Source organism: Panthera leo, chromosome B3 (genome assembly GCF_018350215.1).
Source record: "Panthera leo isolate Ple1 chromosome B3, P.leo_Ple1_pat1.1, whole genome shotgun sequence".
In the NCBI taxonomy this organism is placed as follows: domain Eukaryota; kingdom Metazoa; phylum Chordata; class Mammalia; order Carnivora; family Felidae; genus Panthera; species Panthera leo.
The window spans coordinates 62,670,065-62,958,422 of record NC_056684.1 but is presented as its reverse complement, the minus strand read 5'-3'; the positions used below and the strand labels follow the sequence as shown (position 1 = coordinate 62,958,422).

Below are 288,358 nucleotides of genomic sequence, written 5' to 3'. Positions count from 1 at the left end.
AATGGCAGGGAAGCTGAGGATAGTCACGGAGCAGAAGACTTTGTGCAAAAATTTGACGACCTTGCAGAAGAGCATGGTGTAGATCCACCAGCAACAGTGAGGACTAGTGCTAAGGATGATGTCAAAAGGCACACACACCAGGCTGGCACAAATCCCAGAGCAGGCCAGGTTTTTAATGAACCTGTTGGTGACAGATTTGAACACGGTTGTGCGGCAAGTTGACCATAACACCATGAAGTTTCCTGGCCAGATATGCAAAAAAAAAAAAAAAAAAAAAGTTTTTTAAATTAAAAATAATAAATTAAATAAAAAGAAAGAAAGAAAGAAGACAAAAAAGGAAAAAAAGAAACCGGTTAAAAAAAAGATTGAAAAGCCATTTGAGAGTTTATTTCAAAGAATCATTTAAATACTTATATATTACATTGTCAATGTGCGTAAAATTATTAAATCACTTATGTACGCACCAAAAAGTCTAGGAGAAATTTTAGTGGTAAGTTTTGTTATTTAACTTTAGACTTAACAGTATAAGGTAATGATTCAGTCTCATCTGAGTATAAAGAATTTGCTACACATTACTTAATCTCAGGCAGCCTACTTTTACCAAGTTTGCAAACAACCTCCATGTTGCAAACTCTGCAAGACAAATAGGACGCAAGCCATACGTGCCATTAAAAACTTCTAGTGGCCATATTTTTCAAAAAAAAAAAAGAAGGTGACATTTTAAGATTATACTTTATTTAACCCAGTATATCCCAAACATTAGCATTTCAACATGTAATCGTTACTTTCAAAAGTACTGGTGAAATATTTTTCATTCTTGTTTTTGTACCTGTTTCTGAAATTTGGTATGCACTTTTCCAGTGTTTATTTATTTATTTATTTTTTGAGAGAGAGAGAGAGAGAGAGAGCGCGCAAACTGGGGAGAGACAGAGGGAGAGAAAGAATCCCAAGTAAGCTTTGCACTGTCAAAGCAGAATCCAATATGGGGCACCGACCGTAAGATCATGACCTGAGCTGAAAACAAGGGCTGGATACTTAATCGACTGAGTAAGCCAGGCATGCCGGGTGTGCATTTTTAAAATTGAAACATAATTGCCATGTAATATCATATTCATTTTAGGTGCCCATGGTGTACATTTTATTTTACACTTACAACACATTTCAATTTGCACTAGTCACATCTCAAGTCCTCAATAGCAACTTGAGGCTACCATACAGGTTTGTACTGTTCTAGACCTCCAGCAGCAATGACACATCTTTGAGCACTTCCCTATTGCGGCTTCCACAGGCCTATACTCTCCTGGTTTTCTCCTACCCTCCCACCTCTCTCATTTTCTCAGCTACCTCTCTCCTCACTTAAAAACTGAATTATTTGGTTCTAAGAACTTGAATCAGGCCACAATACTGGGAAAGGAGCACCCACACTCAATGCCTAATTGACCACACATAAGAAAATGTGTGTACATATACACTCTCTCTCACATTCTCACTCACACTTACAAGCACATGAGCATACACATACACATGCAGACACACAAATAAACACACAACCAAGTAAGATAATTATATATTTGGTCATTTCATCCTATTAGCACTTTAGATTCTTTTTAGCTTCATAAGGCATACTAAGGACAAGTATACGTTTTACGTAACACACTATTCAACCTTGAGATACTTGAGATTTTAGAGATCATGTTCTAAATCACCTAATCCGGGGCGCCTGGGTGGCTCAGTCAGTTGAACGACCGACTCTGGCTCAGGTCGTGATCTCACGGTTCATGGGCTCGAGCCCCATGTCGGGCTCTGTGCTGACAGCTCAGTCTGAAGCCTGCTTCGCATTCTGTGTCTTCTTCTCTCTCTGCCCATCCCCAGCTCATACTCTCTCTCTCCCAAAAATAAATAAACATTAAACAAAAATTTTTTAATAAATAAAATAAATCACCTAATCCCCCTTGGAAATAATTCAAGTTCTGTACCCATTACTCCTCCTGATATATTCTCATTATATATCCTAATACTAGATTCCGTGACAATATTCAAAGCCCAGGCTATGGGCACAGCAACAAGGTACACACTCACAACCCTCAAAACCATTTGGACAAACCTACTTTCCCTGGGAGTACTGTTGCTCTATCATTCCTCCCAATCTAAAATATAAATAAAGATTCCTCTTTACCTGGTGGACTTCCTACTTAAAAATAATTGATGTTGAAGACGCAGACATGTCAATTAACTACTACTCACAGACAGTACTTGACAGACCTTGAGGAACTAACCAGGAAGTATTTTGCAAACTAAATTTTGCCTCTAAAATTTTTTGACAATGGCTGTCCTTTTTAACTGGTTCACAGGCTTGGCATCTTTGAAACTAATAATCCTTGTGTGTTAAAGAGACTAATTACCAAAATAAAGTATTGCAAAAGTGACTTGGAAAATAATGTGCCTTTGGGAATCTTCCTGAGAAAACAAATTGCTCTTTAAAAACACTCAGCTTCCCCAGACTCACAGTGCAAGAAAATTCATGGTCATGCTTTTACAAAAAAATAACATACCACACAGAATATTCTAAAAACTGAAACTTGAAAAAAGCAAACGAAAAGTGGAGGCAAATGTTAAATTATAGGAAAAATTCTAAGAAGACAAACAGCCAAGAGAGAGGCCAAAGTGAATCAGCAAGGATTAGAAAGACTACAGAGGGATGTTTATACTCAGCAAACACCATGTAATATAAGAGCAAATCTAAGCAAGGGAAGTAATACTATTCCATAATAGAAGAAACAAAACAGACAACTACTTTGTGTAGAATGGAATTTTAAATTTCTTCTTAGCTTCAGTTTGCAGCCAAAAAATAACCAAGAACAGAGTCTCTTAGGTTAAAAGAATTATGTAAAATGAATTATTAGTAAATGCTTTTAATTAACATGCCAGATAATAATAGGAATGACTTTTAGCCTGTATTTTAATTTAAAGTGGCTTTCCTATAGGTAGCAAATAGTTGACTCTTACTTCTTTAACTGATCTTGCTCTTTTAATTGATGTGCTTAGATCATTTGTATTTAATGTAAATATTAATATGGTTGGAGTAAAATCTGCCCTCTTGTTACTTGTTTACTATTTGTTCTATCCATTCTTTGTTCCTTTCTTTCCTCTTTATCTTCCTGATGTTGGATTGAATACTTTTCAGATTCCATTCTATTACCACTATTGCCTTTTTACACACTTTAAAAAATTTTTTGTAATGGTTTCCCTATGTTTACTATTTACATGTTTAATTACAGTTAACTTTTAAATTCTATTATACTGCTTCACATGTAGTGTAACAATCTTCTAACAGCATATTCCTAACTCCTTCCTACTAACCTTTGCACTTCCAGTGTCATACAATATTTTTATATAAATTACAAACCCAAAATATATCGCTGAAATTTTTATTTTCAACAATTTTTAGAGTAATTTAAAATGAGACATAAAAGTTTTTTATATGTATCTTCACTTAAACCACTTTGTGAGATCTTCATTTCCTTGTGTATTTCCAAGTTTCTGCCTGCTATCATATTCCTCATGCCTGAAAAACTTCCCTTAACATTTTTTGTAGAGCAGGTCTGATAATAATTAATTCTCTCAGAGTCTGTCTGAATGTCTCCCTTTTTCCTTCATTTATTTTTTTTTTATTTTAATGTTTATTTATTTTTGAGTGACAGAGAGACAGAATGAGAGTGGGTTAGGGGTAGAGAGAGAGAGAGGCACAGAATCCAAAGCAGGCTCCAGGCTCTGAGCTGTCAGCACAGAGCCCAACGTGGGGCTCGAACTCACAAGCTGTGAGATCAGGACCTGAGCTGAAGTCGGATGCTCAACCAACTGCGCCACCCAGGCACCCCAATTTCCTTCATTTATTTTTGTGAAAGAGAGAGAGAGTGTGCATGTGCATGTGAATGGGGAGGGGCAGAGAGAGAGAGAGAGAGAGAGAGAGAGAGAGAGAGAGAATCTTAAGGAGGGTCCATGCCCAGCACAGAGCCCAACTTGACATTCAATCTCACCATCATGAGATCATGACCTGACCTGTGCTGAAATTAAGGGTTGGTCACTTAACCAACTGAGCCACCCAGGTGCCCCTTTCCTTCATTTTTAAAAATGTTTTCATGTTTACTTATTTATTTTTGAGAGAGAGAGAGAGCATGCATGCAAGAGCATGCATGCATGAGTGGGGAAGGGGCAGAGACAAGAGGGAGAGAGAATCCCAAGCATGCTCCACACTATCAGCGCAGAGCCAGATGTGGGACTCAGTCTCATGAACCATGAGATCATGACTTGAGCTCAGATCAAGAATTAGTCACTTGACCAACTGAGCTACCCAGGCACCCTTCCTTCACTTTTGAAAGACATTTTTGCTGGGTATAATTTTCTGAGTTGAATGAAGTTTTCCTCTAGTACTTGACAGATGTCACTTTATTATCTTCTGGATTTCATATTTTCTGATAATATGTCTGCCATAAATCTTACCTCTGTTCTTCTGTGTGTATTCTGTCCATTTTCTCCAACTGCCTTCAAGGTTTTCTCTTTCTCTGGGGCGCCTGGGTGGCTCAGTCAGTTGAACTTCTGACCAGAGGTCATGATCTCATGGTCTGTGAGTTCGAGCCCCGCATCGGGCTCTGTGCTGACAGCTCAGAGCCTGGAGCCTGCTTCAGATTCTGTGTCTCCCTCTCTCTCTGACCCTCCCCTGTTCATGCTCTGTCTCTCTCTGTCTCAAAGACAAATAAACATTAAAAAAAAATTTTTTTTAAGATTTTGTCTTTCTTTTTGGTTTTTACCAGTTTGAATATGATGTGCCTAGAAGTATGAGTGAGAGTGTGTGTGTGTGTGTGTGTGTGTGTGCATGCGTCTCTGTGTTTGTATACACCTGGTTCAGGCACTCCAATCTTCTTGGATCTATGATTTGATACCTTTTATTATTTTTGGAAAATTCCTGGCCAGTCAATATTTCGTCAATATTTCTCCTGCCCCATTCTCTCTCACTTCTCTTTCTGGGATTCTAATTACATGTGGTATGTGTGGTAAGCACAATAATGCCCCATCACCAAAGATGTCTATATCCTAATCCCTGCAATTTATGAATATGTTAGGTTACATGACCAAGAGGAATTAAAGCTCCTGCTCAGTTGGCCTTAAGATAGGGAGCTTATCCTGGATTATCATAGTTTTTAATTATTCTCTATGTGATCATTTCAATATCTGGATCATACCTGAGTTAAGATTGTGATTCTGTGTCTCTTGACAGTGAGTTTTTGTTTTGTTTTGCTTTTTATGTCTCCTAATTTTAGGGTGAAAGCCAGATATCATCTTTAGGATAATAGATACTGGTAAACAGTATCTACAGGACATTTGGACAGATATGCACACACAAACACACACAATTATGCCAAAGAAGTATTTAGGTTAGATTCCAGACCCCAAGCTATGGGTCAACAAGGGTCAACAGCCTCTTTTAGTAGTCCCATAAATATAGACAGGATTTACATAGGTGAAAACCAAGAAATAACATGTTTCATAATTTTTTAAAGTGAGAGAATAGGAAAAGAAGGGGGAAAAAAGAAGAGCCAGGCACCAAGAAATATAAGTATTCTATGTGAAGTAGACACCTCCTACTATGCCATAGACCTATGGTTCCTAAATCTTCATAATCATTGGGATCACCTGGGAAGCTTCTAAAATGCAGATTCCTGTGTCTCAGCCCAACTGAATAAGAACCCTGAAGGGCCTGGGAATCCTTTATTGTATGTGTAGGAAATTCTGATGACAGCTAAGGAGCACTACCACCGTCACTCACTGTCAGCCTTCACCATACTGAGCACCCCAAAGTACCCATTGTTTTTTGGTTTTTTTTTCAAAGAGAGCTTTTCCCCAGTACTGGAAGCAAAAACATGCCAAATCACATTGAGCTCTAGTTATAACCTCTATAGAGCCCCAAGGAAATCCTTCTCTGGTCAATGATCAGTACTAGACTGCTGCTCAGCTTCTCAACATGGCCTGTGGACACAGGCTGAGCTACAGCTGTAGAAATAGCTTTTCCTACCAGAGGAGAAATACAAGACAGGATGACATCTTTCACCAATTTTTTTATTATCCATGCTCGTTGACTCGTGGCATCTTTCCCAGCTGCTCACCATCGTTGACAAAACAGAAAGGATAGACAGATTTTAATTCACTTTAATCCATTCATTTCCAGTTTTTAAAATGAGCTCATTCATGTAGTCACCATAGAGTTTATATTTAGCCATTGAAAGCATATATTTTGTTTTATAAAGAAGAGGAAAAAGTGAAAAATATGGTTCCTTATTGGAAGCTGCACAGGGAAGGAGAAGGCAGGATGAAACAAAAGAGAATGAAACTCAAGAGCCTTGCTTTCTGGGCTACAGTTCTGATATTGTGTAATATAGATTATACCTTGGCCATTAGGACTGCTCTAATTACTTGGGAGATCTAAAACTTCAGGGCACCATTTTTGTTTGGGGTTGGTTTTTTGTGTTTCCCAAGTGAAACACCTTACTGTGTCTTATAATTATTAAGGGAAGACATAGTTAATTTTTTTAATTCAGACAATAAATAAGGAATAAATGAATAAGATAGTAAAATTAAATAATAAAAGTAAAAATTACCCACCCATTGACAACCATCTGTAAGCTTAAAGTATTTATCCTTCCAAACTTCTTCTTATATATACACAATTTCACTGATGCCAGTGGGACCAACCTATTCACACTGGTTTTTAACTAGGTCTTGTCACCATATCAACCGTCTTTCTACAACAATAAATAAAAATAGATTTATATCGTTTTAACAGCTGCGCAAAAGCAACAGTGCTTTTAAAGTTATGCCCAAATTTACTTCATGTATGTGTATGTATATCCAGATAGATAGATAGATAGATAGATAGATAGATAGATAGATAGATAGATTTGGAAACTAAACTGATTATTTACTGAGGACACATTCCTAGAGGCAGAATTTCTGAGTCAAAGACTTCCACATTTTTATATATATTGCTAAATGACCCTCCACAAAAGGCATATGAGAGAGCTGGCTTCCCCATATGCTTGCTAAAAGTTCTGCAGTTTCACTAAAATCTTTGGAATTTGGCATGTTTCCTCAATCCTAGGATTTATGTTTTCCTTACTTCTAGAAAATGTTCATCCACTGCCTGTCTGAATTTGGCCCTACCCTCTTTCTCTTTCTTCTGGTCTTCTGAAAACTTGCATTGAACTTATATTAGGCCTCATTCTAATGGTTGTACCTCTTGACGTTTCCTTCATATTTTCCATCAATGCATCCTCTTCAGACAACTGGATGATATTTCTCAGCTCTACCTTCCATTTTACCAATTCTTAATTAATCTGAAAATAACAAAATCATATTTTTATAGCTTTTTGAGTATTAAGCTTTTTGAAATTTGAATTTGAGTCTACTTTGGACTGCCTACTCTGTATTCCCAGTGTCCAGTTATTGTACCATGGCACCAGAGTGAACTCAAAACCACAAAGGGTCAAGAAAGTCAAAAAAGGAATTAATGATCTTGGCATGGTTTCATCAAGAAAAATAAAAAAAATCTCAAAAATAATGGTGACTGCCATTTAATGCTTTAAATCCAATTATCAATAAGCTTGAAATCAGCAAGAGATTAATCAGGGCACAGGCTTTGGAGTCAGAAGATCTTTACCAACATGTCATCATTGCCACGTGATCCAACTTTGCTAAACCTCAGTTTCCTCATTTAGGTAAACGGGTAGAAACAGTAATAATGGTTGTTGTGAAGGCAAAATCCATACGTGATTTTAAGACGATGCTGGTAATCACTCAACTATTAGGCGACATTTTATTATGAACTGGGAGCTATATGAAACTGCAAGGTACTGAAGAACAAAAATGGAATCTAAGAATTGAGAATGAATTTCATTTATAGATAATCCACAAAAGAAACAAATGTGAATTTGTGCAGTCATTTATAGCATGAATAAAAATAAAGAAAATCCTAAAGGCCCCACCCAAAAACTACCAGAAATAATAAACGAATTCAGAAAAGCAGCCAGATACAAAATTAATACTCAAAATCTGTAGCATTTCTATACACTATAACAAAAGAGCAGAGAAATTTTAAAAACACCTATTTACAATTACACCAAAAAGAATAAGATCCCCAGGAATAAACTGTTTTTAGTTTATTTATGTATTTTGAGAGAGAGAGAGAAAGAGAGCGGGTGGGGCAGGGGCAGAGAGAGGGAGAGACAGAATCCCAAGCAGGCTCTGTGCTATCAGTGTTCGAGCCCCATGTCAGGCTCTCTGCTGACAGCTCAGAGCCTGGAGCCTGCTTTGGATTCTGTGTCTCCCTCTCTCTCTGCCCCTTCCCCACTCATGCTCTGTCTGTCTGTCTGTCTGTCTCTCTCTCAAGAATAAACATTAAATTAAAAAATAAAGTTAAAAAAGTGGGCAAGGACCTGAATAGACATTTTTTTTTTTCAAAGAAGACATACAAATAGCCAAGAGGCACATGAAAAAATGCTCACTATCACTAATCATTAGGGAAATGCAAATCAAAACTACAATGAGATAACACCTTGCACCAATTAGAATGGCTAAAATAAAAAAACACAAGAAATAACAAGTGTTGGCAAGGATGTGGAGAAAAAGAACTCTTGCACACTGTTGATGGGAATGTAACTTGGTATAGCCACCATGGAAAACAGTATGGAGGCTCCTCAAAAACTTAAAAATAAAAATATCATATGATCCAATAATTTCACTATTGCATATTTACCCAAAGAAAATGAAAACACTAATTTGAAAAGAAAAGATATATGCACCCCTATGTATACTGCAGCATTATTTACAATAACCAAGATATGGAAGCAACCTAAGTGTCCCTCAATGGATGAATGGATAAGGATAATGTGGTATACGCGCACACACACACACACACACACACACACACACACAGGAATACTATACAGCCATAAAAAGATGAAACTATGTCATTTGGGAAAACATGGATGGACCAAGAGGGTACGATGCTAAGTGAAATAATTCAGACTGAGAAAGATTCCACATATGATTCCACTCGTAAGTAGAATCTAAAAAATAATAATAATAAACAAAAAGCAGAATCAGACCTATAAATACAGAGAACAAACTAATGGTTGCCAGAGGGGAGGAGGGTGAAGGGTTGAGCAAAATGGGTAAAAGGGAGAGGGAGATACAGGCTTCCAGTTACAGAATGAACAAGTCATGGGAATACAAGACACAGCATAAGGAACACAGTCAACGATATTGTACTAGCGATGTATGAAGACATATGGTAGCTACACTTGTTTGAGCATAGCATAATGCAGAAACTTGTCAAAAATCACTAAGTTGTACCTAAAGCTAATTAACATTGTCAACTATACTCAAATAAAAAATAAAATAAAATAAAATAAAATAAAATAAAATAAAATAAAATAAAATAAAATAAAATATACACAGTCTTTGACACAGTTATTTCACTTGTGTAAATTCATCCTAAGAAATTCAGTGAAGAGAGGGAAAGTTATATTCAAAAAGATGCTAACTATAATGTTTTTATAATGGCAAAGAGCTGGAAACCTAAAGGGTTCACTATGAAAACAGCTATGTAAATTCATGTAAACTTAATAAAATATTATAGACATTGCAATAATGATTACTATGGGGCACCTGGGTGGCTCAGTCAATTAAGCATCTGACTTCGGCTCAGGTCACGATCTCACGGTTTGTGAGTTCGAGCCCCATGTCGGACTCTGTGCTGACAGCTCAGAGCCTGGAGCCTGCTTCGGATTCTGTGTCTCCCTCTCTCTCTGCCCCTCTCCTGCTCGCTCTCTCTCTCTCTCTCTCTCTCTCAAAAATAAAGATTAAAAAAAAATTTTTTAAGAATGATTACTAAAAAGGCATGTATATGCATAGAAATTCCTCATATTAAGTACATCAGATGACAATGAATGATACATATTTGTATGTATAATATTAGAACAAGTAAAAATACACACGTAGGGAACTAGAACCAACTGAAAATTGTGTTAGGTTTCAACAGATTCTTTCTTTGATGTAATTACTTTCTTCTTTGTCTTCCTCGTGCACAAAGTCAGTGTCTTAGTCTGACTAAAAGATTATTTATATCATTATGAAAAAAAAATTTAATGCTCTCTGGCCAAGGATATGTTATAAATAATAAAACGATGATTATAATTATGCTTCATTATTTACTTCTTAAAAAAATATTTTAAAAGCATTACTTATACTCTTAAATACAGAAAACAAACTGAGGGTTGATGGGGGGTGGGAGACACAGGAAAGTGGGCGATGGGCATGGAGGAGGGCACTTGTTGGGATGAGTACTGGGTGTTGTAGGTAAACCAATTTGACTATAAATTATATTTTTAAAATAATAATAATAAAATAAAAATAAATAAAAACATTACTCATTACCCATTATCCACCACCTTCCCAGTAGATGGCCACTAAGCAGCCTTTTGTGCATAGAGGCTCATAGATGAGCAATTACGAATTTTAGTTAAAGTGGAAAAAAACTATTTGATTTCTTACCACTATCACTAGAAAGTAAAAGTGACCCTGGGGGCGCCTGGGTGGCTCAGTTGCTTAAGTGTACGACTTTGGCTCAGGTCATGACCTTACCGTCCGTGAGTTCAAGCCCCATGTGGGGCTCTGTGCTGACAGCTCACAGCCTGGAGCCTGCTTCAAATTCCGTGTCTCCCTCTCTCTCTGCCCCTCTCGTACTTGTTCTCTCTCTCTACCTCTCAAAAATAAATAAATGTTAAAAAAAAATTTTTTTTTAAAGAAAGAAAGAGAGTAAAAGTTACTCTGAATAATCTGAGGGCATTGCTCCATTTTATTTAGGTATGATTTGTATGTAGTTTGATTATCCTGATTTTGCAAAGAGTTGTTTAAAAAAAAAAAAATGCCAGGGGCACCTGAGTGGCTCAGTCAGTTAAACATCCAACTCTTGATTTCAGCTCAGGTCACAATCTGACGGTTCATGAGTCCAAGCCACCTGATGAGCTCTGTGCTGACAGTGCAGAGCCTGCTTGGGATTCTCTCTCCTCTCCCTCCCTCTCTCTATGCCTCCCCTGCTCGTGTTCTCTCTCTCTCTTCCTTGCCTTCTCGAAATAAATAAACTTAAAAAAAAATTCCAGAGAACAAGTTAGTGTGATATTGACACGTTAAGTCCATTTAAAAAATTTTTTTAAACGTTTATTTATTATTGAGAGACAGAGAGAGACAGGGCATGAGCATGGGAGGGGCAGAGAGAGGAGCACACACAGAATCGGAAGCAGGCTCCAGGCTCTGAGCTGTCAGCACAGAGCCCGACGCAGGGCTCAAACTCACAAACCGCAAGACCATGACCTGAGCCGAAGTTGGACGTTGAACCAACTGAGCCACCCAGGTGCCCCATCATTAAGTCCATTTTAAAGAACAGCCAAGGTACAAAAGCAACTTGATTCATTTTACCAAAAGCATTCAACAGTGCCCTACTGACATTAAGAAAAAAACAAATCGAAACTTCCCCACATCATATACTACCCTTTAAGATACGACCTCTGGCTGCCTGACACTTAATACCCAAAGCTACGGCATCATGATGGAATGGAATGAGCCTGGAAATTTAAGGGTCAAATCCATGTTTTTCTCTGAATCCTTAAATACGCTGCCCCAACAAAACCCTTAAAGGGATTTCCCTTTCCTAAGAAAGATTGAGAGAGAGGGCAAGGGAGAGGGAGAGGGAAGGAAAGCCCAGAGGGAAATAAAAAAACTCCTCAGTGTACAGAAGGCAAATGGTACCTGGAAGGTTCAAAAAAAGACACTGTTAAGCACTGTGGACCTGGGGGTCAGGGACACCAATGTTAAAAGCTGAGTGTCAAAGTTCACACTTCCAAAGAAAAGTTTAAATAGTTCTAAAAAGGATTCTATTTTATTCTGATTTAAAAGAAAAAAAAACTTCCTCTCTCTAATCTACATAAGTAAACTTCCCCGCTACCCAGAGAGTCAGCACTGGCTGGTGATAAATGGCTTTTTTGCCACTGGTATCAGAATTATGGCCAAAAAGAATGTCATGGAAAAACCAGCTTGCACTAGAGAGCTGTGTCTGGTGATTTTCAATACAATTTGCTCTTCCTCCCAGTCTAAAAATGTGAGTCTCTTCCTCACTGATGAAGAGTCAATTTGCTATAACTTGTGATTAAACCATTTAATATGTGCCCAACTCTGTTTAAGCTGATCTCTATTAGCATGAAAAATTTATGTTACTTTAGTTACAATTAATTTGATTCCAGGGGTTTTTCTGAAATGATATGGGAGGTTCAAATTAAGCAGGAATTGAATTAGCAGGAAGAAGCTATGCGGTAAGTTTATTAAAATTCATGGTGAATTTTAAATAGTTAGTTTGAATGAAAAGCATCTTATGAAATATATATCCCCAATCTAACCTTGGATGATTTCTACCTAGAAGTTGTCCACAATGAATAATTCAGATAAAGTATTAACAAGATTCACTTCTGTAATACATAGGAACAGAGAAAAAGACTCCAACAATAGCCTCATCCAGTCAGCGCCTAAGAAGCCACACAAAGGATTTTAGGTGAGTCTACAACAAACGCATGTAGGTTTTAGCAACAATGGCATCCCAAGAGGTAAGTCCAAACTGTGGTACACAACCAAGACAAAATGATCCTAGGGGCTCTCTTGTGACTGTGGAAGTCACAAAGCCCCTGAAATTAGCTCAGTCCCTCACGTCTCTTAACACAAAGCAAGACACACACAGATGCACAGTATAAGAAAAAGACACACAGTCAGAGTCTAAAGTTGGAAACTCCTTTATTTGACAACTCAAGTTTTTTCCATGTAAATCAGGTAGAAAATGTTAACCTCCCTGAAAGGTATATTATTCCCTAAAAAGCCATGCCAAGAGTCTCTCCATCATTGGTCTCACAGAACTGTGAGAGTGTCAAAACCCTTTAATAAGCACAGGATCCTCCTCCATAAGTATATGGAGAAAGTTTCCAGAGAAAAGGAGGAAATAAATTATCTAGTATCATTAAGCATGCTCCCCCTGGATCTTCATCCAAACAAGCCATTCTTGATTGGGTGCAGATGAAGTAGTTCACTGCCCTAAATATCTACTACACAGGCTATCTCACTAAGAAGTCATTGCCTGTATTAAGTTGTTCGTGCAGGGGCACCTGGGTGGCTGAGTTGGTTAAGCATCCGACTTCGGCTCAGGTCATGATCTCAAGGTTCGTGGGTTTGAGCCCCACATCGGGCTCTGTGCTGACAGCTCAGAGCCTGGAGCCTGCTTCAGATTCTGTGTCTCCCTCTCTCTCTCTGCCCCTCCCCTGCTCACGCTCTCTGTCTCTCAAAAATAAATAATAAATGTAAGTTGCTCATGTAATCTATAAAGGCAGGGTCCACATCTTCTGAACCACTCATATTGCATTTAGCCTTGAGGGGTCATTTCTCCCCTAAAATACTGTAAGATTATGAAGCCTGAAAAGAACCTTATCTGAAAATTCCGTTGACCCTCATGAGCACCAATCACATTTTCATACCTAGGAGTTGCTTCATAAATACCTAAATAAATGAACAAATGGAAGCTTGAAGTTTGTTAATGCTTTATCAGAGTCACCAGAATCTTTTTTTCTGTGTACTGAATTTTGAAGGTACACCTATTGATGGCAACTTGCCTCTGGTCAACAAGCTGAATGTTTACTATCTTCCCACTGCCAACACACAGTATCAGAGCAGCTTGGGAGAGATGCATTTGACAATGATACATCATGCTATACTATAATTAGTCTAGTGAACGTACACAGAATACTCATGTACTCTATTCTCCTACTTCCTCTGTTCCAGTAACTATAATTATGCAGTCTGAAAGAGAAAATGATGCTGGAAATATTTCCAGGGAACACAAGGGCAAGATAATTAGAGGACTAAGAAAGGAAAGTGAGCTCTGATTCTGCTTCAGTTTATGAGGATCCAGCATGGCTGATGTGAGAGGGAGGAATAAGGTGTCAGAAACGGAAGTCTCTTACTCCTTATGATCTGGTGCAGTCTGACAAAGACATCGATTAAAAATTGAAAATTCCGTTCCTTTTTCTGTAGCTGAGCTTTTAGGAGAGACAAGAGAAATGGGAGGGACTGCAGGATGAAGAGCAAGGAATGGATTTGAATTCTAACAGATTTGGGGCCACTTTACCATTACCGGGGAGGTTAAATTTGCTCTACAGTAGACTTGTCATGTTCCCTTCACCACTCTCTCCCATCTCTGAAAAGGAGAAGGTGAGCAACACAGGGGTGTTTGTAGAGTGAGGATCTGGGACTAGGAGAGCCAGGGCAGCAGACGGGACAAAAGCTGGAGGCTGCCAGATCCAGGACAAGGTCAAAAACAGACAGCCAAGGCAAGGAAGGCTCTATGAGGAAGTGATGGATCTTAAAGTCACAGCAACATTGAGAACAGAAGACAAGAGTCATTGAAAAGATGAGTTACTACACACAGCCTATCAAGCCAAGTGACAACATAAAACAATGGAATAAATGTTCAGACAAAATACTAGGAGCCAAGAGCTTCATAGTAAGGAGGGAAGGGGTAAAGTAAGAAAAAATTAGACTACCACATGGGTAACAAGAAAGGAGCTTGATAACTGAGACAACCTCAGATTAGACCCTGGACTTTGATATGGTTCCTTGTGAGGCAATGCACAAGCCAACAGGCTGTATTTAAGAGCCTTGCAGGTATAACATGATTTTGGAAGTACTTGTAATGAAGTGCATATGGGTGGGCAAAACAATGCCTTTCAAAAAGCAAATCCTAACACCTCCTTTTCTCCTTTCCTCTTCCATCTCCCTCTGGTAAGCAAGAATGGAGAAAGAGGAGAAGAGAGCAATATCGAGAATAAAAGAACAGGGAGAATGATTTCAATTCCATTTATCTCTCACGCCAAGCCCTATTTTGTATGTGTATTTCCCAGGGACTATTTAAGGCAACCCAAGTCTTCTGTGCCTGGGTCTTCATTAGTCACATTGTTGAAAACTGGACAAAAGATTTCTTTGCTTTGTATCATGTTCCAAGAATCCAAGAGTCATAATTATGGTGACCACACTGACACAAATAAACAGGGAAGGAGAATTCTCCTAACATTTGAACATTTTATAAATAATCAGCTTTGAATTCATGCATTTTCCTTCTAATACTAGTTGATATGAATAACACTGAGTTATTTATTATGTAATTTTCTGGCTGGTTCAAAGTAAAATAGCATGAAACACTATTAGCTTGTTTAAAGCACTAAGATCAATGAGGAGATGTGACCTCTTATTTTTCCATTATAAAACAAAAGGCAGGGGAAAGATTTTTCTATCCTGTGATATAATGATTTTCCACTTTGTGGGTTTGTACATCACTGGCTTTCACAGTGCAATCAGTGTCACTGATTCAATGTGGATGAATAAATAAGATAAAATATAAAATCTGTTCACTTTCATTAAGTCCCAGTTTCCATTAGTCTTGCCCCTGACATTACTCTGATAAAGGTGTAAGCATTGAAATACCACGGATAAAGGCAAACATTGGCTAGTAAATATTGGCCAACAAATTTTAATAATGCCCCAAGTAAGGAAACAAAGGTGAGCATACATGCAATGATCAAGGAAACAGTGACATACTACAACATTTAGAATTGTCATTTTCTTCCTCCTAATACATAGAGGCAAACACAGAGAGTTAGACAAAATGAGGAGACAGAAAAATATGTACCAAATGAACAAATAATAAAAAAATTGGAGCAAAAAGGCTAAATAAAATGGAGATAAGCAATACACTTGATAAAGAATTCAAAATAATGGTCATAAAGATACTCATTGGACTTGAGAAAAGAGTGGAGGATCTCAGTGAGACTTTCAACAAAGATACAGAAAATATAAAAAAAGAACAAGTCAGAGATGAAGAACTCAATAACTAAAATCAAAAATAAACTAGAGGGATTTGATACCAATTTAGAGTATGCAGAAAAATGGATCAGTGACCTAGAAGATGGGATAATGGAAGGCAACCAAGCTGAGCATCAAAAAGAAAATAGAATAGGGCAGGCTGTGTGGCTCAGTCATTGAGCATCCAACTTCAGCTCAGGTTATGATCTCACGGCTCATGTGTTCGAGCCCCACATCGGGCTGGCTGCTGTCAGCATAGAGCGTGCCTCAGATTTTCTGTTCCCCTCTCTCTGCCCTTCTCCCACTTGTGCTCTCTCTCTCTAAAAAATAAATAAATCTTAAAAAAAATGAATAATAGAAAATGAGGATAGGTTAAGGAAACTCAGTGACATCATCAAATGTAATAACATTCACATTATAGGGATCCCAGAAAGAGAAGAGAGAAAGAAGGGGACAGAAAATTTAGTGAAGAAATAACTGAAAAATTACCTAATCTGAGGAAAGAAACAGATATCCGGATCCAGAAGGCACAGAGAGCCTCCAACAAAATTAACCCAAAGAGGTCCAAGACATGTAATTAAAAGGGCAAGAAGGGGTGATAAAGAGAGAATTTAAAAAATATCAGGGGTGCCTGAATGGCTCAGTTGATTAAGCGTCCAACTTCAGCTCAGAGCATGATCTCATGGTTTTTGAGTTCAAACCCCACGTCGTGCTCTGTGCTGACAGCTCAGAGCCTGCAGCCTGCTTTGGATTCTGTGTCTCCCTCTCTCTCTGCCCCTCCCCTGCTTGGTCTCTCTCTCTCTCTCTCTCTCTCTCTCTCTCTCTCTCTCTAATATAAATAAAAACATTTAAAAAACATCAGAAGAAAAGAAAACAGTTACATAAAAGAGAAATCCCATAAAACTATCAGCTGAGTTTTCAGCAGAAACTTTATAGGCCAGAAGTATGTGACATGATATATTCAAAGTACTGAAAAGAAAAAACCTGCAACCAAGAATACTCTACCCAGAAAGGCTATTATTTAGAATAAAAAGAGAGATAAAGAGTTTCCCAGACAAAAGTTAAAAGAGTTCATCACCACTAAAACAGCCTTACAAGAAACGTTAAATGGAATTCTTTGAGTGGAAAGAAAAGGCCATAACTAGAAGTAAGAAAATTATAAAAGGAAAAAAATTCACAGGTAAATGTAAATGTATAATAAAGGTAGTAGTTTAAGCACTTACAAAACTAGTATGGAAGTTAAAGTGCAAAAGCAGTGAAATAATTATACCTATAACAATCAGTCAAGGGATTCACAAAATAAAAAGTTGTAAAATATGATACCCACAAACGTTATGGGCACCTCATCTTTGACAAAGCAGGAAAGAATATCCAATGGAATAAAGACAGTCCCTTCAGCAAGTGGTGCTGGGAAAACTGGACAACAATACGCAGAAGAATGAACCTGGACCACTTTCTTACACCATACACAAAAATAAACTCAAAATGGATGAAAGACCTAAATGTAAGACAGGAAGCCATCAAAATCCTTGAGGAGAAAGCAGGCAAAAACCTCTTTGATCTTGGTCGCAGCAACTTCTTACTCAACATGTCTCCAGAGGCAAGGGAAACAAAAGCAAAAATGAACTATTGGGACCTCATTATGATAAAAAGCTTCTGCACAGTGAAGGAAATAATCAGCAAAACTAAAAGGCAACCAACGGAATGAGAGAAGATATTTGCAAATGACATATCGGATAAAGGGTTAGTATCCAAAATATATAAAGAACTTATCAACTCAACACTCAAAAAACAAATAATCCAGTGAAGAAATGGGCAAAAGACATGAATAGACACTTTTCCAAAGAAGACATCCAGATACCAACCGATACATGAAAAAATGCTCAATATCACTCATCTTCAGGGAAATACAAATCAAAACCACAAGGAGATACCACCACCTTTTGCACTGCTGGTGGGAATGCAAACTGGTGCAGCCACTCTGGAAAACAGTATGGAGGTTCCTCAAAAAATTAAAAATAGAACTACCCTGGGGCGCCTGGGTGGCTCAGTCAGTTGAGCGCCAACTTCGGCTCAGGTCACGATCTCGCGGTCTGTGAGTTCGAGCCCCGCATCAGGTCCCTGTGCTAACAGTTCAGAGCCCGGAGCCTGTTTCAGATTCTGTGTCTCCCTCTCTCTGACCCTCCCCCATTCATGCTCTGTCTCTCTCTGTCTCAAAAATAAATAAACGTTAAAAAAAAAAAATTTTAAAAAGAATAAAAAATAAAATAAAATAAAAAAAATAGAACTACCCTATGACCCAGCAATTGCACTACTAGGTATTTATCCAAGGGATACAGGTATGCTGTTTCAAAGGGGCACATGCACCTCAATGTTTATAGCAGCACTATCAACAATAACCAAAATATGGAAAGAGCCCAAATGTCTATCGGTGGATGAATGGATAAGGAAGATGTGGTATATATATATATATACAATGGAGTATTATTCGGCAATCAAAAAGAATGAAATCTTGCTATTTGCAACTACATGGATGGAACTATAGGGTATTATGCTAAGTGAAATAAGTCAGTCAGAGAAAGACAAATATCATATGACTTCATTCATATGAGGACTTTAAGATAGAACAGATGAACACAAGGGAAGAGAAGAAAAAATAATATAAAAACAGGGAGGGGGACAAAACATAAGAGACTCTTAAATATGGAGAACAAACAGAGGGTTACTGGAGGGATTCTGGGAGGGGGGAATGGGCTAAATGGGTAAGGGGCATTAAGGAATCTACTCCTGAAATCATTGCTGCACCATATTTTAACTAACTTGGATGTAAATTTTAAAAAATAAATTAATTAAATAAAATAAATTTTAAAAAAGATGTAAAATATGATATCATATACATAAAACATGGCAGGAAGACTAAAAATTTAGTGCTTTTAGAATGTGTCCAAACTTAAGTGACCATATATAATATACACTGCTATATACTTAAAATGTTATCTATGAACCTAAAGGCAATCACAAATCAAAAACTATAACACATACATTCTCAAAGAAAGGAATCTAAGGGGATTCTTGGGTGGCTCAGTCAGTTATGCAACTGTCTAGGGTTTAGGGTCAGGTCATGATATCACAGTTTTGTGGGTTCGAGCCCCATATTGGGCTTTACACTGCCAGAACAGAGCCTGCTTGGGATTCTCTCTCTCCTGCTCTCTCTGCCCCTCCCCCACTCATCTGTCTCTGTCTCTCTCAAAATAAATAAATAAACTTAAAAAAAAAGAAAAAGAAAGGAATCAGAATCTAGGGCACCTGGGTGGCCCAGTTGGTTAAGCATCCAAATATTGATCTCAGCTCAGGTCTTGATCTCGGCGTCATGAGTTCAAGCCCCACATTAGACTCCATGCTGGGTGTGGAGCTTACTTACAAGAAGAAGGGGAAGGGGAAGGGGAAGGGGAAGGGGAAGGGGAAGGAGAAAAGAAAAAGAAAGAAAGAAAGAAAGAAAGAAAGAAAGAAAGAAAGAAAGAAAGAAATCAAGTATAATGAAAAGACAATCATTCAACCATAAGGGAAGAGAGCAAGAGGGGAAAAAAGGTACAGAAAAGAACTGTAGAAACAATGATGAAGTAAGTAACAAAACACCAATAAGTATATACCTATTAATAATTACTTTAAATGTAAATGAACTTAATATTCCAATCAGAAGACACAGGGTGACTAAATGGAAAAAAAGAAAGACCCATATATATGCTCCTTACATGAAACTCACTTGAGACCTAAAGACACACGCAGATTTAAAGTGAATAGATGGAAAAACATCTATCATACAAATGAAAGCAAAGAGAAAGTTGGGGTAGCAATACTTATGTCACACAAAATATACTTTAAAACAAAGACCCTATCAAGAGACAAAAAAGATACTACATAATGATGAAGGAAACAATTCAACAAGAGAATATAACAACTGTAAATGTCTATGCACCCAACATGGAAGCCCATAAAGCAAATATTAATAGACATTAAGAAATCGACAGTAATAGAAAAATAGTAAGGGACTTTAACATCTTACTTACATCAATGTATAGATCATCTAGAGAGAAAATCAACAAGGAATAGTGGTTTTAAACACCACACCAGATCAGATGGATTTAACAGATATATACAGAACATTCCATCCCAAAACAATCGAATATACATTCTTTTCAACTTCAGATGGAATATTCTTCAGGATAAATCACATGTTAGGCCACAAAAAAGTCTCCATAAATTCAATAAAACTAAAATCATATCATGCTTTTTTTTTTACCACAATGATATGAAAATAGAAATCAATCAAAGGAAAAAATTTGAAATGAACACAAATACATGGAGGCTAAATAACATGCTATTAAACAATGAAGGGGCCAACCAAGAAATCAAAAAGGAAATTTAAAAATACATGGAGACAAATGCAAATGAAAGCACAATGGTCCAAAATCTTTTGGATGCAACGAAAGCAGTTCTAAGAGGCAAATTTATAGCAATTCAGGTCTACCTCAAGAAAAAAGAAAAATCTCAAATAAACAATGGAACCTTACACCTAAAGGAGCTCGAAAAAGAAGAACAAAGCCAGCAGAAGGAAGTGAATAATAAAATTTTGAGCAGAAATAAATGAAATAGAGACTTTAAAAAAGAAGAAGAAAAGTGCAATAAAACCAGGAGCTAGTTCTTTGAAAAGATTAACAAAATTGATGAACGTTTAGTCAGACTCAAGAAACTAAGAGAAAGGACTCAAATAAATAAAATCGGAAATGAAGGGGTATAAATAACAACTGACAACACAGAAATACAAAGATTAAAAGAATACTATGAAAAAATATATGCCAACAAATTGAATAACCTAGAAGAAATGGATACATTCCTAGAAACATATACCCTTCCAAAACTGAATATAGAAGAAATATAAAATTTGAACTGATTACAGCAACAAAATTGAATCAGTAATAAAAACAAAATCCAAAAAAACATTAAGTCCAGGACCAGACGGCTTCATAGGTAAATTCTACCAAACATTTAAAGAAGAGTTAAACCTATGCCTCTCAAACTATTCCAAAAATAGACGAGGAAGGAAAGCTTCCAAATTCATTCTACAAGGTGAGCATTGCCCTGACACCAAAACCAGATAAAAACACTATGAAAAAAAAATTGTATCTCTACCAATGTCTCTGCCAAAACTATATGCTCAAATCATTATCTCTGATGAACATGGATGCAAAAATGCTCCACAAAATATTAGCAAGCCAAATTCAACAATGTATTATATTTTCCCCCAAAACTCTTAATATTTATTTATTTTATTTATTTATTTATTTATTTATTTATTTATTATAATTTATTGTCAAATTGGTTGGCATAAACACCCAGTGCTCATCCCAACAGGTGCCCTCCTCAATACCCATTACCCACTTTCCCCTCTCCCCCACCCCCCATCAACCCTCAGTTTGTTCTTAGTATTTAAGAGTCTCTTATAGTTTGCCTCCACCTCTCTGTAATTTCCCCCCCTTCCCCCCCCCCCCGGTCTTCTGTTAAGTTTCTCAGGACACACATATGAGTGAAAACATATGGTATCTGTCTTTCTCTGCCTGACTTATTTCACTTAGCATAACACTCTCCACTTCCATCCACGTTGCTACAAATGGCCAGATTTCATTCTTTCTCATTGCCAAGTAGTATTCCATTGTATATATAAACCACATCTTCTTTATCCATTCATCAGTTGATGGACATTTAGGCTCTTTCCATAATTTGGCTATTGTTAAAAGTGCTGCTATAAACATTGGGGTACAAGTGTCCCTATGCATCAGCACTCCTGTATCCCTTGGGTAAATTCCTAGAAGTGCTATTGTTGGGCCATAGGATAGATCTATTTTTAATTTTTTGAGGAACCTCCACACTGTTTTCCAGAGTGGCTGCACCAGTTTGCATTCCCACTAACAGTGCAAGAGGGTTCCCGTTTCTCCACATCCTCTCTAGCATCTATAGTCTCCTGATTTGTTCACTTTAGCCACTCTGACCATTGTGAGGTGGTATCTCGGTGTGGTTTTGATTTATATTTCCTTGATGAGGAGCAACGTTGAGCATCTTTTCATGTGCCTGTTGGCCATCTGGATGTCTTCTTTAGAGAAGTGTCTATTCATGTTTTCTGCCCATTTCCTCACTGGATTATTTGTTTTTTGGGTGTGGAGTTTGGTGCGCTCTTTATAGATTTTGGATACTAACCCTTTATCTGATATGTTTTGATGGTTGTTTCCTTTGCAGTGCACAAGCTTTTTATCTTGATGAGGTCCCAATAGTTCATTTTTGCTTTTAATTCCCTTGCCTTTGGAGATGTGTCAATTAAGAAATTGCTGCAGCTGAGGTCAGAGAGGTTCAACAATGCGTTATAAAAATCACTCACCATAATCAAGTGAGACTTATTCCAGGGATGCAAGCTTATTTTAGTATTCACAAATCAATCAATATGATATATCACATTAACAAGAGAAAGGATAAAAACCTTATGATCACTTCAACAGATGCAAAAAAAGCATTTAACAAAGTATAACATTCTTTCATGACAAAAACTCTCATCAAAGTGGGTTTAGAATAACCGTACCTCAACATAATAAAGGCCACATATGAAAAACTCACAGCTAACATCATACTCAATGGTGCAAAACTGAGAGCTTTTTCCTCTAAGATCAGGAAAAAGACAAGGATGTTCAGTCTCACCATTTTCATTCAACATGGTACTGGAAGTCCAAGCCACAGCAATCTAATAAGAAATATAAATAAAAGGCATCCAAACGGGTGAAGAAGAAATAAAATTGTCACTATTTGCACATGATATGATACTATGTATTGAAAACCCTAAAGACGCCACCAAAAAACTACTAGACCTGATAAATGGATTCAGTAACATCACAGGATAAAAAATTAATACACAGAAATCTGTTGCATTTCTATGCACTAATAATGAAGTAGCAGAAAGAGAAACTAAGAAAACAATCCCACATACAATTGCACCAAAAAGATTAAGATACCTAGGAATAAAACTACCCAAGGAAATAAAGGACCTGTACTCCAAAAACTACAAAACCTTGATGAAAGAAATTGAAGACGACAGAAAACAATAGAAAGATATTCCATGTTCATGGATTGGGAGAACCAATATTGTTAAAATGCCCACACAACCCAAAGCAATCTACATATTCAATGCAATCCCTATCAAAGTACCAACAACGTTTTTCACAAAACTAGGACAAATAATACAAAAATGTGTATGGAACCAAAAATGACCCCAAATAACCAAAGCAATCCTGAGAAAGAACAAAGCTGAAAGTATCACAAGCCCAGATTTCAAGATATACTACAAAGCTGTGATAATCAAAACAGTATAACACTGGCACAAACACAGACACATAGATCAATAGAACAAAATAGCCCAGAAATAAACCCATGCTTATATGGTCGATTAACCTATGACAAAGGAGGCAAGAATGTACAATGGGGAAAACACATTCTCTTCAATAAATGGTGCTGGGATAGCTGGACAGCTACATGCAAAAGAATGCAAGTAGACCACTAACTAACACCATACACAAAAATAAATGCAAAATGGATTAAAGATCTAAATGTGAGATCTGAAACCATAAAGTCCTAGAAGATAACATAGGCACTAATTTCTCTGATATTGGCCATAGAACATTTTTCTAGATATGTCTTCCCTGGCAAGAAAAACAAAAGCACAAGTGAACTATTGGGACTACATCAAAATAAAAAGCTTTTGCACACCAAAGGAAACCATCAACAAAACAAGGCAACATGCTGTATGGGAGAAGATATTTAAAGATAATATATCCAATAAGGGGTTAACATGCAAAATACATAAAGAACTTATACAACTCAACACCAAAAAACCCACAAATAACCCAACTAAAAAATACAACACACAAATGGCCAACAGACATATGAAAAGACGTTCGACATCACTAATCAGAGAAATGCAAATCAAAACCACAATGAGATATCACCTCACATTTGTCAGAATGGCTAAAGTCAAAAGAAAAAAAAAAAACAAGAAATGACAAACATTGGCAAGGGTGTGGAGGAAAAGGAATCCTTGCACAGTATTGGTGGGAATGCAAATTGGTGCAGCCACTGTAGAAAACAGAATAGAAGTTCTTCAAATAACTAAAAATAGAAATACCATATAACCCAGTAATTCCACTACTGGACATTTACCCAAAGAAAATGAAAACACTACTAATTCAAGAAGATATATGCACTTCTATGTTTATTGCAGCATTCACAATAGCCAAGATAGGGAAGCAACCCAAGTATCCATCATATGAATAGATAAAGAAGATATGGCTTGTGTGTGTGCATATATTATGTATAATAGATATAATATATATATTATATATATTATATATAATAGATATACATATAGTATACATACAGTTTATTTCTGGGCTATATGTATAATATATATGTATAATATATATGATATATATAATATATATACTATTATATATAATATATATTATATAATATATAATTTTATATATAATATAATATATAATATTACTCAGCCATAAAAAAAGAGTGAGATCTTTCCATCTACAACAACATGGACGACCTAGAGGATATAATGCTAAGTGAAATAAGTCAGACAGAGAAAGACAAATATATGATTTCAATCCTATGGAGAATTTAAGAAACTAAAGAAAGGAACAAAGAAAAGAAGAGACAAACAAAAAAAGACCTTACATACAGAGAACAAAGTGGTGGTTGCCAGGGGGGATATGGGTAGAGGGATGGGTGAAATAGATAAAGATGATTAGGAGGTACAAACTTCTTGTTACAAAATAAATGAGTCACAGAGATGAAAAGTACAGCATATGGAATATGGTCTATAAAATGGTAATAATGTTGTTTGGTGACAGATGGTGACTACAGTGAATGGTGATGAGCACTGAGTAATGTCAGAATTGTTGAATCATTATATTGTATACCTGAAACTAATACAGCAGAGTATGTTAATTATACTTCAATTAAATAAATAAGATAAATAACATAAAATTGTCGTTTTTCTAATGAAGAACTCTGAAATTCTTTAATAGGAGTAAGAAGGTAATCTATAGCACCAAATAAACCTTATATACTCATATGGATGGAAGGAACCTGGAAGAGTCATCAACACTTTCCTTGTTTCCAGGTAAGACGATGTAAGTTTTGTACGAAGAAAAGGTATTTTTGCTAATTGTTAGGTCTTCTGGGAAAAGCAGTATCCTAAGGCCCCCTATGGTAAGCAGCTTGCTTCCAAGATGACCAATGATCCTTGCCTCCTAATACTTACATCTGTGTAGACTTCTCCCACAATGAATAGGGCCAACTAGTGTAAACAAAAAGACAATAGCAGAAAGGACATTGAGACTCCCAAGGCTAGTTCTTAAAGGACATGGCCACTTCTGTCTTATTCTCTTTGGAATCACTCATTCTGGGAAAAGCCAGCTAACACATCTTAAGGAATCTCAAGCAGTCTTATGGAAAGATCCACATGGTGAAGAACTGAGAACTCCTGCCAATAGCCCCGTGAGTAAGCAACCCTGGAATCCTGGACATCCTCTACTACCACTCAAGCCTTCAGGTCACTACAGTATATGCAGGTCACCTTATGAGAGACCCACAGCCAGAGACACCCAGCTAAGCTATTCCCAAATTCCTGATCTACAGAAACTGTGAGATTACACATTTTTGTTTTAAGCTATGTGTTCAGGTCCACCATTTAGACACATTGCATAGACTCTGTCCTGTTTCTTTCATCTACAGAATGGGAATGATAAAATGAAATAATGTCTGAAAAAGTGCCAACACTGACTCATCCGTAGTGTTAAATAACTTTCATGCTTTGTGAATATCAGTATTTTTAAACTTTCTTTTACTGATCATCATGGAACTATAAATTTGTGAGACATTTCTAGAAGTCACAAAAGGCATCACAGTTACTCACTGAGCAACCACAAAATGATGTTTCTTCAGAGTGTTGTGTTCTACTTACTTTTCCTTTAAGAAATTAAAAGAAAAAAAAATCAAAATCCTTTAGATTTTCCCCCTAGATGCAGTTCTGTTAACTTCTGAGAACTCTTCCTTTGACTTTCCTGGAAAAAAAACATAACAAACACCAAAACCCAACAATTAGTAGTCCTTAAAATAAGTGTATCGCCTTGCCTTCTTTCCAGTGGTAAAGTAAGGAAATCAGGAAATGTAGCTAGCTACTCAGCCAGCAAAATGTGATTTGCCCTGATAAGTGGTTCTCTAAAAGAACATAAAAGATGTAGTCAAGGCACACTGGTCACTAACCCTGGAAACTAGAGGTGTGGGATGGCAGTGTGCAGCATCCAACTTTACCTTAGGGGACAACCAGCCTGATCATTCAAAGGCCTTGGACATTAGGAACTGTCAGTAACATGTGTCCAGAATACACTCCCCTGGATTTCCTTCTACAACTCGGGCCACTTCCCAGTATCTGTTGCTGGCTTCTCCTCCTACATCAGGGTTCAGTGTCAACCCTCTGTGTGTCATCTTCCCCCTAGACTTTCAGACCCCAGACCTTTCCTAAATTGTAATGGTTCTCCTATTTATTGCACCACCTCACCTCTTATCTGAGCCCCAGACCCAGATATCCATATGTCCACCCAACATCCCTACTTAGGACTCTCACAAGTATCTCAAACGAAACTTCTGGCTTGCTTTCCTAAATTTCCCACTCCTCCAGTTTTACCCATCTCACAAAAATAGTCATTTTTTTTTTCATTTTTAATTTTTAAAATTTTTTAAAAATAACTTACTGTCAAATTGGCTCACATACAACACCCAGTGCTCATCCCAGCAAGTGCCCTCCTCAGTGCCCATCACCCACTTTCCCCTCTCCCCCACCCCCAACCCCCATCCGCCTGTTCTCTGTATTTAAGGCTCTTGTGGTTTCCTTCCCTCCCTCTAAGCAATGAGGGGCTGCCCGAGTGGCTCAGCCAATGAGGCGTCCAACTCTTGATTCCAGCTCAGGTCATGATCTCGCAGTTCCTAAGTTCCAGCCCCACTTCGGGCTGTGCACTGACAGCACAGAGCCTGCTTGGGATTCCCTTTCTCTCCTTCTCTCTCTGCCCCTCCCCTACTCATGCTCACACTCTCTTTCTCTCTCTCTCTCAAAAATAAACACTAAATAATAAAAATAACAATAAAGAAAAACCTCACGAAAGGAGACACGCAGGAAGATGGGCTTGGTTTTAGCAGAAAAGTGTGAGAAAGGCTTGGAAGCTGCTGGCTCTGGGGAGTCCTTAACACTCCAAAAGCTCCTCTCTCTAAATCCAAAATGCTAGCCACAGGGAGGTCCTCCCCTCCTACAAAGGCTCCTGTATGTTCAGAGCAGGGCAGCACGCCCACAGGGTGACCAATGCAGAGCTGGGGTGAAGCCAAACACCCACAGCATCTGTTCACACACATTATCTATTCTTCCCCCCTCATTCCTGTAACCTTTCCAATGGCATTTACATGAATGCAGCATCTTTTTGATAGTTTTAGCTTCACACGGCACACGTCAGCTTCCGTGATTAAAATCCATTGTGATCACTGAAGCTGCTTCTTCAGCTCCTGCCTGGAGAAAACTGAAGCCAGTAGGGCTTCAAAGGCCTGAAGCAGGCCTAAAGGTGCCATCGGGGTGAGCTTCCAAGAAAGAATCCTGACCACTGACCCAGTGTATCCTAAGGGCATGGCAAAAATGCAAATTAAAATAAAAAGGAGAAAACCTTTTCCACCATTGTTTGGCAAAAATAAAATAAAACTTACAATGCCCAGTATTAAAGGGTATAGAGATGTAAACACCTTGACATGGTTTGGGTGGGCAGGCAAATTGCTATAGGTACCTAGAAAATAACCTGCGCTATCATTAAATGAATGTACCCTGAACAGTCCTACTTTTGTGAAACTGTCCTGCAAATAAGAGTCAATACACAAGCCTGTATGCTCAAGTGCGTTTGTTGAAGGATTATGGACAGTGACCCCAAAATTGAAAACATCAACTGAATGTCCATCATTAGGATAAATTGTGACACATCTCTATAGGAACACAGAGGAATATGTGGAAAGTTCCATCCCAGGCTGTCAACATTCACTTTCCCCAAGTAAAGTGGAGTTGGGGGAATCACGTAATAAATGTGTGCAACTTAATTTGTTTTTAAACTAAAGAAGTAAGGGGCGTCTGGGTGGCTGAATCAGTTGAGCGTCCGACTCATGATTTCGGCTCAGGTCATGATCTCAGAGTTGTGGGATCGAGCCCTACATTGGTTTCCACACTGAGCATGGAGCCTGCCTAAGATTCTCTCTCTCTTTCCCTCAGCCCCTCCCTCACTGGCTCACTCTCTCATGCTCTCTCTCTCTCAAAACAAAACAAAACAAAACAAAAACACTAAAGAAGTGAAAGGGAAATATTTGTGCGCTCTCTCTCTCTCTCTCACACACACACACACACACACACACACACACACACACACACCCCTCTACTTCTAGCCAGGCCAGTATGATGCTGAAAATGTCACCTTTAGGGGTTAGCTTTTCTATTTCCAAAATTCTGTTGTTAAAAACAAATATTTCCGAAGTTGTTTTTTGGCCTTTAACACCTAGGGTGGGGGCAGGAGAATGTTGTGATTGCTTTCCAGCAGTGACAGCAGGCGGAGAGGAACATCCTTAACTAGCACAGGTAGGTGTCTATGCGGAGAAGATAGGACAAAAGCCCTTGGCTCCTGTCCTGCCTGACATGCATCTTGCTGACACAGACACCTTGTCTTGGAAGGAGAACCAAACAAGAGGAAAAACCACTGAACAGAAGGGTTGATGGGGCACAGGCACTTCCTGGCTTTGCCTGAGGCCAGTGCCACTTAGGGTGACTTGCTGCTTCTCTGGGGGGTGAGCACAAGCCTGGAGATGGCCCCCTGACAGCAAGAAGGGCAGCCAACAGGGATCCTGAAGGGTCACAGACTTAGCATCAGCTGAGAGAGCTGGAGAAATCGAAGGTGCCAGACATGGTTTCTTCCAATTAATTCAGGGAACAGGACAAGTAATCACACAAGTGTGATTTTCCTCTGCTCCAATAAAATGAAAAGGCCTCCCTTTGTTATAAAGAACCAGGAGAATCAATAACGAGCTTAAAAAAATATTGGCATGCCCCACAGGCAAAAAATCTGCTGCCACCATGATGCAAACCTAAGGGCAGAGGCTCTTCGGCCCAGATGAGTCTACGGCAAAACTGCCCCCCCCCCCAATTGTATGTGGGAGTGTTTGTCCAGGCTGGAATAACCAGAATGTATGCAGATAGCAGATATCTTGTGCTAACACTGGAAAGAATGATACGCCTCACCAGCATGTAGTGATACTTACTAGCTGTCTGGGCTTTACATGTATCACGTGAGCCTTACAAGACCTCCAAGAGATAGGTTCTCTCTCTCTTTTTTTTTAACGTTTATTCATTTTTTGAGAGACAGAGACAGAACAAGAGTGGGGGAGGGACAGAGAGCGGGGGAGACACAGAATCCGAAGCAAGCTGCAGGCTCTGAACTGACAGCACAGAGCCTGATGTGGGGCTCAAACTCACAAACCATGAGATCACGACCTGAGCCGAAGTCGGACGTTTAACCAACTGAGCCACCGAGGCACCCCAAAAGATAGGTTCTCTTTAATCCCATTTTACAGATGAGGAAACTGAGGCACTGAGGGGTTAAGTGATTTGCCCAAGTTTATAGAACTATGAAGTGGCAGAACCGGAAGTTAGCCCCAGGCTAAATAGGAGATTGCAAAGCCTAGGATGCCATCACTGCAACTCACCATCTGCTCAGGAAGAGACAACACATGGCAAAAAACAAAGAACAAAGACGTGGGGCACCTGGGTGGCTCAGTCAGTTAAGCTTCCGACTTCAGCTCAGGTCATGATCTCGCGGTTCTGAGTTTGAGCCCCCACGTCGGGCTCAGTGCTGACAGCTTGGAGCCTGACGCCTGCTTTGGATTCTGTGTCTCCCTCTCTCTCCACCCCTCCCCCGCTCACACTCTGCGTGTGTCTCTCTCTCAAAAATAAATAAACGTTAAAAAAAAATTTTTTTAAAGACCAAAAATATGTCCTTGGAAACTATCTCATCTCCAGTGGGATGGATCCATGAAAAAAACTTGGCATGAGTGAAGAAGTTATGAGATCAGAAAGAAGGCCAAAGTTCTAGATGAGCTGTGCATGCAGGAAGTAAGGAGTTTACAAACATACCCAATGCTCTGGGGTAGAATCTGGGAAAGTTTTGTGGAGTGAGGTTACAGGCTACAGGGAAAAGTGACTCACCCTTGGGTGGATGGGTAGGTTAGGACTCACCCAGAAAGGACTTAATAGTGTATGTTGCTTGGGCACCTGGGTGGTTCAGTCGGTTGAGCAACCGACTTCGGCTCAGTTCATGGTCTCATGGTTCGTGGGTTTGAGGCCTGTGTCGGGCTCTGTGCTGACAGCTCAGAGCCAGGATCCTGCTTCAGATTCTGTGTCTCCCTCGCTCTCTCTGCCCCTCCCCCACTCGTGCTCGCTCTCTCTTCCTCTCTCTCAAAAATAAACACTTAAAAAAAAAGAGCATATGTTGCTTGATAGACTCTGATCAAAAATGAAAATGAGAATAGCTCCTTAAGCCAAATCTCTATGATGGCATTCATTTTAACTACTTTTCCTATTATAAAACACTTCGTTAGCACTGTCCCCAACCACTGCTGAAAACTTGGCAACCTGCCTCTACAGCTCCGGTGTAAAGACTCGAAATACCCTCCAGACGGAAAGGAACTGACCCATTCCTCTGCCCCATCTCTTCTTTCTAAGCAGGGGAACATTCTGCCGTCTACCATATCCAGCAATTCCGCTGCAGGGATGTACCCAAGAGGAAGGAAAACATAGGTCCACACAAGAACTTGTACACAAATGTCCACAGCAGGGCTACTCATCACAGCCAAAAAGCAGAAACAACCCAAGTTCATCCACTGATGAACAAAGAAAATGTGCTATCCATACAACGCAATATTATTCAACCACAAAGGAAATGATGTTGTGGTCCGTGCCACCACAGGCACAAACCTCAAAAACATATGCTGAGAGAAGCAGCCGGTCTCCAAAGAGCACATACTGGATGATTCCATTTGTATGATATTTATGTGACGTTCCATTGATAGGTCCAGAAGAGGCAAGTTCTTAGAGACAGAAAGTAGCTTAGGGGTTTTCTAGGGTTGAAGGGAAAGGGAGCTGCAGGGAAATAGGGATCACTGAGTACAGGGGTTCTTTCTGGAGTGATAAAAATGTTCTAGGGCGCCTGGGTGGCTCAGTCGGTTAAGAGTTCGACTTTGGCTCAGGTCAAGATCTCAGGGTTCCTGAGTACAAGCCCCGCATCGGGCTCTGCATTGACAGCATGGAGCCTGCTTCAGATCCTCTGTCCCCCTTTCTCTCTGCCCCTTCCCCGCTCATGCATGCTCTGTCCCAGAAATAAATATATTTCTTAAATGTTCTAAAATTGATTGTGGTGATGGGTGTACAACTCTGTGAATATGCTTAAAACCATCGAACCATATACTCTAAACAGGCAAGTTGTACAGTAAGTGCAACTTACTTAGATCTCAATAAAGCTGTTATTTAGGGGGAGAAAGGTGAGTCAGTTAGTGTGCATCTGAAGGTGTGGGGCACAGAGATGAAGGAAGTCTCAATATGAACATAATTACATTTCCTTTAAAGGGTGCTTTTAGTGACTTTTGCAGGGGATGCACTCTCTTGAATGAGTCAGAGTATAAGGACAGCTGGCACAGAAATGTGTCTGGCATCTCAGACACGGGCCCCAATTTCATGCACCAGAGGAATCTGCCGCTCCCTGGGAAGCCGTACACAGGGCAGCAATTAAACACAGGAAGTGTTCTGCTTTGAAGATATTCCTTCTCTTCTTTCTCTCACTCACTTGCACACACAGGGAAAGTACTTGCCTACTGACTCTCCCCCAGAGAAGTACATTCTCTCTGTGCCCTCTCCCTTCACAGTTCGGGAAATAGCTTATTCATTTCACTAACAGCAAGCTTGCTGTAATCCACTAATAACAAATCCCAGGCATAATTAGAACCCCAAGCCTAGTACAGCTGATTCTCTTACAAATAAAAGAATTTATTATGAACATTTTTCATAAAGCAAAATGATAATTACTTCGAGTTCCAAATTCACTGATTGACAAAAAGCTATAAAATCAAGGAAAAACAAAAATCTTATGATACAGAGAGGTATTGTAAAGACTCGACCAACTGTTCTCCATTTTGGGGGACCTGAACGGGAGAAAACAGGAATAGACTGCATCACAGACACTCTTTTAAAAGCAAAAAGGAATGTTTTGTCCTTCAGGATGATTAAGCCCTATAGTAAGTTTCCAGGAACTAGGTTATGAAATTTCCCTTCCTAAAGGGTAGCATCACTGTATCACGTAAGATCAGATTTGGCCAGATATGAAATAATAGCTTAACCACAACAAAGATGTCTTTCTGTCTCATATGAAAATCCAAGACAGGTTACAGGGGCTCTGCCTCACAAAATTCTCAACGTCTTCCTAGTTCACTATCTCAACATCCCAAATACAGGGCCCCCATCCTCGTAGCCCAAGGGGGCAACTAAAGCTCCACCAAAGACATCTGTATTTCAGGCAGCAGGGCAAAAGGAACAATGAAGAAGCTGAGAAAAGGCGGCAACCATTATCTTCTTTCCTATGTGATTTGGACACATTTCCCTCATTTAATTCTCCCATCAGCATGCGTCAACTAACTTTAAGTAAAATTCCAGGAAGCTATCATGTGACACTTGACATTGGTCAAATGACCACAAGGTTGCCATGGAGCCTATCTGGACTCTGGCCAGCCAAGTGCCCATCTGAAAGTCAGGGTTTCTATTGTTGTGGAAAGAGCAGGAAAGGCTGCTGGAGAACATCCCACTATCTCTGCCACTGTTACCAACATTCATCTCTTTTAGTCTGGGTGGACCCCTCACAAGCCACTTGTTTTGTTTTTTAAGTTTATTTATTTGTTTTGAGAGAGAGAGAGTGAGAGAGCTGGGAGAGGCAGAGAGAGGGAGGGGGAGAGAGAGAGAGAGAGAGAGAGAGAGAGAGAGAGAGAGAACGAACCCCAAGCCCCCAACGCGGGACTCAAACTCACAAGCACAATATCATGACCAGAGCCAAAATCAAGAATCAAACACTTAACAAGCTAAGCTACCCTGGTGCCCCTGTCATTTTTTTTTTTAATGTTTATTTATTTTTTGAGAGAAAGACAGACAGAGACAGAGCATGAGCAGGGGAGGGGCAGAGAGAGAGGGAGACACAGAATCCGAAGCAGGCTCCAGGCTCTCAGCTGTCAGCACAGAGCCCGACGCCGGGATCAAACTCACGAACTGCAAGATCATGACCTGAGCTGAAGTCGGACCCTTAACTGACTGAGGAACTAGGCGCCCCATGTCGTTTTTGTTTTTTTTTTAAGTAACCTTCAGGGCACCTGGGTAGCTCAGTCGGTTAAGTGTCCGACTTTGGCTCAGGTCATGATCTTGTGGCTTGTGGGCTCCAGCCCCACGTCGGGCTCTGTGCTGACAGCTTGGGGCCTGGACCCTGCTTCAGATTCTGTCTCCCTCTCTCTGCCCCTCCCCCACTTGTGCTCTGTCTCTTTCTCTCTCTCTCTCTCTCTCAAAAAAAGGGGAGGAGAGTCAAGATGGCAGAGAAGTAGGGGAAACAGAATTTCCCTTGTCCCTTAAACACAGCAGTATTGAGGTCAGAACACTTGGAATTCTGGGAATCCAAGCTACAGAGTGAAAGAAACATCTCCACTGGTGTATGGAGACAGCTTGGCGGGAGGGACAGTGGTGGGTGTTTACGAATTGGGAGAGATAAAACTGGCAGGATAGGCACTGAGAGGGGGAACGCCTTCGAGGGAAAGAGAAAGGAGGCTGTGGAAGTGTGGGATTGTATTTGGGCAAGAGAAAAACTCTGGACCACGGACTGGGGAATGAAAAACACAGAGAGAACCAGTTCCTACCTGCAAACAGCCTTAGGAGTCAAGACCGGAGTTTTCAGCATTGCGTGACTTTCTCTAGACTGGAGCCATGTGCGCAGGCCTGGTGGGGAAGGGAGTCAGCCCTGAGGTGGGGGGCGCACTGGGAGAGCAGTCCTCTTCCTCGAGTGCTGTAGAAAGAGGTTATATTGCCTCCCCAAGGGCAAAAGACCCTGCAGGCACCAGCCAGAGGCCCTTTGCCGACTGGGCGGAGTGGTGCTACCCCAGAACCAGGTCTGCAGGGAGCGGGATCCTTTAAGACGCTGGGTTTTTAATCCCAGCCAAGCTCCTGGGAGGCATGGGAGACTGTGGAGCAGGACAAGCCAGCCTGCTCGAGCTACTCTGTGAGGGCTGCCTGAACAATGTGGTTTGGGACACCCGGTCCAGGGAGGAGAGACTAGGGTGTCACCATTTTTCTCCCCATCACCAACACGGTGGGGCTTCTGGAACAGGACAGCGGCCCCCAGTGGAGGCGGGATCTGCCTACACCAAACCACGACCCTCCGTGCCTGGCAATTGCTTATCTGAGTGAAATGGACACTGATCAGACCAGATGGCTTCCCCTCCAGACCAGCACAGCCACTGGTTCCAACTCACAACTGCCCTGCGGTTTTGCATTTTCTGATTTGACTTTTGGTCAATTCTTATTATATATATTTTCTTCCTCCTCCTCCTCCTCCTCCTCCTCCTCCTCCTCCTCCTCCTCCTCCTCCTCTTCTTCTTCTTCTTCTGCTTCTGCTTCTGCTTCTGCTTCTCCTCCTCCTCCTCCTCCTCCTCCTCCTCATTCTTTCTTTCTCTGTTATGGTTGTTCATTTCATCAGGCATTTTTACTCTATTCTTTTTATACCTTTTCTGTATCTCCCTCTTCTTTATTTTCCTCTCTCTCTCTCTCTCTCTCTCTCTCTCTTTGGATTAAGCCTTATAGTCTATTTGATTCTCTGCCCAGTCTTTTTTTCCTGCCCCTATCATTTCTCTCTTTGTACAGGATAAGGCTTCTTCCACCCTCCCCCTTTTCCATTTTTTCCAGGGTTACTTCAATGAACAAATCAAAGCACACCTGGTGGAAAGCCCAAACCACCACTACGAGTAAGGAGATAAAACAACCAGAGATGCAACAAGACAGTGCATGCAACATACTCCAAAAACACTTTATGAAGTGTCAGACCCTGGACAGTGTATGACCCCTTTTTAACATAGTAGTACTCACAGATGCAGGATGCATAATAAGCTATTAAAACATGTAAAAGACAGAAAACTAGCCAGAATGATGAAACAGAAGAATTCTCCTGAAAACACATTCCGGGAAGAAATGAGAGCCAGAGAATTGTTCAAAACAGATATAAACAATATATCTGAACATGAATCTAGAATAATAGTCGTAAGAATAATAGCTGGGTTTGAAAAAAGCATAGAAGACAGCAGAGAATCTATTGCTGCAGATATCAAGGACCTAAGAAATAGTCATGACGAATTAAGAAATGCTGTAAATGAGATGCAAAATAAACTAGATACAGTGACAGCAAAGACAGAAGAAGCAGAGGAGAGAATAGGTGAAATAGAAGATGAAATTATGGGGGAGCCTGGGTGGCTCTGTCGGCTGAGTGTCCGACTTCGGCTCAGGTCATGATCTCGTGGTCTGTGAGTTCGAGCCCTGCGTTGGGCTCTGTGCTGACAGCTGAGAGCCTGGAGCCTGCTTCGGATTGTGTCTCCCTCTCTCTCTGCCCCTCCCCTGCTCATGCTCTGTCTCTCTCTCTGGCAAAAATAAATAAACATTAAAAAATTTTTTAAAAAAAGAAGATAAAATTATGGGGAAAGATGAAGCTGAGAAAAAGAGGGACAGGAAATTATTGGACCACAGGGGAGAATTAGAGATCTAAGTGACTCAATGAAACATAATAATATCCATATCCTAGAAGTTCCAGAAGAAGAAGAGAGAGAGAAAGGGGCAGGTTTATTTGAACATATTATAGATGAGAATTTCCCTAATCTGGGGAAGGAAGCAGACACCCAAGTCTAGGAGGCACAGAAAACTCCCTTCAAAATCAACAAAAACAGGTCAACAGTATGACACATCATAGTGAAACTGGCAAAATACAAAGATAAAGAGAGAATTCTGAAAGCAGTTAGGGACAAACGGGCCTTCACCTACAAGGGTAGACACATAAGGGTAGGAGCAGACCTGTCCACTGAAACTTGGCAGGCCAGAAGGGAGTGGCAGGAAATATTCAATATGCTAAATAGGAAAAATATGCAGCCAAGAATCCTTTATCCAGCAAGGTTGTCATTCAGAATAGAAGGAGAGATAAAGGCTTTCCCAGACAAACAAAAACTAAAGGAGTTCATGACTAGAGGGAGGCCCATACAATGAATGTAGCAACCTCACTGATCATAGTGATCATAGAGGAAAATATTTTGCAATCTCAACAAGCAAGAAAGATCCCAAATACAGAATCTAACCTCATGCCTAAAGGGAACTATAAACAGAGCAGCAAAGAAAGCCCAAAGCCAGCAGAAAAAGAGAAATAATAAAGATTAGAGCAGAAATAAACAATATAGAAAAAAAAACACAGTAGAACAGATCAATGAATCTAAGAACTGGTTTTTTGAAAGAATAAACAAATTGGATAAACCCCTAGCCAGACTTCTCAAAAAGAAAAGAGAGGACCCAAGTAGATAAAATCATGAATGAAAGAGGAGATCACAACCAACACCACAGAAATACAAACAATTATTAGAGAACACTATGAAAAATTATATGCCAACAAACTGGACAATCTGAAGAAATGGACAAATTCCTAGACACCCACACACTACCAGAACTCAAAAGGGAAGAAATAGGAAATTTGAACAGACCCATAAACAAAGAAGAAATTGAATCGGTTATCAAAAATCTCCCAACTATTTGTTGGGCCAGACAGCTTCCCAGGGGACTTCTACCAGACATTTAAAGCATACTTAATACCTATTCTTCATAAGCTGTTCCAAAAAACAGAAACAGAAGGAAAGCTTCTGGACTCATTTGATGAAGCCAGCATTACCTTGATTCCCAAACCAGACAAAGACCCCACTAAAAAGGAAAATTATAGGCCAATATCTCTGAGGAACAAGGATGCAAAAATTCTCAACAAGATACTAGTAAATAGAAATCAATAGCATATTAAAAGAATTATTCACCATGATCAAGTGGGCTTCAGCCCGAGGTTGTAGGGCTGGTTCAAAATTCTCAAATCAATCAGTGTGATACATCACATTAATAGAAGAAAGGATAAGAACCATATGATTCTATCAATAGATGCAGAAAAAGCATTTGACAAAATACAGCATCCTATCTTAATAAAAACCCTCAAGAAAGTTGGGATAAAAGGAACATACCTTAACATCATAAAAACCATATATAAAAGGCCCACAGCTAATATCATCCTCAATAAAGAAAAACTGAGAGCTTTCTCCCTGAGATCAGGAACACAACAGGGATGTCCACTCTCACCACTGTTGTTTAACATGGTGTTAGAAGTCCTAGCCTCAGCAATCAGACAACAAAATGAAATAAAAGACATCCAAATTGGCAAAGAAGAAGTCAAACTTTCACTTTTCACAGATGACATGATACTCTACGTGAAAAACCCAAAAGACTCCACTAAACAACGGCTAGAACTGATACATGAATTTAGCAAACTCACAGGATATAAAATTAATGTACAGAAATGGGTTGCATTTCTATACACCAATAATGAAGCAACAGAAAGAGATATCAGGGAATTGATCCAATGGAATAGAGAACCTAGAAATGGACCCACAAATGTATGGCCAACTACTCTTCGACAAAGCAGAAAAGAGTATCCAATGGAAAAAAGACAGTCTCTTTAACAAATGGTGCTCGGAGAACTGGACAGCAACATGCAGAAGAATGAAACTGGACCACTTTCTTACACCATATACAAAAATAATTTCAAAATGAATGAAAGACCTAAGTGTGAGACAGGAAACCATCAAAATCCTAGAGGAGAAAACAGGCAACAACCTCTCTGACCTCGGCCACAGCAACTTCTTACTTGACATGTCTCCAAAGGCAAGGGAAATAAAAGCAAAAATGAATTATTGGGACCTCATTAAGATAAAAAGTTTCTGCACAGCAAAGGAAACAATCAACAAAACTAAATGGCAACCAATGGAATGGGAGAAGATCTTTGCAAAAGACATATCAGATAAAGGGTTAGTATCCAAAATCTATAAACTTACCAAATTCAAAACCCAAAAAACAAATAATCCAGTGAAGAAATGGGCAGAAGACATGAACACTCTTCCAAAGAAGACATCCAGATAGCTAACAGACACATGAAAAGATGCTCAACATCACTCATCATCAGGGAAATACAAATCAAAACCACAATGAGATACCACCTCATACTGGTCAGAGTGGCTAAATTAACAACTCAGGAAACAACAGATGTTAGCATGGATGTAGAGAAAGGGGAACCCTCTTGTACTGTTGGTGGGAATGCAAACTGGTGCAGCCACTCTGGAAAACAGTATGGAGGTTCCTTAAAAAATTTAAAATAGAATTACCCTATGACCAAGAAATAGCACTACTAGGAATGTATCCAAAGGATAAAGAAAGTGCTGATTCATAGAGGCACATGTACCCCAATGTTTATAGCAGCACCATCAACAATAGCCAAATTATGGAAAGAGCTCAAATGTCCACCAACTGATGAATAGATTAAAAAGCTGTGGTATACACACACACACACACACACACACACACACACACACGCGCACACACACACACACACACAATGGAATACTACTTGACAACGAAAAAGAATGAAATCTTGCCATTTGTAACAATGTGTATGGAACAGGAGGGTATAATACTAAGTGAAATAACCCAGACAGAAAAAGACATTAATATGTTTTCACTCATATGTGGAATTTGAGAAACATAACAGAAGACCATAGAAGAAGGGAAGGAAAAATGTTACAGAGTGGGAGACCAACCATAAGAGACTCTTAAATACAGAGAATAAACTGAGAGTTGATGGGGGGTGGGAGGTTCGGGGGGGGGGGGTGGGGAAAATGGGTGATGGGCACTGAGGAGGGCATTTGTTGAGATTAGCATTGGGTGTTATATGTAAGTGATGAATCACGGGAATCTACTCCCAAAACCAAGACTACACTGTATACACTGTATGTTAGCTAATATGACAATAAATTATTTTAAAAAATAATAATAATAAATAATAATGTACAATAGCCAAATTATGAAAAGAGCCTAAATGTCCATCAACTGATGAATGGATAAAGAAATTGTGGTTTATATACACAATGGAATACTACGTGGCAATGAGAAAGAATGAAACATGGCCTTTTGTAGCAATGTGGATGGAACTGGAGAGTGTTATGCTAAGTGAAATAAGCCATACAGAGAAAGACAGATACCATACATATGTTTTCACTCCTATGTGGATCCTGAGAAACTTGACAGAAGACCATGGGGGAGGGGAAGGGGAAAAAAAAAAAAAAAGTTAGAGAGGGAGGGAGCCAAACCATAAAAGACTCTTAAAAACTGAGAACAATCTGAGGGTTGATGAGGGGTGGGAAGGAGGGGGGGCGGTGATGGACATTGAGGAGGGTACCTGTTGGGATGAGCACTGGGTGCTGTATGGAAACCAATTTGACTACAAATTTCATATTAAATAATAATAATTAATACTAATGTATCAAGTGTCTTCTTTATATAATAAACTATTATAAATCAATAATAAAGATACATAATTTTATTTTTATTTTATTTGATAATTATATATTAAATATTAAAACATATGACATCTATATTAAATAACAAAACATATTAATTAAAATATATAACAAATACTTGATACCAGAGATAAATATGGATTTTCTTTTTAGAAAGTACACATTGTTTTATTTTTTTAATTTTAATTCCAACGTAGTTAACATACAATATTATATTGTATATTATACAATATAATGATTCAACAATTCTATATATTACTCAGTGTTCATCATGATAAGTGTACTTTTAATCCCCTTCACCTCTTTCAGCCATCCCCCCACCCACCTCCCATCTGATAACCATCCGTTTGTTCTCTATAGTTAAGGGTCTGGTTTTCTTATTTGTCTCTTTTCCCCCCTTTGTTTTGTTTCTTAAATTCCACATGAGTGACATATGGTATTTGTCTTTCTCCGACTGAGAAAGACCTCTCCATCCATGTTGTTGCAAATGGGACACTACTTTAAACAACAATATATCATGATACCTAGACAGCCATCGTGGAGTTGTTTTATAGGAGAAGATTATCATTTAGTTTCTTACCAAAGTTAATTGAAGCAAGGATCTGTGAAATCATCCTAACTGCACAGGCTAATTATGACAATGCATGTGTATCTACCATGCCCTGCCGAAAGGGTGACCATGAGAACCATCAGCTCCCCACCAGATCATGATACCCCCAGAACACTTACCTATGTTGTCATTTCCATTGCTATGTGTAAGGATACACTCGTATCACTTGACTGAGAATGCTGTTCCTGACTCACCATATAATGTAGGACCTTGGACCACCCTATATTAGGAGCACTCCAGTCTCATAGCTGCTGCCCAAGCCACTTTGTCCAAAGAATAAAAATTCAGACACTTTATGAGAAATTTTAGCCAGTGCCTTGAACACAGGGAGACAAAGAGGCAAATTACTGAGAATCTGGGAAAAGAAGGAGGTCATCTCAGCCTAGAAGAAAGAATAGAGGAAATCCAATTTAAATGAAGAAGGTACCAGCAGATGTGGAATCAGAGCCTAAGGGCTGAAACGGAAGAGGAAATAAATGTGACTGTCACAGAGGCATCTAGACTTTGAGGACGTGTGTGAAATGCCCCATTTGAATCTTAGAAAAACATGGGTGGGAGAAGAATTTGAAAAGGGCTGGTGCCCTGCAAGCAGGGGACAAAAGCCAGCACAAAATGGCCTCATGCATATGTATTTATAAGGTGATTTATAATTGGGGCACCTGGCTGGCTCAGTCGGTTAAGCTTCCACTCTTGGTTTCGGCTCAGGTCATGATCTCATGGCTTGCAAGTTCCAGCCTTGTGTCAAGCTCTGTGCTGACGGTGCAGAGCCTCCTTGGGACTCTCTCGCCCTCCCTCTCTTTGCCTCCCCCGATGTGTGCTCTCTATCTCTTTCTCAAAATAAATAAACTTAAAAAAATAAGGTAACTTATAATCAAGAAAAAAATTTATACTTCTAAATCATTTACTTATCCTTGGTTTAGACCATTGTTAGACCAATCTACAGATTCAATTTAATCCTGAATATTAAGAAGCCTGTATCCAGCCACTCCCACCCCATACACCACTGCCACCATGAAAGTTCTCAACAAAAACAGAGCCTTCAAAAGAGCCCCGGGTCAGCCCCAGTTACAGTGAATCAAAAAGCCACCCCCAGAATCACATTTTCCAAGTGAGTTCACATCTGGAGTTTGAACATACCGGCTGGTTGATTGACACACTGACAGCACTCTCTGCTACTGCAAAAGACTGTTACATAAATGTGGCTCTGCCTGAGGTAAGAAAGTCAAATTCCCAGCTAAGATGTCATCTGGATTTATACTGGCAATAAATCTCTAGCGTAGATATTCTTTCTAAAATACTAGACATCTGATGGTAGCAGGTGCAGTTAACAGGGGAAAACAAAATGCTGACTTCAACCAAAAAATAGCTTAAAGATCTCCTGGGAATCGAGCCCAGCTTCAGAACACAGGGCAGCAATTGCTGCCTTCTTTTCTATGTGATTTGGACTCATTTCCCTTATTTAATATTCCCATCAATCCTGAGGGGGGCCCAAAGAGCTGAGAGCAAAAGCGGTTAAACTGCTATAAAGAGATTATTCTATCATTTTCCGCCGAAGTTCTCTCTCTTTCCACTGTGAAAGGTCGAAAGAATAGCATCGGTAAAGTGTCGGGAGGATTGTTACTATTGCTCTTCAAAGTTTTACCCAAGCCTTAAGGCCACACAACTAGCAGAATAAAAATATATAATGAAGCCCCTCAAAGCCCCACATTTTTTTTTTTCATGCTCCTTCCAACAAGAAGTAAAATCAGGAGCAGATTCCCCCTGATATCCTCTGGACACCGCCTAAACAGCATATAGCAACAAACAGAAGAGTGGTCCTCGAATGTCAGGATCCACGAATATTATATGAGGTGCTTCTAAAAATGTAGTTTCCTGGTTCCCTCCCTCAGCCTGCTGATTCATAATCTGTGGAGCTGAGCCTTACAATCTGTATGTAATTAGCCCCCAGGTAATCTTGGAAAAGGTAGTTTCAGAAGACACTGTGGGAAACACTGCTAAAAAACAAGTGTTTAACTTCAACCTACTTTATATATCTGGCAGTTTAGCTATTCATCTACCCCAGCATCCAAACCACAATAGACACTGCTCCATGGTTCTCACCATAGACAGGATCAACCAGGGGGCCAACAAATAGAGCTCATAGAATCTTCTTTCAAACTGCTCCTGGTAAACCAATGGGAGCCCCTCTACCCTACCTACCCCCCTCTGAAAAGAAAAAAAAATACATAGAATGAGAATTTGGAGGAAGAGCCAATAGGATACATAGACCCTGGTCTAGGAAGTGCCAGATTTTTTTCCTTGGTTTGTTGCCTTAGGGAGAATATACCCCAGCAAGCCCTCAGCAGCACAAAGCTTTGAAAAATTGAAATCAAACATCCCAGTGATGGTCTCAAACCACATCAATGCCCTCTCAACCTCTTCCCTCCCAAGATGTAGCCAGGAAAGGTGCTGAGATGGCTCTCAGATTCTTCTAAGGTAACCAACCATTCCAGTTGTCCCAAAACGAGGAAGTTTACAGGCCACAGGACTTTCATGGTTCAGAGTAGGAAAATCCTAGCCCAACTGAGATGAGTTGGTTCCCCCACTCTCCCTTAATTCTAACTGCACCCCGAGAACGAGCTCCTCAGAGCATACACATTCCCAGCACCAGGAAGGAACCTCCTAGGGGACATCAGACAGAGAAAGTCAGGTTTGGCCAAGCAAAATGCTTTCAGAGGAGAAGAAATTCTGGTCAGGACACTACTTGCTGAGAGGCCACTTCTAGACCAGGACTAGGCTCACAAGTTCCTAACTCTGAAGTCTAATTCATAAATTAGAAAATTCATAACTCTGAAGTCTAACCAGAGAGCTCAGAGAGATCACATCACAAGTCCTTGCTCTCATGTAAGTTTCAGTCTCCAGAATCCAAAGCAGAAACCCCAATTACTGTAGGTAAGAAACTGAGTTTCCCACTCAGGGACTTGAAACTTACTAGATAAGATCTAGAAGTTTGAGAAAAATTCACAATATATAAAGAAGATTGTTTTCCTACAGTGATAAGCTGTGATAGAGTGAAGGAGGGAGGTCCTACTAAATAATCTTACGTGGGAGGCGCCTGGGAGGCTCAGTAGGTTGAGCTTCTGACTCTTGATTTCCATTCAGGTCATGATCTCGTTGGGGTCCAGGCTGAGCTCCACATTGGTGTGAAGCCTGCTTAAGATTCTCTCTCTCTCTCTCTCTCTCTCTCTCTCTCTCTCTCTCTCTCATCCTCCCCTTGTCTCTAAAATTATCATCCTCCTCCTCATCATCATCTTAAGTGGCTTCGACCTTGGCTACACACAAGAGTCACCTTGAAAACTGTACGAACACTGATGCCTGGGCCACACTCAGAGGCATGGGTTTGATTAGTCTGGGATGAAACCTGGGCTTTGAGATTTTTTTAACACTCCCTTTGTGATTCCAACACGCAGCCAAGGCAGAAGACCCCTGCTTCAGATAGAAAGTGAAGGTCTCTCTGAGAAGGAAACATTTGAGCTGAGACCTTGGTGAACAGGAGGGAGCAGAAGAAAGAGATTCCAGAAAGGTGCAAGTCTCTGAAGCAGGAACGAGCTTGGGGTTCCTGGGGCTCCAAGAAGCAGGGACTCTGTGCCTGGAACACTATGCCTAGACAAATGCCTGGAATATAATACAGGCTCGACATAGATTTGTTGAGAAAATTAATTTTAAAAGGCCAATATGCCTGAAACAGTGTGAGCAAAAGGGGAAAAGGTCTATGGCAAAGGATGGAGAAGTAGGCATGGCAGGATCATATCCTGTAGACCATGGATAAGCCTCTGTTTTGGGTACGATGGAAGCCCCTGGAGAGTTGTAAACAGGAAAGTGACATGATTTAATTCATTTTTCAAAAAGATCACTCTGGACTTCTATTTCTGAGAAAATGGAGTAGATGCACTTTTCCCCATTCCTCCTTCTAAGTATAATTAAAAACCCTGGACATTATATATAAAACAAACATGATGGGGCACCTGGGTGGCTCAGTCGGTTAAGTGTCTGACTTCAGCTCAGGTCATGATCTCACGGTCTGTGAGTTTGAGCCCCGCATCGGGCTCTGCGCTGACAGCTCAGAGCCTGGAGCCTGCTTCAGATTCTGTGTTTCCCTTTCTCTCTGCTCCTCCCCTGCTCATGCTCTGTCTCTCTCTGTCTCAAAAATAAATAAAAACATTAAAAAAAAATTTTTTTAATATAAAAAAAGAAACCAATGGTGAGAAGACTGCAAGTAGAGAGAAGGCAGACTGGCTAGAGACCTTAGGCCCCAGGGAGCAATACGGTGGTGAATTCTCTGGGTTTTCATTTTGCCTCATGTATCCAGACTTGGAGTGCAAAAAGCTAACAACCTGGGAATGTCAAGGGTACAGATTTAAAAATACAAACCAGTTAAAAAAAATTTACTAGTCGGAGCACAAGACTAGTAAAGGGGCACCCTAAGAAAACAGAAAACTTTTAGACAATTACTCCAGCCAAATAGCACAGCAATCACTGTGACTCCGCCCACACCCATGCTGAGAGAGGCCAAATGGAGAACCCAGACTTCTCGCCTCACCAGGCTGTAGGGGGCACCCCAGCTCACCACCAGAATGGTGTCAGAGAAGGCACAGTAGAGTCAGGACTTTCACCACTGCTCAGTGGCAACAAGGCCCACACCTCCCATGGGGTCCACAGACCCCCTCTACTCCTCATCTACTCCTCATCCACACCAGAGAGGTATCGGCCTATCAGTCGAAGCCTGGTAGAGAACCAGAGCTACCGCCCTGCCCAGCTCCCTGAGTGGGGAACATGGACGTCTAGCATCACTTGACAGTAATGAAGCAGTGCCCCCAGTTTCCCTGCCACAGTAATATGAGACAGCACCAACAAAACTAGAAGAAATGAAAAGATCCAGAGTCTCGTAACGTATTTCCCAAAATGTCCAAAAGTCCAGGCTTCAACTGAAAATTATTCATCATCCCAAGAACGATGAAACTCTCAAACTGAATGAGAAAAGGCAATCAATAGGTGCCAACACCACGATGCCAGATGTTAGAATTATTTGGCAAGTAAAAAAAAAAATAAATAAATAAAATAAATAAATAAAGAAAGAAAGAAAGAAAGAAAGAAAGAAAGAAAGAAAGAAAGAATTATTTGGCAAGCACTTTAAAGCAGCCATCATAAAAATGCTCCAATAAGCAATTACGGACATTCTTGAAACAAATAATATAGACGGTCTCAGCAAAGAAACAGAAGATGTAAAGAAGAACCAGGTGGAAATTTTAATTTTTTTTTAATGTTTATTCATTTTTGAGTAAGCAGACTCCAGGCTCCGAGCTGTCAGCACAGAGCTCAATGCGGGGCTCAAACTCACAGACTGCGAGATCATGACCCAAGCGGTAATCAGACACCCAAACAACTGAGCCACCCAGGCGCCCCCCAAGAGGAAATTTTAGAACCAAAAAATACAATAACCAAAATTTAAAATTCAATGAATGGGCTCAATACCATAATGGAGAGGGACAGAAGGAAAAAAATAGTGACTGGAATATGGAACAACAGAAATTACCCAATCCGAACATAAGACTGCAAACAGTGAACCAAAGCTCAGAGATCTATAAACCTACAACAAAAGATATAACATTCATGCCACTGAAATTCTGGAAGCAAAGAAAAAGATGGCAAGGCCAAAAAGTACTTGAATAAAGAGTAATTGAAAATTTCCCAGGTTTTGCAAAAGATAGAAACATACTGATTCAAGAAGCTAGGTAAACCCAAAAGAGGATAATCTCAAAGAAGTCCACACAAAGACACATCATAGTCAACCTTCTGAAAAGTAAAGCCAAGGACAAAAATCTTGAAAACAGCAAGCAAAAGAGAAATGACATCAACTTATAACAGGAAAACAATTATGATAATGGATTTTTCACCAGAAATCATGCTAAGAAGAAAGTAGGAGTACATTTTTCACATGCTGAAAGTAAAGTACTGTCAAACCAGAATTGTATATCTAGTGAAAATATCCTTCAGAAATGAAGGGCAAGCAGACATACCCTAAAAGAATGTCTAAAAAAAAAAAAAAAAAAAGGAAAAAAGAAAACCTAAAGAAATTTCTCTTATACAAACAAAAAAAATGATAAAGGGAGGGAATTTTAGAATATCAGGAAGAAAGAAAAAAAAAACAAAGGAAAAAGTTAAGGTATAGGAAAATACGTTTTTCTTCACTTAAGATTTCTAAGTCATGTTTGACAGTTGAAATAAAAATTATGATACTGTCTGATATGGTTCTAAATGTATACAGATGAAACATTTATAAGGATTATAATATAAATGGGGAAGGGTAAAGGGAGATAAAGTTTCTATATCATGAACTGGTAAAATGATGGTACCAGTAGACTGATAAATTATATGTATATTGTATAATGCCTAGAGCAACCATTAAATGGAATATTACCAGCCATCAACAAGAATGAAATCTTGCCATTTGCGATGACATGCATGGAGCTACAGTGTATTATGCTAAGCGAAATAAGTCAGTCAGAGAAAGACAAATACTATGTGATTTTACGCATAGGTGGAATTTAAGAAACAAAGCAGATGAACATATGGGAAGGGGAAAAAAGAGAGAGTGAAATAAGTCAGTCAGAGAAAGACAAATACTATGTGATTTTACGCATAGGTGGAATTTAAGAAACAAAGCAGATGAACATATGGGAAGGGGAAAAAAGAGAGAGGGAAACAAACTCTCTAAGAGTTTGACTCTTAGAGAACAAACTGAGAGTTGATGGAGAGAGGTGGGTGGGGGATGGGCTAGATGGGTGAGGGGTATGAGGAGGGTACTTGTGATGAGCACCGGGCATTGTATGTCAGTGATGAATCACTGAATTCTACTCCTGAAACCAATATTGCACTGTATGTTAACTAACTAGAATTCAAATACAATTTCAGAAATAAAATAATCTAAGCTCCCAACTCAGGAATCTAAAAAAGAAGGGCAAAATAAACCCAAAGCAAAAGGAAAAGAAATAATAAAGGTAAGAGTAGAAACTGACAAAGTTAAAACAGAAAAACAATATAAAAATCAATAAAATTAAGAGCTGTTCTCTGGAGTTTTGGGTTTTTTTTTTTTTCCTTTCCCCTATGTTCCTCTGTTGAAAAGAGAGAGAGAGAGAGACAGAGGCAGAGACAGAGAGACAGAGACAGAGAAGGAGGCAAACCATAAAAGAATCTTAACTATATAGAACAAACTGAAGGTTGCTGGAGGGGAGGTGGGCAGAGTGATGAGTACCAGGTATGATATGTGAATGATGAATCACTAAATTCTACTCCTGAAACTAATACTACACTATATGTTAACTAACTAGAATTTAAATAAAAACTCAAAACATTAAAAAAAAAAAAAAAAAAGAGCTGGTTCTTTGAAAGGATCAATAAAATTGACAAACCTCTAGCCAAGACTGACAACATAAAAAGAGAGAAGGCAGAAGTTACTAATATCAAGAATGAAGTAGGAGATATAAACACAGACCCTATAGACATCAAAAGCATAATAAGGAAATAACTTTGTACACATTAATTTGACAACTTAGATGAAATGGACCAACTCCTCAAAAAACACAGACTACAGCAGCTTATATAATATGAAACAGATCATTTGAACAGTCCTATAACTATTAAGGAAATTTAGCTTGTACTTTAGAACTTCCCCACAAAGAAATCTCCAGGCCCAGGCAGTGTCACTGGAGAATTCTACCAAATATTTAAAGAAGTAACACGAGTGCTACACAATCTCTTCCAGAAAATAGAAGAGAAAGGAAGACTTTTTAATTAACTTTATGAAGCTATATTATCCTGTTATCAAAACCAAAGAAAGTACAAGAAACAAAAAGAGAAAGAAAACAATAGAGCAATATCCCTAAAGAATATATACATATATATACAAAAGTCTTTGACAAATATTAGCAAATAGAATTCACCAATATATAAAAATAATTATACACTATTCCCAAAGCTGGTTTGACTTGTGAAAATCAATGTAATCTATATATTAACATGCTACAGAAGAAAGGTCATAATTCTATCAATCAATGCAGAAAAGGCATGTGACAAATTTCAACACCCATTCATTATAAAAACTCTCAGAATAATAAAAATAGAAACTTCCTGAGCTTGATGAAGAACATTTACCACAAATCTACTGCTAACATTGTATCTAATGGCAAAGGGCTGAATGTTCTTCCTCTAAGATAGGGAATGATTCAAGGATGTTCCCACTGTCATCGCTCAAAATAATGCTAGAGGTACTAGACTTATATACTGTATGATTCTACCTACATGACATCCTTGAAAAGACCAAATTATGGAAATGGATAACAGATTAGTGATTGTTTAGAGGTTAAATGAGGATAGTGGTGGGAGGGAAGGAGGTGTGATTATAAGAGATCTTTATAGTGATGAAAATGTTCCATTTCTTGATGTATTGATGTCAGTATCCTAGTTGTGATACTGTACTATAATCATGCAAGATATTACCATTGAGGGAAACTGGCTACATAGTTTCTCTGTATTCTTTCTTACAACTGCACGCCAACCTATAGTTATCTCAAAATAAATAAATACATACATATATACGTGTGTGTGTGTGTGTGTGTGTGTGTGTGTGTGTGTGTGTATGTGTGTGTGTGTATCTTGTTGGCTATGGAGAGGATGAATAGTAAAAAGTAGGAGAGTGAGAGACAGACCAGTTAGGAAAACATAAAGTCATCAGAGATGACAGGCTAAAACTAACAAGGTGAGAGGTGAACCAGGGAGAAGTGGCTACATTTGGGATACACTGTGGAGTCACAATCAACATTATTTGCTCATGGATTCTCAATAAAGAGTGAAAGAAACAAAAAAGTCAAAAATTCCTAGATTTCTTACTCCAACAACTGCATAGATAATGGTGTCATTTCCTGAGATGAGGAAGACTCTGTTTTAAGAAACATTTGATATTTGAGACTATTGTCCAGTTAGTTTATCCTCTTCTTGAAAAAAGTCAGAATCTGGACATAAAGAGTTGCCCCTACAGATGCAGAGCTTTCCAGGTTCAACACAGACAATGTTGCTTTGAATAATCAACGCAAAAGCAACAAAGAAAACTAAGTCTGAAAAGACCAGGAACAAGAAAGCACCGCTGAGTCAGAAACTGTTTTTTCCATTATTTCCTCAAGAATATGAATACCAGGATAAGACAGGGTCCCTTCCCCTGAAGCTGTAAGCAAACTATTTCAGGCTGTCACCTTAAAACGTTATTTTCCACTCTGTTCTTGTGTAGGTGTTTTCTTCCTGACGTCAGACATGGATGCTTCACCTGGGTAAAGATAAATGAAAGACCTAAACCAAAAGGTAGATATTATGGTATGAGAAAACTTATTTCCTCTGAGGCATGAGATGAGGGGCTGGCACGTAAATGAACACATCCCTGGCTGTCTTCTTCTCCAAGGCGCCACTGGGTTCTCATCCATACACATCAACTCTTATTCTCCTTAGGAGCGGGAGTCAGTGGGCTGCAGCCCCTGGTTGCCATAGCAACTGCAATCTCACACACCAACATGGTTTTCTCAACACAGAGACTTAGAGTAGCACTCTTTTTTCTTTTTTGAGCATACGTTTTAGCCCATGAAGTATTTGGTGCCATTTCCAGGGCTCTCTTTTGTCTCAGATATGTTTTGTTTCTAAAATGTAACAATGACTGAAGACCAAGACCAAAAAAAGGATTTCTAGCTTTGACCCTTCATTACACCTTGTATTGTAATTGCACCCTTGGCTGCTATCCGCCCTTGACCAGGCTCCTTTTGGGATTGTGGTATCACAAGCGGTATCACAGGGCCACGTAATCAGATTCAGCTCACCAGGCAACGATAATCTACAGATAGATCCTGAAGGGAAGGACCTACATATTCCTTTATTTCATGCTGTTATTCTTCTGGTCTAGCATCTCCTGATGGCCCAGAAAAGGAAAAGAATGATGCTGCTGCTTGACTGTAATATTATAAGGAGAAGGGAAAAGAAGCAGGAAGGCAATGATTTCTTGCTTGTCAACAGTTTCCAAATAGCCCTACAGTGAATATATAGAACATATACTATCACCTCCCCCTGTCTCACTCATGGCAAATACTGCTTCCCCTCGGAGCTCAGTACAGGACCTCAGAATCCTTCTCAACACTGCACTCCAGGCAGCTGCTACCAATAAACTAGAGCTGGTGAGAGCACTGACATATGTTCGCCATCTCACACTAGAATCTTAGCCAATGTCTGACAAGGTCAAGTCCGGCACTCTGGCTGTAGCAGCCAAAAAGTAATTTTAAGATTTTGCAAAACACGCTGGAAAACACTCCATTATTTCCGGGGTAACTCACTTGCAAAGTCAACTCAACCAGTTATCAATTCAGGCCGTTAAAAAAAAAAAACCACACCTCTTCTTTGATTTACCTTGAGACACATCTTTGACCCGATTATTCAGAAATGCATTTGCTAATGCAAACAAAATCATGAGGGAATCCTAAGATGGGCCTGTAAGTTTTTCCTCTTGTCCAAACAAATTGTATTCTTAACCCTAAACAGCTAACCCTAACAAGTATAAACTGTATCAGATTTCTTTTTAAATATCAGATAAAAAAGTATGCATGCAGGGACGCCTGGATGACTCAGTCAGTTGAGCATCCGACTTCCACCTAGGTCATGAGCTCACGGTTTGTGTGTTCAAGCCCTGCATAGTGTCTGTGCTGACAGCTCGGAGCCCGAAGGCTGTTTCAGATTCTGTGTCTCCCTCTCCCTCTCTCTCTCTCTCTCTCTGCACCTCCCCAGCTCACACTCTCTCTCGTTCTTTCAAAAATAAGTATGAACTTTTTTTTTAAAAAAAGTATGCATGTGCATTTAGCTCAAAACTACTATTACTGATGCAAAAGCAACATGGATACATATTTAAATAAGTTCATTAGGGCTTATCATCAAAAGACCGAGATAACAAGTGTTGACTAGAGTGTGAAGAAAAGGGAACACTTGTGCACTGTTGGTGGGAATGCAAATTGGCTTAGCCACTACAGAAAACAGTATGCAGGCTCCTCAAAAAATTAAAAATAGAACTACCATATGATCCAGCAATCTCATTTCTGGGTATATATCCAAAGGAATTGAAATCAAGATCTTATAGAGATATCTGCACTCCCATGTTCATCACAACATTACTCACAGTAACCAAAATATGGAAACAACTTAAGTGTCTGTCAACAGATGAACGGATAAAGAAAGTGTGGTACATGTATATATAATGAATTATTATTCAGCCATGAGAAAGAAAGAAATCCTGCCATTTGTGGCAACGTGAATGAAACTTAAGGGCATTAAGCTAAGTGAAATAAGTCAAAAAGAGAAAGACAAATACTGTATAGTCTCACTTATATGTGGAATCTCAAAAAGTCAAACTAAGAAACAGGAAGGAGAATGGTGAGGACTGGGGTGGAGTGCATGACTGGGGTGGGAAAATTATGAGATGCTGGTCAGAGCGTACAAACTTCCAGTTAAAAGATTAACTTCCAGTTATAAGATCTAATGTACAGCATGGTGATTATAGCTAAAATGTTATATCATATACTTGAATGTTGCTAAGTGAGTAGACCTTACATTTTCTTACCAAAAAGGAAACGGTACCTGTGTAATGTGATAGAGGGGTTAGCTGATACTATGGTGGTAATCATTTTACAACATATAAATGTATCAAATCAACACACTGTACACCTTAAACTTAAACAATGTTATGTGTTGGTTATATCTCAATAAAGCTGGGGAAAATAGACAGACAGATAGATCACTAAGCAAGACAGCCAGCCAGCCAGCCAGCCCGTCAGGGACAGGGCTTCTCTGTCTTACTTAACATTATATCTACAATGCCTACAGCGACACTTGACATATCATAGGCCCTCAAAAAATATGTCACCATCACACCTATTAGTATAATTATGATCAAAACAAGCAAACAAAAACAAGTGTTGGCAAGGATATGAGAAAATTGGAACACTTATGCACTACTGGTGGAAATGTAAACTGCTACAGCCACCATGGAAATTAGTATAGAGTTTCCTCTAAAAAATCAAAACTAGAGGGGTGCATGGGTGGCTCGGTCGGTTGGGCGTCCGACTTCAGCTCAGGTCATGGTCTCACGGTCTGTGAGTTCGAGCTCCACGTCAGGCTCTGTGCTGACAGCTCAGAGCCTGGAGCCTGCTTTAGATTCTGTGTCTCCCTCTCTCTCTGACCCTCCCCCATTCATGCTCTGTCTCTCTCTGTCTCAAAAATAAATAAACGTTAAAAAAAACAAAACAAAACAAAACTAGAATCACCATATGATCCACCAATTCCACTTGTGGGTATATGTCCCAGTGATTCAAAGCAGGGGCTCAAACAGATATCTGCCCCATCACGTTCAGGGCATGATTCACAACAGGCAGTAGAAGCAACCCAGGGAGCCAGTAATGGATAAACAAAATACAATATATACATGTAACTGAATATTATTCTGCCTTAAAAGGGGGGGGGGAGGGGTGCCTGGATGACTCAGTCAGTTAAGCGTCAGACTCTTAATTTCGGCTTAGGTCTTGATCTCATGGTTCCTAAGATCGAGCCCCATGTCAGGCTCTGCGCTGATGGTGAGGAGCCTGCTTGGGATTCTCTCTCTCCCTTTCTCTCTGCACCTTCCCCTGCTCACACTCAATCTCTCTCTCTCTCTCTCTCTCTCAATAAATAAACTTTAAAAAAAGGTAGGAGGAAGGAAACCTGTCATATGCTCAGCATAGATGAACCTGGAGAGCATTAAGCTAAGTGAAATAAGTTAGACACACAAAGGCAAATGCCACATGATTCCGCTAATAGGAAATATCTAAAGTAGTCAAATTCTTAGAAATTAGTACAGTGCTGGTTATCACGATTGGAGGGAATGTGAAAAGGCCTGTTGTTCAATGGGTATAGAGTTTCAATTTTGCAAGACGAAAAAGTTCTAGAGATCTGTTGCCCAACTATGTACACATAGCTAACATACCATACTGTATGCTTAAAATTGATGGTGGTAAATTTTACATTATGTGGTTTTTAATCACAAAAAAATTGAAAAAAAAAAAAAAAAACCTTTACATGGATGGACCCAAAAGACAAAATGCTAAGTTAGATAAGTCAGTGGGTGGGGGGATGGGTGAAACAGATAAAGGGGATTAAGAGTACATTTATCCTGAGGAGTTCTGATTCATCTGTAGAATTGTTGAATAACACTGGATGTTAATTATACTTGAATTTAAAATAATAAATATATAAAATTTTAAAATTTAAATTAAATTAAAAAGTAGCTCTTCTACCTCCACTCCTTCCCCCCCAAAAAAGCCTTAAATTCAAACAGAAGGCTATTGCTATTTCTGATAGTTACATAAATAATTAAAACTGGCCACACAGGCCACTTTTTTCAGTTCCTTAGACTTCAAGGTGAGTGATACCCCACTAAAATCAACACTGAAGTTTAACAAAATACACTACATTTGCAACTATGTGGATGGAACTGGAGGGTATTATGCTAAGTGAAATTAGTCAGAGAAAGACAAAAATCTTATGACTTCATTCATATGAGGACTTTAAGAGACAAAACAGATGAACCTAAGGGAAGGGAAACAAAAATCATATAAAAACAGGAGGGAGAGGCACCTGGGTGGCTCAGTCGGTTAAGCATCTGACTTCGGCTCAGGGCATGATCTCACAGTCCATGAGTTCGAGCCCCGTGTAGGGCTCTGTGCTGATAGCTCAGAGCCTGGAGCCTGCTTCAGATTCTGTGTCTCCCTCTCTCTCTCTGCCTCTCCCCTGCTCATGCTCTGTCTCTCTCTGTCTCAAAAATAAATAAAAACATTAAAAACAAAACAAAACAGGGAGGGGGACAAAACAGAAGAGACTCATAAATATGGAGAACAAACTGAGGGTTACTGGAGGGGTTACGGGAGGGGGATGGGCTAAATGGGTAAGGGGCACTAAGGAATCTAGTCCTGAAATCAGTGTTGCACTATATGCTAACTAATTTGGATGTAAATTTTAAAAAATAAAAAATAAAATTTTAAAAAATACACTAAATGATAAGTACGGATGAACAAACAATGGTGTGGACACATGCTTTTCACAATGGCTGAGAGGACAGGCATTGCAAAGGATGTGGACAGAAGACTTTAAAAGCTTCCAGTCCTGGGAAAGCTGAGAGTCAGGCTTCTGAGCCAAGAAACAGGTTCTCCAACATTGCCAAGACTGGGGAAAACAAGGCAATTTCCTCCCCTTCCCAGGGCACTTTACGCATTCTCCACGTTTCCTGCAAAGGACAACAGAAGCAAGAGGGGCTGCTCCAGTCTCTAAGGGAGAAATTGAGACCCAGGGGAGTTAGATGGGATTTAACTATTACCAACCTGGTGTTTTTGCCTCCAGATTCCACCCTTCTGTAATCTATAATTTTGGAATGTCTGCTAGGAAGGGATTTAATTTGTCATCATTTTCCAGTCACTGACTGCAGCATAGCTGGCTAAATCTGGGCAATAAAGAAGAAAGAGACCTGAGGGCTCAGAACACAAGCTGGCCCCAACAGGGACAGGAGTGGCTGACCCAGACCTGCTTGTGAAGGAGATTCTAGGATGATGCCCCTCTATGTCCCGAGGAGCCTTGTTGACTCTGCTCTTCTGTGAAGTATTTGCATTCTGTTTTCGTATAATTTTCCCAATGCTAAAGCTGCACCTGCAAATAAAATGTAAATTCCATTTTTAATTATTACGGTGCTGGGCACTTTCAAATATCCAGAAACAGGCTCCATTTACAAAGCAGGAACCAGGTGGATCCACTAAAGGGCTTGGCACAATTACCCTGAAGAAGAGGAATTTTCCTAAGGGAGGTGCTCAGAGTGTCCTCGTTGGGAGCAATCTGTTCATCATGGCCCCGGTAAATTTCTGAAATGTCCTAGGAATTCCAATGTTGCAGCAGACTATGATAACTAAATGAATCAATAAACTCTAGATGGAAATCCTCCAGACACTCTCCTTATCTAAGAAAAAGAAAATCCCACACAATCATGACAACTAGCAAAGTCTGTCAACAGTGATTTAATGTAGCCGGAGTAGTAAATATTTTTAAGAACTACATAGTATAGTAACTTTATGTACACTATGCAGAGTGTTTGAATAATTTAATTATAAAACTAAATTTTGGTGTCAACGTGACGAAGAAACTGTACCTTTAACAAAGATTTGCAAAAGAAATCTCATTTTTAAAGACTGTGACAATCCCCATTTAACGTTCGTTCGGCACCCTTTATGAGTGAGATAAAAAGTGTGCTCAGCAGGAAATCTAACATCGATTCACATCAAAGAGATATCAGTTAGCTGTCAGCTGGAGAGCTTCTAGGATTTCAACTCAGAAATTGCTCATAAAAATGTTAAAGACAGGGGTGCCTGGGTGGCTCAGTCGCTTAAGCATCCGACTTTGGCTCAGGTCATGATCTCACAGTTCATGGGTTTGAGCCCCACATTGGCTCTGTGCTGACAGCTCAGAGCCTGGAGCCTGCTTCAGATTGTGTGACTCTCTCTCTCTGACCCTCCCCTGCTCTCGCTTGGTCTCTCTCTCTTTCGAAAATAAAACATTTAAAAAAATGTTAAAGACACGTCTCACAAAGGGAGTGGTAACCACCTATCTAACCTTAGGATGATGGCTCCAGATTTTTATATTCATTGTTACACTATCACCCCAAACCCCGTACCTTTTAACAAGATGACTACTCAAGCGCCCATACATAGATGGGGCGCTAGGGCATTCTCCGTCAGTTCTAAGTAATTGTTTAGGACCCTTTTCTCCCTTGGAGAGCCTTTAGGAACTTGCCAATTCCAGTGGCCGTGCTATAGACTGAATGTTTGTGTCTCCCAAAATGCATAGGTTGAAACCTAAACTGTAATGTGATGGTACTGGAGGCGAGGGTTGGGGGGGGTGCTTTAGGATGTGAGTAGGTCATGAGGGTGGAGCCCTCATGAATGGGATTCGTACCCTGATAAAAGAGACTTATGTAAGGTCACAGTGAAAAGACAGCTGTTTATAAACCAGGAAACAAGCCTTTATCAGACACCAAATCTGCTGCTGTCTTGATGTCGGACTTCCCCACCTCTAGAACCATGACAAATAAATTTCTGTGCTTTATAAGCCACCCAGTGTATGGTATTCTGATGTAGTGGCCTGAGTGGACTAAGACGGGCAGACTGACAGCTGACCTTCTTGGCTTACTCCCCATTTCTGGCCCTGCCTCTGCCTCGGCAGGGAGAATTCCCTTCTCCTGAATTGACTCTTGGTGTTTGAATTCTTTGTCCTCTATGTTCAATGCTTACTGTTCCTAGCTCTTTGGATAACCCCATCCCTGCTCTCAGAAACAGAGCTGCTAACCTCCTTCAAGCACACACACACACACACACACACACACACACAATCTGAAACTAAGCTATTTCCATATTTCCATAGTTTTTGTTTGGCTGGAAGTTTGTTTGTTTGTTTTTTCCACACTGTTGGAAAATAATTTTTCACTACCACAAATCAAAACCAAAGCTAAAAAAAAAAGAAAACCCAAAATTTGTCAAAATTTCATGTTTTATCAGTCATTTTGCTAGAATATAAGAAGCTTTTCATGGAGATAAAAGGTAAGAACTTTTAAATACTTATCTTACCTGATGAAATAAGTGATGATGTTCTCCCTGTTAGGAAAACCAGGCTCATGGATGAGTTTGCAGGCATGTCGGCTGATTCATATAAATAAAAACCACAGAGGTAAAAATCATACAGTCTAAGAATCCTTCCAAAAGTCAACGGATCACACAATTAGCTGCCAAGTCACACCTCTGCGACAGGTTTATAAAACCCATTCATAAAAAAAACCCATCTGCTCCTCAAGTAGTTGAAGCAGCTGTTGTGGTCAAATCATTCAAATGTGTTTGTGCTTATTCAGTACAAACGAAGGCACTGAAACCATTTTGTGATCATCAAATGAGAATTGGTAAGTTTTGCCAATTTGAATAATATTCCTGATAGCTATGTCTGCTCTTGATAGGATATGAATAGTCCTATCATAGGATAGTTCATAGGATATGAACTGCCAAAATTTGTTTTTAATAATTAAAAATGCTTCCAGTTAGGGGTGCCTGGGTGGCTTAGTCGGTTGAGCGTCCGACTTCAGCTCAGGTCATGATCTCACAGTTCATGGGTTCGAGCTCTGGGTAGGGCTCTGTGCTGCTGACAGCTCGGAGCCTGGAGCCTGCTTCGGATTCTGTGTCTCCCTCTCTCTCTGCCCCTCCCCCATTCGTGCTCTCGCTCTCCCTCTCTTTCTCAAAAATAAATAAACATAAAAAAAATTTTAAAAGCTGCCATTGATGTTTCAATTTTCAAAGATCCAACTATAAAAACAACCCAGGAAGCTTCTTTGATTAAAGCAGTGGTACTAAGCATGAACAAATGAAAAAAAAAAAAAAAAAAAAAAAAACACGGAACAGTAGAGAAAGTAAAAAATAGAGACCAAGTACATTTGGAAATTTTATATAATGATAGCACCCCAACTCATTGGCAAAAAAGAGAGTTTTTAATAACGGCTGGGTCAACTACATAACATGTGGAAAAATAAATAATAAATAAATCAATAAATAAATCAGACTACTTAAAAAAAAATTTTTTTAACATTTATTTATTTTTTGAGAGACAGGATATGAGCAGTAGAGGGGCAGGGAGAGAGGGAATCACAGATTTGGAAGCAAGGTCCAGGCTCTGAGCTGTCAGCACAGAGCCTGACACGGGGCTCAAACTCTCGGGCTGAGTGATCATGACCTGAGCCAAAAGTCGGACGCTTAACCGACTGAGCCACCCAGGCGCCCCTTGAAAATTTTTTTTAAAAAAACAAAAACTATAAATGAAGAGACAAATCACAAATTGGGGGAAAATATGTTGCAATTTATAGAAAAGACTAATGTCCCTGATGTATAAAGAGTTCTTAAAAACTGAGAAGGAAAAAGATCAAAACCCAGTAGAAACACATGTGCCCTCCTCTCCCCCCCAAAATAAAGGCAGACGGTTCAAAGGAAACGAGAGGCAAACAGGTCTCAAAAATACGGAGAGAACGCTTAATCTCACAGTAAGAAATTAAAACTGCATTCAGATACCGCTCATCTATCACACTGACAAGACATTTTGTTAGCAAGGCTGGAGAAATAGGCAATTTTGTACATTGCTGGTGGGAACGCAAAATTCTTAACAACCTATGGAAAGAACACCTAACAAATTTACATACGCACTGGCAGCATCTAACCAATTTATATAAGCTTTACCCTCTGACTCAGCAGTGTTATTTGTAACAGTAAAAGATTGGAAACAAATGTCCATCAGTAAGGGACCGATTGAATAAACCATGTCCACACGGTGATGTACTGTGAATCATAAAAAGGATGCGAAAAATCTCTTTGATATGGAAGGATTTTTTCCAAGACATTTTGTTAAGTGAAGAAGCAGAATGTAGAAAAGTATATAGCATGTGCTACCTTCTATATAAGAAAGGATGGGAAATATGAATGTATACACATATTTGCTTATTTTTGCAAAAGAAATGCCAGAAGAATAACCCTCAAGCTTATGAAAATGAATACCTACAACGGATGGAGGGTGATGATGCAGAAAGGACAGAGCTGGCTTTTCAGGTTAGCCCTCTTTATATGGTTCCCAGTTTTGAACAAAGCAAATGTTTTACATATTTACCAAACAATCTTAAACAGGGAAAACTATAATTGCACAAAACAGAAACAACTAAACGTAACTGCATTTCAAATTAATAGCATAACCATACAGACAAAATAATTTCAGGTAACTGTGGAATACACTATCCTGTACATCCTTGGCAGTATATAGTCTGAGGCAAAAAAAAAAAAAAAAAAAAAAAAAAAAATCCGAAACTTCATTGTCGTGTTTATTGTCTGTGCCAATTTGAAACTAATTTAAGTATAGTAGAATGGAGAAAGTAAGTAAATATATACTTTTTAATGTTTATTTATTTTGAGAGAGAGAGCACGGGGGGGGGGGGGGGGGGTGGAGATGGGCAGAGGGAGGGAGGGAGGGAGGGAGAGGGGCGGAGAGAGAGAGAGAGAGAGAGAGAGAGAGAGAGAGAGAGAGAAAGAATCCCAAGCAGGTGCCAAGCTGTCAGCACAGAGCCCTGATTCAGGGCTCAAACTCACAAACTGTGAGATCATGACCTCAGCCGAAATCAAGAGTCTGACGTTCACCTGACTGAGCCACCCAGGCACCCCAAAATAAGTAAATATATTAATGTCATTAGGAACCAAGGTATCTCAGTAAGAGAAAGAGATAAAAATATAAAGTCAAATAAAAACACAAAATCAGAACTTTAATTCTCAAGGTTATTTTGAAAAACATGTTTCCTTTTCCTAAAATATACTATTTTCAATGTGCCATAAATGTGGCAGGAAGCAAAACACTGAAATGTTTGAGGAAGGCAGTAAGTCTGGCAATGGGAGCTGTGGGGAGAACAGCAGGAGCTGGGGTGCCCGTGTTCTAAAGCTGGGGAGACAAGGAGGAGCAGGATCAGGTGAAGGAGACAAGACATGCTTTAGAACTAAAAGAATGAAAATCTAAGCAAGCAGGAGAGAACGGCGAAAGGACAAATACGAGCATAAATAATACATGAAACTGGGTCATGAAGACTCCAGAATCCCGGTAAAAGATTAGCTGTAGAAAGATGGTTCTCACTTTGGAGAATGGAGAGGAAGGGGGCAGGTGAAGACAGGAAGTACAGAACATATTTGAAGGTGCTCATCCAGCGGACCCCAGTCAGTCCTATAAGCTATGGGGCTAGATATCCAGAGGGAGCCAAAGACAGGGGGACCCACCACCACCAGTACACTGTATGTGGTTTCAGGGCTCTGCTAGAAAGGACAATGGGACCACAGAAGAGGGGCATCAGACTCAAGCCAGAGGTTCAGGTTCCGAATTCTGAGGATGAGAAGGAGGCAGAGGACGAGGAGATGTGACAACATGTGTCCAGACACGGAGGTATAGGAAGGCAGGACTTATCAGGAGACAGCAGGTCAGAGGGGAGACAAGCAGGTGGTCAGATGTGAAAGGCCTAAGGGATTCCAACTCTACCCTGGGGGCTGTGAAAGGCTGCTGAAGATTTTAAGCAGCTGAGTGAAATAATCATTTGTGGATTTTAGAACAGTTGGAGAACAGCAAGATGGGAGGCACAGAACCACAGCTAGCATCCCTTCAGCGGGATGACTAAGGCAGCCAAGAGAGAAGGGAATCTAGAGGAGTGTTCATGGAGTTGAACTGATGGAGAGGGGAGAGAGATTCAGAGTGAGGGTGGAAAGCAGGGCTCAGGCAGGGGGAAGAGCCTGGACGGTCCAGATCACCACTGACAATCAGTGATGAGAACTGGGCATCTGTGCCCAAGTAATTCTCGAATAGGAGACAATTTGGGTGCCTGGGGGCAAGACTTTGTATGAGCTTTGAAGTCTCTTCCTACCTAAATATTAACTGGACTCCCAGCTATTAGCTCAGGCTGACCCAATAAAACTTAGGTCATGATGCCACTCTGTGAGTGGATAGATGACATGTCTCTAGAGAAGTGGGTCAGGCTATGAGGGCTAGAGGCTGCTAAGCAGAAAGGGGACTGGAAACCAATGAGTTGAGGTTTAGACTAGCCCAGGAGAAAGCTGGACAGGGAAGATACCAGGAACTAGGTCTACCATAATGAGTCTACCCATCAATTGGTTTTTTCAGGCTCTCAGAGTCTAACTTTTCTGACAAATCTGGCTGTTAGTTAGGACTAAGTGATCAGCAAGCAATAGGAACACAGGCTGTAGAGGGTTTTGTCTCAGGAAAAAAAAAAAAAAAAATCTGTAAACCAGCACCAGCCTAGGAACAAACAGACCCCAAAGCTGACTGTGGGTGTAGAGGAGCTTCTAAATGGAGGAAAAATAGTGAAGGGGACAGAGGATTGCAATAGAACATACAAATACCTAATAGGGATTAACTACTGAGCACTTCACCAGAACTGGCAAATTGTTGAGTGCTATGGACTGAATGTTTCCCCCCAAATCCACATATTGAAGCCCTCACCCCCAACATGATAGTATTAGGAGGTGGGGCCTTTGAAACATAATTAGGTCTACATCAGATCATAAGGGTAAGACCTTCATGATGGCATCAGTGCCCTTATAGGAAGAGGAAGAGACAGAGAACTCTCTCTCAGCGTGTGTGCACTGAGGAATAGCCAAGGGAGCACACAGCAAGAAGGTGGGTCTCTACAAGCTACAAGAGGACCCTCACCAGGATTCGAGCCTGCCAGCACTTTGATCCTGAATTCCTCAGCCTCCAGAACCATGAGAAATAAATATTTGTTACATAAGCCACCCAGTCTGTGGTTATTTTTGCAACAGAAAAATCAGAGCTAAGTAAGCATCTTATTATGCCGGGCAGCCAAGGAGGTCACTCCAAGCAGAGTTAACACTTCATGTACAGCATTTTAAAAACTACTTTCCCAAAAGGCTTGCTGTGATTTTTTTCTTTTTGGATTTTTGTGGGTTCTCAAGACAGAGGCTTTATTTAGGGCACATATCCTTCATTAGTGCTAATATAAGCCCATTAATCCAGTGGTTACGATTAAATATGAGACTAGACCAAAATTTCAGTAACCCATCAGCTTGACAGCCAGTCCTCTCTGCAGCCCATTAAATGCTGGGGCTGCCTGGGGAGTGTGCATATCGGAGGAGTAAGAGGGCCCAGGCCAGAGTCACGCCCTCTTCAGACACTTGACCTTCACGTGACTGACCTATCTTCAGCCAGAGAGCAGGTTCGGCTTCATAAGAGGGTCTGACTACACAGGAAACGGGGAATGAGATTGCAGCTGAAGTTGTGTTCCTCAAACAGCACCTTAGCCCTGCAAAACATCTTATGAGACATACAAGGTTCCAAAAATACTGTATACACACTCCCCTCTTTATTTCATAAAGTGGCAGACTGTTTATTTTGCAAGTTAAAAAAAAAAAGGTAAAGGACCTTTGGTGAACTTTTTTTTTTTTTTTTTTGCAGCTTTAGGGCCCATAATTTTACTTTATTTTTTTTTATTTTAATTTTTTTTTTTCTGAGAGAGAGAGAGAGAGAGTGAGAGCACAAGCAGGGAAAAGGGGCAGAGGTAGAGAGAGAGAGAGAGAGAGAGAGAGAGAGAGAGAGAGAGAGAGACAGAACCTCAAGCAGACTCCATGCTGACTGAGCGCGGAGCCTGATGCAGGGCTCAATCCCATGACCCTGGGATCACGACCTGAGCTGAAATCAAGAGTCAGATGCCTAATTGACTGATGCCCCTATATAGATGCCCCTATAGTTTTACTTTAAATAGCTCTGTCATGGGTATTTTGAAAAATACATAGTTTGTGAAACTAAAAATACTCGATACCTTTCCTCCATAAAACGGTTTACAGGGGAAAATGTTGATCCTTTGATCTGGAGTCTCAGACACTCCGCAGCTGAAGCCATGAGAGGTGAGGCATGAGAGCGGCAAGCCGCTCATGTGATATCTGTGCTGTGGAACAAGGAACAGCTCTGTCATGATGTCAACTTCTGGCAGTCTCTTGGCTCTCAGAGGTCCGGCCTTGAGCCATCAATCCTCCCAAACAGAAGCCACGTGTCACATGCTATTTTGCAGAGCAAGCCTGCACGGCCAAACTGTACTCCTCGGTCCTTTCTCCTCTCTCTTCCCTCATCTCCACTGCCCCCATCTCTTTTTCCTTTTTTTTTTTTTTAATGTTTTTCTTCAAGCTTTTAATTTTTTTTTTTTTAACATTTTACTTATTTTTGAGACAGGGAGAGACACAGCATGAACAGGGGAGGGTCAGAGAGAGGGAGACACAGAATCTGAAACAGGCTCCAGGCTCTGAGCTGTCAGCACAGAGCCTGACGTGGGGCTCGAACTCACGGACCGTGAGATCATGACCTGAGCCGAAGTCGGTCGCTTAACCGACTGAGCCACCCAGGTGCCCCTTTTTCCTTTTTGATCCCTTCCTTCTTTTATTATTTCTTTGGATTATCAAAATCAATTCTTGTCCAAAGTCCCACTGCCTCCCGGTAATGGCACGTTAATAATTCTTCACCCCAATTACATTCGATTCTCAGAGACATTCCCCATCACATCTTCCAACGTCGGCTCCAAACAGTCTGAATGCATTGAAAAAACAAAAACAACAAAAAAAGTAGACATTGTAGTGATTAACAAATGAGTAGGGTAATGATGTTCCCCTAGTGTATCTAGAATTTTGTGAGGCATATCAGTCACTCTGGACTACTGTTAACAAAGTAACAAATTACCACACACTTTGTGGCTTAAAATGACACAAATTTATTCTCTCACAGTTCTAGAAACCAGAAGTCCAAAATCAGTTTTATTGGGCTACAGTTAAAGTGTCAGCAGGGCTCATTCCTTAAGAAGCCCCAGGGAAGAATGTTTCCCTACCTTTCTAGCATCTGGAGGTTGCCTGTGTTCTTTTTTTTTTTTTTTTTTTAATGGTTACATTTATTTTGAGAGAGAAAGCGGGCATATAAGGAGGGAGGGGCTTTTTTTTTTTTTTATGGTTACATTTATTTTGAGAGAGAAAGCGGGCATATAAGGAGGAAGGGACAGAGAGAGAGACGGAGAGAGAATCCCAAGCAGGCTATGCACTGTCAGTGCGGAGCCCAAAGCAGGGCTCAAACTCAAGATCCATGAGATCATGATCTGAGCTGAAATCAAGAGTCGGACACTTAACCCAACTGAACCACCCAGGTGTCCCGACTGACATCTTGATTTTAGCTTGATGAGACCCTGAGCAGAGGACCCAGATGACCCGTGCCCAGGCAGGATCCTGACTCACAAAAACTGGGAGGTAGAAAAATGTGCTGTTTTAAGCCACTATGTTCTTGGCAATTTGTTAAGCAGTACTAGATAACTAAGACAGTTGGCAAATATGGAATTTGAACAGGCAGTTACACGGATAGACGTTGGGACGGTCAACAAACTATCTGAAATCCTATGAAAATTTTAGACTGCTCATGCACATGTGTATTTAGCTAAGGAATGGGCCCATAACTTGCATCAGATCCTCAATGAGCCAGTGACCCATGCAAATGGAGAACACTAAATCAGAGGTCCAATGAAGCAGTTAACAAATAATTTTTTGAGATGTTTCTTTTGAGATCCACACCTGGCATGATATCAAAGAGTAAGGAGATTCTACAAAGAAAAAGAAGGGGCTAATAAACGGTTCTTTGTTAATATTCTTCCATCTCTTACCACGGAGAGTAAGGTGGAGAGTGGAGATGTAGCCGCATATTTCATTACAAAGTATTTCTGTAGGGAAAAATAAGGTACAATGTCTTTCCCCCAATGTAGGTCTCACTGCCTCTAACAGTACCAGTACATAATGGGCAGTGCCCACCACATGCTAACGTTATCTTCTTCAGTGCATTTGGGGGGCTCAGTTGGTTAAGTGTCCAACTTGATTTCAGCTCAGGTCATGATCTCACGGTTGGTGAGTTCAAGCCCCATATCCAGCTCTGCACTGACAGTGTAGAGCCTGCTTGGGAGTCTCTTCTCCCCGCCCCCCCCCCCCCCCCCGTTATCTCTCTCTCTTTCTGTCTCAAAAATAAATAAAAACATTAAAAATTTTTTTAAACAAAATAAAGTTACCTTCCTCAACTGTCATCTCGACCTCATGCCCCCTTCCCTAACACTCTACTGTGGTTCTTTGTTGCTCTACAGATAAATGCCTCAAAACCCTTATGCTAGCTTCCCCGAATGAATTCAAAGTCCTCTCCCTTCACCTCAAGAGTATCTGCACAACTCCTTTCCACCCATTCATGTGCCTGCTGAAGTGACACATTTACATTACATGATTTACTAGCAATAAAAAAGTCAGGCTGCCCGGGAACCTAACCTACAGTGCTTTGAATTCAAAGCACCTACATTCATCTTATGTCAACACCATGCTATGTACTAATCCCTACTGAGTGATCCAAAATCTAAAACGGAAAGACACTCCGAAACCCTGGAATAGCACCGCAAATGACACTGCTATTAAATGGACAAGGGCTAATGAAGCTGCAATTATTTTACTCAATTCAATACTTACTTCCTGAGCTCTTGCAAATATGCAATCCACTGAGTTAGGCTCTATGGAGAATACAAAGAAAGATTCTTAAAGCAAGTTTGTTACGTTCCCAAGGTTAGAATATGATAGTGGGGGCACCTGGGTGGCTCAGGCAGTTGAGCATCCGACTCTTGATTCCGGCTCAGGTCATGATCTTACAGTTCATGAGATCAAGCCCTGCATTAGGCTCCATGCTGACAGGGCAGAACCTGCTTGGGATTTTCTCTTCCCTCTCCCTCTCTCTTTGCCCCTCCCCCACTCGTGCACACCTCTCTCTCTCTCTCTAAGTAAATAAACTTAAAAAAAAAATAAAAGAATGTGATAGTGGCAGAGGCATGAAAACAACTCCATGAACTGTTTTAAGGCAGGGAGCAATTCATTGTATAATAGAGATACAGACAACGTTATGGGAGAAAGGAAAGGGTATGAAGTGTGACTCGGTGGGCCTTGACGAATGAGTAGATGAGGACAGGTGGAATTTTCCCTCCAAATTGAAGGTGGATGCAAAGGCAGAGGGAAAGCTGAAAGTGCATGGTATATGCAGAGAGGGTGAGGCCTACGAGAAGGGGGAGCATCAGCTGACAACTGGGCAAAATAGGCCATGAAGTTGGCAAGGCAGGAGAAAACCCAACTGTAAGAGGTCGTAACAAACTTCACGTAGGTAATGAAATGCCAGGAAAGGGCTTTTATTGTGTTATTGCTGTTGCTGTTGCTATTGTATGTGTGTGTTTAATCCGTGTGAGTTACAGAAGCCAAAAAGTGCTTTCAGAAGGTAACTCTGACAACAGTAGGGAAAATGGTTTGTGGAAGCAAACGATCAGAGAACTGAAACCAGTTAGGAATCCAGGCCAGGGGTGCAGGTTCTGAGAGCTAAGAATGATTTCATACTAAGCGCTATACTTGTAATATCTCATTTAATCTCAAGACAGTCTCACAAGGTAGACACTAGTACTAACCTCTCACTTTCTGATTGAGAAAGATGAGGCTTTGAAAAGTTAAGTAATTTGCCCAAGGTCATAAAGCCAATGGATGGCAATACCAGGCTCCTAAATCAAGCCAGACTCCTGAGCCCAAGTTCTTCCTCCATTTCTATCTCAGATGACAAGGTCTGGACTATGGCAGTGGCAGGTGATACAGGAAATATTTGGGGAGTATAATCAACTGGACTTGGCACCAGATTGGGTTTTAGAACAGGTAAGAGAGAGAAATCAAATACTGAAAGATTTCTAGTCTAGGTGTCTACAGGTGACAGTGTCACTACCAAGAAGATGACAGAACAGGACAGACAACTCCAACATTGGCTGTAGCAAAAGTAGAGCCACTAAATCTGTGAATCCAACACGTGGCCTTGGCCTTGGCAGATCCATTAGCACTTCACTCTATAAGAAATTGACCAGCCATGCACTAAAGTTCTTCTCATTCATGGACATTCAGTAGAAAGTCTACCTCTAAGTGGACCTACTGAGTGGGTTGCAATGATACTTCTACTGACGCTCTGTGCCTGTACTGCCAGCACCTGCCGGCCAACCCCCACCACTGCTATTCAGTTCACTTACTTTTCGCCTTATTAACTTCTTGGTCCTCCTTTTGGCTAATCTGATCATTAACTCTATCTTTATCATCAGGCATAAATTGCAAGACCAGATGGTAAAATTCAAACTGATATAACTGTCCCCTGGTAATGGTTCTGATTAAAGATTTTCCAGGCCAGATGGTAAAAATTGCTGGGTAAAATGAAATCAGTTAGCCATGCTTTTCCCCAAACCTAACAACATGAAGAACTCAAAACTTACTCTACACAAGTTAGATACCATGAGGCTTTCTTAAGTCCCAAGAGACCTCTACATGTGTGTCCACCAAGTAGGTGGTTAGTTAATACTTCAATGCTTTAACACTAGTCATCTTTCTATTCTTTTCATTATCTTCCTTAGAACTGTTATCTTTTTCTAAAACACTTAGCGAGAGTAGAAATTATCAACCTCCCCCCTTAATGACTCCCCAAGAGTTTACAACCCCTCTGGAGTTAGTTACATCAGGCACTCACCAATGACTCCTCACATAAATGATTTGTTGATGAGACCAGTCCTAAAGTTTGTGAAACCATCCATTCTCACCAGACCAAGCCTTCTCTTCACCTTCCCCTAAACTAATATAAGGCTAATTGGCATCTTTTTTTAATATAGACTGACTCCTCCTCAAGTAACAAACTCTTAAGATTTTTCCATTTCTTCAATCACTTTCTTTCATTCTTGCTGCATACTGTTAACTGCATATGGACAGTGGCTGGCATGTGTTACATGATTTGCAGTTTGTCCTGCAGAAAAATCCAGGTGTCAAATAAGTCATCTCTTGCATATGTACAGAATTCATGAGGGTCTCTTCACCTTTTGTCATCTTTACTTTCTTAAGAACTAACAAGAATTAAAATAATAGAATGCTCCTTCTTATCACTTTCATAGACACTACATGAAGTTAATAACATTCATAAAACCTCTCAAAATTAGGTACAAGCCCAGCAAACATAAATCTACCATAGACTAAAAGTCTACCAGACTTTAATTGAAAATGGAAGCCAGTACACAACCAATACCGCCATCTGTTGGTAGCAGGCAGAACTGGCTCTCTTTTGTTAGAAATCCTTGCCTTGTTTCTACCTGTCCCAAGGTTTTTAAATTATTTTTTTTAATGTTTATTTATTTATTTTTGAGAGAGAAAGAGCACAAGTGGGGGAGGAGCAGAGAGAGGAGGGGAAACACAGAATCAGAAGTGGGCTCTGGGCTCTGAGCTATCAGCGCAGAGACTGATGTGGGGCTTGAGCTCCAGAACTGTGAGATCATGACCTGAAGTCCAACACTTAACCGACTGAACCACCCAGGTGCCCCAGGGGGTTTTAAATTCTTAAGTTTAGGAGGTGATATCTCACTTTTTGAACCTTGCAAAAGTAAAAGCACCCATTTCCGAAAACACCTTAGATTACCATGACAGTAAGAATTTCAATGTCTATTGTTTCTTTAACTACAAAGGTATCAAAATTGGGTAAGATTTGTTTTCAAAGAAATACATGTTTTTGCAGAATTCACACTACACAAATACTCTCATATCATTCTTAGAACTGACATTCTGAAGACATTTCTGGAGAAATGCACATGTTCTTCCACACAAGCAAATTTGGCTCACTCATAAATACTGAGTTTTTCAAGACTATATATTTGCAGATAGTATAGAGTATTAAGAAGACTACTAGAAGACTACTAGATCAAGCAAGAGTCAGCAACCAGATTCTTACCCAGTCATGCCACTCTAAGAGTTTGGCCAGATCTAGGAGTTTGGTTCAATGAGCTTGGTCAATCCTGACTTTCAACTTTCTCACATATAAAATGGGATTATAATGCCAATCCTCTACCCAATTGGTCTGTTGAAAAAAATGAAATAAAGTAACATATGTGAAACTTTTTAAAACTATTAAGTATGATAAACACTTAAAGTGTTCTCTTGGGACGCCTGGGGGGACTCAATCTGTTAAGCGTCCAACTCTCGGTTTCAGCTAAGGTCAGAATCTCACAGTTCATGAGTTCAAGCCCCAAGTTGGGCTCTTGCTGACCGCGTGGATCCTGCTTGGGATTCTCTCTCTCTGTTCTTCCCCTACACGCTTTCTCTCTCTCTCTCTCTCTCTCTCTCTCTCTCCCAAAATAAATAAACAAACTAAAAAAAAGAACCTTAAAGTAGTCTCATTATCTTGCTAAACTCAAAGAAGTTTCTCACACATGCACATATGCTAATCATCAACTCTCATCAACTAGTTTATCCAGTATATATTTTTTTGGCAGATATTTGAATCCATTCTGTATTCCTCCCAAAGTTTAATTTTTTAAAAAAGAGCATGCATTTCTTTTTAAAAAGAAGAGTATTAAGCAATAGGAAAAAAAAACATGCTGCACCTGTTATACGCCTATCACCCCTCTCATGGTCCCACTAGGATGCATTTAAAATTGATATAAAACACATAAAATAAGTAACAGATGCCACACTGCACTAAGGGGAAATTACAGGAATCTCTTTTTCCCTTTGAGCTTAGAAAATCTCATTGCTAGTATCCTCTTGTACACAGGGAATTCAGGACCAATGAAATTGGATTTCACACACCTTCTTTCTTACCTTCTTGAGTACTAGATCGGTGTGGGCTGCAGTTCTCAAAAATAGTGTGCTAATAATGGTTTCAGGGCTAGAGGTATAATGTTAACAATGTTAGGTTTATGTTAGTGATGTTTATACTTTAATTTCTATAGCTATTACTATGGAAGGGGCTGGCCGGTATCTCGAGAAAAATGGCATTTTTCTAGCTTGTATTCTAGTGGAAAATCTTTGCAGTGGCCAACTAGATGCTCTAAGAATAAGTGGTCTACAATATCTTTTATCCCCTTAAGGGGGTCTCAGAATCGGGGGTGGGGGGAGGGGAGGGGAGAGGTGAACGGTCACTTCTTCAAATCACAAACAGAGTTATCTTTTCCAGTTCCAGAGCTTGGCTGCCATACCTGCTTGATTTCATTTTATCCTATTTTTCCTAATAAAGCAATCAGAAGTCTCACAAGAAAACCCAATTGCTGAGTCTAGCAGCTCTGAGAACCCCTAACAGAAATCCATGTCAGTCCCCAGTGCTATTTATATTCTCTCTTCTTTTATTCCTCAGCTTCTTGTCTCATTAGGCTTAGAAACGTCTCTTTTATCAAAGTTACTGTTGCCAGGAAACAGAAGAACAAGATGGAGAACAAAAGCTAAGAACAGAATAGGTTGATCTTCTCCCTTCTCTTCATCCACACAGATACGCTCAAATAAACATCCCTGAACACATACTCATTTACAATCATGTTCACCCAGGCCCAGCCCCAAATCCAAACGTAGGCTGTAAACACAACAGGTGCCCCATCAAATGTGAGCAAATACTTTTCTAAATATCATTGTTGGTTATCCACCTATGCTATGCTATCCACCATAGCACCCACCTATGAACTAGGTCACAGATGCGCTAAACTCAGGCCTACTGGTTCCTAAGTCTTCACTCCTTCCACTACACATGGCACATATCTGGAAAGGAGTGTTAAAAAAGAGAGAGAGAGAGAGAGAGAGAGAGAGATAGGTGCATTTTCCTTCATCACATACACTACTTGCTTTTAGTTATGAAACCACTTCAAGGCTCTTTGGATTACAGAACTCATCATTATACCAACGGATAGAATGAGATAAAAAGTAAATGACCAGAATGACAGTCAGGAAAGGTGGGCTGGCTGAAGGGCCACTTTTTGAAGTCAGGTGAGCGGTACATTCGAGAAACCTCTGTGTTTAGGCTCTGAGGACATGGTCCTTCCCAAATACTACAGGTGGAATAAAATGAGAGTAGGCAGTGTTTACCGTACATGTATGTGGCTCTCTCTGAAAAGTGGTCCATCTTGTTGGAGGCTACAGGGAGGGGTTAGTGAGTCCTATGGTGGTACCACAGAGGTACCAAAAGCACCCCCTCTAGTGGAAGAAAACCAAAGAACAAATGGGATCAACCTACCATTTCAAAGACTGTTTGGCTTAACTCTTCACTTAAAAATGGAAGAAAAGGAGGTCTTAAAAGGTTAAGGGACTTGCCCAAGATGACAAAGTAGGTGAGAACCAGAGCTAGGACTGAAACCCAGTCTTTAACTCTGTTGAGTACTGAAGCTCCAAACAATTATGGGTTCTTTTAATTATTTTTTTTAATGTTTATTTATTTTTGAGAGACAGAGAGAGACAGAGCACGAGCAGGGGAGGGGCAGAGAGAGAGGGAGACACAGAATCCGAAGCAGCCTCCAGGCTCTGAGCTGTCAGCACAGAGCCCGATGCAGGGCTCGAACTCACAAACCATGAGATCCTGAACTGAGCCGAAGTCGGCACTTAACCAACAGAGCCACCCAGGCGCCCCGAACAATTATGGTTTTGCTTCAGGGAAAAGCCCACCTAACCTCATTCTGTGATGGTGGGAGAACATGGTCACAGGAGTCACACATCCCTGGCTAGAACAGGTCATCAGTTGATTTTTAGATGCCTGTGAAACACGTAAAACAACTTTATCCCAAAGATCTATTGAAATCTTGAGGCCAGTTAATTCTACCACACTTCACATCCTTGTCATATACCCAAAATTGTACTCTTTTACACTCTCATCCCTACATTGCTTAGGGTTTCTTCTCCCTGACCTTGTTCTCCTCCTTTCTCTTCCTCCTTTTAACTCACACTGTACCCTCTGACTTCTATTCCATGATTAAGACCAACACTTGACAGTGTCCTGGCTACTTCACAGACTCTCCTTGTAGCCTTGGGCCTTAACTGAAACCCAAGTGCCCTGCTTCCCTTTTTGGGTACTCTTCATTCTCCTATGCATTCCACCTCAGGATTGGAAATTGGGTCACCAGATTCCTCACTCCCTGTTCCCAAATCTAGAACACTGCCCTTCTAAATTCATGTAAACCTTGGCTCCTTTAAAGCTCATGTCATCTGGCTATATCTCCTTCTATTACTTTTTATTTCTGTAATTTGCAAGCCTCTGGGTAACTCCTTATCTGCTGAAGATCTTAGCAACTGACTCATAGCTTCTGTTCTCCCCAGGCCTTACCATTATCTAGGATAATTGCCAAGTCTCATGTGGGTGACCAGACCCACAATTCCTATACTTGTCGACTCCAATGAACTAAACCTTCTCTTCGCTTCACTCACTCACACAGTGAGAGGGAGTATACATTGTTCATCATTACATCTTCAGCATCTAGCAAATTGGTTGGCACATAGTTAATGTTGAAGAATGAGTGGACATACTTGGAAACTCCCTATTGACAGGCATGACATACAGATGATAGCTACACTCATCATGAGCATGGCATAACGTATAACCTCATCAAATCACTATGTTGTACACCTGAAACAAATGTAACATTGCGTGTCAACCATATTTCAAGTAAATAAATAAATGAATACATAAATAAAAGGCACGACATAACATATATGTCTTTTTTTTTTTTCACCAGCAAAAACTTTGTTTATTTGGAAACAGCAGAAAATTGTAACCCAGGACAGGCATGCAACAGCACAACCATGGGCAAGTGCACAGAACAAAGGAGAGGAGGTTCTTTTATAGAGGAAAGGAGGGAGTTGGGAAGGCTGTTGTAAACTAAAAGTCCATTGGAGTGAACTGAAAGTTTTAAGTATACAGGATTCTCATTGGCTAAGCTGTGTCAGTCTCTCATTGGCTGCCTTGTGACAGTCTCTCATATATAAAACAGTATAGGTCAGTATAAATAATCAGTTAAATGGTCCAGTGATAATTTGGCAGTTTGGAAGAAATAGTTTTATTCCCGCATACCTTACAAATTTGAAATTCAAAATTGATGAGGATTTTTCACAGCAATCCTGTTATGTTCTTAATAGTGTTGCGTTTCACACTCACCACACTCTTAAAGGTAGTACTTGGTGCCGCTAATCCCTGCTAACATATTTTAACACCTTTGCGTGTTGCTGTTTGTTAATAAAATTTACATTTTTCACTCTCACGCGTTGTGTTTTACCCCCGGTTGACACAAATGAATGGATGGTTCAGAAGTGCTCATTAAAACCTAAATTTGTAATTAAAATAGCAACAAAAATACTAGAACTCACAATAATATTTTATATATAAACAGTAAGTTTCATTCCAGCACAAGCAAAGAATGTGTGTATGTAACAGGGATGATTTCACATGAATGAAAGAGGTCCACTCAACTTCCAAGGAATATCTAAGAATTAGATTACCTTAGACAAACTAAGCTAAGGTGTGTGTTTCTGTCATAAACACACACCAAACACTAACTTGACGCAGTCAAAACTTTCACATCATTTTTGAACAAAATTTCAAAAACTACACAGCAACATCCCTATTAAACTTCCTAAGTTCTTCCAAAACAAGTACAACATGATGCTCTTCAGTATGAAATTGGCTCATTTTGTCCCTAAGGGCAGAACACAGACCAAAACTACAGAAGCATTACTCCAAGTTGCATTCCTCATACAAAACAAATAAAGATTACTCTATTTCCAAGAAATTCAGAGAGCCAGCCACCAGGTTAATGACAAATAAAATTCTCAAAGGCAAATCAGACTACACAAGCATTGACAAAATTATTAATGGCTCTACTGGGACTCACACATCAACGGCATGCAACATGGAAAAACAATTACGATCACATGTTCACTAGTACATATTGTATCTCACAGTTAAGTGAAATCAATGATGCCCAGAGCAGGCATATCAATTACCATACGAGCAAAACACATACGAGCCAGAAGTACTTAAAAAATCTTGGTTCTGTAGATCACCAAAACCCCAGTCTATAGAAGACGTGCTTCATTTAATGTTTTTCTGGTAAAGTATTACGAAAATTGGATCGATACTGATGGAATAATCAGTTATGTTTACAACGAGGAAGGAAGGTGCTAAACAAATAAAAGAAATTTTACCTTGATGCCAAACACCCACTGCTTTATTCGCTAAAACAGATGACACACAACAATATGCCTCCTAATCTCAACCCAGTGTTGTAAAAAATAGTTTTAACAGTGAATATAATCAAGTCACAGTCACTGTTCCCCACAGAAGTACTCTGGCTGTTAAGGGTGCTCATGTAAACTTTTGAAATGAGGAATGAAACTCAAGTATTTCTGTTCTGCACAGTTAACATCAGAAAGGAACGACTCCTTGATTTCAAGAGGCAAATGTCAGCAACATAGTCAGTTGTCCTGATTTCCTTGACTCTCTCTCATTTAGGACCCAAAACACATTTATTTTGAATATTGAGAATAAGCTATATAAATTCTTTGAGACGACTAAGTGGCAAATTTGAGGGAGATGTCCTTATAGACTGAGTCCCTGATGAAACAATGACTCTGTTTTTCAAGTGAAAAAGCTTGCCATCATTTCTGGACACACGATCAATCTGAATTATCCAAGTTCCCAAAATGACAGTCATCACACATTTGCTGCCACTCCTAACAGACTCTAACTATGAAGTATTTTCTGTCTTTGTAAAATAAGGAGAAAGAAAAAAAAACAAAAAACGAAAAACTGGATAGGGAACTCATCATCTAGCTAAATAATTTGCTATTCTATTTAGAAATTGCAGGTCATATTTTTCACTGATAAGAAAAACATTTACTATTAATTTTTCAAGCATAGTTTTCTTTTCAGCTTAACAGACATTACTGGGGCGCCTGGGTGGCTCAGTCGGTTAAGCGGCCGACTTCGGCTCAGGTCACGATCTCGCGGTCTGTGAGTTCAAGCCCTGCGTCGGGCTCTGTGCTAACTGCTCAGAGCCTGGAGCCTGTTTCAGATTCTGTGTCTCTCTCTCTCTCTCTGACCCTCCCCCATTCATGCTCTGTCTCTCTCTGTCTCAAAGATAAACGTTAAAAAAAATTTTTTTTTAAATAAAAAAAAAAAAAAACCAGACATTACTTATCTGTTGGGAAACATGGGTTTTATTAATAAAAATTTTGACCTTTTTAAAAAATTTGCCTCAAATTATGGTACATCCATGCACAAAGTACTCTCTACATGATCTGTAGTTGCTAAATGTTTGAGAAACATCATGATGGTATATAAACAAATACTATTCTAATGTTCTATGTGATCCATGGGCAATTCTCTTCATAGGCCTAAATGTCTTGAAACATTCACCGTGTAACTATTTTTCCTTTCTTGTCATAAACAACTGGAATTAGCAATCTGTAATTCTTATCCATTTTTCTTATGTAAGTAACATTAAGATCCAAAAGACATACACATAGTGACAAGAAAAGAGAACATGTAATAGTTGCAAATTTCCTATGATAAATCTTTTCTCAGAAATATGGCTATTTGCTGTTTAATGGATCTATTCGAGAGACCTTGCTCATTGGAACTGCCTCAAATGAGGTAATGGATTTATGCTTGGACATCATCCTGGACTACCATCTCTGGCCCAGAGAAGGAAATAAAAGAGGTCCAAAGACCTCCCTCCCTTAGAAAGAGTCACCAGGTCAGGTTCACAGAGCTGAAATGAGTCACAGGCAAATCCCTCATGGATTTTTTTTTTTAGAGTCACACTAAATGTTGATTCCCGATTGCTCTTGCTTTTGACATAATCCTCCTTCAGCAAAGAGATGCAAACAGTGTGGATAATACCTGCTTGCTGCAAGCACCACCGTAGGCAGAAGAGCATTTGGCAAGTGTCTGTATCTTGGTGTCCTGTAACTTCCAGAAAAGTAAGCCTAGCAGAGATGACGATCTCGCCATATGTAAAATTACAACTCTATATACTAAGTTGAACTGTTGGTTTAGACTATAATCACCAATACCATGTATAAGGACCACTTAACCAGCAATTTCTCAAAGTTGTATTTGACTTTCTGTAACAGAGGTCCAACTACAACAGCTTCAACTAAGAAAGGTTGTTTGTCTCATGTAACCCGAAGTCCAGAAGAGGATTGGGCAGCTTCTCCAAAAAGTCATCAAGGAGGAGACCCAAATTTCTAGCTAGGCAGAAAGGGGAAAGGACCAAGGCCAAGGGCAAAGGCATGCCCCAGTCTAGTGTGTCCTTTTTCAGGAAAAAAAAAAAAAAATGGCATTCCTGAGTTCTACTCAGTAAACTTTCACTCACTACTTACTGGTCAGACCCGGGTGACATTGGCACCCCTAGCCTACCTGCAAGGAAGTCTAGAAGGTATTTTTATCTGGGCATGGTGTTGCACTAAACAAAACCAGGGTCCTTTAAGTAAGGAATAATAGGATAGATATTGAGCAGGGAATAAGCAGCGGCTGCGAAAAGTCAAGGATATTTTAGGTGTTTGCTCAGGTTTCAAAAGTCAAAAGCCATGGACTCAAATGTGAAACTGTCTACCAAGTTCGGGGTTTTTCCTCCAAGAAATCATTCTAAGTTCCTGAAACCTTACTGTCAAACGTACTCATCACTCATCGTGACCGACTTATGTTACCCTACTCTCCTAAAAGGATTTACCACACCTTAAAAAACACAATCACAAAGAGCCTTTGAAAAAAAGACAAAGAGTCACTGACTCATCATCATCTTCTGAAGGAATCAAGCAAACACTCTACCATTGTTGTTTGTTGATGTTTTTCCTGCTGATTCCATAAGAAATGTGTTTGTGCTTTTTAAAAACCAGGACAGTCTCCAAAACAAATCAGGTAAGAAGGAGGAATATAAAAACAAAGCCATCCTTGCTTGTAGACAGCTGCTTCAGCCCATTAGCACCTAGAGGTTCCCAAAGTAAATTAGAGACAAGTCTTCCAATTAATTAACTGTGGCATAATTATCACACAACTTGATAATTATAACACAGTGGCCTCACAGGCACAGAGGGCAGTCCCCTGACCTAGGTTATTTAAGCCAAGCACTGTCCCTCTCCTCTAGAAAGTGTATACCCAGTGACATAGGACAAGACAGAGAAAGGAAGACACAACTTCTCCAAATCTCAGACTGAAGAAACAATTCACTGCAATTTCCCTGATTTCACAGGGGAACGCTAAACAACATGTCTTTAGAAATGGGAATATTGGATTTTTGTCTGCTAAGATCTGTGAAAGTCAGCAGAGGAACACTTCCCTCCTGCTGGGAGGCAGCCTGTGAGAAGAAAAAAACACTCACCTACAAGTGGCAAGACCTGGGGGCTAACTGCAGCCCAAGATGCCCGAAGAAGTCACTTCATCCCCCCATCTTGATGTTTACATCTATAAAAAGACAGCATTGTACTGGATTAAAGATACCCATGTTATATTTCCCTCAGCAGTGGGCCAAACAGTCAGAAACATCTAAGCGTAGGGGCTGAGTGATTTTTTAAATGTGACTGAGTTGACTGGAAAGGAATATTGCAGCGGAGTAGGAGGACCTTAGGCTCACCTCATCCCATGCATACAACTAGATAAGTCTCAAATCATCCTAAATACCCTCGAAAGTAAAAAAATAAATACTCCAAAAATCAACCTAAAGACTGACAGAACAAACTCCACAACTAAAGGGAAAGAAGAGGACACATCAAAGAAGGTGGAAGGTACAGAGATGTGGTTTAGGGGAGAAATGGATGGCGGGATGCTGTGGAGGGGAGGGAGCCAAGGTTGCAGAGAAGGGCAAGAGAGAGAAAGGAGCACACAGAGGAATGCACAAGGAGAATACTTCCTAAAGCCATTGGCTTAAAAAACAAGAGGGGCTGAATTTTCTGAGTTCTTGCAACCAGTTCTTGCAACCCTGGGGCTTAAGCCCTGGAATTTTAAAAGTCAGCAGGCTTGGCTGGAATAGAGTCCAAAGGGCACTGTGCTGCTCCTGGAGAGAAGGCAAGGGAACAACCCAGGGATAGACAGCACAGAAACAGCAATCTGAAAACCACCTGGGGCACACAGTGGGGAGATTATTAACTCTTCTTGGAGTGTGTCCGTGAGAGACAGTGTTCATGAAGACATCTCTCTGAGAACAAAGGAGGTGGCCAGGGCCATTTCCCTCCCTTGCCCCTCAGCATAAACACAGGGCCACCTGTGGGAAGCAGCACTGACACTAGCTGCCCATCTTGCATACATCACGCCCCACCACCTTGCGCTTTGATGAGACTGCCCTTCTCAGTTGTGTTTGCCTCAGTCCCAGCGTGATGGGCCCCTCCCCAGGGGACCGGCATAAACCCCTGCCCACACCACATCTCCTGACCAGAGTTCTGCAGGGCCTCAGTTCTGAGAGAGGTGGTGTCAGATCTCATGTCACAAGCAGGCCAGAGCACACCTAGTTAAAACTCGTCACTATCAGGTGAAGGACCAAACACTACCCTCTGCAGGCAAGGAGAGCCTCTACAGATGACTGGCCTGAAGTATAGAGCAGCCAAGCACAACAGCAGAGTGCATGCAGCACACAACAGAGACACTCCCTGAAGCACCAGGCCCTGGACACTACATGTCATCTTCTTCCTAAGACCATTACTTTCAGGGGCAGGAGACATAACTAGATTTTCTAACACAGAAGAAGGCAGAGACTTAGACAAAACACAAACATGGAGGAATTTATCCTAAATAAAAGAAAAAGATAAGGCCACAGCCAGAGATCTAAGTGAAACAGATAAATAACATGGTTGATGGAGAATTTAAAGCAACAATCATAAGGACATCACTGGACTTGAGAAACAATAGAAGACATCAGCAAGACCACAGAGGTAAAAGTGTTAAAATATCAGAGATGACGAGTTCACTAAATGAGATTAGAAACAGGCTTGATGCAATAAACAGCAGGTTGGGAAGAAATAGAGAATGAATTAGTGACCTAGAAGACAAAGTAATGGAAAGTAATGAAGTTGAACAAAAGAGAGAAAGAAGAGTCCTACAACACAAGAATAGACTTAGAGAACTCAGTGGCTCCATCAAACACAATAACGTTCGTATTATAGGAGTCCGGGAAGAAGAAGAGAGAGAAAAGGGGGCGGAAAATTTATTTCAAGAAATAATAGCAAAAAAATTCGCTAATCTGGAGAAGGAAACAGACATCTGGATCAGGAAGGCACAGAGAACTCCCATTAAAATCAACAATGCAGGTCAACACCAAAGCACACTGTAATTAAATCTGTAAAATACAGTGATAAGGAAAAAAATCTTAAAAGCAGCAAGACAAAAGAAGTCTTTAACTTACAATGGAACACCTATAAGGCTAGCTGGAGATTTCTCAACAGAAACTTAGCAAGCCAGAAGGGAGTGGCATGATATATTCAACTTGCTGAATGGTAAAAATCTGACGCCAAGAATACTCTATCCAGCAAGGCTATCATTCAGAATAGAAGGAGCGATAAAGAGCTTCCCAGAGAAACAAAAACTAAAAGAGTTCATGACCACTAAGCCAGCCCTGCAAGAAACATAAAAGAGGATTCGCTGAGTGGAAAGGAGAGACCAAAAGTGACAAAGACAAGAAAGGATCAGAGAAAATCTCCAGAAACAACAAGAAAATAAGTAATAAAATGGCAATAAATACATATCTATCAATAATTACTTTGAATGTGGGGCACCTGAGTGGCTCAATTGGTTAAGCGGCCAACTTCAGCTCAGGTCATGATCTCACAGTTGATGAGTTCAAGCCCTGCACTGGGCTCTGTGCTGATGGCTCAGAGCCTGGAGCCTGTTTCAGATTCTGTGTCTCCCTCTCTCTCTGCCCCTCCCCTGCTCACACTCTCTGTCTCAAAAAAAATAAATAAATAAAACATTAAAAATTTTTTTTAAATAATAATTACTTTGAGTGAAAAGTGAACTAAATGCTCCAATCAAAAGACATAGGGTGAGAGAATGGATAAAAAAACAAGACCCACCTATATGCTTCCTATAGAAGACTCATTTTAGACCTAAAGACACCTACAGATTGAAAGTGAGAGGATGGAGAAACATTTATCATACAAATGGATGTCAAAGTAGCTGGGGATGGGGGCGGGGAGCACCTGGGTGGCTCAGTGAGTTAAGGATCTGACTCTTGCTTTTGGTTCAGGTCATGATCTCACAATTTGTGGGTTCAAGCCCCGCACTGGGCTCTGTGCTGACAGCAAGGAGCCTGTTTGGGATTCTCTATTTCCCTCTCTCTCTGTCACTCCCCTGCTACCTCTCTCTCTCTCTCTCTCTCTCTCTCTCAAAAATAAATAAATAAATATTTTTTAAAAACAGGAAGCTGGAGTAGCAATATTTATATCCTACAAACTAGACTTTAAAACAAAGATTGTAACAAGAAATGAAAAAGGGCACTATATAATCACAAAATAAACAGTCCAACAAGATATAAATAACAATTGTAAATATTTATTCACCCAACAGGAGAGCACCCAAATATATAAAAAAAATTAATAACAAACATAAAGAAATTCATTGAAAATAATACAACAATAATAGGGGACTTTAACACCCTACTTAAATTAATAGACAGATCACCTAAACAGAAAATCAACAAGGAAACAATGGCTTTGAATGACACACGGGACCAGATGGACATAACAGATATATTCAGAACATTCCATCCTAAAATACCAGAATACACATTCTGTTCAAGTGCACATAGGACATTTTCCAGAATAGATCACATATTAGGTCATGAAACAGGCCTCAACAAATACAAAAAGACTAAAGTCATACCATGCACCTTTTCTGACCACAACACTATGAAACTAGAAGTCAACCACAAGAAAAAATGTGGAAACACCACAAATACATGGAGATTAAACAACATGCTACAAACAACAAATGGGTCAACCAGGAAATCAAAGAAGAAATTTTTAAAAATACATGGAAACAAATGAAAATGAAAACACAATGGTCCAAAACCTTTGGGATGCAGCAAAAGCAGTCCTACGAAGGAAGTTTACAGCAATACAGGTCCACCTCAAGAAGCAAGAAAAATCTCAAATAAACAACCTAACCTTACATCTAAAAGAGCTAGAAAAAGAACAACAAACAAAGCCTAAAGCCAGCAGAAGGAAGGAAATAATAAAGATTAGAGCAGAAATTGGGGCACCTGCGTGGCTCAGTCGGTTAAGTGTCCGACTTCGGTTCAGGTCATGATCTCACAGTTCATGGGTTTGAGCCCCGCATAAGGCTCTGTGCTGACAGCTCAGAGCCTGGAGCCTGCTTCAATTCTGTGTCTCCCTCTCTCTCTCTCTGCCCCTCGCCTGCTCACACTCTGTTTCTCTCTCTCAAAAATAAACATAAAAAAAATTTTTTAAAAGATTAGAGCAGATATAAATGATATAGAAGTGAAAAAAAAAAAAATAAAAAAAGAACAGATCAATGAAGCCAGAAGCTGATTCTTTGAAATTAACTTCTAGCCAGACTTATCAAAAAGAAAAGAGAAAGGACTTTAATAAATAAAATCACAAATGAGAAAGGAGAAATAACAACCAACACCACAGAAATACAAACAATTATAACAGATTATGAAATATTATGCCAATAAATTGGACAACCTAGAAGAAATGGATACATTCCTACAAACATACAAACTACCAAAACTGAAACAGGAAGAAATTGCAAACTTGAACAAATCTATAACCTGCAAAGAAAGTGGCTCAATAATCAAAAAAATCCCAACAAACAAAAGTCCAGGACCAGATGGCTTCATAGGCAAATTCTATCAAACACTTAAAGAAGAGTTAATACCTATTCTTCTCAAACTATTCCAAAAAACAAGTAGGAAAGAAAGGACAACTTCCAAATTCATTCTATGAGGCCAGACCTACTCTCATACCGAAATGAGATAAAGACACCACTAGGGGCACCTAGGTGGCTCAGTCAGTTAAGCATCTAACTTTGGCTCAGGTCTGATCTTGCAATTCATGAGTTCGAGCACCGCATTGGGTTCTCTGCTGTGGGCACAGAGCTTGCTTCAGATCTCTCTCTCTCTCTCTCTCTCTCTCTCTCTCTCCCTCCTTCCCTCCCTCCCTCTGCCTTTCCCATGTTCTCTCTCTTTCTCAAAAAAAAAAAAAAAAAAAAAAAAAACAGGGGCGCCTGGGTGGCTTGGTCGGTTAAGCATCCGACTTCAGCTCAGGTCATGATCTCACGGTCTGTGAGTTCAAGCCCCGCATCGGGCTCTGTGTTGACAGCTCAGAGCCTGGAGCCTGTTTCAGATTCTGTGTCTCCCTCTCTCTCTGCTCCTCCCCTGTTCATGCTCTGTCTCTCTCTATCTCAAAAATAAATAAACGTTAAAAAAAATTAAAAAAAAAAAAAAACATTAAGAAAAAAGACACCACTAAAAAAGAGAGCTACAGCTAAATACCCCTGACAAACACAGATGCAAAACTTCTCAATCAAATATTAGCAAACCAAATCCAACAATACATTAAAAAAATCATTCACCACTATCAGGTGGGATTTATACCTGGGTTGCAAGGGTAGTTCAGTATTTGCAAATCAATCAACATGGTAACCCACATTAATTTTTTAAAAAAAGGATAAGAACCATATCATCATTTCAGTAGATGGAAAAAAAGCACTGGACAAAGTACAACATCCATTCACGATAAAAACCCTCAAAACAGTTGGTGTAGAGGGAACATACCTCAACGTAATAAAGGCAATATATGGAAAACTCACAGCTAACATTATCCTAAATGGGGAAAAACTGAGAGCATTTCTTCTATGGTCAGGAATAAGACAGGGATGTCGACTCTCACCACTGTTATTTAAATAGCATAGTACTCGAAGTCCTAGCAATAGCAATCAGACAACAAAAATAAATAAAAGGCAGCCAAATCAGCAAGGAATAAGTAAAACATTCACTATTTGCAGACGACACTGTACTTTGTATAGACCTAAAGATGCCACCAAAAAACTGCTAGAACTGATAAACGAATTCAGTAGAGCTGCAGGATACAAAATCAACATACAGAAATCTGTTGCATTTCTATATACCAATAATTAGCATCAGAAAGAGCAATTACGGAACCAATCCCATTTACAACTGCACCAAAAACAGTAAGATACCTAGGAATAAACCTAATCAAGGAAGTAAAAGACCTGTACCCTACTCTCAAAACTATAAAATACTAATGAAAGAAATTGAAGATGAGGTGCCCAAGTGGCTCAGTTGGTTGAACTTCTGACTCTTGATTTCAGCTCAGGTCATGATCTTATGGTTTGTGAGAGGGAGCCCCGCATCGGGCTCTGCACTGACAGCTCCTCCCCTGCTTAGGATTCTCTCTCTCCTCTCTCTGCTCCTCCCCTGCTTGCTCGCTTTCTCTCTCCCTCTCTCTCTCAAAGTAAATAAACATTTTAAAAAAGAAAACAAAATCGGAGCACCTGGGTGGCTCAGTCAGTTGAGTGTCCAACTTTGGCTCAAGTCATGATCTCACGGTTTGTGCGTTCAAGCCACACATCACGCTCTTCTGAACACTTGCTCAGAGCCTGGAGCCTGCTTCAGATTCTGTGTCTCCTTCTCTCTCTGCCCCTCCCCCACTCACACTCTGTCTCACTGTCTGTGAAACATAAATAAATTTTTTTTTAAACTTAAAAAAAGAAAAGAAATTGAAAATGACAAAAAGAAATGGAAAGACACTCTCTGCTCATGGACTGGAAGAACAAATATTGTTAAAATGTCTACACTGTCCAACGCTGTCTATACATTTAATGCAATCCTTATCAAACTACCCATAGCATTTTTCACAGAGCTAGAATGAACAATCCAAAAATTTGCATGGAACCACAAAAGGCCCCAAATAGCCAAAGCAACCTTGAAAAAGCAAAGCAAAGCTGGAGGCATGACAATTCCAGACTTCGAGTTATACTGTAAAGCTATAGTGATCAAGAAAATATGGTACTGGCACAAAAACATAGATCAATGGCACAGAATAGAAAACACAAAATTGAGCCCACAATTATATGGTCAGTTAATTTTTGACAAAGCAAGAAAGAATATCCAGTGGGAAAAAGACAATGTCTTCAACACATAGTACTGGGAGAACCGGACAGTTACACGCAAAAGAATGAAACTGGACCACTTTCTTACACCATACACAAAAATAAATTCAAAATGGATTAAAGACCTAAATGTGAGACCTGAAATCATAAAAATCCTAGAAGAAAACACAGGTAGTGATTTCTTTAACATCAGCTATAGCAACTTCCTTCTAGATATGTCTCCTGAGGCAAGGGAAACAAAAGCAAAAATAAACTATTGGGATACATCAAAATAAAACCTTCCGCACAGCAAAGGAAACAATCAACAAAACCTAATAAAAGGCAACCTATGGAATGGGAGAAGATATTTGAAAATGACATATCAGATAAAAGGTCAGTATCCAAAATGTATAAAAACCAATCTCAACACCCAAAAAATAAATAATCCAATTAAAAAATGGGCAGAAAACACGAACAGACATTTTTCTAAAGAACACATACAGATGGCCAACAGACACATGAAAACATGCTCAACATCAGTTATCATCAGAGAAATGCAAATCAAAACTACAAGGAGATATCACCTCACACCTATCAGAATGGCTAAAACCAACACAAGAAACAACAGGGTTTGGCGAGGATGTGGGAACTGTTGGTGGGAACACAAATTCTTGCACTGTTAGTGGGAAGACAAACTGGTCCAGCCACTCTGGAAAACAGTAGGGAGGTTTCTCAAAAAGTTAAAAATAGAACTACCCTATAATCCAGCAATTGAACTACTAAGTAATTACCCAAAGAATACAAAAATACTAATTCAAATGGATACATGCACCCTTATGTTTATAGTAGCATTATCTACAATAGCCACGATATGGAGACAGCCCAAGTGTCCATGAAGAATGGATTTTTAAAGATGTGGTTATATAGGGGCGCCTGGGTGGCTCAGTCGGTTAAGCGTCCGACTTCGGCTCAGGTCATGATCTCGCGGTCCGTGGGTTAGAGCCCCGAGTCTGGCTCTGTGCTGACAGCTCAGAGCCTGGAACCAGTTTCAGATTCTGTGTCTCCCTCTCTCTCTGCCCCTCCCCCACTTGCACTCTGTCTCTCTCTGTCTCAAAAATAAATAAACATTAAAAAAAAATTTTTTTTAAATGTGGTTATATATAGGGCACCTGGGTGGTTCAGTTGGTTGGGCGGCTGACTTTGGCCCAGAGCATGATCTAATGGTTTGTGAGTTCAAGCCCCATGTCAGGCTCTGTGCTGACAGCTCAGAACCTGGAGCCTGCTTCAGACTCTGTGTCTTCCTTTCTCTGCCCCTCCCCCACTCACATTCTCTCTCTCTCTCTCTCTCTCTCTCTCAAAAATAAGTAAACATTAAAAAAATTTTAATAAAATAAAAAAAAGGAAATATGGTTTTATACACACACACACACACACACACACACACACACACACACACAATGGAATATTACTCAGCCATAAAAAATGAAATCTTGGGGCACCTGGGTGGCTCAGTCGGTTAAGCGTCCGACTTTGGCTCAGGTCACGATCTCACGGTATGTGAGTTCGAGCCCCGCGTCGGGCTCTGTGCTGACTGCTCAGAGCCTGGAGCCTGTTTCAGATTCTGTGTCTCCCTCTCTCTCTGACCCTCCCCCGTTCGTGCTCTGTCTCTCTCTGTCTCAAAAATAAATAAACGTTAAAAAAAAAAAAATTTAAAATAAAAAAAAAAAAAATGAAATCTGACCCTTAGCAATGACATGGACAGAACTAGAGAGTATGATGCTAAGTGAAATAAGTCAGTCAGAGAAAGACAAATATCATATGATTTCACTCATATGTGGAATTTAAGAAACAAAACAAATTAACAAAAGGGAAAAAAGAGAGAGAGAAAGAGGCAAATCAAAAAGAGACTCTTGGGGTGCCTGGGTGACTCAGTCAGTTACACATCCAACTTCAGCTCAGGTCATGATCTCATGGTTCATGAGTTCAAGCCCCACGTCAGGCTCTGTGCGGACAGCTCAGAGCCTGGAGCCCGCTTCAGATTCTGTGTCTCCCTCTCTCTCTGTCCCTCCCCTGCTTGTGTGCTCTGTCTCTCACTCAAAAATAAATAAACATTAAAAAAAAATTTTTTTAAACAGACTCTTAACTGTAGAGAACAAACTGATGGTTACCAGACGGGAGGGGTTGGAGGTATGGGTTAAATAGGTGATGGGGTTTAAAGTGGGCACGTGTGATGAGCACCAGGTGTTGTATGGAAGTGCTGAATCACTGTGTTGTACACTTGAAACTAGTATTACACCAAAAAAAAAAAGAAAAAAGAAAGAAAAGAAACTAATATTACACTGTATGTTAACTAACTGAAATTTAAATAAAAACTTTAAAAAACAACGTGACCAGTTGAGAGAACCCACATATGGCATGTAAATACTAGACTGACAAAGCAGGAGTCAAGGGCATAAAAAGTGTTTATTCATACTGACCTCCTTCTTTGTCAACTACCATGCAAATGTCTGGGTTTCATAACATAATCATAATCATAGAATTAAACTTCAGCTGCTGAAAACAAAACAATTAATTACATTTAACTTCAGCTGTAATAAGCTAATTGACCTGTGTCTGATAGCAGCATGTCACATAACAGCGACTCTTGGGAAGAGGCTTTGTCCTCACTGGCTTACCAGATTGTGTGGGTATCCTAACTTAAAAGGAAAAAGAAGGCTCCAGACCTTTCCCAGGCTGACCTGCAGGGTCTAGCAGGCTGCATTTGTTCCGAAGGGACACAGGTTGGCTCCCAGGGGAACTCAGAAATTATTTCCTAACAGTCTATGAGCCTAAATCAGGGGTTCTCAAACTTTAGTGCGCCTATAAATCACCTGAGAAACTTGTCAAAATGCAAATTCCTAAATCCCACTCCAGAGACTTTAGTTCAGTAGGTTTGGTGCACATTACAGGAATGAGTATTTTAAAAACCACCAGAAGGTGATATAGGTAATCCAAAACCCACACTTGGAAACACCCTGGTTGTTCCAAAGCAGCTGGAAGGGGTCCTCGTACTAGAAAGCAGCCTGGGTTTTCTTCATGTGGCTAAAACTTGCACGGTCAAGAATTAAATTCCAAACCAGGATGAGAAATGGGTAGGCATTTGCTTCCAAGGAAGATCGAGGTGACTCGGCATGAATGGAGCAATGCATATTCCAGACAAACAGAGAAGTAAACGGTCCACAATCTCCCTCTCCCAGAATGGTGATACTGGGTAAGGCAGCAGCAGCATTAGATGCTGTGTGAGAATAAACCATTCACTCAATGGGTGAAAAACAGCACAGGCAGAGGTTCTAGAGAGCCCAGCAACCCTGAGCAGGAATTACGCAGCACCAAACAATTATTTTCAAGAATAAATCGTCTCCTTTCTTCCTACCTTTGCTTGTCTAAAGGTTTTGAGTTTCTCTACCTTCCTAATGGAAAGTCTCACCCCCTCAAGTCACACCACCTGGCTCAGTGATTGTCGATAGCAAAGATTTGAGGTTCTTCACCAAGAATCCTAAATCCTTCAAAAAAGCATGTCTGCATCCTTGTCTCTGAGCTCTGCCATCGGTAGCTTCTCCAACCCCTTTCCTACCCTTCTTGAGGACGTAGACCTTTGCAATGCGTTGACATGCTTTCGGTTGCCAGAATCTTGTCCACTCAGTAAGTTTCCAGATCATTAACTATTAATGAGGCTTATAATCATTATGGCTTATAATCAATAGTCACCTATTGATGACTAATCCTCTGGATTAGTTAGGGAACTGGAACTCCAAGTAAGACCCTTACCTTCTCTGCTCTTTAATGTCTACCCCTCATGGCACACTGCCAACATTCCTGGCATTGCAAGGTTTAGGGCCTCTGCACCTCCAAGATGGAGACAATCCAGAGAGCAATTCTGCCTCCTCCACAATCCCTGCTTCACACCCAGGAAAGCTACAATGAGCCCATGCTATTTTCCTCATTGCCCCCAAATGGGGGAATGCTAGGGTCCCAAGAGGTTGAAATTGGAAACTTCTGAACAGCTTTCAGTGGTATGTAAGCTCCCTGAGGGCAGAGACTTCATATGATTCACTCCTACATCCCCAATACCTAAAGCAGTGCCTGTCCATGGCAATGGACATAGTAAACAAATGTCCATAGTAAACAAATGATACTAGAAAGAGCTACTCTCAGCATCTGCATAAACCTTCCATGGGCTAGGCCTAAGGCACATCCCCTCAATCCTCCATTTACAGTGGCATGCAGGAGCCTGACCCCAGCTTGGGAGAGCCGAATGTACACATCCCTTCCCAACTATGCACATCATTGGTAGCTTGGCCACGGTGGGAGTATCTATGCCATGAAAACTGGCAAACACAACAAATCAGGGCTTTCTCCAGACAAAGCCAGTTGTCAAATACTTACCAGCCCACCACGGCCCTTAAGACTTACAAAGTCTCTTTTCTGTGGACATAAAGGCAAAAAAGAATTAAGCTGAGTTTTTGACGGCTCCAAGCTAGAAAATAAAGCAGTATTTGTCAACTTATTTTGTAAAAGTACCAATTCACACCAGTCTGTGATCCAGGCTCTTGCCGGTCTATATGGGAGAAATCACATGAAAACTGAAGGGGCTCCCCTCTGATGACAGTCCCCATTTGCAGAAAGTTACAGTTAATGAGAGTTGCCTGAACAAAGACAAAAATCTGACAACAGGGGTGAATGGAAGGCTGAGGAGATGAGCCTTAGGCCCAACCCACTGGCAGCCTGTAGAAATGCTAAGCATAGAACTCTTGGAGCGGAGCAGTATAGAAACATATACCCTGATTTTGACTGCAATTTATACTTTTTATCTTATTTTCAAAGGTATTTATAGCATTTACTATGTGCCAGCCACTAGTCAATTTGCTTAGCAAACATTTACTCATTATTCTAGCTACGAATACCACACATGCACAAGTATTCAATATAACCCAGACAAAAGAAACTCTACTGGCCCTGGCCCTTTTGTTCATGAAAAACCAGAAACTTAAATCTGCTCACCACCCACTTAATGGCTCTGGGTTTGTTAATGGTAAGAACTGGCACTAAGGTCCACGGAACCACGGATGGCCTTGACTAGATCTCCTTCAGGGCCCCAGACTAAATGTGGCATATATGTCCCTTCAGATATACAACTGTGGAGTTTACTGGAATAAGACAGAACCCAAGGGACAGGAAGCAGTGTTGCTACAGGCCTTCTCCTTTTTGAAGAGGTAGAAAACTGGATTAGAAAACCTTTAAGTTTTTTTGTATGACACCTTAGCGAGGCTGCAGGGATGGCCACTGCTCTCCAAGCTCCGCCATGCCGCCGAAGGACGACAACAAGAAGAAAGACACCGGAAAGTCAACCAAAAAAGACAAAGACCCAGTGAATCTGGGGGCAGGGCCAAAAAGAGGTGGTCCAAAGGCAAAGTTTGGGACAAGCTCAATAGCCTGGTTTTGTTTGACAAAGCGACATATAACAAACTCTGTAAGAAAGTTCCCAACTATAAGCTTATAACTCCAGCTGCTGCCTCTGAGAGACCGAAGATTCGAGGTTCCCTGGCTGAGACAGCCCTTCAGGAGCTCCTTATTAAGCTGGTTTCAAAGCACAGAGCTCAAGTAATTTACACCAGGAAGACCAAGGGTGGAGATGCCCCAGCTGCTGGTGGAGATGCGTGGACAGATCCCACCAACTGTATATTTTGGAAAATAAAACAAGAAAGAAAGAAAGAAAGAAAGAAAGAAAGAAAGAAAGAAAGAAAGAAAGGAAGGAAGGAAGGAAGGAAGGAAACCTTTTCTTCCAGCTATGTAACCATGATGATAATAATTAGAAAACAAAACTACAAAGCCGGTTTTATTTACGTGTTCAGAAATTACACCACTAGGGGCACCTGGGTGGCTCAGTCGGTTGAGCTCCTGACTTTGGCTCAGGTCACGATCTCACAGTTCATGGCTTCGAGCCCCACGTCGGGCTCTGTACTGACAGCTCAGAGCCTGGAACCTGTTTCGGATTCTGTGTCTCCCTCTCTCTCTGCCCCTCCCCGACTCTCTCTCTCTCTCTCTCTCTCTCTCTCTCTCTCTCAAAAATAAATAAATATTAAAAAGAAATTATACCACTGATAAGAAATTATCTTCCAAACGCTGAACTTAGTATTGACAATAAATAACAAAATTTTCTCATAGAGTAACTGATATGTCAGGATCGTCTCCTTATGCTATTTTTGAGCCAAAATAGGTTATAGCACCAGAATGAGACTAAAATACAATACTGGGTGGAAGTTTTCAATCAAAGAGAAAGACAATAGTCTACCTAAACCATTTAAGCTATCAAGAGAGACCGATTCTCAAGCAGCTTGAATTTTGGAATTCAGGCACATGAAACCATTATTTAATTTTCTTGCCAATCTATGGTCTATATCCTTCTACTTTATCAGAAAGTTAATCAGACTGTCTATTGAGCCCATACTATGTGCTACCACTGGACTAGATGCTACAGGAAAAAAGAAAGTATAAAGCACAATCCGCGCCCTTAGAAATGAGATTTACTTAGATGAAGAGAGAGAGAAGGCCTTCCACGCAGGAGGAACAGCACAAAGAAAGGAGAAATAGGCTATGAGAGAAGGTTAAGGAGACCAATTTCTTACAGCAAGAAATCATCGTGGGTAGATAGGGTAGAGTCAAGCAGAAAAGTTGAAGCGAATAGAAAAGGCAAGGGGGAAACAGGTAGTTAAGTAACACAACTTGATAAAGTTGTGGTTAGAGAAGCCGGCAGGGTATGGGGAGGAAGGAGAGATGGTGAGTTTCTATTGGAACTTGTGTATTTGCCATTGCAATGGGTTAAACCCTGTCCCCCTAAAAAGATATGTCCAAGTCCTATCCCCAGCTCTTCCAGGCTATGAATGTGACCTTATTTAGAAACACGATCTTTGCAGATATGGTCAAGATAAGATGAGGCCATACTGGATTAGAGTGGGCCTCAAATCCAATGACTAGTGTCCTTTTTAGGAGAGGACACACACACAGAACAGACACAGGGAGGAAGGCCATAGGAAGACAGAAGCAGAATCTGGAGTAGCGTGGCTACAAACCAGGAAATACCAGTGATGTGGGAGCCATCATGAGGCAGGACAGAGGCACGGACGAGGTGCCTCCAGGGCCTCCAGAAGGAACCGACCCGGTGGACACCTCGATTTGAGACTTCTGGCTTCCTGAACTGTGAGAGAAGAAACTTCCGTTATTTTAAACCACTCAGTTTGTGCTAATCTGTTACAGCAGCCCTAAGAAACTCATGCAGGGCACCTGGGTGGCTGTCGGTTAAGCATCCGACTTAGGCTCAGGTCATGATCTCCCGGTTTGTGAGTTCGAGCCCCGTGTCGGGCTCTGTGCTGACAGCTCAGAGCCTGGAGCCTGCTTCAAATTCTGTGTCTCCCTCTCTCTCTGCCCCTCTCCCGCTCATACTCACTCTCTCACTCTCTCTCTCAAAAATAAATAAACATTAAAAAAATTAAAAAAAAAAAAAAAGAAACTAATGCAGCCTTGTTCTGTACAGGAACTGTGTGAAAACGGAAAAAATCAGACGTGACATTTCATTATTCCCTGATTCATTTATTAAAAGTACCATTTTATGCCTTCTTTTGAGGTGGCTCACAGGCCTCAAATTATATTCATTACACTGACAACTTGGAGTATCAAGAATATTGATCCCTCTCTGTCTCTCTTGCTTCTCTCATCAGCCCATTCTCATATAAGTGAAACACACATTAAATTCACAGAGCTGTGACTTACAAGCTTTGATACTAGGTGAAAACCAATACAGATATAATGACCAGTTAGGCCAAGCTTTCCACCGCCTGTAGTAATTTCCTATTAGTTTGTTTTTTAATTCAAAGAATTACTTTTAAAAAACACAACACTGTTTTCCCCTCTACCTTTCACTTTCATACATACATTTTTAAGGCAGTTTTCAAAAACAAGAGCATTAGGCTAGATGTTCACACATACAAATTCTGTCTCACAATAAACACACACCACGCAATAAAAGTTTATTTTCCTTTTTTTTTTTTTTTAAACAGATAATGGAGGTGGTTGAGCACTTAATTATATGGTATGGACAATGGATATGTTAAAGCAAAGACCAAAAACATTAACAATATTTGCCAGTCATTGTGCTATGTGCTTTGCATATATTAGCCCATATCCTCCTACCATTAGGATATAGATAAATAAGAAAACTGAAGCTCAATTACATTATTTATCCTTCACTCTATTTTGGTTATCAAACGCTTCAAAAACCACTATTAAAAATGTACAAATAGGGGCGCCTGGGTGGCTCAGTTGGTTAAGCGGACGACTTTGGCTCAGGTCATGATCTCGCGGTCCGTGAGTTCAAGCCCCGCGTCCGGCTCTGTGCTGACAGCCCAGAGCCTGGAGCCTGTTTCAGATTCTTTGTCTCCCTCTCTCTGACCCTCCCCCATTCATGCTCTGTCTCTCTCTGTCTCAAAAATAAAATAAATGTTAAAAAAAAAAAATTAAAAAAAAAATGTACAAATAAAATTCTGTAACACCCTTCCCAAGAAACTATCCCATGGAAATAGCGAGTTGGACAAAGATTTTTTTTTAATTAAAAGATCTTTGTCACAGCACTACTTATCATGGTTTTAACCAAGAAACACCACAAATGTCCAAAAATATATGAATGACTAAATGATTGGGGTGCCTGGGTGGCTCAGTGGGTTAAGCATCCAACTCTTGATTTCAGCTCTCGTCACGATGTTACGGTTCATAAGTTCAAGCCCCACTTTGGGCTTTGGGCTGACAGCACAGACCCTGCTTAGGATTCTCTCTCTCTCTCTCTCTCTCTCTCTCTCTCTCTGCCCCTCCCCTGAGAGAGCATGTGCATGCTCTCTCTCAATAAATAAGTAAACTTAAAAAAAAAGTTTAGAAAATGATTAAATAATTAAATAAATAATTTCATAAACATAAATATGAAACGGGGCTTTCAAAGAATGTCTACTGATAAGAAAGTGCTCATATGTTATATGAACATTCATTCTTCATGACTTTCTAGGCTTTCAAAATTCTTTACTATTTTACAATGAGAAAAAAATTATTTTAAAAATAATAAAAGCTAGCCCAAAGACAAAATGCTAGCAAGTGGCTGAATGAGGGCTTACACTCAGAAATATGTGATTCTAGGGGCACCTGGGTGGCTCAGATGGTTGCGCATCTGACTTCGGCTCAGGTCATGAACTCACATAGGGCCCCACCGCTGGCAGCACGGAGCCTGCTTGGGATTCTCTCTCCCTCTCTCTCTGCCCCTTCTGTGCTCTCTCTCTCTCTCTCAAAACAAATAAATAAACTTAAAAAATTAAACATAAATAAAATAAAAGGAACTATCTGATTCTTAAGCCCTGTGGCCCACTAACCGATACTAATCTTATCTAAAATCCTATTTTTATCCCAGGAACATTATTTTCAAAAGAGAAATAATTTGGCACGGGCAAGTACTATTTCACAAAATAGACTATTATGACTATAGCTGTGGGTTCTTGGTTTTGTGGCACAACCCACCAGACACACAGTTCAGTTCAAATAAATATATTATGCTGAAAGGCAACATACACCGAAAGAGTCATTACCCAGAGACAGACTGACCGGGAAATCAGGGAAGAGAATGGAGACAAGAGCTCCAACTCAGGCAATTCGGCTAGAAAGTAATTCATCCACAGTTCCACCTCCCTGGAGAAAAGGAAATTATATCAGTACATGCTATATCCTTAATGAAGCTGACAATTCTTATTCTCTTTTGCATGCCTTTCTCTATAGTCACAGGAACATAGGACACAATGTGACCCAGCAGGCACAAAACCTCACCATAAAAAACAATTCCTTAAGAAAAGCAAAGGTTATTTCCCACACTGAATTTTAAACATTTCACGTTTCCTCCACACACATTTACAGAATACCTATTATGTTCAAAGGATTAAGATTTATCTCTGAAACACACACATTAAGATCATTTGGCAAATAAGGTTTCAAATCTATTGCCCTTCAATCTCCACCTTTCACCATCCCTTCGTATATCTGCAAGTGTCATAGCAACGACACATCTGGTAGCAAATTGCATTTGTTGCCTGAGAGATCATAACCACACCTATGGGACATATTTTTAAATTTTATTAAAAATTTTTATCTGATGTGAGTCTAGTTTCTTTTGGACTTCACTTATTTCAAGTCCTGAGCCTCTCTAGTTTGAATAATCAGCTAATAATCCATCAAGTCCTCAGTGTTTGCATCTTTTCGGGCAGCTCTCCATCTGTATTCCCTGCTACTGTCAAGTAACCCCAATTAGTTTAGTGATTTACAAGAGGCTCCTCTCTAAGCCAGCAAGTGACCTTGTCTGTTACTCTGCACCCACGGGCAGGCAATGCAAGACGCCGTCAAGGTTCTGAAGTATCATCTGAAAACCTCACCGTTCACACTGTCTCTGTGGACCACATTAGTGAAAATATTCTCATCTGATAAAACTTGCCATTTTTATTTTATTGCTTCATTCCCATGAAGCTATGTCAATGAACACTGTACAGGTCAGCTGGAATAATTCACACATGATAAACTAATTAAAAATATTTTACCTCAGGGCGCCTGGGTGGCTCAGTTCGTTGAGCCTCCGACTCTTGATTTTGGCTGAGGTCATGATCTCATGGTTCGTGAAATCAAGCCCCGCATGGGTCTCGGTGCTGATAGCATGGAGCCTACTTGGGATTCTCTCTTTCCCTCTCTCTCTGCCTCTCCCCCATGCACATGCTCCCTCCCTCTCTCTCTCTCTCTCTTTCTCTCAAAAATAAATAAATAAACTTAAACAAAAGAAAATAAAAGTATCTTCCCTCTTCATTTAGAAAGTGATGAGTATTAAGTATGCCCTTTTTAAAAAAATAAGATTTATGGGGGCACCTGGGTGGCTGAGTCGGTTAAGCATCCAACTTTGGCTCAGGTCATGATCTTGCAGTTTGTGGGTTTGAGCCCCATGTCAGGTTCTGTGCTGACAGCTCAGAGCCTGGAGCCTGCTTCGGATTCTGTGTCTCCCTGTCTCTATGCCCCTCACCTGCTCATGTTCTGTCTCTCTCTCTCTCTCTTTCTCTTTCTCAAAAACAAATAAATGTTTAAAAAAAAAAATTTAATAAGATTTATGATGACTTTGCCAAGTGACTTTGTATCCTTAAAATCCTTCAATACAACTGACCACCATCATGTCAGGTTAATACCTCCTTCCAATAATTCTACAGTTATAGCTGCAGCCTAAAGGGGAAAAGCACCAATACACCTCATTTCAATCATTCTTGAATTATACAAATAACAAATATAAATAGAGATATTAACTTAAAGTTTCTTTTTTTTTTAATTTCTTTAACGTTTATTTATTCTTGAGAGAGATTGAGACACAGCATGAGTGGGGAAGGAGCAGAGAGAGAGAGGGAGACACAGAATCTGAAGCAGGCTCCAGGCTCTCAGCTGTCGGCACAGAGCTCGACACGGGGCTCAAACTCACGAACCTCAAAACCATGACCTGAGCCGAAGTCGGACACTTAACCAACTGAGCCACCCAGGCACCCCTTAACTTAAGTTTCTAAGGAGAGAAAGAGAAAGAGAAAGAGAAAGAGAAAGAGAAAGAGAAAGAGAAAGAGAAAGAGAGAGAGAAAGAGAGAGAGAGAGAGAGAGAGAGAGAGAGAGAAAGGAATATCTGAAGAATGAGGGAAATTAGCCAGGTACTAAGTCAGGGAAGAGCTTTTATGGACAAATAAACAACAAAAGCAAAGGCAAGGAGACTGGAAACAAAATAATGTGCCCTGGGAACAACAAGTAGACTGGAATTCCTGGAGTGTAAGATGAGTGGGTTGGTGAAGGAAATAGGAGCCAGGTTGTGGAATGTCACTATAAGGAGCCAGAAGGATTGGGGAGCCATGGAAGGGTTTCTAAGAGGAGAGTGTCATGATCAGAGTCGCTGGTTGAGGAATAATCAGGAGCGACTAAAATGGAAGAATGAAATATAAGGCTATTCTCCCAAGAAGTCTGTGAACAGAAGAAGAAAGAAAGGCACTATAAGGTGAAAGATACAAGAAGGATGGGGCAAAGGAGCCAGTGGGAGTAAGAGACACTGAAAATAACGGAACAAGGGAGATAACTGTTGGAGTATACAGATGCTGATGAGTTTATAAGTGTTGAAATAAGAGACCTCCACCAGAGATCTCCTTCCTGCTCTACCGGAGCACTCAAATCTAGATCTGTTACCGAGAACACCAAGTCTTCTAGTTCCTACCTACACAGCGTGAATAGTTTGAGGACCGACAGCACCTAGTAGTTTCTTAGAAAGGCAGAATCTCAGGCCCTATCCCAGACCTCCTGAATCAGAACCTGCAATGTAACAAGACCCCTAGCAGATTCACTCACACATTAAAGTCTGAGAAGCACTATTCCAGACCAACTCTGGAGAACTTTCAGGAATTATGAAGAAGAGGAAAGGAACCAGAAGACTGGACACATGGAAAAGAGGAAGAAGAAAAATACAGCAAAACTCATCTTGCCCGACCTGACATAGAATTAATTATTGACAGGAAGGCCAGAAGTAATCACTGGGAGCCAGCCCAGATGCACTAAGAATCAATCATACCAGAATCTCCTTATTTTCTTATATCAGTAAGCCTAGGAGCTATAGTGGACATGATATACCTGGCTTTTAGTAAAATATCTGAGAGGGTGTCTCCAAATGTTTTTGTAAACAAGATAAAGAAATATAACCTGAGAGTTCTAGTTAATAATTTGTTAACAATTATTCCAAAAGGGTTTTTGAATAGTAAATTAAAACTAACCTCAATGACCAGATCACTAGTCACAAGATCTCCAACCTTTTTTCCCTATACCATTCAATAATTTTTTTGAGAATTTAGATGAATGATAAATTTAAAAAGATGATAAAACCAAAGTACTAAGCTGGGCTCCTAAACTGAATCAAAACAAGAATGATGAAAAAGAAGCATAACAGCAGTACATGAAATAAAAGCTTGGGAGTTTCAGTAGCTGTTCAATTCAATATGAGTCGACATACTGACGTTAACATGAAGTTAACAGCGTACATGAGTTCAATTCAACCTATATGCCAAACTCCCCAACAGCGCAAGACTCATGGTAAGATTATAAAGAGGCAGGGGCACCTGTGTGGCTCAGTTGGTTAAGTGTCTGACTTTAGCTCAGAGCATGATCTCACCGTTTGTGAGTTCGAGCCCCGCAGTGGGCTCTGTGCTGACAGCTCAGAGCCTGGAGCCTGCTTCCGAGTCTGTGTCTCACTCTCTCTTGCTCTCTCTCTCTCTCAAAAATAAAGATTAAAAAAAAAAAAAAAAGGTTACAAAGGGGCAGCTAAACTAGATTTTTGCATTCTATATCTTGAGACAGTACACAAAGATCCCACAGTCAAAATTAAAGATACCTAATATTAACAATAAAAAGGCCTAAGAAGCACACCAAATTGCAGTGGAGTAGACTTTTAAAGCTGCCCAACTGCTCCCTTGTTGTTCGTATTCTAACAAGAGATTTGCACACCACAATACTCTCCAAAGCCAAATGGCCCTGAATTGGTCCTTCTGGTCACTCACTTGCCCCCTCTGTTCTCCTTGGTGCCAGGCTAAAAATGACCCGTAACTATATTATGTGAACTCCCATATCTAAACTGCCTGTGGCTCTTTTGATAAAGACTTAGTTTCCCAGTTTGGGACTCTTGCTGCACATATACTGGATATTTGGAGGACACGCTTAGGCTTAAAACATTTCAGGGACACTGGAAAGTCCACAGTGGTGGCACGTGGGTGGAATTTCAAGACCTCAATTATAGAGGCATCAAGAAGTCCCAGAAGGGGGAGCCTGGGTGGCTCAGTTGGTGAAGCATCCAACTTTGGCTCAGGTCATAATCTCCAGGTCCATGGGTTCTAGCCCCATGGTTGGGCTCTCTGCTGACCCCTCGGAGACGGGTACCTGCTTTGGATTCTGTCTCTACCCCTCCCCCGCTCACACTCTGTCCCTCTCTCATAAATAAAGATTTAAAAATTAAAAAAAAGTCCCAGAAGAAGGTAGAGCACAGCACGACCAAAATGGCTGATGGCAAAGCAGCCCAAGACACTAGGGGTGAGTATATGACGAATCCCCATGAGATGGTGCAAATTGTCAACATTTTTGGTTTCAATCTCAGTGGAAATTCTGAAAAAATGTCTTGAGTCTGCATAGAATTATTAGGATGACTTTGTGTTTGCCAATTTACGTGGCTTCGGACAGTTCTCTCATGTTTCTTTTCGACAGTCAAGTATTCCAGCTGAACCTCATAATGAAACATTAGGTGGAGAGGCAGAGAACACACACGTACAAGGGAGGAGTCACATAACCCTCCATGGCTTTTACAAAAGGGTCTGTCTCAAAAGGCAACTGTCAGAAACTCCCCCTCTTGCCTTTTTAAATAAATAATTCTGTTATTACCTATAGGATATATATTGAGATGGAGACGGTCAGCAGGGGAGGAATTAGGAAATCAGATTACCTCATTCATAAAACTTTAAGGTAAGTTCCTTTTTCTAAGTCCGATTTGAGAAGAGGCTCGGCCTATTCATAATTAGGGTATGTATTCTCTCCACAGTACCTTCAGACCTTAAGCAACACTAGCCATTAAAAGATGGGTGGGTAGAACTGGTACCAATAACACCAAAATTAAATTCCTACTCCTCCCCCCCCAACAACTTTCTTTGCAAGAGTAAGTCTGAAGACAACGTTATTACTCCCCTAGAAGTTGGGGCGGGGCTTCTAATGGTTCAAGCACTTACCTTAAATAACTAGTCGTCTCCCTTCTATAACCTGGGAGTGTGCATGATGCCCACCTGTCATCTCCACAGACTAAGAAGTCAGCCAGGCATCCCTCAGATCAATGTGTGTGAAACACCAGCATCAAAATCACAGAAAGTGTTCATTAAAAACAGAGACACTCAGGACTTTAAGATACAAAACAGATGAACCTAGGGGAAGGGAAGCAAAAATAATATAGAAACACGGAGGGGGACAAAACATAAGAGACTCTTAAATATGGAGAACAAACAGAGGGTTACCTGAGGGGATGTGGGAGGGGGTATGGGCTAAATGGGTAAGGGGCACTAAGGAATCTACTCCTGAAATCATTGTTGCACTATATGCTAACTAACTTGGATGTAAATTTAAAAAATAAATTAAATAGGGGAGCTTGGGTGGCTCAGTTGGCTGAGCATCCAACTTTGGCTCATGTCATGATCTCACAGTGAGTGAGTTCAAGCCCCGCATCGGGCTCCGTGCTGGCAGTTCAGAGCCTGGAGCCTGATTCAGATTCCGTGTCTCCCTCTCTCTCTCTGCCTCTCCCCAACTTGTGCTTGCTCTTTCTCTCTCTCTCTCTCTCTCAAAAATAAATAAACTTTTTAAAAGTTAAATAAAAAATTAATTAAAATTTAAAACAAACAAACAAATAAATAAAAATATAGACACCAAGACTCCATGTCTAACCCACCAAACGAAACTTCTGATGGTGGAACTCAGGAATCTGCATTTCTTAAATTTATTTTTTAAAGGTTTATTCATTTTTTCAGAGACAGAGAGAGACAGAGTGTGGGAGGGAGAAGGGGCAGAGAAAGAAGGAGACACAATCTGAAGCCGGCTGCTGTCTCTGAGCTATCAGCACGGAGCCCGACATGGGACTCGAACTCACAGGCTGTGAGATCATGACCTGAGCTGAAGTCAGCTGCTCAACCGACTGAGTCACCCAGTCGCCCCAGGAATCTGCATTTTTAACAAGTGATCTTTATGCACAGGAGGTTTAAGAATCTCTGCCTCACAATTACAACCACAAAGAGAGGCAGTAAACCCATCACTGAACAGCAGGGCCAGGTTAGAAGCTACCCTTCCTAAACACCTAATGTGATCCTCACTAGCTAGAGCCCACTGACTTGCTACTAACCAGAAAAATGATTTGGTGCTCTTCAGAGAAAAGTCCCATGTACTCTTAAGAATAACAGCATCCCACAGAGAAACAGGCAGTTAACTCTCAAGCCCCTAATCCTGACCTTCACGTGGGCTTCACTTTAGGGCTTCTGATAATTTGTACAATCATTGCTGCTAAAGATTTGCAGCCTTGGGAGAAGGCCACAGAAACAACGGGACAAATACAATAGGTGCTATTCTCATCAGTGAGAAGGTCTGAAAACCAAAATTTGATTATTTTGTCTCTGCTTGAGTCTCACTTGAACTCTGTGTTCCTGGAAATTAAATTCACACTTAGGTGGACTTCAGAGAGTTATTCTTTCCTTTCCATTTAGCAGCCGTTGGAAGTGTTTCTTGCCCTAAGAAACTGCCCAGGAAGCCCCAACAAAACGTAGCTGTAATTAAAGGTGCAAATGAGCACACAGGGATACCCAGGGAATCAAGGAGTAAATATCTCAGACCCTCTAACACAAAGCAGAGATGTCCTCAAACATTCTCGCTCAGAAAATACAAAACCTCTATTAATACAAGGCATTCGCTCAATTACTTTATTTGGAACAAGTAATAAGTTACTTGATTCAGAATTTTGTTTGGCGAAGGCACAATGACCTGAAATTACCTCAGTCAATGTTACTTTGGGTTTCCTATAAGAGTCATCTGATGGAATAATTGAGAAAGAAGGCAACAGTATCATTCACCATTCCTGCCCTAAAGAAACCAGTTACTGGCCTTGCGGCTTAGGGTGAAATTTCAGGGGCCATGTCATGCAGAAGTTGGGGGGTTAGGGGGGAAGCACAGTGTCTCGTTCACAGAGCTTAGAAGTCATGGTGATGGGCCCTGAAAAACTGGATGAGAAGATTCCAAAATGTTTCCCCAACAAAAACAGTTGCAGATGTCAAAGAGATATGAGCAAAACTGCTTCAAAATTTTTAAGTAGAAAAAAAGTATTTCTAAATTAACATACTATTTAGTCACTGGAATTGGGAAAATTTGCCAAGGCATCAAGATACCATAAATACCAGAGTAAGGTATCAGAATAAGATGCGAATTTTTCAAAGTTATGGTTCAATGGTTACAACACTTGAACTATCACCTGCCTGGAGGGTATACAAGAATAGACAGAGAGCTGTGGGTGGGCACCGAGTCCTACCCACCAAGAAGAGAAGGGAGGGCGTTGCCCATCTTTCCTCAAGCCTAGTGAGTAAGGGGGGGTTCAGCAAGCCCATGCAGACAGCTTTGATGTGTGTCCTCTGCAATCAGGGCTTATAGTGAATTATGACTAGTTCCTGAGAAACTTAAAGGGCCAGAGATGGGCTGATGAGTACTCAAAGAAGAAGCTACAGGGGGCAGCCTGCACTCTCAGAATTCATCATATGTGTTCCCTTGTACCAGGTGAGGGCCAAGGAATGAAAGCAATGGCCTGGGGTCACGACAGTTGTCCAAGAGGGCCACCTGCAGGGGCAAACAGCCCTCAACAGAGAGAAGCTGGAGGTCCAGCAGCATTCAAAGGACAAAGGACAGAGTAAGCTACCAACTATGAATATGGGAAGACATCACCACTATCAAGGGACAAGTGACAGTCCAGAGAGTATGAACCCACTTACACCAGGATGCATCTTTATGGCTTTTTTCTGGCCCTCCTACATCTCCGTATTCCACCCCTGCATCAACCAAGCCCCACCTCAGCACCAATCCTGGAGGGCCAAGAAACCTTGGCCAGAAGCTCAAGATGGAAAAGGAAGCCAACCAGACTCTCTTGTCCAACTTCAAGCCTCTCCCAGGCAATAGGCCTGGACTGGGGATTGTGAGGAGGGGACAAGTTTTCATTTTCTATGAAGTTTGGAGCTTTGCCTCTTTCATCGGACTGCACACCTATGTACTAAATCAAAGGTGTTTCATGACTTAAGAACAGAAAAGTTGTGGAGTTGCCCATATGCTTTGATTCCAGAGGGTCATGTAAAGAGAATTGAAATAAAAAGGAACAATAAACCATAGATACAGACAACAATTTGGATGAATCTCCAGGGAAGTAATACTGGATAAAAACGCCAATCCCCAAAGTGTTATTATTTTTATATATCCCCAAAGTGTTATATTATTATTCCATTTATGTAAAGATCTTGAAATGACAAATTTATAGAAATGGAGATCATAGAACTCTTGGTTGCCAAGAGTTAAGAAAAGGGTAGGAGCCAGAGGAAAGTGGATATGGTTATGACAAGGTAACAAAAAGAACCCTTGCAGTGATGTATTTGGATTGGGTCAATATCCTGGTTGTGATACTGTACCCAGCATACACACATACCACACGTGTACTATTGCGGGAAACCAGGTAGAGGATACACGGCACGCCTGTATTATCTTCTAAAACCGCACATGAATCTACGATTACCTTAAAATAAAAAATTAAAGTTTTGAAAAGGTGCTGAAAGCTGTGTATGCACAAGTGGATGGAACAAGTGATGACCAGCCTGCATTGCAACGATTCACATTCTATCGGCTGAAGATGCTCTGACTCTTTTGTAAAACCCACTGCATTCAATATTGTGCAACAATCGGGGTTTTCAACCTACTATCTGTCCACTGCTTTGGTGTAGTAGTTTACTAGGGCTGCCAGAACAAAGGACCAGAAACAAGATGGCTTAAAGCCACAGAAATGTCTTATCTTGCAGTTAGATAAGATAGAAGTCTGAAATCCAGGTGTTGGCAGGGCCGTGCTCCCTCTGACGCCTATAGGGGATCCCTCCTTGCCTCTTCCCCACTTCTAGAGGCTCTTCAGTGTTCCCTGACTTCACAGCAGTGAAACTCCAAACTCTGCCTTCATCACATAGTGTTCTCCAGCACATAGTGTGTCTCTGCCTTTTTGTGGTCTTTATAAGGACACTAGTTGTGTTGGATTAAGGATCCACCCTACTCCATTATGACCTCATCTTAAGCAATGACATCTACAACAGCCCTATTTCCAAATAAACATGGTCACCTTCTGAGGTACCAGATGTTAGGACTTTTACATATCTTTCTCTCTCTCTCTTTTTGGTGGGGAGGGCACATAATTCAACCCATAATTGGCTGAGTGAAAATATCCTATTTGTTGTTTTCAGACTTCTTGAACACTCCCATCCGTCCACTGAGCTTCCCGGATAGACAGGAGGAAGGAGTATTTCCAGAATAGTTGGTAGAAACTCACGGGCACCACTCTGATCTCACACAGCTAGGAGCCATCTGTCTCAGTATAAACAGTCAAATGCCACCTGTAGCTCCTTGATGACAACACTATCTCTCAGCCACTCTCCCATAGGCTGGGTCATGCCCAAGCTGCTTCAAGCAATAATTTTGACTTTGTCTCGGATCCAAAAGCTTTTAAAGCTAGAGTGACATCCCCACACACATTATGCTGCCTGGTTCAAAATGCTGCCTGTCTGATTTCATAGACTCACTCTTAAATCAGGCTATAACTCCTGTCCTTGTGAATTTCCTATCAAGAGACCTGCTGTCCCTCCAAATATCTGGCTTCTGTGAGCACTCTCCAGGCCACTGGATATGATTATGTGTGGCTGAGTCCTGGCTTTGGGCAAAATTCATGTTCCTTTCCAGAAAGCTCCTAAGCTGCATGCAAATCAAGACTGTGGCTATTTAATTCTTTGTTCTGGTTAACGGTCCCTAAGCATTTCACTCAATTAACTAATCAGTACTTACTGAGCACCAACTACATGCCAGGTACCATTCTAGATGCTAGTGAATGAAACAAAGTCTCTGTCCTCATGGAGGACATCCTGCATCCTAATGGAGAGGATGATGTGATAAAAGTGAAGGGGGGACTAGTTTAGGTAAGCTATCTTGGAAAGGGTGACATCTGAGCTGCAGTTTAAAGGAGGAACACACGCCAGCCACAGAACACGCCTAGGGAAGAATATTCCAGGGCAGAGAGAACAGCAAAGACAATACCACAGCCTTTAGTAGTATTTAAATTGACATGTTAGGGGCTCCTGGGTGGCTCAGTCAGTTAAGCATCCTACTTCGGCTGAGATCAAGATCTCACGGCTCGTGGGTTTAAGCCCCATGTCAGGCTCTGCACTGACAGCCTGGAGCCTGCTTCAGAATCTGTGTCTGCCTCTCTCTCTCTCTTAAAAATAAATAAACTTAAAAAAATTTTAATTGACATGTTAAAGAAACTGAAAGATGGTTTGGAAGCTGTGGAGGATAAGTATCTCTGCTTTGCTCCTCTCCACCTTCTGCCACTTGTTCTGTGCCTTCTGCCTTTATATTATCTGTTTAACGTGACAATGCCCACAAGAGTCTGGCCCAGGTTCTTCCTTGCACTTGGAGGCCTGGACCTCGTACTAACAAAGCCCCTGTTCTCTCCTCCATGCCCTGGGCTTGGGTCAGCTGAGGATACACATTTCACCCCCACAGAAGGATTCTGCTTCGACAGTCCTGAGAGCTGGACATTGGCCATGGTGAATTTGAAGGAGAAAATGTAGAGCAGCCCACTCCCTCAACCATGGACCAAGCAAATGTCCAGGACTTCATCCACACCCTCCAAGTGACTGGTGAGGGTTGTTCCCAGGACTTACCCATAGCCTTGCCCCATGACCTCCCAAACTCTCTTAGAAACAACTCAAGAAAGCAGAAGCCAGTTTATAACCCAGAGACTTGAGCTCAGGGCTCGTCTAACAGTGGCAACTTTTCCCTCTTCTAACACAGCCAGGTTTTTTCTTGCTACTAGGTTTTTGTATCAATTAACTACCAATAACGATGTATAAGTAACCGTTGGTTTTTTTCCATAAAGATGTTTAACAGAGAGAGAAAAAGAATGAGGCTAAATGCTGATTAGGAACAATTCCCACAGTATTTCCTGGCCCAGTAAAATTTCTGGCCTTCTGCCTCTGCACACACATGGGCTTTAACACCCCATGGCTTTCAGTCGCCTTTATTTTCCTGGACCTGATACAGCCTTCCACTGCTGACCTCTTGATCTACCAGACTTACATCCTGCTCCTGCTCAATTCTCAGAGCTCTGGGTTTCAGTTCCTTCCTGGGCATCAGACTTCCAGGGCACCAGGCCCTGCCCAGCTGTGAGTGTGCTAATCAGCAAGTCACTATCCCTCTGAATCTGTTTACCCAAATGATGGATATGCATGGAAAGAAAAATACTACATAAATATATAGGTATATAGTAGATAGATACATAGATACATAGATACATAGATACATAGATAGGTAGACAGATATACAGACAGTATAGATATACTTAGTATAGATATAGATACCAGGATAGTTTTATTGCGTGTGACAGGAACCTATGTCATCCAAGTTTAAGCAAAAAAACCCTGAGACTTTGGGTTTTTCCGTTCATGTAATTGGGAAATACAAGCTCTTCCAGGGACTCCCACAATATCATGATGGTTTCTCTCTCATCCTCTCTCCCTCCTCCTCCCCCTCTCTTCTCTCACCCTCATGTCTGCTTGTCTCTCTGCCCTCATTCCCTCCGAAGCAGACAGCTCCTGGCTTCCTTCATCCCTGCTTAACAGCCCCTTTGGAAAAAGGCTTTTCTACCAGCATCTCTAATGTCAAGTACTCTGACCAAGCTTGGATCGCATGACCATCCCCGAACTAATCAGTGGGGAAAGGGAAATAGGATCCTGGGACCAGCAAGGCCTGGATCATGTGCCCACCCTTGTCTCCCAGGGTGGGAGGCTCTACTGAGCACTGGGAAGGATAGTCACACAAGGAACCACATGAAGTACAAAGCGGCAGATATTAGTTTGATTCGCTAAATATTCATTCCATAATCTTTCAACCAGCTGCTACCCTCTGCTATAAAGGCTGGAAAGCTAAAAATACTACTTTTCAGAGCCTTGCAGTTATGGTACAGGCTTATGATCTATATTCTGTCCAGAAGATGTTTCCAAGCAGACATGATTTATGTGAGGTGGTGGCTGGGTGCAGTGATCAGGTTCTTGTAAATACAAAAAACAAAAAAAAAAAAGACAGATGCTTTGGTTGTAGATCTGGGCCAGCTGTGCCCTAGGGTTCTAGAGTCGAATCCCTCGTCATTGGTAGTATATGACAATAGCTTCATAAATCCTGCTAGAACCAGTGGTATGACTGTGCATATTTGAGTGTCCCTGGTTCCCAGACTCTCCCATAAATTCTGAAAGTAACCTAATATCCTGTAATAAATTTCTTTCTTCATAAACTGGCTAGTTTGATGTAGAAGTACAACACCTTGCCCTGCTGCATTATGCAAAAATGTGCACATTATGTCCCACCACGAGACAGTAAATACTTGCTCCCTGAGCCGTGTTCCCTCCCCCAAAATAAAAACATTAAAAGACTCAGGGTCCACTGTCTAGTTCTGGTCCACAAAACAAATGAAATCTTGAGACTTTTCTATAAGTCACTGACTCCTAATAAAAACAACTTTATTGATTCACAACATTATTGACTCCTGCGATGCTGATGTGACACACTCTTAGAGGTTGTAACACTCGTGTAAGGTAACTACTTTTTTCCCCACAGCAAACACAGTAATTATAAACATGGTAGTCTTGTGGCTGCTTTTAAATACCTGTTGTACATTTCAATTGGCAATAGTCCCTCTAAAATCTGAACACCCTTGGGTGCCTGGGTGGCTCAGTCGGTTAAGCGTCCGACTTCAGCTCAGGTCACGATCTCACGGTCCGTGAGTTCGAGCCCCGCGTCAGTCTCTGTGCTGACAGCTCAGAGCCTGGAGCCTGTTTCAGATTCTGTGTCTCCCTCTCTCTCTGCTCCTCCCCCGTTCATGCTCGGTCTCTCTCTGTCTCAAAAATAAATAAATGTTAAAAAAAAAAACCTTTAAAAATAAATAAATAAATAAATAAATAAATAAATAAATAAATAAAATAAAATCTGAACACCCTTACAAGTCAGCTTTGCAGGTAAAATGTTTCTCTTTACTGAATGCTTTTGTAGCTGTGTCTTCTTTTGACAATAGGCTCTGTTGTTTGCAACTAAAATCCCTGATGAATACTGGAAGGGAGGCTCACTGATAGACGTGCACACGTTATAGAGGGAGGGCAGTGTTATGTGGGGAAGAAAATGTGTTGAGAAAACAAAAACAGAAAATGTCCCTATACTATTTCATAAGGTTATCGTGACTGAATGGAACAATGTGGTTTATGCTATACACTGCAAAACCCAATGTAAATGTAAGGCAAAAGGAATATTCTTGACTGGTAGTTACCACACTGGCTGGTAAGTCACGGGTACCTGTACTGCACAGGAGACACCCATCTCCTACTAGCAAAACCTTCCTAGTCTTTCCTCATTAAAGACCCTCTTTCCTAAACTGCCCACATGTAGTCTTCCTAGATGAGACCATTATTTGTAAATCAACACTGCATACAGAGTCATGTGTCCATGCAATAGGCATTGACTAAGCATCACTGGCAAAAACTTCACGATCACAGGTCAGCGACAGGAGCACCAAAAGGACAGACAGGAAGGGAGTTTAAACTGGATACCCAATTCAGTGTAGCCATCAGCTCTTGAAGACATGGGAGAGAATGGCATGAGGAGAGGCATCAGAGGAGATTCAAATGTATGTGAACATTTTTTTTTTAATTTTATTTAATCTGAGAGAGAATGCAGGCACCGGGCAGAGAGGTAGAAAGAGACGAGAGAATTCCAAGCAGGCTCTGTGCTGACAGTGCGAGCCCACGCGGGACTTAAACTCACTAATACAGAGATGACTAAGCCGAAACCAAAAGTCAGATGCTTAACCAATTGAGCACCAAGGCGCCCCAGAAATAATATTTTTTAATCAAAGTCCAAAACTTGTAATAAACCATTGTTAGAAATGTATTTAAAGTGCTAAGGTGCCTTGATATTTGTGGATTAATCTGGAAGTTTTTCAGAGTGGCTCAGATTTGATGAAGCAAGATTTCACTGCAGGCCAGAAAAAACTATTTTCTGGGGCACCTGGGTGGTGCAGTATGTTGAGCCTGAGTGGGTCCAACTCTTGATCTGGGCTCAGGTCATGATCTCACAGTTCAGGAGTTCAAGTGCCACATCCGGCTGTGTGCTGATGGTACAGAGCCTGCTTGGGATTCTGTCTCTCCTTCGTTCTGCCCCTCTCCTGCTTGTGCTCTCTCTTATTCTCTCTAAATACATACATACATACACATACATACAAACTTAAAAAGAAAACTGTTTCCCAGGATTCCTCTGAATCAAGTGTGGACACCAATCAAAATATCGCTTGAGTCCAAGATGCCTGGCTGCTTGGTCAGTAGAGCATGTGACTCTTGATCTCAGGGTTGTGGGTTCAGCCCCACACAGGGTATGCAGATTACTTAAAAATAAAATCTTCAAAAAATATACATATTGCTTAAGTCCATTTGAAGGCATTTTCCCTGAAAATTGCTTGCAAATGCAAAAGTAGCATATGGGAAACAGGTACTCAGACCCATATGGGTCTCAGTACTCTTCTTTCCAAACATCCATTTCACCTTCGACTGCTTTACTCCCTCCGGGTACCCTCAAAAGACAGGGGCCTCCTGGGGTGCCTGGGTGGCTCATTCAGTTAAGCATCCAACTCGTGGTTTCAGCTCAGGTCATGATCTCACAGTCTTGTGTGTCCCAGCCCCACAGGGCTGTGCCCTGACAGTGTGGAGGCTGCTTGGGATTCTCTCTCTCCCTCTCTCTCTGCCTCTCCCCTACTTGCACTCTCTCTCTCTCAAAATAAATAAATAAACTTTAAAAAACAAAGCCGGCGGGGGGGGGGGGGGGGGGGGGGGGAGGGAGGGGGGAGGGGAACCTGCGTGGATCAGTCAGTTAAGTATCTGACTTCAGCTCAGGTCATGATCTCATGGTTCGTGAGTACAAGCCCCACGTTGGGCTTGCTGTTGTTAGCTCAGAGCCTGGAGCCTGCTTCAGATTCTGTGTCTCTTTCTCCGTCTGCCCCTCCCCTGCTTGCGCTCTGTCTCTCTCCTTCTCAAAAAATATAAATAAACATTTTAAAAAATAAATAAACAAAAGACAGGGGCCTGCTTTCTCCATACCCAATTCAAATCTGTGTATCATCAATAGTCCAATAGCCCATTAGTCCATTTTGGACCAATAGTCCATTTTATCTTCCCTAAATAATTGTTTTAAGATATGCTACTATTAACCCTAACTTATTTCAACACAAATGTTTGCTTAAAAAAAAAACCAGACTATTAGTTTGAACCATATGAAACTGCAGTAAAATATGGTCAAAGGTCAAAATGATATTGGAAACATATAAACAGATATACACATTCTTAATGTTTTTCCGACTAAACTTTCTTGAGTTCCCCTTCCTTCATTCCACTTACCAACTTATTTTCCTTAATCTTCTAAGGTATTCCTCCTCTGACCAGATGCCACCACCCCAATTTACCATGACCTAACTTTTGGTTACATATCTCCTAGAATCCTGTCTAGCAATCATTCCACCTTCCGCTTTTATTGGATTCTGCTTATTCTACAACTCCAGATTCTGGCAACATGGCAGAACTTGGAAGACTGCTATGAAGACCTAGAAATGCTGGATAAAACAGAAGACAAGCACAGAGACTTCTTCGGATTCTCTCTCTCTCCTTCTGGCCCTCTCCCTGGCTCACTCTTTCTCTCTCTCTAAAATAAAATAATTAAGAAAAAAAATTTAGATAAATTGGACTTCATCAACATATAAAACCTTTTATTTAAAGGACACCAAAAGTAAACTGAAAAGACAATCCACAGGAGAAAACTTTGGCAAACCATGTATCAACAAGAATCTAGTGTCCAGAATATATAAAGAACGATTACAACTCAAGACAAAAAGACAAAAAACCCAACTTAGAAACGGGCAAAAGAGGGGTACCCGGCTGGCTCTGTCAAAAGAGGGTGTGACTCTTGAGCTCAGGATTGTAAGTTCAAGCCCCAGTTGGGTGTGGAGATTACTTAAATAAATAAAACTTTAAAAAAATGAACAAAAGATCCTAATAGACAAATCTCCAAAGAAGATATGCAAATGGCCAAAAAGAGCATGAAAAGATGTGCAACATCACTAGTTATTACAAAATGCAAATCAAAACCACAATGAGATACCATTTAATACCCACTAGCATGGCTATAATCAAAGAGACAATAACAAATGTTGGCAAAGATGTGGACAAATTAGAACCTTCATATACTGCCAGTGGGAATGTAAAATGATGCAGTCACTTTGGAAAGCAGTCTGGCAATTCCTAAAAGAATAAACTTAAGAGTTACCATATGACTCAGAAAGTTCACCCTTGCTATATACCCAGGAGAATTAAAAACATTAAGTCACACAAAAACTACATAAATGTTCAGAGCAGCATTATTCATAATGGTCAAGAAGTGAAAACAACCCAAATGTCCATCAATGGATGAATGGATAAAGAAAAGGTGATATATCCATAAAATGGAACATTATTCAGCAACAGAAAAGGAATAAAGTATATACTACAACACCAATGAACCTTGAAAACATTATGTCAAGTGAAAGAAGCCAATTACAAAGAACATACAATAGTATGACTCCATACATATGAAATGTCCAGAACAAATTCACTGACACAGAACATAGATTAGTGGTTGCCTAGGTCTCAGGGTATTGAGGGAAAATGGGAAGCAACTACTAATGGGTACATGATTTCTTTGGGGGGGGGGGGTGATAAAAAAAGTTCTAGAATTAACAGTGATGATGGCTGCTTAACTTTGTGAATAAATTTAAAATCACTGAATTATATACTATAATTGTGTGAATTGTGTAGTGTAGAAATTTTACGTCAATAAATCTACTAAGTTTTCACAGAATTCAATTTCCAGGAAGAATTAAAAAGTGGAAGGATATACATTGAAGACCTAGTAAGGAGAAGCATAGTGTTACCAAAAGTGTTTCATGCAGATGGAGGTCAGATGGATTTTCTGCACCTAATATCCTACATTAGAAAAGAATAGGTGGGAATGCATACATCACATGGAAATCAAAGACAACGTGAGAGAATTTGAGCCAATACATTATGAGTTCACCTACTATCACTGGTTGATAACAACTGACTTCACCATTTCAAACTTCTTAGGTCAATCCAAGACATCTTACTCTTGATTTAGTCTACTAGGTCTCCAGGCATACCAAATACCAAAACAGCAGGTAGAATAAGGCTGCTGATATCACATTATTATTGGCTATAACTATAGTTAAGTAAAAAATCATCCTGTATAATCATGACTCATAAGCACACACTAGTATTAGCACTGTTTCTAACAAACTTTTAACGAAGGAACTGCAAGAATTAGCCAGCTGTTATCTGGTTCATTTCGACCAGTATCAAAAACAAAAGTATATTTCTGTCAAACAAGTTCCATAAACATTTTTGGTGCCCCATATGGTATTGTTGAAAGACTTGCCAAGTACAAAGACTTGGTTTTGTTGAAAGACTGTTCATGAACAATCATGAGCAAAAATGGTGTCTATCCAGGTCATCTGTCAAATCAGTAAGACAGTTCCCTACATTTCCTTTGAAATCAATACTTCAATAAGCACCTCAAGGTATCAGGCCATTGACAAGATGGACCTTCACTTAGGGTCATCAGTTTTATACTATAGACCATTGGTAAGGAAGGAGATAGCTTGTTGGTTATTTTCCACAATGCTCATTCTTTTTTTTTTATTTCTTTTTTTTTTTTTTTTTTTTTTTTGGGACAGAGAGAGACAGAGCATGAACGGGGGAGGGGCAGAGAGAGAGGGAGACACAGAATCAGAAACAGGCTCCAGGCTCCGAGCCATCAGCCCAGAGCCTGACGCGGGGCTCGAACTCACGGACCGCGAGATCGTGACCTGGCTGAAGTCGGACGCTTAACCGACTGCGCCACCCAGGCGCCCCTGCTCATTCTCTTTAAGAGCAAATTCATTTATAAAAATCTCCTGCCTCCAATCATGACAAGCAGATGCCTCCAATCTGTACAGGGGGAGGCTAGAGGTAATAGGCTAGTTAACAGCCACTGACCTTTGTCAGGTGAAAGCACCAGAGAGTAGCTGAGCTTTCCACGCACTTGGACTATGAATCCCAAGAGCAGGAAAAAGGGAAAGAAAGATCAACTATGAGGAGTTAGATCCAAAACACTTATTGGAAATGGTGATTTCATATCCTTCTGAGTCTTTGATTTCATCCTGTTCAATACTAAAAGTGTTGTGTGCCTATATTTACTAAAGGGGAATCTAAATTATTTCACTCTTTCAAGAACTACAGCGTATCTGAAGATATCCCAAGATGTTGCATAAAGAAGGCCGAGAAACACTAGTTTACACAAGCCCTCAAAAGGCATTATTTGAAAGAATATCATATACAATTCTTGAGTTCATTTTCAAAAGGCAATTAATGTTCCCTAGGGCTGGAATATTACAGTTATCCCAAATTGGGTTTTTTTTCCTCATACAGGGCAAAAAGTTTCCAAAAAAGAGTGCAAGACAGGGGCGCCTGGGTGGCGCAGTCGGTTAAGCGTCTGACTTCAGCCAGGTCATGATCTCGCGGTCTGTGAGTTCGAGCCCCGCGTCAGGCTCTGGGCTGATGGCTCGGAGCCTGGAGCCTGTTTCTGATTCTGTGTCTCCCTCTCTCTCTGCCCCTCACCCGTTCATGCTCTGTCTCTCTCTGTCCCAAAAATAAATAAAAAACGTTGAAAAAAAAAGAGTGCAAGACATCAGCAGTACAAAGGAATTATTTTCCCCTAACAGCAGGCCTCTGAAAATTCTAATGAAAAAAAATCTATGGAGGCAATCTAGGAAGTAAGTCTGAATTTGATTAAAGGGAAAAAAATAAAAGTAAAACTCATTTGTCTGTTTGAGGACAAGAGAAACAAACAGATTAAATAAGCATTTCATGCTATTCCAGATGCTGTTCCATCCTCCACTTACTTTTCAGTCTTATAGATTCTTCCATGATAAATTCTTTTCTTTTATTCCTAATCTATGATTTTGCTCTATTTGTTTTGAGAGGGAGTACTTTATGAAACTACGCTTCCCAAGTTTACTTGCCCTGCAACTAAATGTACATGGCTTTGCAACTTAAACTCTGGCATTACTTAGGAGGATTCAACTACATAGATATGTTTATACAGGTCAAATCCTCAGACAACAATGAATTAAGAACAGTAGTAAATAAGAAGTACGTACACAGGCAATGTTATGATTCAGCTAAACTTTTAAGGGAACCTGAAATGCTTTCACTTTTGAACAAGTTCTCTAACTTGTGACTTGAATAAATTTAACCATATTTATAGTTTTTCTGAAAATAAACAGGAACAAATGGAATTTTCTCTCTCCTTGGAAGGCCAAGTAACATGGAAGGGAAAAAATATGTCCTCCTTGGCCAAGTGAGGCATAACTAAAGATCAAGGGGGAAATCCGTCTCCTCTTGGGAAAAACCCACAAATATTGTTCTTGCATGTCAATTAAAGTGCTGTAGGGGCAGGGCGCACCTGGGGGGCTCAGCAGGTTAAGCAACCAATTCTTGATTTCTGCCCAGGTCATGATCTCCGGGGTTGTGTCTGGCTGTATGCTGGGCATAAAGCTGGCTTAAGAGGCTCTTTCCCTCTCCCTCTGACCCTCCCTCTCTCTCTCTCAAAAAAACAAAACCAAAACCAAAAAAACAAAAACAAAACAAAAGATGCTGTGGGAGAAAAGAGTTGATATAAGGGCAGATTTACCTAGGATTTCTGAATCCAATGTAATTTACAAAAATAGAAGGTAACTGGAAGCAGAACTAACATTTATTAAGTGTGCACTCTTGTGCCCTTCACATACATGCTGTTTTCTATTTCAATAGTACTCAAAATTTTGGAGTCAAACTATGGGAAAATTTCTCCCAACACCATCTTTCTTCATGGTTAAAGTTACCAATGGGGAAAACAAAGCAAAATAAAAACATAGATATAGATATAAATGTTTTAGATATATAGATATGTTTAGATATAGATATACCCCTGCAGAAATAAAAATGCAGCCACTTCTACTGCCTCCCCAATAATCTACACTTTAAGCAAATGTGACAACACTAAAATTTAATTCCCAATAATCTACAATTCATTGTGCATGGTACCTATTAGGTGTTCAGTATTTGTTGTTTGTTAATACTGAAAATAACTGGTAGACACAAGCCTTTTCTTTGTTAATGTGCATGTATCATTTTCATAAAAATACATCTTCTCTCTCTCTCTCTCTCTCTCTCTCTCACACACACACACACACACACACACACAGACATAGCCACACTGATGTCTAATCCTGAAAATGCCCTTGTAAGAAAATGTGGAAGATAAATATTATGATAGAGTAGGACAGGATGATGACAATTAGAGAAATAATGAAGGGAAGTTCCAAGCACTTAAAATCCTTCCAGTCTTTTTGATGTCACGTATCTTCGTTGCCATGGAAACTCACAGGTGTCTGCAAAAAAGTAATCTATTCCTACTTTGAAACTTTAAGGCTGCTCTTGGCCATAATATCACACATAATCACATCTTTTTACATCTTTTAAATGCCACATCAGAAAATTTACATTTGAAGGGAAGCCACATATGTACAAGTAATATGCAACATGTTCAACTAACCTCAACAGAAATGAATATTGTCATCATTTATCATTTAAAGAGTAACTACCAGAAGTACAGGTAATTCTCATGCTAGTGGACAAACGTTTTTTACTAACCACTCATTTCAGTTAGTTGAACAAGTATACCTAAATCTGTCAGTGGTGTTTTGAGGTTTTTATCCTGTCTTTATTTTGCACTTCAAACAAAACACAGGTAGAGAAATAGACTGGGATTTGTTGTTTGGGGTTTCTAAAAATATCAGAAGGCAACAGAGATGAACTCCACAGGATTATTTATCAGCAAGCAGGTCGGTGATCTGAAGCCAGCCATAAAACACGCACAAAATAAGACTTTCACAATAATTTTGTATATAGGAATAGATGGTAGTGCAAAACACATCAGTCGTCAGTAACAAAACAGAATCTTTGTTGCTCACTATTTGTAAACAAGACCTCGGGCCACCGCGCCCACCTGGTATGATGGGCACGGGGTTGTGTTCTGCACGAGTCGCCCTGGGAGGCGGACCTCCGCCTGCAACAAGCTCGGTCCTCGGGCCAGCCGGGATAAAGCCCTACCAGAACTCTTCTGCTTCCAGCTTGGGGGCTGGAGTCGACGGTCCCTGCCTAACTTCCCTGCAGTTACCCGGGCATTCTTAAACCCCACTGTCTCCACTTTGCCAGGCACTCCGAAACCCACGGCGGCTCCGGCGACCCCCCGATCCCGTGCCCTCTCCGAGCCTGTGCGCTCAGGGAAGCCCACCCGGGAGGCGCCCCCGCGGGTGGCTTACCGAGCAGCGAGCCTATGAAGATGACGACCTGCACGGTGGTGGTGAACTGGCGGTACAGCTGCACCTCGCCCAACTCCCCGAGCGCGCTGCGGTTGGCGCCCCCAGCCTCGGCGCCGGACGCGTTGCGCGGCTCGCTGGCGTTTCTGGAGATCCAGCTGCCGTTGTGCCCCATAGCGAGGCTGGGGTTCCGGCTCTGATCGTCGCCCGCCCGTCCGCCCACCACGGAGCCCCGCCCGGGTCTCTCTCGCCCCGGGTGCGGAGCAACACGCGGGCGCCTGGTGGAGTCCTGGAGAACCCGGGGCAGCCGCGGGTCCCCTCACGTCTCCACATCGCCAGCCCCGCGGCCTGGGAGGCGGGGAGGGGGGAGATCGAGGCCGCGCCCCAAGCCGGTTCCCTCCTGGGTCCCAGTCAGCAGCCACATGGAGGCGGCATGGTCTGAGACCGCTGAGCTGCGTCCGTCCCTCCTCCCGGGTAGTCAGCGCCGCCAAGCTCACTCAGCAGAGATGGAAACACGGGAGGCATTTGAGAGTCAAGGAGGGCGCTCCCCGCTCCCGCCGCCCCCTTCAACTTCTCCTTCCACGCCCCGAGGGCCGGGCCATCCCTCTCGAGTCCCAGCCGGCTGACCCGCTCGGCCTCTCTCAGAAGGAAGAGAACATTTGGCTGAAGCCGTTTTTCAATCCTGCTGGCTTCGAGGGGCTGGATGGCGATGGGAAAGCTGCGAAATACCCAAGCCAAATGACCGGAGCTCCGAGGGGACCCCCGAGTCCCCGACGGCACCCTCGGTCTGGGCGGAATGCCCTGAATTTACGCGCAACAGCCTCGCCCTCCGCGGCCGGCCGTCCCCCAGGACGCCCGCGAAGTCTCCTCTGGCCCAGCCCCTCGTGCGGGGATCCGACCTCCCGCCTCGGTGCCAGCGGCAGGGACCCCCTCTTACAGCCCCTTTGCCTCTGCACGACCCAGAGCCTCCCTTCGTGGCCCTGCTCCCGCCTTTGCTACCGGGAGAGACGCTCGCGGATGCTCGGGAACAAGGGAGAACGCGCCTAGAAAGTCAAGGAACCGTCTGCGCGACAGCCCGACTGCCAGCGCACGCCGGGGGGCAGAGGAGGGCGCGCGGCCCGCGGGGGTGGGGCGGTCACGTGACGCGCGACTCCGCCCCCCCCCCCCCCACGCCGGAGGGGGCCGCGGGGATGGCGCCATTTTGGCCATTCCGAGAGTGATTGCCAAGGCTGGAGCGTGGGCAGCGCGGAGGATCGTTCTTTGGCTGCGGTGGACGCGTTCAAGGCGCTGACCGGGCTTCGGTTTATTTACTCCTGTGGTTACGGCTCCCTGTAGCGTCAGCAGGGGGGCTGCGTGAGAGGCCCATGATTACACACTACGCTGCCACCTGGGCAAGAAGCCCAGCCTCCCGCCCTTCAGTGAGTCTGGGCTGCAGCTGAAGGTGAAAGATGGAATTTAGGAGCCGGTGCACGGTTTCCTGGGCCTCTTTACTGCGTCTCATCTCTAAAAGGTTTGCAGTACAGCTCAAGTCTGGTGGGTTCCGGGGGATGAACTCGGGCAGGGAGCAACTTCCTGCGAGCTAATGCAAAAAGTTGGGAAGCTGCAATAACCACGTGGAGAAGAAACGGTACAGAGAAACTGAGTAGTAAAAGGAACGTGTACCGCATCCAGAGAAAGGATCTGGAGAAAAGGAGAAATGAGACAGGAAAAGGCAGCTAACGATTTGCTTGTTTTGAGCTTATGGAAAGTGGTTTCTTTTTTAATTAATGAAGGACTTGGTAGAGGGCTTTTAACATATTGACCGATAGCATTAGGTCCCAGAATACTAACTCTTCAAAATTGAATAAAATTACAGAATTTGGGGCGGGGGGGGGGGGGGTCCCTGGCTGGCTGGCTGGCTGGCTGGCTGGCTGGCTCCATAGAACATGCAACTCTTGATCTGCGGGTTGTGTGTTACAGCGCTATGTTGGGCGTAGAGAGGTTACTTTAAAAATTTTAGTGAGGGGCGCCTGGGTGGTTCAGGTAGTGATCTCGCGGTCCGTGAGTTCGAGCCCCACGTCGGGCTCTGTGCTGACAGCTCGGAGCCTGGAGCCTGCTTCTGTTTGTGTCTCCCTCTCTCTCTCTGCCCCTCCCCTGTTCGCGCTCTGTCTCTCTCTGCCTTTCAAAAATAAATAAATGTTAAAAAAAAATTTTTTTAATAAAAATAAAAAGTTTACTGAATTCATGGGGCACCTGGGTGGCTCAGGTCATGATCTCACAGTTTGTGAGTTCGAGCCCCATGTTGGGCTCTGTGCTGACAGCTCAGAGTCTGGAGCCTGCTTCGGATTCCGTGACTCCCTCCCTCTGCTCCTCCCCTGCTCACACTCTGTCTCTCTCTCAAAAATAAAGATTAAAAAAAAATTTCCTGTCTCAAGGCTGATGCTGCTACAGTATGGCTACTCGACTTTTGCTCTACAAGCAATGAAGTCTTAAAAAGCAAATGTGTTGTATCTTTGAGTTCCCACAATACCTACACATAATAATCCTCTATGTAAGCAGTTATTTTAAACATTTCAGAGGCTATAAAAAAAGAAGAGGCAAACTTACTGACTAGTTGAATTTTTAAAGGCATTCCCAGTAGTTAAGATTAGTTCTCAGAGACCAAAGTTTTAAGATGAAATCCCTTGCACTGGAATCATTACAGAAGTAACAAAATGTAGTAGTTGTTTGGCAACATCCAGCACATTCTGTCAGGAAGGGTTGCAGAAGAATGTGTGTAAATGAGTTTAGTAGCAGTTATAAAAATACCTCTTTACCTGCCACTCTGATGGAAGTTTTGGGATGACGGAGGGCTTCCTGAGGTCCAGAGCCAACATCCAAGAAAGAATTGTTGAAGATGGTGATTGTATGAAAGCACAGGGACAGGGCCTGTAGGCAGAAAGAGCTGCATTACAAGGGGGGAGGGGGCAGCAGTGACCTTTGTATGGAGTCTGGGGAAATAAAGTCCAGAGGGAGTTTCCAAAGAGTCTTTCACATGCTGAAGACTTACTGGAGTCCTGGCTATTGTCAAGCTAAGGTTTTTCCCTCTTGCAAAGCATTAACATTAAGACAGTAGGGAGGGGCACCTGGGCTTCACCTCAGGTCATGATCTCATGGGTTGGTGGTTTCGAGCCCCCTAGTCGGGCTCTATGCTGACAGCTCAGAGCCTGGAGCCTGCCTCGGAGTCTGTGTCTCCCTCTCTCTCTGCCCCTCCTCTGCTCATGCGCGCTCTCTCTCTCTCTCTCTCTCTCTCTCTCTCTCTCTCTCTCTCTCTCTCTCCTCTTAAAAATAAACATTAAAAAAAAAAGAGTAGGGAGTTTCTGGATTTTAGGACATTGACATTGATGGGATTGCCTTTTTCTGGTAAACTGGTGGAGACTCTTATCAGTTTAACTCTGTTTTTTTGTCCTTTCTGGTTTTTGGGTAGCTGTGAGTGTCCAAGGAATATCACACATATACCACCCGGTGGGGGGAAAGAGGGGTGCTGTTAGCCTGCACTTTGCCCACAACTTACCCCACTCTCCCTCATCAACTCCCTATTCAAAACTGCTAGGAAAAGTTGGGATAAAGATGTAGGAAAGAGTCAGTTTTGTAGATGCAAAAAGTAGTAAAGAAAGAAACTTCTCATTTTTTTATTCTGAAAAGATACCAGTAAATCCTCTTCAGGCCCTAAATTGGTATTGTAACCAAACTTACCTGAGTTAGGTTCTTGGTGAGTCACAAATAGAAACTAAACCAGGTGAGTTGTCACACAAAAGAAACTTTATTTGCAGCGAATAAGTAGATCAAGGGGGAATAACTTCCAAAGCCTGACTTAGGAGCAAGGAAGAATGCGTTCCTTTTATCTAGGGTTAGGATGAATAGATAGGGGAGTCTTGTTATTGTATAGAGGCAGGTGTAAGGTCTCACGTTTGCCTTAAGAAAACATGTCTATACCATTGTATGGTATATAAATAAGGCTCGTGCTCCTCCTTGGATGGAGATTTTAGTATTATAATGAGGTAAAGATAACTGTTGATCACCCCATGGGTCACTCCATGGTCCATTTGCACAGGTATAAGTCAGGGGTTAAGCTCAAACTGGCCGGGTGGTCTACGCCACCTCTTGTCAAGGCTGTCATTATTGCTTGATGGGTAGTTTCTGTGTGTCCCGTGCCCCCCCCCGCACAGGACGCTATGCCTGTAGGGTGTTTTGCCTGAGTTGAGAGATAACTTGGGAAAAAGAGCTTAAGAAAACTGTAGGACAAGCAGGTGAGCAACAAAGGTCAGGTCTTGGGATCTAGCTGATGACAGTGTTAGGGTATAGGGTTAGTTGAATTGTTGGGAAAATGAATAAAGTTTTACACCAGGACTAAAACAAGCTCTGGTCTCTAGCTTAGAGACCCCTCTTCCAGGTTCTTCTTGCCCTGTTTGCTGCATGCGTGACCCCCCCCCCCCCCCACACACACACACACAAATATGGAGGCTGACAACTATAAATGACCCTTCCCGCACTCAGATCTTTGGAGAAACAGTCTCCTCTGAGCCTACCAGTGTTAAATAAATCTCTGATCCACCAAGATCTCCGAGTGCTGCTTGGTTTTTCCACCAGCATTCCAGCCTGGTTCTGTAACATATTTGGTTCTCTGACCTGGAAACCCAACCACTCTGGCCCATTGTTGCCACCGGTTTGGGAGAAGGGTGAAGCGGTGACGGAGCCAGGGATTGCAAGGGAGAAGGCACGCCCTGCCTGAATTTCGTCAGTCTCCTGCTCCTTGCTTCGGGCTGGCCCCCGACTCCACCATTCCCACTGGACTCAAGGAGACTTGGCAGGTGAGGACGTGGACCTGACGTAGGAACCAGTAAGGCTGGAGCCCAATCTAGTCATGTTGCATCCACACGACTCCTGAAACAGGATGCTACATTCCTGAAACAGCATGCTACGGGCACCAGTGACAGTCACAGCAAAGTTTATTGCAACGAGAGGTAAGGCAGACCGATCGGGACCAACGCTCTTGACCGAAGAGCCGGGGTACAGAGTTTTTATAGCCAACCACATCATCTTATCATCACCTGGGAACAGAACAAAGAAATAGTTTCCAGATGGGGGTGGAAACAGTTCACACCTTCTGCCCTTAAGCTGCAACCAGTTGACCTCCTTGACCCTGCCTCTGGCGCCACTTTTTCAAAGTTCTCAATTCACCCTTGTCCCAATCCAATCAATCACCGATCCAGTTGATTTTCCTTGAACTTTTGTTCCCTTGATTGATAGGACAAGGCTATTATCTCTTAACCTACAGTGTCAAAACAAAGCTGTTATTTCTCAAGGCTACAAGTTAGCCCTACACTACAATTTAACCCTTACAGTCAGACCCACTCGCAAGAGTGGAAGGGGGACCTGATCACTCCCAGGAGACCTCAGAGGTCTCACAGGTAGGAATTCTGTGGGAGGGAATGTAATAATCTCCGGTGTGTATGTGAGTGTGACTGTGTGACGGTCTAGCTTGCTTGCCGAGTTCGATTCTGTGGCTCCACAGGCGGGCACCCTTAAGGTCCCCAAAAGCCCACGGAGTCTGAGTGGGCCTGTCTGCGATTCCGTGGGGAATGGCACACACTCTATGGCGGCATAAGAATAGTTTCCTATAGTAAGTCACAGCTGAAACCGCTAGAGCTAAGCGTCACCTAAGTTCCTTCGGGACATGGCCAGACAGACAGGCATCTGACTGGTCTCTACATTAGAGGGGTCACTCCTATCCCTCTGTCTGTCTTTGTGACTCTGCCTCACGGAAACATTATGGGGTCAGGACAGAGCAAAGAAGGGGTGGGGAGACTATGGAATTAAGATAACCCCTGGCACGTTAAGGACCCTATGTGAGTTAGAATGGCCCACTTTTGGGGCGCCTGGGTGGCTCAGTTGGTTAAGCAGCCGACTTCGGCTCAGGTCATGATCTCGCAGTCCGTGAGTTCGAGCCCCGCATCGGGCTCTGTGCTGACAGCTCAGAGCCTGGAGCCTGTTTCAGATTCTGTGTCTCCCTCCCTCTGACCCTCCCCCGTTCGTGCTCTGTCTCTTTCTGTCTCAAAAATAAATAAATGTTAAAAAAAAAAATGAATGGCCCACTTTTGGTGTAGGAGGGCCCTCTGAGGGAACCTTGGATGTCCCAAAGGTCTGTTGCATCTGGAATGTTGTCTCCAGAGACCCAGGTCACCCTGATCAATTTCCATACATGACTCCTGGCTTGAAATTGCCCAAAATCCTCTGCCTTAGGTGTGATTCATCCGTAGCAAACAGAGCCAGGCAAAGGTTTTAGCTGCTTTATCCGGAGACTCACCCAGGGAGCCAAAGGAGCAACCCACTGCTCCCCTAGTGTTTCCAAGAAACCCGGAGGAGGATCCCTTCTTTCCGCCACCTTATGACTCACCGGGCTCCCTCCCCCCTGCCCCTGAGCTTGAAACTCCTCCCCAGTCTGTCTCTCCTCCACCACCCCCTACGCTGCCCAGCTGCCCATCTCTCCTCCCCTCTTGGACCCAGAGAACTCTCCCCCACAAGGACCAGAGGCCAGATTGTGCCCTTGGCCAGGCGCAGGCACTCTCCAGATGTCAGTCCACATCTGCCAGTACCAAGAGGCTCTCCTCTGGGGATCAGAGCAGGGGCTGAGAATCCCATGAATATGCCCAGTAGCAAAGGGATTCCCCCAGGGATTATTATGAGAGACAATGCAAGGCTTACACCCTGTTTGCTCCAGAGGCACAAGAGAGCCAGACAAAAGGATGAGGAAGGTCTAGCCGCCAAAAGGGGGGAGGCCCAGAACCTCCTTAGCAAGGCGTCATGAGCGTACTGCAAGGAGAAAGGACATTAAAAGAATATCCCAACCAGCGAAAGTCCCAGAAACCCAGCCGATATCAGGAGGAACCCCAAGAAGGGGACCTTATTGGTCTGGCTAAGATAGAATCAGACTGAAGGGCCACTGACTCTCTTACCCTGTTCCTTTGCCTAATAGATGTGAGGGATTCTCTCTCATTTCCCAGGTTAACAGCTATAAGTGGAGCCAACTGTGGTTAGTGTACCTCAGGATGGAGATTTTAAGGAATGTTCCCAAGCAGTTGCTGAAACTCCATTTGTTTCCAGGAAATTCCCCATCTTCTCCGGCATGATGGGGACTCTATATTTCCACTTTGATGGAAAAAACATGGTGTCTGCTCCTCTGTCTGAGTTAAGGCTTTGAATTAGGTTTTCCTTCTCTGCCTTCTACTGGCACTTTGCCTCTTCTGCCTTCCCGTCCCCCTGCTGTTTCTGCACCAACTTGGGTGTGGTCTGCATAACTGGTTCCTATACCCTCCTCAGTGCCTCAGGTGCCTTGGGTTCCTCCTCCCATCCTCAAGGTCAAGGAGTAAAGTGCACCCCCTTGGACATCTAGGTCTTTTCCAAATAGAATAAATTGCTAAAGCTTTTATTATTGAACATAGGTTTGTGTTTTTAACTTCTTATTGCAGAGAAATTAAGGCTTTTTGGACCTATTGGAAAACATGCTTTGTACTTCTTTGGTTCATGAATTTACCACCTAAAAAAATTCTGGTGTAAATACCTCTCAGTTGGTTACTAAGTCCTCAATTGGAGATTAAGGTTTCCTAAGAGTTAAAATTCTGCCAAGTGTACTTAAGACTGATGGAAATAAGAAAAGCAACCCTGTGTGTAGGAAAGTAGGGGGTATGTAAGAAAGATATAAGGAATGGAAATACATTTTTGTTGAGGGTAGAAGAAAGTAATTTTGCCCTAAATGAGATTGGTTATTTGGAGAGAAATGGCTCTGGGATAAAATTTGAAGGCAAAGGAAAGTTGTAGAAGGTTCATGAAGGAAAATCTTTGGAAAGGAATGTTATGCGTGCTCAGGATGAACTAAGGTTGAGATGAATGGAATTTTATTTTTTTTTTTATTTAAATTTTTTTTTTTTCAACGTTTTTTATTTATTTTTGGGACAGAGAGAGACAGAGCATGAACGGGGGAGGCCAGAGAGAGGGAGACACAGAATCGGAAACAGGCTCCAGGCTCTGAGCCATCAGCCCAGAGCCTGACGCGGGGCTCGAACTCACGGACCGCGAGATCGTGACCTGGCTGAAGTCGGACGCTTAACCGACTGCGCCACCCAGGCGCCCCGAGATGAATGGAATTTTAAAAGTACACTGGTATAAGGTTGAAATTCTGCTTTTCTCTCTGCTCAAATGACAAAGTTTTCTTGGACTGTTGATCTGCTCTTGATAAGACAATGCAAACAATGGTTTGTCTTCCGGGAAAACCAAAGTTTTAGGTTTCATCTTTATCAGGTCTTTGATTACTTAGTTAAAACTTCTCAGTGTGAAAGGAGCTAGGTTTTGGTAACTACTATATAATGCTGTACATTCACCTTTAGGATCTGTTATTGCCACCGTGGTTGAATACAGTTTTAAGATTTGCAATGATCTGTAATCCTATTTAGGATGTACTTATAACTTCCTAAGGTTTTAACAAACTTCCCAGGATTTAAATGGTAAAAGAAGTCTTTTTGACCAATTAGGCCCTTTTATTTGGGATGCTAAGTTACTTGGAAAGGCACTGTCGTACAATGATAAAACTTAGCTTGTTTTGCGCAGGTAAATACTGTAACTGCCAAATATATATGCAGTTCCTAAAGTTTTAATGTTTTGGTATAAGGTAATCACTTAGTATTCTGATTACTTAAAGTGTTACGTGTCACAGAAATAACTGAATTTCTTTGTCAATTGCATCATAATGAACTCTCATCAGATCTTTAACAATGTCTATTTCTGAGATTTTGTCATTTATAATTGTTCTTATTCTCTCACAAAATGTGTTTCTTCTTCAAGGAGATTTATAAAAAGGACTTTGGGGACACATACAGGTATTCAACATCTTTAAGATTAATAGTAAAATGGGTAAGAATTTCCAGAACTAAAAAGCTGCATTCAAATTGAACAAGAATTAGGAACATGGGATTAAATGAACTGAGGAAGATTATAGTTTTGTGATTCTTGTTAAAAATATTGCTGGTTTGGGGCGCCTGGGTGGCTCAGTCGGTTAAGCGTCCGACTTCACTCAGGTCACGATCTCGCGGTCTGTGAGTTCGAGCCCCGCGTTGGGCTCTGGGCTGATGGCTCAGAGCCTGGAGCCTGCTTCCAATTCTGTGTCTCCCCCTCTCTCTGCCCCTCCCCCGTTCATGCTCTGTCTCTCTCTCTGTCTCAAAAATAAATAAACGTTTAAAAAAAAAATATATTGCTGGTTTGGGGCACCTGGGTGGCTCAGTCGGTTAAGCGTCCGATTTCGGCTCAGGTCATGATCTCATGGTTCACGCGTTCGAGCCCCACGTCGGGCTCTGTGCTGACAGCTCAGAGCCTGGAGCCTGTTTCAGATTCTGTGTCTCCCTCTCTCTCTCTGACCCTCCCCCATTCATGCTCTGTCTCTCTCTGTCTCAAAAGTAAATAACCGTTAAAAAAAGAAAAGAAAAAAAAAAGAAAAAATTGCTGGTTCTCTAATGTTTGCTTTTCCAGACTAAGGAAACTTTCTCTTAAGATATCTATGATATACAGAAGTGTCATAAAGTATTCATTTGTAAACTGAAGCATTTATCTTTTCTCTCTACATAACTCCCCTGAAATTCAAAAACTCTCAATGAGTATTCTTTCTTTCATGGCAATTACAATTGTTTGCATAAGTTCAATAAGAACCTGTTCATCTTGTAACAGGTCACCATTGGAAATACTGGTTATTTTACCAAGGCTTTGACTGGAATGTCATATGTGAGAGTGACATTCATAGACTCAGATATGACCAGACAGCTTTAAGGAACTAAGGTTGACTTTATGAAACATGGAGCCTTAAAGCCCCTTGGAAATGTTGGCCTGGTACCTTGCTTACAGAGTTCCCAGCAGCTTCACCAGATGAGCAAAGAAGTTCACTTCCTGGCAGGTGCAGGAACCTCAGGATATCTTGGGGACCTCATGAAGAGGAATTCGCCCAATTCTACAGGTATTGCAGGCCTGTCTGATGGCAAGTATTTGGCTTGGCTTTTGGCCTGGAGAGGCTACTAAAAGTTCAACCAAGAGATTCTTTATAAAAGGTTCAGCAAAGCAAACTTTAAAAGATCCTCATGATCAATCGCTATTCTTTCTGGGCTTATGTAAATAATTAGGCCGGGTTTGTTAAGACTGGACTTGTTCTACAAATGCATTGGTCTCAATTTGGCTATCTCTGGAAAGGCGGGTTTTTTAGAGAGAAAAAACTATGTTTCAACAATGCACCATTATGGATGTTAAAGTCTAGTTACAATTGTCTTTAAATGTTTGTTGTTTACCTAAACTAGACAACTTCAGGTAAACTTGAGAAAAATTGTCAGAGTGTTTCATGTAAAGACAATCTTCTGTGCTTGTTATTCTGTGGGGATAATAATAAGACCCCGTGGGCATATGATTATTTAAACAACTGGAAAACAGGATGGATCTCTAAATATGCAAACCATATCTTCCCTAAATCTGATCTGACAGTTACCAGAAACCTGCCCCTTTCAAAGACTTGGAGGTGGACTTTACAGACGTACAACCAAACAGAGGATTCAGTTTCAGGTATCACCCCATGGGTCCATCACTCCAGAGCTAAGAAGGCCAACTCAGCGGAACCCTCAACCTGGCGAAGTGATCCAGATCCAGTCAACCCGCTTAAACTGACCCCCAAAAAGACACTGGCCCCTGAGATCTCCAGCCCTGCCCCAGCCACACCCTAGAAGCTGGCTGGCCTGTGCATGGCAGAAGTTTGAGGAATCAACGTGTGCACCGAGCCCAACGGTTTGGATGCAACTCTGCCAGCCCTTGCCCCTTACTGGTGTCATAGCCCTGATCTTGCTTCTTGCTATTGGGCTAATAGAGACTGCACCAACAAGCTGGACATGGGACAGATGGCAGAATCTCTGGTAACCTTACAAACCAAATAAACTCCCTGGCAGCAGTGTCCCTGCAAAATAGGCGAGCCCTTGACCTCCTCACTTCAGAAGAAGGAGGGACTTGTATCTTTCTGGGGGAGGGATGTTGCTATTTTGTAAACCAATCAGGAATAGCCAGGACTAAGGTTAAGGAACTCAAGGAAAGAATTCAACATACACAACAGGAAAGTATCAGTCAATGGAAAGGATGGGATCTCACAGACTGGGCATCCTGGCTCCCTGCTTTCCAAAATTTTACTTGTGACCAGAGGCCCTTGTATACTAAATACCCTGGTACGTTTTATTGAAGACACTGTTGCTTGCCAAACTGGAGCACTGGAGCACTTATCTTAGCCTTCCAAGGGTACAACCCTTAGAGCTAAAAAGTGATGCCTAATAAAAGATTTTTAAAAAGGCATTGGGGAGGGGGGGGGGATGTTGGGAAAATGAATAAATTTTTACACCATAAGATGGTCAACGGGACTAAAATAAGCTCTGGTCTCTAGCTTAGAGACTCCTCTTCCGAGTTCTTCTTGCCCTGTTTGCTGCGCGTGTGAGCCCCCCCCCCCCCCCACCGCGTGCACGCGCGCGGGCACGCACACACACACACACACACACACACACACAAATATGGAGGCTGACAACTATAAATGACCCTTCCTGCTTGCATTCAGCACTCAAATCTTTGGAAAAACTGTCTCCTCTGAGCCTGCCGGTGTTAAATAAATCTCTGATCCACCAAGATCTCCGAGTGCCGCTTGGTTTTTCCGCCAGCGTTCCAGCCTGGTTCCGTAACAGAATCAAGAATTAACTTGGGGCACCTGGCTGGCTCAGTCAGTAGAGCATGTGACTCTTGATCTTGGGGTCACAAGTTTGAGCCCCATGTTGGGTGTAGAGATTACTTAAAAACAAAATTTTAAAAAAAAGGAACCTGATCAGCTGAGGTGACCATGATCCCCAGACTTGGGGATGGATTGCATTGTGAAAATATAAGATCACGGACAGGAATAGAGTAGCATGATTCTTATGGCTGTGTGCTTTGTGAACTTTTCACTAAGTACAGGAAAATTCAAGATTGATAGAAGAGTTTGGATATGATTTAAATAGAAGTTGTGTCTATAGTAGTGTTACTTATACTTGTCTGGTCATTGCAAACTTAGTAGCCTAAACAGCACCTATTCCTTATTTTGCTCACAGATATACAATTTGGGCAAGGCTCAGTGGAACAGCTCGTCTGCACCACATGACATCAGCTGGCGCAGCTCAAAATCAAGGCCAGGGTCTGGAATCTGAAGGCTTGATCATTCACACATCTGGCAGTTGATGCTAGCTGTTGGGACTTCAGCTAGAACTGTGAGCTGGAATGCCTATACGTGGCCCCTCCATCTGGTTGCTTGACTTCCTCCCTGCCTGGCAACTATGTGCCAAAAGTGAGCACTCCAAGAGAAAGTCCCAAGAGGACAAGGTATAGCTGGGGCACAGGGGTACAAGAGCACGTAGCTCTGGGTGTCCCCAACAGACCAGGTTGGGCCACTCACCGCTCACCAAATCAAAAGCAGAGAGATGAGTAGTGGTGAGACAAGAAAGGAATTTATTTCAGTGAGACCAACGCTGGGAGGACAGCCGACTAGCATTTCAAAGACTGTCTCCAAAGGGCTGAAAATGCATCCAGGTTTATATAAGGAAATTGTAGGGCAAAGGTCAGTTGGTATGTGCAGGTGGACAGTGAAGGTCAGGTCGATCATTGTCTTGACGTCTATCATGGGCAGGGTGTTGCTGGGTCAGGGCAGTCCTTGTTGCTTGAGGGAGTACCTTCAGTTTCTCTCAGGGGATGCTTTGCCCATAGGGTCTTTTGCCTGAGTTAAGAAATAAGCTAGAGGGGCGCCTAGGTGGCTCAGTTGGTTAAGCGTCTTACCTCACCTCAGGTCATGATCTTACCATCTGTGAGTTTGAGCCCCGAGTCAGGCTCTGTGCTGACAGCTCGGAGCCTGGAGCCTGCTTCGTATTCTGTGCCTCCCTCTCTCTCTGCCCCTCCCCTGTTCATGCTCTGTCTCAAAAATAAATAAAAAAATTAAAATTGTTTAAAAAAAAAAGAAATAAGCTAGAAAGAACTTAATTAGAATGTTTGGAGGTAGCTGGAAGTCCTCTTTCAAATGCAGAAGATGCATTGAATTCCATGGCCTAATCTCAGAAGTCAAATAACATCATTTTCACTATATTCTATTTGTTGAAGCAATGGAAAACAAACACATTTAAGGGGAGAGAACGTGACTATACTTCTTAATGGGAGAAGTAACAGTTATATTGTAAGAAGAGCATATGGAAAGAGAAATATTGTGGCCATTTAAGGAAAATTTTGTCCAAAAAAATCATTCAAAAGGTCTCTTTTTCGATATATATTTTTTTCAGAATTAAACCTGAAGAGGTAAAAAAACAAACAAAAAACAAGCTAATTGGAGTCTGCTCCAATTACTTACCATGTCCAGGTGTTATGTAGATATGAGCTGGTCAATATTAATACCAAACAACAGTCAAGTACACAGCCATGGCTAAAAGCAGGTGGAAGGACTACAAGCCTACATTTATGTGTTACCTAATTTTTAACCAAAAATTTCTGAAACTACAGTAAAATTTCTGGAACTACAGTAAAGTCAGATAATGGTGATGCAGGCTAGCTGAGTCTGAGGATGCAGAGGGGGTTCTGCAGGACCAGCCAGGAGGATCCTTGGCCTTGCACAGGATGGAAATCAAACACTAGCCAAGAGGAAGTGAGAGTGATGTTTATCAAAGACAAGTACAGAGAGAGAAGATACAGATAGAATGTCTGAGAGACTCAGCAAGGAAAGAAAAGAGTCTTTTCATTGCTTGGGGTCTGTTTTTTTGTGTTTTTGTTTTGTTTTGTTTTTAATTTTTTTTAAATTTTTTTAACGTTTATTTATTTTTGAGACAGAGAGAGACAGAGCATGAGCGGGGGAGGGTCAGAGGGAGGGAGACACAGAATCCGAAACAGGCTCCAGGCTCTGAGCTATCAGCACAGAGCCCGCACTAGAGCCCGACGCGGGGCTCGATCTCATGGACCGCGAGATCATGACCTGAGCCGAAGTCGGCCGCTTAACCGACTGAGCCACCCAGGCGCCCCATGGTTTTAATTTTTTTAACGTTTATTTATTCTTGAGACAGAGCATGAACGGGGGAGGGGCAGAGAGAGAGGGAGACACAGAATTGGAAGCAGGCTCCAGGCTCTGAGCCATCAGCCCAGAGCCCGACACGGGGCTCGAACTCACAGACCGTGAGATCGTGACCTGAGTTGAAGTCGGACGCTTAACCGACTGAGCCACCCAGGCGAGTTTGTTTTTGTTTTTGTTTTTTTTTTAATTGGTGATGGTGGTCTGCCATATGTGTCCTCTCAGGCATCCAGGCATTGGTCAAAACAAGTTGTGCTCAAGTGTCCTCCATAAGTCACTTACGCCCTGGAGCTAGGGGTGTTGGCATCAAGTCTGAGGAGTCAGTGGTCTTGGAAAACATTCATGATGACCTTGACCAGTCACTCCTATCTGTTGCCTATTGTGCTGGAAGCCTCCAAAGTAACCATTCATTAACTCCTTCACCTTTACAAAGAGGACATACAGTGGGGTGCCTGGGTGGTTCGGTTGGTTAAGCGTCTTCGGCTCAGGTCATGATCTCAAGGTTGGTGAGTTTGAGCCCCGTATTGGGCTGTGTGCTGTCAGCGTGGAGCTTGGAACCTGCATTGGATTCTGTGTCTCCCTCTCTCTCTGCCCCTCCCCCAATCATGCTGTCTCTCTCGGTCTGTCTCTCTCAAAAATGAATAAACATTTTAAAAATTTAAATATATTTAAAAAATTAAAAAACAAAGAGGACATACAATAAGCCATGTGTAAGGCAGGGTGCAGGTCCTAGCAGGAATAGTAACAACAACAGTAAAAAAGCCATCATTTATGGGGTCTTTCAGTTTCCCTGTCTTAATGGGAAATGGAGGAGAAAATAAGAAACCGCTGGCTCTTAGATAATACTGTTACAAGTAACATTCCTTTCCCATAATGAATAATATTACTAAGGCATTCTCCCAACTTAAAACAGCTGTGTTCCCAAAGTTCTTAAATAAGTTCTTTAGCACTCAGGGTCCATTTTCTTACTGAAATAATAAACATAATGATAGGGCTCTCGGGAAGAGTGGGGACAAAAAGGAGTGAGAGGCTCTAGAGATTAAGGACTCCCAGGGAGGTCCTACTTAGTCTTTAGGTGTACTTTCTTTAGTCTCCATGGCATTTAAAAGAGCCAGTAATTCTTCTTATGCCAGTAATTCACTCATTTAACAAAAGTTTATGCCTTTTTGCTGGGAAGGCAGGAATACAGTAGTGTGGAATAGAACAGTTTCTCATAGCTTTCTCCAATCACCTTTCTTAATCGTATACCTACTGGAATTTGCTTAGGGATTTTCATTCTTGGAACCATGTGAGATAGATATGAGGGTTAATTTTATGTGTCAACTTGACTAGACCACTTGACTTGCTCAGGTATTTGGCCAAACACTATTCAGGGACGCCTGGGTGGCTCAGGCAGTTAAGTGTCAGACTTCAGCTCAGGTCATGATCTCACAGTTCGTGGGTTCAAGCCCTGCATCAGGCTCTGCTGACAGCTCAGAGCCTGGAGCCTGCTTTGGATTCTGTCTCCTTCTCTCTGCCACTCTCTCAAAAATAAACAAACATTACCAAAAAATTTTTAAAAAAATTTGAATCTGCAGACTGAGTAAAGAAGATTCCTGTCCTTACTGTGGGTGGGTCTCATCGAATTAAAGTCTGCCTAGAACAAATAAGGTAATAGATAATTTTAAAAAGCCCACTCTGTCTCTCTTTTCTTTTTTCCTTATATTACTATGGTGTAGTGGTAGGCAAAATTTGCATGTGGGTGGTAATAACATGTCTTTCCCTAATTATAAACTATGATAGGATTCATCTATGTATCATATGATTTCACTCATGGAATTTGAGAAACACAACAGAGGAATAGAGGGGAAGGGAAGGAAAAATAATATAAAAACAAAGAGGGAGGCAAACCATAGAGACTCTTAGATACAGAGAACAAACTGAGGGTTGCTGTAGGGGTGGAAGGTGGAGGGATGGGTTAAATGGGTGATGGGCGTTAAGAAGGGCACTTCTGGGGATGAGCCCTGGGTGTCATATGTAGGAGATACATCGCTGGGTTCTATTCCTGAAGCTAAGACTGTACTGTATGTTAACTAACTTGAACTTAAATTAAAAAAAAAAAAAATAGGATTCATCTATGTTCAAGAGAATTCCCAGATTCCAACTTTCTTGGGCATTTATTAAACAGGGGGAGGGGGTTAGGTAGCAGGAAGAAGAGATGGAATAGGATTTAGGATAATTAAAAAGCCCAAGATGTGGGGGTAAGTGAGGAGGAGCCTGGGGTTTTATTTTTTCCTCCCTTCTCTCCTTTCTTCACTGAGGGTCTTCTCCTCCTTCTGGTCCCTGACACCACATCCTCGCCTGCCCGGGTGTGGCCTCTCACTAAAAGTGAAAAGAAGAGAAAAACTGGAGAAATGGGAGTGTTTGGAGTTGGTAAGCCCAAGCAGCAGCCTGCAGAGAGAAGAGGGGTCCTTATGGCCCCTGGCTACCCATCTGGAACAAGGGGTTCTATTTCCACATGGCTATTTCTATGCCTGTATGAGACATGGCTAATGCATGTTATTATGTAGCTATTATTAGGTTTCAACACTATCTTATTCTCTTCTTCCAGATACACAGAAGACTACTTTTCTCAGCTGCCCTTGCAAGTGAGCAGGGTCATGTGACTATTATGACTAACAATACGTGGGCAAAAGTGACAAATCATTTCTGGGCTGTGGCAGTGTAAAGCTGTTTGTGATTCTCAAGTCTCTCTGCTGCCTTGTCATTGCAGTAGTGGAAGGGATCTTGGGTGGAACTGGAAGAGATAAAACATGGGCTCAGAAGTAGCCTATATTTCAAAAAAAATTCTTTTTATGTTTTTTTATTTTTGAGAGAGAGACAGAGCATGAGCTGGGAAGGGTCAGAGAGGTGGGGGAGACAGAGAATCTGAAGCAAGCTCCAGGCTCTGAGCGGTCAGCACAGAGCCTGACATGGGGCTCGAACCCATGGACTGCAAGATCATGACCTGAGCCGAAGTCAGATGCTTAACCAACTGAGCCACCCAGGCACCCCAGAGGTAGCCTATATTTTTGAGCCACCACTGTGGATTGGGATAAGGGGAGGGTAGCCCTGATGAGCCATCCAGACCCACAACAAGTTTTGTAGGAGCGAGAAATAAATCTTGATTATACTAAACAACCAAGATTTTCAGAGCTGCTCAATATCATAGCATAACCCAGACTATCCTGCCAGATATAATTATGAAAACTGGGGCCTGCATATTTAAGAAAACACAAACTTGTGCTCACTTTGGCAGCACATATACTAAAATTAGAATGATACAGAGAAGATTAGCATGGCCCCTGCACAAGGATGACACACAAATTTATAAAGTGTTCCATATTAAAAAAAAAAAAAAGGCACAGACTTTATTTTATTTCTGGGGAATGGAAGGTATGGATTTATTTCTGGGGAATGGAGTCAGTTAGACCTGGGTTTGAATGCCTGCTCTACCGTTTCCATTTGTGACACTGGGCAGTTAACATGACCTCTCTAAGTTTAGTTTCCTCATCTACCAAATAAGGATAAAAATGCCAATTTGGGGGACATCTGGCTGGTTCAGTCAGTACAGCATGTGACTGTTGATCTCAGGGTCGTAAGTTTGAGCCCCTTGTTGGGTGTAGGGATTACTTTTTTAAAATGTCTATTTTGTAAGGTTAGTTTGTGGACTATAAAATATTCAAGTAATGAAAACCTCTAACGGTAGCTGGCACATTATAAGAAATCAATAAAAGGTAACTTTATAAGATCCATTTCTGTTTATTTACACTTAACAAATATCAAAGGAGAAAAATAATTCTCTTTGTATATTTAAATCAAACACTGCCTAACAAGCCTTGTATTGCAAAAAATGTGAGAACTACTTAATTTGCATTTAGCAAAGGACAGTGTGGCTTTGGAAAATTTCACTTGAAGATTTAGAAGTCCAGAAATTTGCCTTTACATTATTGGGATAAATATGTTTACTCTGTGGTTCTTAGTTTTTAATATGCTAAGTTGCATCAAAGCAGTAATCTGCTTAAAAGATACAGTCTTCCCATGTACTGTAAATTATCTCAATATGTGAACTGGGAAATGGTTTTCTAATGATATAAATCATGAATATGTCTCTCAATTCAGTTTCCTAATTTTGTAATAGTCATTACACCTATAAATTGCTATTAAATTCATCACAAATATCTGGGAGGTGGAAGCTTTAATACTCCCCTCCCCCAGGTAGCCTCAGTAGTCTCACACATACATGCACATGAACAAACCTGACTATTTTTTAATAGCAAATATGCCAAAATTAAAATACACATGAGTATTATCACCTTTAAAGGAATCACTCTGGGAAGCTGGTTAGCTGTTGAAGAATATCAGGACTTCTCAACCTCTTTTTGTGACTCCAACATCATCTTGTGACTTCAGAAGTCGGCACACTCTTTCCTATATCCCTGATCACAACAAATATATCCTTTAAGAATAAATTTGATTTTTTTTGGAAGGAGTCAAAAGTTACCTCAGACCTATTATGATTAATTAAATGATCAAGATAGTAATATCTTCTTTGCTAAAAGTTGAGATATGACTATACAATCCTATGACTCATAGTCTGACTTAGAATTAATAGCACAGGTTTGGAATAAAAGTATATTATTAACTTATATTAACTTATTCCAGAATTTAAAGGACAAGATTCATTAGGGCATATAATGTGTAAATGTACACAAATACCCACAAAGTAATACAAAAGTCACTAAGTAATTTTTATTTCATACTTTCTTGAACAGCAGAAGCTATATTACCTCTCCTGCTTCTGGCTGCCAGGCCACCAACCTTCAAGAACAAATAAGTGCCTTTACCTCTGAGATGGAGAGGAAAAAGAAGGCAGGGCACAGGAAAAGTATTCAAAGAAGTAATGGCTGAAGATTTTCCATATTTGGCAAAAATCTAGAGATTTGAGAAGTTTGGTGTGGCAAAAATCCACACCAAGACACATCATGGTCAAACTCTGGACCCTAAGACCAAAAAAAAAAAAAAAAAAAAAGAAGAAGAAGAAGAAGAAGAAGAAAAAAAATATCTTGAAAGTAGCCAAAGAGAAATACCACATTACCTATAGGGTAAAAAAGCAATGTGAATGACAGCAGAGTTTTCACTGAAACCATATGGGCCAGAAGGAAGTTGCAAAACAGTTTTCAAGAGCTGAAAGAAAAAAACTATTGACCCAGAATTCCCCATCCAGTTAAAATAACCTTAAAAAATGAAGGGAAAAGGGATTGTGGTTTTTAAGATTTGGGGTACAACAGCCAATCTGGCATCTTTTCCTTGGGAAGGTAAGGGGAAACGGTAAGATCAGGAGAGGTACTTTGGGGAAGCAAGGAGTAAATGGGAGAGTAGAGACTGTTCCTTGAGGAATTGATCTAAGGGTTTAGAGAAGGCCTGGAGAACAAGAAAAGCTTGGGGTATTCTGAAAAGTTCTTTGTAAACCCTACTTATGCCGTGATGCTCTTCTCAGGCTGGATGCTGCAAGGACTCAGAAGTTATCTCCAAGGATCCACTTAAGGGCCAGTCTTTCCTTTGGAAGGTACAGAGTTTGTACATCCCAAGCCTGCTGAGCTAACCAAATGACAAAGAGCAACCAAATGCAATGTGTGGACTTTATCTGGATCTTGATTTGGGAAACAAAACAAAACACAACACTGTAAAACAAAGCAAAACAATGACCTTTTTCTTTTAACAGTTTATTAAAGTATAACTGACATACAATAAATTGCATATACTCAAATGTACAGATTGATAGATAGTGATACATGCATACATCTGTGAAAACATCACCACCATTCCAATTTTAGTATATGTGCTGTTGAAGAGAGCATAACCATCACCACGATCAAAATAATGTCCATATTCTTGAGCCCCAAGAGTTTCTTCTTGTCCCTCTGGAATCCCTCCCTCTGGCTTATCCCTATCCTCCCTATCCCAGCCAGTCACTTATCTTCTATTACTAAGTTTGTATTTAGAATTTTATATAAATGGAACATAGTGTATGTACGTCTGGCATTATTCACTCAGCACAATTACTTTGCGATTCTTTTATTTTATTACTACATGGATAGTGTATTCCTTTTTATTGCTGGATAGTATCCCATTATATTGATAGATCTCAATTTATTTTTACCTCAATTTTTCCATCACCTGTATCTTGATAAGCATTTTGGATTGTTTCCAGTTTGGGGATGAAGGTGTCATGGATATTCACATACATGTGCCTTCCCTTCTCTGGGTTAAAAACCTTTGAGTGGAATAGCTGTGTCATATGGTAGGTATATATTTAAGTTTTTAACTAAAACTGCATGCTGGGACCTAAATGTAAAACCTAACACTATAGAACTTTTGGAAGAAAATATAGGGAAAAATCTTTGTGATCTTGAGTTAGGCAAAAATTTCTTGGATATCACAATAAAACATGATTCATAGAAGAAAAAAAACTGATAAATGATAAATTTGCACTTCCTCAAAAGTAAGGACTACATGGGGGAGGGAGGTGGAAGGCAAAAAAATAAATAAAAGAACTAAATTTTTTGTAAAACACTGTTAAGAGAATGAAAAGAGAAACCATAGACTGGGAGAAAAGCTTTGTAAATCATACATCTGTGAAAGGACTTACTTTGAGAATATATAAGGGATTCTCAAAACAAAATGATAAGAAAACAAGTAACTCAAGTTTTGAAATGAGCAGAAGAGGAACACCTGGCTGACTCAGTCAAGTTAAGCATCTAACTCTTGATCTCAGCTCCGGTCTTGATGTCAAAGTCCTGAGCTCAAGCCCCATATTGGGCTCCCTGCTGGGCATGGAGTCTACTTAAAATAAGTAAATTTAAGCAGACAAACAAACAAATAAATAGATAAATAAATAAAATGGGCAGAAGATTTGAACAGGCCAAAAATATACATGCTAAATGAGCACAAGAACAAATGCTCAACATCATTAGTCATTAGGAAAATGTAAATTAAGACCCAGTGAATTATTACTACACACCTATTACAATGTTTAAAATATAAAAGACTGACAATACCAATTACTAGCAAGGATGTAAAATACCTAGAACTCTCCTAAACTGGTGGGAATTTAAAATGGTACAACCACTTTGGCAAACAGTTTGTCAGTTTCTTTTATTGTGAAATTTCAACTTTGAAATATCTTCAAACTTACGTAAAAGTTACAAGAGTCGTCCAAAGAACTTTCATATATTCTTTTACTAAATTCCCCAATAGCCCATTTTCTGCATGTGACTTATCATCATCTCTCCCTCTATTTTCTGAATCATTTGAGAGCTAACTGCATATTCCTATTACCTATTAAGGCTGCAGTGGAAATTTCCTAGTAACAAGGACGTTTTTCTAAGTGACCAGAGTACCATTAATGTCAGGAAATGAACACTAACATACTCCTGCCATCTAATCTACAAACACCATCCCCCTCAAATTTTGCTGATTGCTTTGATTATGTCATTTATAGGTCCATCATCCAGTACAGATTCCAATTTTAGACAAATAGAGAATTTTGAACATAGATGGGTATTAAATGATGTTAAACAATTGTTACATTTTTAATCAGTAAGGATGACATTATGTTTGTAAAAAGTCTTTGCATATTAGAGATACATACCTAAGTATTTATAAAAAAAAAAATGATGTTTGAGATTTTCTTTGAGATTCAATCCTCAGGGAGGTGGAATGGAAGGTGAAAAATGAAATAAGACTGGCAAGATATCTATCATTGTTGAAGCTGGGTGATGAGTACAGGAGGGTTTATTATAATATTTCTTCTACTTTGATATATGTTTCAAATTTTCCATAATTTGAGAGTTTTTAAATGAAACACCAATGGAGAAATTGAAGGATTGTAAAGATTGTAGTGGTATCATATTTGTGATTTAGAAACATTACTCTGGATACAATAGGAAAAAATGTCAAGTGGGGCAAGAATGAAAAACGGTGACTGTTTTTTGAGCTGTTGAAGTCATCCAAGGAAGAGGTGATAGTGGCTTGAACTAAGTTAGTGGTAATGAGAGGGAATGAAGTGGACAGACTGAAGAAATGGACTACCTGGATGTGAAAGATGAAAGAAAAGGAATGCAGAATCCCTCTTTGTTGGCTTGGCCCAAGGTGGGCAGGGTGGCACCATTTACCTAGACAACACTGGGGGGGGGGGGGGGGGGGGGGGGGGGGGGGGAATGAATCCCAGGGAAAGGAAGGAAAAGATGGTTGGAAGAAGCCTTGGGTCAAAGGATTACATTTGTGTTATCACATTATCTGAGCCAGATAAGGGTGTTATCTGGGCCAGAATTGAGTGATAAATGACAGCAAGATATTTAAGCAATCATTATTTAGCAAACAGTACAGGGGTAGGAAAGGTAGATAAAGAAGTGTCACTGAGACCTGAAATCTAACTTGAGGTAATATGATTATTTTTTTTATTTATTCATTTATTCATTTTTGAGAGAGAGAGAGAGAGAGACAGAGAGAGAAGAAGATACAGAATCCCAAGCAGGCTCTGGGCTCTAAGCTATCAGCCCAGAGCCTGATAAGGGCTTGAATCCAGGAACCATGAGATCCTGACCTTAGCCAAAGTCCAGCGCTTAACCAGCTGAGCCACCCAGGTGCCCCAGTAATATGATTATTGTTTTTTAGTTTTAATTTTTTATTTAAAAAAAAAAATTTTTTTTAATGTTTATTTATTTTTGAGACAGAGAGAGACAGAGCATGAACGGGGGAGAGGCAGAGAGAGAGGGAGACACAGAATCCGAAGCAGGCTCCAGGCTCTGAGCCATCAGCCAAGAGCCCTACGCGGGGCTCGAACTCAGGGACCGGGAGATCGTGACCTGAGCTGAAGTCAGACGCTTAACCGACTGAGCCACCCAGGCACCCCTAGTTTTAATTTTTTAAAAGATGTGTATTTATTTTTGAGAGAGACAAAGCACGAGTGGGGGAGGAGCCGAAAGGGCGGGGGTGGGGGAAGAGACACAGAATCCAAAGCAGGCTCCAGGCCTCCCAAGGGGGGGCAAGGAGCCCAAAGGGGGGTCTGGAACCTAGGAACCGTGAGACCATGACCTGAGTTGAAGTTGGAAGCGCAACCAACTGAGCCACTCAGGTGTCCCTAATATGATTATTCTTAATTGACGCGCTGCATTAGTAGGTAACTGAAAATGAAGTGCCATGACAACGTCTAGGTAGGTAGTTTATTTTATAAACTTGAAAAAATATGATTGGAGGCAGGATATAACAGAAAGACCTCCTAGGTTCACATTAAGTAAACTGGCCATCGGACATAATTCTCTTCAGGGGACCGTAGCTCATGAAGATGCCTGAGGGAAAGGAATTTTTCAATTGAAATTGCAAGGTGGTACCGGAGATTCTTAAAGATGGGAATGTAGGGACAGGACATGCACGGGATGTTGAATCCATCGTTAAGGGGTTGACTCTGGCTGGGGGCACGAAGCTGGGGAGACGGGAAGTAGAGGTCACGATCTTTACTCCTAGTAGTCTCCTGGGAAGGTTCAAGGTTAGACCCTAAGGGCCTTGAAAATTCATCAAAGTCTGCCCTTTTGAGTTTCTTGTCACTACCGGTGCTAACGTAAAGAAGCCCAAGGCATTTCTGTTAAAGAGACTTATTTCGTGAAAATATTTGCCCTTATCATTTCATTCTCACTGATTTAACTTCTCACGTTCCTGCAGATTTCTTTGCTCTAGTTCTCCCGCAATATACCGGTGCAAAGCCCTATCCCGCCCATTGTTCCCTGGCTCCCTCGCTGGGGCTCCTCCCGCCGCTGGAGGCAATTTGGGGAGCTTCGCTCCGCCCCAGGGCTGTCGCCGGTGGGGCCCCGCCCCCGGCGCCGAACCCCTCCCACTGCCCCGCCCCCGGCGCCGAACCCCTCCCACGGCCAGTCTGGAGAGCCCAGCCCAGCTCCGGAGCCCGCCCCGGGCCCACCACCGCCACCGCACGGCTGGCCGGCCTGGGCCTCCGCGTCGCCATGGCTGGGGGCCGTGGGGGCCCCGGGCGCGGCCCGGACGAGCCGCCGGAGAGCTACCCGCAGCGGCAGGAGCACGAGCTGCAGGCTCTGGAGGCCATCTACGGCGCCGACTTCCAGGACCTGCGGCCGGACGCGTGCAGATCGGTAGGAACGTGGCTGGCCCGGACGGTGCTGGCGTGTTGCGGCCCAGCTTTTTCTCTGTGACTTCCCCTGGCTAGGCCAGGCCCGGCCTTGCCGAGGCCGAGCCACAGGCCCTTTTTGGGATTCTTCAGTCGTTTAGTCTCTCCCGATTCCACCCACGCTTACTTTTGGTCCTTGCACCCGCAGCCGTTTGGCTGGTCTCCGGAACCCCCACCTGGGCCGAATTCTTTCACAGCCTTGTCTCCAGGTGGACTCCTCTCCCTTACCTGACACTGCTTCTCATTTCCACTGACACCCCGTAACATCTCTGCCTCCTTCCAGCCTTGTCCTATCCCCCCCGGAAAGCCCTTGAGTTTGATACAACAGCGTATCATAGAGATGATTGCAACTTTGTTCTGAGAACGCTTTGGGCGACTTTCACAGACCTTACGGATCCCCCCAGTCAGAATTCTCTTTAAGTTTCACCCTCCTTTGTGTTCAAAACTATAAGTCGTGTTATACCCCACTGTACTCCCCAGGTGTCCTCTCTGTTTTCGGAGGTGGAGGAACTTCCTTGAAGGAACTTACCAGAGAGTATATAGAATATATTCATCTTGGCGGTAAGGAGAGTGCAAAGGAGTGCGCTGAGTTAGACCTTTTAAATGACATTTGGTTTAAAATATTATTTCCCTTTCTGTCATGGAGTAAAGGCTTATTATACGCTGTTGACCCTGATGGTTTTTCCCCCAATTTTGGAGAATTATCTCTGAGTATTGTCATTTAACAAGTAGGACCTCCCTTCATCTGCCTGTAATTCCTGCATTTCACATCTGTCTTATGGACACTTCCAGGATTTCCTCAACAAACAGGATCTTCTTTGTAGCTTTCAGAGGCAAACCTTCTCCCTCTGTCTTCCAAGGGCTTCTTCCTTCATTAAATATTTATTATTCCAGCCATCAGGGAAACAGCCCAGGGCAAAACAGATCAAACCTCCGGTCCTCAGAGAGCGTACTTTTCTTTTTTTCTTTTTTAAATGTTTGTTTATTTTTGGGAGAGAAAGAGAGAGTGCCTCGAGCACAGGTGTGAATGGGAGAGGGGCAGAGAGGGGGGACAGAGGATCCCAAGCAGGCTCTGCTGACATCTGCAAGCCTGGTGTAGGCTCAGACTCAAACGAACCCTGAGATCATGACCTGAGCCGAAATAGGTGCTTAACCAACTGAGCCACCAGGCACCCCAGGGACCTTACTTTTCTAGTGCTTAAATTTCAAGAGTTTTTTTTTAACCTGAAGTAGTAAAAAAGGTAAATATCCCCCTTATACTAAAATAAAAACATAACTTTCTGGCGATCTGGTAACTTCTCTTTCTAAACACTGAGAATCAGGACATAGGCCCATTAAACAGCCGAAATGGGAGTTACAAGGTGTACCCGCTGTACTCCAGGCAAAGCCTGTAAGACTTCCCTTCCAAGCTACTTTATTTACGTATACATGCTTAATTATCAAGTTCTAAGGCTGCAGAAAAATGAAAGGAAAAGGTGCTGCTGTGCGTGGGGATATCAGTAATCCCAGAATTTACAGTTGGTGGTCTTTGTAACAAGAAAGAAGATTAACAAAAGCAATGAAAGGCTGGTAGAAGAATTCAGATAGCTGTCTGTGGCTCCTGGCCCAGGGTGAATAGCCTCTATACTTTCATAGGCCTTGCAGGCAAATAACTGATGGCCATTAACCAGAAGCAGAAGTGTAGTCATTCAACAAGTACTTATTATCACCTGCTGTTTGCCAGTCTTCAGGGAGTGGTTACGCAGGTCCACAATCCTTTCTCGAAATCGCTAGCGATCTGTTGTTAGTTTTAAAAATTCAGAAGTGTTTGTGTTCACGTCCCTGTGTGCACATTCCATACCTTGGTGTGGGGGCTGGCGGGGGGCAGCATCCAGAATTAAACACCATGAAATGTGAATGTTCAGCTATTCACACTGACTGGGATCAATAAAGGCTTTTAATAGCCTCATCATGTCAGGCTGCCAATTTGCTGCCGATTTTGCTGCCAATAAATTCAGATCAGAATTTATTGACCTGAATAAGTTTCGGGTTTCTTGAACTTTTTGGGGGGATGTGTTATTATGTAGATTTCAGTTTACGAGCATATGTATATCATTTATAAACATTTTGGGAGTGAACGCTAAAAATTATTTTATATACTAAAGATCAGATACTACTAGATTAAAATTTAATTTACTCTAGAGTTACATGTTTATTATTAATTATTTTGGCTTATTTTCCATGTCAGCAAAGGTCTGTTTATTTATAATCTGATGTCTGTCCATTGCAAAGTTTCCTCCCAAAAGCTTGCTTCTGTCCTTGGACCTCCCAATAGTATATGAGAGTCCTTGTTTTCCTACATTTTTGCCAATATTGTGAACGTCAGGCTTTTTCATCTTTTCCAGTAGGTGGATGAAACATTTTTTTTTCCTGCTGTATTGTCTATTTTATTTTATTTTACTTTATTTTAATTTTTTTAGTAGTCTCTGTGCCCGGTGTGAGGCTCGAACTCAGAACCCTGAGATCAAGAGTCACACGCTCACCTGACTGAGCCAGCCAAGCACCTCATGTATTTTTTTTTTTCTTATTCATTTGTCAGCTATTTTATGTTTAAAACATTTTTGAGGGAGGAGGCAGAGTGAGGGAAACAGGATAAGAAGTGGGCTCCATGCTTCCGATTCTGTGTCTCCCTCTCTCTGGCCCTCCCCCACTCCCACTCTGTCTCACTCTCTCTTTCAAAAATAAACATTTAAAAAAAAAAAAAAAAAAAGAAGTGGGCTCCAAGCTGACAGCAGAGAGCCTGAGGGGGGGGCTTGAACTCACCGCTAGATCATGACCTGAGCTGAAATCAGACACTTAAGTAATTGAGCCATCCAGGGACTCCTTCTTTTAATTCTTTCATGACTTTGTTTTTATTTATTTATTTATTTATTTATTAGTTTTTATTTATTTATTTTTGAGAGGAGGGAGGGCAGAGAGGGAGAGAATCTCAAGCAGGCTGCCTTATCAGGCTTCTTTATCCATTCATCAGTCTATGGACATTTGGGCTCTTTTCCATTATCTGGCTATTGTCAGCAGTGCTGCTATAAACATTGGGTGCATGTGCCCCTTCAAATCAACGTATTTGTATCCTTTGGATATATACCTAGTGGTGCAATTGCTGGGTCATAGGGTAGTTCTATTTTAATTTTTTGAGGAACCTCCACACTGTTTTCCAGAGCGGATGCACCAGTTTGCATTCCCACCAGCAATGCAAGAGGGTTCCCCTTTCTGCAAATCCTTGCCAACATCTGTGGTTTCCTGAGCTGTTAATGTTAGCCATTCTGACAGGTGGGAGGTGGTATCTCATTGTGGTTTTGATTTGTATTTCCCTGTCTGATGTTGAGCATCTTTTCATGTGTCTGTTAGCCATCTGGATGTCTTCCTTGGAAAAATGTCTGTTCATGTGTTTTGCTCATCTCTTCACTGGATTATGTGTTCTTTGGGTGTTGAGTTTGGTAAGTTCCTTGTTTATTTTAGATACCAGCCCTTTATCTGGTACGTCATTTGCAAACATCTCCCATTATCTGGTACGTCATTTGCAAACATCTTCTCCCATGCCCTCCGTTGCCTTTTAGTTTTGTTGATTGTTGTTTTCTTCACTGTGCAGAAGTTTTTTTTTTTATCTTAATGAGGAGAAAAGAGACACATTCTTAAACCAGTTTATTTTGTTGGCCCTGAGTGTTAGGAAGTGCCCAGAGAAAAGCACATCAGACTCAGCAGCAGGGGATGTGTGGGGGCATTGGCTGTGGGCTCCTCTGTAACAGTGGAGGAGAGCATCTGGCTTCACGATCCCAAGGAGAAGCACATACAACTTCTATTTTATAGTTGCTTCCATTGCTACTTTTTATGCTGCTTTCATTTCACTTGCATTTTAATCTTTGAAACAAATTGTTTTTTTTCTCATGTATGTTTTATAGTTAATATATTTTGTATCTAATACATTCTGCATTGTGTTTTCCTCTTCCTTAGTGTTCTCAAAATTTTTTGGTTATCCCTTATTTTATTTGCCTGCAAATATTCCAGGAATTTGTTATTTCCTTGTGTAGGTTAAGTCAGAGAACTTTACCAACACTATTCTAATAACCATTTATCTTTCAAATGCACAAAGGATCCCCTCCTTACCCCCTCCCCAGCACATCCTGATTGTTACATCATTTTTAATGGAGCCCTGTTCAGCTCCAGGACTCCTTGAATGCTTTTATGTGAGCTAATGCTTGCTATCCTAAACATAGCTTGTCTAAAAGCCTCTTTTCATGTTGAGAAGCCTCCCGGTTTGCTCAAGGAAAGCCTGGCAAATAGTTTGTTCTTATGTCTAAAGTCACTTTTCCTGGACTGTTCTTCCCCCCCCCCCCCCCCCCCCCCCCCCCCCCCCCACCCCCAATGTGCCTGTATTGGGTAGGATTCAGTTTGGCTACATGTTAAAGAAAACTTAACAAAATTCAGTTTGCTGCAAGCAGAAGTCTGGGGTCTAGGGATTTTTCTAAATTTCTGTTCATTGCCCAAAATAGCTGCCTGAGCTCCAACCATCATATCTGCATTCCAGTCAGCAGGAAGGAGATAGGGATGAAGAAGTTGCCTGTGTTAGTTCTTTCATCTTATTAGCCAGTGATTAACCCAATGGCCACACTTAGCTGCAAAGGATTGCATCCAACTAAAAAATCAGGAGCTCTGTTGCCAAGAAATAGGGAGAGAATGGATATTGGGGGAACAATTAATAGTCTGCTGGGAAATACCCTGAAGTTTATGTCCTATGGTGAAGAATGTCATTCTGATCCAGTTAAATTGTGAGCCAAAGATAAAGGCCTCAAAAGTAGCAGACACCTGGGGGTGCCTGGGTGGCTCAGTCACTTGGGGAACCGGACTCTTGATTTTGGCTCAAGTCCTGTCTCACGGTTCATGAGTTCAAGCCCCACGTCAGGCTCTGCACTGACAGTGCAGAACCTACTTGGGATTCTCCCTCTGTCTCTCTATCTGCCCTTTCCCCACTTGTGCTCTGTCTCTCTGAAGAAAAAAAAAAAAAAAAAAAAATGGGTAACAGACACCTGATAGCTCAGTGCCCTGCTCTTGGAGCTAGTTTTACTTGGTACTCAGAACCAGACAAGCTGGTAGATTTCATCCAGTAGTAGGTCATTCCTCAGTGGCCTCGGTCTGTTCCTTCATCCAAGCCACCGTCACTGGGCTCGTGCGCCTGGTAAAGCTCTGCAACCTCTACGCACCCAGGAGTCGCTTCACTTTGTTACAAAACTCCTTCCTCTTCCTCAGAGTTTGTTTTGGCATTACCTGGCTCACCGCCATTGTCACTGCTGTGCTTGGTGTCCTGTTGTGGAAATAACGGGAACACTACTAGACCTGCATGGTATATGGCTGGTCCAGCCCAGGAGGGTCTGCAGGGTGCTTACAACTTCTTTAGGCCCCAGTGTTCTGTATATGCTGTTCCCCCTTGTGCTTCAGGTACTGCCCCAGAGGCCTCCTCCCCTGAGGCTTGCCAGCAATCTGTAACTGGATTCACTGTGCTTTATTAAGCATTCCCTTTAGTAAGGAATATCTTCAACCTGTGTAATCCCCCAATCGGCCTCATTTTTCTGAAGGTTGCTTCCTGTTCCCGTGACTCTGGGTGCACAGTGAAGGGCTCTCTGTACCATTTCCTGTAAGGCCTAGTTACACTGACATACACTTTTCACTTCTTTGATGAAGACAAAAGGGATCTGCTATCTTACCTGTCCGGGGATACCTCACTTCATGGGGTACGTGTCTGTGTGTTGGAAGTTCATTTCCACCCTGGGCCCAGGAAAGACCTATCCTTTGGTTTACGTTTGTAAATCAGCTTGCTGTTTGTACGCAGCTTGCTGATAATTTTAGTTCTGCTTACGTTGACCTAATTCTTGCTCCTTGAAGCTATAGAGGGCTACTCTCATCTTGCTTCAAAAACAGAAGATCTGCTGTTAACTCCTTTAACTCCTGGGTGATGTGCTTGCATTATAACATCTTGACTTGCCCATCGTACATTGGGCTTGTCAGGTGGTGAGTATTTTACTTTAAGAAAACCATTTGTGTGGCATTTCCCCTCATTTTCTTACCTATTTCTTTGGCCTCTTGTAAGCTATTAGTCATACAGAGTTAGAGCAATATTCTCACTGGTTTGTTCTGAAATAAAATTTTCACTGGTCAACAGCCAAGTTAGAAAATGAAAGGCAGAATAATGTGTAAGTGAAGATTTATTTTTTTATTTTTATTCTTAAAAAAAAATTTTTTCTGATGTTTGTTTATTTTTGAGAGAGAGAGAGACAGAGCACGATCAGGGGAGAGGCAGAGAGGGAGACACAGAATCTGAAGCAGGTTCCAGCCTCTGCACTGACAGCAGAGAGCCTGACATGGGGCTCAAACTTAGGAACCGTGAGATCATGACCTGAGCCAAAGTTGGATGCTTAATCGACTGAGCCACCCAGGGGCCCCATATTCTTTTTTCTAAGTGAAGATTTATTAGTATAAGATAAATTGACCCCCCTCCTAATTTTGATACTACAGCATTCTCTGTTTTCTGAAATGAATATATAATAGGGAGGAAAAATGTATTTTCTTTCTTTCTTTCTTTCTTTCTTTCTTTCTTTTTCTTTCATTCTTTCTTTCTTTTCTTTCTTTCATTCTTTTCTTTTCTTTTCTTTTCTTTTCTTTTCTTTTCTTTTCTTTTCTTTTCTTTTCTTTTTTTAGAGTAAGCTCTCTATGCCCAACTTGGGGCTTGAACTCCTAATCCTGACATCAAGAGTCTCATGCTTCACTGACTGAGCCAGCCAGGCGCTCCCGAAAGAGTATTCTCTTGGCAAAATGATAAGTTGGTGATCATAATGTCTTTCCAAACTTTGTGGCCTGTAAGATGAGAAAGGCTGAAAAGGTTTGATCTGGTGGAGAAAGCACTGGTAAAATTTTGCTTGAGTCTAGCCTTTCTCTCAATTTTTACATCGCTACCATGCTGGATTCTTGTTAGAAAATGAATAACAGTAACAGCAAAGACTGGTTGGAAAGATTTACTTCAAAATAATCTCAGGTGGTGTTTGCGGGTAGGGGTAACATATAGATACACAAGGTTGGCCATCAGTAGGTAATTGTTGAAACTGTATGGTAGGCACATGGAGTTCATTGTATCGTTACCAGCTCTTGTTTGAAATTTTCCATAAGAAAAAGTTTCTCCAAAAGTGAGTCTGTTGAAGAAGACTGGCTGGTCATGGCAATAATCTTTCCTTTTCTTCCTAGCAACTAAGTATCTTAGCTGCTCTTAGCAGCTAAATGCTTCCTATGCAAAGTTCTGTCTAATATATAGAGCAGGGAACGGCTGTCTGCGGTGGTTAGAGGGGAACTAGGAGGCCTGGAGCCCTGTTAGTTCAGTCTCACACTCAAACCTTTGAGGCTCCTCCGCGGAAACCCACCAGCCTCTCCCTGCTTGTTCTTCTCATGTTCCTCTGTCATTCTAAAGAAGGGCCCCTCCTCCTGTCTGTCTCTCTTGTGCTCAGGATCCATGGCTGTCTGCCCTCTGATAGGTCCTAATTGTGTCTCTTTCCAGTTCTTCTGTAGTATTCCTTCCCATCAACATCCTCACATGCTCTAGTATCTCTCATCTTTAAAGACGGAGCAAGGGGCGCCTGGGTGGCTCAGTCGGTTGAGCGGCCGACTTTAGCTCAGGTCACGATCTCACGGTCCGTGAGTTCGAGCCCCGCGTCAGGCTCTGGGCTGACGGCTCAGAGCCTGGAGCCTGCTTCCGATTCTGTGTCTCCCTCTCTCTCTGCCCCTCCCCCGTTCATGCTTTGTCTCTCTCTGTCTCAAAAATAAATAAACGTTAAAAAAAAAAAATAATAAAAAAAAAAAATAAAGACGGAGCAAGAGATACCTCCCTTGCTTTCACATCCTCCTCTGTCTGTGGCCCCATTCTCTGTGCACTTAATGCCCAAACCCAAACCTCACTGAAGGGCTTGTCTAGACTCACTGAGTCTCACCTTCACCCCTCATCACACCAGGGTCTGCGTTCGGTGCCTGTGGAGCCTGCTCTTGGCAAGGTCACCTACAGGCCCGTGTTACCCCAGCAGGGGGTGGGCTCTGTCCTCATCCTGTTCCACCTCAGGAGCATCTGGGACAAGGCCTGTTCCTTCCGTTTCCCTCCCTGGAGACCCAGTCTTTTTGTCCACTTTATCTCACATACACCTTCTTTCTCCTCTGCTACCAACACAGGCTGAATTGTTACAGTAGCTTTTGACCCTTGCTCTTACTCTACCTTGTTCACTCTTTGCTCAGCCACCAAGGTGATCTTTCAAAATATATGTTAGATCATATCATTCCCATCTTAAAACCCTGCCTGAGGGGCGCCTGGGTGGCTCAGTCGGTTAAGCGTCCGACTTTGGCTCAGGTCACGATCTCGTGGTATGTGAGTTCGAGCCCCGCGTCGGGCTCTGTGCTGACCGCTCAGAGCCTGGAGCCTGTTTCAGATTCTGTGTCTCCCTCTCTCTCTGACCCTCCCCCGTTCATGCTCTGTCTCTCTCTGTCTCAAAAATAAATAAATGTTAAAACAAAACAAAACAAAACAAAACAAAAAAACCCTGCCCGATATTTCACCTGGCTGACAAGGCCCTTTGTGCCCCGGCCAATCTTCATCACACCTGCTTACCTGGTTTCCGCATCCCTCCTCTGTTCCAGGCGTGCTGGCCTCCCTTTGGTTTTTGGAATACACCAACCTCTTGCTCACTTTGAACCTCTTCACGTGCCTTTCCCTTGTCTGGAATGCTCCGTCTCTGGCTTGTCTCACCTGAGGTGTGATATCCTCAGATGGGCCTTCCTGATGACCACGTCCAAGTATGTTCCCTCACATCCACTGCCAGTCGTTCTCTAATTAGAGTGTAGGGAGACAAGATTTTGCTTTTGTCTTCCTAGGGGTCTCTGGCTAGATATGAGAATTTAATTGATATGAGATGAGGCAGATCGACAGGAGAATAGCATACAGATTTTTACACGTAGATAGGAAACCCCATAGGAAAATGAAGACCCAAAGAAGTGGCCAGACCTCAGTGTTTAGATGGCGGGTTGAACAAAGAGAGGGAATTGTGGAAAAGTAACTAACAAATCTGGGGAGGCTGAAGAAAGACAAGAATCCTTTTACCAAGTTCTGTTTGTACAGAATTCTCTCGGCCTCGATATTCTGTCTCTGGTAGTGAGAAGATTTCCTTCTTAATATATAGGAGGGCATGTTTCACATGAGAGTTTTATCGCCTGCTTTCAGGAAGAAACGAGAAGGTTGGAGGGCCTTTCGTGCACCTTCTGTTTTTAAGAACCCTTAGCTCAAAATAATGCTTATGCCAAAGTGGCGTGTTTTGGGGTGCCCTGTTCCATCACCGTTCAAGGGCATCACACCTCTTCAACAGCACTTTCCGAACTCGAACCTGTGTATTTATTATTTGTGTTCCCAAGTTCCGTGACAGCTGGAACCACGTCTGTTTTCTCTCTTTGGTGTGCTACCAGTGCTTGAGAGAGCGATGCCCAATAAGTGTGGGTGATGAGGCACGATGGCTGAATGAATAGATAAAAGACCTCCTGGCTCACAGGGTGTTTAACCCTTCCAGGACCACGCAGAGCCTTACCGCAGCTTTCAGCAAGGATTAGGATAAAGCCTCATGAAAACTGACCTTATGTATTTCATACGCATGGTTGATGAGAATTTTGTTTATTATGTAATTCGGGGTGCCGTGTGTTGTAAATATCTGTTAGAATTTAGTGTTGCTAAGTGCTTTCTTGCCCCTGAAAGGTTTTTATGCCTTTCCTTTTCTGGGAAGTGCGAAAGAATGTCACATTTCCCTTTTTGCCCTGGCTACTTGTGTGTTTCAAGACAAAGTCAAGGCTCAGCCCCAGCAACTCGGATCGGCACTAGCAAGGGAGCAGCTAATGAGAAAGACACAGGTTTGGAGTCAAGGTTGGATCTGAAATCTGGCCTTGTCGCCGTGTACCTGTGGGCAAGAAATGGAAACTTCCTGAGCCCAAGCTGCTTGCTCTGTAGAATGGAGATGGGGCCTACCTGGCACAGTTGGTGAAGTGCCTGGACCAGGAGAGTACACGTTTCTTCCCTCAGCGTCCCTTCTCTCAGGGATGAAATTATAGATAATTATAGATACTATAGATAATATAGATATTATAGATAATATCAGCTGCCTCAGACCTTTTTTGGAAAAAACACATTTAATAAGTTAAAGAACAATAAATAGAATATTTAGTTATTTGGCGAAAAGCAGTTGGATGGAAGCATGTCCAAGTTAGAAGAGCCATCAGATTTCCATGATAAGGTTTTCACTTGTTATTATCTCATTACTCAGATTCCAATTGAAACTCTTCCTGCTCTAGAGGTCCTTCTTGGCACACCTGTCTGACTCTATCATTTTGCCTTCTTTTCTTTCTTTCTCTCTCTTTTTTTTTTTTTTTTTTTGTTAATGTTGATTTATTTTTGAGAGAGAGAGAGCAGGAGAGGGACAGAGTGAGCGGGGGGTGCGGGGAGTGGGGCAGTGGGGAGGGGGGACAGAGGATCTGAAGCAGGCTCTGTGTTGACAGCAGAGAGCCCAATGCGAGGCTGGAACTCAGGAACGGTGAGGTCCTGACCTGAGCCAAAGCTGGATGCTTGATGGGCTGAGCCACCCAGGTGCCCCTGCCTTGTTTTCTTTACAGCACTCATCACTACTGAGAATACTCATTTGCCTTCTTATCTGTATTGGCCAGTTAGGCTCATGTCTGTCTGAATTTACCCCTGTACTCCTAGCCTGTAGATCAGTACCCATGCAAAATCATGTGATCAGCGCTCAGTAACACCTATTGAATGAATGGAAGCTTACGCGGAATGTTTGGCTCACTCCTTAGATAACTTTGAAAGGGGAAATGCAGTCTCTCTGGCACGGGTTTTGTTTTTAAACCACACTTTAGGAAAAGATGACCGAACACCTATATAAAAGTACAACGACTCGTACTATTTGAAAAGTTGAACATTAGAGCTAGATGGTCATTATCTTAATTGCTCATGGTTTGCTCTCTGGGGCAGGGAAAAAAAAAAAAGATTTTCTTTTTCTCTTTTAGGTCAATGAGGCTCCTGAAATCAACTTAGTTCTGTACCCTCAGGGCCTAACTGGTGAAGAAGTATACGTGAAAGTGGATTTGAGGGTCAAATGCCCACCAACCTATCCAGATGTGTGAGTACATTTATGAATACCTTTTGATGTGACATCACTTCTCTGTTTTGACATCATGGAAGCAGATTGACATTAATGGTATTTTCTTCTTCCTGCCTCCATTCCCCTTAAAATTTCATTCCCTGTCACCTGTATTTCATCAAAGCTACATCAGTAAACATTGTTATGAAACCTGTCTCATGTTAAGTCTGCTTACAGTGGTAGAATAGTCACTCCAGATACTAATATTTGCCCCGTGACCAATTGTTTGCTTTTTCTGATGTGTTAATTTTCTTCTTTCTTTTTTTCTTCTTTTCTGATGTGTTAATTTTTGTTTAATTCTTCCTAAATTGGAAAGAGGAACAATCTAGAAGAAAGGGATGGGGCACCCGGGTGGCTCAGTTGGTTAGGCGTCCAACTCTTGATTTTGGCTCAGGTTGTGATCTCACAGTTGTGAGATCGAGCCCCGTGTTGGGCTCCGCGCTGAGCACGGAGCCTGCTTGGGATTCTCTCTCTCCATCTCCCTCTGCCCCTCCCCTGCTTGCATGTGTGTGTGCGTGCGTGCACACACTCTCTCTCTCCCCAAAAATAAAAATAAATTAAAAAAAGAAAAAGATAAACGTGTGAGAACCAGTAGAACCCTTGTATACTTAGTTTTAAAATGTGGTTGGTGTTAAAACTTAGAGTAGCAATAGCTTTCTGGGCCTAATGGAAGTTTTATTCCCTAGAGGAAAAAGGAATTTTGAGTCCCTCTGTTACTAGGGGCACTGCTGATGAGTCTCCACCATGCAGGGCTTGCTGTATCCCTGGCCCTACCCAGTGATGCTAGAAGTGCTCTTCAATCTGTGAGACAACCACAAGACCCCACCATTTTCAAACTCCCCCTGAAAGGGTACTGCCTCTGGGTGAGAACCACTGGTAGAGCAAGAGCGTTGGCCATTAGTAGTCAACTATTGCGTGTGAGCAACTGGGGTAGGGGCTGAGGGAGGAAGAGAGAATCCCAAGCCGCCTCCATGCTATCAGCACAGAGCCCAATGCAGGACTCGATCCCACGACCCTCGGATTGTGACCTGAGCGGAAATCAAGAGTCGGACGCTCAACTGGCTGAGCCACCCAGGCACCCCCATATTGTCTTTTTGAAGTATATGTATATTTCGTGTAATCTTTCCTGAGACATTACACACGGAGAAGCAGATTGGCTTGGATGATATTTGTGGTTTGAGCTTCTTGTGCAGGAACCAGTGGAGAAAAGTGACAAATAAAAGGAGGCAATGCCTCACAGAGTGGGTGGTAAATTTATGGAAATTTGTTATCCAGAAAATTCAGAGAGGTCAAGATGAGCTGCTTGAATCTAGTAACCCTCTTTTGCCTCTAACACTGCGCCTAGAGTAGGTATAGTAGGTATTTAGAAAGTTAATTAATGAATTAGTAAAAGGGTAATTACATTTATGAAAGAAAAACAAGGCAGTGTCTCTCTAGGTTTTATTTTGCCTGACGCCAAATAGGTGGTGTCTTTTCTGACAGCTGGGTTCAGTTTTGATATGAACTAGCCATGTTTTGTTGTTGTCGTTGTTTGAGACAGAGACAGAGGGTGCAAGTGAGTGGGGGGTAGGGGAGCAGAGAGAGGGAGAGAAAGAGAGAGAATCCCACAAGGGGCCGAGAGAGAGAAGCAGGGCTCACCCGATGTGGGGCTTGTGCTCACCAGAAGTGGAGCTCGCACTCTCCTGAACTGGGGGGCACGAAGTCACCCAAAGCTGGGCTCGTGGTCCGTGAGATCATGACCTGAGCTGAAGTCACATGCTTAACCAGCTGAGCCACCCAGGTGCCCCACAGACTAGCTGTGGTTATTGCAGACCTCACGAGTTAAGGGCTCAGTTCCACAAAACTTCAAACCCCGGTTGCACGTACCGCGTTTCCAGTCAACCAGCTGTAAATATGGCCTTCAACCCTGTCCTTAGGTTTGGAAATTTGTTAGAACAGCTTGTAGAACTCAGGAAGGCTTTGCTTTCAACTAATTACCAGCTTACTATAAAGGATATAACATAGGATGAGCCGAATGAAATAGGTATGTAGGCAAGGAATGCAGAGTTTGTCTGCCTTTGGACATTGACAGGTATTCCCTGGGGACACAGTCACCCCTGACTGAGAACCACTGCACTAGGGGACCATTCTGGCAAATCTTGATGTGTCTAATTGATAAAAATATTTTGGGATGATTTATTGATTGATTTTATTTTGAGAGAGAGAGTGTGTGTGTGTTCCTGTGTGCCAGCAAGGGAAGGGTAGAGGGAGAGAATCTCAAGTAGGTTCCATGCCCAGCATGGAGTCCGACTGGGGGGGGCGGGGGGGGCTTGATCTCATGACTGTGAGATTATGACCTGAGCCAAAATCAATAGTCAGACACTCAGGGTGCCTGGGTGGCTCCAGTCAGTTGAGTGTCTGACTTTGGCTCAGGTCATGAACTCATGGTTTGTGAGTTTGAGCCCCGTGTAGGGCTCACTGCTGTCAGTGCAGTGCCTGCTTTAGATCCTCTGTCCCCCTTTCTCTCTGCTCTACCCCCCACCCCCACCCCTGTCTCTGCCCCTTCCCTGCTTGTGCTCTCTCTCTCTCTCAAAACATTGAAAAAAAAAAAAAAAAGACAACCATTGGAGTCACCCAGGAACCCTGGGATGATTTCTAAAAAAGAAAAAAAAAACCACGGAAATGATTATAAAAGAGCCATAAAGTAGACATTATAATCTCAGCTATATAAAATTATAAATTATGTGCCAAGGACATAGAAAGCTGAAAAAAAATTGGGGGGGGGGGCGGATTTTTAAAGTTTAATTATTATAGATGGGTTTTTTCATCATTCTGTTAACATTGATTGCTATATAATGACTGCTGAATTAAAAAAGTTATGTAAGGCTTGACTTGGGGGAGCATTCTTATTGTTGGAGATGATATGGTACAGGAAAACTTTGTTTTTCTGCAAGATAGTCTTGGATGCAGATAGTCTTTGATGTGAGAGAGTTGTGGGTTAGATGGACCATACTCAGGACTGTATGTATGGCCTTTCCTTTCTTGTTCTCATATGTATGAACTCCTTTCTCTCAGGTTTCCATCTATCCAAGGGGATAATGATGTAGCAACCTACCACACCAGGGCAGTGAGAGAACGCAGAGGTAGTAAAATAATAAAGGCTTTGCTAAACTAAAATCCCATCAGTTACTCAGAAATAATTGGTCGGAAGTAGAGTCAGCTTCTCTTCAGCGAAATCAAAGTCGGTTTGATGTCAGTGAACTGTTATTGGATATCTATTGATGGGGAATCAAGGGGAAGCTGAGGAGTGGCGGCTGCGTACCTCGCACAGAAAAGTGTTGAGTCTCGCTTGTGCTCTGCAGGGAGACAAGCGTGCTTGGCATCCTTGCAGAGCACACACAGGTAGATTCAGATATGAGTGGGTGAGTGAGCATTTCCACCTTGTTGGCAATCACAAGGAGTGACACAACATGCATGTAGTGGGGATGCTGGATGGATCGCTGAGTCCTCATCTGCTTTTTGGGTTTTTTTTTAAAGATTTTATTTTTACGTAATCTCTACACCCAACGTGGGGCTCGAACTCACAACCTCGAGGTCAAGAGTCACGTGCTCCACTGACTGAGCCAGCCAGGTGCCCCAACCGAGGCTTCATCTTGCCTGGTTGTGCTTGGCCTGTTTTATGCTGGAGCACTAATGAGCCCAGAGCACTTGGACTCTTGCGGGTGAACTGTGAGAGCTGGGTAATTGTTGGGGGCAAGTCAGAATGGAGTCCAGTAAGTCTGGTCCCCGCGGGCTTCTCCCCCAGGGGCCACAGGTGACCCCATGTCAAGCACTGTGTCAGCAGAGTTGCTGGGATGCCGTTGAAATCCTTTGAGATGAAGGGAAATGCTGCTGGTGGTATAGAAGCCTGTAGGAAATCCCTGGGCCTCAAGGTTGCGCTTAGCAAATATTAACGCAAAGAGGCCATACTTTTTTGGAGTAACTCCTTTTTGTCTTTTTCTTTTCCAGAGTCCCCGAAATAGAGTTAAAGAATGCCAAAGGTCTGTCAAATGAGAGTGTTCATTTATTAAAATCCCACCTAGAGAAAGTGGCCAAAAAACATTGTGGAGAGGTAAGATATGTTTAACTGGAGTTGTAAGAGGACAGTAGAAATCTCATCCCGTTCACTAGTGTTCACCTTCCTGCCTTTTCTTTGGCTTAGAGGCCGTTGCATTGCACCTCAAACCCAGTTTTGACAAGAATGTTTTGTTTCTTGTTGATAGGTACAAACAGGAACATTTTTACGTGTATTTTTTTTAATTCATGGTTTTGATTAATGATAACTCATAGAGGTATATCAATGGTATATTGATGCTTCAGAATTTTGAAAAGAGTCCATGTGACCCTGGCCCTACTGTGTGCACGCTTTGGACCTGGCATCATAACTTGATACTGACTTGAACCTTTACATTGGAAAATGTTTGCAGACAAGTAATTACTTTTTTTTCTTTCTTCTTTTGTATATATTTTGGGGAGAGTGCAAGCAGGGTAGGGGCAGAGAGAGGGGGAGAGAGAATTCGGAGCGGGCTCTGCACTGACAGGCTGATAGTAGCCAGCCGATGCAGGGCTCCGACTCACAGATCATGAGATTGTGACCTGAGCTGCAGTCGGACACTCAACCGATTGAGCCACTCAGATTCCCCCAGACAAGTAATTTCTGACCAAACCTTGCCACCTGCCCGTGTTTCATATCAGAAGAGCTTATTGTTTTCCTTCTTGGTGATTAGCGACATACTCTACTCCTTCAACGTCCCTTTTGTATCTTAGCATTTCCATTTAGTTATTAATTCTCTTTTAATCCTCCGCACATGAAGATATGCATGAGCTTCCCCTTGGGTGGTAGATCTCTCTGGAGGGCTAGACTAGGTGACTTACTCTGGGTTTCTTAGCCCAGACCAGTTCCCTTCAAGTATCATCTGTCTTTTCCTCGCTTTTGTGTAAAATCACTCATATTCACATGAGCCTAGGCAGCTCATGCTTAAGTATCCCATCCTGTAAAAACTGAGACGAGTTAAGGAAGGACTTACCCCAGGCCTCTGTGTCTCTTTTGGGCTTGTGGTAAAGTGACTGGACTGTTTTCCAGTTATGTTCTATAACACAGCAAGTCACAGCATGACCCCCTCACCCCTCTCCCCCCGCCTGGTACTGTTTCCAAGATGTTCAGTGATTGTTGAGCTACAGAGGTGATTGTAGAACAGCCTGGATAAAAAGCTAGTCCCTAGGAATTATTCCAAAGTTTTCTCTAAATAGTCTGATGTCTAACTGAAAAATAACGCGGAATTATATTGAAAATTCGACTGTAGAATCCTCTGGCTTCTTGGATCCGTAATGTGTGATATTTTTTTGAAAATATCTTTGCTTTATTTTTTACAAGATAGTATTATTAATTGTATTCACTGAGCTGTACCCTTTGACCAACATCGCTTCCCTTTTCCTACCCCCAGTCTCTGTTTTTAGGAGTTGGGCTTTTTTGGATTCCACATATAAGTGAGATCATCCAGTATTTGTCTTTCTCAGTCTGACTTATTTTACTTAGCATAATGCCCTCAAGGTCCATCCTTGTTGCCAACAGCAGGATGTCCTTTCTCGTGGCCACAAAGTGTTTCTGTGTGTGTATATGTGTACCACATCCTTATTCATCCGTTGACAGACACGGAGGTTGTTCTCATGACTTGGCTTTTGTGAATAATGCAGCAATAACATGGGAGTGCAGATATCTCTTCAAGATCCTATTTTCATTTCCTTTGGTACCCAGAAGTGGGGTCGTTGGATCATATGGTAGTCTGTTTTTATTTTTTGAGAAAACGATCTCACTGTTTTCCACAGCGGCTGAACCAGTCTCATTCCCATCAACAGTGCACAAGGATTCCCTTTGCTCCACATCACTTGTTATCTCTGATCTTTTTGATGACAGCCATTCTAACAGGTGTGAAGCGATAGCTCATTGTACTTTTGACTTGCATTTCCCTGATGATTAGTGATGTTGAGCACCTTTTCATGTACCTGTTGGCCTTCTGGATGTCTTCTTTGGAAAAATGTCTATTCAGAGCCTCTGTCCATTTTCTAACTGGAGTATTTGGGATTTTGTTGCTGTTGTATGAGTTGCTTATATATTTTGACTATTAGCTCTATCAGATAGGTGATGTACAAATATTTCCTCTCATTCCATAGGTTGCCTTTTCATTTTGTTGATGGTTTCCTTTGCTGTGCAAAAGTTTTAGAATTTGATATGGTCCCACTTGTTTATTTTTGCTTCTGATGCCCTTTCTTGGGCTTTCTCTTAAATTACAGTTTTTACTTTGAGATAATTATAGATTCACATGGAGTTTTAAGAAATGATACTAAGATCTCATGTACCCTTTACTCAGTTTCAGGGATGTTATGTAAGTGGAATCATACAGTATGTATTCTTCGATACTGACTTTCTTTCCTTTTTTTTTTTTTAAAGTTTATTTATTTTTGAGAGAGAGACTGGGAGTTGGGAGGAGCAGAGAGAGAGGCAATCCCAAGCAGTCTCCCATGATGTCAGCGCAGAGCCCGAACCGGGCCTCAGTCCCATGAACCATAAGATCGTGACCTGAGCTGAAACCAAGAGTGGTTGCTTAATCCACTGAGCCACGCAGGTGCCCCTTGGCTTTCTTTTCCCTGAGCATAATTCTCTAGCATATCCAGATTGTTGCATGTATCAGTAGTTATTATTTCTTATTACTAAGTAGTATTCCATGGTATAGATATACCACTGTTGATTTAGCCATCCACCAGGTGAAAGACATTTGAGTTGTTTCTAGTTTTTGGGTATTAAAAAATGAAGCTGTTGAGTGATTCATATATAGGATTTTTTTTTAACGTTTATTTTCGAGAGAGAGAGAGAGCGTGTGCACAAGCAGGGGAGGGGCGGAGAGAGGGAGCCACAGAATCCAAAGCAGGCTCCAGACTTCCAGCTATCAGCACAGCACGGAGCTTGAACCCACAAACTGTGAGATCATGACCTGAGCCGAAGTCAGATGCTTAACCTACTGAGCCACCCAGACGCCCCTATAGGGTTTTTTTTAATGTTTATTTATTTATTTTATTTTTTTATTAAAAAAAATTTTTTTTATTACGTTTCTTTATTTTTGAGAGGCAGAGAGACAGCATGAGTGGGGGAGGGGCAGAGAGAGAAGGAGACACAGCATCCAAAGCAGGCTCTAGGCTTCGAGCTGTCAGCCCAGAGCCCCACGTAGGGCTTGAACCCACAAACCGTGAGACCATGACCTGAGCCGAAGTCGGACGCTCAACCGACTGAGCCACCCAGGTGCCCCTTATGTTTATTTATTTTTGGGAGATAGCACACATGAGCTGGAGAGGCACAGAGACAGGGGGACAGAGGATCTGAAGTGGGCTCTGTGTTGACAGCAGACAGCCCAGTGGGGGGGGAAGGGGGGGGGCCTGAACTCACAAACCATGAGATCATGACCTGAGCCGAAGTTGGATGCTTACCCGACTGAGGTACCCAGATGCCTCTCATTAAAAAATTTGTTTTTATGTAAATATAAATTTTCATTTCTCTAGAATAAATGCCCAGGAGTGCATTTGTGGGTGTATGTTAGTGGCATGTTCAATTTGTAAGCACCTGCCAAACTTTTCCAGATTGGCTCTACCACTTAACATCCCACCACCAATGTGTGAGTGATCCCGTTTCTCCACATCCTTGCCAGCATTTGATGTTGTCGTTTAAAAAAAAAAAAAAAAGTTTATGTATTTATTTTAAGAGAGAGAATGTTCTAATGCACACAAGCAGGGGAGAGGGAGAGGGAGAGAGAATTCCAAACAGGCTCCGCACTGTGAGCACAGAGCCCGACACAGGGCTCGTTCTCAGGAGCCATGAGATCATGAAGTGAGCTGAAATCAAGAGTCGGATCCTTAACTGACTGAGCCACTCAGGTGCTCCAGTGTTGTCATATATTTTATTTCAGTTGTATTCTAATAGATGTTATGATGGTTAATTTGGTCAACTTGGCTAGCCTATGGTACCCAGATATTTGGACAAGTGTTGTTCTAGGTGTTTCTTTGAAGGTATGTTTTTAGATGAGGTTAACATTTAAATTAGTAGAGTTTGAGTTAAGCAGATCACCCTTCATAATGTGTGGGCCTCATCCAGTCCCTTGAGGGCTTTGACAGAAAAAGACTGGCCTCCCTGGAAGCGGAGGGAGTTGCCAGAGGGCTGTCAGACCACAACTGCCACAGCAGCTCTTTGCTGGGTCTCCAGCCTGCTGGTCTACCCCACAGATTTTCAACTTTCCAGCCTCTGTAATTGCATGAGTCAATTCCTTAAAATCAGTCCCTTTCTCTGTACATGCACACACACACACACCCCTACCTTATCCTATTGGTTCTATTTCTCTGGAGCACCCTGGCTAATACAGATAGGTGTTGTGAGGTGATGGGGTGGCTGGTATAAATAAGGAGAGGCTTCTGATGACATCACATTTGAGCAGAGTGCTGAGAGAAGCAAGACAATCAGCCATATAGGTACAGAGGGAGAGAGGGACAGGAGCCACTGTGGAAAGTAGTTATTTTCATCTAGTCCTATATATCGTATCTGATGTGTTTGTACAGAAAATGCTACTAAATTAAATCGATTGGCAAAAGAAAACCCCTACACCGCTTGACTCTTCCCTCCTTTCTGGTGTAATATTGGTTTCTCATTGACATCACAGAAACTGCCTACTTTCCCTAACTTTTCTTAAAAGAGCTTGTCTTTGAAGAATTTGCATCCTACTTAGACTCTAGACTTAACTATAAAGTGAAGCATATCCAGTGAATGCCACAGCTTCTGCTATAATCAGAAAATACATTGGGGTGCCTGGGTGGCTCAGTTGGTAAAGTGTCTGACTTCAGCTCAGGTCATGATCTCACAGTCTGTGGGTTCGAGCCCCTCATCAGGCTCTGTGCTGACAGCTGAGAGCATGGAGACTGCTTCAGATTCTGTGTCTCCCTCTCTCACTGCCCCTCCCCCACTTGCACTCTATCTCTTTCTCTCAAAAATAAATAAATACTAAAAAGAATTAAAAAAAAAAAAAAAAAGAAAATGCATTAACTTCCTCCAACCAGAGCTGTGGAGTCTTTGTATTTGCTCCTCAAGAGGAAGGTAAGTGACCACCAAATGAACTGACTGTATTCTTGTGTACGGTAACTTTTATTATTAATTACGACCCTCTCAAGTCCCTTTAGAAATAAGAATTTTTAAACTGCCTTATTGTAATTGAGGAAAAAGAAAATTCTCAGTGGCGGTCCTCATCTGCAGAAGGAGCTTGGCATTCTTGACCTCGTTGGGCTGGGGGTTGGAGTGGTCACTTTGGGGTTCCAGAGACCCTTGTCCTATGAGCTTACCAACCTTAGATGTGATTTATGACTCCTAGAGTTGCGGGAAAGTGGCTCCTATGCTCACATAAAGAATGTCTGAGGGGGGCATTTTTCCTTCTGGTATTATCCATGAGTGCTGCCCTAAGTGGGAATGAAATTCTTTCTTAGTATGGATCAGCCTCCTACTGACCTGTTACTAGCAGGGAGAGAGTGAGGCCTCGAAATATTTGCCTCTGTACCCCAAAGAATGTTTTCAGTACACTGTATGGACAGATGAAGGCTTTTAAGCTGGCGATGATTTTTCAGCTATCGTTATCTAGACAGGTTTTCTAGTTGGGAAGGTACTTTATTTTTGTGCAGTGTTAATAAATACTTTTATCAGATTTGTTTGTACAGAAAAATATTTTTGTCAGATTTATTATACAGAAAATGCCAATAAAGTAAAAAAGTACTGTAAAAGAAAAGTGAAGTTTTTTTGGTCTGGTGAGCCCCAAAACTCTCTCCTGCCATGATTGTATCATATATACCTAATTCAGAACGGGGCATGACAAAGTGAGTGTCACCATTGTAAGCGGGCCTCTGATAGCCTGCCTGACTTTCTGTAGTCTCCTTTGGGCCCTGTCTTCTGGTCATTTTACCATTTGTGGTTGATTTTCATCTGCATGTTTAGGTGATGATTTTTGAACTGGCCGACCACGTGCAGTCCTTTCTCAGCGAACATAACAAGCCCCCTCCCAAGTCTTTCCATGAAGAAATGCTGGAAAGACGGGCTCAGGAGGAGCAGCGGAGGCTGTTGGAGGCCAAGCAGAAAGTGGAGCAGGAGGTGAGACCCTTGTCCCTACCGGTGGCCGAGCCCAGAACACCGCGAGCTCCTGTGGGTTCTTTCTCTGTCTCTGCCTACACACTTATCTTTATTTAAGTTTTGCTCAGCATTTGATTCAAGAACTTTAGATTCGAATGAGAAGAGGCCCAAAGAGTAACTGAGAAATATTATGAGTGGTTTTCTCCATATATATATATATATATATATATGTATGTATTTCCTCCCAATATGTTAATGCTGCTCCTAGAACCCTCAGTCTAGTCCAGATCTTTAAAGAGAAGAGAAGAAGGTTTGTTTAACCAAACTTCTTTTATTTATGGTCTTTCTGAACTTGTTAACCTGCGCACAAATTCACTGAGGGTTTTTTGTGGTTTTTTTTTAGTTATTTATTTATTTTGAGAGAGAGAGAATCCCAACAGGTGTTGCACCACCAGTGTGGAGCCCATTGGAGGGGCTCGAACTCACAAACCTGGAGATCATGACCTGAGCTGAGGTTGATGCTTAACCGATTGAGCCACCCAGGCGCCCTAGGAATTTACTGAGTTTTACTGAATTTTCTTCTTCCTTCTGTGGAACAAGCATCCCCTACCCAAATGAGTACCAAAGCCAGAGATTGAATTTTTTTTTATGTTCACTAACCATTTGTATTTTTTTCTTTAATCTGTTTGCACAAGTGTGTACACTCCTGTGTTATTTTTAAAATCCTTTCACCAAAGAAAATAATACGTATCTAAGTTTCCTCCTTGATTTTTAACTTAGTGTTTTTTGTTTTTTTTTTCTATTTAGTCTTTTAATCAACTTACCTAGAACCCATTTTGGTGTGGGTTATAAAAATGAGCGTCCTAAGTTTTTTTTCCTCCATTTTTTTTCTTAGTTGATTTGTATTATTTCCTTTAAAGTATACTTTAACTCTTTCTGTATACTAAGTTCTATTTGTGAATTATCTATTTTGTTCAGTTTTTTTTTCCTGGACTCCTTACCAGACTCTGAATTACTGTATCTTTTATAATAATTTAATATCTGAAAAGGCACATCCCCCTCTCTTCATTTTCCATTATTTATGCTTTTCTTTCTTCCTAAGCCATTCTTACCCACTTATCCTTACAGGTGAACTGCAGGATTGTTCTCTCAAAATCAAAACAAACTCTCTGCACTAGACTTATATATTCGTTTAGGAAGAATTGATGTCTTGACAATATTCAGACTTCCTATCCAGGAATGTTCTTCTTCATTTATTTTTATCTCTTGGTGAGGCTTTCTAGTTTTCTTCCTGTAGATGTTACTATGTAACTATTTCTTTTTTTTTTTTTTTAATGTTTGTTTATTTTGGGGAGAGAGAGAGGCGGAGTACGAGTGGGGGAGGGGCAGAAACAGAGGGAGACCCAGAATCCAAAGTAGGCTCCGGGCTCTGAGCTAACAGCTCAGAGCCCAACGTGGGGCTCGAACCCATGAACTGCGAGATCGTGACCTGAGCTGAAGTCACATGCTTAACCGACTGAGCCACCCAGGCACCCCTAGGGTTTGTTATTCTGCTTTTCTTAGGTTCTTACTGCTGGTTTTGGGGTTTTTTTTCCCCCTTCATTTTGTTCATCCTGTGCTTATAAGTTAACACCTGTCTCTTTGTGGGCCCTATTTGTTTGTTACTTCTGTTTTTTTTTTTATTTTAGAAAGAGGGAGTGCATGAGTAGGGGAGATAGGCAGAGGGAGAGAGAGAGAATCTTTTTAATGTTTATTTCTGAGAAGAGAGCACAAGCAGGGGAGGGGCAGAAAGTGAGGAGGACAGAGGATCTGAAGAGAGCTCTATGCTGACAGCAGCAAGCCCCACGTGGGGCTTGAACTCACTACACCTGGAATTTAGGGGACTCAAAAACACACTATTTTTCTCAACCTTAATTCAGATCCACTTGAACAACAAATACAGGAGTTAAGTGGATGGAGATCCAAATACTGCTTTGAATACTGAGCAGACTAGAGAATGCCGCTCAAGGTCTATAGCATGTGGGGGTGGTGCCCGGGTCATTGCCATTCCTGGTCAAGGCCCTGAAGACAGCTCAGCCCACCTCCACCACGTTGGCCCTACACCCCTGTGGCCGAGGGCAGACAGACGCAAATGCGTGTTCTCATAGACAGGCAGACTTCAAAGAGGAGGGAATAGGTCAAGGTGGGGAGAAGTACGAGGCCAAGGGTGATGCTGTAGTGAAAGTCTTTCTACATGGAAACATGAAGAGTGGGGAGTCACTGCCCCTCCCCCTAGTCTTGAAACCTTACTAAATGGGAACAACCACTGCAGAGGACCTGCTACAACCGGCCTAACTATAGTTTGCTGTCAGGTTCTGTATATTCAGGCCTTTTAGGAAAGGAGGGCTTGAATTACAGAAATGTAACAGGTTTTTTTGTGGTTGTAGGATTTATATATTGTCTGGGTTTCAGAGATTGGCATTTGATGGCAGTATGTTTTATTTCAGCAACGTGAAATCCTTCATGAGATTCAGAGGAGGGAAGAAGAGAGAAAAGAGAGAAAAAGGAAAGAAATGGCTAAGCAGGTACTGTATCAGTTGTACCATACTAAAATACTTTCATTTTGCTAAACATAAAATGTTATTTCCCTTGATGATGTTTTCCTCTCCAATGTTAGTAATAGTAGTAAAGCTGAAAATGAAGCACTAAAAAAAAAATCCCCCAACTGGTATTCGTTGCGTATTTTAGATTCCCCTAAAGAGGAAGCAAAACTTAGAGTTGTGTGTTATCTGTAGATGACACAGTCTGATGGAATCACAGTACTTTATCAGATGAGTCCAGGGAGAGCAGAGATTGAAGCTTTGATATTAACCCAGACTGGAATTCCGTTTCTTTCTTTAAAATTGTTAATACGTACTTGGAAAATACAACGAATGGAAATCATATCGTTCTGCTGGAGATTTCGTTCATTGATGGAAAAGAAGGATCCCCCAGGGCAGGTTTAAAAAGCAGTGGTAGAAGAGGAAAAAGCCTTTTTTCCTATATTTTTCCTGACTGCAACTTGGTCAAAAAACCAGTTACACACATTTGGAGAAATCCAGAGAAAGTTTTACTTGTTCCGCTTTGTAGAATTATGGCATTTAACTTAAGGGCAACTATGGGGGGTGTTGAGAGGAGGCACTGATGTACAAGTAAGGAGCACCTGGCTTAAAGCTTTGGCATTTTTACTGCCGGCCCTGTGACCTTGACAGGTGACACTAAATGTGACTCATTTTCCTCATCACTTAAAATGGGGCTGATGATGCCTCCCTTCCTTCTCATGTAGTTATTCCCACAGATAAGTGTCGTCTGTGAAAATACAGAGCTGTACACGAATGTAAGATGATGGGACTGTTTCCTCCAGCTCTCTCTTGCTCTCATCCACCTGCCCGCCAGCATTCTCTTTGACTGTCTTCTTCTCTTTACCCCCTCTTGCTTTTCTCCCTAAATTTTCATGCATCTTCTGAGATGTTAAGCATTTTCATTTATAAAATTCACATTCTCTTGAAACTGTTAACCCTGGCCTTCAGTTCTTGAACCAGTATATATCTGGATGTTAAATTTTTAAAAGTTCAATTTTATTCCACTGGAAAGCATTCAGCTTAAATAAAATTTTCACTCTCTGCTGAATTAATGATTATGTACCGTGATTGTCTCTTATTTATGACTTGTATCTAAAGTAGGTTTTACTTTTCTGTTTTCTAGGAGCGTTTAGAAATTGCTAACTTATCAAACCAAGATCAAAATTCTAGGAAAGACCTAGGAGGACATGGAACAGCTGCCAGTCTACATGGAGGCCTTCCCGACTTCGTAGGAAATGGCAAACATCGGACCAACTCCTCTGGAAGGTCTAAGTAAGTCCTTACGATTTCTGATCTGGAAGGAGAAAGTTGTAGAAGAAATAAGATAACTTGGAGTGCCATGTGATGGAATTTTTAGATCACAGTTTCAGTAACTCTTTCAAAGCCTATAAATATATATATATATTTTTTTTTTTAAATTTTTTTTTTTTTTTTTTTAGTTTTTTTTTCAGTTTATTTTGAGAGAGAGAGAGTAAGTGGGACAGGGACAGAGAGAGAGAATCCCAAGCAGGCTCCGTGCTATCAGTGCAGAGCCCAATGTGGGGCTCAAACTCAGGGAACGTGAGCTCAAGACCTGAGCTGAAACCAAGAGTCGGATGCTTAACTGACTGAGCCATCCAGGCGCCCCTTTGCTACTTGGCTTTTTTTTTTAATCCTCTTTCCTTCTTTTTTCAGGTGTCAAGGTCCAGACACCTAATTTAGTCTTCTAAAATTGATTTATCTCTAACTCTTTTATAAGACGTAGTTAATAACATTTGGCAGTTTTGTTTAAAATACCTGTTATTTTTACGTACTGCCACAGCTACTTGGAAAAATTGGTAACATGGGTGAAGTTCCTAATGATACTGCAACCCCCTGTGAACATTCCATGATCTAGAATAGATCCTCCTCTATGAGACCAGTGTTACTGCTTCTAAATTCCATTTGTTTGCTTTGGGATGGCTATTTCTGATGGAGTTCAGAAGCTGCTTTACTTATGAATGAATTCAGTTCCTAAAGGTTGTTCTAAAACTCAATTCTGGACGAGACCAAAATAGACAATATGAGCACTCAATATATATACATCTTTTGGGTGAAAACAGGAAACATCAATGACGCTGGATTTTGCCTTTTTTATCCCTTCGAACTTTGTGTGATTTTTATCTTTCAGAATTGTTACTGCTGTTAAACAGCCTATTCTGTTTGTACCACATTTATTGTTTTCTTGATACTTTTCACTTTTAAAATTCTATTTTTCTTTCAATCCTCATGATACATCTTGTCTTACTAACACTCTTAACATTCTCATTGTATTTGCACTTAACAGTCATGATGTAAAACACCTTTAAACCAACCATTTACACACTGTAAGCAACTTAAAAGATGACATGGTCTAAAATGTCTGTTAGCACCATCTGTTGGAGGGAGCTGAGCAAATGTAGAGGTGCTTCTAGATAATTTATGTTAATAAGCCTAGCATATCATTTTAAACCTTTGCTTTTACATTTTTCTCCATAAATTTCAGTGTGCCCTTGGTTGCACAAAGAACTTTAGAAGTAGAAATTTAAACAGAACTACAGTGTATCAGCCGTTCCCTAGCGTTTGGAATATGTAGACACATGTGTGATATGAGAGACTCAAATCTTAATGGGTCTTGTCAACAATGTGGGAGGGGCTCGGGGTAGGGGAAGACAGGTAGGTTGGAGGTGGAGAGACTAGTTAATAAAGGAGTATATCATGTATCCAGGAGAACATTGGTGGTGACCTGAACAGGGCAGGAGAATTGGAGATGAGAGGGTGGTACTCAGGGATCAACTACACATGAAAGATCTAGGGGCTCAGGGAGGCTCACATGTTTCTGACTAGAGACAGAATGGATGACTGTGCCACCAACCAAAATAAAAGAGCAAAGGGGAAAAACCAGACTGAGAGTGGGTAGGAGAGTGATGGAGGTTTTATTGAGATTGCAGTAGCCTGAGGAGTAAAGAGAAGACACAGACAGCCAAGTGTAGAAGTTTGAAAGGGAAGAATAAGAGGAGGTGGGAGCAAGGTTGAGGAAGGGGAATGTGGACCTTGGAGAGAGCTATAGTCTGAGGGGAAGGAGCCTAGATGGAGGGGCAGATTGAACATATAGGAGAGAGGGACTAGCTGCTGGACCAAGATCTCAGAGAGACTCTAGGGAATGGAACTGAGGAACAGGGTCCTTAAAGTCTGGGAAAAAGAAAGAACAGTGCAGATGCCAGGAAACATTATCGGTGGAATGATAGAGTGGGCTTCACTGCTCATTGCTTTGAACGAGAGGGTTGCTTTCTAGAGATCTGTCCTTGTGCCCCATCAAAGCATTTCATACAGGGGTCCAATCCTGACCGTTTCTCCGTGGTCTCTTTACTGCATCGTCTACCAGTTTATTCATTTTTATTTATATTTCCCAATTACTATTTTTGCATTATAATCTAGCTTCCCAGCTGTTGCTCCTTGCTCAGAAAAAAAGCAGGGAAAGGGAAAGAAGGGAGGAGGTGGTGGGCTTTGAACGTTTTGGAGAAGTCATAAAGGGGATTGGCTGAGTGTATCTATCAAAGACAAGTGAGACAATGAATGAGAGCATGCCATGGTTGGGGACCCAACTGGAACTAGGAATTTGTAATGCTCCAAACCCCCCATTTGCAGCTTCTTCCAGTTGTGCAGGTGCATGAGAATGCAGAGATGTGAGATCACTGCTGTAGAACTTCTGTGATGATGGAAATGTACCCTGTCAGTGCTGTCCAATATGGTAGCCACTAGTCACTTGTGGCTATTGAGTACTCAAATTTGGCTATTGCAGTTGAAGAACTGAATTTTTAATTTCATTTTAATTAAATCTAAATAGCCACTTGTGGCTAGTGGCTACCATATGGGACAGCACAGATCCAGAGTTAAGGGTTTGTAGAGTTCATATGGAGAAGACCTCAATGGAGTGGGGGTGGGAGTTGAACAACATTCCCATTAGCACTTCACCTCAATTCCTAGTAGAGATAGATGCTAGACATTGAATGGGCTAGCAAACAGGAGAAAATGGAAGCGCAAGGATTTCCTGTGTTAATCTTAAATTGAAAGAAATCATTGTCCACATTTATTTTTTAAGGCGAGAACGTCAGTATTCTATATGTAGTAGTGAAGATTCTCCTGGCTCTTGTGAAGTCCTGTATTTCTCTATGGGTAGTCCTGATCAGCTCATGGTTTACAAAGGGAAATGCACTGGTGAGTAAACTTGCTAACTTCATTTCAGTTATTCTGACTACAAAAGTTAACCATGAAAGAACAGAGTGGATTGGAGTCTGTGGTCTAAACCAGTGTGGTCCAGGGAAATCTATTAAGACCATAAGTCATTCTCGTTTCCATTACCTAATGACCAAAATGAGAAAGCACTCAGGTTTCCTCCTCTGTAACATGGAAACAAAAAACTTAAGCTCTTAGAAATATTGTTAGTTTAGAGATAATGTAAAATTTGTCATTTTTATAATCAGTCAAGCTTTTTGAAACCAAAACGGGTGAAATATGAATCAGTAGAATTTTGTATCTTGTACATCTATTGCTGATAAAATATGTGTAACAAAATGAGTTCTAATACCTATAATCTTTCATAACCCAAGTCTGATTTTTTAGTTGATATCCATCTAAATAGCACTTTTCTCTTGGCATGTTGTATCTGACCAGGAAAAGCACTTCATTTTCTATATGTTTTATTTAGCAGTTTTGCCTACTGATGGGTATTTGGGGTGAAGCTGGTTCAGCAATTCATGATTTGAATTGTTTATATTAAAATCACACTTTCATTATCTACTTTTTTGCCCTAAATATAAATCTTTTATCAGCCATACAGATACAGCCACTACTTGGTGTAGGGATCACTTGCATATAGTGAATCTGACAATTTAATTTTTAGTCTCATAAATATTCTTTGCCAAAGCTAACAGCCAAATTTTCTAAATGGAGTTTACTTTCTTTTGGTGTCTTTTTCCCTTTAAGGAGATACAGATAAGCGTGGTAGTTTCCAGGGAGCAGGCAGCAGGTAGAGGGAGAAGACACCAGATATCCGAATAGTCTATGAACTGGACACTTAACCTTGGCTGATGGAATGCAGCCTGAACTGCACAGGACTGTGTGGACGCTCAGTGTGCCATATGCACACCAAGCAACCATTTGGTGAGGTTCACGACCTTGGACCTGAGACGTCCTTGACTCAGAGGCATTTCAGATTCCCAAACTGGCAACATAAAACACTACTTTCAATAATCTGGGGAAATCAGGAAGGCAAATTAACCCAGTTGCTTATTATTACCTTAGCTCAGTCTCACTGGTACTCATTAGATCAATTTACCTTAGTTAATACCCTCATTAGGAGACACATTTGCAATCGGAACATTTTTTTATAAAACCGTTGCATAAATTATTTTGCTTTCCACAACAGGTCTAATTTTTAAAATACGTCCTGATTTTCTACGAAATGTTTTTATAAAAGATGAACTCACTGGCATTTGTTTTTCAACTTAAAGCTGTTAGAGTCAGCTGACGGATAAAGCGCTTTAGACACCGTCTGTAGAAATGACCATTAACACATAATAGAGTCTCAGTCGGAATTCTGCTGGTAACCTATTTACCTTCAGCCTCATGTCAGTGTGTTCTTTTTCTCTTATTACCCCCATCACAAAAAAGTGACAAGAGGAGGGTGGTGATGACAAAATTATAATCCAAAAAACCACAAACTCTAAGCAGCAATTACGAGATACCTACCTGGTTCCAGTTTAGGAGACAAATATTGCAAGACATTGTACCGTGTAATGCACACACATCTAATTAGGCTTTGTGTAAATAACATCACATTCCATCCCATAAACATTTTAATATGCGTTTTCCAACGTGTGCTGCTTAGGCCCCACATTCCACAGGTTGCTTCCTTTGGTTGACAAATTCTCAAACATCAAGGGTTTTTTTTCCCCTCAGGCTAAGAATGTCAGGAATTATTTATAATTAGCATAACCAATCATTTTAATTAAAATTTCTTAAATTGCCAGCATTTCTACGAGATAAAAACTGCCTCTCAGGTAAAAAGTCTAGGGGAGCTAGTTCACTTTTGCTAAGACCACTTTGTCTTGTACATCCAGGTTACTTTTCATTTTTTTTTTTTTTTTCAATATATGAAATTTATTGTCAAATTGGTTTCCATACAACACCCAGTGCTCATCCCAAAAGGTGCCCTCCTCAATACCCATCACCCACCCTCCCCTCCTTCCCACCCCCCATCAACCCTCAGTTTGTTCTCAGTTTTTAACAGTCTCTTATGCTTTGGCTCTCTCCCACTCTAACCTTTTTTTTTTTTTCCTTCCCCTCCCCCATGGGTTTCTGTTAAGTTTCTCAGGATCCACATAAGAGTGAAACCATATGGTATCTGTCTTTCTCTGTATGGCTTATTTCACTTAGCATCACACTCTCCAGTTCCATCCACGTTGCTACAAAAGGCCATATTTCATTCTTTCTCATTGCCACGTAGTATTCCATTGTGTATATAAACCACAATTTCTTTATCCATTCATCAGTTGATGGACATGTAGGCTCTTTCCATAATTTGGCTATTGTTGAGAGTGCTGCTATAAACATTGGGGTACAAGTGCCCCTATGCATCAGTACTCCTGTATCCCTTGGGTAAATTCCTAGCAGTGCTATTGCTGGGTCATAGGGTAGGTCTATTTTTAATTTTCTGAGGAACCTCCATACTGCTTTCCAGAGCAGCTGCACCAATTTGCATTCCCACCAACAGTGCAAGAGGGTTCCCGTTTCTCCACATCCTCTCCAGCATCTATAGTCTCCTGATTTGTTCATTTTGACTTTTCATTTTTTAAGTGGAAAAAATAATTACCATTATTTCTTTGAAACACTTTTTTTCATTAGAAGACAGTGTAGCATCATGGAAAGATATTTATATACTACGAGAAAAAGACAAAATAGTGTATATCATTAGTTCTCAACTGAGGGCAGTTTTGTCCCCTGGGGGACATTTGGTGCTGTCTGGACATATTTTTGATGGTTAAGACTAGGGTAGGGATGCTGTTGGCATCTAGTGGGTAGAGGCCAGGGATACTGCTTAACATCTTACAGTGCACAAGTCAGCCTTTGGTGACAAAAGATCTTAGTACAAAATGTCCATAGTGTCAAGGGTGAGAAACTCTGTTACGTATGCTATGATTTGGTAAATTAGAAAAAGAATAGAGGGAACAGGAAGAGAAATAAAATGGTGATATTATAGGTGATGCTTTTCTCCATTTCCAATTTTTTCTGGTAATTTTCCAGGCACAAGTGGAAACCATATGCAGGTCACTAAATAAGTGTGTCTGTCTTCCTGATTTCAAATTTAAACCGTCATTTCTTGTTCCTTCCCTCAAAACCATTGGCCAGTTTGTATTTGCTGACCATATTCAAATTTTATAGTAAGAAGATCATTGATGTCTTAAAATTTCCAAATTATTAAAACTTATTTTTACTGTGCCCACTAATCTACATCAACGGAGTTATCTTGATAGAGTGTTCCTATTTCCAGATTCCTTCCATCATATTAGTAGCTATCGCCTTAGTAGCATAGTCATCAGAAGGGAAACGGTTATAAAAGTAACATGCTGAGTAATGGCTAGTAGAGGAAAGCACTGATCTGCTACTAAATCTCGTTTATTTTCCTTTTATAAAAATTAATATTTAAGGGTTCAGAGTATGTTGTTAAATATTATAAATTTGGTTACAAAAGAGCGTGTATTCCATGAAATCATATTTTTTATAGTTAGCGCATGGTATATCCACTGTTGAATGAATAAATGAAGATATATCCCCTCTTTCTTTACCCCCACAGAAATTATACCCGTGAGATTTCATTATATTTTCTTTCAATGTGCAGGCAGTGATGAGCAGCTTGGAAAATTAGTTTACAATGCTTTGGAAACAGCCACTGGCAACTTTGTCTTGTTGTATGAATGGGTCCTTCAGTGGCAGAAAAAAATGGGTCCGTTCCTTACCAGTCAAGAGAAGGAGAAGATTGATAAGTGCAAAAAGCAGGTGGGCATCTGAGGTGGCCGTTGAGCAGAGGCCTCACCCTGAAATGAGGAGATGACAGAACAAAAGAGCGGTGTGTTTGATTGGCTAGCAAAGATGACAGAATGGCATGAGATCTGTTTAACCAGAGGGGATGGTGGGGGACCCGCCCCCCCCTTCCAGAGTTTCCTCAGCCCCTTGCTGACTCTGGCACAACTCTCACAGAGTGGTCACGATTTCGAGGCTGTTTTCTGCACCTCCGTTGTCAGCCTCTTTTATGGTATTAATAGCCATCTCCAAGAAAATGAAACGCATATTTATGATAGAAAAACTGGAAGGAAATACACTGAAATCATAATGGTTGTCTTTGGGTGGTGACCATCTAGATAATTTGTGGGTGTCTCTCTTTTTTGTGTTAGTACTTATTAAAGTGTTGACACTGAATCCTTATAATCAAGAAAGGTGGGTGGGTTTTTTTTTTGTTTTTTTTTTGTCTCTTTTTTTAGCGTTTATTTATTTTGAGAGAGTGGGAGAGACAGAGAGAATCCCAAGCAGGCTCCACCCTGTCAACGCAGAGCCCCATGCATGGTTTAATCTCACGAACCATGAAATCGTGATCTGAGCTGAAATCAGGAGTTGGATGCTTAACTGATGAAGCTACCCGGGCACCCCGTTTTTTTTTAGTTTTTGTTTTTTATGTTTTTTTTTTAATGTTTATTGGTTTTGAGAGAGGGAGAGAGAGAACCCCAAGCAGGCTCCATGCTTAGCGTGGAGCCTGTCGTGGGGCTCACTCTCACAACCATGAGATCATGACAGGTGCCGAAATCAAGAGTCAGACATTCATCCGACTGAGCCACACAGGCGTCCCTGCCCCCATTATTATTATTATTTTTTAAGATTTTTAAAAATCTTTTTAAGCAATCTTTATACCCAATATGGAACTCCATTGACCGAGGTTGCCAGGCACCACAATCAGGAAAGGTTTTTTTTTCTTTTAATTTTTTTTTTTTTTTTTTAACGTTTACTTATTTTTGAGACAGAAAGAGACAGAGCATGAACGGGGGAGGGTCAGGGAGAGGGAGACACAGAATCTGAAACAGGCTCCAGGCTCTGAGCTGTCAGCACAGAGCCCAACGTGGGGCTCAAACTCACGGACCGCGAGATCATGACCTGAGCCGAAGTCGGCCCCTTAACCGACTGAGCCACCCAGGTGCCCCAGGAAAGGTTTTTTAAAATAATTAGTGTTTCTTTTTTTTTTCTGCTGGCCTTATGGCAAAATAAATTGCTTTTAAGAGCTGTTCACCAATGTTAGGGGTGCCTGGGTGGCTGAGTTGGTTAAGCGTCCGACTCAGGTCATGATCTCAAGGTTTGTGAGTTTGAGCCCTGCATCAGGCTCTGTGCTGACAGCTCCGAGCCTGGAGCCTGCTTCGGATTCCGTGCCTCCCTCTCTCTCTGCCCCTCTCCTGCTGGCACTCTGTGTGCATCTGTCTCAAAAATAAATAAACGTTAAAAAAAATAAATAGGAAAAAAAAGCTGTTCACCAGTTTTATAGTAATTTGCGCATTAGATTTTGAGATCACACAAGTTGATAATTAAATTGCTTTCATCTTCATGAACCATTAGGTTGGCCATATAATTTAGGGGAGGATACAGTGCAGAACATATTTGTTCTCCTTTGAAAGTACGTTTTCTGTTAAGTAGTTTACCTTTGAAGTGAAATACCATTTTAATGCTGGCCAATACAATATTATCTTAGTGGTGTTTTTCCTTATCAGATTCAAGGGGCAGAAACGGAATTCAACTCGCTGGTAAAATTGAGCCATCCAAATGTAGTACACTACTTTGCGATGAATCTCAAAGAGCAAGATGACTCCATCGTGGTGGACATTTTATTGGAGCATATTAATGGGGTCTCTCTCGCCGCACACCTGAGCCACTCAGGCCCCATCCCCGTTCATCAGCTCCGCAAGTACGCAGCTCAGCTCTTGTCGGGCCTCAGTTATTTGCACAGCAACGACGTGGTGCACAAGGTTCTGAGCGCATCCAGTGTCTTGGTGGACGCAGAGGGCAATGTCAAGATTACAGACTACAGCATTTCTAAGCGCCTAGCAGACATTTGCAAGGAGGACGTATTTGAGCAAAGCCGAGTTAGTTTCAGTGACAGCGCCCTGCCTTATAAAACTGGAAAGAAAGGAGACGTTTGGTGTCTTGGCCTTCTGCTGATCTCCCTCAGCCAAGGACAAGAATGTGGAGAGTACCCTGTGACCATCCCTAGCGACTTACCAGCTGACTTCCAAGATTTTCTAAAGAAGTGAGTATCCCTGAGATTCTCTCTAATTGCTCTTTACTCCTGAGCTTTGGACTGCGCTTGAATGTGCTCACCATCTAAGGGATGTGTTGAAGCTGAAAAGTGAGGAGCAGGATTGGAGTTTATTCTTTGTCCTCCCAGTCTTTTCCCAGCCACATAGGTTCTGTTTTCTTGCTTACGTTTTCATTCCCTTAGTTCGCCCATTCTCCTAAATTCACTTGGGCTTAGTAATAGATTTCCAAGCTGCTTTGGGGGAGAGCCTGGTATATCTAGGAAGTTAATTGGGAGAAATGCCCCAAGTATTCCAAATGGAAGACCCTCCTTGTCTCCCTTTGCTGCTGGTTCCTCAAAGATCAAAGACAAGGCCTCCGCTGTCTAGGAGTGTGATTCTGCCCCTTGTTCTTCGTAACCATTCTTCACTGTGTCATTCAGCCAAGTCATAGACGGCAGTGACTGTCTCACACCAGCCATAGGATTTTTCAGTACTTGTAAATTCCGGGTGCACATTTCATTGTAGAGCGAAGTCTAACTGCATCGAGAGAATCCTTACTGAGGGGCTCACCTAAGGCCTACGGTTTTTGTCTGGGTCCTTCCCTTTAGGACTTTGCAGCTTAGCCCTGCCTCTGTGCTGTGTCCAAGCCAGACCTAGGTGCTCTGGGTTTCTCTGTGAAAAGGGAACTAAGATCTCTTCAGTCTGGGCTTTTCTAGATACTCCCCTGGTCCTGCCCTCCTGCAGAAGTTGACCCGGACTGGTTTCTTCCCTTTCCTACACTCTGTCTTGTTTCTCACTATTTCTTTTTTCCAACCATTCACTTTTATCCACTCCCTCCATTTCTTTTTTAATCTTTTAATCTATCTATTTATTATTATTTTTTGCTGTTTATTTTTGAGAGAGAGACAGAGTGTGAGTGGGGAGGGGCAGAGAGATGGAGACACAGCAGGCTCCAGGCTCTGGCTGTCAGCACGGAGCCCGACGTGGGGCTCCAACTCACGGACCACGACATCGTGACCTGAGCAAAGTTGGATGCTTAATCAACTGAGCCACCCAGGCGCCCCAATTTAATTGATTTTTTTTTTAATGTTTATTGATTTATTTTGAGAGAGAGCACGAGCAGGGGGAGAGGCGCGTGAGGGAGAGAGAGAGAGAGGGACAATCCCAGGTGGGCGCCACACCAACAGTGGAGAGCCCAATGTGGGACTCGATCTCACAGAACAGTAAGCTCATGACCTGAGCCGAAATCAGGAGTCAGACCCTTAACCGACTGAGCCACCCCGGTGCCCCTCTTTCTTACTCTTTAACATGGTTGTCCTTGAGACTTTTTGTATATTCCTCCCCCATCCTAGACTGGTTTGATGGACCGCTCGGTGAAGAAGTTGCCGCACAGTGTTGTACTTCCTTTGCTGTCCAGCCACAGTTAAAAAAAAAAGAAAGAAATCGTTCACAAACGGCACCAGCATGGCTACATTTCGTTTGTAGTTGTTTGTTTTACTTACTGGTGAATCCCCTGGACAAAGATTCTGTTCAGCTCAGTCTGCGTGATAGGAAAGAGCCCAGACTGGAGCCGGACCGCTGGATTCAGATCCCATCTTTCCCCCTTAGAATTCGCTGAGTTCTTAAGTTCTCCACCCAGAGTTGTATCCTTGTAAAATGGATCGTTTTAATTTACTAATTTACTTTTAATTTAGTCCTTTAATAATAATAGCACTGCCTCCCTCAGGAGGTGGTTGGAGGGATTGAGTGAGCTCAACGCCTATCCAGTGGCCTGTGCTGTGGTTGTGTTAGTTAACACCGTCTTCTGGAGAGAGTACAGTAAGCTTCCAGGCTTTTCATCCCTTTTCAGAGCTGGACCTAACATTTGCCTCCACTACTTATGGCTGCCATGGTGCCAAAATTAGTGGCTCAGAAAATTTCATCTTTTTTTTTTTTTTTTTTTTTTTAATGTCTGTTTATTTTTGAGAGACAGAGACAGAACGTGAGCAGGGATGGGACGGAGAGAGAGAGGGAGACACAGAATCCAAAGCAGGCTCCTGGCTCCGAGCTGTCAGCCCAGAGCCCCACACGGGGCTCAAACCCACGGACCACGAGATCATGACCTGAGCCAAGGTCGGACACTTAACTGAGCCAACCAGTCACCCCAGAAAATTTCATCTTTTTAACTGAGCTCCTGGAGGCTATAAAATCTCTTTATTTTTTTGAATTTACATCCAAATTAGTTAGCATATAGTGCAACAATGATTTCAGGAGTAGATTCCTTAATGCCCCTTACCCATTTAACCCATCCCCCCCCCCCCCCATCCCGGCTATAAGATCTCTTAAAGATACGATTTGTTCTAGGAAGGCTTTACGGTTTTTCTTGATTACTGTCACAGTTGAGTTAGAGTTGACAGTGTGCTTCAGAAACCTGACAGGATGTGTATAGGGATGTTCATTGCAGCATTTTTTTTATGCACGTGAAAAATTAGAAATTGTCTAAATGTCCAACAGTAGGAGAAGAAGGTGTATGTAATATAAATAAATTCTGGTAAGTTCAGAAAGATCTTGGAAAGATCTCTAAGACACGTGGTGTAGCCTTGTAATATATAATAAGAAATATTTATTTGGCCTTCATCCCTGTTTGAAGCACAAAGCTCTCGAAAACTTTGGAATTTCTGAAGTGATGAGAGTGGTAAGGGTGTCCCATGTTATGTTGATGAGGTAAATTTTGGACCACACCAGAGGATGGGGCTGGTTGCCCAGAGAACTGACCTGAGAACCCACCCCTCTCACCAATCACTAGTGGCCAATGATTTAATTAATCATGCCTATATAATGCAGCCTCCATAAAAACCCAAAAGGTTGGGGTTTGGAGAACTTCCAGCTTGGTGAGCACATGGAGATTTTGGGAGGCAGGTGAGCCTGGAGGGGGGGCATGGAAGCCCTGTGATGTCTCCACACACCTCACCCTATGCATTTCTTAATTTTTACAAAAATTTTTAACGTTTTATTTATTTTTGAGTGAGAGAGACAGAGTATGAGCAGGGGAGGGGCAGAGAGAGAGGGAGACAGAGAATCCGAAGCAGCCTTCAGGCTCGGAGCTGTCGGCACAGAGCCCAACTCAGGGCTCAAACTCGTGAACTGCAAGATCATGACCTGAAGTCAGACGCTTAAATAACTGAGCCACCCAGGCACCCCTTGCTCTATGCATTTCTTCTAACTGTTCCTGAGTTATATCCTTCCATAAGAAACTGGTAATCTAGTAAATGTTTCTCTGAGTTCTGGAAGCACTCTAGCAGACTAATGGAACTCAGGGAGGGGGTTGTTGGAACCTCTGATCTGTAGCTGGTTGATTGAAAGCATGGGTTGTGACTGGCATCTGCAAGGGACTGGGGGGCAGTCTTATGGGATCGAGCCCTCGACCTGTGGGATCTGATGTGGTCCCCAGGTAGGTGGTGTCAGAATTGAGTTGAATTGTAGGACACCAAGCTGGTGTTAGAGAATTGCTTGGTCCCCCTCCCTGCTAGTCCCCCAACAGTGGAATTGAGTACAGAACCTTTTACACGATCAAACGAAAAAAGCAAGTTGAGGATTATACAGGGTGAAGTCGTTAGAAGAAAAAAAAAAGTGTCTCTTTTGTATGACTGTGTTAAATGCATAGAAAAATAAAGTCCAGAATGACAGACACTAAAGGGGAAGGGAGGAATTGGAGAGAGTTGGCGGTTTGGTCGAAGACTTTATCATGATCAATAAGGTTTTAACTTTTGCAAGGAGAAGGCATTCTTGGTTTACTTCAAGGTAGTTAAAATTAACCTTAAATTTAGGGGAAAAAACCATATCTTACACAAATGCTTTTATTGTGATTTTTTTTTTTCCTGTCCTTTTCAAGGTGTGAAATTAGGAGTACTTGGCATTTTAGTGCTGACATAAAAAAATAAAATGTTCCCCTTTAAGGTAGTTGCTGCCACCACTCGATAGCTACAGATTTTAAGTATAGAATTCAGAGTGATGGTTGGTTCTGTTAGAAACATTGTTGATAATTAGGGTCAGAAGCTACCCAGTGGTGCTGGCTTGGGTCATTGTCAATACAGCCAGACAGCTGAGATCTTTTAAAACAGTGGTTCTCAGGTTTTATGTTGAATTGAAACCACCCGGACAGCTTGGTGAAGCACAGATTACTGCCCAGACCACCAGAGTTGCTGATTTATCAGGACAGCGTTGGAATAGAATTTGTAACAAATCCCCAACAATACTGATAGTGAATGCTACTGGTCAGAGACCCCACCTCGAGAACCACTGGGTTAAAGGCATGGCTTCTCTTCCTTCATTAAAAAACAAAAATTATTTATTAGAACACCAAACCAGGTTCAAGGAATGAGAATGAAAAGAAAGTATGTGACAAAATGTGGGATTTTAAAAAAAGTAGTCCATAATTGTTACCAGTTTACATCATACTATGACGAACAGGCTTTGTCCAAAATTTGTCATATTGGGCCCCGATCTTGCATCAGCTTTCAGATTTGCTTGTCCTTTGGAAAGCTTTGTTTTCCACTGGTCCTGGAGAGTCTTGGTTTAGTATGTCAAGTCATTGAACTATTAATGGGAGTGGAAATTCATAACTTGTGCTATCTTAAACTTGTTAAAAAAAAAATAGTGTAGTGTTCCATGAGATAGATCTTCCTGCCTCTAAAGACTATACATTTTTTGACTCCCCACTCACGCCCAGCCTGGTGTTCAATATGTATTCACTTATGAGTGCATTTTGGTCCATAAGCAATATGAATTCTCTAATGTGTATTTATTTTAAAATCAGTCAATAAAAAAAAAAAAAAAAAACTTGCATTAACAAGTTTAGTGCTTATTTTCTGTGTCACTGAGACCCTTTCTTCCCTCTCACTGAGGTGCGTTTGCTTGGATGATAAGGAAAGATGGAGTCCCCAGCAGTTGTTGAAACACAGCTTTATCAATCCTCAGCCGAAAATGTCTTTACTGGAACAAAGTCCTGAAGGTGAGTCTGTTACCACTCTTTTTTGAAAACCTGCCTGACATTAATTATTTTGAAAGTAAACCTTAAACTGGAACGGACTGCTTGGATCATAGATTTTTATCTGGTTTATGCCGAGGTGTACGTAAATCCTTTCATTGAATGTGTACCATGCACATGGAACTGTTGTGCCCTCCTGGTTTTTTCCAGCCTCGACTGATTAAAGTGTCCATTGGCTAACCCTTCTGGTCACATCACTTTACTGCTGTGCAACCGGATTTCCCTGTCACTACTCAAGTAGCAGATGAGGGATCATCAGCAGAGCTAGGGATGAGGCAGGAGACCTGGGTATGGGTTCTGACCCTATCGCATCGTCATTTCCTTGTTAGCAGTCTCAGCCCCACCTCTGACCTGGGCTCATGTGTATTCCACCTCACCCTACAAGGTGAGAGGAGAAGTGTTCACGGGTCTGTGCCAGGGAAGAGGTACTTTTTCAAACTACCGGTTGGGACCCCTTCTTCCAGCACTTGGTTCCTTACTGGGTTTTGCATCTCTTGCTCTTTTTCTAATGCCTCGTTTGCCTCTCACGTTTTGTTTTATCTCAGACTCGGGAGGACAAGATTATGTTGAGACCGTTATTCCTAGGAAGCAGCTACCCAGCGCGGCATTCTTCAGTGAGACACAGAGACAGTTTTCCCGGTACTTCATCGAGTTTGAAGAATTACAGCTTCTCGGCAAAGGAGCTTTTGGGGCTGTCATCAAGGTGTGGTACAACGTTGTGCCCGGCGCTTTCAGAGCTCCTCCTCTGTTCATTTCTGCACACAGGGAGTTCTTTTTTTATTTTTATTTTTTAAAGAGAGTTCTTTTTTGAGAGCGGGGAGAGAAGTGAGCACGGCCATTTGAAACTCTGACCGTCATGGCCTTTGCAAAGTCAAAGCCTTGAAAGTTCCCCTGGATACGTTAAGAACGTATCATGCCTCCTCCGTTGCCTGATGCAGTCCCTTAATGTGAAAACCGCATGATTACATGCGGAGCCAGGACCTCTCCATGAAGACCATTTTTCTGAGCTTTGGTTCAGAAAGAAAAGTGTCCTTTTTGTCCCATTTGCTTTTCAGAGGTGCTGTGGATAAAAGGGCTGCGAGGTTAGCGCTGAAGTGGGGTTCACTGGGAAATGGCCCCAGACGGTCTCCATGCCTTGTATTTTCCAGCTGCTCCGGAGAGAGAAAACTAGTGGTGCGTTAGGAGGGCCGCCGTTGTTAGGTCTTGCCTTCCGCGTTCTTGTCTATTTGGGTGACTCATGATTACTTGCCCCTTGAGAAAGCGATTTCAGCTGCTCTTAAGTAATTTTTGGCCGTTTGCCTCCTAGGAGACCCAGGCTGATACTGTGCTATTAAATCCCTATAAGACCTGTCATCTTTCACAGAATAAAATGGTCCTCCATCAAGAAGGCATATGCCCATTTAGGATTCTGAGAATGTTATTAGGAAAGGTTACTAGGATTACTGTGGAAGGCCTTTTACACTCCCCTAAATAAATAAATAAATAGGTGTTTCTGTGGTAATCAGGGACAGAAAGACAATCTTGAGTTTTCTGAAAGGAGGTTATAGTATCATGGAAAATGTTCAACTTTCTTCGTGAAAGTATAGACACTCTAGTTAGACGGTTAAATAGACCTACTATGGGCAGATACCTTGATTGGATAATCACAGTGATCTTCAGGGGAGTGGATGATTGTTGGGTATGTTATTCATTTAACTCCCACTATAATTTTGATCAAGCCCTTTAATGTGTTTGTATTTTAGATTTTTGAACACAAACGTTACCAAACTCCATTTTGGGTAGGCTCATATAATAAAAATGATGGGTAGGCTCATATAATAAAAACGTCTAGTAATTTAAGCCCCTAAGTTTTCTTGTGGTTTTTCGTTCCGAGAGGCCATAGCCCTCACACTCCGTCTCTGTTTCTGGGTTAGGGTAGGGCCTTCTATTCTGTTCAGTGATCTGGCATTTCAATAGCAGTTGGCCTGAGTATGATTCATGAACCTTTCCATTTTTATTTATTTATTTTTACTTTTTTAAAAAAATATTTATTTTTGAGAGAGACGGAGAGACAAAGTGTCAGCTGGGGAGGTGCAGAGAGAGAGGGAGACACAGAATGCAAAGCAGGCTCCAGGCTCTGAGCTCTCAGCACAGAGCCTGGTGCAGGCCTGGAACTAATGAGCTGTGAGATCATGACTTCAGCCGAAGTCGGATGCTCAACCGAGCCACCCAGGCGCCCCAGCACCTTTCCATTTTAATAAGTGAGTTCCTAGAAGTCTGCAGTGTAGCAAGCTCCACATCCCGATCAGTGACTCCAAGTGTTCATGATGTGTTCTGAGACTCAAGGTTGAAGACCATGCCAAGACTTTGCATGGTCTTCTACTCTATTAACATGGCAGTAAACAACACAGGGCTACATAGAGCTTTTTGGAGCACATTCCATATTTCAGGTCACGTGGCAGGTGGCTCGCAAACCTTATCTTTCAATTTGGTGACATGTTATGAAATAAATATTAACCCCCTTTTTCAGACAAGGGAACTGACTTTCAGAGAAGTTATGTAATTAGCGTGAGGTTACATACATGCACTAACAGATGAAAACCAGCCTTCAGACCTAGATCTGTTTTACTCAAAAGCATGTTTCTTGCCACTGTTTCCACACAAACGTAATCTGAAACAATTTTATAGTACTCCTTTCTCTATCCTGGTAGTTATTTACTATACTAATCTAAACCTATGAGAATGATGCTTTATTTTGTATTTTGTCATTAACTAGTTCCTCCCTCCGCCCATGGCCAGGTTGTTGCTTTTTATCACCTCATTTGTCCTGCACATTGGGTCTGGAATGTTCTGGTGAACAAAAATTTTTCAAAGCTACTTCAGTCAACCCAATGGCATGGTGCAACTGCCAAAGAGAAGATGCCTCTGTGCAGGATGTAGAGACCTGCCTTTGAAACTTTCTTTTGTATTTTTCTTGTTTTTATTTGATTGTGTTCTTAATCACATTTTTTTAGTCTTAATACATGTCATCAGTTGTAAATCTTTTTTTTTTTTTTAATGTTTATTTATTTTGAGAGAGAGAGAGAGAGCAAGCAGGGAAGGGGCAGAAAGAGAGGAAGAGAGAGGATCCTTAGCAGGCTCCAAGCTGTCTGTGCAGAGCCCAACATGGGGCCACGAACTGAAAAATAAGACCTGAACTGAAACCAAGAGTCACGGCGCTTAACCAACTGAGCCACCCAGGTGCCCCTCCATCATAAGTCTTCGTAACAAAATCAGTGGGCAATAATTGTGTTAATACCAATTTTTTTTTTTTTTTTTTACTGAGCATCTTTCTCAGTGAGGCCTTGATTGTAAGTGCTTTGCTCGCCTCATTCACTTAATCCTTGCAGATAGTGACCTTTGAGGAAGGGAAGTGGTATATGTACCGTTTTATAGATGAGAAAATTGAATTTTGAGGAAATTAAGTCCTTTGCCCAATTTTACACAGCTTTGTAAGTCGAGAATTAGAATCTGCATTCAACTTAACATTTTTGGAGTTGAGTTGGTGTTTAGTGACTTTGTTAAAAAAAATAAAACACAAAACTTGGAGAGAAGCTAAAATTCTGAAACCTTATACTGATTTCAGAAAATAATTCATATATATATATTTTTAAGTTTATTTATTTTGAGAAAGATCATGAGTGCAAGCAGAGAGAGGGAGAGAGAGAATCCCAAGCAGGCTCCATGCTGTCAGCGTAGAGCCAGACCCCGGCTCGTACTCCCAAACTGTGAGATTATGACCTGAGCCAAAATCAAGAGTCAGATGCTTAATCGACTGAGCCACCCAGGCATCTGGAACATAGTTCGTAATTCAACAATTTCTTAGAAATTGAGATAGCATATGTGATACTGGGAAAGCAGGAATGTGATTGTCGGTAAAATTAATGATTCAAATGGAGATCATATTTTCTCCAGGTCTCTTATTATTAAGCTAAATACACCTGTCACTTGAGGTGAGATGTTTTCTGTTTTTTTGCAGTCCAGACTTTGTTCAGCTCAAGAGGTTGAAATGTGTGGCTCTCCACTGTAGCTTTTGGTCCTCATTCAGAACCAAGGGCTCGCCTTGGGAGGGGATTGGTGAGGCCATACAGATGTCACCTCTGCATGGCTCTGAGCCGCTGACCTGCACTGGCTTCCTCCCCCTCTTCTGTCGGCAGGTGCAGAACAAGCTGGATGGCTGCTGCTACGCAGTGAAACGCATCCCCATCAACCCGGCCAGCAGGCATTTCCGCAGGATCAAGGGCGAGGTGACCCTGCTGTCACGCCTGCACCATGAGAACATCGTGCGCTACTACAACGCCTGGATCGAGAGATACGAGCGGCCGGTGGGCCTGGGGATCTTGCCCTCGGACTCGGAGTCCAGCCCAGGGATGCCCCAGGCCCGGGACGGGCAAGGTTTGTCTCGGCCTACCGCACAGGACAGCGGGCGGGACGGCCCTGGCAGCGTGGAGGCCACAGCGCCACCGCCAATCCTCAGCTCAGTGGAGTGGAGCACCTCGGGGGAGCGCTCGGCCAGTGCCCGCTTCCCCGCCGCTGGCCCGGGCTCCAGCAGCGACGAGGAAGAGGACGATGAGGAGGAGAACGACGGTGTCTTCTCGCAGCCCTTCCTGTAAGATCATCCGCGGGGGCGCCAGGCCCACCCCTGGGGGAAGGGGATTCAATGAGAGACCAGGGCTGTCACCGTGTTTCCATACACAAACGTGTGCATGTTGAAAAAGTAACCAGATTCAATCCAAAGGTGTTTTTCCCCCACTGTTGTCACAAGATCTCCAAAATCCAAGCCCTGAAGGAAGGAAAAATAGGAATTCCTTCCAATACCTCACTTTAGTACATTTGATAGAAAGTTTATGGAGAGCATTCTTTTTTTTTTTTTTTAATTTTTTTTTTTAACGTTTATTTATTTTTGAGACAGAGAGAGACAGAGCATGAACGGGGGAGGGTCATAGAGAGAGGGAGACAGAATCTGACGCAGAGCTTGAACTCACGAACCGCGAGATCACGACCCGAGCCGAAGTTGGACGCTTAACCGACTGAGCCACCCAGGCGCCCCTAGAGAGCATTCTTTTGGATAAGGGTTTCCAACTCTGGGACGTTGAAAAACTAACCTGGAGTCTTGACATGGGGCCAACTGCAGTTCTAAAAAGGGGTTTACCAAACCAATAATTATGATCCTGAAGTTTATGCTTCTCAGAAGCCACCCTGGTCATCTTTTACTTTCCTGGTTGGATTTCATTCTATCCAGTTGGATACAGTTGATCATAACTCTTAGCTGTTGAATTTATAACAGGGAATTTGATTTCTTGAGTATTTCTCTATTTCTCTTTTTAAGACCTGCTTCAGATTCTGACAGTGATATCATCTTTGAAGATGAGAACAGTAAGAGTCAGAATCAGGTAAATATGTAAATAGAAATTACACCATTTTATCATGGGTGGGCTTGTAAGAAAACTAACATTTGACATTATAAACCTCTGGTAGAATAATAAAGCCTTGCTCCGATATGCAAATATAGAAACTTTCAATGTTAAAAATGTGGTTATTTCATTTATTTGCCACTCCTATGTTTATTTACAGGCCTTAATTTATCTACATAATCAAACATGCTCGCTTGTAGAAGAGAGGAGTAAATGGACATGCTGGTTTTATTTCATTTTGTCTTGTTTTTGAGAGACAAAGACCGTGCCTGCACACAAGGGAGGGGCAGAGGGAGAGGGTGAGAGAGAGAATCCCAAGCAGGCTTCGTGCTCTCAGTGCAGATCCTGATAAGGGGCTCAGTCTCACAAACCAGGAGATCAGAACCTGAAACAAAAATCAAAGGTCAGATACTTTTAGCCGACTGAGCCACCCAGGTGCCCCTTGTTTTGTTTTGTTTTTTAAGTGCAAACCGTTTCCTAGAAGATTTGGGGAAACTTTATGTGGTTGGGGATGCCAGTTGAATTAAGTAATTAAATAGCATAATTGTGAAGTTATGTTGGTCTCTATGACCAGTTAATCTTGATCATTTTATTCTCCCTACACTGTCCCCAAGAACAGCGTTTTAACAGAGTCATGATCCTGTAACGGGTTATGAAAACAATTTTGAGGGGCCACAACCAGCTTTACTTAATTTTTAATGCCGTCGAGAAGAGTAGAGAACACCGAAGTGCGTCACACTAGTAAAGATAAGCTGTATACCGTGGCTCTCGTGAGTGTGCGAACTGGGTGTGATACATCTGTTTCTTCGTGTGGATCGTGGTCTGAAAAACCAGTTTGAAAAAAGGGTCGAGTGTCATGGCTTTATTCTCTACGAATAGAAACAGAATTATAAGGGTGCATTCAGTATAGGTAAAGAAGTCTACATGTAGGCCCTGTTAGATAAGCAGTTACATTGAGGTGAAGGAGGGTCGACTGCATGAGCCAACATTTCTTAGGTACTTCCTTTTTTTTAATTAAAATCACCTTAGACTCCTCTTGGATTAAAGTTACAAATTGTAAATTTAACTGGGAATAATAGTATAAGTAACCTAACCTACTGCTTTGGTTTCAGCATTAGTCATGCATTGAAGTATTGTGGGAGCACCAAGTTTATAATCCTGGTTTTACTTGGTTGAGGGCAACATGCCAGGGGACATTCTACTTGATGAGTAAAAGCCTCCAAGAGATTAACAGTCTTCTGCAGATAATCCTCAGGGTATTTAAATGATTCAAGAGTAGAACCTGATGGTTTGCACAACAGAGAGGTCGGGGTTTTTTTTCTTCGATAAAAAGGAAAAATGTTGAAAAATGCTCCCACAAACAAACTATAAATCAGTGCCACCGACTTGATGGCAGTGATGCTCGTGTTCCATTTCAGCTCCCGTTCTTGACTTCTCATGTGTTCGTCTTGGATTAGGATGAAGACTGCAATGGGAAGGACAGTTACCATGAAAGTGAGCCATCGGCGACCACTGAGGCTGTGCACTACCTATATATCCAGGTAGGGCCTGGCACGTGTGCGTCTTGGTGACACAGCAACTCCCAGTGGTTGCTGGCGGGTGTGTTTCAGGAGGCTGGAGCAAGACAGTGGGCAGAAGAGGGCTCACCCGCACTGCCAAAGATTAATTGGCCGGAGAGGATTGTAACATGGTGCCCCTCCTTGAACTCATGCTTTCTGTACCATAGCAGCACACAGCACAGGGCTCTGGACTCAGGCTGCGTAAGTTCTCCTCCTGCATCCCCCAGTCAGAGCTGTGTGAGCTCAGGCGAGTTGCTTCCGCCTTCTGTGCCTCTGGTTCCCCGTCTCGCTGTCTCAAAGACTTGTGAGAGATAGAAGAGGTAAAGACTTGTGAAAAATAGAAGAAGTAATGTCTCTAGGGTAATTAGAACCATTTGAATTCCGTAAATGCCAGACTGTGCATGGACAGAAGTTTCACTCTAACAAGTTGAATCTGGACAGGTAAGGCGTGATGCATACACATCCTTGCATGTGCGGAACAAACACCAACGTAGCTTTAGGCAGAGTGTCCTGGAACCTCTGGCAGACAGGCGCCGTAGGCAAACCAGTTCCAGTGAGGCTTTACTAAAAGGAAAGCCTGCTCACGTGTCTGAGGGACAGAGTCCTGGCCAGTGGTGAGCTCTGGCAGCAGAGGGACAGCCACGTATGAACGAGGAAAACTTGTCTCTCCCCAAGTGAATAGGGCCATGTGTCATTATTAGTATTTTCAGTCATATCTATAAGGAGGGAGATCTTTAAGTGTGAGATGCGGTACCGTGTGCCAGAAGTAGTGTTTCCAAAGAGACTAATGAGGTGGTTGCTTTCCTACAGTTGGAGCTGGTTTTAAGTATTCCCTAACATAAACGTCTTTCAGGTACCATACAACACACATAATAAAGCATCTGTCCCCCGAACCACTAACTGAAGTATGTACTATGTGCCATTAGGCTCTAGACAGGAGTCAGAGTATATAAGGGAGGTGCGTCCAAGGTGCAGTAGGATCATGGTCTGGGAGTCTCAGGCCCTCGTGAGGACTAGAGGAGGAATCAGAATCTGTAGATGGTTAACCTGAGCACGAGAGTGTATTCCTGTCCTCTAAAATGGCATGTTCCTCTTTTTAAAAACAGTAAAATCTTTCTTCATGAGAAATCTCAACTCTGGCACTGGTTGGAAACCGATAGCCTCGTTTTACTGGTTTCATAAATCAAATGCTACGTGTTGATCTAAGATATTTAAATGATACTTCCTTGTTTTCTGATACATTAATATATAAAGAAGGGTGAGAAAGAGCCCTATCCTGAATGTTTTGATATTTGTAATGTTTTGCTCTAGACTTGCAGGTCATTGTCATGAATTCAAAGTAAAAATGATAGGGGCACCCAGCTGGCTCAATTGGAAGAGCATGTGACTCCAGATCTTGGGGTTGTGAGTTCGAGCCCCACGCTGGGTTAGAGATTACTTAAAAATAAAATCTTTAAAAAAAAAAGTACAAATGAGAAAGACTAACGACGTCATTAGATTTTTAATTAGCCTTTCTTGGAAATTGGGGTTTGGAAACAGTCTTGTAAAACAAAATTTTGTGTAGTTCTCAGTTTTTTCATTATTTGAAAAATAATGAAATTATTTATCACAAGGTTTTAAACAAGTCTTATGTGTTTTAAGTGAACGATAATAGGAAAACTAAAATGGTTATGCTGGGGTGCTATGATTATGCCTCTTTCCCCCCAATTTTTTAATACTGTTGGTTTCTGTTTTCAGTGTAAAAACAAGCCTTTCCTTTAACTACTTAAAATCCACAGCACAAGTTTTAAAATGGAAGATTACGTTAATCGCCATTGTTCTCCTTAATTGAAACCCTGTACAATCAAATGCGGCCTGGTCTGTTCTTGCCCCCAGATGGAGTACTGTGAGAAGAGCACTTTGCGAGACACCATTGACCAGGGACTATATCAGGATACCATCAGACTCTGGAGGCTTTTTCGAGAGATTCTGGATGGATTGGCTTATATCCATGAGAAAGTAAACTTTATAACATTTCATACCTGAAAACTTTATGTAAAACTTATGACAAAAAATACTGTGAGATTGGAGAAACACAGAAACAGAGGGTATAAAGTGTGAAAGTTCAAAGAAAACACTGAAGGTTAGGACAGGGGCCAGCAAACTGTGGCTGTGGGCTCAAATTCCACTTCTACCTGCATTTATACAGCCTGTGAGCTAAGAATGGCTTTTACATTTTTAAAGGGTTGTAAAAAAAACAAAAGAGAGGGGTGTCTGGGTAGCTCAGTTGGTCGAGCCTCTGGCTCTTGATTTCGGGTTAGGTGATGATTCCCGGGTTGTGGGATCAAACCCATGTCAGGCTCTGCACTGAGAGTGGAGCCTCCTAGGGATTCTTTCTCTTTTTCTTCTGCCCCTCTCCCCTGCTTGCTCGCTCTCTCTGTCTAAATTTTTTTTAATTGTTTTTTAAATCAAAAGAGGAAGAGTATTTCATGACAAGAAAATTCTGTGAAATTCAGATGTCGGTGTCTACAAATAAAGTTTTATTGGGACACGGCCATGCTTGTTTGTTTACACATTGCCTATAGCTATCTTTGTGCTATAAAACTGTGGGTGGGATTGAGTAGCTGTGACAGAGACTGCATGGCCCTAAAGCCTAAAATATTTATCTGATTTACAAAGATTTCTGCAGCTTCTGGGTTAAGTGGAAATATTTGAACACATACCAAAAGCAAAGATGATTCCTTGAGTTGTTTAAAATAAAGGAAGAGTGTGGGGCGCTTGGGTCGCTCAGTCGGTTAAGCGGCCGACTTCGGCTCAGGTCATGATCTCGCGGTCCGTGAATTCGAGCCCCGCGTCGGGCTCTGTACTGACAGCTCAGAGCCTGGAGCCTGTTTCAGATTCTGTGTCTCCCTCTCTCTGACCCTCCCCTGTTCATGCTCTGTCTCTCCCTGTCTCAAAAATAAATAAACGTTAAAAAAAATTTTTTTTTTTTTAAATAAAGGAAGAGTGTGATTAACACAGGCCCAGTTATTTGATTCTAATGGCTTAGTGCTGTCCTTCCTAGGAACATGGAGAGACCAGAAAGCCACCTAGCAAGAGTAGAAATGAGACTGAGAAACACAGCTCGCCACATGGTATAAGATGTCATTTTAGAGAGTTAGAGAATGTCACATCAATGCACATGGTAACGGATCTAGCTTCAGGATGAAACACTGCTTACATTTTAAAAATGGGATTATCTAATGCATCAGTCAGTATAGGTACTTTTTCCCCCCTTTGCTTCAATTTTCTTTAACTTAAAATGTTCATACTATAGTGTATTGATACTAAAAAGCTAGGCCCGTAGTTCATCTAGTTTATAAATGATTTGGTGGGGCACGATTTGCAAGGTTGGAAATAAAAAGGAGTTCTAACGGCAGCCGTTAGAACTCTGTGGCTATGAGATCACCTGGGTTCCTAGAAGTGTGCCCCGAGCCCTCTCCTCCTCTCCATCTAGTCCGTTCAGCATCTTTTAATCATCTGCTGGGTGTCTAATACTGTGCCACACCTCGAAATGCAGACAGGCACGAGGATATGACAAACCCTATGCTTGAAAGGGACTTGCTGTGGTCTGAAGGAGCCACACTTTACCTTCACATGACAGTGAAGCGATCATACAATAAGATGTTTTCATTACATTCTAATTATTTCCTGTATTAGCATACCTAAAACAATAAGCATCATGAGGATGCCGTTAGGAAGGGGAGAAAGCCGAGTTCACGTAACAGATAATCATTGGGCACTTACGTGTGTACTAGGGATGCAAGTTGAATTAGAATCACTGTGGAAGCCTTCATGGGTGAGCGGGCGCTTGGAACTGCTGGCACAATTCAAATGAGTGGAGAAAACAAGAATTTCTTAGGAAAAATAGTGAAGAAAATAAGAGACGGGTTGAAAATGGTGTCTGTCTCCCCAACCAGAGCAAGGGTTTTAGGGTGCCAAAAGGAGAAAGACTGGGAACCTAGTGGAAGGGGCCCTTGACTGCCCCGTGGAACCATTTGGATTTGATCTGATCCAGGACCATTAGGAGGTAAACTGGGAGAGGGTGGCAAGGTCATTGGCAGGACAGTCGAGAGACCGTGCAGAGGCCATATGGCCTGGACCAGTGTGGTCTGCAGGGGAACACCTCATCTGCTTCTCATTACTTGCTTGGTTGGCCTTTGAAATTAGGAAACAGGTATAACTATAAACTGTATTTGGGAAACCGTTCTTTGCTCTCTTCCATCAGGGAATGATTCACCGGGATTTGAAGCCTGTCAACATTTTTTTGGATTCCGATGACCATGTAAAAATAGGTGATTTTGGTTTGGCGACAGACCATCTAGCCTTCACGGTGAGTATTTTTCAGATTAGACTATGCCTGAAAAATGGCCCTGTATGCCTTCATTATCCTCATAACTTTCACAGTTACGAGGTTGACTGAACTGTGCCATGTAATCTTCAGGAAATTTTGCAAGTCTGAAGGGGTGAACTACCACTGATCTTTTAGGCTTTGCAAGGGTGAATACATCTTGGTGAGGACGTTCCACTTGAGAGGTATAAAATTACCGGTTTGTGGATGAGAGTTAGGTCAAAGACATATAATACTTGATGAAATAGTTTGCTAGTTTGGTCTACCATGCCAGGCACTAGGCTAGATGCTTTACACTTGAGGAGCTTTTAGTTAATTTAGGGAAACAAAGCTAAAAACAAACAACAAATATGAGAAGAGCCAGTCCTAGACAACATGTAACTCAGAAGGTATTTATTTTATTCTTTACAACATTACAGAGTAATTCTTTAACATGCAAAGCTAAAATAATGTGTAGTAAGAGAAATCGAGATATAAGACCAAAGGCACGAGAAAATTTTGATATAGTTATAAAGACCCAGAAGGGCGGTATAAAGAAACGAACATTTCAGATGGGCCTTAAAGGATGGGTGGGAGTCCAGCAGGCTGAGATTGAGGGCAGACCGGGTAGGGGATCCCAGAGAGAGAGAACAGCGTAAGCAAAGGCCCTGGGGTGAACAGACATGATTGGAGGCCAGCAGGCTGTCTGGTTGGTTAAAGCTATGAGTCAAACGGGAGCAGTGATGATGGTGGACAGCTGGGATTCTTCTAGTTGGCAGGCCTGAAGTGCCAGAGGAAGAGTCTTTACTTATAGTAAGACAAATTTGCTAGGCATAAAATCTCTAGCACATGCAGTTAATTTTCAGGGTGGTCAGAGAAAGAAAACAGGATCAATGGTGCCATAGGAGCAAAATTTCCAACTATAGGAGCAAAACCAGAAGGTGAGGTTAGGAGAGGAGAGGGAGGAAACAGAAGGGGACAGTGAGGGTGTGGGCCTGAGTAGAACAGTGGGGCTTTTTAAATTTTTAAAATTTTTTTTATGTTTATTTACTTTTGAAAGAGAGAGAGACAGAGTACGAGTGGGGCAGGGGCAGAGAGAGAAGGAGACACAGAATCCTTAGCAGGCTCCAGGCTCTGAGCTGTCAGCACAGAGACCGACGTGGGGCTCGAATTCATGGACTGCAAGATACTGACCTGAACCGAAGTCAGACACTCAACCCACTGAGCCACCCAGGTGCCCCAACAGCAGGGAATTTTGAAGTGCTAAGACCAAGGAAGGCCCAGATGATGGCATCTTGATCCCCAAACGAAATAATTTAACTTGATATCTGGAGGCTATAGTATAGTGAGTAGATAAGGGCACAGGTTCTGGAGGCCCTGACCTAGGCTAGAATCCTATCCCTGCTGGTCCCTTGTGGCATGACCTTGGGCAGGTTAGCTAGTTAACCTCTCAATACCTCCTGTATAAAATGTACCTATTGGGGTGCCTGGGTGGCCTAGTCGGTTGAGCGTCCGACTTCGGCTCAGGTCATGAACTCGCGGTCCGTGAGTTCGAGCCCTGCGTCGGGCTCTGTGCTGACAGCTCAGAGCGTGGAGCCTGTTTCGGATTCTGTGTCTCCCTCTCTCTCTGACCCTCCCCCGTTCATGCTCTGTCTCTCCCTGTCTCAAAAATAAATAAAACGTTAAAAAAAAAAAAATTAAAAAATAAAATGTACCTAATGCTAATACCGACTTCAGTGTTGCTGGCGGGATAAAATGAGAATACAGGTAAAGCACCTGGAACAGTGCCTGGCATTTCCCTCTTGGGGAAGGCTTAATGGCATTAATGTCAGAGATGCTATTATGGATGGTGGTTCTTGTGACAGGAACCTGTGGAGTGACCCCAGAAGACAGTGATTTAGGGTCACTTGTGAGACGGTGCTGTCACAGGCACAGTTGAGGAAGGTGAGGCTACCTGATTGTTGCTAGCACTGAGAGTGGAACAGATTTGGTGACCAGCCTCTTGGAAAGAAGAATACAGATTCACCCAGATAAGGAAACAGCAGTGGGAAAGTTAGAAAGTGAGTTTGTTGTTGTTGTTATCATACTCTTAATTTTCCTAGTAAATAGACTCTGTTTTGCCATCTGCAATGTGAAAATACATTGGTTTCTGTAAGCTGTTGGAGCTTCCTGCCACGAAGAAAGAATTCTACAACAAAGTGCCCTTCTCCTTAATCTCATTGGGTTTCCACTGAGTCCTGCATTAGTAGGGTAACTAAACAAAACATATTTAAAGCTCAGAAAAAGCATTGTTCTAGTTAGTCTGTGTTCTGTGGATAATTTTTCAGTCTTTATTTAGAAATGGAGAAGCTATTCCTGTAGAATAATAAAACATTTTAAGAGTGATATTTGACTGGCTTATATTTTTTAGGCTGATGGCAAGCAAGATGATACAGCAGACCACTTGATTAAGCCAGACCCTTCAGGTAAATCCAGAAACCTGTATATGTAGTGTATTAAAAAGCAGACCACAAAGGTTTTTTATCCCTTATTCTCTGTCTTTTTAAAATACAAAACACTGCAAATATAATGTATATAACCTGAGGAGTTTGGTTATACATTTATACCCATGAAACCATCATCTCAGTCTATGTCATGAATATATTCATAGCCTCCAAGTTTCCTCCTGCCCTATTATGTTTTTTAATTTTTATTTTTTTTTTTTATGTTTATTTACTTGAGACAGAGCATGAGCAGGGGAGGGGCAGAGAGAGAGGGGGACACAGAATCCAAAGCAGGCTCCTGCCTTTGAGCTGTCAGCACAGAGCCCGATGCGGGGCTCGAACCCACAAACCGCGAGATCATGACCTGAGATGAAGTCAGCTACTTAACTAACCGAGCTACCCAGGCTCCCCCTCCTGCCCTTCTATTTATTATAATAATAATCATAATAATAATGGTTATGATTATTAATTTTCTAAGGACACTCAACATAAGATCTACTCTTTGGAGAATTTTACGTATACTATACAGTATAAAATTTCTTAATCTGAAACCTGTTTTTCATCTGGAAAGATTTTACTCTAAAGCAAATTACAGTTACTCATTAAATTAACAAAATCATGAAAATGCTTTAATTTTATCCCCTTTTTACTATGTTATTTGTTCTTTGGAACTCTGAGAAATTAGAGCTTTGGTTAGAGTAATTGGCTCCCACAGGTAGATAGTTACGCTTTGTCTGACCCCACATGGCAATGTGAGGTTACCTCATGACCTGGGCATCTGGGGTGTTCATTCTGGCACCGCCTGTGTGCAACAGCAAAGACCTCCTGTGTGAAACACAATGTGTGGCCATACATGACTTAGACGTAATGCCTTAGTGAATTGCATGCTGTTTCTTCCTCTGAGTACAGTGAATAGTTAACAGATCATGCTTCACTCTTAAAAAACTTTTTTTTTTTTTAAATAAAAATTTGCCTTACTCCTGTCATTAGAAAGCCTTCCCTCTGCCTTCTTCCACGTAGGTCATTTGACGGGGATGGTTGGCACTGCTTTGTACGTAAGCCCAGAGGTCCAAGGAAGCACCAGACCCACGTATAACCAGGTAAAGGGGAAGCCTTCTGGGGAAAAAGAAAGGTCTCAAGAGTAAGATAACAGTAAGAGCATCAAAAAAAAAATTTTTTTTTAACATTTATTCATTTTTTGAGAGACAGAGACAGTGTGAGAGGGGTGAGGGGGAGCAGAGAGAGAGAGGAAGGCACCGAATCCGAAGCAGGCTCCAGGCTCTGAGCTGTCAGCACAGACGGAAACGTGGGGCTTGAACTCATGAACCGTGAGATCATAACCTGAGCCATGGTCAGACGCTACCACTGAGCCACCCAGACACCCCATTAGTAAGAACATCAAGATCACAGTATTTGGGGTTTAGTTACCAGCTGAGATGTTCAGGAACATTCATTTCCTTGCTATGTGTCCACATGCCAATTGAGGTGACTATTCCACATAGCGCACGTGGTGTCCCCGAACAGTAACTGAAACTGGCTTTTGCTGCCAAGGACCTTACAGTCCATCTATCCAAAGAGGATTTGCACTAACCTGGTCCTAGGCTAGGCTCCAGGAACACAGGGAACAGTACAGTTGACTAATAAGACGGGTGTCGTATTCCAGCCCTTGGGGAGCTTATCCTTTGGGGATGAAATAGACAATAAACAAGTAAAAAATAAAGGAAAGAATCACAAATTGTAAAGAAAAGAAATGAACTCCAGTGACCAGAGTATAATAGGGAGCATCATCTTTAGATAAACTGACCATAGAAGGCTTCCCCAAGGGGATGGCTTTTAGGATAAGGGACAACCCACAAGAAGCTGGGAGCTGAGAGAAAGGGTAAGCAGAAGAAATAGCATGCATAAGGAGAGAACTGAGTGAGAGCTTGCTTGGAACGTTTGGGACAATCACAAAGATCGTCCGTGCGGCTGTAGCCTGGTGAGCTATGGGGGAGAGAGGCATGAAGTGAAGCTGGAAAGGAAGATGAGGGTCACATGATCCAGGGCCAGCTTAGCCACAATAGGAGTGTGCACCGGGAGCCAGTGAAGGGTCTGGAGCAAGAGAGTTCACTCCACCTGTTGCTGGAAGCTTTGCAGGAGTCAGGCGGGGTGGCTGCTAGCTGGAACTAGAGCGGGAGCAGTGAAGATGGGAACCGTGCTTCCTGTAAGACACTGCGGAGGGGAGTTGACAGGCTTCCTGACGGAGTGGATGTTGGGTCAGGAAAAGGAGGGTATGAGATGGTGCTCAGGTTTCTGCTGCAGCAGCTGGGGGAAAGCTAGCTGACTGAGATGGGGAAAGACAAAGGGGGAGACAGAAGGAAAATTCCATTTGGGGGGCAGCGTTGAGTTGGAAATGCCTGATGAGAGATCCAGTTAGAGATTTCCAGTAGGTTGTTGAAGACTCAGGACTTGAATTCAGAAGAAAGGTCAGACTCAGAAGTATACCTATGAGAGTCATCAGCCCAAGAGGGATTGAAAGCCATGGGACTGGATGGGGTGACTTAGGGAAAGAGTGTAGAGCTAAATCTCAAAAATAGACTAGGCCATTCACATCAGAGCATATTTTCAGGCTTGCAGTAAAACCCAGGTTTGGGTTTCCATTCTGACAGAGATCGCTGGGTAGTGACATAGAGCTAGGCCTCCAAATACCCAGCAGGGCCAGGGTGTGGGAGGTGCGCGCGCATGCGACATGGGCATGTGAGGGCACCTTTAACGTCACCTCTCTGAGTTCAGTTTGCGAGGTGTAATGAAATCCTTAAAGGGGCTCTATCCACCCTTTGGCCCAGCACCTCCCCCTTTTGAAAGCTATCCAGAGGAAACAACGACATCCAAAAAGATGGGTGTAAAAGGGGTTCATCACAGCATTATTTAGAACAGTGAAAAATAATGGTGTTTAAAAATAAATGGTTAAAGGGGCGCCTGGGTGGCTCAGTCGGTTAAGCGTCTGACTTCAGCTCAGGTCATGGTCTCACGGTCCGTGAGTTCAAGCTCCACGTCGGGCTCTGTGCTGACAGCTCAGAGCCTGGAGCCTGCTTCGGATTCTGTGTCTCCCTCTCTCTCTGCCCCTCTCCTGCTCATGCTCTGTCTCTCTCTGTCTCAAAAATAAATAAAAACATTAAAAAAAATAAAAAGAAATGGTTAAATAAATTCTGGGACTTCCATGTAATTGAATACTGTACGTCATTAATACCATGTTTTAAAAGCCTGTTCTAGAAAAATGCTATAACGTTGAAAAATATTCTCGCTATCTTAAGGGGATAAAAGTTACAAACCATAGTATGGTTGTAGTTTTATAGGGGGTGTGTGTATGTGTGTGGATGCGTTTAAAAACCAGCAGGCCTGTCTTAGACCAGTAGTAAATATCCTTGAGCAGTGGCATTAGGGGTGATTGCTGTTTTTCTTGGTGCTTTTCTGCATGTTCACCATTTTCTACAGACAGTGTGTAGGAAATGCCACAGCCAGTGTTTGTTTCTAAGACTTGGGACATCACTGGTAATAATTGGATTCTCCCCTACTAATCCTTGAGTCCAAATTCATGCAAGAGTTGCCCTTGAAAGTGGCTTCTGTGCCTGTGTGCAGTTTGCCACGTACAGTCCTCCCTCTCGGCAGGGTGCCCCTGCCGGCTGCCTCAGGCACATTGCCTTCCACACTGCATCCTCCTCTTGCCAGCTCCCTACCTGAGACTCTGTGCACTGACTTGCCCTTTTGCTTTTTTACTTGCGCCATTTTTCTATCCTCATTGGTATGGCTTTGCAATCAGTAGTTGACCTCTGCCATCAACTGCAGATTTTGGTCTGTGTTTCACTTTTGAGATGATGGGTAAGGAAGCAAAGCAAAGCAAATTCCTTGGACAGATTTCATTTGTCCTTGCTCTTTAGGGATCACTCTCAGTGGTCAGCCAGTGATTTTCTATGTCTGTGTATATCGCTAAACCAATTTCAGTGAATTTTCAAGGAAAGCATTGAGAAATCACAGCAAGTATTTTGTTTTTTTTTTTTAATATTTATTTATTTATTTATTTTTATAAGGAAAGATGTTTTTTTTTTTTTCAATTTTTTTTTAACGTTTATTTACTTTTGAGACAGAAAGAGACAGAGCATGAATGGGGGAGGGTCAGAGAGAGAGGGAGACACAGAATCTGAAACAGGCTCCAGGCTCTGAGCTGTCAGCACAGAGCCCGACGCGGGGCTCGAACTCACGGACCACGAGATCATGACCTGAGCCGAAGTCGGACGCTTAGCCGACTGAGCCACCCAGGCGCCCCCACAGCAAGTATTTTGTCTGCACTTTATACCTATAATTTTTTTAGAAAAAACCAACTTTTTTCTAGTGTGGCTTGTTTTTCCCTTAGTAAACCTTTTTCCAGCTAACAGTGCTCATCGTATAATTTCCTGGTAAATGACACGTTCATATCAAGGCTGTCTAAATACAGTTCTTTTTACTCCTTAGAAAGTGGATCTCTTCAGCCTGGGAATTATCTTCTTTGAGATGTCCTACCACCCCATGGTCACGGCCTCAGAAAGGATCTTTGTTCTCAACCAACTCAGAGATGTATGTATCAGATGTTTTAATGCCTCAACTTCCAGTAACCCAAATCTTAGCGTGGACATCAGAATTTAATGCAGGGTACCCTTCTGGTATTTATAACATGGAAGAGGCAGTTTCACTATAATCTATATTTCTAGTAAAAGGAAATCCACCTCTGCTTATACACTTCCAGTCATGAGAAACTTTCCCCAGTTTTGTTTGTTTTTGGAAATCCTACTTGGAGAGATTGCTAGGTCATAGTTACTTTTAAAAAATTATTCTTAGAGATTTACTCTTGGTTTTAAAACAAAAGAAGAATCAAAAAATTTTGCATGATATTGATGTAGTTGCAATGGTGGGAAATGAGTTATAAGGATAATGGAGATTTAGTTCTAGAAATGAAAGGTTCTAACCAAAAGGACATGGTAGTAATGCCTCAGGAATACCCCTATGGCCAGAAATTTAAAAGGGTCTGGGGAAGATAGCAGCCACTTGAATTTTTTTCCCCAGGGAAATTTCCCTTAGTGATTTTGGGATTAATCCTTGCCTCACCTATTGCCCAAACTAAAAGGGACCAGTGTTAACAGTGTGTGAGGCCCAGGATGCCCATTACAAAGAGCTTTAGGACAAAGTGGAGAGCATCAAGGTTTGGGTGAATGGGGGTGGCTTAGATTTGCATGTTTATGAGCAAAGCAAAGAGCCGCCTATTTTCCTGAGCTGAAATCCTATCCACCATGACTGAGAATATTCCTCTAGGTATTTTTGAAAACTAGAATTATTTTATTGCCAGTACAGCCTAGACCACGATGTTCACAAAGTATGGAAGTAAATAAAGTGATTACCATGTCCTTGCCTTGACTTGGAATGCTCTTCTAGGATTATTTCCTTGATGAAGTGCCTTTCTTTAGTCTAAAGTTCATGTTTGTTCCCTCATTTGAAGAATATCTAAGCTGTCAAGTTGATGCTATGATTGAAATCTTATTTACCAGAAAGGTGGGAGCTTTTCAGGAGATACGGGTTTTAAGTATTAATGTTTGGTTTTTGTTGTTGTTGTTGTTGTTGTTATTGTGTGTTGGTGCTTTGGTGTTTTTTTTTGTTTTGGGTTTTTGTTTTGTTTTGGGGTTTTTTTTTTTTCCTCTTTTCATCTGTGTGTTTTATGAAGCTACTTGGTCTTCCTCTGAAACCATTAGATTTTAAAATACTTTGTCCTCAGATGAGGTGCTTTCTATCATCTGGCTGTCATTTGGGTAAAATTTGTGTTAAAATAATATTTATGTGCTTGGAACTGTGGGCCTTGGGCTTCAAGAAGGTATCACTTCAGTCTTTCCTTGTTTTCATTTTTATACTCGATTTTCTTACGTCTGGTGATTAAATGCTTTTTCACTGCGGCAGTTTGCCAAGCACTTACTGGTTTGAATATAATATTCTTTTAGCCCATGTCGCCTAAGTTTCCAGAAGACTTCGATGATGGAGAGCATACAAAGCAGGTAATTCTCTGACACTTCCATTACTGTGTCTTCACCCTAGGATTTTAATTACTGTTTTTCTTCTTTTTCAATTAGTACTGTTCTGCCACTCATTCTCTCGTGCCCTGGGAACACCGTGGGGAAAAACATCAAAAGATGAAATGCTTTAAATGTTATTAGACTCGAAATACACCATAAAAATGCCAAGGACTGGCACAGAAAATTAACCAGCTACAGGGTTCTTTTGTGTGGTTCATTGTGCTTTTGAAATGCTGTTTGGAACCTTGGCTTAGCTGTTGGAAAAAAAGAGAAAGCTTTTAGATTTCATTATGTTAGAGAAAGCTTGGAACTTTTTAAGAAAAGAATACAGTTTAAAACTATAATTTCATTCAGTTTTGTAGTTAAAGTAGCTCAGATTGTAAAGGAGAAGACTCGACAGTCTGATGATGATAGTATTTTAAAGTAAAATAATTTATCCTCCATACTATAAACACCTGAGTATGTGTATATGTAACGCATGTCATGGCTTATTTGGCATCCAGCTAATGTGAATGAGTAATTATTGGTGAACCTGTGTATTGTGCTTCTGGTGTGCATTTCTTCTTAGTGTTTGGTGGTTTATCTTGGCGAAGCCTTCCTTGGTTGATAATCTGGCATATGGAAGTTTATCCTGACTTTTCTTTATTATCAAGGCAAAATCGCTTATTTAAATTATTAGTGTTGAGAACAGAAGCTTCGCTAGAACATGGCATTAGTTTGCAATTTCTTGCTTATTGGCTATGTATCTGATTGGACGAGTCACTTATCTAGATTTTGATTTTCCTCACCTGTCAAATAAAAGGATTAAGTGCCCTTTATTTATATTAACACTAACGTTCTGTAATTCGGTAGTATTAAACAGGACATTTATTTATGGCTGGAGGAACCCGTTCTGCCTCGTCTGTTCCATTAGCGAAGGACCATTAGAAAATACACTGCATTGTGTTTCTGCTGCTTTTGTTAGCTATTATCATTGATTTGAACGGAGTCGTTTCCTGTGTTTCTGGATGTCATAAATAAATGTTCATTTCATAGCCTTTCCCTATAACAAGTTCTTCTTAGTATTTCCACGTGTTGGCAGCTGTGGGGTCTGTTTTATTAAACTACAAACACAAGAGCAACTGTACCAACCATTTCTCTCAACGGTGATTGCTCACCTCCCAGAGGTATGTACTGGGTACCCGAAAGTATTTGTGTTTGGGCCAGATAAACGTGGTCCCCGAACCGCAGCCCGTGCTGCCCCCCACATCATAGCTGTTGCTTTTTATCTGAAAAGAAACAGCATAGAAAATGCATATGTACTGAATATGATACAATTGTTGCCACACAACAGAAATCGAGCATTGTAATAGGGTCTGTATTGCTAAATATGGAATTGCTTTTACCAGTTTAAATTAAAAAACTTTTTTAACGTTTATTTTTGAGAGAGAGAGAGAGCACGCGTGTGTATGTGCACACGAGTTGGTGAGGGACAGAGAGAGAAGGAGACAGACTCTGAAGCAGCTTCCAGGCTCTGAGCTGTCAGCACAGAGCCCGACACGGGGCTCAAACTCACAAGCCGTGAGATCATGACCTGAGCCGAAGTCAGACATGACCTGAGCCGAAGTCAGACGCTTAACCAACTGAGCCACCCCAGGCACCCTTTTACCAGTTTAATTTAACTTTTCATAAAAGTGGTGTCTTGTTCATTCCTTTCTTTTCATTTCTTTTCTTTTTTTTTTTTAATTCATCCTTTCTTTACATGTGTTTTTCTTTCAGCCTAAGACAGCAGTAGGAGTTAGGAGGGCCGCAGAGAGAGAATATATTAAGAATCTGTAACTAAAAAATGCTTAATAAGATTCATCTAAAAATTGACATTTTTCTGATCTCACATATTCCTCTCTTTATAAGTCCTTAGTGTAAACAGGAGAATTAAGGACTCATGAAGGAACCTTTCAAGGTTCAGGGTGTTCTCACATAGTTCCCTGCTTAATGACGTAGTGGCTTTGAGGTCATAATAAATGAGTAACATAAATCAAGAGAATTCCAGGGAATGACCTTAATACAGATAACATAAATGGAGAGGAAAAAATTAGAACAAGATGTAAGGATTCCAGCAGCTACTCTGCATTATAATTTTTACTAAAATTAGGCATCTAGGGGGGCGCCTGGGTGGCTCAGTCGGTTGGGCGGCCGACTTCAGCTCAGGTCACGATCTCGCGGTCCGTGAGTTCGAGCCCCGCGTCGGGCTCTGGGCTGATGGCTCAGAGCCTGGAGCCTGCTTCCGATTCTGTGTCTCCCTCTCTCTCTGCCCCTCCCCCGTTCATGCTCTGTCTCTCTCTGTCTCAAAAATAAATAAAACATTAAAAAAAAATTTAAAAAAAAAAAAAAATTAGGCATCTAGGGATAATTATTTTCTCTTCCTACACCTGTTTTGATAAAGTATTTTGTGTGTTTATAAGGCCTCAGTTCTGCTTCTGTGTTGTTGAGTTGAGGATCTTCTGGTTGTTCATAACAATAAAATGTAAAAAGGGGCTCTGCCTTTTAAGAAACACTTCTATTATACTATCTCACAACTCTGTGGCCAGAATGAAGCGCAGGGCGAGAAATGACAGCTTGAGTGATTTCAGAGCTACCAATTACAATGCACCAACTCAGTGCAAGAAGTGTGGTGTCTTTTCTTTGACCTGAATCAACCACCAGCTTGTCAGAATTCCAGAGCATCTTCTGTTGCATCCGGTCACCAGCGTGCCTGACTTTCGTTACAGAAATCTGTCATCTCCTGGCTGTTGAACCATGATCCCGCCAAGCGGCCCACGGCCACAGAACTGCTCAAGAGTGAGCTGCTGCCCCCACCCCAGATGGAGGAGTCGGAGCTGCACGAAGTTCTGCACCACACCCTGGCCAACGTGGATGGCAAGGCCTACCGCACCATGATGGCCCAGATCTTCTCCCAGCGCATCTCCCCCGCCATCGATTACACCTACGACAGCAACATGCTGAAGGTGGGCTTGAGCTCAGCTTCCAAAAGAGAGCTCAGCTTGGCTCACAGACGGGGCAAGTCAGTTCCTTAGTTTTCATGGATTCCTTTAATGCCTCCAGCGTATGTTCTTATTCTGAGGTCCGTATGTGCAAAATAGGCACATATGTATCATTCTGGGAAGAGCCATGCTTTTTTTTTTTTTTTTTTCTTTTTAAATGTTTATTTTTTGAGAGAGACAGAGACACAGTATGAGCAGGGGAGGGGCAGAGAGACAGAGACAGAATCTGAAGCAGGCTCCAGGCTCTGAGCGGTCAGCACAAGCCCGACGCAGGGCTCGAACTCATGAACCGTGAGATCATGACTTGAGCCAAAGTGGGACGCTTAACCACCTGAGCCACCCAGGCGCCCCTGGGAAGAGCCATACTTTTAATTGCTTAACTCTAAGGAGTTCCTGACCCATGCCCTTCTCCATCCACCTAAGAGATTAAGCAGCAGTGCTTTTAGAGACTGAGCCCGGGCGCAGCTGCCCAGAGCTGAAAGCATCTAACCTGTTCACATCCATATGGGGTCAGTTGCTCCCAATGCTGGCTGCACCTGAAGGTATATCTGAGAGGCCCTTGGGCATTTCTGACACTTGGGCCCTATATCCGATCTAGTGACTTGGAATTTCTAGGTGTGAGGCACTCCAAGTGTCTCCTCTTAAAATCACCCCGGGTGGTTTCTGAAACATTGCCAGGTTTGGCAACCTTCAACTTTTTCACTTTTCCCTCTCCTCCCCTCCCCGCCCATTCCATTTTAAACAAAAACAGTCTGGAACAATATAGCAAAATGTTAAAATTTGAAAAAGTTGCATGGATGAATAACATATTTGTTATTTTCTTTGTATGTTTCTGTATGCTTGAAAGAATGATGTAATTTTAGAAGAGTAGTAAAGTAGTGGTAAGGTTTGTGGAAGATTAGTGTACTTATCAAGGGCCAAACCAGTTTTTGCTGGCTGGCAATATGAGAAAGATACTTACAGGATTATAGGTGAGTTGTTTATTTTTGTCATTTTTCTTGTTGGTTCTTTCTAAATTTTCTCTAGCAAAATGGTGTTACTTGTGTACTAAGAAACAAGTGAAAAAGCTCTTTATAAAATAGATAAACGCCGGGTAGCTTTCAAGGGGGCCACCATGGATTACCTTGGTATGTGGGAGGGGGTCTGATGCTATCAGATGTCTGATTGCTCTGTGACAGTTGCATCCCCAAGAATCCTTGAGGAGAACGTGTTGTGTGATCAGCTGTATCTGAAAGGCATATTTCAACATGGTTAAGAATCTGGACGGGGCGCCTGGGTGGCTCAGTCGGTTAAGCGGCTGACTTCGGCTCAGGTCATGATCTCGCGGTCCGTGAGTTCGAGCCCCGCGTCAGGCTCTGTGCTGACAGCTCAGAGCCTGGAGCCTGTTTCAGATTCTGTGTCTCCCTCTCTCTGACCCTCCCCCGTTCATGCTCTGTCTCTTTCTGTCTCAAAAATAAATAAACGTTAAAAAAAAAAATTTTTTTTTTAAAAACAAGAATCTGGCCTTTGAGCTGTTGGTGGCCTTCTTCAAGGTGGCCCCCCTGAGCATGCTCAAAAAGGGACTCATTGTTGACATCCCTTTTGTGGTCCTAGGGATAAGCAATGTGGTATTTATTGCAAGCTACACATAACCATTTTAAGAGAACTTTTTAATTTGACTTTTGATGATGTGTTAATTGGTCATATTTTAGGGCACCTTCTCAATCCGTACAGCCAAGATACAGCAACATGTGTGTGACACCATCATCCGCATCTTTAAAAGACATGGTATGTCCTTTTTTAAAAAAAATCCTAGGCCTTCTCAAAAGGTGTTCTGTTGCATCATTAGAAAGTACTGTTAATTTTTTTAAAAAAAAGTACTGTTCACAGATTTGGGTGCAGCCATATTTTACCTTTAAATTCGGTTACAGGCACTTGACATCATGTGACATTTAGGCTTATTTTTAACACTCAACTTATTGAGAGGAGAAGATCTGAATATTTATGATTTGAATATTTAGGCTTGCTACTAAAATACAGTTGGTTCGTGGAGTCAGAAATAAGATGACGTAAAAAAAAAAAAAAAGGGAAAGAAGGAAGACTACGTTAAACTTAATAGACGAGCTGTCCGTTAGTGGGGTTAGAGAACCAGAGAGAGCCTGGTGATGGTTTCAGCAGCCAATAGCAGATACTTACCTGTCAGGTTGGTGTTCGTTTTTAGTTGCCCCCCCAGGAAGAATGAGAACATGATGATCAGTTATTTTTTCTGACTTGGTGTAGGAGCTGTCCAGCTGTGTACCCCACTCCTGCTTCCCCAAAATAGGCAAATATATGAGCACAACGAAGCCGCCTTATTCATGGACCACAGCGGGATGCTGGTGATGCTTCCTTTCGACCTGCGGGTGAGGCTGGGAACGCCCTGGGACAGGCCAGCTATCATGTCTGGTCACGGGTGGCATCTGTGTGACAGGTTGACCCTTGCCTGTCATGTTTTCCCCTAGGCTTCCATTCTAAATGTCCCCTTTAAGAAACACATTCTTGAGGGAGTTATTGCGGTGAGAGCATTACTGGAATTTAGTATACGCTTGACCTTGTGTACATCCACCTTGCTTATGGAGCAAGTACTTCTGATCCTAGGATTGCCACATCTGCATTTCAGTGTTGAGCTCTGCCGAGTGACCATAGCAGGTGGACCTGGCCAAGTCAGACAAATCAATGCATTTTTTTTCTTTACCTCCTAACTAGATCTTCCCTAACTTCCTAACGTGTTAATGTCGAGAACAATGAAATTCTTCTAATTTCAAGGGCGTCTGATAATGAGGTGTGCTGAATTTCGCTCATGCTTGCTTTCTCCCGATCCCTCGGGGTTCCCTTTGACAGCAGTGACTGGTTATGCACTCCTCTCGTGCTGGTTGCTGACAAGCCATCTGCAGCACTGAACATGCCTAAGGCAGACAAGGGTGTGATTCCCCTCATGCACAGAAAGCACTGACAAGTAGGGAGATGAGCAAAAGCTGTAACCAGTCAGTTCTCAGAAGAGAAATTGCGCTGGGCTAATAAACTTCGGAAAAGATGGTCAGCCTCTTTTAAAGTTTATTTTATTGGGGTGCCTGGGTGACTCAGTCGGTTAAGCTCCGACTTCGGCTCGGGTCATGATCTCATTCATGGCTCGTGAGTTTGAGCCCTGTGTCGGGCTTTGTGCTGACAGCTTGGGGCCTGCTTTGGATTCTGTGTCTCTGTCACTCTCTGTACCCTGTGCACCCACCCCCTCCCCAGCTTGTGCTCTGTCTCTCTCTCTCAAAAATGAACACTAAAAATTTTTTTTAAAAATTTATTTTATTTATTTTGAGAGAGCTGGGGAGGGGCAGAGAAAGGGAGAGAGAGAACCCCAAGCAGGTTCTGCGCTGTTAGCATGGAACCCTATGTGGGGCTTGAACTCAGAGACAGTGAGATCATGACCTGAGGCAAAATCAAGAGTTGGATGCTTCACCCACTGAGCCACCCAGCACCCCTACAGTGCAGATTTTTAAACCTGAGCTCCCTTTCTGTAAGCTAATACTCAGTCCTCCCAAATAAAAAGTGAGTACCTTTGAGAATTTGATCCGTAGTTAATGGTACTGGGTCAGATCTCTTGGGACAGTCAGACAATGATTTTATAAGTTGTGGTTATTATTAGCAGGTGGTTAAGAACTTCTAGAAGATCATGGAAAAATCAGGGAATTTATCATAAGAGATTAGACCCATTTTGACTGCATTATCATACATGATACTTTAAAAAATTCAGCCAGAGGCGCCTGGGTGGCTTAATCAGTTGAGAGTCCAACTCTTGATTTTAGCTCAAGTCATGATCCCAGGGTCATGGGATCCAGCCGTGTATGGGGCTCCCCACGGAGCATAGAACCTGCTTAAGATTCTCTCTCTCCCTGTCTTTCCCCCTCCCTCCCTCCCCCCCTCCCTCTCTCCCTCTGTCTCCCCCCCTCAGCTCCTCTGCCCCTCTTGTCCTTTCGCTTTCTCTGTCTCAAATAAATAAATTAATTAAAAAAAAACATCCAGTTATTTGTATAATTAATATTATTTATAGTAGCCAAGATATGGAAACAGCCCAAGTGTCCACTGATAGTTTAATGGATAAAGAAGATATGGTATATACATACAGTGGAATATTGCTCAGCCATAAAAAGAATGAAATCTTGCCATTTGCAACATGGATGGAACCAGAGGGTATTATGCCAAGTAAAATACATCAGAGAATGACAAGTACCATATAATTTCACTTATATGTGGAATCTAAAAACAAAACAAAAAACAGACTCTTCAATTCAGAGAACAAACTGGTGACTGCCAAAGGCAGGAAGTCGGGGGTGAGGGCAGGGGGAGGGGAATGGGCAAAATAGATAAAAAAAAAAAATTCATGGGTAACCAAATACAGTAAAACCTTGGATTGTGAGTAACTTGTTCAGTGAGTGTTCCGCAAGACAAGCAAACATTTCTTCTTCTTTTTTTTTTTTAAAATATTTTTATTTTTGAGAGAGAGAGAGAGAGAGAGACCAAGAGCATGAGCGGGAGAGGGGCAGAGAGAGAGGGAGACACAGAATCCAAAGCAGGCTCCAGGCTCTGAGCTGTCAGCACAGAGCCTGACACGGGGCTTAAACCTGAGAACCGTGAGATCATGACCTGAACTGAATTTAGATGCTCAACTGACTGAGCCACCCAGGTACCCCATGAGCAAACATTTCTAATAAATTTTAACCTGATAAATGAGTGATGTCGTGCATCATGAGGAGTACATGATGCCGAATGTCACATGATCACAACTGAGACAGTGGTTCTTGAAATTCGCTTTGATACACAAGTGCTTTGGATTACAAACATGTTTCCAGAACTAATTATGCTCACAAACCAAGGTTTTACTGTAACTTGTGCTGATCTTACTGATTGCAATTTGGCATAATAAAATTGGACAGAGTGTGTTTAATTAAAAGTGAGTTTTTCTCGGGGCATCTGGGTAGCTCAGTCAGTTGAGCTTCCGATTCTTGGGGTTTTTTTTGTTTTTTTTTTATTAAAATTTTTTTTTAACGTTTATTTATTTTTGAGACAGAGAGACAGAGCATGAACGGGGGAGGGTCAGAGAGAGGGAGACACAATCTGAAACAGGCTCCAGGCTCTGAGCTGTGAGCACAGAGCCCGACACGGGGCTCGAACTCACGGACCGTGAGATCATGACCTGAGCCGAAGTCGGCCGCTTAACCGACTGAGCCACCTAGGCGCCCCTGATTCTTGGTTTTGACTTAGGTCATAATCTCAAGGTTTGTGGGATCGAGCCCAACATCAGGCTCTGTGCTGAAATTGCTGGAGCCTGCTTGGGATTCTCTCCCTCTCTCTCTGCCCAGCCCCTCAAATAAATAAACTTTAAAAAAAAAAAAAGTTTTTCTCAAATTGAAAAACCTAAGAAGTGCCACAGTGAATAAGGTGGGTAGCATGCCCCACAGTAGGTCTACTGCTGACTGACCGAGTCAGGAACATTTCAAGGAATGTGAATGATGAGCAGTGCCCAACTCTGAATAGACTAAAAACCACTGAGTTATTTTTTTAAATTTATTTACTTTTTAATTTACATCCAAGTTAGCATATAGTGCAACACTGATTTCGGGAGTAGATTCCTTAATGCCCATTACCCATCTAGCCCATACCCCTCCCACAACTCCTCCAGCAACCCTCTGTTTGTTCTCTATATTTAAGAGTCTCTTATGTTTTGTCTCCCTCCCTGTTTTTATATGATTTTTGCTTCCCTTCCCTTAAGTTCACCTGTTTTGTATCTTAAAGTCCTCATGTAAGTGAAGTCATAACGATATTTGTCTTTCTCTGACTGACTGAATTGTACACTTTAAAAGGGTGGACTTTATATCTCAACAAAGCTGTTCTTAAAAAACCAAAAGGAGTGGGTTCTGGCACATTTTAACATCGACCTTTGAAACTTTGCTTTTCAGGTTCCTTTTGCAAGATACGTTGCGAGAAACAATATACTGAATTTGAAACGGTACGAAACAATGGGGGTTTCAGTTTCATTTGGTGGATGTGGGAAAGAAGCCAAAGGAGGATGTTTTGTCATCTATGCTCCTGACACAGCAAAGAATTTGGGGTTTGAATTTGGGGTTTAAAGTCATGAGCTTGGAGTATGATTAAAATACCAACCACAGTACCCCTTTTAATAAAAAAGAGACACCGACTGTCGGCCTTCTCTTTAGAACAAACGTAGCAGTTGGGCAGGCACCCCAAGGCCCCTGCAGTCTATTCTGCGCCTTCTAACGTCCCCAAGCAACACAACTAATTATTTTCACAAATGGTTGCTTGACAAAAACATCTGGCGGCTCTGGATCACAGATGGCCCCTTGTAAACCTTAATTGGAGGGACAAACGGCCAGTGGTCTCTGTGTGAAAACTGCCGACGCAGGTAACTGAACAAAAGCTGCTTGTAGAGAAGTGGAGTAAACCCAGCAGGAATGCTGGATGCTGAGGACCTCCAGGCACTTGGCAGTGGAAAAGGTTTTTCTGTACATTCAGCTGCCACAGGGGTCAAACAGCGTGATCTCCATAAATTGGAGCGGTATTGTTGCCAACGAGGCACCCTGCTTTAAAGCGTCGTTCTTCAAAGGAAGTCAGAGCTCTTTACAAATGGTTTTACTCTCAGCTGCAAGTGAACAATGAACAGGCAGAGGCCTAAGGTGTGTCACTGGGTAGAAAGCAAGCACTAAAGGTAAAATTATTTCTTGCATGCAACTTCATCTCTGTTTCAAACATTAAAGAACAAATCAAGCCCTGTACTTAGTGGCAGCCCTAGGAATTGGCACTTTAATGTCTCTTTAAAGCCTCTTGATCCTACCACTGATTCATTTTCTCAGATTTCTTTTCTCTTGTTCCATAACCTCTTAAGCATATTTGATTCCAGGAAGCAGTGACCTCGTAAATCTGGGTTTCTCTCTCCAGATACTGCATAGAACGTGTGTTCAGACCTCGCAAGTTAGACCGATTTCATCCCAAAGAGCTTCTGGAGTGTGCATTTGATATTGTCACATCTACCACCAACAGCTCTCTGCCCACTGCGGAAATCATCTATACGATCTGTGAAATCATCCAGGAGTTCCCAGCGCTTCAGGTGACTTTCCAGAGTCTAACATGCCAAGGTCATCCCGCTAGATTCCTTGACCCTGTTCCCCCCCCCCCCCCCAAACCCCGGGCTTTACCAGTAGGGGGTCACATTTTACTAAAATGACTAAGAGTTTGATGAAGTTACTTCTGGGTTTATCTCAGGCTCTTCCCTCTGCCTTGAAAAGAATGGGTTTTGTTTTTATCTGGTTCGAGGGAAGGGCATTGTTTCTCTGCCCGTTCTTCCAACATGCAAGAAATCAGCTAAGATTCCTAGGATGCTTTTAAAAAATTTATTTATCTGTTTATTTTATTTTTATTTTTGGGAGAGAAAGAGAGGGCATGAGCAGGGGAGGGGCAGAGAAAAAGGGAGACACAGAATCTGAAGCAGGCTCCAGGCCCCGAGCCATCAGCACAGAGCCCGATGCAGGGCTCGAACTAACGAACCGTGAGATCATGACCTGAGCCAAAGTTGGACTCTTAACTGAGCCACCCAGGTGCCCCCCCCCACCAGGATGCTTTTAGTACCTTCACCCTGTTCAGAACCCTTTGTGACCGCCCCCCCCCATACCCCACGCTGTCTCTCAGCTCCCCAACTTTACTTTCCATTGAGCTTGCATCCTGCCTCACCAGTAGAGACTGCTCTGGCATAACTGCTTTCCTCAAGCCTTCCCTCCACATCCCACATAAGAGCCCACTCACCCCCCCCACACCGTGCCGGTCACGTTGTTCCTTGTCTAGAAAGACCTCTTTTCCCAGCTGCCATTTGCACCCCTTCTGTCCCAAAAGCCTGCTTGCTCCCTCATCAGCTGGCCAGCCACCTTTCCTTCTCAACCCAACAGCCCCTGAGGTGAGGCGCCACCTGCTGGTTGAGGGCAGAGCTGTTGTGTCCACTTTGCTGTATACCCTGCCGCGTGTAGCTCACTGCTCTGTAAATGCTGGCTAATCACCTCAGGTGGACAGAAGTCATGACAGCTGTTCCACCAGCCCGTCCTTAAACGTCAGTTACTGTTGAACCAGATCCTCTCCCTCTTTGAAATCTGTGTAAACTCACTCAGGCTTTTCACCATAGCTGAAAACCAAAGTATTTTGGATTTCTATATTAAAGTGTTTGATTATGGGGCGTCCGACTTGGGCTCAGGTCATGATCTCACGGTTCGTAAGTTCCAGCCCCACGTCGGGCCCTGTGCTGACAGCTCAGAGCCTGGAACTTGCTTCGGATTCTGTGTCTCCCTTTCTCTCTGCTCCTCCCCTCTTTGCGCTCTGTCTCTCAGAAATAAATAAACATTTTTTTTAAAAAAAAGGCGTTTGATTATATTATACTCTGGTTTTAACAATGTAAAAGCAATGTTAATGAAAAAAAAGAAATTAGAAGGCAATATGCTAAGATTCAGTCCTCCCACAATGCCCTGCAGGGATGGCAAGTTGGTGGGAAGATTCTGGATTTGGTCACGTACTTATACTACTTTTATAATGAAACCAACGTTTTTTCTCTTGTATCCTAGGAAAGAAATTACAGTATTTACCTGAACCATACCATGTTATTGAAAGCAATCCTCTTACACTGTGGGATCCCAGAAGATAAACTCAGTCAAGTCTATGTTATTCTGTATGATGCCGTGGTGAGCATTTAATTACTTGGACTTGAGATTGAAAGATACTGATAGTTGATAAATATTTTCTTTGTGATGTAACCATAAGACTGAGTTGGGAGTTTTGTCTCCTTCCTTCATTGCTCTAAGGTAAAAAAAAAAAAAACAATTGGAGGGAGTGTCTATATTGAGAATAAAAGGCTATGCCCTGCCCTTAGTTCTTCCAACAACACCTGTACTTATCAGTAAACTAATGTATAGATTTGGACCAGCTGGACGGGGGGAGAGTGGTCTCAACTTCGGTGGGGCCTCGTTTAGCACCTCCTTCCTGTGGGGCTGGGGCAGCGCTGTCTAGTTACTCTTGCTAATTTAGCTGCATCGTAGTGTTCATTACTCTCTAGTATGTGTGTAGATACTCTACGGTATGCGTGCAGAGCCTGGAGGGGAACCACCGAAAATCTTAAATAGTGTTACAGTGCTGAATTGAAGGTGAATGCTTTTCTGATTTCATTTCATGTTAAATACGGTTTTTATAACAAATAAGGCATCCAGGAGATTCAGTAATCTAAAGTGGCCAAAGCTGTGTGATTGAGTCAGAACAGATAGTGGAAGCCTCTGCTGGCTTACTGTACTGGTTTTCTGTACATCAAAAAAGGCTAACTATTTTCATTTTTTTAAGTTCCTTTATTTATTTTGAGAAAGGGAGCATGAGCAGGGGAGGGGCTGAGAGAGGGAGAGAGAGAATCCCAAGGAAGCTCCGTGCTGTCAGGGCAGAGCCTGACGTGGGGCTTGAACTCACGACCCGGGAGATCATGACCTGAGCCGAGATCAAGAGTTGGATGCTTAACTGACTAAGCCACCCAGGTCCCCGCCGCACGCCCCCCAAAACCTAACTAGCTTTTCTCTTATCTGACTGGTATGCATCCAGGGCCCTAATTTCACTGTGTGTTTCTCAGTGGTGCTTTAGCCCCAAATATTGTTGCTGTTGGGCTGTAACAGACCTACTACGTCAGTAGGACACTGGCAGGAACACCAGGGATTGTGCAGGGGGCTCCACGTCCTTCTTGTTCCTATCCCACAGCCACAGCCTCTTTGCCGGCATGGGACGCAATGCTCAGAGCCTGTCCGCACGTGGCTTTTGTTTGGGGAACACAGATCAGTTACTCCCATGCCATCCAAACGGAAGCACTCTGGTTCGGCCGGTCCAGCTCGGGGTTGCCTCACCATTCAGCAAGTGCACCTTCCCCCTTTTAATTCTTTTATGTGAATTGAAAAAAAAAATTTTTTTTTTCTAATCACAGAATTAATCCACCCTCCATGATTAGAAAGCAGTTTGTCTGTAGTAGAGGATATGCTTGTCAGAATTAGCCTGGATATTATATCTTGTCCGGGGCCAAATTTGGTGACTCTCGCTGTTACCTTTCTCTCCACGTTAGACCGAAAAGCTGACGAGGACAGAAGTGGAAGCCAAGTTTTGTAATCTGTCTTTGTCGTCTAATAGTGTAAGTACCTTGTCACGGCGCTACTATGTCTACATGTCTCTGTAACTTTGTGATACCAGAGAATGTCCCCTGTCGCCTCACAGACCGGTTTCCCTCTAGTGTTAATCGGTACCATGGCAACCTCCAGGATCAGGGGAAGAGAGCCCAGCGCTGTGATCCAAGCATGCGTCTCCATGCTGCTGCTTAATGTGCAGTCATCATCCCCTTCTTTCTTGATCACCAGATGCTTTGCTCTTAAACCGTGTAAGGGCTGTGCTTGCCATGGCCTCCTGCCGAGTGGGCCTAGCACAAGCTGTCCTCTTCTGAAATAGATCCTCTGGGACTGGGTTGAAGCACAGAGCTCCGCAGATCATCTGGGTTTCCCCCACCACTGTATCCCCTCCTCCCGATCTCCTAACACCTCAGAGTTGAGAAAAAGCTCCTGCCTTCTTGGTACATTTCTTCCTGAAATCTTATATTTGATCGCAGTGGCAATATATCTCGTGGGGTAAACAGGTTTGTCATGTTCTCTCGACAGGCTTCAGATTGGTCTCTGATCTTTGACACAGTAACCCACACTTCATGGAGTCACAAATCGCAGAAGACAACAGGGATTTCTGACATTTTCCTGAGTATTTATACAAGAAGGGATACTTCTTTAAACTTGCCCCGAATCCCTCTGGCCCTGGTCGGGCGGGCACTCAGTTACATGAGTTTGTGATGATCAGCAAATTCATGTATGAGATAGATGAAAATATGATCGTGCACAGACTGGGCAGAGGTGTTCATTCTTGAGGACCCCTACAGTGTGGGCTGTAGGCACAGCGCTAGGGATATTAAAGGGGTCAGTTGAAGAGTCCATAGACTGCTTTCAACTCCATTCATATTGGCCTGTAAAAAGCCATGGGGGGATCTGTGCAGCACAGGTCTACCTGCGGCTCTCTAACACAACTTGCATACACACGGCACACCCAGACCTCAGCTCGAAGCAATCAGCACAGAGTTTGTAGGCGTAGGGAGAGTAAACCAGATTGCATAGTACTAGGAGTTCAAGAAATTAAGCCAGCTTAAATTTTAGATATTAAATATTGTAAGAAATATTAATGAAACACAAAGTGACCAGAGCCGTAATATTTTAACATGAAGCACAGTACCTACATAATACTGTAGGCATTACACAGCACATAGCGATGAGCAGATAGAATCCCAGACATAAATAGCACAAGGAATCAACTCAGGAAACTGCCCAATCCAGCGATTCCTTACCCAAAAGGTTCTTGGAACTAATGCCACTTTGCAAAAATATTTCACATTTGCACATGATAGATAGCTGCATCCGTTGTCAAAATGTCAGCCTCTTTTTTGCTACATCTCTGGGAAGTTTGATTGGCTTAAAAACGGAAGAATTAGCACTTGATAAAAGACATTGAATGCTCTCATTATGTACAGATGGAACTCTAAGGATCTTAGAAGGTAGAAGTGTTGTAAGCCAGTGTCTGGCCCAGTCTTCTGTTTAACGACGAAGGATCTTCGGCGCAGAGAGATTTTGTGACTTGTTCAAAGTCACGTGGAGTTTGTTGATGACGGGGTGAAGGACCCAGATCTGGGGATATTGACTCTACTGTTTTTGCACCTCATTCATGGGGGTAATTTAATGTTAAAACTTGAGAAGAAATACAAGTAATTTATGGTTATTAAACTGTATTAAGCTGAGTCTTCATTCAGTTCTTGGTTTCCATGTGCCAGTTTATTGTTGAGCCAGGTTATACTTACATAGTCTTAAAATAGCTAGAATTTTGTTTAACTCCCAGAAGCTAAAGTGCGAATTTTCTTTCTGGTGTATGACCATAGTTCCTTCCTCCTTCACCTGCTGTGTGCCAGGGACTGGGCCGGGCCCGCGGAAAATCTCTAGCCACTGCCCTCCTGTGGAAGACAGTGGGTGCAGCAGCTGAGAGCTGGGGTGGAGGTATAAGTCAGAGGGAAGGAAGGATCTAGAGGCTGCCTGCAGGAGGTAACACCCGAGCTGTGCCCCAAGGCTCCAAACAGGAATTACTCCAGCAAAGGGAGGAGAGGGAATTTCTGGCTACTTAAGAATAGAATGAGAACCAGTCAGACTTGACCTTTCCACCCCCGATTTCTGTGCTTGAAGTAACAGGAGTAGATGAGAATGAGGAAGGTAAGGAGGAACAGTACTGGCTTGGAAATCTGTAATGATGGCTCTACTGGGGACTAGGCTCTGCTCTGCAGGGGTCAGCATTGACTGGGAGCAGGTGCCAGAAGCACTTATGTGAGGTGCTTCCAAGTTGTGGGAAAAGGGTAATCTTAGTCAGGATCCCAGTAAAGGCTAAAATTGCCTCCGACCACAAAATCCCTCCTCGTGGAGGTGCACAAGCTTTGCCATGACCCCCGTGTGTCCAGAACACCACGTAAAGTGCATCTTCCCGACCGTGGATGGGAAGCTAAATGTGCCTCTTTGCTTTCCAGCTGTATCGACTCTACAAATTTATTGAGCAGAAGGGAGATTTGCAAGATCTCACGCCAGCAATAAATTCGTTAATAAAACAGAAAACAGGTGTTGCCCAGTTGGTGAAGTACGGCTTAAAAGATCTAGAGGAGATTGTTGGACTTCTGAAGAAATTTGGCATAAAGTTACAGGTTTGGCAACTGTTGGATTCTATTATGGATTTGTAGCATTAGCACAAGGGGGAAATAGGTTTTTTAAGTTAATGCGAGTAAGCGTTTTATTTTTCCAGAATTCTACTTTCTATATTTTGGAACTGCTGGTATCTAGTAATAATTTTGGCTTAAATCAGAATTTCCTTGCAAGCATCATGATTCCTATTGAACAGCAATTCTGCTTCCGCAAAGCGGGGATTCTTGAAGAGAGCAGAGTTTCTCTTACTTGGCAGGCTATACTGTGTACCACATCCTACTGGTGCTGTGATGTGATTCATGGACAACAGTGCCCTTGACACGTTTGCATGGGATTGCACTTCACAGGTCTTGATCAACTTGGGCTTGGTTTACAAGGTGCAGCAGCACAACGGAGTCATCTTCCAGTTTGTGGCGGTCATCAGACGGAGGCAAAGGGCTATATCTGAAATCCTTGCGGCTGGTGGCCGATACGACCTGCTGGTGAGAGCCTGCCCTGGATTAATTGACTTACTCTGGCATTGTTTCATTTCTTTCATAACTTGATATTTTGAAATATTTCACACCTTCAGAAACACTGAACCAGTGGTATCATTGAGCCACCCACATGCCTTTTATCGAGGAATGGAAATGTATTGTGAACCGCATTTGTAGCGTTTTTAACTTTTATTATTTTCTTTAAATGTTTATTTTGAGAGAGGGAGTGTGTGAGTGCACATGAGCACACGCAAGCAGGGTTTGGGTGAGAGAGAGAGAGAGAGGAGAGAGAATCCCAAGCAATCACAGAGCCCAATGGTGGGGCTCGATCCCACAAACTGTGAGGTCATGACCTGAGCCAATATCAAGAGCTGAACATTTAACCAGCTAAGCCCCCCAGGCACCTCTAACTTTTATTTTAAAACAATTACAAGTTTACAGAAAATTGCAAAGATAGCACAAAGAGAACTCCGTTTCCTTGAATGGTTAAATCTGGCATAACTATAATAAAATATCAAAACCAGGACACGGACATTGGTACACAGTATGTGTGTAATTCTGTGCCATTGTACCACATGTGTAGAGTCCCGTAACCACCGCCACAATTGAGATACAAAGCTGTTCTGTCACATATAGATCCTTTGGTGCTGACATTTACTAGTTCAAACGAAGTATAGAACCATTATCTCCCCTTTAAGTCCTTATACCCCTCCCCCCACTTATAATTGTCTTAAATACTTCCTCTCCATACATTGAGATCCACATCAGACAGTGTTACGCTTTTTACTTCAGCTGCCAAACTCCGAGACACCCAAGAGGAGGAGAATTGCTGGTTTCTGACGAGAAGTGTGCTGTTATTTGAATTTTCCCCTAGAAGAAAGTTGGGTTTCACTCCATGCTTTTTAAGATTTTTTTTTCTTTGTCTTTAGTTTGCAATGTGATCATGACAGGTCTTGGTGTGACTTTCGTTGGATTCATACTCTTTGGGATTATCTCAGTTTCTTGAATCTAGAGGTTTATGTCCTTTTCCAGTGTGCCCCCCCCGCCGCCCCCAAGCCCCAGCAGGGTGGCATCAGAGAACACTAAGTGGGAGCCAGGACTTTCATATCTGCCTGGGCAGTGCTCCCTGAACAGGGTCATCGGAGGCCAGGAACTAAAGGATTTCGGACCCCTGCCTCCAGCCAAGCAGTAACATGGCCACCTTCCCTGTGGGGGTGGTGGTGCTGGAGAAAGCTGAGTGGGAGGCTGAACTTGCCCTGCAATCCAGCAGTAACAGGGTCTTCTGCCACTTCCCACCTGCCCACCCCTCACCACAGCACCGGGGGAGAATGTTTTAAGCATATTTTTCTAAGATCTCTTCAGTTGCACTCTCTTTTTCCTCTCCTTCTAGGTCTCTGATGACAAATGTTTGAGTTTTTGTTCTATCCCTGAGGTTCTGGGGCATTGTGCTTTATAGTCTGTTCTGTCTATAGTCTATTCTGTCATCTTCAGTTTCATTGGCTATATCCCGTCTTATCCCCATTCTGCTGTTGAGCCCATCCAGAGTTTTGTTTTTGTTTTTGTTTTTGTTTTTACCTTCTTATTTGCTGAGACCCTTTTTTGTTTGTTTCAAGCCTGTTCACAATGCTTGTTGAAGCATTCTTATGATGGTTGCTTTAAAATCCTTGTCAGATAATTCTGACATCTTTGTCATCTCGGTGTTGGTGTCTGTTGTCTTTTTTTTTTTTTTTTTTTTAATGTTTATTTTCAGAGAGAGCAAGCCAGTGAGCATGAGTGGGGAAGGGGGAGAGAGAGAGGAAGAGAGAGAATCCCAAGCAGGCTCCTTGCTGTCAGCGCAGAGCCAGACGTCCAGCTTGATCCCATGAAGTGTGAGATCATGACCTGGGCCAAAATCAAGAGTCGGACACTTGACTGATTGAGCCACCCAGGCACTCCTGTGGATTGTCTTTTTTTTTTTTTTTTTTTAAATGTTTACTTTTGAGAAAGAAGAGAACATGTACACACAAGAGCAAGGGAGGGGGTAGTGTACAGAGGATCCGAAGCGAGCTCTGCACTGATAGCACGGAGCCCCGTGTGGGGCTTGAACTCAAGAACCATGGGATCCTGACCTGGGCCAAAGTTGGACGCTTAGCCAATTGAGTCACCCAGGCGCCCTGTTGTCTTTTCTTACACATTTTGAGATCTTCGTGGTTCTTGCCCTGATGCATGATTCTCACTTGCACCCTGGATATTTTAAGTGTTATGTTATGAGAGTCTGGAGCTTAGCCAGATCTTCTGGTTTAGCAGGTCTCCTCTGATAGCACACTGGAGGGGCAGGGGGTTCTTGGTACTATTGGCTAAGGGTAAAGATTCAGGTTCCTTCCTCAGCTTTCTTCAGCATCCCTAGGGTGGGAGGGGTTCCTTGGTCCTGTTTCCCACATGCCTCTACAGGTACTGTTGTGAGGGGTGGGGGAAGTGGCGGGCAACCTCGTTGCTGCTGGATAGCAGAGAAAGTTCCAGTCTCCAACGACTCAGCCTCCTCTACTCTCCCAAGGAGTGTGGACTTCTTACTGCTTGGATGGAGGTGGGCGTCCTGAAATCCTTTGGTTCCTGGCTTCCAGTGACACTGGGGGGTGAGGGGAGGATACTATCTCAGGCAGATAAGAGAGTCCTGGCTCCCACCGAGTCTTCTCTGATGTCACCCCGCTCAGACTTGGTAGGAGAAGGAGGCTCCTTACATCTGGGTGAATGTGTAGGCCCCTACTCAGCCTTTGCTGGTGGGAGCGGGCCTATGCTTTTTCCTTTGGTGTTTGGCTGGAGCAGGGCAGGTGTTTTCTAAACATTTTCTGCCCTGCCAGGTTGCCCCTTTCTTGGTCTAGACAAAGCAGGTTTTCCTGGGGGCTTTTTTTTGTCGGTTCTCCTTGGCATTTCTGGGTTGTCAGCTTCTCCAGCACCCAATCCAAGAAACATGAAGCAAAGACCGAATCCAGGGAACTCCCCATGTGTTATTCCCCAGATCCTGTGGTCCCTAGCCAGTCTGCTCCCCTCTCTCCACTTCACAGGCTTCTTACGTTTGTTTTAGAAGTAACGTCCAGGAATTTTAGCTGTACTTGGCAGGAAAAATAGACGTGTTGCTACCCATCTTGGCCCAGAATCAGAACCTACATATGTAATTTTAAATAATGTAATGACATAAAGTAAGTAAAAAGAAACACATGGGGGATGCCTGGGTGGCTCAGTCGGTTAAGTGTCCGACTCTTGGTCTCAGCTCAGGTCTTGATCTTAGGGTCGTGAACTCAAGCCCTGCACTGGGCTCCACATTGGGCATGGAGCCTGCTTAAAAGAAAAAAAAAAAAAAAAAAAAAGGAAACAGGTGGAATTTATTTTAATATTATCTCTTATCGAACATAGAATCAAAAATTTTAAGCTATTTTACTTTTTTTTTCTAAGCCTTTGCATTCAGTGTATGTTTAACCCAGTATACCCAAAATATTATTTCAACATGTAATCAGACATCTAAATATTATTGAGCTAATCTACATGCTTTTTTTATTCATTCGGAGTCTTTGCAACCTGCGTGTATTTTACATACACAGCACATGTCAATTTAGATTAGCTACATTTCAAATGTCCAAGCCACATGCGGCTAAGTGGCGACCATATTGAACAGGGCAGCTCCAGATGCAACATTGGTTAACATTTTCCTAAAATGGCATGTGTGCTTGCTCCCATGTCTGTCTATCTGTCTGTCTCTCTCTTTCTCTCTCTCTCTCTCTCTCTCTCTCTCTCTCTCTCTCTCACACACACACACACACACACACACACACACACACACACACACACTCTCTTCTGTTGTTGAACCCTTTGATGTTAAGTTGCTGACAAGTGTGTGCCCTTCAGTCATTGCTCATGATCAGTTTCTTCTCTATTTCCTAACCAGAGCTGTGTCTTCCTTCACAGATTCCCCAGTTTAGAGGACCACAGGCTCTGGGGCCAATCCCCACTGCTGTTGGGGTCAGCATAGCTATAGACAAGATATCTGCTGCTATCCTCAACATGGAAGAACCTGTAAGTTCAGTTTTGCTTTCCAGTGGGCTTTGAGTGGTCTTTTCATCTCGTAGTCACTTATATGCAGCCCTGGGTGTGGCAGCAATAGCCCGAGGCCTTGGGAAGCTATCTTTGCCATGATAGACCAGCCTAAGACTTGGCATCCATCCTTGTGTATGTGTCCTTAGCTGTAGCTGAGGGACCTCAGACGCTCCTCTGTCTTCTCCTGGCCGGCCTCACTCTCGACTGTGACACGCTATGTAAATGTGACATGTTCTAGCTGTTAGCAGACTCCTGTCAAAGCCCCTTGTTCAGAAACCCTGCTCTACTCTACAGAGCTATAAACGTTTTTTGGGGTTTTTTTCCTTTGTGTTTCAGACAAGATTAGTTTTCCCAGAGGAAAAGAAGATCTTCTCAACAGCTTAGGATAGTTGAAATAATTTCTTTCTAAAAAAAACTAATATAAAAGTTTTTTGACTGTCATTTTTTTTTTTTTTTTTAAGCTAAGTCATTCTGAAGCCAAGCCATGTGCACATCTCTTACTATATAAGATCTCAGGGTGCTCTCTTCACTCAAGTGGTGCCTCCTTCCTAGTGCTGGTCTCGCTTCTCTAAATGTAAGCACTCTGTTTCTCATCCAGGTTACAATCAGCTCTTGTGACCTCCTGGTCGTAAGTGTTGGCCAGATGTCCATGTCCAGGGCCATCAACCTCACCCAGAAACTCTGGACGGTGGGAATCACAGCACAAATCATGTATGACTGGTCGCAGGTAATGAGACAAAAAAAATGCCCGTGGGTTGAGTGCATGTAGTCACGGCTGCAATGGCAAATCGTCCCCTCCAGCCTTAGACTAGAGTTCCCTCAGACTCTACTTCTCTCTGGTTAGAGTTACTTCCCGTGTTAGCTTCTTATTGCTACAGTGGCAAATCACCGCAGACTTAGTGGTTTAAAACAATACAGGCTTATTACCTCACGTTTCTGGCGTTCAGAAGTCTGATACCAGTTTCACTGGGCTCAAATCAAGGTTCTCTGCTAGGGCTGGATCCTTCTGAAGGCTTTAGGGGGAAAATCTTTTCCCTTGACTTTTCCAGCTCCTAGAGGCCTCCTGCACCCCTCAGCTGTTAGTCCCTTCCTCCACTTTCAAGCTCAGCAGTGTCGAGTTTTCTTTCCTCTCTACCTCTGTTTCTGTCCTTAGATCTCTAACTCTGACCCTCCCATCTCCCTCTCACAAGGCCCACTGTTTCTGCCCAGATCATCCAGAATAATCTCCCTATCTCAAGATCCATAACTCAAAGTTCCTTTTTACCATATAAGGCAACATATTCAGTTGGCAGGGATTAGGCTGGGACATCTTCGCGGGGCCATCCCAACCCACCACACTTCCGAAAGGCACTTCGTGTTTAGCGTGCGTACGTATCCTCAGACCTCCCACAGCAGCCTGCCCTGGGGATGGAAGTGAGGGAGGTGGCACCCCCGAACCTGCTGGCCCCTCAGGAAGGGGGGGGGCCTTCAGAGAACATCTGCACTGCCACCAGCTGATCACAGAAGGGCCTGAGCTCCCAGGTAATCAAGTTGCACGCACGATCACCCACACTCAGGTGCCCCGGAGCGTGAAGAGATGCCCAGGGAAACAGCCTCCATTCCTCCTGCTCCTTGCACATCGCCTACCAAGAGGTTTCCAAGGCTGCTGCCGTCCATTTTTGTGAGCGTTATAAAAAGCCTCTTGTTTAGAAGTATGTTGAGCGATAATTTTGAATCGTTGGAGCATCCTCTTGCATTTGTTTCCTTGTTTCATAAACTGTTAGAGAAGAGCTCTTACAGAAACAGGGACTTCCATCCTGCACAGTGACATACGCTGCAGGCATCTCCGCTCGGATGCTCACTTTATGCTTCAGTCCTGCTTCTCACCTTCCACTCTTTTTGCTGCCTTTGCTTCCCTCAGAGGCCTTTTCATTGTGTGTATGTGTATTGTATAATTTTTGGCAACTTCCATCAAGGTTTGGAGCTTTTGAAAACCTGACCACATTGATTGTTCGTGGCCCCTTAGGACAATAGCGAATGTAAGAAAAGCAAGGTTTTATTCTCCTTTGAATTCTTACTCTTCTGGCTTAATATTTATATCTCCTGAAGTCAGCATGTTTAGTGATTCACTTTGAAAATCTAGCTGAACACAGTGTTTGCAGTCTCCTTAATCACTTGAAGCCGCTGTAGGTGTTCTGTGTTTATTTCACACACTGTGGTTTGTTTGTTTCAGTCCCAAGAAGAACTCCAGGAATACTGCAGACATCACGAAATCACCTACGTGGCCCTTGTCTCAGATAAAGGACGAAGCTATGTCAAGGTACAGACCCAAGGAAATCTTTCACAATTCAACAGATTTTCCAAACTGGGTATTAACTGTGGAGCACCTGACTTCCCACTAAGGCCCTGGCCTTGGGTGTGGGTGGAAATCCATTATTTTATTGGCTGGACCTATTCTTGGAGAAAGACTATAGAGTAAGAGAGAATCTGAATCTGAATCCTTCCCTTCAAGCTTAAAAAATGCAAACACAATGGCAGTAGCTTTTTCCTACTTTTCTCCCTTTGCTCCTCTTTTCCATCTAAGAAAACAATAATCATCACTACACCGAAATGCTGGTTGGCATAGCCTATGGCTGTTTCCTAATCAGTTTTACTCTGTTGCGTTTAACTTACAAAGCTCATAAATATACCACCTCCTAACCGTTATTTCTGTTTTTGAAGAAAAAAATCAACCTATTTCTCCCCTTTTAAATCTTTGTCAGGTTTTGATATCTGTGTAATGTTGGCTTCATAAATGAATTAGACATCCTCTTCCACTTTGTGGAAGATTTTGTGTAGAATTGGTATTATTTCATCCTCAAATATCTGGTCAGATTCCCCAGTAGAGTCATGTGGGCCTTGATAGAGAGCTATTCTGGTTGCCTGTTTCTGAATAAGTGACTTTTGGTAGTGTAGATCTTTCCCAGAATGTTTCCATTTCATCTAAATTTTCCTATATTTTCTGTCGCTGTCTGTGAGATATGCAGTAATAATCCCCTTTCATTCTTGATATTGTTAATTTATGTCTTACCCCCCAACCCGCCCACACTTTTTCTTTTTTTAACCACTGGTGAGGTAAAAAAAACCCTAGCCTGACTAGAGGTTTATCAATCTTATTTGTATTTTCAGAAAACCAGTGTTTTTATGTTATTGATTTTTCCCTATTTTGTGTTCATTTGTTTTCTATTCTATTGATTTCCACTCTTCATTCTGCACATTTTGGATTTAGTTTATTCCATTTCTAGTTTCTTCAGATAGAACTTTAGGTTAGGGGTAAACTACAGCCCATAGGCCACATCTGGCACACAGCCTATTTTGTATGGCCTGTGAGCTACAAATTTTTTTTACACTCTTTGTTTAAAAAAAAGAAAAAGAAATAGTATGTGACAGAGAGATTGTTTGGCCTGCAAAGCCTAAAATCCTATCTGAGTCTTTGCATTTAAAAAAACAAAAAAGGCACCTGGCTTGGACCACTGATTTTAGATTTTACTTTTCTAAGTAGAACTATTTAATGCTATAAATTTCACTCTAAGTACTGCATTAGTTGCATCCCACACATTTTTATATGTAGTGCTTTTATTTTCATTTAGTTCAGAATTTTTTTTTTTTTTTTTTTTTTTTTTTTTTTTTTAAGTAGGCTTCACATCCAGCATGGAGCCCAATGCCTGGCTTGAGCTCACAATCCTGAGATCAAGATCTGAGCTGAGATCAAGAGTCGGATATTTTTATTTTTTTAATAGTTCAGGATACTTTCTGGGGCACCTGGGTGGCTCAGTCGGTTAAGCGTCCGACTTCAGCTCAGGTCATGATCTCGCGGTCCGTGGGTTCGAGCCCCGCATCGGGCTCTGGGCTGACGGCTCAGAGCCTGGAGCCTGCTTCCAATTCTGTGTCTCCCTCTCTCTCTGCCCCTCCCCCGTTCATGCTCTGTCTCTCTCTGTCCCAAAAATAAATAAACGTTAAAAAAAAAAAAAAATTAAAAAAAAAAAATAGTTCAGAATACTTTCTGATTTCTTTGGTTATTTCTTCTTTGTTCCATGGGTTACTTCCAGATATTTGGGTATTTTCCAGCTATCTTTCTTTAAGGATTTCTAATGATTTAATTCCTTTGCGATCAAAGAACATACATATTCTATATGATTTCAGTCCTTTTAATTTTACTGAGTCATGGTTTAAAGTAAAACAACGGTCTGTTACTGTGATGTTTCATGTACACTTGAAAAGAATGTGTATTCTGCATTGTTAGGAGGAGTGTTTGATAAATATCAGGTCACATTAGATGATGATGTTGCCCAAGTGTTCTGTATCTTTACTAATCATTTTGTCTACATGTTCAATCAGTTACTGAGAGAGGAGTATTGAAATCTCCAGCTATCATTGTAGATTTATCCATTTCTCCAAAAGTTTTATCAGTTTTTGCATTTTGAAGCTCTGGGATTTGGTGAATGCACATTTAGAATTTTATATGTTTTATGAATTGACCTCTTTATCATTATGAAATGTTCTTCTTATCCCTGATAACACTTCTTGTTCTGAGGTCTTTTGGTTAGTGTTTGCATGACATGTCTGTTTCCATCCTGTGTCTTGAAGTGCGTTTCTTAGAGACAGTCAGCAGTTGAGTTGTGCCTTTTTATCCACTCTGACAATTCCTGCCTTTTAATTGGAATTGTTAGACATTAATTTGTAATGCAGTTAGCGAAATGGTTGGGTTTAAATCTGCCATTTTACTATTTGTTTTCTGATTATTCCATCTGTTCCTTTTTCCATTTTTGTCTTTTCATGCCTTCTTTTTAGGTTGATATCTACTATTTTACTGACCATTACTCGTTTTTGGTGAGACTGTTTTTGTGACCTCTCTAGGGTTTGCAATATACATACACCTTTAACTTAACACATTCTACCTTCAAAAAATGTTATATGCCTTTCTCTTATCGTGTAAGAACCTTATAAGAATACTTCCATTTCCCTTCTCTCATTCTTTGTGCTGTTGTTGCCAAATATTTTTCTTACATATATTGTAAAGTCCACAATACATTGTTACTATTTTGGCTTTAATTAGTTATTTTTTAAAGAGGTTTTTGTTTTGGGTTTTTTTAGAGAGGTTTTTAAAATAAGGGGGGAAATGTCTTTTATATTTACCCACATAGTTACCATCTCTTGTACTACTGATTCCTTTGTTGAGGAAGACATCATTCTGATTTCATTTTCCTTCTGCCTGAAGAATTTCCTTTAATATTTCTGGTCCAAGCAGGTGTGCTGGTCATGAGTTGTCTCAGTTGTTATTGGTCTGAGAAAGTCTTCACCCTCATTTTTGAAAGATGTTTTTGCTAGATATAAAATTCAACATTTACATTTCTTTCATTTTGCACTTTGAAGAGGTGTTTTACTGTCTTCTGAGCTGATCACCGTTTCTGTTAAAGTCTGCTTTGATCCTCTGAATATGATTTTTTTTATTTTCTGGCAGCTTATAAGATTTTCATTTGTCACTGGTTTTCTGCATTTTGAATATGGTTTACCTCAGTGTGGTATTCTCTATATTCTAATACTTGGTATTCGTAGATAGGACTTCTTTGAACTGTAGATTTGTAGTTCTCATGAAATTTAGAAAATTTTCAGACATTATTTCCTCAAATATTTTTCTGTCCCTTTTCCTCTTTTACTTCTAGGACTCCAATTACAGTATGTTAATTATCTGATATTGCCCCACACCTCATTAAGTCTCTCTTTGTTTTGTCCCCCCCCCCCCCCCCCATGCTTTATTCTGGATCATTCACTGATCTTTCTGCAATATCTTACATGCTATTAATCCCACTGCATTTCTTATTTCGGATATTGTATTTTTCCATCTTTATAAGTTATATTTGGATCTTTAGGTCTTCCATTTCTCTCTTACGGTTTTTGTTGCCTTTATATTTTTTATAAGATTTAAAACAGTCATTCTAAGGTATCTGTCTACTAATTCCATAATTTCTGAGACATTTCTCTGTTTCTGTCGTTTCTCCTTGCTGTGAGTCCTATTTTCTTGCCACCTTGCATGCCTAGTAATTTTGGATTGGTTGTGGACATTATGAATTTTACATTTTTGGAAATACTGCTGGGCTTTGTTCTGGGGTATAGTTAAAATACTTGAATTGTTTGATCCTTTCCAGGCTGGGTGTTAAGCTTTGTTAGGGCAGACCAGGGCCATGTTTAGCTCTGAGTTGACCCATTACTAATAAGGCAGTATCGCCTGGGTGGCTCAGTCGGTTGAGCATCTGACTTCGGCTCAGGTCATGATCTCATCGTTCCTGAGTTCAAGCCTCACATCAGACTCTGTGCTGACAGCTTAGCGCCTGGAGCCTGCTTTGGATTCTGTGTCTCCCTCTCTCTGCCCCTCTCCCACTTGTGCTCTGTCTCTATCTCTCAAAAATGAACAATAAAAAAAAGTTTAAAAGTTAAAAAAAATTTTTTTTTAGGTTTATTTTTGAGAAAGAGTTGTTGCTTGTTGTCTAATGTCTGAAAAATCTTATGTGTTTTGTCGGGTTTTCTAACTGTTGAAGGCAGGAAGGCAGTTCTTGGAGTAGTTTATCCTTTTAGGGAAGATTTGCAAGTCCCCACTACTAGTCTGCTGGTTAGTCACAAAATTATTTTTTTTTTAATGTTTATTTTTGAGACAGAGACAGAGCATGAACGGGGGAGGGTCAGAGAGAGGGGGAGACACAGAATCCGAAGCAGGCTCCAGGCTCTGAGCTGTCAGCACAGAGCCCGACGCGGGGCTCGAACTCACGGGCTATGAGATCATGACCTGAGCTGAAGTCGGACACTTAACCAACTGAGCCACCCAGGCGCCCCGTCAAAATTAGAAATGCCCTTAAGAACTACTCATCAGGCCTCTTCCAGAGTAGTGATTGCTCCTGCAGTAGTACCGAGAGATGACCATCAAGCCTTTGCTGGGTAACTCGTGTCATAAGACAGTGCTATAATGCTGAGCAAATTTTAAAAACCTGAATTAGTCTCCTTCCCAAAATCTAACGCTCAATGTCTTAGTTCTGTCTTCTTGAGTAGTCGCAATAGCCAGTCTAATTCTTCCTCCTTCTCTCAACTACCTTCAAATAAATTCTAGGAGACCAGAGACTGCCATGCCACTCTATCCTCATTGCTGGTGTAAAAAAAATTTTTTTAACGTTTATTTATCTTTGAGAAAGACAGAGAGAGACAGAGTACGAGTCAGGGAGAGGCAGAGAGAGGAAAACACAGAATCCAAAGCAGGCTCCGGGCTCTGAGCTGTCAGCACAGAGTCTGATGTGGGGCTCGAACCCACAAACTGTGAGATCATGAACTGAGCCAGGGTCGGATGCTTAACCAACTGAGCCACCCAGGCTCTCCCTCTTTTCTGGCTTAAACATTCTGGTTACTTAAGCCATTTCTCTTAACATGATTTCCCAGATCCTTGACCCTCCTAGTTAAGCTCCCCTAGACACGCTTGCTTAATGTCTGTCTTTAAATGTGATCCTAGAATTCTACACAGCACTCTAAGCATATTCTGACTAAATGAGAATGCTCTCTGACCTCCCTCAATCCAGATACCATATTTCTCCTAATGGAGCTTACTAGTGACCTCTTAGCAACCCTGTGGCTCTTGGGCTTATACTGAACTTATCAGCTAAAATTCATTGGCCTTTTAACAGTTATCACCATGTCTGGCTGGCCACCTACAATGAAGGCTTCAATTACAGGATGTCATATTTATCTCCATATTTACCTCCATTATCTCACATTTAATGGAGATAAATTGTTCATTCTAGAACATTGTTTCAGCCTGTCCAGCTCTTTCCAATCCTGTATCACCTTCATATTTGAAGGGCAAGACATCACTTCATTCACCTAGTCAACAAATGCATTTTAAGTATTAACAGTGTAGAAGGGATGGAATTTAAGATCCTAAAGGATACAGTGACATTTAAGCCTCAGGCCCTCCTGTGAGGTATCCTATAATCTGGTAGGGAACATAACACATTTGTGCACGATTATGAGTTAGAAAATGCTAAATGCCATTAGAGTCCTACAGAGAACGTTCAATGAGGGTTCATCACCACCTGGGAGAGGACTTCAGAAGTAGCAGAGAAGTCTTCAGGGTAGAGGTGGGGTTTATGCTGGACCCTCATGGATGGGGAGCATATAGGTACGTGCTGAAAGGACCTTTTAAGCATAAGGAATAGCAAAGGTAATGGTAATTCTTTGACCCGCCTGTTCCAAAGTCAGAGGGAGGCCAGCAAAGAACTATTGTGGTATTATCCTGAATAAGTCTACTTTGGATGAAGCAGAAACATTGCAAAGAAGGGGTACTTCAGGAGAGACTGGTTTTAGCTAGATCATGGGGAGCAAAATGCCCACCGAGGAATTTAGATTTTATGTAGCAGCTCGAGACCTGTCTCAGGGGCCTCCAGAGCATCTATTTTCTACAGAAGGGGACATCAGAGTTGTATGTGAAAAACATTAATCTGCAGGTACGTGTAGCATGGAATGGAGTGAGGGGAAACTGAAGACAGGGATAGCAGTGCGAACAATATAAAGCTATTCTAAGCCAAGGCCACTTCATGGCCAGTGAAGATGAAAGGTATCATAAAAAAATGGGATAACAGGACTTAGGTTTGGAGTGGGGGTTGGGGAGGGGGTGGAAACTTGGTGACTGACCAGGGGATATTTAAGGGGAAGAAAATGTGAAAGAAATGAAATAGGAGCTGGTTAGTCTTGCCCCCCCCACCCCCTTTTTAAACTCTATCACCAGTGATAAGCTTTTCTAGTCTATACCAGAGTTTCTCAAAGCCACAGTGACGTTTGGGGCCAGATAATTATGGGGGCTGCTGTTCTGGGCACTGTAGGATGTTGAACAGCATCCCAGGCCTCTCTCTGCAAGATGTTGGTAGCACCCTCTATAGATGTCACAACCAAAACTTGTCTCCAAACATCGCCAGCTGTCCTGTGGTGAGCAAAATTGCCTCTGGTCGAGAACCACCAACCTGAACTGTTGACTTCATTTTGTACTCGGGTTCAGAAATTGATGGATCTATTTCATTCTTTTTAAGGTTAAGTCTTTTGAGAAGGAAAGGCAAACAGAGAAATGCGTGCTGGAGTCTGATCTTATAGACTATGTTGTGCAGAAACTCAGGACTAAAGTCAGTGATGAAAGGACTATCAGGTAACAAAGGCCCAGAAAACCAGCTGTGATACCTGTAGAACTTCCGTGCCTTTTTTAGAAAAATCAATTTGATCCTTTTGGGAAATAAAGATTCATCAGGATAACTTTTAATGGACCATTCTGTTGCTTCTGAAGAACTCAAGAGTTGAAGTATACGATCCCCTGTATAAGACTAATCCTACTTTCAGTGTTCCTTTCTCATAACGTGTCAGAGAATGCTTTATCAGTTTGAAAGTCCTCAGGAGCCAGAATTATCTTACTTGGTCTGTTATGCAGCAAATTTTGGTAGTATTTTGTCAATATATTTGAAAGATCTAATATATTCTGGGAAAAGATCTCATATTAAATGTACACTGGCTCAACTCTCTGGATAGGAATTTAACAAAGTTAAGAACCTTAAAAATTAAAAAGAAAGACCCATTAATAGTACTTTCAGGAATTTATAGCAAAAATTATCCCATGGGGGTATGTGAAAGATGTCTATCATGGCATTGTTTATAACAGCAGTTCCAAACTTTTTGCCCTTAGAAGCCCTTTATATCCTTAAAAATTATTTGAGGGCATCAAAGAATGTTGTTTATGTGGGTTGCATCTATCAGTAATTTGGTAGAATTAAAATGAATATTTTAAAAATATTTTTTTAAATAAACCCATTACATGCTAATCTAAATGACATATTTTAATGAAAAATAACTATTTTCCAAAACCAAAGAAATTTAAGAAGAGCAACACTTTCATCTTTTTACAGATAAAGAGACAAAAATGGAAAAAAAATGCATTAACACTTTGATAGAAAAAACTAGATTGTCATCTGCTTCTGCATTCAATCGGTTGTGCTATCACCCATCATACAGTCTCTGGAAAATTCCAGGATACACTTGTGAGAGGATGAGCATAAAAAAAAGAAGTAACATTTTAGGATTGTGGTGAAAATTATCTTGACCTTACAGACCTCTGAAAGGGTCTCGGGGGCCTCCAGAGGTCCCTGGACCACACGCTGAGAAATCTGTCACTTATAGTATCACAAAATCCATTCTAGAAGATTGTCTGGATTATAGTAATATAGTGAAATGCTATGCAGCCTTCAAAAATGATGATTCTAGGGGCCAGGCCTGACTGGCTCAGTCAAAAGAACATGTGACTCTTGATCTCAGGATTATGAGTTTGAGCCCTATATTGGACACAGAGTTTACTTAAAAACAAAATTTTTTTTTAAATGTTGATTCTAGTAAAGCTGAATTTATTGACATGGAAGGATGTCCATAGACAACATATACGATCCTATTTTTCTTAATCAAAATACACAGTCCACATTAGGCTGGAATGACGTACCAAATTTTTAATTGTAGTTATTTCTGGTTAGTGGGATTACAAGGGATCCTAATTTTCTTAAGGCTTTTTTTTTTTTTTTTTTTTAAATAAATGTGTAACTTTTACATATATGCTCATAATCAGAAATACCTTTTTTGGCTTCTATCAGTGATTCTCAAGTAGGGGACACTTGGCACTGTTTGCAGACATTTCTGGTTGTTAGAACTGGGGGGTGCTGCTAGTATCTAGGAGGGATCAGGGGTGCTGCTGCTTCTACAGTACATGGGACTGACCGCCCAGACCGCCAACCAAGAGTTATCTGGCCCCGGATGTCAATAGTGCCAACGGTGAAAAATCCTGGCTTCTATAAGATAAACATTCTTACTCTCTTCTCCTTCCCTCACCCTGCTTGAATAAATTCCCATCTGCACCTAGCTTGAATAAGTTCACCATCACGCTTTCTCTGAAGGCATATAATGTTCTGGAAGTCACCAGATATTAGAATTATGGATTTTAAAAAATAGAGGTTTAGAAAGCATAAAATACTCAACTAATTAATAGTACAGGTGAACATTAAGACACTTAAAAGGCCAGATGGGATTCAGTTTTAGCAGGGAAAGGTTTAAAATCTTTCTTCCATGTGCGTGATTACTTCCAGGTTTTCCCCGAGAGAACTATTATGTCTCTCAAAGGCTATAAACTAATTCAGTCTTTAAAAGAATGTCCATTCACAGCTTTTGAAAGAATCTCCTTGTTTACTAAATGTTCTCCTGTGGGAGATCACCAAGGTTGCTGCCATAATAAAGGTGGGGCATGCCATTGCTAATGTTTCCTTGTATTGTGAGGGGGGCGGAAAGAACGCCCATTATATTTCATTGAAATTAGCTTCTTATGTTGAGCCAGGATTTCAGACATAGCTGAATACATCAAAAGGTTGTCTTTAGGCATTTGTTAATCTGAAATGACATCCTTTATAATTTTTACTTGCTGTTGACCAAACGCAAAATTAAGTTCAAGTTTTGTTATTTTTCTTCCACTAATAACCACCATTTAGTTTTTACACTTAATAGAAAAAATGGCTCACTTTATCTGTGTTTTGCTTTATTGACTGTTTTGTAATTGTTTTTGTTTGTTTTTAGAGAAGCTTCCGATAATCTTGCAGTGCAAAATCTGAAGGGGTCATTTTCTAATGCTTCAGGTATTTACTAATTATGATCTGAACATAATCGTGCTGTGTGTGTGCGTGCGCGTTTGCGGTAAGCACTAATGACTGTGCTGCCTCCTTGCTGCATCAGAAATATATCTTGAAAGTAACATATACTGTTAAATGTACCAGCTGGAATTTTTCTCTGTGCTTTGAAACCCACATCCTAGAAAAAGATGGGAAGTCTGGTGATTCCTCTGATCCTAATACATCCCTGTCTTACTGTCTTATTTTCACAACTGGTTTAATCTTCTTTTGGCTCGGTTTATTGTACAGATTAAATGTGGGTAATTTTCCTGGAAATCTTCCCCACACAGAAGATTGAAGAATAATATGTTGAAATCCCTTGAGAAAGACACTGTGCATCCATTTTGTTTTCCTGAAAGCCAAGAGGAGCAGTGGTGATAGTTAAATCTTTAGTTTCACCACATCTACCAACCTTACTGAAAAAGCAATGTCCCGAGCATTGTCCACAAGACGACTTATTTGGCTTTTAACAGAACTGGGTCTTTTTGGTTTGTTTCTGCTAGCATTGACTTTCTGCCACTGTCGGTTTTCAAATACTTTCAGGAATTTAGAATTTGAGGGATAGTTAAGTGTGATTTTTTTTTTTCCTTAAGGTCACCAGGTTTTGGTGACAAATATAGCCTCCCTGTGCCTTAGTCACCTTCCACCCCACCTCCCCCTTGAGGAGAGAAGCCTGGTAATTTTGACAAAAGCATCAGGGTTCTGGGCTCCTCCAGGTCAAGTGCAGGTAGTTTTAGAGATGGAAAACCAAGCGCAGACAGAACCTAGCCCATAGAATGACACCAGGGCGGCTTCTACGAATATCCCTGCCATCTCCGTGGTGTGTTACAGAAAGTGGGTGGGATCAGTTAAGACCATACATTCTGAAACTCTCTGTTGCAGGTTTGTTTGAAATCCATGGAGCCGCTGTTGTTCCCATTGTGAGTGTGATCGCCCCAGAGAAGCTGTCAGCCAGCACTAGGAGGCGGTATGAAACTCAGGTACACAGTTGCCTCAGCTTTCTCGTGTAAGCTACAAAGGAGGAAGAAAATAGGAAAGGAAGTTAAGAAACAGAGTTTCCTGGAAATATTTTCCTCCTCACGTCCGTAACTTGGTGGCTTCTGAAAATTCATCAACTCAGAGCTATCTCTGGTGTTAGGATTCTGCCCCATTTGCCCTCCAAAGAGGCATCCGTGTATGTTGTGGGCACCTAGAAGCACCTACTGTCAGTTATTAGATCTAAACAAAGACTTTCTGGTCTATGTCTAATGGCAGAAAGGGTTGGGTTTTGTTCTGAATAACAAAGCACATGAGGTCTGTTCCAAGACTTGGGGCAGGTTTCTGTCTGCATACATGTTTTTGCTATCTGCTATATGCCGGATTTGGTGTGAAATACCATGTAAAATTTAAAAGACATATGGCATGGCCCAATCCTCAGAGTTTATAAAACCTTAGAAGCATATGCAGGATACAGTTGGGAGACCAACAGAGGAAAAGTAACAGAATGCTGCATTAGGCACACTGAATAGGAGTGTTAGGAGTGTGCTACATACAGACACAGGGGCGGGGTGGAGAGCAGTGTCTGCACGGATGATAGACCAAGGCCTCCTGGAGGGAATCCCTGATGGATTTAAATAGGTAGGGGAAAGAAATAAGGGCAGTCCTCACACTCATGAGCCCGGTCAGGACACTGGCCTAACTTGGGAAGTGAGTGAGTGTTACAGAACAGTCATTATGTAGAAATGCGTTTAGACAAATATAAAAGATGACCTCATTTTGCTATGCTCTCCTGGCTGTTTCTCAGGATGTTGGATGGTGACGCATTTTCACATCTTTCTGTTGCTTTCAGCCCCCTTGAGTTCCGTGTCCTCACTGCTGTCACCTTCTTCTTTTTCCAAATGTAGCTTAATAATAAAATCCTCCTGCTCCCACGCACAGTTTTAGTGCCCTGAGCTTAATGCTAAACAACTAAGTAGGTGGAGCATTAAATTATCAAAACAGACTATAAAATCTCATTTCCCCTGAGATCAGGATAGACTAAGCACTCATCTTTCCGGGGTGGGTTGAGAACAAGTCCTTAGATAAATCTTTGGGAGCCCTTCTAGGCCTTAGTTTGTCACTCGTGATGGATGGTTTCCTACAATAAGAAATAAGATGGCAAGAAAGATGGTTTGGGTTGGCAGCTTCTGAATTCTGACAGGTTTTCTTGTTTTAGGTACAAACCCGACTTCAGACCTCCCTTGCCAACTTACATCAGAAAAGCAGTGAAATTGAAATTCTGGCTGTAAGTCTCTTTCTTTAACATTTTGAGAATTGTCCTGTTTTTAAAGTTGTTTCCTCAGAGGTCAGGCCATTTATGCTCATTGTGCACAGTATTGGGTTCCAGGCCTTTTATCACTGATATGAACCACATGCAATCTAAATCTGTAAAAACTGGGGAGAAAACTGAAGGTTCTGTGTTTGTTTCTCCTGTTTTCTTCCTCTGAAAGATGGCGGGGGTGGGGGGGGGGCAGGGGGAATAAAAACAAAATCACCGTTTTCCTAAAATGTTTCAGACCTTTGCCTCATTAAAAATATACTGAGTGCAGAAAGTAGCAGCAAGCTTCTGGGGTGTAACATGTGAGGACCAGAGATATTTGTTTTCCAGTGCTGACCTCTTACCGTTGCATGGTTCATCTAAGTGTGCTTTATTTTATAGCACAGTCGTGTCCCAGACTCTGCCAACCCTATTCATGTTGCTCCCTCCAAACAACACCATTGTCAGGCAGTATGTGCTGCTTTGGGTTCCTTGACAGATAACCTACATTTTTGTGTATCGACAGGTGGATCTACCCAAAGAAACCATCCTACAGTTTTTATCATTAGAGGTAAGCAAGATGAACTCTTGTGCATTATGGCCTTTAAAATTCCAAAGTTTGGGTGTTAATTTGCCAAAACAAAATTAAAATGGCATTATTTTCTTAGTGATACTGAGTATTTTTTGACAGTTCCAGGAATTCAATAACATTGTTCTTTTATGTGACATATATATTACTGAATCAGATTTTGAGAGAATCATACTTTTCTAGTGACTTTCTTTTAAATTTCAGAGAATATTTCAACACCCTGTATTTTTACTGCACACCTCATATTTTTACTGTGTATCAGGCTCTAGCAGGCCTTGCTCTAAGCATGATTTTTTTTAAATTTTTTAAAAATTTACATCCAAATTAGCATATAGTGAAACAATGATTTCAGGAGTAGATTCCTTAATGCCCCTTACCCATTTAGCCCATCCCCCCGCCCCACAACCCCTCCAGTAACCCTCAGTTTGTTCTCCATATTTATGAGTCTCTTCTGTTTTGTCCCCCTCCTTATTTCCCTTCCCTTATGTTCATCGGTTTTGTCTCTTAAAGTCCTCATATGTGTGAAGTCATATGATTTTTGTCTTTCTCTAATTTCACTTAGCATAATACCTTCCAGTTCCATCCACATAGTTGCAAATGGCAAGATTTCATTCTTTTTTATTGCCGAGTAATACTCCATTGTGTGTGTGTGTGTGTGTGTATGCACATACCACGTCTTCTTTATCCATTCATCCATCGATGGACATTTGGGCTCTTTCCATACTTGGGCTACTGTCAGTAGTGCTGCTTTAAACATGGGGGAGCATGTGTCCCTTTGAAACAGCACACCTGTATCCCATGGATAAATGCCTAGTAGTGCAATTGCTGGGTCATAGGATAGTTCTATTTTTAGTTTTTTGAGGAACCTCCATACTGTTTTCCAGAGTGGGTACACCAGCTTGCATTCCCAAGCATTTTTCAAATATTAACTCCTTTAATCATAACAAACTCGAGATAGGTACTGTTAACCCATTATATAAATAAAAAGCAGCATTTTACATTTTATGGTGAATGGAAGAAGAGATACTAAGTATCTTTAAAAAAAATTTTTTTTTTGAGAGAGAGCACACAAGCAGGGGAGAGGGGCAGAGGGAGAGAGAATCTTAAGCAGGTTTCCACGCTTAGCATGGAGCCCAACCTGGGGCTCAATCCCACAATTCTGGGCTCATGACCTGAGCCAAAATCAAGAGTCAGACCCCCAACCGACTGAACCACCCAGGTGCCCAGAAATATAAAATACCTTACTCGAGGTCGACCTACTAGTAATTAGCAGAGACAGAATTTGAACCTAGACAGACTAGTAAAATCTATACTCTTAACCTCCATACAATGCTGTCTCAGACCTTCATTACAACTAGGGAAGCTTATTTGTAGAACTAGAACTATGTATTTTTATAAAAATTAAGTCAAGAATTAAGTGTGTGTAAGTTTTTATAGGTAGCACTAAAAACAAGCAATCTGATTTAAAAATGGACATAGGACCCAAATAGACATTTTTCCAAAGACATACAGATGGCCAACAGACACATGGAAAGATGCTCAACATCACCCATCATCAGGGAAATGCAAATCAAAACTACAATAAGATAGCTAAATGGAATAAACCAGAGAAAGACAAATTTCATGATTTCATTCATATGTTGAATTTAAGAAACAAAGCAAATAAGGAAAAAAAAAAAAAAAAGACTAAGGAACACTCTCTAGTTAAGAGAACTGATGGTTACCAGACAAGGGGTGGATAGGTACAATCGGTGAAGGGGATAGAGTACACTTACCATGATGAGCATGGAATATGTATAGAAACGTTAAATCACTATATTATACACCTGAAACTAATACTGTATGTTAACCATACTGGAATTAAAAAAGTAAAAAACACTTTTATTTATTTTTGAGAGAGAGAGCACGATCAGGGACAGGGCAGGGAGAGAATCCTAAGCAGGCTGTGCACTGCCAACTCGAAGCCTGATGCGGGCTTGATTTCACAGTGAGATCATGACCTGAGCCAAAATCAAGAGTCAGATGCTCAATGGACTGAGCCACCCAGGTACCCCCAAAAAAGTTTTTTTTATAAGTAGCCTTTAATATCAAATAGCCTAAAACTTCTAAAAAGTTGAATAAGCATTTCTTCAAATGTATATTATTTTGAGAGAGCACGAGTGGGGGAGGGGCAGAAAGAGGGAGTCACAGAACCTGAAGCAGGCTTCAGGCGCTGAGCTGTCAGCACAGACCCCGACATCGGGCTCAAACCCATGAACAGTGCGATCATGACCTGAGGTGAAGCTGGAGGCTTAACTGACTAAGCCACCCAGGTGCCCCTGAATAAGCATTCTTAAGGTAACAAACTTCAATCATAGCTGCAGGTGATTTTTTTTAACATCCTATCAAAGAATACTTTTTTGTCAACTCTGTGTTTAGTCACAGATTAAATTAGATGAAAAAAATGAACTTTGCCCCCAAAGTAACATTTGATACATTTTTCTCTTGTCATCTTGTAAATAAGCATATACCACTGTGCTGGCAGTTACTGCTTTATGCTCCACTCAAATGGATGCACACAAAGGTGTTATTTGCATTTTACACAAAATAAATCAGTAATAACTGGTCTAAAGTCACGTAGCACACTACGGCATTGCTCAGCAGGATCTAAAAAGGAGTCTTGTACAGAAAAATCGGTGCTTCAAAGGAAAAACCCCAACAATCTCCCACCAGTTTTATCTGTAAGTGATTTTTTGCAGTACACTTAAATGGCATTGGCATTTCATTAGTGACCCAGAAAAAGCCAGTGAATAAACACTAGGACCTGTCATTAAGTCTTATCTATTTTTTCCTAGTGGGATGCTGATGAACAGGCATTTAATACAACTGTGAAGCAGCTGCTGTCCCGCCTGCCAAAGCAAAGATACCTCAAATTAGTCTGTGATGAAATTTATAACATCAAAGTAGAAAAAAAGTAAGTTACCACTTAGGTATTGCAGGTTTCAGTGTGGGTTAAAACTCAAGGAGGGATTTCGAAATGGCATATTTTATTGTCTTGTCGAGTTGTGATGGATGATAAGCGATTATGTTGGAATGGCACCTGATAACCAGTAAGGCTTGCTCAGGACTATGAATCAGTCATGATTTGTCAATAACAAAACCCAGCAGTCCCTGGGGTAGCAATCCCACTTCGAATCTTCATCACCCAGGTAACTCCTACGAATGTCTAAATGAAAGGGAAATGCTGTGACTGCTGTGCTGTAGATGTCCTCGTCAGAATGCCAGTCATTCGTTACCAGCTGCTTAAAAGGCATGGTGTCCCCCTTATGTAGGATCCTATACTACAGACCCTTGCCCATCACCACTTCTGTAAAACTTAGTTTTTTCAATGACTAGCCTTACACTAAGCATTCTAAATTTGTTATTAACTTTGTTTTTCACCCATTATATTGATCCTACCTTTTCTCTTTTGCAGGGTATCTGTGTTATTCCTGTATAGCTACAGAGATGACTACTACAGAATTTTATTTTAATCCTAAAGAATGGTCATTATCTTGTTGAAAGACAGGAGCTTATACTATGAAATGTTGTACATTCACTGTAATTTAAACTTTACATTCTAAGAAGGTGTCCCACAAAGTTGAGCTTTGTAAGTTTTTCATGTGTAATATATAAATTTATCTTTTTGAATATAATAAATGCTTTCATATATCTGCTGCTTTTAAATTGCAAATCCATTAACACTGAAGGTTTTGTGGAGCTAGAACACAAGAAAACAGCCACTTTTTTTCTTAATCCTAATGACTAAGCACATGACTATGCCCAAACCACCCCAAAAAGGTCCACACCAAGAAATGTAGTAATTAAAACAGCCAAAAAGTAATGTACAAGAGAAAACAGTTACATACAAGGGAAACCCTGTAAGGCTACTGGCTAATTTTTCACCAAAAGCTTTGCAGGCCAGAGGGAGGGACATGATATATTCAAAGTGCTGAAAGAAAACCTGCAGCCACAAATACTCTATCCAGCAAGGCTATCCTTCAGAATAGAAGGAGAGAGAGAGTTTCTCAAACAAAAGCTAAAGGAATTCATGACCACTAAACCAGCCCTACAAGATGTGTTAAAGGGGACTCAGTGGAAAGGAAAGACCATATAGACAGAAGAAAAGTAGAAAGCACAAAAGCATAAAATTAAGTTTATCTATAAAAATTAGTAAAGGGATTCACAAAATAAAAGGATGTAAAGTATATCCCAAATACCTAGAATGTGGGGAGAGGAGTAAACAATGGGTTCAAACTTAAGTGAACAACAACTTAATATAGATTGCTATATGCACAAGAAATGAGATACTAACTACTAACCTAATGGTAACCACAAATCAAAAACCAGTAATAGGCAAAAAGTAGAAAAAAGAATATGTCTAAGGAAAGCCAGCAAACCGTGAGAGGAGATTAAGAAAGAAAGTACAAAATGAACCATAAAACAAGTGACAAAATGGCAGTAAGTACATACCTATCAATAATTACTTTGTAAATGGACTACAGGCTCCAATCAAAAGACACAGGGTGTTGGGGCACCTGGGTGGCTCATTCAATTAAGTGTCCAACTCTTGATCTTGGCTCAGGTTACGATCTCATGGTTTGTGAGATGGAGCTCTTCCACTGGGCTCTGTACCGATCAAGGAGCCTGCTTGGGATTCTCTCCCCCTCTCTCTGTAACTCCCCTACACCTCAAGTGTGCACACACTATCTCTCAAATAAACTTAAAAAGAAAAGGGGCCCCTGGGTGGCTTAGTCAGTTAAGTGTCTGACTTCAGCTTAGGTCATGATCTCATGGTTCCTGAATTCGAGCAGTACATCAGGCTGTCAGTTCAGGGCCTGCTTCAGATCCTCTGTCCCTCCCCTGCTTGTGCATGTGCTCTCTCTCTCAAAACTAAACATTAAAAAAAAAAATTTAAGTTAAAAAAGACATGGGGTGACAGAATGGATAAAAAGGCAAGGCCCATCTATATGCTGCCTACAAGACAGTTCTGTCTTAAAGGCACCTCCAGATAAAAGTGAAGGGATGGAAAAGCACTTATGCAAATGGAAATAGAAAGCTGGGGTCGCAATCCTCATGTTGGACAAAACAGACTTTAAAACAAAGACTGTAATGAGACAAAAACACCACATAATAATAAAGGGGACAATCCAACAAGATGTCACCATTGTAAATATTTATGCACCCAACATGATAGCACCCAAATACATAAAAAGCAGGTAATAACAAAGGAAGTAATCGATAGTAATACAATAATAATAGGGTACTTTAACACCCCACTTACATCAACGGGTAGATAAGACAAAATCAGCAAGGAAACTGGTTTTGAATGATACACTGGGTAAGATGGATCTAACATATATTCATAACATTCCATCCTAGAGCAGCAAAATAAACATTCTGTTCAAGTACACATGGAACACTCTCCAGAACAGATCACATATTAGGCCACAAACAAGCCTCAAGAAACAAATTATACCATGTATCTTTTTCCAACCACAGTGCTAAGAAACTAGAACTCAATCAACCACAAGGAAAAGTCTGGAAAGAGCATAAAACACAGGGAAGTTAAATAACATGCTACTAAACAATGAATGGCTCAACCAAGAAATCAAAGATACACAGAGACAAATCAAAGTGAAAATACAATGGTCCAAAATCTTTGGTGTGGGCAAAAGCTATTCTAAGAGGTAAGTTTATACCAATACAGGTCTACATCAAGAAAAATCTCAACCTAACCTTACACCTAAAGAAACTAGGGGAAAAAGGAAAACCCAAAACCAGTAGAAGGAAGGAGATAATAAAGATTAGAGCAAACATAAACCAAATAGAAACTAACACGATAGAAAAGATCAATGAAACTAGGAGCTGGTTCTCTGAAAAGATAACAAAATTGATAGCATTTAGCCAGACTCATCAAAGACTCCAATCAAAAAAAAGAGGAGAAATAACAGCTGACACCACAGAAATAAAAAAGGATTATAATATGAAAACTACATGCCAACAAATTAAGACAACCTAAAAGAAATGGGTACATTTCTAGAAACACATAACCTCCCAAAACTGAATCAGGAATAAAGAATTTGAACAGACCAATTACCACCAATGAAATTGAATCAGTAATCAAAAAACTCTCAAGAGGATTTCACAGGTAAATTCTACCAAACATTTAAAGAAGGGTTAATACCAATTCTTCTCAGACTATTGCAAAAAATAAATGAGGGAGGTACGCTTTCAAATTCATTCTATGAGGCCAACATTACTCTGATACCAAAACCAAATAAAGACATTACAAAAAGAACTACAGGCCAGTATCTCTGTAAAATCTGTGAAAACACAAGATGTAAAAATCCTCAACAAGATACTAGCAAACTGAATCTAACAATACATTTAAAACCAACATTCACCACAATTAAGTGGGATTTGTTCCTGGGATGCAGGAGTGGCTCGGCATTCACAAATTAATCAATGATCAAATGATACATCAAGAGAATGGATAAAAACCATATCATTTCAAAAGATGCAGAAAATGTATTTGACAAAGTACAACATCCACTCATGATAAAAATCCTCAACAGACTAGGCTTAGAGGGAACATATCTCGACATAATAAGAATCATACCTGAAAAACCCACAGCAAACATCATTCTCAATAGTGAAAAAGTGAGATCTCCTCTGAGATCAGGAAAAAGAAAAGCTCTCACCACTTTTAGTCAACTTTGTACTGGAAGTCCTAGTCACAGCAACCAGGTAAAAAAAGAAATAAAAAGCATCCAAACTGGTAAGAAGTACAACTTTATTCACTACTTGCAGATGTCATTAACTACTACATATAGAAAACCCTAAAGGCCCCACCAAAAAACTACTAGAACTGATTAATGAGTTCAGTAAGGTCACAAGATACAAAATCAATATACAGAAATCCACTGCATTTCTATACACTAACAATGAAGTAGCAGAAAAGAGAAGCTAAGAAAACAATCCCATTTACAACTCCATCAACAACAAAATACTTATGAATAAACTTAACCAAGGAGATGAAAGAACTATACTCTGAAAACTATAAAACACTGATGAAAGCAATTGAAGACGACACAAATGAAAAGACATTCCATGCCTATGGATTGGAAGAACAAAGATGTCCACACTACCCAAAGCAATCTACAGATTCAATGCCATCTCTATCAAAATACCAACAGCATTTTCCACAGAACTGGAACAATCCTAAAATTGTATAGAACCACAAAAGACCCCATAATAGCCAAAGCAACTGTGAAAAATAAAAAAGTGGACATATCACAATCCCAGATCTCAAGATACACTTACAAAGGTGTAGTAATCATAACAGTACAGTGCAGATACAAAAATAGAGATCAATGGAATAAAATAGTCCAGAAATAAAACCATGCTTAATGCTTAGTCAATTTTTGACAAAGGAAGCAAGAATATGCAATGGGAAAAAGTGTCTTCAACAAAAGGTGTTGAGAAAAGTAGACCACTCTCTTACATCCTACACAAAAATAAATTCAAAATGTATTAAAGACCTTAATTATGACACCTCAAACCATAAAAGTCCTAGATGAGACCACAACTAGTCATTTCTCTGGCATCGGCTGTAGCAACATTTTTCTAGATATGTCCCCCGAGGCAAGGGAAACAAAAGCAAAAATAAACTATTGAGACTACATCAAAATAAAAAGCTTCTGCATAGGTAAAAAAAATAACAAAACTAGAGGCACCTGGGTGGTTCAGTCAGTTAAGCATCCAACTTAGGTTCAGGTCATGATCTTGTGGTTTGTGAGTTCCAGCCTTGCATGGGGCTCTGTGCTGACAGCTCGGAGCCTGGAGCCTTCTTCGGATTCTGTGTCTCCGTCTCTCTCTTCCTCTCCCCTACCCCCCTGGCCCCCACTCGCACTCTGTCTCTCCCTCCCTCAAAATAAATAAACATAAAAAAAAATTTTTTTAATTAACAAAACTAAGACAATCTACAGAACAGGATATTTGTAAGTGACATATCCAATAAAGGGTTAGTATCCAAAATACATAAAGAACTTATATAACTCAACACCAAAACAAGAGCCCAATTAAAAATGGGCATAAGACATGAACAGACATTTCTCTAAAGAAGACATACAGATGGTCAACAGACGCATAAAAAATGCTCAACATCACTCATCATCAAAGAAATGCAAATGAAAATCACAATGAGATATACCACTTCCCACCTGTCAGAATGGCTAAAATCAAAAACACAAGAAACAAGTGTTGGCAAGGATGTGGAGTAAAAGGAACCCTCCTGCACTGTTGGTGGGAAGGCAAAATGGTACAGCCACTGTGGAAACCAGTAAGGAGGTTACTCAAAAAACTAAAAAATAGAACTACCATATGATTCAGTAATTCCACTACTATTTACCCAAAGAACACAAAACACCAATTCAAAAAGATACATGCACCCCTAGGTTTACTGAAGCATTACTTAAAATAGCCAAATTATGGAAGTAGCCCAAGTGTCCGATGGATAGATGAATGGATAAAGCAGAGGTAGATACATACACAATGGAGTATTAGTTACAAAAAAGAGTGAAATCTTGCCATTTGCAACAACATGGTTGGATCTAGAGAGTATAATGCTAAGTGAAATCAGAGAAAGACCTATACCATATGATTTCAGGTGCAGAATTTAAGAAACACCACAAGCAAAAAAAAGGGACAAACCAAAAAACAGACTCTTAACTACAGAGAACAAACTGACAGGGGCAAGTTGGGGTCAGGGGAGGGGTGAAACAGGTGAAGGGGATTAAGACTTCACTTATCCTGATGAGCACTAAGTCATGTACAGAATTGCTGAATCACTATACTGTACACCTGAAACAACTGTAACACTTAACTATTCTGGAATTTTTACACAATTTTTCCTTTGGATGTAGGTAAACATTAAGAAATCTGATAAAGAGAGGTTGTCCAATAACCCATCATGCAACTTGCTCTCTTGAAAAAATTAAATATTCTTTTTCCCCTCCCCAGAAAATGTCCAAACCAAAGGGCTTCCAGAAATCCGATACCATTTTTAACTTGGAATCGTTATTCCTGCTATTCTGTAATATGTTTATCTTTAAGGCAATTAAGCAAAGTCTCATTTGGCTATGAGAACCCATTCAAATTTGCCAAAGGAACCATGATGTTAAATTACACGGCCCGTTGGGAAGACTACCCATGAGATAGCACAACTTTTTATAAAACTGTCAGGTTTTAATTCCAATAACCTAGAACACAGGTGAGTAATCATTGCCACAGACTATTAATAGGGGGTGGGAAAAGTAATAAATAAGATATGGTCAGTGCGGATAAACAGAAGTTTAATGATCCATTGTTCTTCACATAGAGAGCTACAGAGACTTTATGACCCGGGGACATACAAGCATGCAACACGGACCAATTAGCCAATGCTAAAATACACTTGGCTTCTTACAACTACCCTGTAAACACTGCAGCCCTTCTTCCACCCAAAATGACCCTAATCTCCCAGGAAAAGTTACTACAGGGGAACCAGAAACCTAGCTCTGCGGCCCAAAGTAAAAACCAAAGGAAAACTAGTAGTTCGGCGGTTAGTTGGTGAAAGCAGGAAACCTGGTGCCCTTCACTGTGCTGCTTTGCTCTTCTTACTCTTGCTCTTTTTGTCCCTCTTCTTCAGCCCATCCATGTTAGCTCTCAGTAGGTTGGAGTAAGCCTAAAAGACACACAGCGCCCACTTAGTGGGAAGAGTTGCAAATTGGTGGAGCAGCTGCCTCATTTCCATAATGAATTCAGGGTAGTCAGTATCAGAAAGCCTACCTACTTGATAAAGCACCGACGACCACGGGACACGTGTATACTACGGAAAAATGGTGTGAGAGGAAAACACTCTCTCACGTGACAGCAGCTTCTGACATTTTTTAAGCCAAAAGGGAAAATTGCAGGCAACTTCTTGTTTAACTATACTACAGAGAACAAATCTGAAGCGGAAAGCAACATCTACCTTAAAAAACTAAAATGGAAGACAACATCGGTGTTGAAAGTAAAATTCAGAGCCTGGCGGTTTCACTCAACCTACTGACAAAACATTCTTAACCCACTGTTCAATTTGTGCTCACCCTTGCCCTGAGAAAGGGCATATAGGGTACACCAGAAACTCACCATCTGGAACTTGTTCACTTCTTTGGAGCTCACCTGGAAAGGGGAAGGGGGAAAAAAAAAAAAAAAAGGTCCACCCTTATTACTCATATAAGAATCCTCTGTCTCACCCTAGGCAACAACTCTTGAAAACAACATAACATCTTAAAACAAAACCTCTTGAAAACAACGTAACATCGTAATCTCGAAAAAAATCTCCTTCCAATTTTAGGGGTCATAATACACCAATGGCTGTTTTCCTACTCTACTCTGCCAGAGGAAGAAGCAAAGCAGCTCTGTACTTTTTTCCACCTGAGAATTGTACCAAGATGAGAAAGAGGTAGAAGGGGGCTCCTAAGGAAGCTATGCTCCTCCCTCTGAAGTTTCTTACACACGTGGCACCGACTTTCTCCCTGGATTCTAGAGATGTCAGAGAACTTTGTTTTAATCTTTTGTGCAAATTACATTTAAACTACTTCCTCCCCACCTTATGTTAAACCTACTTCCATTAATTCAGGCCTATTTAAACAAAATGCAAGCCAACACAAGAGAAATTCTACTTCTGAAGATTCCTAAAGTTTTCGCGTTTCATGATACCCGAGTTTATTTTTTAAATCCACAAGTTTGCATTACTATAAAAGTCCTCTCAAGATAACTGACAAAGGGAAATTTATCAACCAGTTATGGTCTACATTCTCCTAAGGACCCTATACTGATGTAATTAAAGGGCACTGTGGTTCTGCCCCAGCAAAGGAAAGAATTCATTCAGAATCCAGGAAGTCTTGTTGCTACATATTTGCTATGTCAACCACAAACACAAGGGAATAATCAGCTTACAAGTAAAATCATCTGGTACCAAGAAACTGTTCAATGAAGGCCCAACACGGTAAGGGAATTAGGCATCAAATATTTATGCCAATTCCTCCTTACAATGCCACCATGAGTAAGGACCGATCTGTTAATTTTATTTCCACAAAAACTTCAGTAGAATAAGCGTTTGACTTTTTCAATTTAATTTTGCTCTTGAATTTCCTACTACTAAGATATTAAAAGAAGGCCCCGATCCCAAAACAGCGGGAGAGCTAAACCCTTACAAACCTTAAAAACAAAAACCTGCTTCAGCTATGCCCCATCCTCAGTGAGGTTCAAGTCTTCTAACTCCAAAATTGTAGTATCACGAATCCAACTCACCACGGTGCTGATCTTCTTTTTCCCATCAGTAGCTCTTAACAGACACTTGTTGTCGGAGGGCTCAAAGCCCTCCACAGAACCTTTCCTTGGAATGGGTTTCGTTCGACCGTCATCTGCATGAAAAATACATCCTGATGAACACAGCCACAGACGTTAACAGGCAGACAAAAAGTGAGTATGGAAGGCATAGGAAGACGATATGTAATTCACCTCCACTGCTCTAGTTCTGATAACTACATCATCCGCTATCACCAACAGCTTGGTCAAACCTTGGGAAACTACTTGCTACTCCCACGACGGGAACATAGTAACAGAAAAGCAGCTTAAATCTCACTAACGGCGGGGATTGGAATCCTTGACCAAAAAAAAAGCTCTATTTGGGGCACACTGTAACCAGAACCAGTTTGGGTGGCTAAGTGCCGGGGGTCGCACGCACCACAATCCCTAATGCTCCCGTCCCCCAGCCCTGAAAGTGCACACTACAGGAAAAGGAAGGTAGGGGACGGAGGGGATGCGCGGCAGACGGACTCCGCCCTCGGCTCCGGAAACTGGGAACACCTGGCACCCCCGCCGGGGCATCACTCGGCTTCCCAGCTTCTTTCTGGCCCTGCCGCGTGGACAGCTGCTTACACTTCTTCAAGGTGATGAACACGCTGCCCGACAACCGGCACTTCTGGAAGAGTCTGGTCAGCTCCGTCAGGAACTGGAACATAAGCCAGGCCCCGTTAAGCAGTCCCAAATCCTCTCCCCGTCAAGTCCTAGTCCCTCCCGCAGCAGGAGACAGAGGCCCCGAGCTAAGCCCCAAACTACATCCATCCCTCGGCCAGACAGCTGTGGCTTTACCTGCTCGCTCTCCAGCAGCACCATCCCGTCGCCGCTAGCTCCCCTGCGTCAGCATAAGACCCAAAGAACTGGAGCCGGAAGTTTCACCCAGGCTGGGCGGGACTTCCGCTATTAGGTTTCAACTCTCTTCCACCAATCCCTGCCTCTGTCCTCGCCCCTCCCTCCGCCCGCGCCTGCGCTCTGGGACGCCCCGTCCTTCCCAGGAGAGGAACCACCCACGGGGCCCTGGAGCAGTCGGGGTTTTCAGAGACGGGGCGTTCTCGGTCCGGTCGTGGTGTGGGTGTGAGGGAGCGTGGAAGAGGGATTTGATGGAAACGCGTAGTTTTGTATATTCAGTGTATGTTGAGCAAATTACATGACAGTTCAGTGCTTCAGTTCCCTCAGCCTGTAATAATGGTATCCAATTCACAGCATGGTTGTGAAGAGTAAATGACTTTATTGGAATTTACCTGAAATAGTGCCTGACACCCAGAAAGTGCCCGATAAGCATTAGCTGTTTTTTTATTGTTGTTTCCATTATCATTGTCATCATTATAATAAATTCCCACGGTGGTCCTCTGAATTCTCCCTCTACTCTGACCCCGCTGGGTGGCCCTAAAGGCTGACCCCAACTCTAGCATGAGGGACTGGAGCCCAGTCTTGGTTTTACCTCTGGATTCAGTCAGAAGACCTGCATATCAGGCCCCAGTTCTGCCAGGAGCCAATTTGAACCCTAGGCCCTCTGTGAAGTCAAGCATTTAATCATGCAAGGGGGTTTTACTGAGGGCCTCCTGCCTGTGTCAAACACTGTTGTAGGGGATGGGGATTCAGCAAGATAAACTAAGTTCCTGGTTTCCTGGAACTTGGGTTCAAAGAATAGGCAGGAAATAAGTAAGAATAGCTTCAGATGCTGAGTGCTGTAAAGACAACTCACTAGGGTGATACAAATGAGAGTGAGGTTGGGGTCAGGGAAATCTCTTAGAGGAGAACTTTGACCTAAAAGCTAAAGGGGGCAGCCATTCAAAGATCTGGGGACAGAGTGTTTCAGATACAGGGAATGGCTAGAACAGAAGCCCCAACAGGGGAGCAAATTGCTCTATATGCACAAGGAGGAGTGAACGAATATGGAGAGGTTGGAGAGATTGCAGGTGACCAGCTCACATAGGGCCTATGGCCGTGTAATTTTGGATTTTGTTGCAAGCACAAAGAGAAGCTTCTTGGTTTAAAAAAAAAAAATGTTAATGTTTATTCATTTTTGAGAGAGAGACACAGTACAAGTGGGACAGAGGCAGAGAGAGAGGGAGACACAGAACCCAAAGCAGGCTTCAGGCTCCCCAGGCACTGCTTTAAAAACTTTTTTTTTAAGTTTATATATTTTGAGAGAGAGAGCAGGGGAGGAACAGAGAGAGGGAGAGAGAGAGGATCCCAAGCAGACTCTGTACTGGCAGCGTAGAGCCCGACATGGGGCTTGAACTCATGAACTGTGAGATCATGATCTGAGATGAAATCAAGAGTCAGATGCTTAACTGAGCCACCCAGGAGCCCCAAGAGAAGCTTCTTGTTAAGGAAGTTTTAAAGAGGACAGTGACAACTTAATTTACATTTTAAAAGATTCCCACCCCACCCCCTATCTGTGGTGTGGAGAATGCACTGTGGAAGGACAAGGCAGGAAATGGGGAGACCAATTAGAGGGTTGTATTAGCTTCCTATTGCTGCTGTAACAAATCACCACAAACTTAAACACCTAAAACAACACGATTTTGCTCTTTTATAGGTCTAGAGGTCAGGAATCTAAAATTAATTAGTCTGCAAGGTTGCGTTGCATCTGGAAGCTGGTAAAATCTGTTTCATTGTCCTACCAGAAGTCACCTTCATTTCTTGGCTTGTGGCCCCTTCCTTGCTTCATTACAACCTCTTACTTCCAGTACATCTCCTGATACTTACTCTGATCCTACTGCCTCTCCCTCTTATAGGGACCTTGTGATTACATTGGGCCTTTCTAATAATCTCCCCATCTCAAGATCCTTAATTTAATCACATCCATAAAGTCCTTTAAACATGTAAGGTGACATATTCACAGGTTCCCAGTATTGGGTCATAGACATCTTTGCTGAGTAGAAGTGGCTACCACAGAGGTTACTGCAGAAGTGCAGGTATTAGTACGTTTGCAATCAGATGAGGATATACTTTGAAGGTAGAGTCAACAGGATTCAGGCTCAATTAGATGTGAACATTGCAAGGAAAAAGAAATCAGGAATGAATCAAAGGTTTTTGACTGGAGCAACTGGATGGATGGTGGTGTCATTTACTAAGTAAGGTAGGAAAGACCAGGGAAGTAAAAAGTTTTGTAAGAAGATTAAGAGTTTTGTCTTGGTCATGTAATAACTGAGATTACATGTTCTTTTAGGGTTCCCAGACCCAATTCCAGTGCCAGCGGGGCAGTGGGGGGTTCCCACACACACAACACCAAGCAATTCTGACACTATCTACCCAAAGATAGGATCAGAATCCACAGGTTAAGGGTTCAGTCCTGTAAGACTGTACCCTGACCTCCCACTTCAAATGCTAGTCGCTAGCCCAAAGGATTCCAACAACCTCCACCTTAGATTCAATAAATTTGCTAGAGCAGCTCACAAAACTGAAGGAAACACTTAAATTTCTCAGTTTATTAAAGGATGTGATAAATGTTAATAACAAGACACCCGTTTCACCTTTAGGACTCTGAGGTGTTTTCAGCAACCGTGGATGAAGACCAAATATATCTGAGAAATATATTCTGGTCACCTGAATGACCAAATATATATTTCTTACAAATCATTACATCATGCATGTCCAAGTGGAACCATCAAATAAGCAGCTGAATATACATATTTAGAGCCCAGCAGGGAGGTAAAAGTTATACATAAAAATTAGGGAGTCATCATCATATGTCATGAGACTAGAACAGATGAGAATAGTCTGGTGAATATCCCTCCTATTGGGCTGCCAGCACAGGACCACTCTGTGATGACCACCACTATGAATAGCCTTTAAAAAGCCCTGGGTCTGGGTATCACTAGTTCAGAAGTCAGAGTCCTAGTTGGGATCCCCAGTTTGGCCAACCGTAGGTCTAAGCTTGAGCCTAAGTCCTGGGGACAGGTGAGAGAGTGACCCTTTTATTTTACTTGCTTTTCACCAAGACCCACATAATGAGAGATTACAAATAGATTCAGATCCTAGCGAACCAAAAGCCAGCTTCGGTCTGCTACACAGAATCAATAGCCTAGGGTGAGAAGTGGGCAAAGGGTGCTGGACATTTGAAAGAAAGTGTGAAATCATCAGAGAGTGAACATATTTGAGATGTGTTGTCAGATTGCCAGGGAATGTAAGGGCCCACTTGATATTTGTGTCATCAGTTTACATGGAACCAGGTACAGTGTGTGTTGATCTATGGGTTGGCCTAAATGGTGACCAATGTACTCTGAAATTCTATCGTTCATTGAACATTGAGCAATGTTCTTTCGAGCCATGAGGTTGGTCCTGGGGGCACCTAGGTGAAGGAAATGGCCCTGCCCTCAAGGAACACTGAAGGCCATTATTCATCTGGGGCCTCATCTTCCCATGGGCTCAGTCACACCTCAGTTCCAGTAAAGAGTCAACAGTCCTGCCAGCCATCCAGCATGACATCTCAAGCCTGTCTCATGACAGAACAAACCACTCCAGAAAGAGAAATACCCAAGTCTTCCAGTTTTAGCATCACACTTGGCCCAGTACAATTCAGCTACTGAAAGGGTGTCCTTTGGACTCTATTTTTCTGTGGGAAGTGACTAAGAGCACCTGTTCTGAAGTCCAGTGGATCTGGGTTCAGATCCTACCTCTGCTACCTATTAAATACGTGACCTCAGGCAACCTCTCAAGGTTCCAAATCTCTTCATCAACAAAATGACAATAATACTCATAGATGTTATAAAGATTTTATAAAATACTAAATTTAAGAGCCTTAGGCTTGCTCATATAGGGCAAATATGAATACTTAAATTTAACTTAAATAAAATTAAATAAAAGAAAAATTCAGTTCTTTAATCTCACTAACCATATTTCAAGGATTCAATAGCCACATGCGGCTTGGAGAGTGCAGATATAGAGCATTTCTATTATGATAGATTCTATTGGATAGCACTACAGAATATGTCAATAACATTGATGCTAGCAGTAATGAATGCTCAATAATGGTAGTAAACAACAGTGTTACTGTTTTTACAGCCACATTCCATCATTTGGATACCACCATCTTGATTTCCGCCATTATCCTAATATCACCTGTATTGTTGGCTAATGTTTTTCTTTAAGTTGACTCATTTTATGAGCAAGTGTATGTAATACACCTATATTCATAGGTGGGAAACCAGTATCATTAAATAATGAAAGGCAGCACAAAAATAACTCCTATGAAACAAAATAACATGTTATTAAAATATAAAAAAACAAAACAAAATAACAATACATAAAAATAAAAATAATAAAAGCAATAATAAAGTGAATTGCTTTGTAAAAATATATATCTGAAAACAAATTCCTCAATGAGAGAAACAAATGGAACTGTTTATGGTCAGTCAGGAATGCAGTCAGCCCAGTGAACAATGAAATTAAGAGACTATGTCAACAAGACATGGTTAAATTTTAATGTTTTCAAGCACCCCAAATCCTACCTTGCCATTAAGTCGGTGGCTTTTGGCCCTTGGAAGCTGGGTCACCGTCTCCGAGTCACGCAGCCAGACACCTTCCTGCTCCTTCTCCTTCACCCCAGGAGCACTGGGAAATAAAAATGGCTCCCAAATCCCCTCCCACATCCTGAAGCCTTCAGCAAAGGTCCAAGCAGCACTAGAACACCAGCATCTACTTGACCAGCCTTAGCTGCTACGGAAAACCTGGGAGAGAAAAATCCCCCATGCTTCTCAGCAGTATAGGGGCCCAAGGGTGAGGAGGAGTGGGTGTCCTGCTTGTGCCGCCTGAGATCATCCCTACCAAATGCTCTGGTCACACGTGTCCTTTCCTCAGACAGACTACATTTTTGTTTATTAGGTGTTATTTAGGACTGGGTTTGACTTAATGGTCAAAGGCCTTATTTAGGTTAAGGTTGATTAATTTACAGGTGCAGTTACTTAATGCAGTTAAGCTTTGCGATGCCTGGAATATAGAGTGATGATGATAAACACAGATACCACGTTCTGGTGGCCTGAGTTTGAATCCCAGCTCTACCTCTGCTTGTCCACATGACTGGAGGCAGATACCATGACCCTTGTGAAAAGATAATTTTATAAGTAGTTTTTTTTTTAACTTTTACTGTTTATTTTTGAGAGAGAGACAGAGTGTGAGCAGGAGCTGAGAGGGGACGCAGAATCTGAAGCAGCCTCCAGGCTCTTGAGCTGTCAGCACAGAGCCCAACAAGGGGCTCGAACCCATGAACCGCAAGATCATGACCTGAGCTTAAGTCAGATGCTTAACAACTGAGCCACCCAGGCGCCCCGAAGATAACTTAAAAAAAAAAAAAGAGGTGAAGTCATGACTCTCATATTCAAGTTCTACGTCTCTTATTATTATTACTGAGAGAACCAGCAGATATTGCAACCCATTCAAAGGAGAATCCAAAGAACAGACATATTTATAGAACAGAAATATTGAAATGAATTTGTAATGGAAGAAAATTTGAATTTTCCACAAGACAGGACGGTTGAACAGAATTCATTTGCATATCCAGAGACAAGAATCTTTGCCATCAGTTCTCTATAACCTACAGAGTCGCAAACTAGCTGAAAGGCAATGGAAGTCTATAATCGAATGGCACAGAACGGTGTGCCTCTAAACAGCACGTAGTTTTCCATTGGAAACACCACATTAATTTTTTTTTTTTTTTTTGCTTATTCCAAATTTACTTAAATTCTTCTGTGCCTCAATTTCCTCACCAGTAAAATAGGGATGTAATTCAAGTGCCTGTCTCACTGTGCCATGGGAAGCAGAAAATGAGCTAAGGTATGCATTAATACACCCCAGTCACTTAGATGGGAATTGGGGCTGTTCTCCCTTCCTATTTGTCAAGTGGATTCATTCCACGGGAGTAGATCACAATGCAGCACGCATGGATTTGTGCCCACCTTGCCAGATGTTGTGTTAGTTGTGCTTTCCAATTTCACTCTGAGGGAGGGCCACAGGTTCTGAACTGTCTCATGTAGGCACAGTGTGCTGACTTTGAGGTCAGCTCAGGACGAGGGAAGGAAAGAGGGAATCAGGAAAATGCAGCAGAGAATGGAATTGGGTGGGTTTGGGTTCAGGGTGACAGGAGTGTGTCTGGAGACCCCCTGAGTCTGTTGGAGGTGGTTAGCTCTGGTGGAGGCATCCTAGAGATGGCCAGAGGGAGGTGAGGGTATGTCCTGGGAGTCTATGTAGTGCCCAGTGTGAGCAAATAGCCTCTCTATAGCCATGGCAACCACACTCCCTGGACCGAATCCAACCAGATACTTGGACCTACCATTCTTTATTCTTTCCTTCAGTCAGTCCATCGACAAGTGTTCACAGTGTTATCTTCTTGAGAGACTTTGGGCTCTGGGGACGTCTGCTCTTCCTGTGCCACTCCGGTGAAGTCCTGGATTTAGTGTCCTGGAGAAAGAGCACGAGAGCCCTGGACCGGGGGTCAGGGGACCTGGGTCAGCCGCTGGTCCCTTACTTTGTGGGGGGCCTTGTTCCAGTTACTTATCTTCTGCTTGCTCTGCATAGTACCTACCCTGAAGGATTGTTTTCAGGTTTCAGTAAGATAATCCTTGCAAGAGACTGACTCAGTAAGCACTGAAAAGATACATCAAAAAATTTTTTTTCACCATTAGGTTAAGGACTTAGACTTGATTGCTATGGTCACTCCCACTTCCAAAATTATGAGAGCTACTGCTTCTCTCCTAAGGGCCCTCCCTCCAGGCGGGCATCTCAGGGGCGAGAGAGCCCCACTGCATGCAGCGGCAATTTGGGGCCAGCAGGGGACGCCCTGACCTCGCCAGACAAGTGCAGCTGCAGGGAGTCCCAGACTTCCCAGTCCTTGTCCCATCACCAGGGACGTAAGGACATCCAAAGTTTTCAAAATCACTTCTACCGAGGCTAGAGGTGTCTGCGTCACGGACACGAACGTTTGTCGATCATTAAGCAAGGACTAAATCAGCACTCTCTCATGCCAGGCACTACTCTAGGTGCTGGGGTCACAGGAAGCCGACCCCGTTCTGCATTAGAGGAGGCATTGCTTTTTTCTCAGATAACAGCTCACTTACACTTATTGAGAATTTACTAAGTGCCAGGTTCACTTCTAGGTGCCTTAAATAGATTCTCTCTTGAGCCCTCATAATGATCCTGTGAGGTGAACGTTGTTTTATGCTCATCTTCCGGCTGAGGCGAAATGAAGTGCCCTGGTCACACACCGGTAAGAGGTGGAATGAAGATTTGAATCTGGGCGCATTGCCTTCAGGGCCACCCACCTTGATGCTCAGTCTCCGTGCAGGAGAGGCAAATGAGCACAGCCCGAAACTTTCAGATGTCCCAAAGAGGTTCTGGGAAGGGAGCAGGAGACGGTGAAAAGGGAGGGAAGAGTTGGCCAACTCTGGGCAGAGTAGAAAAACCCAGGACTCCACTCTCCACCTATCACCATCCCCTCCCTCCTCGTTGGTATGTATCCCCATCCCAAGCCCTACCCCACCACCACATGCACTGGCAGAATCCTGCCTTCTGGTCCTTAATCCTCAGATTCGAGGCCCAACTCAGCATTTTCTGGCTATCTCTAAAGGAAAGTCACTTCTCTGATCCCTATGGCCTCCATTTCCTCAACAGTAAAATGGGAATATCTTCCTCCACTGCTATGCGGGAGTTAAATGAGATAATGTATATAAAAGTACTTGATAAGTGAGAAAGCCTGGTAGGAAAGCTGTGTTTCATCATTATTTCCCCCTCCTACTCAGGCAGTGCCCCGAGTACAAATTTCTGTCCTCCAAACACCCTCCCCTCCACCCCCACCAAAACCCTAGTCTCTCACTGACCTCAGCTAACCACACAGAGGCAACCCATCTGGCAGCTAAATCATGCTAACAGGTTCATGACAAATGATTACATACGTCACACTCCATCTTTGGAAGAAACTTGGGCAACATTAAACAAAGGCTCTAATGGTGGGATTTCAGGTGCTGGGACTGTGGGGACATGCAAAGGAAATCCCAGCGCCCCTGGGCCACGTGCCTGGAAGGTCTGCTGTGTACAGAATCGGGTGGTGGCACTCATGAAACAGTGACCTTTAACAGGTTCCCCCCTTCTCATCAATAATTTCCTTCCTTGCTGAACCTCAGGAAGGAGAGGGCCACCACTCCCCATACTGTACAGGGGAAACTAGGACCAAGAAAAGCGTGCATGGCTATTGCTCAATCGGTCCCAGCCAGGCTTCCTCCTCCCCCATGGGTCTAGTGAGTGGGAGGAGGAGCCCCTTTATTCACAATGATTACGGGTCCCAACATTTTTAATTTCCTGCCTGGAAGTCAAGGACAGATAATTACATGGCAAGAGTTTCTGCACAAATTACCCAGGTGTCTTAACTCCCAAAAGTAACAGATGCTGTTCATCTCTTGGCCTCTGTCATCATTCATCCTCGATTGTCCGGGGGAGCCCATTCCACCGCTCCAAGAGACCAGCAGACGCAGATTTATATAGGGAAACCTAGACAGACACAATGAACAGACTCCCTGTCAGATCCGAGCCAAGTCCTGGTAATAACATCAATGAATCACTGACTTTAGTGAGTCACCATATCAAACTGCAAGAGGTTCCAAGATCTTTCTAGTCCAACCCATTACCATCGAGTTATTCACAAGTGAGAAAACTGACTGAGGCCCAGAGAGGGAAAGTGGCTTGCCCATGGTCACAAAGTTTGGTAATGGTAGAGAAGAGGCTGGAAGCCCTGAGTCCCAGCCCCATGCACTTTGCACTGCCCTTTATACCCCTGTGAATGCCCCCACGGGGCTGGAACAGAGGGTAGGATGGAAGGCATGGGCCTCATAATTAGCCAAAGGGCCCTTCAGGTTGTCTCCTGGCAGGTGGGCTCAGTGTCAGCCTCAGCCCTCCCTTGGGGAGGGAAGAGCCTGGGGCCCATCCTCACACCCCCGGCGCCAGGCCTCGGATTAGAGGCTATAGGAGGCGGCTTCCTGCTTGGCCCTCATCCAAGGCCATTTCACAATGGGGGGAAGAACGCTGGGCTGAGAGTCCCGGGTGACTGCTCACTCCACCCCTACCTCAGCCCCTCTTAGACCCCCTGGGGAGAATAAGCCAGGCCCCTCATGAGATTTGGGGTGAGGAAGGGAGACGGAGACTGGAGAGCCCCATTGGTAGTGTTCTAGGGGCAGTGCCCTGGAGTTGGGCGTGGGGGCCACCTGTGGCAGCTGCCCACCCTTCTTTCTTCTCCCATGCACCAGCAAGCAGTGGTGCTGGGGAAATTCTTTGTAGGGCAGGAGGTGCTCCATTCAGACCAGCTCATAACACTCTTTTTAGTAGTCAGAGGGGAACCTGTAAACAAGCTGGGAGAAGGAAAGGCCTTGATCAGCTTCCTGTAATGAGGCATCATGACTACCAGGAGAAAATTCCAGGGAGGGGAACCCAAGTCATCTTCCTTCTCTTCCCAACATGCCTTAGTCTGGGGTGACTGTGATTCAGGCAAGAATCAAGACAGAGACATTAGGAACCTTCCATGGGGATTTATTGTGCCCTTACAGCAGGATCAGCTCTGAGCTCAGCTCCATAAGGGATCTTGTTTAAAGAAGGAGGTAGTGGTTAGGGACCCAAATTCTCCTGTCTTTAAGTCTTAAAGAGGAGACAAGACAAACCCAGGTAAAATGTCAAACCACAAAACAAGGTAGTGTGAGGTTGGGGCCCCCATTCTCATGCTGGACAGTCCAGTATGGCCAGTGGGGAGGCAGGGGTAGTCCCTGCGGACAAGGCCGAGGGGGCCCACAGGTTGGGGGAGAATGGCTCTGCAAAGATGGTGGGAGAGGTCTCCAAGACAGGGAAGGGGAGACAAGGCAGGAATGTACATGTACATTCAAGAGGCAAGACCACATTTGCACAGTAACAAGACTGGAAACGTGCCTGGCCATGAGCTGCTTTCTTCCTCTGTGCTCTCATTCCTTGAACACAGTCCTTCTCTGTGTCCATGGGACGCGGCTGGCCTACCAAGGCAGGTGACCACGTGGAGAGCTTGGCCAGGGTGTGGGGGGTGCCCAGGAGTTCAGCCCCTCCGTAGAGAAGCCCTCTGACAACAGGAAGCAGCTGCGGTAGGCTCCAGGGCTGTGCCGGTGTCTGTCACTCTCTTTCCACCCTGGTTCAGCCCCTGCAGAACAAACTGTTCTTTGAGAAGCTCTGGGGACAGAGGGCCCACACCTGCTCCCCAGGTCGGTTTGGACAAGCCCCCATCAGCCCAGGCTGGGAGCCCAGCAGAGCTGTGACACGGCTCAGCAGCCCCCCTCACTCCCGCCTCCTCCCCTGGAGCCCTGCTGCAGTTCACTGAGGCAACAAAACCCAAAACAAGACCTTTGTGGGGAAACAGGACTGACTCTTAATAAGGACCTCATCCTGGAACTTCCAGAGGTGTCTCTAAAATTAGGACCTAAAAAAAATAAAATAATAATAATTAGGAGCTAAACTCCAGGTCCCCAAGTCTAAATTGAGTGCAGAAAGAATGGCAGCTGAAAGTCAAAACTTGTTCTAATCTTAATCTTAAATTCTAATCTTAATCCTCCCGCTTAGCAGCTGTGTGACCATAGACACGACAGGGCCCTTGGCTGGACTTCAGTCTCCTCCCTGTAACGTGGGAAGCTGAAATTCGTGAGCTCTGAGGTACTTCCAGTTTTTTTTTTTTTTTAATTTTTTTTTTTAACGTTTATTTATTTTTGAGACAGAGAGAGACAGAGCATGAACAGGGGAGGGGCAGAGAGAGAGGGAGACACAGAATCTGAAACAGGCTCCAGGCTCTGAGCTATCAGCACAGAGCCCGACGCGGGGCTCGAACTCACGGACCGTGAGATCATGACCTGAGTCGAAGTCGGATGCTTAACCGACCGAGCCACCCAGGCGCCCCCCTTCCAGTTTTAAAATATGAGAATCTGGTACTCCGAGATAGCTGTGGGCTTGCTATAGTGACTGTCTGGGGCTGGCAGGTGCTGGGAGAGATGCTAGGATGGGAATCCAGTTGAGGCCTACATAAAATGGAATCGGATTCAATTTAGGACCTGAGATGGATGGTTTCAGTTCCCCAGATCCCCCTGACAAAGAGATGTGGGTCTGCTGGACTGAGAAAACCTCAAGAAGAGCTAATTTTATACAGGATTCCCCAATGCTTGGTGAAGAGCTAGAATCCTTCCAGAGAGTTTGAGGTCATCCTCAGTCAGAGCCCCTCATGCCCAATTTGGAAGGAAGGAACTGGGAGAAGGGGCAGCTTGAGAGCAGAGGATGGGGTGTGGAGATAACAGAAAGGAAAGATCCCAGCCCTCCCAATGCTCTTCCCCACATAATTTGCTCCTTACAATTCCTTCATCTGGGGACCAATCCTTTCATGCCACAGTTACAGCTAAACCTTGCCAGGGAGCATTTAATTCTCATGATGGTGCAATTGACAAGAGTCTACTTTTCTCGGCCCCAGGGTATGCCTGGAGAGGTTTTACCAGGCTGTGAGGAGTGGGAGAGGAAGAAAGGGGAGGTCCAGATATCACAGAAGTCATGCTTTTTTCTGAAGCCAGATCTAGGCCCTCTGGCTCAGAACAATTCCCTGTGGGCAGTGATGTGGGAGACACCTTGGGCTTCCTAAATGTGTCTGGTTTGCTTTCTGACCCTCCACAATGTACTTTCCGGGCCCCAGCAGCCCCTGAGAAGAAGAGCCCACTTGAGCTCCCATAGATCTGCTACCTGCTAGGCTTCCAGAGCGGGGTGGGGGAGAGGCTGGTAACACTCCTCTCTGGCCTCCCCATCAGATCACCCGTGTGGCTTAGGTGCAACAGACTCTGCCTGAAGCTGTTTAAAAAGGAACCACAACCCTAGGCTCTTGAAGGCAGCTTCAGCACTGGGTGGAGTGTGTGGAGTGGAAGGGAGGGGGCGAGGGTGTGGGAGGAGGGGACACGTCACTCTCTACTGGCCTTTAGTCTGCAGGGCTGCACGCTGCCAAGACTGATGCTGGCAAAAAGCAAAGGGAGAGAGGAGGAAGGCCAAACCGAGACAATGTGTCGTGCTTCTCCACCGTAGCCCAGGGCAATGTAGACAAGGGCTTGGCATGCTCCCACCTGTGCGTGCCCCGGACACATGTGCACCCACGTGGGCACATAGGCATACGTGCACCACGAGAGGGGGGGTATTTGTTAACGTGGGCGTGCACTGGTCATCACAAAAAAGAAGATGCCGAAACTCTGCATTTACCATCAAGGCCAATGGTGCCGGGAGCTCTAGAGCAGAGCCTCCCACCGCCAGGCGCCTGCCCATCCCCCCCCAATCTGCTTCTCATAGAAACAGAGGAGGAAGAGAGGTGGAGAGGACTGCAGCAGAGGCTTCGTCTTCTAGGACTACTGGCCAGGCCAGCAGCCTTCCTCACGGCAGTACAGCTCCCTCCTACTCACCAAGGAGCATTGACTGAGCCACTCCTTTGCCTGAGGCACTCACCAAGTACCACCTCAAAATATTTGCTGTCTAGCAGGAAGGGAAGGCTTTGGGCAAACACGGATGGGCCTCGGGGCAGCTTCTCCAGTGCCAAGCTGTGAAGGAGGTGGACTCGGAAGGAAGAAAGGGTTTGGGAAGGCAAAGAGTCCTGGACTAGTACAGTGGGAAGTGAAAGCGACATTTCAGGCGAGAGGAGGGATTGGGAGTGCACGTGATTTATAGGGAAGGTTAGAAGGAGGCCCCTTTCGTTGTTCTGACACATCTTTGACACCAACTGAATTCCTTCGATTCAGTGTCAGCCGTGACACTGACCGCCCAGAGTTAGCGTCATATCCCACAGGTTAAAGGGCAGAGTTGGGGCGCCTGGGTGACTCAGTCAGCGGAGCGTCCGACTTTCGACTTCAGCTCAGGTCATGATCTCGCAGTTTGTGAGTTCAAGCCTCGCATCGGGCTCTGTGCTGACAGCTCAGAGCCTGGAGCCTGCTTCAGATTCTGGGTCTCCCTCTCTCTTGCTGCCCCTCCCCCACTTGCACTCTGTCTCTCTCTGTCTCAAAAGCGAATAAATGTTAAAAAAATAAAAACAATTTTAAAAAAAGGGCAGAGTCCCCAAAGACTTCTCTTAACTCAGATGCCAGAGGTAAATGGGGATCCCAGGCTACCCACACTTTTGTAGGACTCAGCTAAAAGTTCAGGGTTCCCACTACCCCATTTCATGTTCGATAATTTGCTAGAATGATTCACAGAACTCACTAACAGTGCTATACTTATACTTAGAGTTTTATTATAAAATACAACTTGAGCATGCCAGCCAAGGGAAAGAGATCTAGGGAAGCTGGGGGTGGGGGGTGGGGGGAGCAGGGCTCCATGCCCTCTCCTCATGGAATCAGGTGTGTCACCTACCAGCACATCAATGTGTTCACCAACCAGGAAGCTCTTTGAGTTTCAGTGTCCAGAGAGTTTTGGGTTTTTTTTTTTTTTTGAAGTTTATTAATTTATTTTGAGAGAGAGAGAGCAAGCAAGCAAGGTAGGGGCAGAGAGAGAAGAGAGAGGATCCCAAGCAGGCTCTGCACTACTACTCGGGGATCCATCCCACCAATCATGAGATTGTGACCTGAGTCGAAATCAATAAGCATTGGATGCTTAACCGACTGAGCCACCCAGCTGCCCCTCAGTGTCCAGAGTTTTTATACGGGGCTTCATTCCATAGGGATGATGAATTAAATCATTAACCACACACGTGCATTCCATCTCTAGCCCCTTCCTCTCCCCTGAGGTCGGGAGTGGGACGAGGGTGAAATCCCCAACCCTCTAGTCATACCGTTCTGGTCTTCCCACTGTCATTTCCGGCAGGGCCAGCCCCTCCCTGAAAACTATCGAAGAGCCCACCCTAAGTCATCTTATTAGAACAAACAGGGATGGTGGAAAGGGCTCCTTAAGAGAAAAAAAGACACTCCTATTACTCAGGATGTAATAAGGGTTTTTGAAGCTCTGTGCCAGGAAAGGGGGTCAAAGACCAAATATACATATTTTGTTATACCACGGTTATAATAGACTATTCCTGTGGGGCAAATAAGGTGGAGCTGAGGTTGGAAAGGTAGGAAGGGGCAATTTTATAAGGTCAGAAACGGAATGGTAAGAGAGGGAGGAAGCACCGACTTCCAGCCTAAGAAAGTGGAGGCAGAGCAAAAGGAGAGACAACTCCCTGAATTTAGTATCTTGACAATCTTTCATTTTATGTAAATAATATGTTTAGTTTACCCCAAGGTGTTTCATCCAGAAGGAAGAGGCATCTCTCAGTCTCTGCACTGGCACCAAGGCCCGAAGGACGTAGGTCTGCCTTCTCTCAACCCTACCTATTGTCATTCCCCCAGTTCAAATACCACCTTAGCCGAAGTCAGTTGGTTAAGCATCCAACTTGGGCTCAGGTCCCGATCTCCCAGTTCTGCTCAGTAATCAGTATGAAAATTCTTGGGATATTTTATATCTTTTGTACCAAAACTTTGCAATCTGACATGCGTTTTGTACTCACAACCCATCTGCACTGAGACTAGCCACGTTGTGAGTGTTCACGGCCATAGGGGCCTCGCGGCTACAGGGGCCTCGCGGCTACCAGTTCGTGAGTTAGAGCCCCGTATCAGGCTGTGTGCTGACAGCTCAGAGCCTGGAGCCTGTTTCAGATTCTGTGTCTCCCTCTCATTTTCTCTGCTTCTCCCTGGCTCCCACTGTCTCTCTCTCAAAAATAAATAAACATTGAGAAAAAAAAACTAAAAAAAAAAATATATATATATATATACCACCTCCTTGTTGAAGCCTTCCCTGATTCCCCAGTGGGAAGTTACCCTGCTCTGAATTCCAAATGCCGTCTGAGTCAGTCAGTCCCCTACTGCCCTATGTCATGACATAATTATAATCTCCCCAGTTGGATTCTAAGCACCTTGCCTTACGCCTTTCTGCTTCAACCAGCGCTGTGTGTCCTGTATAACATTTGTGAGCTCTCTATAGACATTCGCTATCGTCACTGACCCCTCTTCCCTGAAGAACTCGGTGCCTTCCCTTGAAGAGCCCGGTCTCTCTGAAGAGAGTGTGAATGTCTATCTCTCCGAATGGAGTATGACAGAGTATGAATGTCTGTTCCACCAGACTGTGAGCTCTTCCGGGGCAAGGACACATCTCTACATTTTAGGCCTTAGCACACCTTACAAGTAGTGGGTGCTCAGACATGTGTGTAGAATGAATTCACTTCCTCCTAGAAAATGTCACCTTTCTCAGATTTAGGAAAGATTAAGACAGTAGGGGGATGAGTTATACCAGGAAGAAAGGGGTGGGGGGTGCTTAAAACAGAGGTAAGGCTGGCCTTTCCCACGGGATCCTGCACCTCCCGGGCCTCTTGCCAGAAGCCTGCTCTTGCTGGGTACTCTGTCAGCAGCCAGGGAAACTGGCAGGATGGGAAGACCTCGGGCAAGCAGGCAAGCAGATGGACACCATGGAGCACCACAGTAACCTCTGGGGGGCAGGCGTAGCTGTAAGGAACCCTTCTGGGAACCATGTGAAAGCTTTCCCCTTGAATGGCTTCCAGCCCCTTTGACAACCCTAGAACAGTGTCCAAACCATGGTTTACTCAACACTAATGGTTACCACTGGGAGGCCCCGGGCTGAGAGAGAGCAGGCCAGCTCAGCCACCGGCCCCTCCTCTGAGGCCGAGCCTAATGCTCCCTGCGACAGGCCCAGAGGCTGGAGGGTGTTGTGTGCCACGCTCTGAGGATGAGGGTCCCCTTTCTCTCCCCCCGGCAGGGTCCCGTGACATAGGAAGCCTGACATGAAAAGGGACATGATACCCAAGGTTTCTCAGTGGCCTCCAAAGTGGGCCAGAGTCAGTGATGGTACATTGGCTTCTCTCTGCAGGCTTCAGGGACTCTCTGGCCGGGGGGGAGGGGGGGTTCTCTCACACCCCTGGATCACAAGTTCTTTGAGCTTTTTGTGATCATGTACCCACCTCACGCTCCTGAGCATGGTACCTGGCATCTTGGGGAAGCCACAGTCTGGGAATGGGAGGAATGGAGAAGGCTTGCTCCCAAGAAATAGTTAATCCTCTCCCCTTCCCCCAGGCCCCTTGCACCTGCAGGCTGCGGTGTGTGGTTTCCCACAGCTGCAGCTGGCTCTGCAGCAGCCCCCTCCCTTGGAGGGAACCTGAGAGGCCCCTGGCCTAAGGCGCCTGGGAGGGGCTTCTCACCCAGGGTCAGGCTGCTGGGGGTGGCCTGGGAGGGTCTTGTAGCCCTCTGACCTGGACCCAACATAGGGAGTGCTCCGGTTGAGTGACCAAAGCTGGGAGGGGTCTGCTGGGCTTCCTGCTAAAGCCAAAGGCACGGACTCCAGTTGGGGAGGTGGCCAAGACCCTCTCCACCGGGACTTTCAGCCTCTCCCTTGCTTCAGTGCCACTGACTTCTGGAAGAAGCTGATGATCTCTTTAGTGTGGGCTTGGCATTCTCCCTGGGGAGGAGCAGAGCTCCTCTAAAGGCAGGACAGGGTGAGTTGGGTGTGAGAGGTGAGAGGGAAGGACAGGAAGGAAGAGGAGGAAGTGAGATTTGGCAGAGCCAGACCTCTGCTGGTCAAGACAGCCTTGAACCCACCATACTAGGATTCTGACGGTCTCTGTTCTCTATGTAGCCTAAAGAGGGGCAGGTTGCCACAGAGGCTGGGAAGATACCCAGTTGACCTCTAGGCCAGACAAATGTGTTCAAGGGACGCCTCTGAACTCTATTCTCAAGGCAACAAAGCAATAAGTGTGGGAGCTTTCCTGCTAGGACATTTCCCTCAGGACAAGTTAAGAAGGTCCTGAGGCTCAGCCCAGAGCTAACAGCCTGCCCAACTGCCCAATGCCCCGCCCTTGGCCTCTGGGCATGTACCCAGATCTCAGGGGGACATCTGGCTGATGCCATAAGGAGCGCTCCACCCCGGGTAACAGCTGAGGGTTGTTCACTTGGGTACAGAGCCAAGGCTGGGGAGATGGAAGAATGGGAAGGTAGGAATCTGATAGGCACAAGCCAGGACCGGGCCCAGGGCTCTGGCTTATCTCACGTCCAGCTCCAGGCAAATTGCTTCAATTCAACACTTTTTCTGTGAGGCCCTGTGGCCTCTGGTTCAGGGCTTCAGTGGCCTCCAGTCTGCAGAAAAAGCCCAGCTTCCCCTAGGAGACAACTCCTCCACCCAGGATGGAAAGAGGGAGGGCTGTTTGGCAAAGGAGGCTTGAAAGGAAACAGAGCTACCCATCTGCAGAAACCCCTGAGTCAGACGTGGGGAGGAGGGAGAGAGAGGGCCCAGCAGAAGCCCCAATTTGGTCCTCAGTCCCCTGCCTCAGGAAGACGCCTGCTGCAAGGTGGCAGCCAGGCCTGTGGGAGGTGAGGGTACGTGCCGGGCAGGCTTTGCTCTTGGCTCTCTCGTAACCTGACACTCCTAAGGGTATAACTGATGCCAACCACCCATGCGAGTGCCAGGAGTCCATCGTGTACTCCAGACTTGTGCTTGGCCGGTTTGCTGCAGCGCCACGTGGCCAAGAGCGGGGAGTTCTGGCCGGGTTTCAGATGCCCACTATGTTTTACCCTCAGGCATACAGAGGCAAGGCCCTGTGAGAGAACTCTGAGCCGAGAAGAGGGAGCCAGCCAGTGTAGAAGGCCCATGAGGAGGTGATCCTACCTACGCTAGGTCGTCTATTTAGTGATTGATGCTTTCATTGCTGTTATTACACTGTTCAGCGTTTACTCATGTTGGCATCCAGACCCCAGGCGTCAGGAACGTTCCAGGAATTCTATCATTGGGAGAGCTACGGCACACATCCGGAGTGCCACCTGCTGACTTCTGACTTAACAGCATTGCTTTTCACTTTGCTCCAATTCTTCCATTTGGACCCTTCTCCAAGACCAAAATGCTCCGTTACTGAGTTAGGGATCTTTCTCTTCGTGCATTTACTTTGTATTTCTCTCAACAAATCTTTAGTGAGTGCCTACTGTGTGCCAGCCGTTGTGCTGCTGTTGGGAACACACTGATGAATAAACGAGACCCCTCCTTGGTGAGCTCACGTCACAGCCAACGTGGACTGGCCCAACTATGGGCACCCAACATGGCCCAATTATGGGCACCCAAACGTGACTACTGAGCACTTTCAATTTCTTGAAAAAAAGATTGTGAAGTCCTTAGAAAATGAGAACTTCCCCCCGCAAATAGGACTGTGATTTTTTCAATATATTTTTATGTATTTTATTTTAAAATACGTAATACGGGGGCGCCTGGGTGGCTCAGTAGGTTAAGCATCTGGCTTTGGCTCAGGTGGTGATCTCGAGGTTCATGGGTTCCAGCCCTGCATCGGGCTCACTGCTGTCAGTGTGGAGCCCACTTTGGACCCTCCATTCCTCTTTCTATCTCTGCCCCTCACCTGTTCATGCTATTTCTCTCTCTCTCAGAAATAAATATTTTTAAAATTTAAAATATGTGATATGGTCCTATGGTTCCAACATAAAAATGATATAAAAAAATCTCAGTGAGAAGTCTTCCTTCTAATTTTCTCCTAACAGTTCCCATTTCTCATATAAAAATTTGCAGATCCTTCCAGTATTTCTTTACGTAAATATATTTTCTTAGTCTGTCTCTTTATTATTCAATAGGTAGCTTACTACTAAGTAATCATGGTTTTTCTTGATAATATGTTCTAGGGATTGCATTATATCCATGCATAGAGAGTTTTCCATCTTTTTCTTATAGCTGCGAAGTGTTCTTTATTCTATTTTTAACGTTTATTTATTTATTGTGAGGGAGAGAGAAAGAGCGAATGTGTGGGCAAGGAAGGGGCAGAGAGAGAAGGAGAGAGAGAATCCCAAGCAGGTTCCACACCGTCAGCACGGAGCCTGACGTGGGGTGGGGCTTGATCTCAATAGCCGTGAGATCAGGACTTGAGCTGAAATCAAAAGTTGGGCACTTGACCGACTGAGCCACCCAGGTGCCCCAAATGTTTCTTGTTCTAAACCACTCCTCTATTAACGTACTAGGTGACCAGTCTCTAATCTTTTGTGGTCAATCGGTGCCAGATGTGTGCCTTCCAATGTGCACAGGTACCAGGGTCCAAGGGTTCACACATTTGTAATTTAGAGAAATATTGCAACTGTCTTCCATAGAGGTTGTGCCATGTTCATTCCCACCGGCAATGTGGGAAAAGGCCTATTTTACCACCAGGCTGAGATTTTTTTAAAGTCAAGGAAGGAGTCAATATCAACACCAAAGCAGTGAGGCAAGCAGAAGGCCAGGTCCAGAGCAGCAGCCCGGAGCACTAAGCTTGGCCGACGATGGTGCACAGATAGCTGAGGACTGGGTGTCCTAGGCCATGGTGTCTTATTTTTGTTCGAGTAGTAACCCCCACAGCCAATAAAAAGGGTACCCTTCCCTAGGGGAATGAGAGACTCCAGGAAAAGATTCTATGAGGCGAGCCTGAGGAGAGTGAGTTTAGTTGGTGCGTGTGCATGACGAGGGGGGTATACATGAGTAAGGACCATAAGATCCAGCGGAAAGAGAATAAATGTGCACTACAGCATGCTGGGTTTTCATGAGACCTAGGGAACAACTTGTAACTTTGAAGGTATCTCATGCAGTTTTAGTGAGTGTAAGGAACTGTGGGAACCTCTCGGTGGGATTCCCAGAAGCATCATCCAATCATTTGTGCAGAAAAAGCCAAATACCAACTGCGTGCCCGGCGCTGTTCTAGGTGCTGAGTATACAAGCGTGAACAGGACAAAATCCCTGCACTATGGAGGTCTAGAGGAGGAGAAAGCCGGTAAACAAGTAAAGAAAACAAATAAGTAAACATTTCAGACAGTAAGGAGAAAGGGTAGAAATGGAGGAGCCGGCGGGGGGCGGGGAGGCTACTGGAAAAAAGGGAAGTGACATTTGGGCAGGCAACTGGATCGTGAGCAGCCCGTTCATGGATCTGAGAAAGATATTTCGGGGCAAAGGCAAGGCAAGGGTCAAGGTTCCCCAGGGTGAAGGAGTGGGGCCTATTCACAGCACAATCAGCAAGGATGGAGGAAGCGGACCAGGAGAGGCAGACAGCAAACTGGGGAGCCTCAGGTGGGTACCAGACCACAGCAACGAGTTTGGGTCTTAACCTAAGAATAACCAGAAAAGAAACTGGTCACAAAGGCACATGTTGCATGATTCTATTTATGTGAAATGTCCAAAATAGGCAAATCTGTAGAGATAGAAAGTAGATTAGGGGTGCCTGGGTGGCTCAGTCAGTTAAGCATCTGACTTCGGCTCAGGTCATGATCTCACAGCTCTTGAGTTCAAGTCCCGTGTCAGGCTCTGTGCCGACAGCTCAGAGCCTGGAGCCTGCTTCGGATTCTGTGTCTCCCTCTCTCTCTCTGTCCCTCCCCTGCTTGCACTCTGTCTCTCTCTCCAAAATAAATAAACACTAAAACATTTTTTTTAAAAGAAAGAAAGAAAGAAACTGGATTAGTCTCTAAAGTAGATTAGCCCAGGGCCAGGAGGGTCAAGAGGAAACGAACAGTGAATACTAATGGATACAGGATTTTTTGGAGAGGGGGAGCGGTGATGATGATGAAAATGTTCTAAAATTGATTATGGTAATGGTCACAAAATCCTGTAAATATACTAAAAAAAAATCCACTGAATTGTATACTTCAAATGGGTGAATTATATGGTATGTGAATTATATTTCAATAAAGCTGTTATTTAAAAGCGATAATGGGAGGACTGCTTTAATCAGGGGAGTAGCATTATCATTCAGTCTGCTGTGGGAGAATAAACTGTAAGGGAGCAAGAACAGAGGCGGGAGATGGTTGGGAGGCCAGCCAAAGGGGATGGTGACTTGGCCTGGGCTGGTGACTTTGTGAGCAAAGTTAATGAGGAGGTCAGACTGGGGTATATTTTAAAGCTATGGTTTGATAATAAATTGGATGTGAGAGGTGAGGGAGAGAGACGAAACCAGGCCATTTAAGCTTCAGTTGAAGGGGCGCCTGAGTTGGTTAAGCGTCTGACTCTTGATTTCGGCTCAGGTCCTGATCTCATGGTTCGTGAGTCTGAGCCCCATATCGGGCTCTGCCCTGACAATGCAGAGCCTGCTTGGGATTCTCTGTCTCTCTCTCTCTCTCTCTCTCTGCCCCTCCCCCATTTGTGCTCTCTCTTTCAAAAATAAATAAAAATAATAAACAAGCAAACAAACTTCAGTGGAGATGACTGGAAGAAAATTTGGATTGGGGAAAGGACAGAGAATCAGAGCTCTCTTTTGGACAAGATAGGCCTCTGAGATGTCTACTAGGCAGGGGCAACATGAGGGTCAGAGTCACCACCACAGAGATGGCCAAATGCTAAGGGCCAGGAACCCTATGAGGAGGGCTCTGTCATTGTTCCCACATGTCTTGGGTACAACTTCAGATCCCCTACTGCCTCACTTCTGTTTCCAGTCACTGCTGCCGTTACCAGTTTTGCACAGGCCTTGACCAGTGTCGTGCAAATGCAGCTTTACAGTGTCCCTCCACATGCCTCTTACCTCCTGACTCCATGGTGCGTGGGACGCCCATGGAACCCACTTGACATTGACACATAAGCCACCCAGAAGTTAATGTCCATGGAGTAACTTGACAGGAGCCTATGGGTAAGTGCCCCTTCTTCTTCCCACAGGTTCTGAGACATTTCACAAAGCTTCTCAGAAGGTCCTGCGGGTTTGAGCAACAGTCACCCAATAGAGAGGGCCACCTTGTCCCCACACCTTTGATCAGCAGCCTTCTATCCATGTTTCACTCTTCCTCTTCCTCACTTCCATTCCCTGGGCCTGTCCCCCCAAATTAACTACTCGCACTTAAGCCTTTGTGTCAGGCTCCACTTTTGGGAGAGCCTGTGTAAGTCTCCATCTTACTGAGGCACCAGGGATAATTTAACAACTTTGTCACACAGCACATCAGTGCAGGGCAGGGATTCGCAGCCAGGCAAGAGCTCCAGGACTGGAGCTGCTGTTTCATTCTCTACTCTGTTCCCCATTGCCTCTTAAAGATTCCAACATCTTGATGGCATTTAAAGACACAGACCTTGGGGCGCCTGGGTGGCTTAGTTGGTTAAGTGTCTGCCTTCAGCTCAGGTGATGATCTCACGGTTCGTGAGTTCAAGCCCACATTGGGCCCACTGCTGTCAGCGACCCCGCTTCAGATCCCCTGTCCTCTTCTCTCTCTGCTCCTCCCCCGCTCACACTCTCTCTCTCTCAAAAAAACAAAAAAACTTAAAGACGTGGACCTAGATGGCATCTAACGAGGGAGAGACACTAAGTAGGGAAGAAGTCCTCACACCGTGCTAATTTAGATAATGAGAAGAGGAAGAACCAGTGAAGGGGCTTGAGAAAGAGGTGTTATCGAGGTAGGAGGAGGCCAGACCAGTGTGGAGGGCTGGACACCAAGGTTCATAGGAGGAGCGATTTCTCTAGGGTGCAGATGTTGCTGAGGGACTGAATAAGATGATCTGATCCTCGGATGTGCTGACAAGGAGGCCACTGGTGAGTTGGCCAAGTGCACTTTCAATGGAGTGACAGAGACAAAAGCTTAGCTGGGGTGGGCTAAGTGGGCATGGGGGTGAGGATGTGCAGAGGAAGGAAATGGGGCAGTAGCTAAAGAGGGTCAGAGGAGAGTTTGTTTTTTTAGGTGTGAGATGACAGCACGCTGATACCCTGAGGGGAAAGATCTGATAGAGAGGGGCAGTTGGGGAGCACAGGTGGGAGAAGGGTGATTTGGGGCGAAGTCCTGGAGGAATGAAGGGATTAGAATCTGGTGCACAGTCCACTGTGCGCGGGGCTGGCGCGGAAATGGAGAGGAGGCCACCCATTGTAAGAAAGGAAGGCAGGTGCAGTGATGGTGACAAGACAGGTACTTTTCATACCATCGCATCTATTTCCTCAGTGAAATAAGAAGTGAGGTGGTTAGTAACAGCGGGGAACAGAGAGGAGGTGTTGAGGGTTGGAGAAGAGAGAAGAAGATGTGAAACACTCATCTGGAAAGTGGGGCAGTGAATTTTGTAGAGAAACACAATAGGATCACTGGGCAAGCTGAGTGCCCACTTGAGGTTTGTGGTCAGAAATGTAAAGTGCGGCTAGTCAGCTCGGCTGAGAATTTTCCCCAGTGATGTTCAGCTACTCGGTGCAGGTGCAGAGTAGGTAGGGCTTTGGGGTTAAGCAAGGTCGAGGTGTGTCAGCAGAGTCCAACTGAAGGGAAAGGGTCAAAGAGGGAAGGGCTTGTGCAAGGGGGTGATTATTGTCACGGGCCACAGAATCAGCTGGAGAGGAAGTTCACGAGGAGATAAAGGGACTGAGGGACAGCGAAAGAGGGCGAGTTCAGTGGAATGGAGGTCCCAACGGGGACAAAGAGTAGAGTAGAGACAATTGAGGAAATGAACTGAAACACACGAGGGGGTGATCAGAGAGTGGGATTCAGCGGTGCCCAGTTCTAGGCTATGGCCACAGGAGTGGAATCTGGTGGAAAGAGGTAGTCACAGACCACACAGGAGTGGTGGGCACTGGGTGGGTCATCTGTGTAGATGAACTTCCTGTCCACTATCTCTAAGATAGCTCCTTCACCTGCCTTTTCTCCTTTTGCAGTGTCTCTACCTCACATTATATTATGCACTACTGACTTATTTGTTAATTATCCTTGCTCTTGTGGTAATGGAGGACCTTGAGGGCTGTGACATTTTCTCTCTGATTTACTCCTGTACCTTCAATTCTAAGAACAGTGCCTGTTGTACAACATGTGCTCAACAATATTTGTTGAATGAAGGAATGGATGTTAAGATCTTGAAAGATAATGAAGGAGTGGTGGTGGAGAGGTAGATCGTGAGCCAGGCACTAGAATATTCTGTGAAGGAGTGGGAATGGCCTAGATTATGATAAACGCGTACAACTGGAAGGGATGGTGGCTGGTTTGATCTAATGGTGTGGCCTTCAAAGAAGATGGAGTTTGATTTTGTTTTTTAAATTTTTTAAACGTTTATTTATTATTTTTTATTTTAATTTTTTTATTAATTTTTTTCTAATGTTTGTTTATTTTTGAGACAGAGACAGACCATGAACGAGGGAGGGTCAGAGAGAGAGGGAGACACAGAATCTGAAGCAGGCTCCAGGCTCTGAGCTGTCAGCACAGAGCCCGACGCGGGGCTCGAACTCACAGACTGTGAGATCATGACCTGAGCCAAAGTCGGCCGCTTAACCGACTGAGCCACCCAGGCGCCCAACGTTTATTTATTATTGAGAGACAGTGAGAGATAGAGCATGAGCAGGGGAGGGGCAGAGAGAGGAGGAGACACAGAATCTGAAGCAGGCTCCAGGCTCCAAGCTGTCAGCACAGAGCCCGACGTGGGGCTCAAACCCACAAATCGCAAGACCATGACCTGAGCTGAAGTCTGATGCTTAACTGACTGAGCCACCCAGGTGCTCCGGCAGATGGAGTTTTATTTATTCATTCATTTATTATTTTTTTTACTTGAAAGAGAGAGAGCAAGCACACGTGAGGTAGGGAGGGGCAGAGGGAGAGAGAGAGAGAGAGAGAGAGAGCAAGAGAGAGAGAATCCCAAGCAGATTCTACGCTTAGCATAGAGCCCAACACAGGGCTCGATGCCACGACCTTGGGATCATGACCTGAGCTGAATCAAGAGTTGGACACTTAACCGACTGAGCCACCCAGGTGCCCCAAAGACGGAGTTTTAAAAGTGGGAGGAAGAAGGAGAAAAATCCTAAAAATAGCCATCAGGAGCAAGAAGGACAACTCCCCACCTCTAGGCACACTGGTATGAGGGATGTGGGAGAAGAAATAGACACAAAAAGAGGTGGCTGCCAGGAAGTTTTGTTTTGCAGATCAGAGAGGTTTCCATTAGAGCAAGAAGGTGAAAGAATTTTCAGAAAGAAGGTTGAGTATATGGGGAGATTTTTTTATGTTTATTTAAAAAAAGTTTTGTTAACATTTATTTATTTTTGAGAGACAGAGCATGAGTGGGGGAGGGGCAGAGAGAGAGGGAGACACAGAATCGGAAGCAGGCTCCAAGCTCTGAACTGTCAGCACAGAGCCCAATGCAGGGCTTGAACCCACGAACCTTGAGATTATGACCTGAGCTGAAGTCGGATGCTTAACTGACTGAGCCACTCAGTCGCCCCTATGAGGAAATTTTGCTGATAGCAAGCTATGGGTTCTAGGAAGCAGTTATGGGGGGGGATAGGATCAGATCAGGGGATTACAGAGTTATATGGGAGTGAAAGTCTGGAGGATGAGGGTCACCAAGATTTTAAGGCTTCTGGTGGTGACCAGGAACACAAGAACTGCAAGGCATGAGGGGATTATCTTGACGGTCTTTCAAGGGAAGGTGGGGAGAACAGGTCTCATCCTAGTCTCCTCCTCCAGGCTGGGCCCTTGGGTGGTAGTGAGGCAGCCACGTTGGTTCAGGGAAGAAGTCCTGCCAGATACCAACTGTTCAGAATGGGAGGTGAGTGGGCACTGGGTACTGGAAGGAAAGCTAAATGGGCACTCGAGAGGCTAAATTATTGTAACTGTGGGCAAAATGGACATCATTTTCCTTATCTATGAGATGGAAAGGGAAGAAGGTCCATCCCACCTGTGAAAATCTTGGTCTTTCTCTCCTTCTCTCCCTGACCTCCTGTCTCAGCCTCCCCCTGGGAGGAGCCTCAGCCTCCCACTTAGCCAAGGCTTAATTCTTCCTGGGCCCCTCACTTTATATTCACCACACTCCTGCTGTCAGGATAGCTGAGATGCAGAGCCAAGGCCTGCCCTCCTCCTCCTCCTCCTCCTCCTCCTCCTCCTCCTCCTCCTCTCCTCCTCCCTGGCTCCAAAATGCTCATTGCACTGTCCCATGCCACTCTAATCCCAAGCAACCAAGGGGGTTAGGCATGGGCCTCCCTTGGGCATTGAAGTGAACCTCAGGCATGAGTAAGGAGAGGAAACTTCCCACAGGCAGTGGGGAAGACTCTAGCAGGGACAAGTGACAAAGCCACAGACTGACATGCAGAGCCTCCCCAGGCCCTCTAAAAGGGAACAAAGCCAGCAGCCATGGCTCAGGGATGAGCTGTTCACAATCTAGCAGCTCTGTGAGCCTGAGGCCCAGCCCAGGGAACCAGCCAGCACAATGTCCTCGCCAGGGGCTTGATTTGAAGCCTGGACTAGGATGTGGGGGAGTCAGATTCTCATCTAGTTTTCACAAACTAGATGTGTGTGTGATCCTCCCTTATCCACTGGGAAGGGTAATAATCACCACCTTGCTTACCTCATTTGTTGGAAACATGAAGTGCTAAATGCCAACATTCACTGAGCACTCACCTTGAGTCAGACATTAAGTAATCCCCACAATAACCCTCTAAATTAGTCCCTACTATGGTCCCCCTTTAGAGAAAAGGCAATAGAGGCACAGAACATCTAGGTAACTTGCCTCAAGTCCCACAGCCAGTAAGTGACAGAGCCAGGATCTTAACTTCCAAACCATACGCTAGAGATTTATTGTCCTTTAAGGTCCCTCCACAACCTGTGAAGTAGGGACTACTGTCCATTTTGCAAATATGGAAAAATGGGCTCAGAGGGGTTGAGTTCTTTGCCCAGGGTCACTGGGCTGACAGGCAGCAGAATCAGGAATGGAATCCAGGCCCAACTCCAGAGCCGATTCTCTTCTCATTGGACCATATCAACCCCAGCCTCATCGCCAGGACAAGTCTTGAGGCTGCCCTACATGAGGCCCCAACTGTAAAAACAAGAGAAGAAATTGTAGTCTAACTCCAGGAAGGTTTTGCAGGTTTGGGGAGGCAGCTGGCCAGATGCTTGCAGGAAGCGTTTTGCTGAGATACATCTCCATCACTCCAGAACTCAGGCAGCAGTATTCCCCCTCCTGAAACTCACCCAGAAGAGGTGGATTTTCAGGGCACCTAGGTGGTTCAGATCATGATCTCGTGGTTTGTGAGTTTCAGCTCCGCGTCAGGCTCTGTGCTGACAGCTCAGAGCCTGCAGCCTCTTTCAGATTCTGTGTCTCTCTCTCTGCCCCTCCCCTGATCACATTCTGTCTGTCTCTCTCTCTCAAAAGTAAATAAACATTAAAAATTAAAAAAATAATAATAAGAAGAAGACAAAGAGGTGGATTTTCAGATGCCTGGAAGAGTGAGACCTGCCCGTGTCTCTGTCTTCTGTGAGAATTAAGCTGGGTAAGTGGTTATTTACATTCCAGCCTGTTCAGAGAATCTCTGGAGTCTTCTAGTGAGGCTTAGCCTCACCATTTCTCAGGTTGGATAGCTGAGGCATGGAAGGGTGGACTCCTTCCATGAATCTCGTGTCTTTTATGTGTGACGTGAGGCAGGAGGTGAGGACAAAGATGTGTCAGGCACAGTTAGGACAAGTCGCAGGTTAGGAGAGGCAATGTACTGGGGCCAGAGCCTTCTGTTGCCTAACAAATGTGTGCTGCCGACGGTGAGGCTACCGTGGCCAGTCATGTGGTTCGGGGACTTAAAACCACCACAATGAAAGTCTAGGGGCTCCGGCTTCATCTGGTGGCCACACAACCAGACTCTGCCCCCCTGTGCCCACCTGTCACACAAATGCGGTATGTGCTCAATAAATGCTAATTAGTCCCCATAAAGGGCTCAAGAAGGGCTTTGGAGAGCCTGGAGGTGGTGTTTTACCTGGGACCTTAAAGGGAATTTCCTTGGTGTAGAGATAGGGGAGAGGCTGAGAAAACAGCATAAGCAAGGATGCCTGGTATATTGGTGGGATTGGAGATTAGACCATAACTCGGAGTTCCCAAGTCTTTTACCTCTGGGGACCTGGTAACCACATGGTAATTTCCATTTCCCTGTTCTCGAGACTCTGACCTCTCTCAGGCCCAGGACCACATTTTGCTCCACAGGTCTCATTCCTGGCATGGCGCTGCACCAGCCCAGAATGAGCAGCTTTTACAAATGGCCACGAAGGCACTGGAGAGACTGACAGGGGCCCCACCTGATGAGCTGGTGCACCCTGTCCGTTGTAGTGACCAGGCTCAGTGCTTTAAGGCTGTCTGCAATGCTGGAAATGCTCTCTATGCTGGCCAATGTTGTAGCACTTAGCTGGCTACAGCTGTCAAGAACTTGAAATTTGACTAGTGAGATGGAGGTTTGAATTTTATCTTTTATTTTCTTTTAATTCATTTAAAGAGCCATGTGTGGCTAGTAGTTACTGTTTGGGGCAGTGTGGGTGCACATTCCTGCCAGGCCACGGACTGTCAGCTCCATAAGACATTAACTGTGTCTGATTTTGCTTACAGGCTTCTCCCCAGCACCTACACGGGGCCCAGAACATGATTGGCAGGCACTCCATTAATTAAAAGTTGCCAGATAGACAAGTGAGTGAATTCCATTTCCCTCACTACTCTATAATCTCTTTAAGGGCAGAGACTGTGTCTTTTGTGTGTGTGGAAAAAAACCACATAACGTAAAATTTTCCATCTTTACCATTCTTAAGTGTATAGTTCAGGAGAATTCACTATGTCTGAGCTATGGTGCAACAAGAGATTGTATCCTTGTGTATTCTCAGAACCGAGCACAGTGCCTGGCACATAATCTTGGTAAATACTGGCTGGAGGATATTGGAGCTTCATGCTTTGGAGAGAGCCAGAGCAAAGGTTCCAGTGCTGTCTCCTACCCTTCCCCCACACGTTCCCCTGGGGCTTTGAGAGCAAACCTGAGTGAAAGCTCTTAAGCACCGGGTTACACAGAAGGTTCCTGAGACAATCCATGGGGAGTAGGGAATAAAATAAACTTCATGTTTGCAAAAATCTCAAATAAAGCTTAATCTACACAATATATGGGTTGACGGTAGTACATGTGTATGATTTATAAATATACAAATATTGTGGGGGTGATGCCTCTCAATATGTTGCCATTTGGTTGGAAACTACCTCTCTAGGATCCTGAGATAGATGAATGTTTCTAACTCAGATGAACAAGGTCTCTCCCAGCCTCCAGCTGCTTTCCTCCCTTTAGTTCAGGGGACTTTCCATAAATGGCAATGATAAATAGCAGGTTGCAGGAATGAACCTGAGAAAGGTCGGACTAAAGGGCAATTAGCTCTTCGAAGGACAGTCTGAGGGCCATGAAAAACTGGAGCAGTGACCACAGGGATCTGTGTATTTAAATCCTATTGGGTTTAGTCATTCAATAAGTCATTCAGTCTTAGTCATAAAGTTGGGGTGTTGTATCCCAGGAGTTGTGATTCAAGACAGCTTGAAGAGAATCCCTTTTCTGATTCTCCATTTTTCTATGCTTTTTCCTAAAAGTGATCTTCCTAAAAAGGCACCTAACACCAGACATCCTCTTTCACACCGAGAGGAAACAGGGCTTTACCAGAGGAAGCTGCACCTCTCACTCATGTGACCCCCCTGGGAACATGGCATCGTGGAGCAGGTATGAGAACTTGAAGGACACCAAGGATGGGGTAACAAGTCTTTTTGCAAGTCAAGTGGCTTCCAATTCTTTGCTTTCAAGGAAAGGGAAGGAGATGCTAATCAAGTTGTCAACAGATCATTAAAATGTGATCATTAAATGTGATAATAAGATGAGGCGTACAATTTGGAAGTTCAAAGAATTAAATGACACCCTGTAACAAAACTCATTGGTTTCTATTACGAATTTGTTTATGTGAACAATGTTTCTCAGTGTTTAAATCTATCACTGGAATGAAACAGATGCTGAACCTTCAGTCCAGCAATAAGGAATCGTCGTCCACATATACACACATTAACTAGGAAGAAAACCTACCCCTGCCATCTCATTAAGAGAGGTATTTCCAATAAAAATTTAATTTCTATGTTTCAGGTGCCTGGGTGGCTCAATCAGTTGAGCATCTGACTCTCACTTCGGCTCAGGTCACGATCCCAGAGTCGTGGGATTGAGCCTTGCTTGGCCTGGAGCCTGCTTAAGATTCTCTGCCCCTCTTCCCCACTCACACATGCTCTCTCTCTCCCTCTCTAAAAAATAAAATAAAATAAAATAAAATAAAATAAAATAAAATAAAAATATCAATATTCATTTGTCTTTAAATTTTCATAATGACTGTCACATAGGGTATACAGTCAAATAAAGGCACATAGAAAGTGAAAGAAACCAATGCTTATAAAATACTAGAAATCATATCCTTTGAAACTATTTAAACTTGTGATGAAAAAGTTCAGACGACAACTTAATACAAGAGGGTATATAATGTTAAAACTTCTTTGAGAGGATTGGAAGGCCACTGTCTGGGAGTTAAGGATCCATCCAGTTGTCTACAGCATCTGTCCCTCTCTGCCTTTACAGGGAATCTTTGATGTGGCTTGAAAAAAAAAAAAACAAAAAAACACCAAAAAACCACCCTCCTCAGTGTGACCTGCCCTGGGGCTCTGGATGCCGCCGTCCTGTCCACCAGGCCCACTGGGCTCCATGGCTGGCCCCTCCCTGCCAGCGGCCTCCAGCCCCACTCCCCCCCTGCCCTCCCCTTCTCCCAACCCCAGCCGTCCAGCCCTGGGAGTAAATAAACCACGTAAATAAACCACCGGGCAGGGACCCAGACAATGGGCCTTGGCGAGGAGTTAATGGGCTGGGCCTCTCGCGTTAGCCGAGTGTGACCGGAGCTGGCAGGGGGCCTGGCCTGGCGCCAGCATCGATTACGACTAGACGGAGCCAGGGCAGACTTGGCACGGGCGGGCCCCACAGCTGGCAGATTCAGTCACCCTGGCCATGAGGGCATGAGGCCTGCCCCTGGGGCCGCTGCCACCCGCTGGCCCCACTCCTGCTGGCTGCCGGCACCGCTGGTGGGGAAGGGCTGCCCCTTGGGCCCCCAGACCCTCAGCCCTGACCTTTGATCCTCCCCAGGGGACTGTCCCTGATAGGGCCTCTTCCTGTTCCAGGTTGCTATGTGGCCTCACAGACTGGGAAGGGGGGGGGGGGGGAGGGGAGGGTGACAGTGGGGGTGGGGGGTGAGTGGCAAGGAATGAGGGGCATAGCTAAGCTCTGTTGGTGTCTGTCAGCAGGAAGAGCAGGTGAGGCAGGCCTCATTTCTGGCCTTCAGATTGAGTCCCCAGTGGGCCTTTCTTTTCCTGTCCCTCAGGAACTCCTCAGGGCCACTGGCTCTGCTCCATTTCAGCAACCCCACCCTGAAGAGGGAGGGGGAGGGAGTTTCAGGGGAACCAACCTGAGAGCTCTCCCAAGTCCCTCTGCTATGAAGCTGTTCATGTTGCAGTTCGAAGCAGGGCTTGGCTGGGGAGAAAGGAAATTCTTTGCTTTTTAAAGTTTACTTCAAGCTCCCAGAATCTCCTTGGACACTCCCCCCTGGGCGATGAAGTATATTGTCTTCACAGAACAGCGCACGTGTCTTCTCAAGTTGACCCCTCATCCTATTCTGAGAAGATCCAAGGTCTCACAGTCTTGCTGAGCAAAGTTTTTGCTGATTTGGCCTGACAGCAGGGGAGACAGCTCGTTCCGCTGGGCAGAGTCTCCAAATATTAGGGGATGGTCAGTACGTCACTCCTCTGAGAAGTCCCAGTGAGAAAACACGTGGCCACATGCCCAGGGTGACAGCCCCTGCTCCCTGAGGCCATGGCTGGAGAGCTGCAGGTGGAGGGGGGCATCCCAGATGAGCAGGCAGGTACGACCCCCACCCCCCAACCCGGCCTCCTTACCCAGGGAGGGAAGGTGAAACAGACCCCTGAGAGCGGAAGACAAGCAGCTTTCTGTCATGCCACCTCTAGTCCTGTTTCCCCGGCTCCCTCCTCAAGTTCCAGGCCCAGATCTTTCCCTTTTCCGTGAGCTCTGTTCTCGGAGGGAGTTTGCTATATGGAAGGACTGAGCACCTGAGGGTGGGGAGAATACGTGGCCCACCAAGTGACACCAGCTCCAACCACACTGGGGAGTCGTGGCCTCCGAACTGTGGCAGACGACACAGTGACAGGTCACAGACAAAACAGGTCCGGACTAGAGAGGAGAAACGTTGGGATGTTTTGGACAAAAGGAGGAAGGGGGGTGAGGAATGACTTTTCTATTAAAGAAATATGGCTATTTGATGGAGAAATCGAAATACGTACAATTCTCTTTTCCTCCGCTACACTTTTTTAGTGTCCTTTGAGGACCTACAAAAATCACTTAGGTCGTTTAGGAACATAAAATGTGCTATGCATAACTTGGCTCGTAAAATTGTCACCTTTGTTATATGGTTTTAGAGATGTGAAGGCCTGTTAAACAGTTAAAAACGTGTTGTTAATGGAGAGTCTTTATTTTTTCTCATATTTTTTAAAACCAAAAGACTCCTCTGGGAGTTTGATCCCCGCCCCCCCTGCCCCGCACCCCCTCCCTCACTACTAGCCTTCACTTCTACAGCCTGGACTCATCCTTGTGACGTCTGTTTACACAGGAGCTTACAGCCCTTCCACCCTGGGTACCTCACACCCCTGGCTGGCCTCGTGGGCATGTGACCTGAGCCAGCCACACATGGCCCTGCACTCAGCTTAATATCTGCTGTTGCCATCTTTAAATTTGTCATAATTTTGGGTGTCTGGGTGGCTCAGTCGACTGAGTGTCCGACTTCGGCTCAGGTCATGATCTCTCGATTCGTGAGTTCAAGCCCCACATCGGGCTGTCTGCTGTCAGTGCAGAGCCTGCTTCAGATCCTCTGTCCCTCTCTCTCTGCCTCTCCCCTGTTCGTGCTCTCTCAAAAATAAATGAAACAGTTTTATTTTATTTATTTTTTTTTAATTTTTTTTTTTTAACGTTTCTTTTTGAGACAGAGAGAGACAGAACATGAACGGGGGAGGGTCAGAGAGCAAGAGGGAGACACAGAATCTGAAACAGGCTCCAGGCTCTGAGCTGTTAGCACAGAGCCCGACGCGGGGCTTGAACTCGCGAACCGTGAGATCGTGACCTGAGCCGAAGTCGGCCGCTTAACCGACTGAGCCACCCAGGCACCCCTGAAACAGTTTTAAAAACAATAAATTCATTATAATTTTTGAACAAGGATACACCATTTTCATTTTGCGCTGTGCCCCACAAGTGACTTAGAGGGTTCCACCCACACTCCACCAATCCCCCTACTTGAGGCCAATGCTGACCGTCCCGGTCCTGGTCCCTCTAGGCCATTACTGGGACTCACTGGCACAGTCTCTCCAGGATCCAGGATGGCCCTTGTCCTTGCTTAACTGCCTCTCCTCTCTGCAGGCCCCTGCGTTCCTCATCTGGTCCTTGCCTGATCCTCCCCCATCCCCAGGGGAGCTGGTCAGCATCGACTTCTTACACCCTCTTTTGCTCTGGCTCTGGTGACCCATCGGGAACACTACAACAACACGGAGCCCGTTTCCAGTGTGGGGTCTGTCTACGCAGCCAGGTTTGTGCCTCACTACAGCTGGTGTTCCCCTCCAGAAGCTATACCTCACGCAGAGCGGGGAACCTTCAAAGCAGCCATGCCTTCCTGGTTGCTCCCTTGCATCCTGATCCAGTCTGATGGTGTTTTTGCAATTTTCCTGTCAGCTTGGTGGGAGAAGTTCAAAGAGACTCTGTCTTCCTTTCTGGCTTCCTTTCCAGACAGAGAAGCTTTCTCTCGGCTGCTCCCCTGCTCCACCTCTCTCGAGGAAATTGATGTCTTTCCTCCTCCCTCCACCCCCCCCCCCCCCCCACCAAGAAAAGTCTGTTCGTGAGGATTATCCTAAGAGCAGGTGGGGGGAACATCTGAAGTACAAGGCAGGTCAGAAGTCAGCCAACCCTGGCTGTGGGATCTCTTCGCCAACACCCTGGGTGAAGTTAGACTCTCAGCGGCTTTTTGGAAGGAGAAGCTCAGAAAGAGAGGGACTAGAGGAACATTAGTACCTCTCATTAGAACACCTGCAGTCACCAATTCTGAAAGAAGGTGATGGATTGTTCACAACTTGCTTCTGGGCAACACTTCCTAGGGGCCGGTGACAAAGCGGAATTTGCTGCACCTGCTACCTTCCTGTGGATGAAGCTTAGTGGCTGAGGCTATTCCTTATTGGATCCCAGGGCTCTCGGAAGAGGCCTTTGAGCTGAGAATGTGCGGCAGTCACTTCTGGCCCAGATCGGGAGTTTTCCAGTTCTCCCAAGGTGTTAGGGTCGCTCAGCACTGTACTTGGTCAATTCTAACTGCCCCAGAAAACCTAGTGCAGTGCTCAGGAAAGTGTACACAGTTCATGTCACTCCTGTGTCCCTGTTCTCCCTCTTTCCTCCCGATTACAATGAGTCCACAGGACCTGGGAGGGAGAGGTGCCATGCCAGATACAACCGCTCACTGCAGAACAGCCTGCCGGGCCCAAGGATAAGCCCAGAGCTTCAAGTCTTCCTTTGAAGGTCAGCACTGAAGCCATCCAGAGACAAACTGGGCACCGTCCCTGAATCTGGGGACAGGAATAAGTAGGTAAGACTGTGAGCAGGTCAGGAGACAAGGTGAACAGTAAGCCCAGAGCGAGCAGGAACACGCTCTGAAAATTGAAATCCCCAAAAGATTAGAGAGGGCTGGTTTCCAGGGAGGACCTTGGAGAAGGCTCAAATGGCAGAGGGATGTATGTTGTGGCTCTGGAGAAAGGGGGAAGGCACCCTGAGGCAAGAGAAGGCCAGAGCTGCAAATGAGGGCAGTCAGCAAAAATTATGTCTTGCCCCTTAAAAGGGAAGAGGAGTGAGGGTGGAAATTTCCACTAAGAAAGATTGTCAAGATGCTGGGTAAAAGTGAAAGGGGAAAGATATACCCAGGGCAGGAAAATCACACCATCAGAATCAAAGTGATTAACTCCGAGCTTAGTGATAAGAGAAGGAAGGGAATCAAGTAAGTGGTGAAATTTTAACCACCTTAGTCAATCATGTGACCCAACAGTACCTGGGATTTTCCCTGCAGAATTAAGGCAGATGGACTCGGAATACTGTTTGTAGCCACAGATGGTTGGTTAGCTGTGCGCCAATTACGCGCCCTTCCTTAGGGTACAGGTGATGCTGGGAAGTGCCCACCCCCAGGCAGGGACTATATTCCCCAGTTCCCCTTGCAGTAAGGGTGGGACCATGTGACTAGTACTCACTAATGGAAATGATGGAGGTGGCATGTATCACTTCCAAATAGACATGGCTAAGAAGCAGATGTTCCTTCTCGACCCACCCTCTTTTTCCCCATCTGTAATGGCTTTGAAGGTATGTGTTGAAGTGGACCAAGTGACAAACTGGAAGGAACCTGGATCCCTGAATCACCATGGTGAAAGCCACCCACCAAACATCCACACTAGACGGCTGTGCAAGTGAGAAAGAAACTTTTTTATGTTAAACCTTTGAGATTTGGGGGCTTATCTAATATAGCAGTTAGCATTCCTTCCATCTCCCAGAAATTGCACTTATAAGAAAGTTTCCTGGCATTGCTGGAGGGCTGTCGGTTGAGCATTTGACTCTCGATCTCGTCTCAGGTCTTGATCTCAGGGTTGTGAGTTTGAGCCCCACACTGGGCTCCCTGCTGGGCATGAAACCTACTTAAAGAAAGAAAAGAAAAAAGAACATTTCCTAAAAAAATCATCAGAGATGCAAAGATTTATACAGCCAAAGAACAATAACCAAAACCATAGTTGGTTAGAATCACAGTGAATGCCGCACAGGCCTCTGAAGTACGGGGATGGAAAGTGGCCGGCAGCAGAGTGAAAATAAACCAGGCACTTGCACAGTAGTGCAAATATTAATTGTTGTGGTGGGAATAAGGAAGAGCAGCAGAGAAGACAATCAAAAAACTGATCAACAAGCCCTGTGTTTAACACGTGTATAAACCAAACCATCTGTACAAACATTTTGGCAGAGGTTGGTGAATAGATCCTGGCATGGCAATACTTTGTTAATTGTGATTAGGGATAATCAGCATTGTTTCCTAAGAAATCCTTTGACATTTGATTAAGTTGCCACAGTCTCTTTCACCTTTTCTGTCTAGGTTTCTCCAGCCGAGTACCCTAATGTTAGTATTTTCATAAATCTGAAGACTTTTCTTTTCCTTTTCATAAGTGATCCTTCTCACCATCCTGTCTGGCCCCAGGCAGTGATGGTAATACTGGGAGAGTAAGTACTAATACTAGAAGTTATGTTTAAAATATGTTATATTGGGGCGCCTGGGTGGCTCAGTCAGTTAAGCGTCCGACTTCGGCTCAGGTCATGATCTCGCGGTCCGTCAGTTCGAGCCCCGCGTCGGGCTCTGGGCTGATGGCTCAGAGCCTGGAGCCTGCTTCCGATTCTGTGTCTCCCGCTCTCTCTGACCCTCCCCCGTTCATGCTCTGTCTCTCTCTGTCTCAAAAATAAATAAACTTAAAAAAAAATTTTTTTTTAATAAAAAAAAATAAAATAAATAAAAAAATAAAATATGTTATATTGGGGGGCGCCTGGGTGGCTCAGTCGGTTAAATATCTGGCTCTTGATTTTGGCTCAGGTCATGGGATCTTAAGATACTGCTTAAGATTCTCTCTGCCTCTGCCCCTCTTACTCTCTTAAATACATACATACATACATACTATATTTGTATTTTGCTTATACTTTCAAATTACTTTCTCATACGCTTTCACTAGTTTGCAGATTAGACTCTCCACCTCAAAAATGGTAACTTTTGGAATGGCGACTCTCACATATACCAGAGTTGACTTTCAAGGTTCTTTCACTTAAAAAACATTTTTTTTAATGTTTATTTATTATTGAGAGACAGAGAGACACAGAGCATGAGCATGGGAGGGGCAGAAAGAAGGAGAGACACAGAATCCAAAGCAGGCTCCTGGCTCTGAGCTGTCAGCACAGAGTCGACGTGGGGCTTGAACTCGTAAACTGCTAGATCATGCCCTGAGCCGAAGTTGGATGCTTAACTGACTGAGCCACCCAGGCGCCCCATCAAGTTTCTTTCATTTAATTTCAATTTTTTTGTTTTTGAGAGAGAGAGAGAGAGAGAGGTGAGGGGAGTATCCGCATGAGCACAAGGAGGGGAGGGGCAGAGGGCGAGGGACAGAGAATCTTAAGCAGGTTCCATGCCCTGCGCGGTGCCCAACTGGAGATCATGGCCTGAGCTGAAATCAAGAGTCTGATGCTTAACCTACTGAGCCACCCAGGCGCCCCTCATTTTATTCATTTTTGTAAATAGTGATCTCCAGTATGGGAAGACAATGAAAAAAGAAAAAGAGAAAATTGTTCTCACTGGTAACTACGTTAGCCAGGATAGGGCAGGGTATATTGCAGTAACTAAGTAACTCAGAAATTCCAATGGACAACAGAGAAGTTTATTTCTGTCTTATACTGGGTGTTCATTCCAAGCCCCCAAGTGGGCTAGGGGCTCCACTCCACATAGTCCTCAGAGGCCCGGGGTGACAGGTTGCACCATGTTATAGCTATACTATCTGGAACAAGATCGCTGGACGTGGAAGAGAGAATAAAGAATGGCACGAGGGCATTTTCTGCCCCAGCTTGGAGGTGACACACATCATTTTTGCTTATATTTCACTGCTCATTCATATTTCATTGTCATGGGCCCACCTAACATGCAGGACTCAATACAGAGTTTCCTGAGCACCCCTGTCTCTGCCCGTAGTTACCCCTTCTCTGTAACTGTCCACCATTTCCTCCTGTCCGTTTTGCTACTTATCTTTGCATATGTACAATAATGTAACTTTCTGAGAGCGCGTCAGGAAGGTTGGGGATAGCAAATACGTGCTGTCATTTCCTCCTCCCTGTGCCCGGCAGACATGGCTCATTGGTCATGGCTCTCTTTTCTGCTAAGCCTAGACGTAGCATGAGAATCCTTCTTAACACAGCTGGCTGCCAGTTTCTCAGTATCATCACTATGAATGAAATTTATTTGCCATTCCTGCCGAGATAATTTCACTGGCACCCCTCCCCCACCCCCAAGGACGTGGAACGGGCTTGCTTGGCTCCACCCCCCTCCACGACCTAATCTGGAGTCTCCAATGTTACCAGCACTCTTGGGCACTGGTATTTTCCCTTCAGCTTCTACCACTTTGATCAGAGTAAGAACAATCAAAGGAAACTTGACTTCCTTCGCAGCTAACATGGGCTACCGCATAGACTGAAAGAAAGGAATCTCTAGGGGAAAACAGAAATGCAAGTGCTTCTGACACACAACTTTAAAATGGATCAATCCAGACCTCCTCTCCAGAAGCCTCCATAGTTTCACAGGTTACTCCCCTAAACCAAGGAAGGGAATCTTTCTTTCATATCTTTGGTGATATGGAGCAAAGAGAATATCCTTCATAAAAATATCCTTCTTAAGGGTTAAACAAAGTAGGATCTCAAAAAGAAAATCTAGACTGTCTTTCCCCTCAGCCGTGAAAACTCTGCTCACATTTTCTGTTTATTTCGAGCTGTATCCTGAGCCCCCGAGGTCTCTGGGAAGAGACGCTTTAGAAAACAGAGGAGCTGGGGCAGGCTGCTGGCTTCCTTGTGTTTTTTTTTCCTCTAAGTCATTTCCCAAAACTTCTCAAAGTCCTCACGTTATACAAAGTGAAGATTTGTCCTCTCACACCAATAGTCAAGAAGTCTCTCCCGACAGAAGTTTTCACTACTGTTGCTGTTTGCCATTGGCTCAGCAGACGTAAACAGGGTCATCTGGGGCCAAAGAGGGTGGGTGTTTAGTTTTAAAGCTCTGGGGTTAAGAGTGAAAGCATGTGACTCCAGCCTGGCCAGAAACAGAGAAGTCTTTGTGTGAGGGAAGGGAGCGATTGGCAGTCCTGAGGCTACACACGGGGGGAGCGGGAAAGAGCGCTGACACAGGTTTCAAGGGTCTGAGAGGAGACCACTGGAGGGAGGCTCCCTCTTTGTGTCAGGCTCTGAGGCTTCCTAGGGGAGCTTCTCTCCCTGCCTCATGGTAGAACAGAGAACTTCAACAGAAACTGGAGTTTCTGTGGCTTGCAAAGGGACACCCATGCTCCTGTTGGGATGAGACAGGCCGAAGCCACTGGAAGCAAGAGCAATGTCCGAGGAGGCGTTTTTGATAGATTACCCAATAGAACTTCCCCGGAGTCCTCACATCTAAACAAGGCAGGCTGTTCCTGTGCCCATGCCCCTCGAAGCCCCTCCCCTTCCCATCCCGGATGGCTGGGGTGAGCAGAAGAAGAGAACCAGGGCAGCCTAGACCACATCTCCCCCTCATGGCTCCTTTTCAGGAAGGGGAGGGTTGTGGCTGGCAGAGCACTGCCAGAGGGAAACGGCAGGCTGCTGACTCAGTCCACCCCGGCTGCACCCTCAGGCACCAGCAGCCATTGGCAGCATCATTGGCACCAAGGTGCTGGGGACCCACGGACATTTAGTGAGCTTGGGCTCTGCTCGCGGCAAACACTGAGCAAGGCAGGTGGCCCCCTGCCTGGTCCACCGTGCCACACTACTCATGGCCCACCTGGCACAGTGTCAGGGTGCACTTTCCCCTATCCTGCCCCGGCCCAGAAATTGCTGCTTCAAATCTTACTGAAGTGAGCAAGGCAATTTTCTTGAAAGTCGGCTGGATCTGGGGCACCTGGGTGGCTCGGTTTAGCATCCGACTTCGGCTCAGGTCATGATCTTACAGTTCGTGGGTTTGAACCCCGCGTTGGGCTCTGTGCTGACAGCTCAGAGCCTGGAGCCTGCTTCCGATTCTGTGTCTCCTCTCTGTGCCCCTCCCCCAGTCACACTTTGTCTCTCTCTCTCAAAAATGAATAAACATTAAAAAATTGAAAAAAAAAAAAAGTCGGCATAATCTGACTTCCAGACTTTGGCTGGGGGAGGAAAAGGAAACAAAGCTGATTTTGCCACCCACAGCTTGGGCCCGTGGGAGTTCAGAAATAAATATGGCGGTGGATGGCCTATCTTGCTGAACACCACAGTGGTACTCAGCTCATTCCTCCGGTTGTTATTCCACTCTCCTTCCTTCCACAAAGATCTCTGACCACCTTGCAAATGTCAAGGTGTTCGCTGGATAGTGAGGATATTGCGGTGAATGAGACAGACCAGTTCCTGCCACCAGGAGCCTTTAATCTATCTAGACATGCACAGAGCCATTCACATACCAATGCCCACTGGGAGTCAAGAAAATGGTGACGGTGTTAACAGGTTAACGGTGATTGCCAGTGGCACAAGGTGGTCCTAATGGTATGAAATCCAGTCTTCCAGGTGGATTTCATTTCTCCAGTCCATGAAATGCCACCGGCTCTTCTGTACGTTTCAAGGAGAGAATCGCTGAAGTTATGTGTCTGAAATGGCAACAAGCAGCTGCATATTGAAGTAGCACCAAACCCTAGTGCTCAGGCAAGGGGTTCGCTGGCCCAAGGTGCCATCTATCAGATTTGGGGGCTAATGGGTTTTTGTGTGGTTGCAATTTAAAACAGTACCCAGCCCACTTGAGTGTGTGTGTGTGTGTGTGTGTGTGTACAGTATCTAGGGAGTTTATACCCCATGCTCAAGGGCACTTGGCAAATGTAATGATGTGTTAGAAATGAGGTTGCCACCAGGCACTGAACCCTCACCACTTCAAAGATGGAATCACTGAGCAGAACCCTGGGCTCACTCAGGTGAAAAGCAAGAACCTTTTATCTGGGGCATAGAGAGCTCTCAGGCCTTTGCCCTTGACAGCTTCTGGGTGCCCCACAGCCACAGGCCATGTTCTCCTTCACCTTCAACGTCTGATTGCTTCCTACCAGCTCATTCAGCATGAACATCTGAGTCAGAAGCCCCTTTCCTCCCTGAGTTTATGGAAAGGCACGCAGGCCCACTGCCCTCCTTCAAGCTGGATAAGCTAGAAGGGTTGCAAAGACAATGGTGGCCACGGACACCCTGTCCGGGCTGGGGTTGTGGCCTGCAAAAGGCCAGCCCGTTGTCACAGCTTTAGTCTCCGAGTGTGCTGTTGGAGAAGGGTGCATCTCAGAAACCAAGAATGCGGCACAATAAATATGAGTGCCTCCAGGAATTGCCCTGCCCTCCTTCACAATGCTCCCGAGGGTGAAAGGTACATGAGGTAGAGGTGACTTCTTGTGTTATGAGCAAAGTCAGGAACAGAATGAGGAAAGGGCTCATTTGGTTTCTAAGCTTCTGCAGTACTTGTTCCTTTGATTTTCCTTTGCGGTGCAACGATAGTCCTTAAACCCGGGGACCAAGTGACAGCTAAAGAGACTCGGTAAATCTCCCGAAATCTTAAATTCTTGGGTCCGTATATTCTGTGCCATCGCCCAAGGAGAAGATTCCTATATAGTTTCAGCAGAATCTCAAGAGAGTTCAAGATCCAACAAAGAAACTGCTGAGTAACATGCTGGAGGGGTCATAGATACACAGTCTGGGCCTACCCCGAGTTATAGATGAGGACACCAAGGACCAGAGGGGTGAATGTCCTTGCCCAAAGTTATTCAGGCAAGTCATGTCCTTGCCCAAAGTAATTCAGGCAGTTACGGACAGAAACAGCTTACAAATCCAGTCTACTTAAACCTAGTCAGGTAGTGTTTCCATTGCTTCATAGCAACTGGGTTTCTTTTAAGATATTATTTTTTTTTACTTAAAAAAATTTTGTTTAATGTTCATTTATTTTTTTTTTTTTTTTTTTTTTTAAATTTTTTTTTCAACGTTTTTTTTATTTATTTTTGGGACAGAGAGAGACAGAGCATGAACGGGGGAGGGGCAGAGAGAGAGGGAGACACAGAATTGGAAACAGGCTC

General features: G+C 42.6%; 3 protein-coding genes, 2 non-coding genes and 1 pseudogene across 8 annotated transcripts in view; 4 read left to right on the top strand and 2 right to left on the bottom strand.

The window, feature by feature from the left end:
• Window positions 1-116,712, bottom strand: part of GPR176 (G protein-coupled receptor 176) — a 125,181-nt gene extending 8,469 nt beyond the window's left edge. The window contains exons 1-2 of the mRNA XM_042942443.1: window positions 115,644-116,712; window positions 1-242 (exon numbers count right to left, since the gene is read on the bottom strand). The exon at window positions 1-242 is cut by the window's left edge and continues 11 nt beyond it. Of these exons, the coding sequence (XP_042798377.1) occupies window positions 1-242; window positions 115,644-115,815 (414 nt within the window). The 5' untranslated portion in view covers window positions 115,816-116,712. The remainder of the gene's footprint in view (window positions 243-115,643) is intronic.
• Window positions 89,535-115,512, top strand: LOC122221334 (annotated as a pseudogene).
• A 16,335-nt stretch (window positions 116,713-133,047) lies between the features above and the next one.
• LOC122223273 lies at window positions 133,048-133,154 on the top strand. Its single transcript, XR_006204159.1, has one exon. It is a non-coding gene; the product is annotated as a U6 spliceosomal RNA (small nuclear RNA).
• A 6,629-nt stretch (window positions 133,155-139,783) lies between these two features.
• Window positions 139,784-238,267, top strand: EIF2AK4 (eukaryotic translation initiation factor 2 alpha kinase 4). 4 transcript variants are annotated; one of them, XM_042942440.1, is made up of 39 exons: window positions 139,784-139,967; window positions 151,115-151,227; window positions 155,236-155,338; window positions 161,282-161,434; window positions 163,900-163,977; window positions 165,137-165,285; window positions 168,113-168,228; window positions 171,911-172,068; window positions 173,820-174,355; window positions 179,228-179,334; window positions 179,916-180,073; window positions 183,546-183,997; window positions 184,718-184,781; window positions 186,260-186,343; window positions 188,237-188,359; window positions 190,608-190,712; window positions 193,120-193,174; window positions 194,213-194,292; window positions 197,681-197,782; window positions 199,192-199,245; window positions 202,011-202,247; window positions 203,975-204,050; window positions 204,543-204,664; window positions 208,250-208,299; window positions 209,247-209,415; window positions 210,911-211,027; window positions 212,434-212,499; window positions 214,963-215,133; window positions 215,479-215,613; window positions 219,547-219,654; window positions 220,274-220,402; window positions 221,888-221,974; window positions 228,756-228,868; window positions 231,319-231,377; window positions 232,293-232,390; window positions 233,605-233,673; window positions 234,212-234,256; window positions 237,109-237,227; window positions 237,729-238,267. In XM_042942440.1, exons 1-39 carry the CDS (start codon window positions 139,824-139,826, stop codon window positions 237,784-237,786), a joined length of 4,962 nt encoding a protein of 1,653 aa, XP_042798374.1. In that variant the 5' UTR covers window positions 139,784-139,823; the 3' UTR covers window positions 237,787-238,267. The 4 variants fall into 4 exon arrangements, 3 of the variants coding, with proteins under 3 accessions (XP_042798374.1, XP_042798376.1, XP_042798375.1); XM_042942441.1 differs by lacking the exon at window positions 139,784-139,967 and adding an exon at window positions 148,600-148,858; XR_006203648.1 differs by lacking the exons at window positions 228,756-228,868; window positions 231,319-231,377; window positions 234,212-234,256; window positions 237,109-237,227; window positions 237,729-238,267.
• TRNAW-CCA lies at window positions 187,718-187,790 on the top strand. The gene has a single exon. It is a non-coding gene; the product is annotated as a tRNA-Trp (tRNA).
• A 5,364-nt stretch (window positions 238,268-243,631) lies between the features above and the next one.
• SRP14 (signal recognition particle 14) lies at window positions 243,632-246,585 on the bottom strand. Its single transcript, XM_042940529.1, has 5 exons — window positions 246,476-246,585; window positions 246,263-246,335; window positions 245,633-245,745; window positions 244,466-244,498; window positions 243,632-244,019 (listed from the first exon to the last, which is right to left on the bottom strand). Exons 1-5 carry the CDS (start codon window positions 246,497-246,499, stop codon window positions 243,930-243,932), a joined length of 333 nt encoding a protein of 110 aa, XP_042796463.1. The 5' UTR covers window positions 246,500-246,585; the 3' UTR covers window positions 243,632-243,929.
• Between the last annotated feature and the right edge of the window lie 41,773 nt (window positions 246,586-288,358).

Coding starts and splice junctions, on each gene's coding strand:
- SRP14 (XM_042940529.1), bottom strand. CDS start 246,499: ATGGTGCTGCTGGAGAGCGAGCAG. Junction 244,499..245,632: donor AAAAGAAGATCAGCACCGTG/GTGAGTTGGATT, acceptor TCCCCTTTCCAG/GTGAGCTCCAAAGAAGTGAA. Junction 244,020..244,465: donor AAGTGAACAAGTTCCAGATG/GTGAGTTTCTGG, acceptor TGTGTCTTTTAG/GCTTACTCCAACCTACTGAG.
- EIF2AK4 (XM_042942440.1), top strand. CDS start 139,824: ATGGCTGGGGGCCGTGGGGGCCCCGGGCGCGGCCCGGACGAGCCGCCG. Junction 188,360..190,607: donor TGGCTTATATCCATGAGAAA/GTAAACTTTATA, acceptor CTCTTCCATCAG/GGAATGATTCACCGGGATTT. Junction 204,665..208,249: donor TGCTTCCTTTCGACCTGCGG/GTGAGGCTGGGA, acceptor TTTGCTTTTCAG/GTTCCTTTTGCAAGATACGT.